We start from the raw sequence: 288,358 nt of genomic DNA on the forward strand, positions 1-288,358 counted from the left end.
GTCTTTAAAGAAAATTTCAGTATCAATAAAATACGAAGAGCTGTTTTCATTACAAAAATTCAACTTGTATGCATTCTTTCAAGTTTTTCTACTTAGGTTATAACCACAATAAAATTCTTAGTGAGTTCAAGTTCTTTACAAAACATTCTATCCCATGAGAGCATCATAAAGGTCAGTTTGAAGCCTGAGGTTCAAAGTTGAATTGATGGAAAAGTACATTTTCTCCTTTTTCATTTAAATAAATACATAAAGCCAGGGTCCTGAAAACAGTTATATAATAAGTACACATGAATATTTCTTTGAAATTGGTAATGAATTTGTGCATGATGCCTTTTTTGGGGGGGAGAGAATAGTGATGGGAATTTTCTGTCAAATAATTGTTCCTTTACTTTAAAACCAGTTGTTCATACTGGTTAAAATATTACATGGAACTACCCTCAAGTATAAACGTGGATGAGTTGTAATTGACAACATATTTAAGTAATTTTACACTTGTATGGATGGGTTCTCTTCCACATAAATGATTTTAAAAGCCTGTAAGATGAATATATATAGTTGTTTTCTTTTGTAAATAGAATAAACACAGGCCTATATTTTAAAATAAGTCAGTCTGAATTAACCTGTATGAAGCTACAGCTAAAGCCAATGTTAACAAGCATTCCTTATTAACAGACCAGTAGAGTAACTGTCCCTGGGAAGAGGTACAATAACGTGACTTTATAAAAGTTCACAGTTGTGACTATCACAAAGAGAAACAATCAAGGATGTAGAAATTGTATATCCAGGTGAAGTCTGGGCAGACCCAAAGAACCTACTGGGCTAATAAACAGAGTAATGCATCAGACAGTAGATTAATAATTTTAAACTTAAGAAACTAACTTGTACTAAGAAGAAGCCTAGATGGAATTTAAGGCAACATTTATATGTCTGTTTGTTTTTAAATCAGTTTTAAAGACAATTTTTCTTTTGGTGGCAAAGATGAATGATAGCTTTCAGATTCTATTCTCTAATATAAAGACTCATAATAAATTACTTTTTCTAAAGAGGTTAACCATTTATGTACCATATACTTGTTCACATCATACCAGTTTTAAGAACTGCTTCAAGAGAAATAGCACTAATTGAATAATCAATGCTATCTTTTTTTTTTTTTTTTAAATTGGTAATTCATTACTGAACCAACCTAATCCTACTCAGTTTGTATACTGGGACATACATATCACACAACACTGTATAGTTCCAGGCTTTGAAAGGAAAAAAGCATAAAAGAGAAAATTAACATGTTTGATTATATAATACTTCCTTCTAGCAAATAAAATTTTGTAAATGACTGAAGAGTTTTAGCCAAAGAAACATGACTATTCCTCTCAGAGAACTGTATCTGTTTGAATATGAATATAATGTCTTATAGTCAATCTCCAACTTGTTAGGTAACTACATGTGAATACACTCCTTCATTGTTACCCTACTATTAAATATTGATCCTTTATTATATAGTGTCTACCTTATAGCCACATTTAGATATATAAATATATACTTGAACATTTTTTCTCATTACTCTTTTTTAAACTCAACAGGCATGACTAAGTGTGTCCACATAAAATAAAGTGATTTCTAACTTGGTGGGAGCATGGGGGAGAACCACTAAGCTGTAGAGGAATTTGGTATAAACGCTTATGATGTGGACAGGAAACATCTACTTGTTGAGATTCAATTATGATTTTTGAACCTTTCCATGATAACAAATATTGTCATTTGCAGCTCCCTTATAGGGATACTTATAATCCTCACACTGTAAAAGTATGTTTTAGGAATTTCTTCTCAATAGTGCTGAAAAATCAAAAATTTTTTTTATGATGTTCAATTTGACTGTACAATTTGCAATCCCCCCTTTTTTCATTATTATTTTTTTAAGTTCTGGTGCAATCCAACAAATACAAAGCTTTCAGTATGATTCTTTGTTGAAACTTATTGGCCAAATTGTGAGCATGGGTAATGGATAATCAGAATATGAATATATTATATACTTTTTAGCATATAAAGCCATCCAGCAACTTAACTGTATTCTTCTCCATATCCATGGGTTATAATACGAAGGGATCTAAATATATCCAAGGGGGAGGGGTGGGAGAGGGCCAATGTGTTAAAGCCAATTGTGTATCATACATAAAAGTGCACGTTAACTACTTGAAAAAATTCACATTTATTTACTGTCAAACCGTGTTAAACTTTACACTGGATATTAGTGATGGGCTCATTATTAACAGGTTTACACAAAGGGATGAAAAGAAAAGCAGAATTTGGCTGAAACAATTTACATTTCATTAGAACTTTATCATAAAATAAATTAATTACTAAATATAGGCAGAAGGAATATGGAAGAGTAATATTTATTTTTATTTTATTTTAAAAAAGAAGAGGCACCTTTTGTTCACTACAAAGTTTGTGAGAAGTGCCCAGTGCCCTCTCTGCCCTCTGCTCAAGAATAAACGGAGGGGCGACACGCAATCTTTTCTAGATTTTACCACGGTTGTGCAAGGCATGGCGTAACTGGCTTCAAAGACTTTTCTCCCCATAGAACTTTTGGCAATAAGGAATTTAAATGGAAGGATAAAACTAACATGTCAAAGCAGAACACTTGTATACAGTGGAAACTAAGTGACAATGGGCAGAACCATGACAAAGTGTAAGAAAAAACATTTTATAACATGTGCAACCAAGAGCTTTTCACAATATTTTCTTCAAACTCTTTAAAATTATTCTAATGACAATTCTATTTCAGTTGGACACAAAGGTATTTATTTTACCCTAGCAATAGAACAAAATATAATTTCTTTAGCCATTTTTTTTTTTTCATGAGAATAGTTCATTGTACAGTTGAGGAAACATACGAAATAAGGCCTGTGGCTTGATTGCTAGTGGTTAAACATGGTTTCCATCTTTGCCTTAATGGAAAAGATTTGCAGTGAACTGCACACTGCTGCAGAACATCTCTCCTGCTTTTCCAAGTCTTGTCAGGAACAGTAAGGTACAGTACATGTGTCCCACAGGATTTTAAAGCCTACGTCTTGTATATAATACAATGCAGGCCTACAAAAAAATGGTGCAGCCATATTTACAAATTCAGTTCGCAAACTGCTGCGGTAAAATGGCTGGAAAGTTGCGTTTTGCTCGCTTCACAATTTCTCTAAACAGCAGCAGAACCTTAAAATACCTGGTTGGCATCTCTTTTCTTTGTAACAAATAATTCACTTTAGTATACTCTGTGTATATACAAAGTTTTTTTGTATGTTTTATAAAAATTCACAGAACGGCAAGGTTCAGTCATCTTTTTTTTTTTTTACACGGGAGGAACCACAGGTCATCAGGGCTGTCTGTGCGGCCGAGTCTGCGTGGGGCCCACGGGCCGCGCTTTGCGAATACTCGCAGGTGGCCCTCGGACCGCCCCGGCTGAGCTATTAAAGGCTGGTCACCAGCTGCATCTGCCCTTCTCTCACGTCCCCTTCGGGGATGCAGCCTTCCTTGTTAATGGGGATGATGTACCCGTCGCTGTTGCCCCTGCTGATCTGGTAGCACGTCTGGAGCTGGTGGCCAGCCCCCAGGTTGGGCATGCTCTTGTAGTAAATGTCCTCGTTCTCGCTCCTCCGGGAGGGAGACAGGTCTTCCTCCATGTCCGGGCTGCTCTCCGGGTAGGGAGAGTCTCTGAGGTTGGGCATGCTCGTGTAAAGAGAGTCCCTGTTGGGCGACTGCAGGTGGTCCTCGGCCTCAGAGGTCAGCTGGGAGACGTAGCTGTCCGTGCCCTCGGGCTTCGCTTTCTTCTGCGGCTGGTACAGAAGGGAGTGAGTCCGCTGAGGGATGAGCGGGGCCTCCAGCTCTCGGTGGTGCAGCTCTAGTCCTGCGTGGTCGCCATGCATGAGAGAGGACGCGTCGGCCACGATGGCATCATCCTCGCTGCTGCTCCCGCCAATCACAGGTTTGACTGGGAGCGTGAGCTCCAGGTTGTGAGTCTTGCTGCTGCCCCGTAGGTTGTTGTGCACTAGCTCTGAAATGATCATTTTCTCAAAAGCGGTATCATTCAGACTTAGTCCACAGTCCACGACCTGCACGCCGTCGGTGTAGTCCCCCTTGCGCAGTGAGTAGCTGTTGTTGAAATTACCATTTAGCGGTAGAGTATCCATGGCACTTGTATCCCTGGCATTGTTCAGTGAATGTCCTGAAACAGACAACGGGGTTTCCATTATTGCCACTGATCCTTCCTCAAAAAATCATTAACTCTTTGGCACAAAACGTTTTAATGTCGTTCAGGACAAAGTTGTATTTGAAAGCGGACACTTGAAAGTGCCAGGCTTTCCCGCATTCCCAACTGTAAACAGTTGCACCCCCTTAGATATCTAATACAAAAACGTGTGAAAGAATAATTCTGTTTTCCAGGGAAGGAAGATGGCATACTGAGTATTACTTGATCAATTTCGGGGAGACAGTAGTTAATCGATTTTGGCTCAAATCTCTGACACAAAAAAAGACTTCACTCCATGCCCTTGCATAGTTAATGCAAAGCAATTCATTATTGACAATTGCATTTTAAAGTACGAGACTATGATTTATAAAAATAAAATTAACATAATTTGTCCTAAACAACACTAAATTAAAAAGAAATAAGTCACATACGAAAACCAAAGGCAAATGTACAACACAAACCCACGTAAGTGGCAAGCAACTTTTTTTAAACAACATCTAACATTTCCTTTTTTTCTGGAGATGAAATTAAAAAAAAAAAGAATGAAAAATATGGACAGATACAAAGAATTCATGTTAAACAAAGACAGCCATCTCTCATACGGACCGGGCCAGGGGCCCACAAGCACCATCCAACAACATGACAGGCAGCAGGTGGAATGACTCACTTTGGACAACTCACATCATGTCTGTCTGCTCAGGCTATCTGGCCTAAGAGTAGCTGATATATAAAAGAAAGTAAAATGATTTATTGTAACATGATGAAGAATTTCTAAGCTTCTCAGCAACTTAGTCAGAGCAAGGGTTCAACAAATTAGGTTACCAGCAATAGCAGCCTTTCCCGTTTTGGTTTAATAGTTCTTATTGTTTTGATATGTACTTTGGAAACGAGTACTCTAATAGCCATGGCCCCAGGCTCCTAATGGTCAAGGTGTTTGCCTGCAGCCCTGCAGTCTGCATCAGTCACAGTGACAGCACCGAATGAACCCGCAGTCTACTGCACGAGACTGGCCCACAGACACTGTGGGCATGGAGGTTGAATGCAGAAATGTTAGAGATTTCTTTAGTATGGGTCACAGAAATTAAACCAAGAATAAATATTCACTATGGAATGGGAAAAGGGTGTTAGCCTTGGCTAATATATTGTTTATCTCTACAGGAATGAAAGATTGGATAAGTCTGCTGAAGATATGAAAAGAGGTTTAGGAAGAAAAAAAATACGGTAACATGCTCTCTTTGAATCAGAGTTGTATTTTTCTACAGACACATAAACATGTAAACTAGGACATCACAGTGCTTTTCAGGCAAATGGGAAAAAAATAGAGAAAATTAAATGATCTGCACCATGGGAAGTTGGGTTATTCATTCTCAAAATCCTAGAGAAAAAATAAAATCACTTGTCTACAGATAGGTCTGGAAAAAAAAAAAAGAATGAAATGATGGTTATTGAAATGAAACTGACCACTGTGAGGCTGCTGCATTGTATGCAAGGCTTGGAGGAGTTTAGGAAAAAAATTTTAATTCTTGAAAAAATAGGAACTTTCCCTTCTTAGTGCTCACTCCACTCTTAAAGCTGCAGATTATCCTAGAAAACTCAATGTCATGACCAATAAATATATGATAATTGTTTGATAAATTATCATTAGTAGAAAATGAGAAAATGGGGTGATTATATTTGTTGGTCACTCATGTTATTTTTTAAAAAAAACTCTGATCCAACTTCTACATTCGAGAAACTGACAGGCCAATTAATATCATGTTCCACATATAATAAAATAAAGCTCTGAGAGCTATTTGTAAGGCTTCCTTTAGATTGGTTGACACAATTCTCTAGCTTTATAAGTTCTTATGTGCACCACAGTCTTTATAAGATCCACCACTGGAAAACTGCTGGAGCTTTAAGCTACATGATGGATCACTTGCCAGCATTTGTTTCCTCTGTAGAGGTTTGATCTTGTCTTTTTTCTTTTTCCTTTTTATTATTGCTTAATAAACATATATACTAGGAAAAACAGGAGGTGTTTTCTATGACATACTGCAGATTTAAGCACATCTTTGACTGGTTTGGAAGAGGCAAATTTTCTGCCCAAGTTCAGGTAATTCACTTGAAGACTTTCCACAGCCTGTAGCAAGATAACTGTGGGAATGCAGAAATGATAAGTCAATTATTCAGCATTCGGGGTGACAGTACCTCGGGCTTTAAAGAGCAAATTATTTCAGCATTGCGTATACTTAAGTATGGACAGCGTTTGCTACAGACCTCTGTTGTTGAGAAAGGGCAGTACAGACAGATGTACTGTTTGAATTTGGTAACGTTTTAGTTGCAAATTGTGAACCACTTGCCCGCTGAGTCTACGTCATGACTGCTAGTTATGTTTTAATTGTGCCGGTTAAAAATCATGCTGAAAAAATTTACATTTGATAGGCAAAGTTAAGTTTTACTCCCATACTTGTCTCTCTGTAGGTTGCTAGAGGAAAGCATAAGGAAAGTGAGAAAAACAAGAGAATGAAAAGAAAAGCTGCAGTTACGTTAAAATAGAATTTCAAGGAAAAAAAAAAAACCAGAAACAAAGTTCTTTGTTAAATTTAGTGGTAAATATCAATCACAAATAAAGACTATATGCTAGCAGTAATTAAGCAGCAGTAACTTTTACCAAAACCTTGAAAATTTCTGTTAAATATATATGCTTTTTAAAAAATAAGCTATTAGAAAACACAGTAATACAGGATGGGTTAGTGACAATCTCTCCCCCTCCCCCAACTAAAAAACAAACACAACTATAGGTATAAACTGACTGATATTAACTTTATTTTCAAAGCTATTTTAAGAAAAAAGAAAAACCACCATAAAGCTGCACTATACTATAGTGTGGTTACATTGATAATGCTGGATGCCGTTTTCTATAGCTAGGCATCCAATGATCTTTATTAGCTAATCCATTCCAAAAGCAAATTCTGTCGGCAAGCTTTAGAGTCAACTGAACAGAATATTACATAGAGCGGATACCTCTAAGTGATATAAATCTTGAAGATGGGCTCGCGGACCATGTGATGTCAGTCCTGTAATAATATATTAAGATTTATGCCACCTGTGTCAAAAACATGGATAATTATTGGTAAATACTGTCATGACTGAATGTTTACTATAATATAGTGCAGTTTTAGAAGCCTGGCATGCTCAATACCATTCTCTTTCAATTGAGAGACTATGGATGTAATAATAAATACATGGCAACATGAATATTCTAGAGAAAGGGCAAAGACCAGAGCTCTGTTTAGCAGCAAAGAAAGGTAATTTTATTCATAAGTATAAGCACACCTGGTGAGTTAAATACAGGAGCTGAAGGGGCATTACATACAACTGTTTCAGCGAGCAATGTGTTATAGGGGTTGTTAGTGCCGTGGGGTCGAAGAAGAGGATTTGTTAGTAGGTAATTGCCAGTCATTCCTAAAGCAAAAAAGGGAAGAAAAGAAAAGAAAAGGAAGGAAAGAAGAGACATCAGTTCTCTTATTTTAGTGTTACAGTTGCAGTACAGTACTTTTCGTATTCATCAAGGGTAGTGAACAAGTTGGCAACGAAAAATCTGCTGAAATTTTCTGACTGTATTTGAACTACTAATTTGAAGGAGAAAGGGTAGAGGGAAGTTAAATTTCAGTAATTCACAGGTGCTTTCTAAGTCCCCCAAGTAAACACCTGCTGAAGATGACATTTACTAATTTATACAAAAAATCACTGTTAAACAAAAATGGCAATTAAATGCACAGAGATCAACATTATGTTTCAAGATGTTACTGCTTAATATTAAAAACCTAACCACGGAGGCCCAGAAGAGGGAATCTCAAACTTTCAGAATTTACAGGTGTGGGATTATCCCTCATGAAAACATCTGTGTTAATACCAACTTCGATACAAGCAGGAGGAAAAACAACTTCAAACAGATAAAAAGTATGACACATTGCACAAAGCTTCTCTTAGTAAATGCAAGAGCACACATGCTGAAGAAGAAAAGGCTGTGTATAATGAATTATTGGACCATTCATAAATTGTACATAACAAGAATTTTATTTGCCAGGTTTCAAAAAGCGAATCATTGAATAATGCATTTCCTTTTTGATAGTCATCTTAACAAAATTAGGTAGCATATCAGAGCCATGGAATAAACACATTTCACTTATTCTAATTTACAAATTACCAACCTTTCAATATGTATCAAACATGTTTTGCATAGCTAATGTAATTTTGACTAAAAATATTTTAAAATTCAACTTGGTTTTGATGTCATACATACTCCTTTTTTTCATTTTAAACCAACTCATCAAAACAATGGCAATATTAAAAAATGTCATTGTGATAAAATATAACTGCTGTATTACCAATCAGTACAACAAAACTAAAATAACCTGGATAAATTACCTTTCCACCGACATATAACAACATGATTTTTTTCATACCAAGTTAAAATTTACTAAGCTTGCATTCAGAAGTATGCGTACATGCATTTGTGTCCTTATCTTGCTAAAATATTTTATTTGCCAGCTTATTTAAGAATTATATTGATAATGATAATTTTAAAGCTGTAACTGTAGTAATTCAAGGAGAAAAATATTAATTTGTAAATTCTCATGTATTTTAGCTTTTTGTTCATGAAGATTTACTATAAATGTTTTTGACACTTTTTACTTTTTGAAAGAAATGTAAAATAAAAACTTTTGCAAATAAGAATCTTCACTACAAAACTGGTACTGTTTAATGTGAATAGTGGTTATTCTAATTGTGTTAATGTTTTAAGAAGAAAAGTTTGGTATATGTCTCAGTTAAAAGGATAAATTTCTACTCACAAGAAAAACATATGAACTTGTGGCAAAGTATATTTTCAGTAATTACTTTTTCTAGCCGTAGTCTTAATGCGGAGTTTAAAAATATACTGTTTGCATTACATTATTGAATAAAAAGAATTTATATGTACTTGAATAAAGGATAAAAACTGACTCAAAAGATTTAGGAGCTTGTGATATAAACACATTTGAAAAAAATTCCCCATTTTCTCTAGGATTATTGTAAATTGGCAAAAGGTACAAAATTTATATTGTAAACTCAAGTTTTCCTAGTAACTGACCTTGATTAAGTGTTGAAGTGCTATTGATGTCACCTGAGATAAAAGAAGATTCAGATTGTTTTCTCACAGTGTCATTCCACATCCTTCTTATACGACTCTATCAACATAAAATAGCAAGACACGTTATGTTAGTTTCCCCAAATTTACCTTATTAAAGACACACAAAAGATTTAACCTATCCATCTGTGTAGGATTATCTGTGGGGCTTTTAAAAAAGAAAACGTGTGTGGATTCTAGTCTAAAACTAAGGAAGTCTATACTGCTCTGTTGCTTTTCTGACTAAGGGGAATTTAATCTTCTACTCTTTAAAAGTTTTCCTTTATTGTTGTTTTTTTTTTTTAACGTTGAGATGACTGATTATTCAACAAATGTTTACCGAGTACCCACAAAGAGCACCACGCTGTATACAAAGCGTAGGCTATGAAATGATGCTGATAGACTTTTTAAAGGAGTATACCTCTCAAAAAAAGGATGTTCACACCTAAAGAAACACCTTCAAGAAATACTTAAGAAGACATTAAAACCAAAATACTAAAAAAGCAAGTGTTTGCTATGTAGACATCATTAGAATAAGGAGGCAATTAGTGCATTTGAACAGAGCCCGTCTCGGTAGGCTTTCCATAAGGAAGGCTGATTGAAGACGCTGTCAGAGCCCCTGTTACCTGTGTGCCGGAGGAATACCGAGCGCTGGTCCTGGTGGTGGAAGCCTTCACTGAGCCGTGGGGACTCTCCGTTGGGAGGCCGCTGCAGCAATAGGAGTGTCTGAAGCACTTGCCATATTCTTTTCGTACCTGCATTCAACAACCACGAGACCATGGGGTTAATACTTGCTTCTCCCTTTCCCTAATCAAATAAGCAATGGAGACGACCAAGAAACTCCACAAACATATTGCCACGCAGAAAATAAACTGAACTTACAAAAATCAAGTTTAATTGAAACTGGTGTAATCAGAAACAATATCTCTGTCCACTAGACTGGCTAGTAAAATCTCTTCAATGTGATATATTGGGTAGCAATGCTTTATAACCTATTATGTAAATGTTATTAATATAATAGCAATATTTTAAAAAGCCTTATTTCCTCTGTATACTTAGGAGCCCCAATTTTATATTTCATGCTAAGAAAAGAGGACAAAATATTTTCTTGCTTAATTACATTTAACCACGCCTAATTCAGTCATTTAAGTTTTAGACGCTTCATGTCCTCCTTAGGTAGGTCAATGTACATAAACCTCTTTTATTGGATTGCGTAGTTTTGTGGGTAACCTCTTTATAATGACAAGGCTATTTTGGCACAAGAATAAAGAAAAAAAGCACTTTGATAATATGCCATTAATTATGATGGAATGTTTTCTTCATTTCCTGATGTGTTTTAACACTGAGTAAAAAGAGTCAAAGATGCCTATGCACTCCATTAGCACACAAGGGAACTATTTATGCAATTTCTATTCTCATTAATGAGTTACTGTGTAATTTCCCTCCCCCCTCCCCCCCAACCCCCCAAGCTTGGATATAAGAATAGATCGAAAAGTTTTTAGTTCTAAAAGGAAGTTTAAAGTAAACTTTAAAAAGTGAAGTCCCAACATTCACCAAATGATGGGGCCCCTGGAGAGGTGGTTCGAACTTGGGAGGAGTAGGAGAGAGTCCTGGATTCTATGCAACGATACTGGCACATAAACATGTCTTGTTGTGGCCAACAGCCAGACTTCAAAATCATAAAACAGACAGGGAGATATTGCATAAGAAACTCTTTTTTCGGGTAGATTACAAACACACTCAAAGGCTTTCCCCCTCCTCACAGTTGTATGCTCTGTATCTGCCAGCGAAGACCATGATTTTGACACTTATTCCTTGCAAAACTAGACAATTAAAGTCACTAGATGACCTTTTAAATCTAAGTGCACTTGCATTTTCCTCCTCTTCGCTTTATTTAATTGTACCTATTAGAACAAATAACAATGGGATTGAACTTTCAAAGCACTTTCTTTGCCTAAATATGCTCACTGAAGTAGTAAACCAGGATTTAAACTAAATCACTTTGTATCATATTCTTCACAAGTCATCCTGGCAGCACCAAGAGGATGTGTCTAAGACTAAGTAGGATATATTCAAAAGAGCTACTTTTAAATGTAATTGTACTTAAAAAGCAAATGAAAATGGAATTTCATTTTCATCCCTTGAAAAAGGAAAACAAAATCCACTAAACAATAAACGTGGATAGAACTTCTTTTGGGAACTTTACAAGACATCTGTAGCAATTAGATTTTTTTTTCTACATTGAAAATATAAACTGCTTTCTTTATTCCTTCCTTCTAATCAGCTATTGATTTATAATCTGTTATAATCTAAAGTATTCCTATGACATGTGTAAGACCTGAATGAACTTTCTTTATTCAATAAAATTAAACCTTTTGACTTAAAAAAAAAAGCATAGCAAAATCTTTGTTCAATTAATACACATAACTCTATGAGAAAATAATGGCTAAGTTTCGTTTTTATCTCAAAATAATTAGGCAGACTACAAATGTGCCTGTATGCATGTATACAAATGCTCATTTATAAAGTAAGAAATATATAAAAACCAAAAGTAATTACAAAGGTTATACCTGAATCATATTTAGAAAGTTAAGATTCAATGTTATTAAATAACACATCATACTTTATAAAAAAAAAGTCTGCATATTTAATGGCTATTAACTACTCTGCAATGCTGCATTACCAAGACAATGGCAATGAAAGCGGTACTTTATCCAAATAACACCTCCGGTGTTGGTGTTGCCTAATGCCTATATTGCTGTGAATGTACATTACCTGTCAGAACTGCACATCCCACTGTTATTATCTCAAAATTACAGCTTATTCAAAACTGATGGAGGTAACAACACTATCATCTTGTCAGGATTGAAAACATAATAGTTTTCACTTTCACAATTCTATTTCTCTGTTCAATTTAAGTGACCAACTAGTAATAACAGAATAAAAAGACTGCACTGAATATGCAGGCAGGGAAAAGATGACACCGGAAATTTTAAACTTAAATGGTGCTCAACTATTCTCTTGGGTTTGCAGTAGTATTTCATTTTCAAACAGACAATTTCTGAATCATTTTTGCTTACTCCACTTAATATAAAGTCAGCACTAAATAATAAACGTGAGATGTAAAATTATTGGATTTTAGGTCTATTAAAATTACTCAAAAGGCAACATTAATATTAAATTTTTGTATGGCTAGAGTTTTTAAATTAAGGGCATGTATCCTTATACTCAACTTCATTTTGGACCACTGTATTCTCTTTATTGAGCAAAGAACAAGATTATTTAACCTTTTCTTTATCTTGTATATCCTTTGCACAAAGCATTTTTATAGACCCCAGTAGCAAAGAAGACATCTTAACATAAATATCTAGTTTATAACAGCCCCAAACTGAGATCCAAAAATGATTGCTACTGAATTCTTTTATACGTGAAGCCCGAATTTCCAGACATGCATTACAATTACTTTATGATTAAAAATATAACGCGATTTAATAATATGCCAGTTGTAACTTCATATCTTCTCCATTATATCTGTTATTTCCACTACAAAAACAAGCCAGCAGAATCCCATGGCATGGTCACTTACTTTCTTCTGAAGAGCACAGTGAAAGATGAAAATGAACACTCCCTGGAAAGCATTAAAGATGGTGAAGAGATATGCCATCACTATAGTCTCCTCATTAATAAAAAGCAACCCAAATGACCAGGTTAGGCCAAGAAGACACAGAAGAGCGAAAGCGCCAAGCACCCAAGACCTGAAAAAATAAAGTGAATTTCATTCACAGGTTCAGTGAGAGAACAACACACATCACACTTAAATATGAACATATCAGTAGTAGCAGTTGACTTTCTCTATGTTCACATTCAAATTCAACAGCATTTTGGCTTTAACCTTTCATTGATTAAAGAAGGAATAGTAGCATTTAGTACTGCAGCCTCCAGTGAAAACAGCAACAGCAACCTTTTTTTTTTTACTCCAGAATAAACAAGGTATCAAAACTATATTAAAATTCAACGTGTAAAACATCCCCAGGACTTTATTGGCTTTTATGTGCATTTTGGTATAAGAAATTAGGAGTCCTTAATGAGTCGACTCCTATCTTTTTATTCCTGTGGTGTACCCACAACACTGAGTAATGTGACACATACAGAAAGGTTAAATGGCAGATAATCAGCTCCTAAACTTCAGATTCTGATAAACTAATCTTAGGTGAATCCTAAGGTTTTTATAACTAAAGCATGAAGAAGCCTAGCTGAAATGGGACAAAAAACATGAGAACAACTTGAAAATAAAATAATTTTGGAGAGATTTCATCATGAATAGCTTAAGGAGAAAAGAACTGTAGAAAATAGGACGGAATGAGAAGGATTTAAAGTCAGTGCATTCCATGTCTAACTAATGATCTTACTTGATAAATGGCTTATTATCTTCATAGCTAGAAAGCATTATAAGCAGAAAAGAGAAACAAAATTATTAGACAGAATTAAAATAGAAAGTAATAAGAAAGCATTTATATATTTTATAAATTAGTCAAAATTAAGAAAGTCAAAATGCAGAGGCAAGCAATTAAAAAATAAAGGCATATTATAGTTTTAAAATACTATAGCAAATTAGACATACAAAAATAATTATAAGAATTAAGGGCAATTCATGATATTGACAGCTTTGTAAAAAATATAAATCATGCCATAAATTTGTTAATGTAGGGTTCTACCTTACCCAGGTAAGTCCGTATTATAGTAGCCATCACAAACACGGTAATTACTGGTGTAGATGAGAAGACAGAAAGAGGAAAAGGAAGAAAAGAGAGAGATGCTAAAGATTAGCTCTCTCTCTTACCATGCAACATGCAATGAAGCTGGCACTAACCTATCTAAATCTTCTAATTTTTAAAAAACTTCCCTTACTATAGATCTGCCATTTTTTACATTCAAAATATTTTTTTGCAATCCCATTATAACCAACTTGAATAATACTTCATCAAAATTTAAACTAAGGCTCTTATTTAAAAAATAACTGAAAATGCTTCCATAAGATGACTTAGGAGTCAACAAGTATCAATTTTTGGTTAATTGGATAGCATTTTTCCATAGATAGGCTACTGCAGTTTTTACTCAACACTGAAATAAAACATTCATTCAATTATCATAAAAACAACAGATAATCTCCACGTTAACAATAGTAACAGAATGTATTCTCTTAGGAAAGCAAGATTAGAAGTAGAAAACTGCTCAGGATCCTTAAATCAAAAAAAGTCATTTAACAAAACAAACTGAATATAATCTTATCAGCCATGCAAGCAGGAACATCATTTTGAACTGCATTTTAAATTCAAATGAAACTGCTACCGTGATATGGAATTTCCACAAAGCTACTGAAACAATTTCTTGGCTCTACATCAAGACAGAAATTATTATCTAATTTTTGACCAATGTCTGTGACGTGGTCACACTGAGACTCACCCTTGTACAGTAAAACCTCATTCTGAATAATTTCTAGTTGAGAGAAGGTACTCATGGATTCCCTGTGGAGAATATCTTGCACTTAGTTTGTCAAGCACTAAGCTTAAAATACAAACTACTTACTTAATGTTCTCCAACCTGCTAGAATCAGGTTTCAAAGTGTTTGAGTGCTTCACCATTTTGCACAATGTGATCACCAGGAATATAATATTTAGCTGTCATAACAACAACAAAAAAAGAATTAGACCACTACAACCAAAGAATAAACAGTACATTTTTGCAAATTTATTTAATGAGTTAATGCAGTTAAATACCAATGACATGAGTATATAATAGACAATGATTCAACTTTAGTTTACATATGCAATGATCCAGTTAAGTCTAAATAATAAAATACTCGAGCTATGTTTGATCGATTTTTTAATAGATCATTTGACATGAAATTGCAGCCTCATTAAATCAGTATCATGTGGTGATGATTAAATAAATTAGATACCTAAATTAGTTTCTTTAGCTTGAGGTACTCCAGGGCCTAAAAGCCATCTAACAGAAACATTAAAGTAAATTCCTTAGGAAAGGCATTTATAGCATGTAGCTTATAATGGAACGATTGATAGATTTGAGACCCTAAGACTTAGTTGAGAGTCTAGCTTTTGATTTTGGTTGATGAAACGAGGGTAATAACATTTGTACAATCTACTTGTAAGGTAATTATGAGGGTCAAATGAAACAAAATATATGAAACAGCTATATAAAGTAAGATAAACATATATACATGTGTGTATATATATATACATATATATATATGTATATATCTTTAAATATATTTTATTGATTTTTTACAGAGAGGAAGGGAGAGGGATAGAGAGTTAGAAACATTGATGGGAGAGAAACATCGATCAGCTGCCTCCTGCACACCTCCTACTGGGGAGGTGCCCACAAGTACATGCCCTTAACCGGAATCAAACCTGGGACCTTTCAGTCCACAGGCCGACGCTCTATCCACTGAGCCAAACCAGTTAGGGCTATACATGTATATTTTGCTATTTTTCTATTAAAAGCCATCAGTTCTTTTTTACTAGTCTCAATACTGTATGAAAATGGGTAATTTCTGAAAAAGGCTCTTTTGTGTTCCTCTAAAACATTCAGCCGGGGCAAAAAATTGACATGCAAACAAAAGCAAACTGGGGAAGATGAAACCTGACAGGGAAGGAAGGTTTGGGAGATAAAGACAAGTGAACTAAGAAGAAAGGAGTTGGGTTTTGACTGAAGAGAGGTAGTTTGCATTTACTTCTACAGTCACCTGGCAGAATGCTGGACAGAGAGAAGGCAGTTCCATTTTTATATTGTAAAAATAGAACTACACTAGATTGGTCCTGGATTTATTATTATTTTTTTAAATATATATATTTTTTTGATTTCAGAGATGAAGGAAGAAGGGGAGAGAGAGAGAAACATCAATGATGAAAGAGAATCATTGATTGGCTGCCTCCTGCACACCCCCCACTGGGAATCGAGCCCACAACCGTGGTATGTGCCCTTGACCGGAATTGAACCTGGGACCCTTCAGTCCTCAGGCTGATGCTCTATCCACTGAGCCAAACCAGTCATGGATGGTCCTGGATTTTTTGACATTTACTTTGGATCATTCTTTTAAAAAAGGCAAATCAATTTTTTTGTGAGCTGTATATGACTTAAAGACAGTACAAGCCCAAATGGTATATTCAGGAAAAGGCTCACTGAATTTAGGATGAAAGCAATTTCTTGGTGGTAGGTAATCGACATAACTTTGGTAGAGTAACATGATTCTTTTTCCTAAGTCCCCACAACACGTGACAAAATGATACCATATTTTAGCCATTCATCACTATATTAGGAAAAGTGATACAGGGCAATAAATAAAATTTCCAAGTCCTTCCCAATGAGTTTGGGCACACAGAAAAGGCTTTATGCTATTTGTCAGTCATTTTGTTCACTGTGCTGTATTTCTCTTAGATGTAGAATTTCTTCTTAATGGAAAAAAAGAGGTTAAATAGGCACAATTTGCAAGTGTTGGCCAATAGTGTTCTATGTTCATTACTTAAGGACAAAAGAAGCTCTTTGTTTAAACTAGTACTTAACATTAATTTCTTAAAATACTTGTTAAGAGAAAAAGCAAAAACATTGTAAAAACACTTTTCTAGTTTTACATTCTGAGTATTATGTCAGTTGGTCACAATATAAATAAATGCTTACACTTTCAGGGATATGCACTGTCATACATTTTATTCAACAAATATTTACTGACTTTACTACACAGGTATACTTATTGTATTATTAGACACTTTCTGCCTTGGAAAAAATTAGAGAGGTCTTTCAGGCAGCACATTAAATATTTGATTTGTTTTTAAAAAAATTATGACACAGTATATCTTTAATTTTTTTAAAAGGAAAAACAACAGTGTTCATATTCTTTTTATTTTATTTTATGCAACCGTAAAACTTAACTAGTAAATTTAAGGAATGGTTAAAAACAAGAACTCTAAATATCCTAAAAACAAACAAACCAAAACCCATAAAAACGAAGTGACTACAACTCTTAGATAAGAAAGGCTGCTTTGTTGAGTCAAAGTTAAAATCCTTTAAGCCTCTTGACTTTTCTTCTTATATGTCCTAATTTAACTACTTTTTTTCTTTTATTACAAACTTTTGGACCTAGGTTGTCATTCAACCTTTCTTTTTCTTGAACAATTTCCTGAAGCATAGATAGATCCTCAATTTGGTGTTCATTATTTTCTAAACATATTAATTACCCTCTAAAGATAAAATAATAGTAGTAGTAGTAGTAGTAGTAGTAGTAGTATAGTCCAGGGAGAAAAAAATGTTATTACCCCCTATAATGTAAAAACTCTAAGAAAATAAAGAATGTGAATGTGAAAAAATGTGGATATATAAAAGTATTATGCTATGGAAAGAAAATGAGTACAAAATGTGAAATCTTGGAGGTGAACCCATCCAAACATATTTTTCAATGGAGAAAATCAGGTAAAGATGAATAATACATTTTTCAATAAACATAAAATCTAAGTACATAAAAATAGAATTAAAACTAAGTATGATACAAAGACATTTTCATCTTGATAAGACTAAGGACTAAACAAGTAGAAGTTGCCACAGAAAACGTACCTTATTTCATCCTAAAAAAACAGACTGCTAGATGCATTTTCCCTTCCTCTCTCTTTCCCCTATGGAGGTTAACATTATATGTGTGTGAATGTTTTCTAGTTAAAAATATAATACATTCACAATTCATAAAGTTCTGAAGTTACAGGGGGGAAAAACCAACAACAATCTATAGAGGTAGTAGCAGGCAGTACTCTTTTCCCCTTCTTTCTTCTACTCCTTTCTTGTTCTCTTAAAATATAACTAGACAGCCATTTTACAAATCTGCGATGTTAAGTATCTTGCCAAAGGTTATTTAGCTACTATAATGTCAGTGCTGAGATTCAGTATACCAATTTATTCTCAGAGAAAATATCAGCCTTCAAACAAAACAAAGATATACTAGTTTTATATTTTAAAAAGTGTTCCAGCCCTAGCCGGTTTGGCTCAGTGAATAGAGTGTTGGCCTGCAGACTCAAGGGTCCCAGGTTTGATTCCGGTCAAGGGCATGTACCTTGGTTGCGGGTACATCCCCAGTAGGGGGCGTGCAGGAGGAAGCTGATCAATGTTTCTCTCTCATCGATGTTTCTAACTCTCTATCCCTCGCCCTTCCTCTCTGTAAAAATTCAATAAAATATATTTTTTAAAAAGTGTTCCACTTCTATGGAGTAATCCAATTTATAAATCACTCAGATGATGAATGCCTTAAAGATAAATAATAAATGAATGAATGTATAAAATACGGCCTCAAAGAAATCCTAAATAACATGAGGTGTGTGCTTGTCATGGTGGAAATAACTTTCACCTGATGAACTTGCCAAATAGCTAATTCTCCATTTCCTTTGTAAAACACTACCATCCCAGCCTCAGCAAATGGCTAAAATGCCCACACAATTCTACTCCACTAGCCAAACGGTGTGTTTAACATACAGTTGTGTTTTCTCAAACTGTTCATGTTAAACTCACATAACTAAATGTCACACAAAGCCATGAAAGCTGAGTGCAAAAATAAGGGCTATTGTTTCTAACATAATTAATATCAAATGTTTCTCAGGTACATTTTAAAAATGAGTCTCTTTAAAACCAACTAAATGTAATCCTATCTAATAAAGATGGAATATGCAAATTGGCCATCACTTCACAACAAAGATGGCAGCACCCACTCCCCTCAGCACCACTGGAGTCCCCCAGTCCTTTAAGCCCTCGCTGTGGGGGCGAGGGGCAAGAAAGCCCCTGCAGAGAGCAGACAGCTGGGCCCTGCATGCCCCTTGCCACGGCGCCAAGGGGAAAGCAGGCCCCCGCAGAGAGCAGACAGCCCGGCCCCTACAGCAAGCAGACAACAGGGCCCTGCTTGCCCCTGGCCATAGTGGCAAGGGGCAAGCAGGCCCCCCAGAGAGCAGACACCAGGGCCTGCAGTGGTGTCAAGCAGCTAGGTCCGCAGAGAGTAGAGAACCACGGGGAGCAGGCCGAAGCTGTCAGTAGGACATCCCCTGAGGGCTCCCAGATTGGAGAGGGTGCAGGTTGGGCTGAGGGACACGAATTTCGTGCACCAGGCCTCTAGTAGAAAATAATCATAAAACTGCAGAAGGATATTTGACTCAGATTCTTTCAGAAGTGTCTATGAATTCTCCCATTTATGCTAAGTGAAGTGAGCCAGTCAGAGAAAGACAAGTATCACATGATCTCACTTACATATGGAATCTAATGAGCAAAATAAACTGACAAACAAAATGAACCCAGAGACACTGAAGCATGCAAACAGTCTGACATATTTCAGAGGAGGAGGGAAAGAGATTAACCAAAGAACTTATATGTATATGTGCATATCCCCTGGTCACAGACAAGGGTGTGGTGAAGGCTTAGGAAGGGAGTGGGAGCAGGGTGGAGAGGGTTAATGGGGGAAGAAGAGTGACATCTGAAATATTTTCAACAATAAAGATAAATAAAAAATAGAAGTAAATAAAGAAATTGAAAATATAATTATAGCCAATGCACTAATATTTAGATCCCAAGAAATTTATAATTAAATCCAACACTAATTTAGCCTTTGAAATATGACTTGAAGATAGACAAATGGTGAGGTAATGGTATCTTTAATAGGACAAGAAATGCCATCATGTCAAGTGAAAGTAATTATGACAAAAGGCCTGCAAGACATACTGTAAATCATAATAAAAGCTAAGATACTTCTCCCCAACTCCACATGTAAAAGAAGTCACTAATACATATTTACTAGTTTTATTAGACAAATGAAAAAAAAATATCATTTAGGTATTAAACATTTTAATATGTTACCACCAACATATATGACAATGAAATATTTTCTGTACTTAAATAGAACATATACTGAAGTATAAACAACATTTTAGTGTGAACTTAGAGTTCTTCTATTTTTTTCTAATGCTTTAAAAATGTAAATGCTAATTTTTATTTTCAGAGAACAAATATTGTTGCTATGATCTTTTCAGGAGATAATATGCTCTAATAAGGATCATGATTTTGTAGAGTAAAATATTTCAACAGATTTTCCCCCATCTCTTTTCTACTCCTTTCTTATTCTCTTAAAATACAACTGAAAATCAGAACAAACAGGTAAATAGAAACCTCTTTGATAAAACCTATCATTCAAAATAGCCACTCGAAGACTGAAAGGGTTAATTTCAAGTAAAGAACTGGCTGCGATTCTGGGTCCTTTCTTCTTTGCACTTTCCCCAGGACATAAATGGCTCTTTCCAACCATATACTTCTGGGCTGCTGCTTCTTTTTTTTCCCTTTTGGTTAGAGTAAGTGATTTCTTTTTTCTCACTTTTATTTCTTCCAATTTATTTTCCTGTGTTTGGTATGCATTTAAGAAATAAATCACAACCTTCAAACATGGAATCTCCCCTATTCCTCACTGGGGGGCGGGAAAAAAGACCAGGAGAGAAGCTGGTCTCCACTATCCAAGTGCTGCTCTTCTCCCTCCATTCAATACAGCCACTTTTTACTCCCCCATCTTGTTCCTTGTTTTTTCTTTCCAACATGACTACTACTGAGTTTAAACATAGTTATTTTGGGATAGGTTGGAAGGTGTTATGCAATGGTGAGAAAGGAAAGAGACAGTTACAAAGATTTGTCTAAACCTGGCAGGTACATGCCATTATTCAGTCCTTCACATAGAAGCCCCCGATAAGCAAGCACAGGTTATATAGGTTGTGCTACATGTGATATGGCAACTCACCAACCTAAATGTCCATACTGATGACTAATTCTGGAGATGAGGCAACACAACTAGGAATTAATCAGATTTTAACTCCATTCTGTGTGTGAGTATATGTGTGTATATGTGCTTGCACATGCATGTGTACACAGGTAAACAGCTATACAGACGTCTCAACAGAATTCTATGCAAAAGACTGACAGCAAAAGGGTCCTCTACTCTGGTGCACGGAGGAAGGCCGTGCCCATTCCAAGGAGATGGTCTGCGGAAAGCATATGTGTTGGGAGAAACTAAGATGGCGGCATAGATAAACACCGGGAAATAGTCGCCTCACACAACGATTGAAAAATATCCCAAAGGACAGAGCAGGCATCGTCCAGAACAACAGGAAGGCTGGCTGAGTGTAATTTCTACAACTAGAAGAAAAGAAAAGCACGCTGAGAGCCAGAGGAGCTGCGGAGGTGGAGTGCAGAGGTACGGCGGCGGCTCGCGCGCGCGGAAAGGGGGTGGCACCTGAGGATGCGGCTGTCTTTTTGAATCACAAGCTCCCGACTGCTCTGAACTCCGGTTCCGGCGAGTCTCTGGGGACCCAGGACTCATACGGGGAGAGGCTGGTCTGTCAGGCGGCAGCGGGCGAACTTGAGGGCGGCTTTCCCTCAGAGGTGCTTGCAGCCGTTACCGGGACACTGAGATGCGCGACTCCCTCCGGGCACGGAGAATCAGCCATAGCTTCTTTCTCCGCCCTTTGACTCCCTGAGACCCCGCCCCACCCAGGCTGCGGCAGAGGCTTTTGCATGTGAATGTACCTAACTACAGCCCAGCCAGGCAGACCCGGAACTTCCAAGAGAAGGCCCAAGGCCCCGCAGCGGCTTGCATTGCTTCACAGCTGAGCCTCTTCGTGGCTCCTGCTGTGTGGCCTCAGGCAGGGGCTGAATTAGCACCTCCTTAGATCCAGGAGCCACTGTACCCAGTGGTCAGAGGGGGACCATTCTCCCACTTCAGACACAGCTGATTCCCACAGCCAATTGGCCTGGAGGTCAATTCCTCCCAGTGATCCTACAACAACCAAGGCACCAAGAGTGCACCAAGAGTGTCCACCCCAGGTAACTGGGGAGGCTGAGCCACTGGGCCCTACAGGACACCTGGCGTGCAGGGCCACCCTATCAACACAGGGAAGCAGCCAAAATGTGGAGACAAAGAAACAGGTCACAAATGGCAGAAATGGAGGAAAGCAAACGACTGGACATAGAGTTCAAGGCCACGTTTATAAGGTTTTTCAAGAATTTTATGGAAACCGCCGATAAATTTAATGAATCCCTCAAGGAGTATAGTGAGACCATGGAGGACATGAAAAAGGACCAACTAGAAATTAAGCATACACTGACTGAAATAAAGAATAATTTACAGAGATCCAACAGCAGACAAGAGGATCCCAAGAATCAAGTCAAAGATTTGAAATACAAAGAAACAAAAAATACCCAACCGAAAAAGAAAAAAGAAAAGAGATTCAAAAAATATGAAGACAGTGTAAGGAACCTCTGGGACAACTTCAAGCGTACCAACATCAGAATTATAGGGGTACCAGAAGGAGAGAGAGGGCAAGATATTGAAAACCTTTTTGAAGAAATAATGACAGAAAACTTCCCCCACCTGGTGAAAGAAATGGACCTACAAGTCCAGGAAGCGCAGAGAACCCCAAACAAAAGGAATCCAAAGAGGACCACACCACGACACATCATAATTAAAATGCCAAGATCAAAAGATAAAGAGAGAATCTTAAAAGCAGCAAGAGAAAGACAGTCAGTTACCTACAAGGGAGTACCCATTCGACTGTCAGCTGATTTCTCAACAGAAACCATGCAGGCCAGAAGAGAGTGGCAAGAAATATTCAAAGAGATGAATAGCAAGAACCTGCAACCAAGATTACTTTATCCAGCAAAGCTATCATTCAGAATGGAAGGTCAGATAAAGAGCTTCACGGATAAGAAAAAGCTAAAGGAGTTCATCACCACCAAACCAGCATTATATGAAATGCTGAAAGGTATTCTTTAAGAAGAGGAAGAAGAAAAAGGAACTCTTACCATTTGCCACAGCATGGATGGAACTGGAGAGCGGATAAATACCACATGATCTCACTCATTTGTGGAATATAATGAATAACATAAACTGATGAACAAGGACTGATCCAGAGACGGAGAGGCATTGATTGGACTGTCGGGCCTTGGAGGGAAGGTAGGGGAGGGTGGGGGCAAGGGGGAAAGATCAACCAAAGGACTTATATGCAAGCATATAGGCCTAACCAATGGACACGGACAATGGGGGGGTGAGGGAATGAGCAGGGGGGGGGGGTAGAGGGTACACATATGTAATATCTTAATCAATAAAAAATATTAAAAAAAAAAAAGACTGACAGCAAATTCAGAAGAAAAGTATTTTCCTATCTAGCTAAAAAATAGTAAATCACCAAGTGGGGGGATTCTTTCTCTTGCCAATAACACATAATATTCTTTTACCTACTCCAAAATACCAACTTTATAAATTGTTTTAATAATCCTCCAGTATAATTTGCTGATAAAATTCATCACCACTTAATGACAGGCATAGCTAGTCATCACCCATATTGATGACATGAGAAATTTAAAAATACAAAAAGGCTCCACAGATTACAGGAACGCACAGTTTGCATTCCAGTCATCAACCTGCTCAATTGGATCACATCCGCCTGAGCTTAGCAGCTTAAAATTCATCCCACAGCTGGCAGTGCTGACACGGATATGATAAGACAGAAGCACAGAAACACCACTCTGAAGTAACCTAACTGAACTGCACATGTTCTGACCCTTTTTGTCCTCCCTGGAGCTTTTGCTACCTGGCAAATGCAACTCTAAAACTGCACTTGTATCTCCAGATCTTCGCTGTTAGTCAAGCAGAAACCTATTTCTCCCAGGGACTGGCAACCAGAGAGGTGTTCTCTGAAGAAAACTTCTAAATGAGTGTGTGAGCTGAACTCTTACTGAACTGAATTAATTATTAATGATGCAGATGGAGCTGTCCAAATGATAAGAATAGCTCCTGAGGTGTCATGATCCAAGCTCTCATTAAACCATTTCAGGCATACTAATAGTTTCCCACTGCTCATTACTTGCAAGCACTTTTCTCATAGATATAATAACTCTAGTGGCCTGTAGGCGAGACACTCAATAGAAACATAGAAGTAGGAAGTTTTATCTTCCATAGCATGTTATTTTTTTTCATAGAGCATTATGAAAGATGTACACTTGTTTAATATTACTAAGTTAAACAGTTTCAATTCAGAAAAATTGGAAATGAAAAACTTGTTATAAGAATACTTCTTAGGGGGTGGAGGGTGGGTGGGGATAGATTAATTGGGGGAACTTATATGCATTTTTGCATAGCCCATGGATACAGACAATAGTGTGGTGAAAGTATGGGGAGGGTGGATATGGGGTGGAGGGGGTCAATGGGGAAACAAAAGGGATATCTGTAATACTTTCAATAAAGATAAATTTTAAAAATGTAGAGGATACCATATAATTTATATTACTAAGATTTGTGTCTAAATTGCCTTTCAAAGGTCCTGTATTACCAGACGAATATATGCAGGTAAATCTATTAATATTCAACAAACCTGTATTCTATAATGGTATCATATCTCAATTTAGGTTACACACAAGATAATGTTTTACACTCTATTCCATTCTGTCTCCGTGCTGGGACAATTAGAGGGCAAAGCAATTCCAAGAGAAGAATCGCTCTCAGGATCTTTAACTGTGATTGCTACCTGCTGTTTTGTTTTGTTTTAAGTTGGGAACACTGCTTCCCAAAGCCCTTCACATCTCAACTTAAATGATTTGGTAGAGGATAATAATGACACTGTAAAATGGGCAATATAATAAAATGTCCTTTACCTTTTCTTACTGGAAACTGAGTATATGTGAACATTAACTCCTTCTGCCAAGTGAAACCGTTTTTATTGTTCTAAAGTCAGTATTTATCTTTAGAGATGGAAAATAAATAAAACTGCAGTACAAAATAAGACATATAGACCAAATATCCCTAAAATGTTCTTTAAAATATTCAAAATATCACTATATTTGGTCAAAGGCTAAGAGGGGAAAAAGAAGCTTGTATCTATAAGGACTGTATCCTTTCATGTTAGCTATTTGTCTTATAATTCAACCTAGGCTTAGGCTGTGTTAACATCAGTAAACCAAGAACGAAAACTGGGACAAGCTTCTGGATTGAGTAATTCCGACGAGAAATCAGCTTACCCAGCAACACTTTTCCTGGTCTGATTCATACAGGCATTCATCTCAAGTTTTCATTTGGCTTTGTATAATTGTGTTAAAAATTCATTTTAGTGACAAATGTACATACACTTAAAGTAGTTTTAAATTTCCTTGAATTACTAAAATTTTTCTCAACTTTATGAAACACTAGTTAACCACAGAACTATCCTAAGGAGCTCATTTGTGTCCCCCTTTTAAGAAAAAGAATGCTTAAACAGTAATAAAAAGATATAGGCAATATTTAAACTTGTTTATGTTTCCTTTTCAATCTTATAATGGTCAATAACATCTATTTCTAACAATTAAGGCTACAACTGAGTGAAAAGTTTTAAATACTGAAATCCAAATATATTTGTTACATTTTCATTTTTATTAGACTTCAAATATTTGACTAACAATAATGTAAAAAGTTAAAAAGAACCTTAATGTCATTATACTTATATCAAATTTATTTTAAAATATAAGTTATTTGGTATTTTAAGTATTAGAAAAGTAACTTTATTTCTAATGAAGCTAAATTTGATTTATTATTCACTCATTAATCTAAGCTTAAATATATTTTTGACAATCATATACTTTACAAAGTGGTCCCCTCAATATTTCAAGTACCCACCTGGCAGAGTTATTACAATAGTATTGACTATATTCCCTCTGCTATACTTTACATCCCTGTGACTATTTTGTTACTACCAATTTGTAGTTCTTAATCCCTTCAGCTTTTTCACCCCCAAAGCGCCTCCACCCTGGCAACCAACAGTCTGTTCTCTGAAACTAATATAAAATAATACTGAATGCAAACTGTAATTGAAAAATTAAAAAAAAAAAACTACCCTAAAAAGAACTCAGGATATGGACATTTATTTAAAAGTACTAAATTACTGTGTGAAAATTACGATAGTAAATATTAAGCTAATTTTCTTTCACTTTCATAAAATATTCATTTAATTCATAAATGCCATATAGGCTTGGTACAGGACAAATATTATAGATTTTGGAGACAGAAGTTCCTGAATTAAAACTCTTAGCAAAAACACTCCACTACTTAAAAATGAAATATGCTATACATATCAGTTATTCCTTTATAATTATCAATCTAGTTTGAAACCATGCAATCTTAACATGTTTTATATGTGAGATTTTCAAAGATTACATTTTTTTTTATCAAACTGAATTAAAAATAAGAAAAAATACTTTTTACAGGAGAGAGGATTTCACAAACTACTAATTAGTAAGTGTATAAACTCTCAGTAATGGTATAATATTTAAAATATACTATATAATTTTATTCCATAAGCTAGATGGGTTTATAATCATTGAAGGCATAGATAAGTAACAGTAAAACAAAGTATCCCCTTTTCAATAGCACTGCTAAAGCAGCAAGCCAAAAATGAAGGGAAGGTAGGGTCTGCTTACCAGAATAATGAAAGTAACAGGTCCAATGAAACTCCATATAAAATAGTTATCAACATGAAGCCAGCAACTATTATGGAAAGAAAAATAATGTAATAAGTAGCTTCAATGGATACTTAACATGACAAGGAAAATATAAATTTTAAAATCTAATAAAAGTGCATTTACATTTGCCTTTGAAAATTCATTTATCATGGGCAAGAACAATTTTATTAATTCTAGGCTGAATTTCAGGTAAAAAATAGCAATATATTTACTTCAACCTACTGGTTTTCACTTCAGGTTTTAAATTTGATAAAGACATAGTTATGTTTGTATGAGGAAATAATAAACATGATCACATCCCAATCCCTAATTCTTAAGATCACTGACTTTACTAAGAAAAACTTTAAACTCAATATTCCAAATTGTCTCATCATTTTAAAGCTATCTTCAATTTTTGCCTTTCAGATCTATATGTGAGCTTAAAGTGCTTAATCCTGGGGAACATAATAGACAAAAAAAGTTTACATTATATTTGTTGCAAAACTGCATAGCATAAATAAAATACCTCAACTGAGAATGGATAAATACTGGGGGGAAAAAAAAATCAAAGCACAGACTCATACAGTATTAGAGTAAATGATGCATAAATTTATTAAGACAGATTTTACTTAGTGGTTCATTTTTCACATAACACTGAATCCCCACTGAATTTCTTTTATTTGTCTTTCATCATCGGTACAGTCAAAAAAGCTTTCTTTAGTCCAAAGAATCTTTATATAACTAATTTTATCAAAGGAAAAAATAAACAGAATTAGAAGGCAAATTCATGCCTCTAGCAAATAAAATCCTTAGAAACATGGCTATGTCCTACTTTCTGTCACTTTCCATAAATATCTATATTTTTATAAATGAAAGACAGTGACTTATTTTAATCCTTTCAAACTGCCTGATAAAATATTATCAAAGTAAAACATATGGAAAGGAATGTGCTACTGTCACAATTCAGAATGAGAGTTAGCTGGAGGGCTGGCTGCACAAAGAGAACTAATGAAGCATTAGCTTAAAACTGAGTAGTTAGACCTGTCAGATGCTTTAAGTTCAGAAGGATTTTTACTTAATATCTTTCTAAGGCCAAAAAGTTATTTACTTTTCCAATTTGTTTCAGGTCAATCTTTTGTATTAAAAAAAAGAAAGTCCATAATTTAGAATCTGCCTCACCAGAGTACAAATCCTCTGAACCTAGAAAATTACAAAAGACTTGATTGTAATTTGCACACGGCATGCCCATTCTCTTCCAATAAAGCTTTCAGAGGCTATTTTAGTCTGTCAGGGAACCTCACTGACAGCTAACAGGCTTTAAAAAATTATTCACTTGAAAAACACTCAGGTCGCTTGCAATTACTTACGCTTTTTCTGTTCCATAGCTCTTATAGTCAATAGCAGCTGAAACTCCAACCACTGTGGCAGGAAACAAGTAACCAGCAACATAGTAATATTTCTTCCTTGAATATTCACTTTCAAAAACTTCAACTAACATTAGATAGAGCTGCACACCTTCTAAGCACATCCAAGCAAAAGCAGCCAAAAAGAAAAAGTGTAGAAGTCCTGCAAATATTGAGCATGCAATCTATAAAGAAAAAGAAAAACAAAAAACAAAAAGAAAACACAAAGAACACATGAATGGAAACAGCCCACTTCATAATTGTAAAACAGTCACTGATGGTGCTCACCACTGTCTTTAAAAATATGTCATTATTTAAATACTGCTTCTTTAAATGTTTTTTTCAAAAATGGAAATGAGTTACAAACACTGCCAAATTTGGAAAGTGTAATGCTTATAGTATATATAATATGCCAGGTGTGCTAGAAATTTCACCACTCTAAAGCTTTACGATTTATAGTGAAATTTTTTAAAAATTAAAGAAATAACAAAGCATCTTAATTTCTCTTCTAGAATTATCCATGATTAACTCTTAATACTCTACTTGCAGATGATCTGTTTCATTATAGAACAGTTGTTTCCAAATATACTATTTCTATTTTTTCTATTCCAGAATTTTAAAAATTTGCTTTAATGACAAATACCCCAGCTCTAATTACCTAACATTACTTTCCTGTCATATGTAAAGGATTCTTAAATTCAGCCCAGTGCAAATGAATATAGGGTGAAAAATTAATTATTAAATTATGTTCATAACACGGAAAAGTCATAATGAATAAAGTGCTCAGAATATGAAGAAATGATCACTGGTCAGAATAACTATGTGAGAAAATCAAAACTGTAAAAACAGAATCTTTCCATTTCAGTATCCCAGCATTCTTCTAATCAAATTATGTGTCTTAGTAACAACCCAGAAAAATGTCAACTGTACCTGACTATGAGGAATGAATGAACTCATAATTTTATTTAATGACTGGGCTGCCTTTTAATTTACTACAAATTATCCTTCAATTGTGCCATGTCAATTAGACTGTTAACAAGGTCAAATATTAATATCAGCATACAAGGATGAGGGGATTCACACTTGTCATCATAATTTTCAGAGATTCAAGGTCAATAAACTGAAGGGGTACTTACCATGTAGTCTGTCTTATCAATGCCTATTAGAAAAATAAACTCAGCAATGAAAAGGTTGATACAAAGATTCTTGTGAATTGTGTTACGGTCACTCTGGAGACCACGGAAAAAGCAGAAGGTGAAAATGCAGATAGCCAGGCAAACAAGGGAAATGACAATTCCCACCCAGGTGATGACTGTCAGGAGTAATTCGTGAACTCCACCTTTGTACTGAAAATAAAAACATAAAAAACGTTAATATTCCTCATTACAACTCAAGGTGAGTTTTCACATGTGATAGCTCATCTTTTAATACTAAACCCTCTGAACACTCATGTGTGCTCCAACAGGGCTCAATACTAAAAAGAAATACTGATCATATAACACAGTTCAATATTATCAATATTTATATCCAAAGATGACGTATGAAAGTGGAAGAATTTACTAGAAAGTAATCCAATTATTTCAAAATGATTGAAATGATTACCTAAACATAGAAAATATAAAACAATAAAGAATATTTAGTAATGATAAAAAATAACTTGTATTAAATGACTTCCCAGCTAACATATGAGTCAAATTTTAAGTTTTAACTTTCTCCTTGGGTTTTTATATTATACTAGAGGCCCGATGCACAAAATTCATGCAAGAGTAGGCCTTCCTTCCCCCAGCTGCTGGCACCAGCTTCCCTCTGGCACCCGAGACCCAGGCTTCCCTTGCAGGCCAGGCTTCATCCAGAAGGTCATCAGGAAGGACATCCAGAAGAACATCTGGTCTAATTGGCATACTGCGCTTTTATATTATAGATTTTATACTAAGAATCAAGTATACAACAGTTCTGAGAACTTTCATGCTTCTTAAAGTATTTTTACCTTCTGGCTATTATTTTCTTAATTACATAAAGAAATACTAAGGAATATTCCAGTAACCATTCTGGCCTTTCAAAATCTGCAGTTTGCAGTGACCAAAATGATTGGGAAACTTAAAAGTTGTGAAATGAGATTCGAACATTCAAGAGGAGAAGGGTATGAAACTTTAGAGCCCTCTCTCTTTAGTATGGCCTACTTCAATCCCCGACCACCTCTGTCAGACACCTGCCCAAAGGAGAAAAACTCAGAATAAGTCTGTAAAGCACATGATTTTGAGAAGTAACAATATAGTGCCAAGGCTTCCTAAAATATATGGCCTGTGTAGAAACAATAAGAAACCCACACTACTCTGCTTGCTTTTTAGTTAGAACTAGCACCCAAAGAAGGGACTGTCACACAGCTGTTTTGAATCTCTGAGGTTTTTCTCTGCCACTAATTAGAAGTGCAAATACTTACTGCAATTTCCCTGTGGGCCATAAGAATTGCAAAATTGGTTAGGTGGCTGCATGCACATGTTGTACGCGTTTTATTAGTGTCAACCAGCTTGCAGCCCTGGGTAGACCAATATCCCATCATAGTTCTCTCTGAGTAGTTCCAGAAGGAGCAGTTTGCATTGAAGTAATTGTCAGGCTGGGAAATAATGTGACAAGATAAAATTAGGATTTTTACACTCTAACATGGCAATAGCAATTGTTTAATATGTGTAAAAGGTAATTTAGATTAAACTTTGTAAGTTTCGGACTATAAAATTTTTCATCAGCAAAATTGTAGACTATGCTATGCCAGGCAGATATCTAACTTAACAGGAGCTTTATAGTCCAAAACACTCTAAAGTGTTCCATAAATTACCAAAGACCCATTTTACACAATTACGATTTCCATCTTATGATTTTATATATTGATCGCACATTAGAACCATTTCTTTTCCTTTTCTGACAAAATCAGACCCATCGATTTGTTCTAAGATAACTCTGTAAGGACCAAGTGTTTTAAAATCAATTTCCCATGTAGAGCTCATGTTTATTCCCAGTGACACGTTTGCAACATCAGGATTCTTAGAAGACTGAATCAACTGCAGCAGACAGACAAGAATAGCCACATACATTTATTTTTCTTTGCCAATTCTGGAGGTCCACTGGGTTATCTGTGGGCACATATTCACTCTACGTATAACAATAGCCCAAATTCTTCAGTCTTCCAACACAGTGTAATTCTTTAACTACCAACTTGCATTCTAAGGCATATCTCTTCCATCCTAGACTTGGCAACATCCGGGCTTGATAACAATTGGTTCAAATATGATCAGGAAAACCAAAAAGAGATCTGCCACACTAAAAAGGCAGAGTCCTGTCAGTTAACACTGGGCTCTCCGGCTGCTAAGGTAAGAGTTGATTTTCATTCAACAAATTATAGTCATTTACATTTTCCTGTTGATTACTGTAGTAATGTTCATTAAAAATACACTTATGCTGTAATAATCACTGAACCTCATTTAATTTTATGTTCACAGACTTAAATAAACTTGTCGTTCTGACCTAGTCCAACATTTGAAATTCTAAGGCAAGATCCTTTCTTTCCACTCCGTCATCTCTCCATTGCCCCTCTCCCCATGCCCAGCATGCCAGCTTTGCTTTCCTTCCTCACTGGTTTTCTAACCTTCCGCGACTTTATTAACATACATAACTTACATCAATGTGTGGCAGGGTAAAAAGCACAGGATCTGTCAAGTACACTCGGCTGGATTCTTTATTGATTGAAACCGAAATGACGTGGGAATTCACTGCAATGGTGCTATTACGACCAATAAAGTCAGCACCCAGTTTTATGGTTGCATTTTCTGTACTGAGGAACTGTCCCAGGCTCCGGTAAATGATGAACACCAACTTTGCAAGCCCTAGGAAAGTAAAAACAGCCACATGACTTTACGGGAAACACACTTATGAATAATAATAAAAAAATAGATACATTAAAATAAGAATAAAATGAAAAAAATCCTTATGGAAAATCTTTATTTCAATTGAGTTCACTGGGAAACAGTAAGGCATTATTTTAAATCTGCTGTTAAATGTTAAAGTGTATTTGTTATATCAGGATTCAAATACTCAGCATTTTAGACCTAACAGGTTTAAGCAAACAAAAAAAAAAAAACCTGTCAGTTTTTAAAGACGGTTCCACCTTACCGTTCCTGCTGTTCTGTTTGACAGTGTTTGCAGAGAGCTGGATTGAGCTGCCTGCTCCTTTGATGCCCAGAGGAAATTTGAAGTCCTGAACCTGTCCTTCTGTACTGAGAACTGCAACTTCCAGGACTGCGTGAGGCAAAGGAATAGAGGAGGAGGAGTAAGGGGGCATTCTTTAAACTACAAAGAGCAAATGATAATTCCATGAAAACCACTGTTTCTTTTTATCTACTTACAAAACTTTACTGTTAGAGCTCAACAAAATATGAACCAAATTACTCTAAGAAGTTCTTATGCCTTGACTACTCTGAAAAATTTCATATAATCATTTTGATGTATTTCATATATTTCATATAAGCATTTTCTTTTAGGTTTATATTTTTTGTCATGAATTAATTCCAGACTTTTAGCCTATGAATAGTATATGAATTCATAATACAAAACGTTCAGTGTCTTATTTAAATGATTAAACAAAAGTATATCAAAATGATACCTGGGCTCTTCATGTTAAGTACCTTTTCAATGGTTATTTGCTTGCCAAGGGTAAAACCATGAAGTATAAATTTGAATGTCTTTATTGTATGTATACATCTATTTACATGTATAAGATATGTTTTAATACAGAAGACTCCACAGGTCAGTTTTGCAGTAATAGATTTTTCTCTAATTTCTAAAAGTGGTAAGACCAGCTAAGTTTACTTATGAGAAAATGCCTAGCATGATATTAAAACTCCCCATTAATTTTCACTAGTAACTATCAATCTGTACATATTTAAGCTGGTCAAAATAGGCCCTATGTGTCAAATCTGGCCTGCTATCTGCTTTTGGAAATAAAGTTTTATTGGAACACGGCCTACTTACATATTGTCTTATGGCTGCTTTGGTGCTACAATGCGTTAAATATTTGCAACTTAGACCACATGGACTGAAAAGCCTAAAATATATATACTATTTGGGCTTTCACAGTAAAAGTTTGCCAACTAAGGATAACACATACTCTAAATAATTCAATAAATAAATAAAGTTCATATATATTTTTCCTAAGTACACCCTCTCTAACAGTGTATATCCTTGCATAGCTATTTCTATACTTGGATACCAGGGAAACACGTATGTACACATACACACATACAATGATGCATTTACTCCCTTTCTTTTTACAAAATGGGCTTATGCCATTATAGAGTAACTCTTGAATACTATTTTTTTTACTTTTTATCCGTCACACCTTTGTTTTGTAAAATACATATAGATTTATTTATAAGTATAAAATTATAATGCTGGGAGATTTTTATAAGCTACCAGACCACATGTCAAGCATCTAAAATACAAGTTTATAATGAGAGTCATATAACTCCTAGAAGTCTATCAGCTTAGGAGATTGGCTGATATACTTATTTTATTGATCCATGCTTAGAAAGATTAAGCTGATGAGCAGGTGAATGATCTCTCCTCGGATCAGATCCCATGTGTGCGGGTAGGGGGTTAAGGGGGAAAGAAGAGTGACAAAAATATGCATCTAATATATACCTCTCTTTTCCTTTCACTGAAAGGCACTCAATTATTCTCAAAACAAGATGGAAGACAGGATGAAAAAAGGAAATAATCTTGAGTTTCATGAAATGTTCCAAATACAGATATATATGCACAAAGAGTTAATTTCATTCAACAAATATTTACTTATTAGAGTTTAAAAATTACATCTATTAAATATATAGATGCAAAAGTATTTAGTAAGTTTATACATACTTTAAGTACAACATCCTGAACAAACTGAGTTTAACTCAAAAAGTCTTCCAGAAATCAATGCATTAGAAAATATATTAATGGCCCGACTGGAGGGGCTCAGTGGTTGAGAGCATCGACCTATGAACCAGGAGGTCATGGTTGGATTCTTAGGCAGGGCACATGTCCAGGTTGCGGGCTCGAACCCCAGTGGGGGACATGCCAGAGGCAGCCAATCAGTGATTCACTCCATTAATGTTTCTATATCTCTCTCCCTCGCCGTTCCTCTCTGAAATCAATAAAAATATATGTAAAAAAAGAAAATATAGTAATGTAATTTACTAAATTAAGATAAAGCAGAAAGAATTAAACAAATTCCAATACTCATTCAATATAAGAAATCTTTACAAAAATAACAGGAATAAAATAATTTCTTGCTCAGATAAAGGTTTTGGTATCAGAAAAAGGGTACCTTTTTAAACTTAGAGCAAACAAAGGTGAAAAGCTCTGGAAGCATTCCTTTTAAAGTCAGGATGATCCCTATCACAGGTTTTATTTAGCACTGTACTAAAAGAAGAGCTAATGCAGCAATTCAAGAAAAACAAAAGCTACAAAGACTGGAAGAAAAAAGCAAACTGTTACTGTTTACAGAAAATATAATTAACAACATAGTAATCTTGAGGGAGACTCCATATACTCTGAGAAAGTAAAAGAATTTGGCAAGGCTGTACAGCCAGCAAAATTAACTGTGGTCCTATAGACTAAGCAACAATTAGAATATGTAATTTTAGAAGAATTAAAGTTAATAAAATTTTATTTTAATTACAATAAAAATAAATAGTGTAGTTCCCAAGGACTAAACCTAATAAGAGAAAAGTACAAGATATTAATGGGAAAAACACAGAACTTTATTAAAAGATCTAATAACAAATGAAAGATTTTTTATGGTCTTACTTGGGAGAACACAATAAATTTGTGACACTTCTTTTAAAATCTATCTATAAACTCAGTCTAATTCTAATAAAAATTCCAACAAGATTTTTTTGAGTAGCAATAACTTGACAATATGATTTTAAATTTCACGTGGGGGAGCCATGCCAAAAGCAGGCAAGGCAATTAATTCTTCACAGAACAGAACTGAAAGAACTCACCAGATAGTAATATTATTGAAACAAAACCAAAGCAACGCCTAACACATACTCCTAACATGTACATAAACTTGATATATGACTGAGATATCATTACAAACCAATCGGGAAAGGAATGGATTCTGCAACTACAAATACAAGTATTGAACAACTGATTATCCATATGGAGAACATAACCAAATTAGTTACCTCCTACATACATAAACAAAAGTTAACTTTAGGTGGATTAAAAGCATAATTGTAAAAAAGGAAAATATTATGATTTCCAAAGAAAACACAAGATCTTTATAACTGTAGAGAAGATTTTCTTGAGCAAAACACCAAAAAAGAAAATACTTCTTAAAAAGATATCAGAAGCACGGCCCTAAAAGAATAGATAATAAATTTTACTTCATTATTCTGTAAAACAAAAGAAATCATAAACAAAGTAAAAAAGAGAAGGCATCAATAAAAAATAAATATTTGCAAACTATATAATTCTCAAAGAATTAGTGTTCAGAATGTATTATCCACAGAGAAAAAGGTATACAGGAAAAAGTTGTCGACAACAAATTTACTGGAGAGAAAACAAAAAAACAACAACAATAAATGCAGAAAGTAGTCAAAGAACTGCAAATTAAAACAATAATGTGATCAAGTCAAACCTATTAAAATGACAAAGTTTATGTCAATAATATAGTGTTAACAAAGACAGTGGCTGGGAATAATGGTATTACAGGTGAGAATGTAAAATGGCAAAACTATATTGGAAAGCAATTTGACAGTATTTAGTAAAGTTGAAGATGGGCATGCTCTAAGACTCAAAAATTCTATTTCTAAGTGTGTATGTACATATATATCTGGAAGGCATACATATGAACAAGAAGACACAAAAACTTTCACTGAAGTTTTCTTACAGTACTAGGAAAAACACATAAGCCACTGAAGTACCTATCACTGGCACAATTAAGTAATAGTGAAGTCTTCTTATATCAGATGAATGCACTAGAGATGCATGTATTAACATACATAAACATGAAAATTATCATAGTAGAGAAAAATTACTCAATTACATTTGTAGTGTGAAATCTTAACTTGAAAAACAAAAAGTAACTGTTAAATGTACATTTCCCATAGAGCAAAAAATTTTTTTAAAAAGCTTACCAATGTTAACAAGTAATTTAAAGATGATGGTTACTTCATTCTTGATCTGATCAAGAAGGAGGAGACCCAGGATTGTTTATAATATTATCTACTTCTGTATGCTTGAAATAATATATGCTTTGTTCAATAGATCTCCTGAAATTGAATCCACTTGATTCATAGGAGAGCCTCACTCACAACCAATGCTGTAGATAGGATTTTAATATATTTCTCTGTCCTATTTTTATAATTCATCACAGAGTATTTACTGGGATGAGAGGAGAAGGGGAGTAAAGTGAGAGAGCATACAGGGAGAACTACTGCTTCTGCCAGGAGACCCATCACATTGTAGGCTCCATCACCCTGAGTCCCAGGGTGAACATAACTTGGAGCCCACAGATGACAGGGAGCAGCACCAAAGCCCAGCCTGCAATGGTGACACAGCATGATGGGTATAATCCCTTTTGTTGTGAGCTGCTGTGACTTTGGGGGTTTTGTTACTGCAATGTAACTAAGCTTACACTGACATAAAATCATGCAGGCTGCTAAGCCCATTGGAGAATAAATGATTAATAGTAAATGTTATAATGGGTGAATTAGGCTGATAATACTCAAACACCTAATCGATGGCAAGATACAAAGACAAGCAAACATGTGCCTCTTGAATAGGATGCAATAGAAAGTTCTGGGGTAGAGGGGGAAGATAAGACTTACATCTGACCTGATCAAGCCTCCTGATATAATTTTCAGTATATATCATTCAGTATATATATCACCCCCTAACCACTCCCCTGATCAAGCCTCCTGATATAATTTTCAGTATATATCATTCATGATAAAATGATATCATAGGATGAAATAAGCCAAGTCCAGAATGTGGGATATTCTACAGAACAAATTATCTGGTCAGTTTCTTCAACAAAAATGAAAATGGTTTTAAAAAATAACTGTATGGATAAATGGCTTTTAATTAAAAGAGACTAAATCATTGTATCAATTAAATGTCTGACATGAACTTTTCTGAATCCTGGTTTAAAAAATTAAGTTATTAAGTAGTAACAAATTTATATGACTCAAGTAAATTTAAGCACATGTTTGTTATCTTTTGAAGCTATTTTTGTTAAATTTTAAAGTATGAAAATGACATTGTGTTTTCTTGGAAAAAAGTATAGGATATTTACCAAAGTATTTAAAGTAATAATAATATGATGTTAAGATTTGCTTTAAAATAATAACAATGACAAGAATAAGTGAAACAGGATTAGCTTAGAGTTGAATAAAAAACTGCTTCTCTCAAGATATCATTAAGAAAATTCTTTTAAAATCACATACTGAGGGAAAACATTCAGAGTACATACACTTGACAAAAGATTTGTATCAAGAATATATAAAGAATCTTTGTAACTTATTACTACGAAGACCAATGATCTAATTAAAAATGAGCAAAATACATGAACAGACACTTCACAAAAAGACATATGAGAGGCCAATAAGCGCACTTGAAAAGTTGAACAGTTATCAATAAAATGTAACTTAGCAATCATACAAATGCAAAATAAAACCAAAATGAAATGCTACTAGACTAAACTTAAAAAGACATTTGAGAAGACAATCCTAAATGTTGGTGAAAATGTGGAGCAACTGGAACACTCATTGCTGTTAAGAGTAAAAAATGGTACAATTTCTTGGGGAAAAGAACAGCTTTAATAAAATTGCAGTCAAAAAGTGGAAATGACCTAAATGTCTAACAAATGAGTTAATATACAACTAGTGGTATGTCCTTATAATTAAACTAGAGGCCCAGTGCACGAAATTCGTGCACTGTGTGTGTGTGGGGGGAGGGGGTGTGGGGGGGAGGTATTGTCCCTCAGCCCAGCCTGCACCCTCTCCAATCTGGGACCCCTTGAGGATGCCCGACTGCCCATTTAGGCGGGATCCCAGTGTGATCAGGCCAAACGGGCAGTCGGACATCCCTCTCACAATCCAAGACTGCTAGCTCCCAACCACTCACCTGTCTGATCACCCCCTAACCACTCCCCTGCCAGCCTGATCAAAACCTAACTGCTCCCCTGCTGGCCCCATCGCCCCAACTGCCCTCCCCTGCTGGTCTGATGGCCCACAACTGCCCTCCCCTGCAGGCCATCTTGTGGCAGCCATCTTGTGTCCACATGGGGGCGGCCATCTTGTGTGTTGGAGTGATGGTCAATTTGCATACTGGTCATTACTAATTAACATATCAGGGCTAATTAGCATATCCCTCTCTTATTGTGTTGGAGTGATGGTCAATTTGCATGCCAGCCATGACTAATTAGCATATCCAGTCTTGACTGTGAGGGCATCATGACCAATTTGAATATTACCCTTTTATTAGTATAGATACTCCTCGGCAATGAAAAGGATGAAATGACTGATGCTCACACCAACATGGGTGAATCTCAAAAACATTATTCCGCATAAAAGATCAAAATCATATATTATATGATTCCTTTAAACTAAAAGTCCAGAAAAAGCAAAACTATAGTGACAGAAAACAGATCAGTGGTTGCCTGGAGCTGGGGATACCAGGAGACTGACTGGAAAAGAGCATAAAGAACCCTTTTAGGTTGGTAGAAATGCTGACTATGCTGTTAGTTTGGTGGATGTACATTTGTCAAAACTCATCAAACTGTACAGCTGTTCTTACTGTATATAAGATAAGGTATACCTGAAAGCTGGCTTTTAAAAGCTACACCAGATATAATTATGGCATTTTTATAAAGTCATACGTAAGGGTGAACCATACAACAAAGTAAATTAAGGGCTGAAGGAGAAATCACTAAGGAGAAAAAACAAATTGCTCTAATAACCAAAGACTTCGTAACCATATTCTAAATTTAGGTGAGAGCATCCAGAGAGTGAGGACATAAAAGGGTAACGGGCCACTTCAGTCCTCTGTCTAAAATGAGAATAAGTTGAACGTGTTCCTCATACTAACTCATGTATAATATTTGTCACAAAATTCTTTTATCTCAGAAATAAAAAGACATACTATATTAGAATATGTAAAATGACTTTCACAGTGATAATTACTTGGGACTTGGGAGATATATATATACACACACACACACACACACACACACACACACACACACACAGTAAGTTCAGGGCATTGTTTTTGAAAAGTCAAACATTACATTACATTCTATAAGAATCTCCACCCATAATGTTCCTTTTTAAATAAAAACAATTTTTTAAGTATAAAACATACTCCTTTAGAACTCTAAAAAATACAGGTATTGGGAAAAATATATTCCTAAACACTTAAATCTTCAGACTATGTCTCAAATTGAGATAAAACTATCTGGGACATATAATAAGAGTTATCTGCATTATTCGAGGCTAATGGGAGCACAGACTATCAACCTGACCTGTCAGATTTTCTGGCACTCTTGGGAGGAGCATAAGAAGGAAATTTTAGTTTTGGGTTTTTTTCTTTTTGTTTTAAATATTGCTTTTAGAAGACTCAGAAAAAAACAAACCGAGGTCATAACATTTTCCATGACTCATCCTCTAAGATGATAAAGTCTATACTCCTTTCTCCTTACAAGTACATCACTGGAAACATTTGAGAAGACTCGTTTAAGGTATATCTTAGGAATTTCATTAGACTAGTAAATAAATTAACCTTAGAAATAATAAAAGCTTTAGAGAGGGGAGCTTTCTTCACTCTGTATTATTACTAAGGCTATGGTAGGTACCATTTTCCTTATGACTGGTCTCCCAGATCATGTCAGGCCAAATTATTTTGATTTCATTTAATTTGAAGTTACTGAGTTGTTTATCACTCTAAAACCTCACAGTAAATAAAAACATGATTTTAATAATACTTTATTTCTCTCTAGAAATTCATTTATTTAAATCAATTTAAAGTTTTGAATTTAAATCCAAGTATCACAATCTGATTAATGCCTATTTCTTCTATATACTTTACACTTCTACATTTTCTAATATAAAGTCCCATGATTTAGGCAGACACAATTAGGTAACGAGATATGGCATCCCAGATAGCAAAACTTCATTCAATATCCACTGCTCCAGATATATACTCCTTTGGTGAAAGATTAGTCATGATCCCTTCTGGGGTTTTTTTATATTTATGCTTGGAAAACTTCTTTATTTACTAAGGGATACTATAAAACTTTATCTAAGCTCAAACTCACTGAATGAGCAACACTTCTAAATCAGTCAAACCTAAATTTATGTTACTGTACTTCTTTCAAGTATCACAAGTTAATCCCTGCCTCTTGTTGCCAGCCTTCAAATTCTAAAGCATGCTTCAAACTATCGGCAGCTATTTTGCAATCTATGAAGCATGGATATTCTACTGTATGGAAGATGTAGCTCACTGATCACATTTTCACCTGAAGGCAGTTGTGATTAATATAAACATTTGGCTCACACTGTTTGCCTAAAATATTTGACTGGGATAACACATTCCAGAAAGTAATTTAAATTCATTAGGAGCATAATATATGAAATGGAAAAGCGTTTGCCACAGTTCCACAGCAAGCACTTCCATTACTTAAGCAATCCATATTCAGGCATTTAAGTACTCTAACACATTTTTCCTTTAATGATTTTTCAGTGGGGAATAAATACCACACACACACACGACACCAACTTTTAAGAGATACAGGAAAGGTGTTGGCTTCTGAATTAAGTTTATGAAATGTGATCAATAATATCTCTTGTTAACAGACAAAAATATTTCCACAGAAGAGACGCTGGCCACTGGGAAATAACAGATTCAGAATGGAAACATCATTATCTTAAACATCTACCTTCTAAATCAAAGATTAAGCCTGACAGCAGGTTCACTTACCAATATTTTCGGTGGGCATTGAGACTCTGGTTGGTTCTACCAGATTGTCAGCCAGGACAAAAGCCCCTTCTTCCAACGTATCCAGTAACATCGTTGCAGTATGTGCTTGTTCAGAAGAATTCATGTGTTTCCACGATTCCAAAGCTTCAGGTTTCAGAAGGTTGTCCACTGTGTCAACAATTGCCTGCATCCATTAGAAAACCATCATTCGTTTGGACTGCTTGTAGTACCAAGGTGATTTTTCAAGCACTGACTAGTGACAATTGTAATATTTATCTGTCGTGATGATTTACTCTAATTTCAAGATGGACAACATATATCTGGTCAACTTGTAACATATCTGACTATTTCAGAATAGGACTGACTGAGGATTAGTAGACTACTATTTGATCATAAAGAGTACGTGTAAAAAGATGGCTTTTCTGTTTATCTAATCATCTCAGTTGTTGAAAAGAAATAGAGTCAGCTCTTAGCCTGAGGTATTCCTCTTACATGCATAGCCACTCCTACTTATAACCTCAAGGCTGGAATGTTCTAAAGAGCAAACACTGATGCCTCTGGAGTAGCCTAATAGTTATGCTTGGAAAGTAATACATATTATTTTTTGGAACATGAACTCAAATTTAATAACTAAAATTGTGCCTTATAACAATATCTGTTTGTTACCACTGGGACAAAAAAACAAGATGATTTCAAGTTCTGTAAATTATCTGTGAACATAATTCACTCTTCTAATTCCCTGTCCAGCTAAAAAAAACAACAACACAAAAACACTTGAGAGTATACCTTAATTCATAAACAAGGATCTGTTTCGGATGGAATCAATAAAGCAATCAAAATATGTAAAGCCTATACTAATAATATAATGGCAACAGAAAGGCAGAATAAATCCTTCATAAGCATCCAAGTTGTAAATATGCACATATGTAGGTTTCATTTATTGTTACGCAAAATAACATTAAATAAAAATATAACCCAGTCAGTTAAGCAACTGAAGGCGGGCTTTTGTACTGATAGTTCCTGTAGCACTACACTAACTATAGCTTGGGTAGCTGAAATCAGTAAGTTTATTTATTCTACCCCATTTACCTAGTCCTAATGTGTCATTAGGCCATATCGAAACTGTTTTGATTTACTGGCAATCACAGATGGAAAAAGAACGTAGATTGTACAAAGAACACCACCAAAAACTGCTAGTTTGAGGTGCTGTCTTAAAATGAGCAGGGGGAAATGTTGTTTGAGGCTACTGTCAGAGCAAGATTAATTAGCTTAATCCGTCTTAATATCCTCGTTCTGTCTGCCTTGTGAGCCACCACAACCTTCCTGGCAGGTGAAGATACTTCCAAGGGACGTCAAAGGCTTTTTTCTTTCTCTAATGGAAGATAGAATACTCAAAATGCTCACATTGATATTGCTGCAGCCATTAACTAGAGTGGAACAGAAATTGGTCTGCTGAGGCCAGATTCATTAGTCACCAGAAATACAGACTGAAGCCTCTAATCTAAGTTACAAATGAATCCTCTGTTACAAAGCAGGAAATCGCTTCATTTGCATAGTGTAAGTCGGCTTCTGATTGGTAATTTAAGGAGTTTTATTAGTCTTATCTGAACAGAGAAAAGTCATTTGTGACGTGCTGAAAATGACACTGGTCAGAAATTAAGGCCATGCTGAAATTTACTATGTATACACTGATGGCATGACTTTATGAATCTGAAACACTCCTTATTTATTACCATTAGTACTTTTCTCATGGAATTAAAATGATCATTAGTCTCATCCTATTCCTGAAGTAGTCTCTCCCTGCCAAAGAAAAAAAGCTATTCTCTTCCCACTGAAATGTATGTCCTGGGCAACATCCCAATTATTACAGTTCACACATTAACTAATAACTTTAAGGTGAACTGAAACTTCCGTATGACAAATTCTATACTCTTTAGCAGTTATTTCTTTGTCCCGGTTAAAAAGGCTAAAGAGGGGCTTTCAGAATATTACTACCTGAAAACAGACTTTCCCACCACCTTTTCTTACAAAGTTCAAAGATCTTTATAAGAAACTTAGTAAGTTTATTAATAACAAGTCTACTAGTAACTTGTGGGATGCCATCCTTATTTTCTAGATCTTGACAAAAAATAGAAGCCACAGTTTGCGAATAACCTCTGTTCTACAAAACTTCTAAGTTCTTTGTTGTGTTGTCACATATGTAAGAATTAGGTTTGATTTATTAGTAATATGGTCCTTAGATGAGCAAGATTAGAAAGTCACTCCCACCCCCCAAAAAAAGAACACTTAAAATTCAAAATGAAACCAAAATGCAATATGGCATTATTATTTTGACCTATCACAAAGAACTAGCATGGCATAATTCTACTGTTAGCCTCACTCAGAATTTTTCCTATTACTTGGATTTGCCCGGGAGAAAAACTGGCTGGAACAGACAAGGATTCTCAGTCAAATGGTGGCTTTCTGTTCAGATCAGCCTGAGAAATACCAACATATAACAAATGTCGATAGCACAGTCACATTATTCATATATCATTTCTAGTAACCCTTCCCGATATCAACTTGGTTCTAGATATGACTCTGAAAAATTTCAGGACACAGCCTATTTTATTTAAGAGTATACCACAGATAAGAAAGCAGTGACTTTTTCATGCACATACATTATGACTATACAGTCTTTGATAGGATAAACTGCCAAGACTATATCATAGCTGTGTTACTACGCAAGTTGTTTTTTAATCCACAGGGATGACAGCCGAAAACAAGGAGACTATATAATTAGTTTCCAATTCAGAGGGTATTTCATTAAAATTCTTGTACATTTGGATAAACTGGAAAAACAGCAAAAATTATAAAAAATTATTTGCTTATTCTGAGAGTAATATACCTGTGAGAAGCCAACATTTGTACAGCTGATATGGGGCACATTATATAATTATCAAAGACTGAAATACATTGGATCATGCAGCAAGATGATAAAGCGTGGCAGGTAGCTGAAGGAGGGAGAAAGCAGGGTGACAGCACAGGAGAGATACCTTAAGGTAAGCCCTGCATGTCTTCTCTCGTTTTTGGAGCTTTTTAGTAAAAGAAAAGAAAATCACAGGTTAGATTTTAACTGTTGAAAACGAGGAAAGAAGAAATCCTCAAAAATTTAACTGGCGCTCCTGAGCTCAGATTTTATTGGCACCGGAGACTTCTGGATTCCGTGGGTCTGCGCTGACTGCCAAAATTGTGCACTTACAGGTTTTAACTGTAAGTTACTAAGTACACTAATCCAAAGTATCCTGATAAAACTAGAGACAAAATATGTGGTCAAAAGAAAAAAAATGACTATTTTTTCCACCCTATTAAAACCATGTTAGCCACAGATTGTGGATTCATATGAATCTCATCGAAACACTTATTTTATAGTATGGTTAAAATAACCATTACATTTTTGGCATGCTATGAAAAATTAATAGTACTATTACACTTTACTCCTAGAGAGGGAAAACTTGTTCTTCTTCCCAAAACCTGCCACTAAGAATAGTATTTCAGTGGCTAACATTCCTCTTCCTGTCACAATTGGGTTGCAACCCTAAGAGTATACAAAGTATGTGTTCTAGAACACAGTCTCTACACAGAATCTCTCCGAGTGCACTGAATGCATTCTAAAGTGAGACTACTGACCAGAAACAGGCAGGTGAAGTTTGCCAACAGCTAAGGTCACCCCTCAGATAATTAACTTTTTATTGTTGTTATTACTGCTCCTTTCGCAACTATCATTCTTCCTCAGGACATGAACCAGAGAAGTTTCATTTTTAAGTATATGTCCAAGGGGCAAGAAGTTTGGCAGTCAACTGCTATTAGGATCCAGAGCTGCCATACACAATGCCTAACTGAACAGAACAGAAAATGCCTACTTACCTTGTTATAACTCCGTCCAGCTGAATCTTTTTCACTAGGTTTCAGTTCCTGCAGCTGTGCATCAAGAATGTCCACCAACTGCTCCATCAATCTCACTGAAGAACTCACATCCCCAGCAAACACCGGCCCTTTGGTATGTTTAGCCAGTTCATTGGCAAGACTAGCGGCGTTTTCTCCACTTCTAATCTGAAACGCCAATTTATAGTATCTCAGTAAGATTTCTTGTTCTGTTCGTGGCTTCTTGTTCTTCTCCTGAGTATCTTTGTTGTGGTGAAAAACTTACTTACAAATGTGTCAAAATCTGCAACTAATTGAGAGCAATAACGTTCTCTTTATTTCAGATGATGAAAGGTTCTTAGATCCCCAGCACACAAAAGAAATTCTTAACCAGACATTTAAAAGAAACAAAAGGAGGGAGGTTGGGGGTGGGGGTGGGGGAAGAAAACCAGAAATCCTTTGCAAAAGTTTCAGATAGCTCTCTCATTTCACTGCAACCATTTTAAACTGTTATTTCAGAATCATTTATTTATCCCAATGATCCAGAAATTTAAATCAGAACATAATCAGTAGGACACTGAGGGTTATTATCTACTGCTTGCACTTCACAAAGGTAGATGGGAAAGGAGAAACTAAAATGTTACTGTATTCCACTATAATGTAAAATATTTTTACTTATATTCTACTGTAAATATTTTTACTCATTCTATCATAATCATCTGTGATATAAACATCTGCTCACATTCTGTGGATTCAGTTGCAAACATAATAATATTTGATTTATTAGGCCAATGCACTATTTGTCTTACAAACATCAAAAGGAGCAGAACTAACTAAATATGATTGAAATTAAGCAAGTATGTACTCATTAAAAAGCTTAACAAAGAAAACAGCATGCCTCAAAACATATGTAACTTTGAATAAATAGTTTACAGACAGAGCTATGCATAATTTTTTTTTTTTTTTACTTTTATACTGAACAAAGAGTCATGAAGCTGGTTTTAGCATACAAAGCTAAGTTATTTATGTTAGATGTTAAAGCCCTTAATCACCAATATGTATCATATTAAAAGGTTCCAACCAACCTTCTGAGCCAGCTGATTCACCCAGTGTGAGGTACAGTTGCTAAGATCAGGGCCCTTAGGGTTCCATGTTCCAGTGGAAGCCATGCAGAGATACGAGGCAGTTCCTATAGCAGATGTAGAAAACAACAGTGAAATTGAAACCATTTTTCTGCATGCATTCGGGAAATCAGCTATGATGATCCTACCCTGCATGCTCAATGTTGAATAAATGCTAATGGAAGGAGTTGACAATAATTGACAAAAAAAAGTAGGGTAAAATGCGGTCTATAAACAGTAAATATAAAGTCAGCATAGAAATATCAGACATTTCCAACAAACAACAGAAAGCCCTTGATTTTCTTGGGACTCATCCAAAATGATACTTGTAATGAAAAAGGCAGCTGTAAGGAATGGAATGCTCACTAGGATCCATGGGCAAAGATCTCAGGCTTGACCTAAAACTTTAAGAGGGAGAGGTAATTAAGGATCTGACCTTCAATGATTTTTTTTTACAGTTGTCTACAGATGCTGTATTACTAAAGGAACAAGAATAATAACGTTTGCTACTGTAAATATATCCTTCCTCAAGTAAAAATCACTTCAGTGCGATTCAGAATCTACCTAAAGTAAAATTTTAAATGTATTTATAACATTTTACAGGAAATACCTCTTGTTCCCTTGGGACATGGCCGTTCAACCATCGCTCCCCTGTGGGTCTGAGGCCACCATATCCCCCTGGCATCTAATGCTTCGCAGAATCTCTCTGGCAGGGGAAAAATATTTGTTACAGGAGGAATTTTGGTTGTAGAAACTGCTGGAGGTGGTTTTGTCCCTTTGCTTCCTTCCTGGGATCCAGCTACAGTTGTGCTCATGGGGCCTTTCGGTGAAGTAGTGCTTGTGGTTGATACTGTGGTTTTGAACAGCTCAGCTGAAGAAGTTATTGTCACAGCTGTGGTAGGCACTATGGAAAAAAGATGAGCATGTTAATCTCAAACACGCACATTCACATACAGGCACACATGTGTGTACACATGCACTCACAAAAGCCCACTCACCTAACTACCCAAAGACCAACAAGATGAGCATTATTGAGAACATCAGCAGTAGGGAAGAAAAATAAACCTTTTCAATTATTCCAATTTATTCATATTGTTGGCTAAGTGGACGCAGTTTAGGCCTTATGATAGATTTTACTGTATGACTCTAATTGTGTTAGGTTTACTTCTCAATGAAATATTTGACAATATAGCTTAAGTATAATTTCATCATATATCATGTAACAGGAAACGGACAGTTTTATATAAAGTTTCAAAGTGCAAATGCACTGACTACTAAATAACTTAGAAAAAGTGTTTTCTTGTATAAATCCATACTCTATAAAACAATCAAATTCAGAGTGTCAACAAAAGGCTGACCAATTACATATAAATCGGACAACAGAAAATTTAGTCACCCACTCTGCATCTTGCAGGAACATAAATATGGTGACATCTTTCTACCCAGCAGCCAATCTTGCTTGAGAGATTTCTGAGCATGCCTGATCAGACCCAAACAGAAGATAAGTTTGGTATGTGGCTGCTATTTTAGTAAGGAAACATCTAAAGCTTTAGGTCTTTACTTTTGAAAACATAGGTATGAAAAAACAACTAGTCTGTCAAGAGAAATGACATCTCTCATCAAGATAACAGGTTAGACCAATTCATGCCTAATTCAAAACCAAATGTCATTGCATTCCACTGTATCTTACTGACCGTTAACAGGAACTAAAGGAACGGACAGTTACACATTTAAAAGTAAAAATTTACAAAGAAGTTTTTAAAAGGATATTTTTTAATTCCAACATTACTTTCAGACTGTGAAATCTAGTAGGTTAAAAAATTAATGGAGCTTATGTGTCTTTCATTAACTACCATTTAAATGGGTTAAACAATAATAAAAAGTCTGTCAGTAAAACTTTAATACTATCTTTGAAATCTATTAGGTGATCACACTAAAATTTTATCAACATTTATAGTTACTGACTCTTATAAGGTTTTAAGATAATGCTTAAATTTAAATTGTTTAGAGTACAGCAAATTAAAACTATTTTTTCAAATAATCTTATAAAAATTAACTTATTTTATGCTTTATCTATACATAAGAAACAAACTAGAACATTAAAACTTATTAGAAAACTTATTATTACCTTGTTTAGTATTTTAAGCTCTGGTCAATAAATAGTTGTTTATACAATTCTGGTACTAGGGACAGAGTATGCTAAGTTTATCAGAAACACTTGTTTCCAGACCTTTAGCAGGGACAAATTTCCTGTTACCAAGAAGTTCACTACACACTTTCTATACCTTTTTTTCTCTTCTATAACAAGACAAACTTCTTTTAAACATATGCTTTGTTTCCAGGGCATAATGTATTGACCATGAGAGATGCCTGTGTACATTAGTCAAACATCAGCAGCGGCAGAAACCTATTCAAACCCGTCTATCTTTTTCTGCAAAGCACTTGCCTGGCATCTTGTTAAACCTCTGTAATTTTCTTTTGATTACAATGCAGCCAGGCTTTCAGTGCTTTCTCAATTAACATTTGTCAAAAGCCTTACGATCTTTTGCAGAAGTGTCAAATGACTGCTGCTGTATCCAATTTTAAAGGGGAGTGGAGAATCGGAGCAAAAAGAGAACAGGGAAGAGTAAAGTGGTTTCATGCTACACCATCTTACGTATCCTTCAACACTCTACTAATTAGGGCATATTTCATCACTGAAATACGTATCAACAATACTACAATTAGTGATCTGAAAGATTCATAACATCCGAGTGGAGGTAGGTAATAAAATGACCTCTATTAAAATATATGAAATTCCACGCAACATTCTATATCCTGTTTCCATGTGTCTTTTGATAATTTTCATACCTTTTTACTTTTTGTTCATCAAAAGAAGGTAGTTCAAAGGAAATCAACACATTATCAAAGGCAAATCACTAAAATATTGGGACATCGTGAAAATAACATGAAAGTAAACTTCAAGTGGCAAAAATTAAACCTTTTAGGAGGACTACTAAAATTTCTGGGATTTTTCAAGGACAAAGTTTAGCAACTTCAAGGAAAGTAGTTTTTTGTAAGGTTGAAGTTAGAAATGCTGAGGCATTTCTAAAGATGAATATTTCTTTCCACAGGTGAAGACAGGGCATCAGATAATGATAAAAGCTTACACTTATTCGGCATTTATGTACCAGACACTATGCTAATCAGCCTTCAAGGATCATCAGATCACTTCAGTTAATCCATACCACAACCCCAATGAAGTAGGACTATGATTATCTTCCTTTTAAAGATGTGGAAACTGAGCCATAGAGAAGTTTAAACAGTTTGTTCAAGGCCACTTGTCCATACCCTTAAATGTCATGATCTTAACTTTTCTAGGTAAAAGATTTTCACAGACGCTGGAAAAGCATGGCATCTGCCCTTATTTTGGAGCATGTACCTGACACTGTGCTCTGTGTAAATCTCTAAAAGAAGAAAATATGTGGGAAGGATAGTATAAGATACTGGAGCAATAGACTACAAAGTTTCATACTGAAATTCATGTGGCAAGAGGTTCAAAGCTCTAGAATAGCCTACAAATGATAGCAGAAAACAGGGCAAACTTCATGCCCAGCCGCTGCTGCAGAAACCTATTCAAACCTGTCTACCTAATCCAAACCCTAATATACAGAGCTTCATCCCAGTTATTAGGATGCCACAGCAAGACCCTGAACTGATGTAGCATTCTGCCTACTGTTATCATTTGAGAGACCTAGAAACGGTGCCAATAAAATGCTAATAAACATACTTAATAGGAACCCATGAAGACTTTGACAAGCACATATAGAATGGTTCAATGTATTACGGTGTTGTCTACTAAGGACTTGCTATTTATCACTGGCTTTTTCCTGCATGAAAAGATTTAAGGACAATACCCATTTAAGCGAAGGGGAGCATTTCCATCATCTAGGTCCAAGAACTAACCCATGATTCACTGTAGGAACTCCAGCTAGCGTGAGTCTATAGCCCGGTAAGGCAATACTAATGTATTCATTAAATTTACCCTATGTAATGTTTAAAAACAGTAGGCGTCTTTATTTGAGAGCATTCATTATCAGTGGGAAGATGTTTCAAGAAATATGCATTTTATGCTAAACACTTCCTAAAAAAATAATAAACCTAACTCTCTTGATAAAAATTTCCCCTCATATTACTGAAGTGTCGTACTTCATAATTAGAGTAATTATTCAAGAGCTGTCAAAACCCAAGACACAATATTTTTTCAATAACATTTAGGATATCAAATTTGCAGTCAGATTATGTAAATATAGATCAATTCAGATTAGGAAACAGAAAAGAGTTAAAATAAGACTGAAATGGGATTTTCCTAAGCCCACGTTAGGGAGGAGGAAGGTGAAAGGAAAAACAGACCTAGTTTAGGTAAATGGAGCAAATGAACTATGCAGAGATCACAGAAAGCTAAAACTCAAAGAAAAGAAAAAGAGGAAAGATTTATTCAAAACCATGATCACGACAAAGAAATAATATACGTGTACTGTGAGAAACAAAAGAGCTTGGATTTATAAATGGGAAAAAGTACTGAAGCTAATACACCATGAAGCAGTCCACAATGAAAAATGAAAGGAATGAATAATTTTGCAGCACAATGTATGCCTTGGTGACACACATCGTGGCAAATCCAGTACATAAGACTGAATTTCAGCCAAGCCAGTCAATCACTGCTTTATACGACAGGTAAAGACCTGATCTCTCATTGCTCTGTCCCATCCGTTTCTCGGATCTTGCTTCTGGAAAGCTGACAGTGGCTTATTGGTTTGACCTAAATTTATGGGCCAGAACAGTTCTGCAAGGCCCCATCCAGCTATCAGCACACATCTTGGATGAGAGAGACTGGAGGCTCTCTAAAAGCATATAAAGATAAATTATAAAAATAGAGACTAACAGAATATGATTCAAACAGCAGCAAGAAAAATGTAGGTCAGATAAAACTTTTTACCACTAAGGGTTTTTTAAAGGGCCAATATGAATTTTGACTTTCTGGAAATATTTAAGAATGGCTATTTTGGATAACAAAACACAGTTGTAGGAACACAGTTACCAAATGTGTCTAAGCTTCTCATTTTCAACGCTGGTAACTGCTCTTTCTAAAAAGTATCTAAATTATCAGACTTTTTCATCTGAAATGGATCAATATGTTCACTAGAATATAAGCCACATGTAAAAATAATATTACTCATCTTGTATTCACTGAGTATTTTTTGTGACAAGTAGACGGGGCAATCAATTAGTCTCTATTAACAATCCTTCAGGTGTTGCCTCATGATGAATTTACGTTTTTTAAAAATTTTCTTATTTTTCTAATGGAGAGAAGAGATTTACTACCACACAACACAAATGGAACAGCTCTGAGGGTAGTACAGGTTCCAAAAAAGGTTACCACAAGTATCAATACAATGCCAAATTTTGTCAATTCCTGACATTTGCCTTTTAAAAACCTATAGGATAAAGGGGAAGCATGGTCCGAGCTTTTAGGGGAAAAAAAAAAAAAGAAGATTTCATTGTAAAGCATGTGACAACAGTCATTAATGCTATCATTTTAAACCAAAATATTCTAGACATACATTAATTAGAGAAAAAGGGGCCTTGTACTAAGTCAATGTCATTTTTGCTCTTATGAATAAAAATCACATCACAAATTTTGTTGTTCTGTGACTCAAAAATTCAACTGCAAAATAAATAAATAAAAACACTGGTGGAGAAATTGAGACATCAAAGGGCACATAATAATTCAGGCATACAGTGCTCACAAGAACCTTTGCCATTAACAGCTTGTATTCCATTTATAATGTGAGCCAATGTGATGGGTAGCCCCTGCCTTTATACATAACTATTTGCATCAGTCTGTTACTGTAAGTATGATAGCAAATAGCCTGTAAGGAATATTTCTTGTTCCAGTTCCAACAATCATTGAATCAGACAGCCATTTGATGCAGATTTCAAAGCACTGTGACGCAAATCTTACCTTCTAGTACAAAAGACACCTTCACACAATTAACTGATGTCTCATTTAAACTGGTATTTGAAAAACTGATTCTCAGCAAACCTTATATCTTACTAGAGGCCTGGTGCACGACATACATGCACTGGGGGGAGGGGCGGGGAGGGGGTCCCTCAGTCTGGCCTGCACCCTCTCGCAGTCTGGGACCCCTTGGGGGATGTCCGCCTGCCGACTTAGGCCTGCTCCCCGGGCCTAAGCCGGCAGTTGGACAGCCCCTGAGGGGTCCTTAGCACTGCCACAGAGGTGAGAGAGGCTCCTGCCACCATTCTGTGCTTGCCAGCTGTGAGCCGGGGGGGGGGGGGGGGGGGGAAGTGCAGCTCCTGCATTGAGTGTCTGCCCCCTGGTGATCATAGCAACTGGTCATTACACAGTTTGGTCAATTTGCATATTAGTCTTTCATTATATAGGATATGAGGTCTGACTTTCCTAAACTAACAAACAAAGCCTTAAAGTTATTAATCTTTTTCCTACAAATCACTTGCATGTACAGAAATTCTCTGAACCAGCACTGCTGAAGTTAAAAATGTAAGTTAAATGTAGGACTGGATCTCAAGTTGGTGTTTCTACCAGGAATCAGGAACTTGGGCTTTAGCAAACACCACCATCCACTCAATATCATGAATCATATTGATATTTTGAATAGTATCAGTTTTGAAAGTGTAAGGACTATGTGTGCAATGTTATGTGTATATTAGTATATAATAATAAAAAGAGTATATGACAACAGCAAAAGTTAAACAATAAAAGACTATGACTTCTGTTTTTGAGGTTCTGATCCCATAACAATATTTAGAACTTAGTATATCCTAAACTATTTGGGGTCTATATGTAAGTATGTGGATGTATACTGCTTTAATAGAAGAAAAAATTATTCATTTCTGATCCACCTTGAAGAGTTTGATTTAATCACTCCAAAGAACAGTCTGGCTCCTAAAATTTTGAGGTTACTCAATAATGTGAGAATTCCAATTAACTCAGTAAACTGAAACATTAATTCAGAACTTTAATATACAAATATTGTTCAAATAGAAGACTCATAATTAGTGCAAGCTCTCTATAACTTTTATCATGAGGATGAGGTAATCTTGTTTTAATAAAATATTCATTTAATTCAACCTAAAAAATTGTTTCCCACAGAATTCAATTCACTTGATAAACTAAAGTATATTTCCCAAGATTTAGCTTTACTTCCTGAAGAATGAACCTCCACAAGGTTACCTGAAGGTAACACATAAAAATACTAGCAGATAACATCTTTATAAAATATCACCTGGAATCATGGAATGTTTTGTCCATGGTGACAGTTGAAGTCACAGAAATATTGACTTAAAACGATTCCTAATTTACCAGGAAATAAAAATGGATAATTTTTACATGATCTAGGAAGCTATTAGATGACTCCCTCTCCTGCACAAAGAGCAGACTTCAAAACACTCACTTATGCCTGGAGTTGTACATCAAGCCTCGCAATTCTCCTGGGGCTTCCTAACACTTATTCCCCTTACCCACTGGCGCCAAGAAGTTAAAAGGTCTGCACATAGATTGTAATCAATTCAGAAGTCAGGGAGGAAAAAAATAAAGCTAACAGGTTTGTTTGTAGCTGATATTATATTTTTAGCAGTGCCCAATGAGGCTACAATTTTCTGAAGCCAACATTTAAGTAAAGAAATTGGGGGGGGAGGGGAGTGAGGAGAAAGGATGGACTAAAATAAAACTAAAGTGTATAGACTATGAAATAACTTTAAATGCTACATTATTCTTTGTGCTTGAACTATGAAAAGGGGGAGAAAATAAATGGGAAAAATTAAAAAGTTTTTACAAATACGCTGTTCACAAAAGACATATCTACATTAGCAAGCAAGCATTCTCACCTTGGGCAGGATCAGGTGGACCAAACTCCAGAGAATATCGTAGAATGAAGTTATTGTTCCACACGTAGAGTTGGTTATCTCTGGGATTGTAATCCACTGCAGCGATATACTGGTACTGGTTGGGGAAGGGGACATCTACATATTCTCCTCGGTTTAATCGGGTATTGTAGATGTAGTCAATGGCGTTCTTGCCTGTTTCACTCTCATTGTCTTGATAAACTGACCTGACTACGTACAGGACTCCGCAGATCATAAAAGCGTTCGACGCAGCACGTTTGTCGTACACCGTCTCCCACGTCGCTTCGAATCGCAGAGTGTATGGATTCAGTTGGCTAATAACTATCATTCCATTGTTCTGTTCAGTGGCATAGATGACCCATAAGCCATTTTCATCAACTGCTAGGTCGATATCAGTCTTTCCTCCCCATCTATACGGTGAGGTATCATGGTAGTTGGCATAGTTAATTATGGCCTCTCCACTCTTAATTCTAGTCCTCAAATCAAATTTCACAATATTCCTCGTTCTTTCTTTGTTAAAGAAGACAGCACCATCATATACCACAAATCCAGTACCATCTACTCGATTTGGAAGTTTGTATGTTGTTGTTTGGCGACTGTTTTGGAAATCTTCTATAGAAGCATATTCTATTAAAGTATCGGTACGATAGGGAGTCCAGGGCATGAAATAAATTTTATCTGCGGCCTGAAGAGGGTCCTTGCACCAAGCACCTGCCTTTTGCTCAGCTTCATATATACATGGCGAATCCACAATTGCTTTCAAGGTCCCAGGGCACACAAAAACTAGCAGTCACAGAGAAAAGACAAGAATTAAGTCAAGTTAAAAAAATTACATAGGTAAACACAACTTTTAAGGATCATAAATCAAAAGAAAAAAATCATTTAATTAACATTCTATTTTTCCAAAGTGTATCCTTAAAACAAAGTACTGCCCTTCTTCCCTCAAGTTCCCATAATCAATGCACCAGCACACAGAGTGGTTGGGGCTTGTTTTCACACATATGAGTTAAGTGTAAGACCATTCATTATTGAGCGAAGCATTTACATTTTTGCTACGTGTTTTTATTTGATAATATGGTAATGTATGCTTTAAAACTTGAAGCGTTAGTGCACAACGGTGTACAAAATACTTTATTTTAAAACAAACTTCCCTGGCCCACTTATGAGCCCCCAAACCCTCCCCTTCCCTGGCCCACCTATGAGCCCCTAAAACCCCAAAGCAAAATAAACAAAATAGAACAAAAAAGCCCAATGTGAAGCCTTGTTTAGAACTTTTACAGAAGTTACACTGAAAACAAAGGAGCTTCGATTGAAGAAACAAATATTCGGAAAATGCAATTAGGAGCAGAGAAAAGTAAATACAAGGAAAGCAGTGATGAAGCAACCAGGATACCCTGTAACCATGGCATGCTATGGAGAGGGTTCTGGAAACCAGGCAAGATGGCACTTTAATAATAAAATATCCAAGGGTGTCAGAAAAAAGAGATAAAGGGTGAAAAAGGGCAGTTCCCCCTTGCCGACTTCAGAATTTTTATTCCATCACCAGATTTAGCAGTCACATAATCTCATTGTTAATAGTCGACTTCTTTAGGAGGTGCACTTATGAGATCCTGCTGATTACTTTAATGTCAGGAGTATTGCAGGGGAAGGGAAGGGAGGAGGTAACATCCATAAGGCACATAACAGGGAGCTGGGGTTCAGACTGTATACGTTATTTACCTTTTTGCTCCACTTCTATTTTAAGCATCGGAAGAAAAATAAAAAGAGTGCAAGGGAAAAAGAAAAAAGATTAAAATAAATTGACTATTAGTCTAAGACTGAATTCGTAATAGATGCTAAATATAGGAAGAATAAGAGCTGCACTACTTTGGATAAAGAGAAACACACAACAGGAAAACCTAGCAGGAGAAAGATTCTAAAGTTACATAAAAAAACATGGATCAATCATTTTAATAGATTAGGGAGGCAATACAAATATGTTGGCATGTTGCTTCACTTAGTGTACCTGAATAAATAATGAAATTCTTCACTAATGCATGGCATACATACTCTTGCCTTTGCAAAGTCACTCAGCATTCTTATCAAGTTTTACTTTTGTATGTACGCTATAGACACAAATGCATGCATAGGTGTATCATGACCATATATCCTATCATGTGAATTCAAATTACATTGACTAAAATGAGGTTAAGCATAATAACAGCAAAATATAGTTATAAAAAATTACAACTCAATTTTGGAGCTTAGGTCAAATTTAATGAATGTAGATATTGCTCCATTTCAACATTTTTCAAATATGTTTATATAACACGAAACATATAATTATGCATCTCAATACGTTGTAACTGTTTTTCCATTATTTTCTATTTCTACAAATATGCATCTGAACCATAAAAAACAATGCCTCCTTTACAGGAATATACAAATTTACCCCATCTATCCCAATAGGGATTTTGAAGGGTGGGATATGGTAATGCATTTCTTTTCCACTAATTATTAGTAAATTTAAGTAAAAAATTATATTATACTCCATAATATACAATTCTTATTAAATTCTCTATAACACATATCTCAAGTTGTAATACTAAGACTATTAAAAAAAAAGTAAGCAAAATACATACAAGGAAAAAGCAAGCACAGTAGGCAAGGAGAAAAAGGAAGAAAGAATTATGGTTAGCTCATTATGACATTGTCTACCATCATTAATTTACACAGAAAGCAAGCTCGCATGCAACAACAATCATACCAAGCATTCAAAGCAAATACCTTGACTCCACAGACCCCAGAAAAGGTAAATGCTTTCATAAAACAAACCTGATTAGTACAGTGATAAGCGAAAAAAATCCCCCCTCCAAGAAGTTTAAAGAAATGGATTATGCAGTTAAAGAAGGCTGCTACATGACATTCTTATTGGTAAATAGTATTCTAATAATTACAAACCACAAAGCACTATTTTAGATTGTATGTAGGCTTTGAAGTATGTTGCCTGAATTTCATAAAGTGTTCAGATTAATGTCTCTGCTGCTGCTGCTTCCCTTATTAAAATGCATTAGGGTGTGCTAGGACTTTATCTCCAAACTGATTACTCAAAGATACTGTAGTTGCACATTTCATTAAGATGTCTCAACTTGATTAATTTCTTAAACTTATAATAATTCAAGATTAAATACTGACCTCCTGAAATACCTTAGGGAGAAACATCACACTAATATTTTTGGCATAAAAATAGCATACTCCTTCCACATTAAGCTACCACCCCCCAACCCCATCCAACTTGGTGTATTTAACTACTTTCAGGAAACATACTTGCTCTATAATGTGTAATTCTGACTGCATCCGGTAAAAAGAAGAAATTAAGTGTTACTGACATGAAAAACTTTTTATAAACCATTAGTCCTAAAATTACTCCTCAGTGAAGAACAATATTATACCTGCTTGGAATCAATAATGAAGGGCGTGGTGGGAAAATGAGGATAAGAGAAATCATTAGTGTTTGACTGTTCAGACTTATATTTTTATACAGCTATATTCTTTTAGAAAAGGAGGATTTTACTGAAATAAATCAATTACATTGAAAGGATGGGAATAATACACTTTAAAATATGTTACATACTTAAAATAGAACTTAAAACAAGTTCAATAAAGGATGTAGAAAGTATATTTCATTTTCTATTAATTGAAAATGGAAGAGTTTTATTATTAGATAAATTAAACTGACAGTGCAGTTACTGAGTAAAATATTAAATAGGAAGGCTTTGTTTGTGATTTAACTGATATACTTATATTAAAAAAATAAAATGGGTATAGGTTGTATCTAATTTATAATTCTGATGAAAAATGAGAATATCCAAATATAAAGATAAAAACATAACTAAATACGCCGAAACCGGTTTGGCTCAGTGGATAGAGCGTCAGCCTGCGGACTGAAAGGTCCCTGGTTCGATTCCGGTCAAGGGCATGTACCTGGGTTGCGGGCATATCCCCAGTAGGGGATGTGCAGGAGGCAGCTGATCGATGTTTCTCTCTCATCGATGTTTCTAACTCTCTATCTCTCTCCCTTCCTCTCTGTAAAAAATCAATAAAATATATTTTAAAAAAACCAAAAACATAACTAAATAAAACCTTTGGTGATTAATGAATCAAATAAGATATGGATATTTAAAACAAATGTCCTTATATTATATATTTTTTAATATATTATAATTTTTATGAAAATCCAAAGCACAGGTATATGCTTTGGTACATCAAATCGGTACATTAAAATTCCTCAACCCAGAATAATACAAAATCACAATAAAATTAATGAAATTGGCATTAATTAGCATCTTCACATGCCTAATATATATGCAACTTGTCTTGAGACTGTGTGAAATAATTCATAATATATTTACTATTTTATAGACCAAACAAACATAAATACATGGCCCACTAACATCAGTGAAGAACTACATGGATGGGGAACACAAGAAATTTACCCAAGCAAACTAACGCCTATATACTCTGTAACTGAAGTGACACACTATTTCATTTTGAATAATCTCATGTTTACTCATTAATAATGACTTAGTTAACAGTAATGGTTATTTTTTCATCAAATAAAACTTGTAGCTAAAATTATGAAATCACTTTTATAATTTAGTGATAATCTGAAACAATATAACACAAAAATCAATGCCAAATTCTGCCTACAGAATATGAATTTCCAATCTGATTTTCTCCTTTATCCTACAAGGTCCTTATGAATTATTTTAAACTAATACATTCAATTACTAACAATTCTGTTAAGGATAAAGAATGCCCTGTGTACATATATTTTTGGCATAGACATTATCTAGGAAGGATTATATGTCAGATATAATACATATGCCTGTCTGTAAACATGCAAAATAAAACAAACAGGTTTTCCAATGGACTCTGTTGAGTAAATTAATTACTGAACTTTCAGAAGCATGAAAAATTTTCTGAATAGCTTTTTAAAGAGGAGAGAACAGTATGGGATATATAAGCTCCTGGAGAATTTGCTCTGGATAAAAACTGCCATAAAGCAAGATGGTAAGGAATACATAATAAATATTACCTAATGGTGACAATTTTTACCGACTAAGTATAGTGTAAAGGTTATGCAAATAGCACAAGTACAAAAACACTACTAAAACAAGGAGAAAATAAAAGCTACAGGCTTAAAATAAAAGCAAGTGTGAAGGATGGGTACTATGAACAGAACCATAAAGAAACAAAAGAACTGAGGAACAGAGAACAATCTAAAAAGATCAGAACAATCTAAAAAGATCCTTTGATTTATATTTTCATATTAGTAAAAATCATGCAATTGATAGTGTGTCACTACTGTACGGTATATAGAAGTTATAATTATATCAATTCTTTAGCAAGAAATGGTTTAAGAAAAGCCACAGACTTATTTCTGCCTTGTGCAAACTTCTAGAAAGGTAACAGCAAATTAATTCCCATGTTTTATTTAAAGGACAAAAACTAAAAAGAACCAATACTTCTCTGAGGATAGCTAATTGCAAGTTTAGTGCACAATGTAAAATAGTTCTGGAGAACTGGAAAAGTAAAATTTTGAAAGTTAGATGTTCCAGAAGATATCCACTTTTCCCTTTCTTACACAGCGCAAGAAATAACTTCAGTCTGAAAATAACATTCGCTTCACTCTGTTCTTGGTCTACAGACTAGGGAATGGGAACAGGCTCCAGAAAGAAACAATTCTTGGCAGCTCTGACTGATCCCACTGCTTGGGGATGGATGCTGTATTGCTGTATTCCTTTTCTAATGTGAAGACAGAAACCATGCTAAATTCAAGTGAACGTGACTTCATGGAACAAAATTTTGGTTAGCTTAAAAGAATACAGTGTTCTTCTAGTGGCACAGGAGAATGAGTATGTGAGCCACCAACACTACACACGGGAGAAATGACATCAAGGTCAGTACACTCAGTGTGGGCTTCCAATCCTACAAATGGTATAGAAAATACTGAAAACATAAAAAGCATCCATTTCACAGTAACACAGGAGGAGCACAGAGCAGGAATGAAAAGAAAAGATCATCTGTGTTTGGCCTTTAACTGATACCCCACAAAAAGCCAATTTATCAAAACTGTGGGTAGAAAAGAGAGAAACAGCGCCTTCACACAATGTAAGAATGCATTGCTATTGTATTGGACATAGTACATCCATTAGAATTTGGCCATTTGGTCATAGAAATACTGATGGTTTGGATGTAGGAATCTGTCAGAACTAGTGATCTAGTTTTGGAGGTTCTGGAAAAAGTAATTTCATTATTTAATTGGAATCCGATGATATTTTTTCCTGGAGGAAAGTGTACCAAAACTATCTCAAATGAATAAAATTGCTGCTAATGAACTTTTAATTCAAATTCCTACAAAATGCGGCAACATGACACTTTTTTTTTCAAGTTAAAAAGTACTGAATACAAGAACATTTTCAAACAAACTAGCTTATGAAAATTAGATAATAAACTAAAACATTTTAGTTGTCCAAAATGTACAAGGAAAGTATAGAATACAATTTAGAAGTATAAATTTTAAGGTTTGGAGGAAAACTGTACAGAATTAGACATTAGCTGACTCCTACTTAGGGCATTTCCAATTGAATTTTAAATATCCCTTTATGGACCTCACTATAAATGGATGTTAGGCCAAATTAAAAATAGAAATATGTGCACAATTCTGTCATATCTATGTTGCTTAGTGTTAAGATTCCATCACTGAATGTGGTCCAGAAATGCTCCATTAAGGACAAAGGAACCAAAAGGGAAGCACTGGCCTCAGTTACTGCAATGGTAGCTTTTCACAGGCACTGAAGTTACCACGACAGCAGGTAGCCATTCAAGTAGCTCACAATTAAAACCAAAGTCAATTCCTTCTTTACAAAACCGTGAGCCAAACCAATTTGTCAGCAACTGGTATCGGGCAAAAGTACAGATTTCTAGCTGCCCTATTGAATAGCTAATTCAAGTTTGTTTCCTGGAAAAAACACTAGCCTTAAAAGCCAAACACTTAAGAACACAGACAGACACTTGGCCAGCATGACAGGATGGCTTCCTTCCACACTTCGTGAAGCTAACTGGAGGCCCGAGTCTGTGAGCGCTCTGCATGCATAATGGGTTTTTAGGCCATAAACATATGCTTCTTTCACATGTGTAGTCTTTCAGCATCAACGAGGAATGCTGGAGAAGTGAAACAGATCAATTTCATACTTACTGTAAGGGACACATTCATACTGGACTTCAAGATATTTGTATGTTCCAGGACATGGATCAGGAAATACATCTGACCCAGTAACTACTATACACTGTGTTCGATTGTTGCACCTGGAAAACAAAACAAAATCAAACTTGTGTGACACAATAATGTAGTTGCTTATTTTTGCTAAAGGGACATAAAAGAGAACTGATTCATTTTTTCCTCAAGAAACTGGTACAAATTCAACTGACATTAGGTTGCTCATCATTATGAAAGAGTACAAAAGTCGTATTTGCTTTATGTTTTAATATTTGTTTTGTGGGTCACACTAGATTTTAACTCAAAGTAAAAAGAAAAGAGCTAATACATCTCTATTATTCTACTACACCTTTTAATTAGAAGTTTTAACATATTCAACTAGTGAAAAAAAAAGTACCAGGATACTCTCCATATTTAAGAATTAAAATCACAATAAAAATGTTACTATGACTGAACAGAAACATACGATCACAAACTGAATAGCCTGAAAGTAAGGTTTTTTTTGGTGGGTTTTGTTGTTGTTGTTTTGTTAATCCTCACAAGAGGCTATTTTTCCAGTGATTTTTAAGGAGAGTGGAAGAGAGAGGGAAAGACAGGAAGAAACATCAATGTGAGAGAAACACATAAATTGGTTGCCTCTTGCACGAGCCCCTATCAGGGCCCAGGCCAGGGAGGATCCTGCAACCAAGGTTGCAGCCCTTGAGCAGAATCGAACCTGGGACCCTTTGGTCTGCAGGCTGACGCTCTATCCACTGAACCAAACCAGCTAGGGCTGAAAGTAAGTTCTGACAACATAATAAAACAAAGGAGCTACCAGCTTTTGAAATTTATCCTCTAAATCCAGTTTGGTGTTAAGTTTCCTACTATAATACAGTCTATACTCTTGAAACCTACATTTAAACTGGCCGGTGTGGCTCAGTGGTTGAGCACTGACCTATGAACTGAGCATGGGCCACGAAGTTTCAATCGCACTGCACATGTGCGCCCGCACGTGGTATTTTGTGGAAGAGCCACACTCAAGGGGCCAAAGAGCCACATGTGGCTCGCGAGCCGCGGTTTGCCGACCACGGAACTAGGAGGTCGCAGTTCAGTTCCCACCGTGACACATACCCAGGTGGTGGGCTTGATCCCCAGTGTGGGGAGTACAGAGGCAGCTAATCAATGATTCTCTCTCATCATTGATGTTTCTATCTCTCTCTCTCCTTCTCCCTTCCTCTCTGAAATCAATAAAAACGTATTTTAAAAAAATAAATAAAGATTTATCATAGTGCCTGGCACATATTGAGTGTCTAAACATTGATTTACTCTTTCAATTTTCTAGATTAATGTGCTGGTACTATTAATATGATATGACTATGAAACTTGGTTCTTCTAAATTAAGACTCCCTGTAACATAACATTAAAAAGAATGTCACTGACGTGATGCCTAGTATGTCCTATTTATTACAAGTGGAAGTATTTTCTTATTTTTGTGTTGTCAGTAAATTATCAAGATTATTAGAATTAGGTTAGAATTCTAGGCAACATGGTATTTATTTAAGTTCTATGAATTTATCCAAATGATCTTTTTTATAAGCTTTTTAAAGGCAAGTAATATAAGTAATATAAGTAATATTTGCAGGCTTTTATTATATTTCCCAAAACTACATAAATTAAGAAGCAAAGCAAGCAGAACAAGAGCACTATACCAAAACTTATTTAACAATTTGAATACCAGACATCCTATAGTACATACAATAACTGGACTAGAAAATGGTAAAAAAAGAAGAAGAATGAAAAAGCAGCCAGTGTTTTTATTTATTTTTTATTTTTAAATATATTTTATTGATTTTTTACAGAGAGGAAGGGAGAGGGATAGAGAATTGGAAAATCGATGAGAGAGAAACACCAATCAGCTGCCTCCTGCACACCTCCTACTGGGGATGTGCCCGCAATCACGGTACATGCCCTTGACTGGAATCGAACCTGGGACCTTTCAGTCTGCAGGCCTGTGCTTTATCCACTGAGCCAAACCGGCAAGGGCCAGTGTTTTTATTTTTAAACTAGAGACCTGATGCACGAAATTCGTGCAAGATTAGGCTTTCCTTCCCCTGGCTGCCGGCATCGGCTTCCCTCTGGCAACCGGGTCTCGGGCTTCCTTCGCAGCCCTGGCTTCATCCAGAAGGATGTTAGTCTAATTAGCATATTATGCTTTTATTATTATAGATCCTTACCTGAGGACATGATTTTACTGACGGGGGGGTTGAGAGGGAAGAGAAAGATAGAGAGAGAAATGTTGATGTGAGAGAGCAATATTAATCAGTTGCCTCCCCCACTATTGAACCCACAACCTGGATATGTTCCCTGACCGGGAATTGAACCTGCCACCTTTTGGTATATGGGATGATGCTCCAATCAAATGAGCCACATAGGCCTGGGCGCAACCCAGTTTATAGCACAGCAAATAACTAAAGAACAGTGGAAGAACAACTGTGTCAGAGAGGTAAGTATGTTAACAAGTCAGGCACCTTAGAAGCTATTTCAACTTAAACCAGGTTGACTCTTCCTTAAAGAACAGCAAGACCTGAAAACCTCTACAGAATCAAAAAGGAAAATTTTATAGGTCAAGGTATATTATAAACGAGTCTTAAATATTAAATAAGTTATAAGTAATACTGTTTGTGTGAATACTAAGCTAACAATATATTTTCTCAAAAGTAATCTATAGTATTTGGTACCATATTTTTTAAAAAAGTATCATCTATATATATAAAAGCCTAAGCGACTGGACGACCAGAACGACTGGTCGCTATGATGCACTCTGACCACCAGGGGGAAGATGCTCAATGCAGGAGCTGCCCCCTGGTGGTCAGTGCACTCCCACAGCCAACCTCCTGTGGTCCCTTCCCCACCCCCACCCCCCCAGACGGCCAACCTCTTGTGGTTCCTCCCCCCGGCTGGCAGGCCCTGATAGCCCAATCAGGGTTGGCCCCCGGGCTGGGATGGAGAACCAGGGATGGGTGGAAGTGGATGTGGCCCCTTTCCCAGGGGAGCTGATGGCTTGCTCTGTCCCTCTCCCTGGCCGGCAGGCCCCGATCGGCCCACTGCCCACCTGCTGCAGTGGAAGGTGGAAGAAGGGAGGCGGGGAACCACGTGGTGTCTGGGAGCTGACGAGGGCGGCATCGGCATCTGGTGACCATTGCCACCTCTCTGGCCTAGCTCTGATCGGCCTGGACCCAATCAGCCCTGATCGCCGGCCAGGCCTAGGGACCCCACCCATGCACGATTTCATGCACCGGGCCTCTAGTACAAAATAATTTCCAAGAGCATGTATAATGTAAATGGTGCCCTGTCACATTCTGTATTTCTTATAAATTGGTTCAATCTCTTGAGGAAATTTGCCAATTGTTCTCAATTTAGTGTAAGTGAATTATTTTAACATAAATCACAGAACCAATTTTATATCCTAAAAATTTAAATAATAGAAGATTTAAGATTTCTCAATAGGTCAATATCTAATGTTTCAACTAATGTTTCATTCTCTCCTTTGTTAAATTTAGAGCAAAAAGAGATTTCGCTCCTTTTTATAAGTGTCTTAATCTCCCAGGGACCCTCAACGACTAGCCTAGTCCCCATAAAACCTAAAGTTCTTTAAATTTCTTTATTGTATATACTCATACCTACAAAGGCCCTCCCTTTACATAACCCTCATACCTTTCAGAATCAAAATAATCTAAACTCATCTGAGTTAGATCCCCTTTTATAAACTCCCTCAGTATACATTTTATAACCACTCAACAGTGTTAAGTCTGCCATGCTGCAAATGGTTTTAAAACGTATCTAAAAGATATTCATAGCAGAAATCCCCCCAAATAATTCCACTTGTTAGTAAACCTTCCATATATATCATCACTGTCCCCCTTCCCACAGAAGCTTCTTCTCACGTAATCAATCCAACAACAGGTGGGAGAGAGAGGAAATTATGCTCAAGGCTGAAATGCACAAAGAGCATGACGGACTTTGGACCAAGGCGAAGAAGGCTGTAGCTCAAAAAATTTGGGGATTTATATATTTTTTCAAAAATAAAGCATACTGATGATTACCCAGTTTTTTTCCACTAGAAGGTCAGAAAGAATAAATATGACTTTAATAAGGAATTCAAATTTTTCATTTTATATTTTTCAACGTCACAATATGTTGACAAGAAGTATACAAGGGACAAAGTATTCCTGCTTCCATTATTTCTTAAAAGACCAACACCATGTAAATGAAAAATAATTGCTCATACTTACTCTTTCTGATCTTTGTATTAGTCATCTCACCAAAATTACAGGTTCAAATAAGTGTTAAAAGCAATTACCACCATTACTAATCACACTGTTCAAAACATTCACTTTAAGACAGCAAATGGTATTAATTCTTGGGCTATCTTCCTAAGTACAATTGCAGGTAAGGAGACTTAATGGAGTTCCTGCAAGTAAAACTATGTATATTTCTAGAATTCATGGCATCTCAAGATGTCAAAAATCTTCATTTTTATGTGTCATATGTTTAAAAAATTAATCTTGTGGGGAAAAAAGTAAAGGGTTAATCAGCAAGAAGTGGAATGCAGAAGCATAAAAATATCAGATCTGTATAGCAGTATCTTGATTCATGGACAAGAAAATCAAAGCTTTTAGAGGACCAAATGATGGAAATAAAAATACAGACTATGTACATTCAATTATGAATGAAGCAAGTAGCCTTAAGTTTCCACATACAGTAAGTGTGGGACACAAGGGAAAAGGAAATACCCAATGTGAGCTGTTAGCATGAAGAAAAACCTGAAAACCAATACACTGTTGGTAAGATTTGACACTTGTAAACTGCTATCATTTAAGAAGATAGGGAACGAGAAAGCAATTAGATACAGAAGCAAAGTAAATTTCCTCCAACTGTTCTGCTCCAAGTTTTCCTTGAAACAAAAACGAAAAGGCACACCTAAGCCAAGAAAAGAACGGCATTCATTTGTTTGTTTTCTCAGCCCTAGGCATAGTTCCTGGCCATAGTTCCTGGCATAACTTTCTCTCAGGGGGAGAGGTATCTTTATTAGTAAAGGTATGGTTGTACTAACAAAGTATTAGTATATTTCAGTAATACCATGTGAATTATGTTAAAAATCTACACTTTTCTCAAATGTTAAGCATGAATTCAAGTATGAATGAGAACAAGGCAGAAGAGAAAAAATAGGGCTTTTTAAGTAGGTGGACCATTGATTACAACTTGAAGGAAATACAATTACTATTTATCATAAAGAAAATGAATTCTAGATATTGATTAAACACTTCAACTTTAATAAAATTTATCTTATTACCTATCTGTAAAGATGCACAGATGAGTTAGGCTAGTTAAGCACTGGCCTTCAAGATGTGGTCCTCAGACCGGGAGCACCAGCGTCAACTGGGAACTTGTTAGAAATGCATCCTCAGGCCCTACTCAAGACCAACAGACTCAGAATCCAGAGGCCACACCCAGCAATCTGAGTTTTAACTAGTTATTCAGGTGATTCTGATGACTAAAAACCACTGGGTTAGAGAACAGTTTAAATAGTTTAGTAAAGAATAAATACGTATTGAAAACTCATTCATTTGCTCTATAAATCTTAATAAAATACAAGTAAAATACAATTTCATTAAGTAATGAATAACGTTTTTGTAGCAAATACATAATAGAGTTTATGATGCTAATATGACGTCCTTTGCTATTTTAATCATAAGAATCAAGGGTTTTAGTTGCTCTAATTTTGAACCATCAGGTTAGTTATTTATAAATTCCTAACCTGAGGGATTTTAAAGAAGTACAACTTCTAGGAACATGCATATATCACATGCAAGCCCATTTTTAAAAACAGAGAAAATATTATTTTTTCCTAAAAGTTTGCTAGCTAATGAAAATTTTGAACACTAAATGAACCTGGACATAAATATTTTTTGACAATCTGTACCAATAAACTGTGTTCCCTAGGAGGACACTGTTAAAAATAAAAATAACAAAAAATAATTCACTGTAATCATTGAAAATTTTTTTACATTCAACCTTTGACTTATTTACTCAAATAAACTTAAACAAAGTGGTTCAACTATAGGAAGAAATAATATGATTATTTTTTAGAAAGAACTCAAAAGTTGCATAAGTGCAGCCCTTGCAAATAATGTCTAAGCAATAGCTGAGATATAATGTACGATTTAACATCTAGTAAATAAATGTAAAGCACTCATTTTCAAATTCTAAGCATATAATCATTCTTAATATCTAACCACATTTCTAAAAATTTCCAGAAGTTGGCATGGATAGACAAAAGATAATCATTACTTCACATCACTGGGTTAAGAGCACTTTCAAAAAATATCACCTATATATTATTTCTACACATTCTTTTAGATCTCAAGTTTCTATCATTTTAATATTTATTCCTCTAATCTTCTTACTAATCTAAAATGAGAATTCCATGTCACTAAATTAAATACAATAATAAATGCTTTGCACATTATCAAGTTCAAATACCAGAATAAAAGTATTATTTCTGACATTAATACTCATAACTTACACTTTTAAACATAAAAACCATCAACTACACCCCAAAAAAATCCTAAGTCCTGCTTTATAGGCCATAAAGCTGCTTTAAATGGAACAAAAAGACTGACTTTAAAAAATTATTTTAAAACTCATTCGTTTTAAGTCTTTCTACTCTAAATAAGAAAAAAAAAATCTACTCAGGAGTGAAGCCAAATGTGTATCTCTAAAGCTGAAGAAAATAAAACCGAGTAATTTTGGAGATGAGTAGTTTACTAATTTCCTTCCTAAACACAACAGAATAGCAAACTTTAGAGTTAATATTTAAAGTCAGTGATATTGTCCAGGTTTGTGCATAATGTGTAAGAAAAATATACTTCAAGGAATATATAACAAATCGCTCAATCATCACAATTAGGAGATGGTAAAAAGTGAAAAGTATTAAAAGAGTACATTTTATCTCACAAATTTAATAAAAATTCTCGGGTTTCAACATTAACTTTTAAGGTAACCACAATATTTTTTTAAAATTAAGATAACTGTTACCAAGAAAAATGTGTAATTAATCAAAGGCATTTTATAAACGTGTAATACCATAATTTACATTCTCATACATAAAATTTACTTAGCAAATGTCATGCACAAAGTAACAGCAGTACCGTCTTTAAAAAAACATCTTTTTTGGGGGAACACATGAAATATTAATGCAAACTAACGATTAATATGCTGATTTTCCTTAATCTTTTAAAACTGTAAATGAAAGGCACAATGCACATGTTACTTATTATAATCTGAGAATATATTTTACAAAACATAATATAGTGTATCGTTTATCACTCAGATGCAAAAACATTTGCTATTTGGGAAGATTAGCTTTTAAAAGAGGCTTTAGAACCAGAAAGTCCCAGCCCAGCTCCTTACTTAACTGTGAGTCCATAGCAATGTATTAAACCTTTCAGCCCTAGCTATACCTTCCTTAGATGTTTGTTGTTAAGGTTAAATGAGATAATGCAGGCGAACTCTCTGTACAATTACTCACCAAATATGAATGACCAAAAACAACAATATATGATTAATAACAACAACTACTCCCTTGTATAAGATAAACATCGACTTGCAAACCTTAAAGGGGCAAACTATTTTATCTTACTATGGAAGTCGTACTGCACACGATTTCCTGTGTTCAGCTTTAAAAACAGGCCGAACTATTCATGCAAATTTGTTTCCTTTCCAACTCTAATCTGGAACTGTACAACGCCCAACAGATTGCTTTTACTCTTCTTTTGATTATCTTATGCTCATTATTACACTTTAACCAAGTGCAAAGTATGGAGATGAGATTCCATGTGCAATCTATTGTGAGAGGTGTTTTAATCAATAGCCTTGTTCTGCTGGCTAAGCAGGGGCTTCTGTTTTGGCAAGATAACATTAGTTTATCCAGTCATGCTCCAAAAACCATTGGGAATCTTCAGCAGATCATTAGATACGCTACAATAAAGCTTTGGTACATTCTCTTTGCCTCCTTAAATTACTTCTTCCCTGTCCCGTCATTCCTCGTCTCGATGGCACTGCATTATTACTGCATCTCCCCTAAAACGTACATAGAGCTATGTCTCCAGGCCATAGGATGCCATTTTCAATTGAAGCTTCTGCTTGAAAATATAAATTAAGAAAATTTCATTATCTCCTGCCAGGGGCCATCATTCACCACAGTTCTAAGGAAGATTAAAAATTCAAAATCTACCAAGTTGAACAAATACTCCAGCATTCAACAGAAAAGCTCAGAAAACTAAAAATTAATATCATGACAGAAACTAAAAATTAATGTTTGCTGGAATTTGTTGGAGCCATCCTCTAGAATTAGAACAATTCTTTATTGAGTCCATATGTTCGGTGAAGAATGCTTCAACAATGCTGGTCTCTCGGTGGTATCCATTATTTTAAAAATTCAATTATAAAATGCTATCAATAATAGGTCTGTTTCTTTCCTAAGTTACCTTCTGTCTTGGTTAAAAGTGTTCACTTTTTGGAGATGAAATAAATGTATCCAAGATTCCAGGGTATCATGGAAAGATAACCCTTTCCAAAGTGCCAAAAATAAGCAGAACATTCACAGGAGTGTCCTGGAAGAGTTTAAACCACACCCACACGGGGAATCCTATCTTCTGAATGAACAGAACATGGATGGTTGAATTATTGCACTATAAATCCATTCTTACTAATGAAATGATGTCCATGATTGAGCTTCAATAAAAAGTTATTATATATCAGTAAGTAAATTTTATTCTATTGAAGTACTCAAGTTAAAATTTTAGAAACGTTACCTACAAAGGGTAAAAAAGAAAAAGGACACTGGCAACCTATAAATTCTTATCAGAAGTGATCATATGCCTGACACGTAATAGGATTCACTAATTATTTTTAAATAAATGAAATAATGATGAATAGTTAACTTGCCTATTTCTGCTTGCAAATAAGCACAGTTAGGAGAAAATAAGTACTTAGACATCCAATTCCGTTTCAATCAGCTGTCCTTGATTCTCAAAGAATTCTGTCAATTTGAACACAGTTTGGTATAATCAAAGCCAATAATATAACACTTGTGAGATAGATCTACTTAAGGAGCAAGAGGAAAAGTACCCTTTGGCTTACAAATCACTTCATACAACTAACAATTCCAAATGAGCAAGGAACATAGTACTGCAGATACCAGAACCCCTGTCTTTTTTAGTCCAAATTTAGAAAACATTTTTACACAAGTGGCAGATGATCTTAAAACATGAAAGGTAAGTTCCAACTCAAAAAGATTTGCTCAAGCAAAGTAATTAAATAAAACATGAGATACGAAGATATAAGTAACAATCATCATCACTAAAGAGGGAGACTGAGTTGAATGTTAAACCAAACCTTTTATTTTTTTACTGTATAATAAAATGTGTTTTTTTTTAATCACCTAAACTTCTCTTCTGTGAGCTAAGGAAAGTGGGCCCTGCTTTCTTTAAATATTTATTAATGATGATTTCGGAGCCTAACTAATTGCAAGGTAAACATAACATTAGGAAGCTAAATGGTGTGTAATTAATACGGTAAAAAAAAAAAAAGAGTTCTATAGTAATGTTCTCATTTGTCATATAACTATACTCTCATAAGTTATTTAATAATTTCGTGTATTCTAGAAGATTTCTACCCATCACAAAGTATTTAATTATGTAGACATGTTAGAATATTGTACTCTCTAAGCATTATAGAATATTGTTATTTAAAGCATTTCAAAATCATGGAAATAAAATTGAATTATTGAAATAAAATCACTATCAACATCTCTAGGAAAATATGCTTGATGACTGGTACATGCTTGATCACATAACTTGGAAAAAATAAATAATGTAATTTCTATTCCTTTTGGTTTCCTATATACTGGTGTTTTCAAAAAAAATTAAATATAATCTTGATTTTTTTAAAAACTGCAACTGTGATTAAATCTTTGCAACTGTATTTTAAAAAGGTATTAAAAAGCCAATTTATTATTTAAATAAGTATAAGCAAAAATACAAAGTATCTTTCTGTATTATCAATATATAAGCATAAACCTATATGACTGAAAAGTGTACAGCATGTAACAGAAATAGAAAGCCAAATAAACATCAGGTAAACCTACAGAAAGTTAATAAAAGCTTGATTAAGATCATGCCCAGAAGATTGTCATTCTGTTTTTCAATATGTTGAAAGCAGGAATAACATAAAAATGACACTTTCCATAATCATTTGTGTCAGAGTAAAATATTGTGTCAGGAATAATAACCACAAAGTATGCATACTGTAATATTTATAGCTAAATTTGCATCTTAGAAACTTAAAAATATCCTCAAAAATTCCACATTAATTACTGAAATAAGCATTTTGAAATGGCATTGCTGATCTGCTAAAGACAACTTTCTATGTTTTAGGAACCTTTGAAATTTCTTGCAGTTTCTACTGAACCTTGGGGTCAGTTTAATGCAAATTAGGCTTAACTCACTCAGAGCCTAATTAATCCAGTACAAAATTCTTGTTTTCATAAATGCACATTCAACATAAATGTGCGTGCTTTTACAGTATTAGCAAAATAGGAAGTATTTATTTACAAAGCATGCCACTTAGACTAAGTTTCATTCACAGGGTCATCAGGTCTAACTGCTTAATGAAAGGAAAAAAATAATAATTTAAGTGGGGATAAACTACAAAATATCGAAATACTTTAAAAATATCACTTGTGTCCAGTTTTTCAAGAACTCTGCTTTTATTAATTCAAAAGCAATTATTATGATCTGTATCAATTAGGAGCAATGATTTTTAAAAACTGTTAACCTACTATAGTTTGCACTTGCAGAAAGTATCACATTATTAACAAGGGAAATTGCTATGGGATGCCCTAGTTAGATTAAATTAGCAAGAAACTTGTTACCAGACCATATGAAAGACACAGCGTAATAAGACATGACCTTGCAGAGTCTTGGAGCCAATCTGTGATGTTTTTCCTTCTTCTAGCCCTTGCTCATTATCTGCAAAGTTATAGACCCTTTTGTCGGGGGTTCTTTTTCTTCAAATTGTGAGGGGATTTTTGGTTTCTAAATATTTAATTAGTCCTGTTATGACATGAGAATTGTTTTACATGCAAAGCATTTTGATTTTCATATTCTATTCCTTTTAATTATCCTTAGATTTAGATTGGTCATCCCACATCTTTTACTTTTGTAATTATTTACTTCTTAAAGATCATTTGGTGGAGAAATATTTTCACCCTGGTGGCTCTTCTTTTCCACAAATGGCTTTTCTGGTCCGTTAATTACCTGCTCAGAGGATTAGAGTTTGAAATAATGAAAAAAGAACCTATAACCAAAAGGAGTTTTAGAGGGCAAAACTGAGTAAACCAGATTTTTGTTGCTGCTATTTTAAATTCACCTTAAAGATTACTCCCTTGGTTTGGATATGACTTTGATAAACAGGAAAATTATGCCATAAATATATTTTCTGCCTCCCAAGATGTTTGATGGGGTGTCATTTAGTCAGTATTATATATCACTGCATATACACGAAACAGATTTCTAGTCTAATTGACAGCTAATATAATTTCTGCTTTTACAGACCTCATTTTGATTACAGCACAGCAACAAATGTTCACAGAACTTCCTATACAAATCAAACTGAAAACTTAAAAACAAAATCATTTTAAATTTGTCTACCTATAAAAAACTTTAGACAAAGTATATGTTGTTGAATCATTTAATCAACTCAGGAGTATTCACTTTTTACTTAAATGACTACATTTATAAATGCTTGTTTTTGTGGGTGTGTGGTTTTTTTTTTAACAATCGGATTTCTCATTCTTCTATATAATACTAAAGTTTTATCACTGAAGGAACAATTCAAAATGTCTCACTGATACACACAAGATTCCATTTCCCTAATAAAAACTGCACAAATTTTGTATAGATATTTACCTAATTTCTGTAAGATAAGAAGTGAAAAACAATAAAGGCAAAAATCCGCAACCACAGACTCTTGGAATACTGTTAGCAGTAAAGTAGGTGTGGAAGGCTAAAAACAATCTTTAATACCCATAATATAAATAATCAAATCCATTAGAGACTTACAAAGAGTTAGATATGCTGTGGATCATACACTCTCAAAATTAATGGAGTCTCACCTCACTGGCAAATACATGGCACATTTCACTGGCTTACTTCTGATAAATCAGAACTAATCTTTAATCATGACAAAATATTCATAATCTAATCCTTTTATCAAATTGACTATCACTGCAGGAGTCTCATGTGTTTGCACAATTAAAAACCCCATGTTAGCTGCATATAATAAGGCATTACATTTGATGCAAATCCTTTTCTATTGAAATAAGTGCCAAGCTGGCAGCAGGAAGTAGCTGATAAGAAAGCAACAAGGCACTGCTGATGGCATTCTTGATAACGGAACACCTTCTCATGAGCATTCAGCCTACAGTGTATTACTCAAAGTGCTCTTTAAAAAACAAACACACACACAGATCAAGGGAAGTGTCCTCTTGCCGCATCTTAGTCACAAAGGCAAGAAATTATCTAAAAACAGACAGATAATAGATAGGGAGAAAGAGAGGGAGGGAGGGAGGGAGGGAGGGATGATGATTTTGTATGCATCCTGGTACTAGAAACAGTACTATAAGACATATCAGCAACATAAGACATAGCTTAGGTACAGAAATACCTAGTTTTAAAAGCAGAGTAAGATCCTAAATATACCACATCCAACCAGTATCTATGCAGGAAAACAAAACAAATGGATGTAAAATTGCCTATTAATGTTCTCTGCTACAAAAAGAGTGAACTCTATATTGTTTCAGAATATAAAGGGCCTAAAACCCTTGTGTTATTTTCCATATTGATATTATAGAGTTAAAATCAGTTTTTAACATCTATTTTATAAGTATTCCATAATTTTGAGAAATATAAAGAGCATAATTTTTGAAAAATCCTTTCCTCCTTAGACTAAGTGCAAGAAGAGGATCCACAAGGCTCCTGAGAAGAAGAAAGCTGATGAGATGCTGCATGCCATGGAAAGTTAGAAAGGGTGAGGACAGAAGCTGCATTATCTCCCTTATCAGACCTACGGTCAGTATTTCCTCAACATACAGTACATTTTCACACTTCAGGCCATTGCTCAACACTGTCCATTCTCCATCAGATTTTGAAAGTGCATGGTGCTACCTCAGCGATTTGAAGTCATTATTTCTGTACATCCCTCATCTTCACCAGATTATAATATCTTTTGAGGGGCTTGTGCCTGTTTTAAGAATCTCTGAGCCATGTTCAGTGCATAATGCTGTGCCTTATCTAAAATTTATTAAGTCCATAAACTTCAGTCTATAGACTTGAAAATATTCTTCCCAGTCATACATAAATAAATTTAGAGTATCTGTCACAATAGCTTGTACATCACACAGCTTAATAATTATGGGTAGCATAAAACAGTGGATAAAAGATAAAGATATAATTTTCAGAAGTGAAAAACAGTTCCATAACCGTAAGATATAAATCAAATTTAAAAACTTTTCTGAATTTTGCAGCTTGTATAAGTTTTTAAAAATGACAGTGAAGATAGAAAGCTTCTATTCCATATTATCTTCCTAGCCTGAATTAGCTTCGTATCAGTAACTTGTCTGAAAGGCTCAGTTCATCATGACCTATAAAATGTTAGACTTGAAAGCTTTAAATACCGCTAACACCATGTACAGGCTGGGGAGGACAAGGCTGTGTGCTGTGAAGCATCAACCCTGCTCTTCAGAGAGCGAACATGCACTCTCAGGCCACAGATATAAACAGGGTAAGCATATTAAATAATGAGTGGCTAGGAAAACATCGTTGTGACTGCAGATTAAAGACACAACGCACACTTTATTATATTCTACACATTGGAATCTATTAAGTATTTTAAGATTTTACATGTCTTACAAAAGTAACAGCTAAATTGAGATTGTTGTAATTTAATAAAATGTATTTGAAGTTACATATTTTATAGCAAGAGTTTTAGAATTATCTTTAGTTGCAAAGAGCATTCTAATACTTTAAGTCCTACACTCACACATAAAATTATGTATTATGTTAGGAATCACAGCAAATTTTTTTTACTATATTTGATATGTCATTATGAAGGAAAAGAAACAAGAGAAGTCTTGCTATTATCTTTGATCCTTCGCTTTTCCATTTCAGCAATCTCATTAATGTCAAAAGACCATTAGAGCGTCTGCCCACTTTTACATCTCAACAGCCTGAGCAGGGCACAATCTTTTTTCAGGAATGGTTTCTTCTTTTTTAAAAAAATACAGCGAAAAAGCTTAATAAAGACACAAAGGACAGAATATTACCTTTGTTAAAGAAAAAGGACCACATGACAAAGATAAACTTTAGAATGTAAAATGCCATTTCTGAACCTGAACTGGGCATTTCTTTTTTGCTTTAAAACAAATTTAATTTTTCAAATTTTTAAAATGTTTTTAATTGCCAGATTCCTGTAATGTATGTAACAGTACCACTGACAGAACTTCTTTTTCTATTGAATAGTTATTAGCTTTGTTAGGTTGGGTAAGCAGGAAGTGGAATTTCATTGAGGGCAAAATCTCTGCGAGGCACAAGTGCTTTCAGAAGGATCCGTGAAGCCATGAGAAAGCACAATTGGGTGAGCTAGAGAAGTCCAATGTGGTTGCAACAAAGGCACAGCAAATTCCTAAGGGAGGGAGCGCTGGAGTTGGGAAAGCCCTTCAGAGAAGTCTCAAAGTGAAGGAAAGAAGGAGGCCACGCCTTTATGCTCTGGCATTTGGTGCAGGCTGCCTTTGGGGAGAAGAGTTTAAGATCCCTTCAGCCCCTGGCAGCTCCAGGGCAGGGACCACTGTGAGCCCATCAGCAGGCAATTTCCCAGGCAGCTGGGGGAAGGAGAGCAAGCAGCCTGAGCCTATAGGGGAAATCTGGAAGGGACACCACAACATCCACTACACAGCACTGGCACAGAAAACAGGTTAATTACAATTGTTTTCAAAACAGTTCTTTTAAGACGACTTCTCATGTTCACGGTTTTTATAGTATTTTATCTTCTTGTACACACTGACATGTCAATCCTGTTTGCTAAGCGATAGTCAATGGGTTTCCTATAGAGCAATGAACCTTAACAGGCAGCTTTTAATTGGCCCACATAGGAAACCACATTACTATTAATTCCACAGCTACAGCACAAAATAAAGCCATTGCTTCTCTAACTCTAGAGCAATTAGACCTCTCGGCTATTTGGCTAGCTCTACTTCATGATACCCAATGCAGTTAATTATATTTTTTGATGTTAATAGTCTCTGTCAGTCTCAAGCATAACTTCTCTTTGATGAATATTTAAATTATATTTGAATAAAAATAATCTTGGTTACATTTCATATTCAGTAATCATCACGGCTTAATAAAGGCCTACTCGCCAAGAGTTGAAATAAATGGCAATGCACATATTAAAGGTCCTAAATCAACTTATCAGGTAATATATGGGTAATTAGCATATCTATCTCTCTAGTTATCTAACATATGTGTTTATATACATTTTAAAAGGTATATTCTCATTCACATAACAACGCAAAATTAGATTTCAAAAGTTACTTATAAGCATTCTTTCCAATTACATTTATAGGAATTCATGAGTAAACAAGAACATCTAAGGGCTGGGTCATAAGGTAATTTAATGTGCATAAAAATTACCAAGTTACAAAATGTCCCAGAAAAATCAGTATACATTCTCTTGCCTACTCTAGCTGTATTGTTTCGGCAAATTTGAAGAGAAACAAGAAAAAAAAACTTTCAGGCAAAGGAGGCAAGAGCATACGGAGTCAAGACAATCTCTTCAATAAATGGTGCTGGGAAAATTGGACAGATACATGCAAAAAAATGAAACCAAACCACCAACTTATACCATACACAAAAATAAACTGAAAATGGATAAACGTAAGATGGGAAACCATAAAAATCTTTAAAAAATCCATAGGCAACAAAATATCAGACATATGTGTAGCAATATTTTTACTGATACAGCTCCTAGGACAATGGAAACTAAAGAGAAAATAAACAAATGGGACTACATCAAAATAAAAAGCTTCTGCACAGCAAAGGAAACCATCAATAAAACAAGAGAGCCCACTCTTGGGAGAACATATTTGCCAATGTTATCACCAAGAAGGGTTTAATCTCCAAAATTTATAGGGAACTCATACAACTTAACAAAAGGACGATTAAATAATCCAATAAAAAATGGGCAAAGGGCCTAAATAGATACTTTTCGAAAGAGGACCTACAGAAGGCCAAGAAACATATGAAAAAATGCTCAAAGCCACTAATCATCCGAGAGATGCAAATCAAAACAACAATGAGGTACCATCTCACACCTGTCAGAATGGCTATCATCAACAAATCAACAAAGGACAAGTGCTGGCGAGGATGAGGGGAAAAAGGAACCCTCATGCACTGCTGGTGGGAATGCAGACTGGTGCAGCCACTATGGAAGACAGTATGGAGTTTCCTCAATAAATTAAAAATGGAACTGCCATTTGACCCAGTGATCCCACTTCTAGGAATATATCCCAAGAAACTAGAAACACCAATCAGAAAGGATATATGCACCCCTATGTTCATAGCAGCACAATTCATCATAGCTAATACTTGGAAACAACCTAAGTGCCCATCAGCAGATGAGTGGATTAGAAAAGTGTGGTACATCTACACAGTGGAATACTACACTGCTATAAAAAAGAAAGCACTCTTACCATTTGCAACAGCATGAATGGACCTGGAGAGCATTATGCTAAGCGAAATAAGCCAGTCAGAGAAAGATAAGTAGCACATGATCTCACTCATTTGTGAAATATAATGAACAACATAAACTGATGAACAAAAATAGATCCAGTGACACAGAAGCATCCAACAGACTGTCAAACCTCAGAGGGAAGGCAGGGGAGGATAGAAAGATAGGGTAAGAGACCAACCAAAGGATTTGTACACATGCAAATAACTATAACCAATGGACAAAAACAGTAGGGGGGTGAAGGCATATGCTGAGGGGGTGGTAGTGGCTGGGAAGATGCCAATGGGGGAAAAAGGAGACAAACATAATACTTTAAACAATAAAGAATTTAAATTTAAAAAAAACAAGCATTTTTTAAAATGTGATAATTGTTTTTCTATTTCAAATTTTTTATTGAATGAATAAATAAATGTTATTTTATCTACTTAATCAATGCCCCTTAATAAATTATATTAGTTCATTTTCAAATTTTCAATCTTTCTTCTCCCAAATCCTAAATTTTTAGAATACAAAGACATAATGAAATATAATAAAAAAATATATAAAGAAATGTCCTAAATTGCACACATCAACCATGAATGCCCAGTGGAACATTGTGCCAATTTTCTGAAACTGTCACATTATAAATAAAACAGGCAGAAAGAAATGGAAAAGTTTTCTGAGGGCTAAAGCTTAAAATTTAGTTCTACTACTTTCAGGGGGGAAAAATGGAAAAAATCATAAATAGAAAAACTGGTACCAAAGTGAATACTTATTTAGAAATCAAATCAAATTACAACAAAACATGTTTAAAAGCCTACTAATATCACAAAGCTTAAATTACTATTTTAGTAAATTTAATTGCTTGACATTTCTTATAATACTTTTGTTATTTTTTACTCCACAATCTACAACTCCTTCTTTATCTAACAATTTTAGTGTCACTTTCTATAATTTTGCTTTCCCTCTAAAACAGCTGATTAAAACTTGTTTCTTATTATTGATGGTTGGTATGCATGAAACATGCATCTACAATGTCACAGGTGCTCATGTTGACCTGCTATGGCCTGTGCCCCACAAACACAGGTATTTTTTATTATGATTCTATTTTATATGATACTCAGTAAAAGAGAGGAACAGGATGGTGCAGTTATAATTTTAAGTACCACATTTGATATGTTCTCTATGCATCTACCATATGTACTTCACTAAGCATACACAGGAAACAACTAATTCTGTTTGAATTAGTTATATGTATATGAGAACCAAATCTCCATTTACTGTTTTACACATTTAATGACTGGAAGACAGAATAGCTTCTGGCTTCACACATTTCAACCATTATTTCTCCACATACTTCAGGTGCACAGGACACATTGATACTGTAATATGACACCAGGCCTTGCACATTTATGTCATGATCAGTAATGTGGTATACTGAGTAGTAGGAGTATTACTAGAGGCCATTTTTCCCCACCAGAATAGCTAGCAATAACTAAACTGTGCATGACTGTCTACAAACCACATAAAAATACCCCACTAAACCCAAACTGAATTTATCACCAACTGAACCTCCACTTAACAGAATCCCAAAATGCTCTTGGCTACACCTAAGTGACCATAAATGCGGGGAAGTATAACAAAGTAGAGGTCAAAGAATGAAATTAAAACCTCAAAAGATTGTTTTTAAATATCAAACTTCAGCACATTTTACAAAAACATATGATTCTGTGAGCACACTTCTAGGGGCCCTAACAACACCTTGGAAAGAGCCTGTGTAGGAGAAGGGTTCTGACATTTAAGATTAATAAGCTTCATGGTAAATCCATCTATAGGAACAGATTAATATTCTCACAAATTATAGGCGAGTTCAAAAGCAATGACATATCTGTAGTCTTAAAAAAAACATAACAGAAATACCACTGCTAAGAATCTCAAGCCAAGTTGGGGTCCCTCAGCCTAGCCTGAGCCCTCTCGCAATCTGGGACCCCCTGGGGGATGTCAGAGAGCCAGCTTTGGCCCCATCCCTGCAGGCCATGCCGAGGGACTCCACCAGTGCACGATCAGGACTGGGGAGGAATCACGGGAGGGCTCCAGGGTGTGTCTGGGCATGTCCTGCCCAGTACCATTGGCCAGATCCCAGCAGCAAGCTAACCTACTGTTTGGAGCGTCTGCCCCCTGGTGGTCAGTGCACATCATAGTGACTGGTCGAACGGTCGAATAAATGGTTGGACACTTAGCATATTAGGCTTTTATTATATAGGATGACTCATGTCAGACACTCTGTAAGGTCATGAGGACTGTGTTTAGGTGAGTTGTAAAACTATGTCTTTATTGTTTGCATTTAACATGTGAAGAAATATTGAGAGAACTGTGACACATATTAGTTACATGATATACTTTATTGATTTATGTGAAATAAACAAATATTAGGATTAAAGAATTGCTCACTTCTCTGTATTTCTTCATTTTTCCTAGAAATATCTGAGAGATATTATCTCTAAATCTAACCATGGAAGAGCAAACAGCAATAAAAATTATAACTAGATTGCTATATTTTATACAAAATAGATAACAAATTTAAAACAATAGGTCTTTAAAATCTGTAAGACAGATAAATACGCATTAGTAAAACCTAATTGCCTACAGTAATTTTCCTTGAATGTGTACAAAGCAGAGTATCGATGCTGCTGTTTTTGTTAATGCTGTTGTGGTTAATATGATCTAGGGCTGCACTATCATTACATGATCTATGGAAAAATTAACAGGCCCATAGTAAATGCCAGTTTAAGTTGTTTTTGAATAATTTAACATCAAATCTTTTTCTCTCTTCATTTAATAAAATTCGTTTTTAGAGTACATTATGAATAATACTGACTCAAAATCCTGATTTTGATATGGCAAAGTAGAGCTCCTAAACTGCAAGTAAGAAAACAAAAATAAGAATTTGGATTAAACAAATAACTAAGGATATTTTCTCCACCAAATAACATATTGGTAATTTTTTTAATTTACTTAGAAACTTCAATAAAATGAAAAGGATAATGAGGGTATTATGCTAAGTGAAATAAGTCACACAAAGAAAGACCAATACCATATAATGTTACTTATATGTGAAATCTAAAGAACAAAATAAAGAAGCAAAATGGAAACAAATTAATAGATACAGAGAACATATTGATGGTTGCCAGTGGGGAAGCCGACTGGGGAGCCAGGTGAAGTGATTAAGAAGTATTAATTGGTAGTGACAAAATAGTCACAAGGATGTAAAGTACAATACAGGGAATCTAGTCAATCATCCTACATAATAAAAGGCTAATATGCAAATAGACCAAACGGCGGAACAGCCAGAACAACCGAACAATGGTTGCTATGATGTACGCTGACCACCAAGGGATGTATGTGGAACATGGTGGGCATCAGCCGCTGCGAGATGGTGGACCAAGGCAGGGCGCTGGTCGCTGTCATCTGGGTGAGCCTCTGGTGGTTACTGAAAATTTCTTTGCTCCCATGCACCGCAGTTCTTCCTGGCGCTCACACCCACTGCTGGTGCTGGCCCCAATCGCTCTGTGCCATCAGCAAGTGCAAGTGGCGCCGGTGCTGTCAGTGCGTGGGAACGGCGGCGGGAGCAGGGCTGGGGGCAGACAGGGATGGGGGCCGTGAAGAGAGGGGTTGGGTGGGGGTGTGGAGAATGGGCTGAGACCTGCCCCTAGGCCTACCGCAGCCTCTCAGCCCACAGTTCATTTCCAGGTGCACGAATTCATGCACTGGGCCTGTAGTATTACAATAACTATGTGTGGTATCAGGTGGGTACTGGAAATACTGGAGGATCACTGTGTAAAGGATATGATTGTTTAACCACTATGCTGTACAAGTGAACCTAATAGAAAGTAATATTGAATGTAAACTGTAATTGAAAAGTAAAATTTCAAATTAAAAAAAGAAAATGAAAAAGGAACATTCTCAACTTTATTCAAATTATATTTGCTTGTTATTTACTATATAATAAAATGTATTAAATAAACAGTATATTTCCAGACAGTGAAATTATTCCAAAGCTTTAATGAATTATATATATTTATTTACTAGTAATAAACATCAGAATATGAAGTTGTACTACATATGAAAAATAAATCCAAATTATTAACTGAAGTTACAATTCATAATTTGGTCTTCTTTTTTATACCGGCAGAAAATATGCATCATATTACATTTCAGTAGCACTTGACTATACTAGTAAGTGTTTGGAGGGAGAAGGGGGAAACTGAAGAAAAAGCTAAATACAAAAGAAAAATAGTGACTATGCCTTATTTTGAAACTGTAAAATAAAATTCAATTTCTATTCTCTACAGCTGTAATTAAATATCTATTTATATTTGTTCAAAGTATAGTTGTCTTTAAGATGCTTGTAAGCCATATTTCTACACTGACACTAGTATTATGACATCAGAAAGCAGATATGCCCTATAAAGAAATCACATTTATATCATTTATATCCAAAACAAAACACTCAAATGGGTATTTGAATGTTTTCCTTTAGTTATTTAACATTTGACTGTCTAGTATGTTTTAGTAATATAACACTGAATTGGACTTGATTTCTGTCAATTAATATAATTAATTTAAATTTACTTGACAAAAGCAATATTTTATTATTTTTTTAATCATCACCCAAGGATGTTTTTTATTGATTTTTTTAGTGAGAGAAAGAGGGAGGGAGAGAGAGACAGAGGAAGCATTGGTGCGAGAGAGAAACATAGATTGGTTGCCTCATGTGTGCACCCCGACTGAAGATCGAACCCTTAACCTGGGTATGTGCCCTTCCCAGGAAGCAAACCTATGACCTTTCAGTGTAAGGGATTATGCTTCAACCAAGCCACACCAGCCAGGGCCACAACGCAATATTTCAGTGTGTAGTAGAGAATGGTCTGAGTAAGAAACTACATGGTATATAACAATATTTGTACTATTGAAATATTATTGTCACCTCATCTGTAACACTCATCTCTAAAATGAGAGAGCTGGAATAAATAATACTCAGACTATGGAAAAATTATTATATTATTGAAATGTGTATGTCAAATAAATGTCCACATTTGTTTTTATCTATTCACCTCTCAACTTTGGTTTAAAAAATAAAGGCAAACCTCTAAAAATAAAAACTGAAGCAAAATCAACAGAGTTGAAATGAGGTATGTCTTTGCTTTTAAAAATTAATTTCACTGAATAATCCATAGGAAATACTGAAGATCAGCAATGTAGTGTCCCTAAGGAAAATGGTCTTGACTTCCTTAACCAATGGACAAAATCCTATCTAATAAAGAGGTAATATGCAAATTGACCATCACTCCAACACACAAGATGGCCACCCCCATGTGGACACATGATGGCCAGAAGGGGAGGGCAGTTTTGTGCAATCAGGCCAGCAGGGGAGGGCAGAGGGGGTAACCAGGCCTGCAGGGGAGGGCAGTTATGGGTGACCAGGCCGGCAGGGGAGTGCAGTTAGGGGCAATTGGGCCGGCAGGGAAGCAGTTAGGCGTTGATCAGGCTGGCAGGGGAGTGGTTGGGGGTGATCAGGCTGGCAGGCAGAAGCGGTTAGGGTCAATCAGGCAGGGCAGGCAGTCAATCAGTTGGGAGCCAGCAATCCTGGATTGTGAGAGGGATCCCAGATTGGAGAGGATGCAGGCTGGGCTGAGGGACACCTGCGCCCTCCCCCTCCCCCCGTGCATGAATTTTGTGCACTGGGCCTCTAGTATAAAAGATAAAAGCCCACATATTAACCAGAAATACCACTGAAAACCAGCCATTTACACTTTCACTCTCAGTCTTCATTATCATGTAGAGTTATTTTACTAAGGTTCATTTTAAAAGGAGAAACAAAGGCCCCTGGAGGGCAGAATCTTTGATGTGACATTGTTTCTTCTACATTTGCTAATTAAGCAGGGTTGTAAGGGATATTTAGATGATTTGTCTTCTAATTCATTTTATAATTCATTAGTCTTTCTTGCACACTAAATGTGACTGTTTAATATGGTTCATGTTTATTACTGCCAATAGTCTCCCCTTTCTATAATAAGTGCTTTGGTTTAAATGTCCATCAGTAAGTGACATGCAAAGTATGTGTCCAATTAGATATGCCAATTAGAGCTTTAATGATTATTTATTACTGTACAAATGTTCCAGAGTCTATACTAGTAACATCCCAATCCTTGGCTAAGGAGAGTTGCTTATAATTCCAGTTAGTTGTCTTAAAACAGCTCAGCCACAAGTAAAAGAATCAGTGGAAATCCATCACCTAAGAGAAAATAACCTAAGTTATTACACAGAGATGATGAGATAGTAGAATCTGAGTTACTAATTTTTCCCAAGATACATTTCATCTTAATGGACAAATGGTTGGTAAGCCTGACACTACAGATAGATAAATGCATTTGGGATAAACAGCATAAAGGTAAGAATGTAATTTCTTAGAAATGGCAGGCTTACCTCCTATGAGAATAAATAGGTACACAGAATAAATATACTAAGCAAGAGAGAAGTATTCCTGACCAATAAGTATTTTGAATAAAATATTATGAAACACTGAATTGGGTAAAAATGCAGATTGGGCAAGTATTTTTTCCAAGAGAAGGCCATAAATAGGAAGGAATGTGGCCGGGCTGACGTGGCTCAATGGTTGAGCATCGACCTATGAACCAGGAGGTCACGGTTGGATTCCTGGTCAGGGCACATGCCCAGGTTGTGGGCTCAATCCTCAGTGTGGGGTGTGCAGGAGGCAGCCAGCCAATCAGAGATTCTCTCTCATCATTGATGTTTCTATTTCTCTCTCCCTCTTCCTTCCTCTCTGAAATCAATAAAACCATTTAAAAAGAAAAGAATGTGAACATCTTAGAAAGGGGTTTGAAGTTTATTGTTACCTATAAAGAGACATCCGAAAACAAAAACATCTAAATTAAAAAACTCATATAGCTCAGGCTTTAATACAAAGCTTCTTTATGAAGACTGAAAGATCAATATGGAAGTTGAGAGGGCCATATGTCAAAGAGAGTATACCCACACTAAAATCTATAATCAGGATGTCTGCCAGAGAACAGTGGCAGAACTGTGACTGCATTTTAATGGATTTTCATGGTTTAATTCTGAGAAGCTCCCAATAGTCATCCTAGAAAGGTTTTAGGTGTATGTACCTCCTGTCTTTAAATATTTCACACACACCCTTAATATCTGTTAGAATACTTAAGAATAACAAAGGTATATATTTTAAAACACAGACAAGAAATTATTATTTAAGAATTGCTTTTTATTCAAGAATAAATTTTCATGCCACACTTAATGAGGTTATAGATATGGACAAGTTGATGATTCAGACCCTGTGACAAATAATTCAACCTTTTTAAAGGTTCACAAAATAAAAAGAATATCATGTTGCCATTCCTTCCCAAGGATTTTTTTAAATGAGGAGAATAAACCGTTGCCTCCACCTCTCAGCTATCCACGGTCTTGCTTTCTGGATTCGTTACCTTCTCTCAACCGCAGTCCAAAAAGATTAAATGCAAATTCCAGACCTAAACAATTCTTCAGTTTTAAATCGTGTGCCATTCTGAGTAGCATGATAAAATATCCTGCGGTCCCACTCTGCCCCACGAGAGACATGAATCATTCTTTTGCCAGAGTATCCAGGCTCTGTATGCTACCCACCTGTTAGTCACTCGGTAGCTGTCTGGGGGCAACTGTCTCGGTATCGCAGTGCTGTGTTTAAGTAACTATTATTTTAGTTAGTAATGCCTCAAGCACAAGAGTAGTGATGCTGGTGATTCAGATATGCCAAAGAGAAGCTGTAAAGTACTACCTTCAAGTGAAAAGGTTAAAGTTCTTGACTTAATGAGAAAAGAAAACACACCACATGCTGAGATTGCTAAGATCCATGGTAACAATGAATCTTCCACTAGCGAAGTCATGAAGAAGGGGAAAAATCCATGATAGTTTTGCTGTCACACCTCAAACTGCCAAAGTAAGGCCACAGTGTCTAGCAGTACTTAATTAGGATAGAAAAGACATTAAATTTGTGGTGGCAAACATGATCACAAAACATGTTCCGACAGATAGTAACATGTTGTACCAGAAAACATTGAGCGTATATAAAGACTTCAACAAGGGATCACTGAAATGAGTAACACCAAGCTATCTATTTAATGCAAGTAAGGATGGATACATAGATTTAGGAATAGTTATGGCATTTTATCATCCTACATCATCAAAAGAAGAGTAAGTATAGTACAATAGGGTATTTTGAGAAAGACCACATTCACATAACTTTATTACAGTATATTGTTATAACTCTTCTATTTTATTAGTTACTGTTCATCTTACTTTGCCTAATTTATAAATTAAACTTTATCATGTACAGGGGTGGGTAAAAGGAGGTTTAAAGTTGTTCGTATGGAAAATAATACAATACTTATTTGTATAATAAATAATAATACAAGAATAAACTCTGTGTTTTGTGTACTCACAACTCTAAACCAACTTCTGACCACCCCTGTAGGTATAGAAAAAAAATAGGCTATATAGGGCTTAGTACTAACCCTAGTTTCAGGCATCCACTGTGGGCTTTAGAATGCATCCTGTGGATGGGGGGGGGGGGATGCAGTATGAAACAAGTGTACTGACTGCAATGACAGTTGATTCCCCAAGAGCAATAAGGGTGTTGGATACCACGAGTCCCAAGTTCCTCAGCAGCTATAACAATCTGCTATTTAATAACTCTCTTAAAATAGAAACAATTGTGTATGCTTATCCTCTCCCATAAAGGGCCCCTTGTTATGTGCCTTGCCTGGTAAGGCGGCAAGAAGGGAAGTGGAGAGACAGAGGGAAAGGTCATTCTGTTTATTACAGACTAAGACATGCATGGTCCTTTCTTCTAACTGCACACTGGGAGTAGGCACTCAACGTTCCATCTCGCTCTGCATCCACTGTGATGTAAAGAACCCCAGGACAGAAAAAGTAACACACATACATATACAATAACGCAGTTTTTTCAAATTGTCATGCACACAAGAAATTGTCACCACCTGAATTGCTGTTGGGTTAAAATGTTAAAAATAAAATGGAGTTATTATACTTGGAGATAACAGGTTGGGAATACTGGTCGGTTTAGAAATTCAAGGATAGAAGTTATTGAACGGGGTACATGATGGGAGTTGATTAATTTGGTTCCTAGACATTTGAACTCACGTCCAACATCCTAACCTTTGTGGAAAGGATCTAGGCTCTAAAGTAAGTTTTGGGTCTTCTTAGCTTAATTTAACTAAACTGTACCCAAGTACTGTCTGGCTGACCACCTGATTCTTCTGGTCTGTGCAGGCTGAATGCTGCTTTCTTGATTTCTATCCTGAAGAAACACTATCTTGAAAATCTCAATGGGTTATTTTATTGGAGCTCTCTAAATAGAATAAATAAATCCTCTAAATCAACAAGAGAAAAAATATGTATGTGTCTTATACTTTGCTTATGAGACATCTCCTCCTGTGCCCATTCTGTTTCCTGGATGGTAACTCTACCTCTGCCCTAGATGCAGGCATTCTCCAGGGCTTTTGTGTACTCAGACCACATGAACTCTGAGGGTATTATCATCTGTTCACTTGTATCAACTCTATGTCTGTTTCATCTATATGTTCTTTCACCACTCTTGTGAGTGCTAACTCTTGTAAACTATAACTACTTGACAAACTATTTATTTTTATACGCCAACCTGTTCCCAAATAAACTTAGAGGAGTCCTTAGATGGGTAGTTTAACAACCAAAAATAGACTCGATTTTATTTATTTAATAAGAACCCCAATATAGTTTTGCTATGAGGTTCTAGTCAGTTGCTATCTATATTGTGAGCTAAAAAAATAATATATAGTTTTGCTATGAGGTTCTAGTCAGTTGCTATCTATATTGTGAGCTAAAAAAATAATAATTGGCTAAAAGCTTTTATGGAGCTAAGTTAATTCTCTAAGTCTAGGACACTATTTTCCTCCAGCAATTTTGATACACACACACACACACACACACACACACACACACACACACGCTTATCTTTGTATCATTTACATGTGTTATACCTTTCCTACCAGAGAGAAAAACTGAGGCATGTATTCTTACCATCTTCTTGAGAGTAGTACATACTAATTTTAGAGCTGTACATACTCTTTCTATTGACAGAGGTACACTGACAGTACGAGTTAAGACTCTAAAACTGAACCTAATACCCATGCACCTTAACCTTACCTTTAATATCAAAAACAATAAACATTTACTTTCAGATCTCTAGGCCAAAATGCTAAAAACTTAAGGACATTCTATAGAGACAAATCTTAGGCAGCAAACGTCCTAGATGAGAATGCGCATCCTTAGAGCGAAGAACATGAACAGAAGGACAGCTGAAAGCAATGCCAAAGAGGATGACCTCTGGTACAGTTTAACCCATCACTGTAAGACATGAACTAGATTGTACCCAAGTGCTGCAAAGAACCAATATTGCAGGCAAATTCTAATTTACTTATTCATCAAATACCTCATAGTAGTAGTTGGGTTATTTTTGCCTTTAATAATTCAAGCTGTTACAACAGTTCATATTTTTTTTAAGTTACCCCACTACTGTCTTCAGAGTGGTAAAAAATTATCCCTAATAGTGATTATTTTATAAAATATTAAAGTACATATCATTTTAAAATGGAATTTAATTTCTCACCTTCTGGATTGAGCCATTTGGTGTACTTATAAGACAAGTATACTATCAGTTACTAATAGACTCTTGGTTTCACACTTTCAATGATCAAGAAATAGAAAACAAAGAAGGAATAACAACACTTTTACCGTCACCACATTCAGAATTACAAGTGTGTTTATTAACTTGCCCCTCAACTGCTAAAGTGATAGAAAATTCTGTGCCAATCTCCATCATTACAGGGAGAAAACGGGGACTTTCAAACTTAATAGAAAAATTCTAGTGCGTAGAGCTTTCCAGAGAGAAATTTTCTACATTAAAGAGAAAAAAAAGGCTTTTTTACTCTACTGAATATCACATTTTTGATGACTATGAATAGGAAAAATTGCCAAATTATTAGGAGTTTGGTGAAAATAACTTTTACTTTATTTGTACTGAAAGTATTTTTAAATTTAAAAAAAAACAGGGACAAGCAGTATATACATTCAAAAATTATTCAGTATATAATTCAGCAGCACAAATATTGTCTTCCCATTTTTCTTATAGCTATTTGTAACCAAATAATAGTCAAATATGACAGACTGCCTTAAAGATTTATTTACATACACAGAATGGAGTAATTATAAGCTACCACTATGACACTCATTTTTAAGTTATTTAACTCTGTCTTCCTCATAAATAAAGTGTTCATGTTTAAATTGTCACTGTGGTGATTAAATAATTATAAGCCACCAGTATAATACAATTTAAAAATGGGGTTTCTATAGTCAGTTTTGGAATTGACCTCTTATTTACATTAATACATGTAATTTCATTAGAGATTTTGATAATAAAGGTACAGAAAACAACTGTATGCTTTTACAGAATTTAAGTACCTCAAAACTCCATTTCCTTTCAAAGGAATTTATAAAAAAAATGCAGTCCTGCTTTTATAACATAATCCTATATAATAAAACCATAATATGCAAATCGACCGAACAGTGGAACAACCGGTCGTTATGATGTGCACTGACCACCAGGGGGCAGACGCTCAACACAGGAGCTGCCCCCAGTTTGGGCTGGCGAGCGGGTGGCGGGAGGCCGCCAGCCAAGGCGGGTGCCAGCAGTAGCCCCCCCAATTGTCCCACCAGTCACTCCACAGATTGCCCCTGATCGCTGGCCAGGCCTAGGGACCCTACCCCATATATTGGGAACAGTTTCTTACATTTAAAAATTAAAACCTGGCAAGGCTACTCTACCACTGAAAAAACAGGATGATGCAGCGATGACATGCATGGACTCTGGCTTGCACATTTTGTGGTCAGCCCTGATTCTGACACTTATAACTGTGTGACAAAGCCAATTACTTAACTTCTCTCTGCTTCAGTTTTTCCATCCATACATGGGGAAAATGGTACTAGTACCTCAGAAGGATCATGTTATGTACTACATTTTATAATCAGGGCAAAAAAATGTAACTGCCCATACAACAGCAAGATGCCTTTCACCTGTATGAAAAGTATGGTCACTGGTGCATGCAGTGTCCCAGATTGCAAGATGGATGTCTTGACTGCTGGTTTAGGCCCGACATACCCTGAGGGTCCTGTGTTGCGGAGAGGGAGCAGGCCAGGCTGAGGGAATTTTGTGCACCAGGCCTCTATTAAAACAATAAAAATAACTAACTTCATGTCTGTCTTGTATATTTCCTATAATGTTATTTATAAGTATGACAAGACATGTATGTTAGACATGAGCAGAGCAAGGATGGGCCAGGTACAGAAACTTACCAGGGTGGAAAGTCTCAGATGCCCAGTAAGGGGCAAAACTGGCAAAACAAGAACCTAGCCCCCAGGGTAACCTATCCTCCCGTAGCATACCACTGGTCATGCAGTATAGACCCCCACCCCCCGACCTTTTCCTCCCTACAAATGACATCTAGGTCTCAGTTTATTTCTGCTCCAGGCCAAGAAAAGCAACAAAACCAGACAAGTGATGTGGCTGCCTCATGACCAGCTACACTGACTAATGATCCCCTGCCCTGGCACCAATCAGCAGAGACCATGACTCTGAAACTGCACACCTGGAAAGCTGATGAATATTCTATTAAGACCCTCCCCTGAGATTTCCCCTAAGATTCCCACCTGCAAGAAAGAGATAAATATGCTCAGGACAAAGGACCCAGTGCACTCTCTCCCTCCAAGGGGCATGCCCCTGCCAATCTCCCACATGCACGTACCCACTAAGAGACTCCATGAGACTTGCAACCAGGGGAGCAATGGGCTGGCCCCCTGAACCTGTCTCCAAGGCCCCCTTGTCTCTGACGTCTCAGTGTGCCAAAGCAGCCCAGCCTGGGCTTTCCTGTTGCCTCTTCTATGCCCTTCCTTGTGCTCCGGTGGCTCTGCCTACGCCCTGTCCCGCCCTGTCCTCCAGGACCTGACCGTGCTCCTGCCCCGGAGCTGAGAGCTCTCCCTGGAGAAAGGAGAGCAAGCACCACCCTCCGTCCGTCCACCAAACAGAACCTGCTGCACCGCCTCTGCCCGCTCCTAGCCCGCAGGGTGTGGTGCCGCCCCCACGAGGGCGTGCTCTCGGTGGTGGGGTGGACTGGACATGCCCGCCCCTCTCAGCAGCTGCACCGAGGGCTGAACTGGGTGACTCCTGGGACCCCAACCTCAGGTTCTGGTGCTTTGGTGCCGAGGCTCAGGCAGCCCAGAGCCCGAGTAACGAGGGGCAGACACGGGCCCATGGGTTCTACCAGGAGGTCCCGTGCCGCGGCCGTCCCTGCAGTGGACCCGCATCTGAGCCTCCCACAGCTCACAGTGGTCCCAGCACGCCTGGCGCGGCTCTGCCCCCGAGGGCGAAGGCCCAAGGAGTCGGCCGGGAGGGGCCACATGCCGGTCTGTCTGCTTGGGCAGGTCGGAGCCTCCCCGACCAGCCTGTGAACATGCAGCGCCAGACCCAGAGCCCTGAACACACACAGCCTCCACAGAAGCCGGGGCAGCCTCCACAGAGAGGCTGGGGCAGCCTGGGATTAAACTAACTGCTGAGTGGGGAAAAAAATTAAAAAAAATGAGTACATTTTTGCTGCCATCATGAACCCAACACCCTTTGGCTCAGTGCCTTCCCTTTGGAAACTCCCATCTCCCGTCCCCTTTTCCTTAAATAAACTCTTTTCTTTCATCATTGTCTGAGATGCTATTTAACCTATCTGCTCACCACTCACCTTTTCAACGTATTTGCTAGCTACTCAACTGTGTATTTAAAATGTATTATCTCACATACAAAGATAAGTTACCTACAATGCACAATTCCTCAAAGCCAATTCTTTTAGATTCTTTCTTTCTACTAACTACCACTGCTTTAGTAAAAACAGGTAATTATACTGAATAATTCTTCACTTCCCATTTCTCTCTGACCTGCTTCTAATACTCAGATCATAACACTTCCACAGAACTGTTAGATCAACATGTAAAGAATGAATAAATGGTTAATTATTAAACTAGACAGAATATTGTGATCAGAGGGGGAAAAAGCAGAAGAGGGTAAAAGCTTTGAAAAGAAATATGAAGGTTTTCTTAATAAACAAAATAAAAAGCAACAATGTACAATAAAGTCTGTGGTAGTTAAGTTTTTCTTCAGAGCGTCTCTATGTTCTAAATACCTGTGATTGATGGATATTAACCGCACTAATTCAACCATAACTAACCACAATTTTAATACATATGAGAAAATCTAATTAAAATGCTAATAGTACCAAAATTTAGGAAAAAATAGATGCCAAGAGGTATGTGCTCTGGGCTAAGGGAGAAGAAAGGAGACACCCAAGGTCAGCAATTTTTTGTATTCTCTATGTAGGGAGTCAAATGTCCATTTAAGAAATATAATTTATATAAAGTTTTAACAACTTTCCAACAAATCATTTTTAAAACAAAAAAATCAATCAATGGTATCACCCAAATAAATGTGTGTAGGTGTGTCTATTTGTCGGTGTTGTGTATATCCAGACTATGGAATATTATTTAATGCTATAACAATGAGCTATGAGGCCATGAAAAGACATGGAGGAAACTTAAATGCATATTACTAAGAACTCAATCTGAAAAGGCTATATACTGTACGATTCCAACTGTGTGATATTCTAGAAAAGGCAAAACTATGAGACAATACAAAGGTCAATGGTTGTCATGGGGTTAGTAGGGAGGAAGGAATAAACAGGTGAAGCACAGAGGATTTTTAGGGCAGTGAAACTATTCTATAAGATATAGTAGCACCCCCACCATCTCCCCTACACACACACTCACTTTCTACAGTTTCAGTTACCTGCAGTCAACTATGGTCCAAAAATATTAAATGGAAAATTCCAGAAATAAACAATTGATGTTTTAAACTGTGCTCCATTCTGAGTGCCTTTGGGGACATGAATCATTCTTTTGTCCAGTGTATGCACGAAGCATATACTACCCAACTCGGTAGCACCTCAGTTATCAGATCAACTGTTTTGGTATCTCAGGGCCTATGTTCAAGTAACCCTTTAAAATAAAGGCCCCAAAGTGCAAGAATGGTGATGCTGGCAATTAAGATATTCCAAAGAGAGGCCATAAGTGCTTCCTTTCAATGAAAAGATATACTTAGAAAGGAAAAACATAGTATATGTAAGGTTCAGTACTATCAGTACTATCCAGGTTTCAGGCATCCACTGGGAGTCATTGAAGGTATCCCCTGGGATAAGGAGGACTACTGCTGTATTACAATGGTGGACACGTCATAAATTCGTCAAAACCAATAGAAAGGACAAAACCAAGAGTGAACCTTAATGTAAACTATGGATTTGGGATAATAATGATGTGTCAATGTGGTTCATTTATTTTAACAAATGTATTACCGTGGTGTGAAATATTGGTAGTTAGAGAGGTTGTGCACATTTGGGAATGGGGGTATATGAATTCTATATTTTCTGCTGTAAAAAATAAAGTGTATTAATTTTTAAAATTAAGGTGCAAATATTGCCAGACCCAGATATTTAAACATTCTTGATATAAGAAAATATTTCAGAATCTGAAGCCCTAAAGAACAAGATTACATTTGAAATTACACATTCGTAACCTTTATATTTTTTAAAAATCAAAATACTGTATATGTGTTACATATTCCTTATGATATGCCAATCTATATCAAAACAATAAAGATTTAAATATTAAAAACATATATAGTAGCAATCAACATCAGTAGGTAAAATCCTAATTCAATTTAACAAATAGACTGAAATATAGACTGTTCCCATTTACTCTGGAATAATAATTTTACCAATTTAGATGTAGTAGCTACAATGGGATAGTAACACATGAATATTTACCTCTGAGTCATAATTTTGAAGGCATCTGGGAGGTAGCAGTCTGTATTCTCCATCTGAAATGGGTCAGCATCACAAATCTTGTCGTCTGTCCGACCATAGTTAGCGCTCTCAATCATGATGACATCACTGCCCGGACATCGCAGATCTATAGAATAACCTTCACAGGACAATTCTCGCCGAACTAACCCAAATGGTAAAGCTGCTCTGCTGAAACCTGGAGAAAAAATAAATTTAGGTTAAATTAACTTATTTATTTATTTTAAATATATTTTATTGATTTTTTACAGAGAGGAAGGGAGAGGGATAGTTAGAAACATCAATGAGAGAGAAACATCGATCAGCTGCCTCCTGCACCTCTTACTGGGGATGTGCCTGCAATCAAGGTACATGCCCTTCACCAGAATCGGACCTGGGACCCTTCAGTCCGCAGGCTGACGCTCTATCCACTGAGCCAAACTTATTAGGACTAAATTAACTTATTTATGAAGTATACTATTTAAAGGCATTTAAAAATAATAGCAAGACATGTCACAAACTATGTTTTTTAAGTTATCCATTCATATCCTAATTTAAATCCTTGGCTCTTTACGATGAGTCAAGAATTTATTACATATGTACCTTTAGCTGACCTATTCACTTTTATAAGGCAATTTAAAAAATACTCTAAGCACAATATTCTCTGTATAATCTAGTCAATCAAAAAATAAGTGGTTCTTTTTGAGCTAATTTAAAGAAAAAAACAAATTTAATCAATGGATTAATAAATATTGACAAGTTTTACAAATATAGAATGTAACAACTATTTAAGAAACAGGTTTCATTTATGCAACTGAATAAAAACTGGGCTATACATTTGCCTTATATTTTCATTTAATGTAAACGTATAAATTCCTGTTAGTAGCATTATCTTAAAAAGACTTTCATCTTACCAGTTTCCCTCCAAAATAACGAAGACACTATGGCAGCAACATACTATGGCACAATAAATTACTTCAATTAATACACACTTTATTTAAAACTGACAACAATCAGTAGATGGGCCTTCAAAGGAGCCAGAAAGTTGAAATGCCCAGAAAGGGCAAAAGTTCTTTAAGATTCAGTTCTGTCAATCTACAGAATAGAGATTTAAAAACATCTGCAATGTCACTTTTCCTACCTGTGTGACTCTATTTTTTTAAAAATATATTTTATTGATTTTTTTACAGAGAGGAAGGGAGAGAGATAGAGAGTTAGAAACATCGATGAGAGAGAAATATCGATCAGCTGCCTCCTGCACATCTCCTACTGGGGATGTGCCCGCAACCCAGGTACATGCCCTTGACCGGAATCGAACCTGGGACCTTTCAGTCCGCAGGCCGACGCTCTATCCACTGAGCCAAACCAGTTTCAGCTACCTGTGTGACTCTAAAATGAGTATATGAAGTGCTTACTTGGGCAGTATACATAAATTCTATATGAATTTATGTATATCGTACGAGGCAGAGTATAGCTAACCACTGTTCATGAATGCTATAAAGAAGATTCCCAAATGAAATAAAAGATTAGAATTTGAAGCTTAACCATTTTTTAACCAGGGATCCCAAAGTAGTAACAGGGCATAGGAGAAAGGGTAAAGGCGGAAAAAGCCAAGAACAGCCAAGAAGAACGGTGTGGGGGAGAATCAGGTCTTCACTATGCTGGTTTGCTTCCTATACATCAGATACTACAGCTAAAACTTCTACATTGTCTCAATTTTTTATTTCAGTTGTCTAACCTATTGCCATCTATAGTGCTCCTGTTACAAAATACTAGCAAATAATTTTGGTATTTTTTTATCTTTATCCTTTAATTACTCTACATCGCATGAATTATTCATTCTATCCCTTTTTATTAAGAAATGCCAACCTTCAGAAGTAAACTGTTCCAAGATATAAACTGCCAAAGAGCTGGGTTTTGTCCAGGATGATCCTAAGCCCACACCTTGTTCTCTTTAAATTTTACTGCAGAATGCCTCTCACTGATTCAGGGAAACAGAACGTCACACCTGGATAAACGTGCATCCTCTTTCTAAGATGCAAATAATCCTTCAAAAGGGTTACTGGGTTACACATTAGTATGATTTAGAAAACTGCAGTTCTCAAACTTGGCTGACCTCTCAGTTCTACTGAGAAAAACTAAAGGTGTAATTGAAATGAAGAGAAAAGGACACAATCTGGAGCACAGAAATCTTTAGGGGATTGTGGCAAACCCCGGCTTTGGTAGGCTTTCACTAGGAAGGTTTATGGTCTTATGAGATTACTAAACATATGTGGAGAGGTGCACAATCAATGAAGTATAAATACAGAAACGGGGCTGGGAAAACGTCAAAACAAACTCTTTCCAAGAGTTTCTTTCTAAACTTCCCCAGATTCAAAAGTCAACTTTACGTACACTATTGTTTTCTTCCATTTTCAGATACTGGACTGGACTGCCTTTACCAATAATCCAGCTTAAACTAGTATTATTATATTTGTTTTAATGAAATAGTTTAATATATTTTTATTGATTTTAGAGAGGAAGGGAGAGGGAGAAAGATATAGAAACATCAATGATGAAAAACATTTATCGGCTGTCTCCTACATGCCCACCCACCAGGGTCAAGCTCGCAACCTGGGCCTGTGCCCTAACCAGGAATCAAATTGTGACCTCTGGGTTCACAGGTCGATGCTCAACCACTGAGCCACGCTGGCCGGGCTAATTGAAATATTTTTAGGGCCTCAGCGAGGTCACTTATTTCTGTAGCAAAATCTGTGTGGAAATTCAAACAAGTGACCTCATATAAAACTCTGGAGCACAGTATAATTGAAATAAAAATATTGCAATTATTATTAATTTTAAAACATCAGTATTTTAACTAAGAAAATCTTTAGAGAAAGGCAGAACAAACCTTATTCCTAGACATTTATTTATCCTCCCCTCCCCCCCACACTTTTTTTTTGGTATAGACTAGTGACTTAACTATACTGAGTCACACAGAAGAAATTATCACAAGTAGGGCCACTATTTCTTAATCCCACTTTCTTTCTTTGTACATGAAGTAATTCGTATCTGTTTAAATTGGGTATTTTTAAGAAAAAAAATTAAAATAACTTGCCAAGGCTATATGGTTGATTCCCAAACATCACTTTGCATCAGAGTCATCTGGTGGAGTGTTTTTAAGAAGACAGATGTTCAAGCCCTAATCTAGACCTATTCAATCGGAATCTCTGGATTCAGATGAAGCTAAGGTATCTGTATTTGGGGAGGAAAAATGTGTATTTGCAGCACACTGATATAAAATAACTAAGACGTGCCAAGAATTTCTCCAACGGCTTTATAAAATAGTTTTTATATCTCCATTGAGATTACATATTTTTAAGTCATTGTCATGTTTCTCCTCAATTCTCTAATATAGTTTTATTTTAATCTTTGAACATATTCTTAACAGCCACTCTGAAATGTTTAGCTGCTAAATCTAACCTCTGGGCCCACATCAGAGGATGTTGTCATTGAACGCTTTTTCTCCTGAGTATGGATGGGTCAACTTCCCTGTTTCTCTGCATGTCGTCTAATGTTTTGCTGTTGAAAACTAGACATTTGAAATAAAATACTGTTAGCAGCACTTGGTTCAGATCTCCTTTCCCTGAGAATCACTGCTGCTGTGACATTTTCTTTTTAGTATCCTGACTGGATTTAAATCTGCAGGCTGGTCTCCCCCATAGAGAAATCTCTCCTTATTGTTGTGACTGCTGTTATTGTTATTTTAGTTCTTATTTTTATTTTCTCATCTGGCTTCCTAGGGATCACCCCTGCCTCTGCCATGCTTATGACCAGCCAATGATGGAGCAGAGACTTTTCACAAAAACCATGAACCTACATAACAAGGTGTCTAACCTCTGCTGACTGACCCGAATGTGAGTTAGGAAGAGTATTCAGAAAACAGTACATTTTCTAGTCAGTCTGGGTAATTTTTCTCCTCGACACATGTGTGTAGTTTCCCGTTCATCAAAAAAGCATACCGAGAACTTTGGATCTTTTATTCCCAAGACTTCCCAGTTTCAGACTGGCCCTCCTGTCTCCCGACCTGGAACCACAATCTCAGGCAGGGCTACGGGTTTTCCCCATCTGTTGTCCACAGTGTTGACTGCTTTTACTGACAACACTGCTGGGCATGGGTTTCCAGCTCTGCTCCACATCAAGCCAACTTCCCCTGGCAGCAGAGTCACTGCATTTCATGGTCAGCCCTACCCTAATGAAAGGACCAAAATGACATACACAGTTAACGGAGCTGGGGGACAGGAGCAGCCCCAAGCTGGAAGGCTTTATACTGCCATTGTTCACAACAAAAGTTCTATCAACTTTTCATCATTAAATGCTTCCCAATTTCTTATATGGCTTTGATTAATTTCCAGTGCCCTAAAATGGTGGTCGTTGACAATTTTGCCCAGTGTTATAGACTTGTTGGGGAGGGAGAGGATTTGCTACTCTCATCAACCCATAATCACCAGAAGTCCTTCTAAGGACTTTACAAGGAATCACTGACAATAAATCCTCAAAACAGCTGTATGAGATAGGTATCACTGTTATCACCATTTTAAAGAGGAGGAAAACTGAGGTACAGAAAATTACACTGTCCATGATCATACACTCAGTAAGAATGACATCAATCAAGGTTTGAAACCTGGTCATTCAGTTCCCAGGTTCAAGTTCTGAAACGCTGTGGTAATGCCTCTCCAAATGACAATGACAGTTAGCAGCAGGTTTGGGGACTCCTATGTAGGAGGCATAGTCAGGGTGAACTGTGTGCTGCTAGTTGTAGAGGAAGGACAGAAAGGAAGCAGTGTGTCTGATGGTCAAGTATTCAATGCAATTCCTCCATCAACAAACTAAAGCCTTTTAATCACACTATTACTATGACATTTATTCAAAGCTGTACTTTCAACCAATGTCTATTTCAGCAAAGAAAAAAATAAGCATCCCAACAAGTAAAATGTAATCCAATCCATCTTGCAACTCTGACAATCGAAGAAAAAACTTGTGGGAGGCCCTGAAAGCCAAAGAATCAATACTGCAGCTTTGTGCTGTGCAGATGTGAATGCTGCCAAATAGAGGTACGCAGAGTACAATGAACTCTTTTGCTCCACTTTCTCCACTTTAAACAAATGATTTTGAAAAGACAATCCTTTCCCCGCCCACTCCCCCCCCCACCCCCAGCTATAAAATGTCAAGCCATAACTCTCTGTGCTTTAGGCTGGTGACTGGAATACATACCTCCCAGCAACAGGTGCAGTGACTTAGGACTGAAATCACTCACATTCAGGGGATAACTCCTAATAAACAGATGCACTGCTACCAAATGGGAGTCTGTGAGACCAGAATTGGAATTCTATCACTGGATTTTGCATCACTTGTGAGAATTTTGCAAGAAAATATGCTAATCTGGCCAAAACAAAAACATAGTGCATGCTGCTATAAGCTTAAACGTGTGAGGGGCTTTACGCACTTGACTGGGAACATTTTGCTTGTCTAACATGGTCTCCACTCTCTCTGCTTTGTACACATTTCTGTAAAATCTTTTTTTTTTTTCATTTCTGTAAAATCTTACTTCCCTATAAAAGTCTTCTTATTAAGCTGTCATGTAAAAACTTCAACTTTCTGGTACTGTTTACTTAATTACTCTGAGCTAAACCCTATCATGGGTGCTACTGCTCATGCCGCCTAGGATCCAGTAAGCACCAGGACTTTTGATTATGGGCGACCTCTACGGGATTGGGGCTGTCCTCCAAGCTCTACTGGAACATTAACTCAGGCCAGAGTCCATGACCAGTGCTGGCATTCGCCATCTCTGACTGATTCCTTTACCTTTATCAATCAAAGCCTAAAATATCTTTATTATTCATTAACATACACTCCCTTTAACTTGCCAGTATTATGTGAGTGCCTAAATTATGACTGGAGAGAAATACCATGTTCTTGCAAAATAGTGTTCATCATTTCCTCAGGTACAACAATATATTTCTACTTCCATATTAATCATTTACTGTAACCTTTTCACAATGCTATTATTTTTTTTTTACTGCCCTTCTGCTACAAAAAATTCCATTAGCTTCCCTGACCAACCCAACCTCAGAATGTCTGTTCTTAAGAGAGGTTAAATAAGAAATAAAAATGAAAAATCATGAGACCTCTTCCCTCATCCAGTGACTCACTCCAGAAGTCATACTGGCTAAAGCATTCTATTCCTTTACTGTCACTGTACTAGTCTGATGAATAAAGCTATTTAGGGGTGGAAACCTCACTTAAAGTATTCCCTAGGGCCCTAACTGGTTTGGCTCAGTGGATAGAGCGTCAGCCTGAAGACTGAAGGGTCCCAGGTTCAATCCCAGTCAAGGGCACATGCCCGGGCTGTGGGCTTGATCCCCAGTGGGGGGCGTGCAGGAGGCAGCCAATCAATGCTTCTCTCTCATCATTAATGTTTCTCTCTCTCTCCCTCTCCCTTCCTTTCTGAAATATATAAAAAGTACTCCCCAGGCAGGTCTCCCAGATCAAAGTGGGTTAAAAGTTGAATTCTAGTACTTTTTGGTAATGCCTTGTCATCTTTAAATATAAACAAGAAAAATTTTAAAAACCTACAAAAAATTATTAACCATAACTTAGTTTATTTTCATAACTTCATTTTTTAAGGGTACATTTAAGTTGAATCACAAGAGGGGCAACAGTGTCTATGAATATATGATTTCCATGTCAGTTAGCTTTTATTTGGCAACAATAAATTCTTAAGGAGTGAAGAAGTTACCAGTGTAACAAGTGTCTTCCTCATTAAAAGTATCTACTATAAGAGGGCCAATTAATATCAATTCTAAAACGTATTTGTGTTAACTACATTGAAACTGCACTGAAACCACCCACTCATTTCGCTCAACCCCAAACAGGAATCCCAGGGCAATCACATTCAACCATGGCTGGCTCAAACGATGTCCTTGAAGGCCTGAAGCATTTATTTCTTAACTTCAGTGGGAAAGGTTAAGGCAGCCTGAAAACAGTCTCAACTCCTGTATCTTACCTTTTCACAAACCATTAGCCACACTAATACTTAGATCATTTATTTAATAAGTGCCAGCCGTTCAACATTTTTCCTACTGAAGGGAAAAATTTCCTTTCTTCCTATATGCTATAAAAGTCACTCTTTCCCCCAAACCTCAGAAGACCAATACTTGAAATCAGGACTTTTATTAAAAAAACTAAGCACACTAATACTTATATAATAAGATTTTATCATATAAAATAGATAGGCTTTTCTGCTAAGGGTAGGAAGGCATTTTCCAATATGGTTCTAGAAGAAAAAAAAATGTTTCATGAAGTATTTTCCCATCTCAAAAAAATAACTCATACACCAAAGTTGATTTTTTAAATTTCCACCCCCCACAATTCCCCTAAGCCAGTGGTTCTCAACCTTCCGAATGCCGCGACTCTTTAATACAGTTCCTCGTGTTGTGGTGACCCCCAATTTCATTGTTGCAAATTGAACATAATTAAAGCATAGTGATTAATCACAAAAACAATCTGTAATTATATATGTGTTTTCCGATGGTCTTAGGCGACCCCTGTGTGTGAAAGGGTTGTTCGACCCCCAAAGGGGTCGTGACCCACAGGTTGAGAACCGCTGCCCTAAGCAATGCTTAAAATTTTATTCTAAATTATGGTACATATATGAAATTTTTAAAACCCAAATCTAGACTGTCACTACTAACATATAAGACTCTTCTCTTACCACTGAAAGTTATTTTCATCTCATGAAAGATAAATGTCTAAAACGTATACCAACTATGGGAAACAACTCACCAAGTGAGTAATATGATATTTTAAAAATCATTTCAGTGAACATTGTACTACTGTGTTATTACTTTTCTCAATGCTTTTGGACCAATTAAAAACAGAGAAATGACAAAATGGGTGAAACCAAATGCAGTAGTGGGCCCATTTTGTGAATTTCACTTCAAAACGCAAAGTCAAAATAATCAAAACCACCATGAAAGAGAAAATAACATTTCTAACATTATCTTTTACAAACATCTTTGGCAACACCACCTAGACATGTATTGCTCACTCATTTATCCCTTAGTATTTTTGTCTTTTGCCCATTCTAATTCCTCCATTAGACTCTGGAATAAGTCATGGAAACTAAAAATTCTCAAGTTGGAGGCAACTCCACCACTTCTATAAACTACAGAAAACCCACTCGGTGGGAAAGATCCTCCCTGAAGCAAAGTGATGACTTATAAAAGCACTCTTCTAACTGTGTTAAAACAGAAACTACTTCCCAAAATGATATGAAGGTTATCACATAATTTCTTAAATGACAATGTAAGGACTTTGATTTCATGGGTGGTTTTGGTGTTAATATTTTGGTGTTCTGGGGTTAAGGTTTGTTCAAATAAACTTTTAATCCTCACTCAAGGATATTTTTCTTTGTCTTTTTAATTTATTTGAGCGAGAGATAAACATAGATGTGAGAAACATCAAATCACTGCCTCCCGTAAGCATCCCAAACGGGAATCAAAACCGCAACCTTTTAGTGAACAGGACGACATTCCAACCAACTGAGCCACCCAGCCAGGGTGAAGTTTGTTCAATTTTTAATGAAAAGATGAGGTTCTAAATAACACACGCAACTATTTTCAAATCTGTCACCAGACCATTCAGGGAAAGAGGGAGAGAGGAATAGAAAGGTAATGTAATTCTGAGAATGTAAAGTTATAAAATGTTGCCTTAAGAAATACTAGGACTTTTATACAGAGTTGAAATGCTATCTTTTCTTGTATTTAACTTCCAGGCTTGAACATCAAGGAAACCAAGAAACAGCATGGTGGCAAGTCCAAGTGTAAAAGCCCTGCCCCTACATAGACAACCTGCTGCTACCCTTCCTCGCTGCTTCTGCAGAAAGCAGGAGTGCAGAGGGAACAGAGCACTTCCAACTGCTGGTGTCAGACATTCCAACAAATGACACTTGACCCCTGAATAACACGGGTTTCAACGCACAGGTCCACATTTATTGGGAGGAAAAAACACAGATTTTTTTTCAATAAATACTATAAAATGCATTTTCTCTTCCTTATGACTTTCTTAATAACATTTTCTTTTCTCTAGCTCACTTTATGTTGTAAGAATACAGTATGTAGCCGAAACCGGTTTGGCTCAGTGGATAGAGCGTCAGCCTGCGGACTGAAAGGTCCCAGGTTCGATTCCGGTCAAGGGCATGTACCTGGGTTGCGGGCACATCCCCGGTGGGAGATGTGCAGGAGGCAGCTGATCGATGTTTCTCTCTCATCGATGTTTCTAACTCTCTATCTCTCTCCCTTTCTCTCTGTAAAAAATCAATAAAATATATTTAAAAAAAAGAATACAGTATGTAATATATAAATGCAAAATATCTGTTAATTGACTGTTTATGTTAGTGGGAAAGCTTCCCAGTCAACAGTAGGCTATTCGTAGTTACATTTTGGAGGAGTCAAAAGTCATACACAGATTTCTGACTGCACCGCGTTCACACGCCTAACCTCCATGTGTTCAGGGTCAACTATATAAGGAGTTGCAAGAAAAATGGCTCATAGGAACCCTGTTTGAGCCAGTGTCGTTATGCCCTAGTACACTGCTCTAATGACCCTTCCCTGGTACTTTAAATTAAAACCTGAATCAAGATTTACATTTAGAACACCAGCAAAAGGATCTTCATTAAACATGTTTAAAAGCAGAGAAAAATTTACCTGAAATAAAAGAAACTACGACTCAAATAACTGTGCAATCAACTTTTTAGTTCACTCAGGTGATTTCATGTACAGCTTCAAATACTTTTAATTTCACCCTTATAAAGCTGAATGTTACCAGATTTTAAAACAAACAACTTACTATCCAAGGCAAAAAGAAACATGAGCTTGATAAAATTCTCAAAAACAAGCAAGTGCTTCTTATAAGAAAATTAAGAGTAACTTTAGGCGAATCTGATTTATAATGACAACAGAAATGTTTTAGAAAATTACATCTCCCAAGATAAATGTCTAAAGAAATAATACAAAGGTTAAGTACTTTATATGAGAATTGGGTAACAATCATGATAGCAATTTCTGAGAAGGTAAACAAAAAGAACAGGAAGAGGAAATAAACTTATACAATGTTCTATTTCATTGGCAAGGACAAAAGCCAAAAAATTAAAATGAGGTGAAATTTTCTTCTATCAAATTACCAAAGATTTGTTTGTTTGTGTAATGTGAAACTGCCTCATACATTTCTAAATCTACAAACTGATACAATCTTTCTGAAAAGAACTTTAACAAATTCATTTTATAAGAATATATTTTTTAAAGAATCCCAAAATTTAACAAAGATTTGGATAAAATGATATTCATAATAGTAAAAAGTTTGAGCAATGTAAAGGAAAAGGGAAAATGGTTTAATAGACAAATACCATATGATTTCAAATGGGGAATCTAAAAAAACAAACTAAATGAAGAAACAAAATAGAACCAGGCTCATAGACATCTAGAACAGACTGATGGTTGGCAGAGGAGGGGGTCTAGGGGACTAGATGAAAAAGGTGAAAGGATTAAGAAGTACAGATTGGTAGTTACAAAACTGTCATGGGGATGTAAACTACAGCATAGGAAATACAGTCAAAAATAGTGTAATAACTATGCATGGTGCCAGGTGAGTACTGGAAATAGCAGGGGGAACACTGTAAAAATTACCTAAACACTATGCAGTACACCTGAAACTAATACAAAGTAATATTGAATATAAACTGTAATTGAAAAATTTTTAATAAATTGGTAATACAGAATATGACACAACCCTAATAAACAATATTATATTATAAATGCAAAAATAAGTATTATAAACAATACTATAATAACTACTATTTAGTGATTTGGAAATGTGTTCCCAGAAAATGATACAAATAATTATAAATCTACTTCAATATATGTTTGCATAGAGAGAGAAAAAGAAAGAAAGAAAGAATGCCAGGAAGTGGAAAGCCTTTTTGGCATAGCAGTGACCAGCTCATCAAACCACTGGGCCACTATTCCTGAGGGACCAAGAAGCAGAACTAGGGTTAAAATGACTGAGTGAAGAAAAAGGCATTCAGCCTAGAGGGTAACAGAAATCCTGTCTCCCTTTATGGGAACAATCTGAAATACCCACCTTTCACCCTGAGAGCTGAAGTGTTTCCTTTACCTTTTTAGTTCTGAGCAACTGGACTCAGAATATGGATATGGAGATCCTGGAGGCTTTTCCACAGACTGCACATTCCCTATTCCCCGCACCACAATTCATTCCCTTATTGCGTCTGAGATACATTTCCCTCGGATAACCTGTGCGCAAACACACTTATTCAATAAAGGAAGAGGTCGTTTGCTCAAGCAAGGATCTGTCTCCTATAGTCTGCATGTGTTTTTCCTATTTCCCAACCATAATTACCTTCATGCTCTGTGTTCCAAATTCTCCCTCAACTCATTCCAGGCTTCTTCCCAGTACATCCCATGGTTGCCACTTTGCTGATGTTTGTGTGTTAGCCCTTACATGCTGAAAGGGGGATGAGTGATCTATGTTTACGGAATTAACTAGTCATATAAAAGAAAGAAGCAAATGGTACCGGTGACACCAAGGTGCTACGTATAAAATTCCATTTCTTTATTCCCTATAATTCATTAAAATATACCAAGTTAATCTGCTTATGCTACGGACTTGAGTCTCAAATAATTTATTCATAATCTAAAAATCTAGTCTGTTCCTTCCTGCCTCTGTAACTTTCTTCATACCATTCTCCCCATCTGGAATTCTCTCCAGTATGCTCAAATCCCCACCACCCCCATTTAGGGGTCATGAGCTCCCTCCTCTTAAAGTCTTCCACAGCAGAAGATACAGTATAAAACTACCAGGAACCTAACTTAAAAGGCAGGCTTGATTCAAAGATGAAATGATAATGTTTGCACTTACACAAGTTGTGTGGCTAAGACTCCTAAAATCACAATAATAAATGTTAGGGTTTTCAAAGAAAAGCATTAAAGGAGGGGTTACTGTGAGCTATCGTAGTGCCCCACATGCACTATTCTTGTAGGCTGAGCCTTACTAAAAAGGCAAAGATCAGAGCCAGCACATCCATATTCATAAGGATGCCCCAAGCATGTGGAAATAAAGAACTAATCCTGCTCTTTAGTGAGATCCAGATTAAAAATAAACAACAACTTACCATTCAAGGCAAAAAGAAACACAGAAGGCTTGATAAAATTCTCAAAAACAAGCAAGTGCTTCTTATAAGAAAACTAGAGACCTGGTGCACGAATTCGTGCATGGGTGGGGTCCTGCCGGCTCACCCGCCCCAATCAGGGCCCATCAGGCGGGGCCAGCATGGGGGAGGGGGTGTGGGAGGTAGGCCAGCTGGCCCTGCCCCCTGGTTGAACTCCTGGTCAAGGGAATAATTTGCATATAAGCCTTTTATTATATAGGATTAAGAGTCTTCGGACATCTATCTGATTTCTAGTTTCTGCTCTGCTCAGCTCTGCAACAGTATTCTGGCAAGCTTGTCAACCACATTAACTTGTAGAAAAGTATCCAATTATATCCCACTGTTTGGCTGATTTGCTTGCGCACTTCCTGTGTGCTTTAAGACCTAATTCTTGGCTACACATATAACTTGAAAGTCTTAGTCTTCGGGACAAGACGGATATTTCTAGGAACTTGTGAACCATATGCTATTTTGAAAATACACTGATCAGCACAGACCATCTAGATCTGAACCCTGGTGCCCCTGTTTCCTAGCTGAGTGATGTTGCTCAGAGGTAAAACTCTGAACTTCAGTTTCCCTATCTGTAAAATCGGGAAAATAATAACTCCTATGTCTCATAGAATTCTGTAAGGATTAAATAAATCACTACATTGTAAAGTCTTCAAAAACACTGCCTGGCAACTGTAAGTGCTCACTTTTGCCAGTATAATTTTCTTAAAAGTGGTGCATTTGACACCTGGGCATAAGTTCTGGATTCCATCTCCAGTGATCTAAGGAAAGAACCTAATTGGTAAATTAACAACCAGATATAATGGAATAACTCATTATATGTAGATAATTTGCAGATTATGCAATCACTATTATAGGCCATTAGAAGTCAGCTAGTCCATACTGTTCTTATCTCTCCTCCCTAATATTTTGAGGATACAAAGTTCATTTGCCAATTGTGTGTGTGTGTGTGTGTGTGTGTGTGTGTGTGTGTGTGTGTGTACACACATAGGTACGTACACACAATAAAATGGAAGTTAGGACAGTGACTTGTAAGAACTTAGAATATTCTACACACAGGGTACATTATCTCATGTGATTATCACAATGATCCTGACGGAATCCACAGAATATCCTGGATGCCCGGTGGAATCTCACTCCTCCCTTTTTAAGACTCCAAACTGGAGAAACTTCCTCTGACGCATCTTCTCTGACCACATACCTAAGGTCTCTTAAACTTCCCCTCCCGAACTGTGTTCTAATTATGACAATGCACCATGGACATTCTCTCTGCACTTACCACGCAGCTGCACACTTATCTACTTCTATGTTTCTCCTTCTAAAACGCCAAATTCCTTGAAAGCAGGAATAAAGACTTCCTCTTGTTTTTATCCCAAGTATCTAGATCAGAGCTTGGCTGTAGTAAGCACTTCATTTGATGTTAATGTTAAGCTCAGAAAATGGAGGCTACCGAGATTTATCCAAGGTCACATTACTAAAAAAGGAATCAGAAGACCAGCTTTAACAGCTCCTTTCACTATACCTAGTACCTTGTCAAGTCCTATCAGCGGTTAATTTTTTGAGTTTCCAGGCCACTTCACTTCAGCACCCTTTTAGCCTATTTTCAACATGGGTATCGCTGCAATCCTAAGAAATCTCTCCTAGGTATTTAAATTAAATCCATCAAATGCACATTTAAAGATTTTCATAGATTTTTTTTCATAGATTTCCAATAGCTTGTATTAAACTTAATTTGCAAACTATATTTTTGAACATATAATTCCCTCATCTAGTTACACATTTGTGATTTATAAAAGTGGAAACTTTATTTGAAATCCTGATAGGCAAAAATGCCAGTCACCCAAAAGTTAGTGACAAACATTTTAATGATGAACACTTCATTACACGTAACATTACAATTTTTTTTCTTAGCTTTCAGATGTCAGCATTTTTTATTACCCAAATGATCAAAGACTACAACACCTCTGCAGGTTTCAAAGGAAATAGGACTAAAAGGTTCTATATCTTGGTCTATTGCCTTGGTAACCTCTGTGTTCACTGTCTAGTACAAAGTCAGTTTGTTGAATAAATTAATCACCATACCAAAATTCAATTTCATTATTTCTGAAGACAATGCTTGCCTACACATTATTATGTGATAAGTATATATTGAAAGTCTACATGGGTACGTCCTCTGTGGATATCAAACACACACACACACACACACACACACAGAAAACACAGACCATTCTGTACAGGTAACCACAGATAAAGTTCTCCTGAGCCATATAAAGCTTTAAGAGGGACCCGTTGGGGTATGCTCTCTGAAGATGGAAAAGATGGAAAACAACTTCATATATTTTTATACTAGAGGCCCAGTGCACAAATTCGTGCGCCAGTGAGATCCCTCGGCCTGGCCTGCGGATTGGGCTGAAACCAGCTCTCCAACATCCCCTGAGGGGTCCCAGATAGTGAGAGGGTGCAGGCCAAGCCAAGGGACCCCATGGGTGCATGATCAAGGCCGGGGAGGGACGCGGAAGACTGGCCAGCTGGGGAGAGACTGCAGGAGGGCTCCAGGGCATTTCCGGCCTGTCTTGCTCAGTCCCAATCAGCCAGACCCCAGCACCAAGCTAACCTACCAGTTGGAGTGTCTGCCCCCTGGTGGTCAGTATATGTCATAGTGAGTGGTTGAACGGCCTTAGCATATCATTAGCATATTACGCTTTGGTTGAATGGATGACTGGACACTTAGCATATTAGGCTTTTATTATATAGGATAAGGGTTGTCATCTTGCCAGGGTGCCTATAGCCTGTTTTCCTATTTCATTAACAATTCACCTTAACCAAAATAATCAGAGGTACTCACTATTTGTAAGTATTCTTACCATTCACTTTTCAGACTCAATGTGTTATATATGTGGTATAGCCTGCAAAAATAAATAACTGTGGTGTCAAAAATCTAAAAAGTTCAGTAACAAAAATCATGTAACTACCTTTAATAAGCAACTCCAGGCCAGCTGGCATGGCTCAGCAGTTGAGCGGCGTCCTATGAACCAGGAGGTCATGTTTCGATTCCCAGTCAGGCCATATGCCCTGGTTGTGGGCTGGATCCCAAGTGTGGGGCATGCAAGAGGCAGCCTATCAATGATTCATTCTCATTCTCTCTCTCCTCTCTCTCTCTCTCTCTCTCTCTCTTCCTTCCACTCTGAAATATATATATATATATATATATATATATATATATATATATATATATATAAAAGAAAATCTTAAAGAAACAATAAGCAACTCTACTATTTTCTCAGGTACCATCAGGAATTTTTTCATGATATCTTCCCAGTGCCCATCATGCTATATAATATGAACTCACATGCTTTCTGACTAAAGATGAAAGAGAAAGTCTGCCTGAGGATGCAAATAGTTTCTATTCTGTTCACAATTAAAATCACAGTACCTAAAATGTTGGGTACTTAATAAAAATCTGGTAACATGCCAATAGTTAACTTATCATATGTTCAAATGTTATTAAATCCAATTTCAATTCCTGGAGGTAATTCCATTTGTAACCTTTTGAACTCCGTTTCCTATTCATTACCTTACTTTTATTGTATATTTCCATTGTTTAGTTCATTTACTCTTCATTGAAAGATTTATTGAATGGCCTGCACTAAGCAAAACACAGCACACTAAAAGGAACTGTGCAGATTCAACTTTTAAGCAGCTCAGTCTTAAAAATATGAAGCGGGAGCACATCATACAATGAGAAGAAGGTGAATACCCTCACAAAAGACAGAAAACTATCTTGACAGGAAAGATATCAAGGAAGGCTCCTCAGGAAAGGTAACATTTTAAAATGGCCAATATCGAGAATACACAAGCTGAGACAGGTAAGGATTGAACCAGAAGTGAAAGGACAGAAAGCCCTCATCAAGGTCATTTTTTAAAACTACTGCTATTATTTCATTCTAAGAACTTTCATTTTAACAATGTACTACATTATAGGAAATGTATAGTTTTGAAAGTTTTTCATATATTCTCTGGAAATATCTTTTCTCACTATAGTTCTTGTTTAATCAGCAAGGCTAGCCTCGATTCAGACACTCAATATTTCATGTATATTTACTTGAATGTTTTGCAAAGGTATCAAAAGCTGATCCAATATTTTCAAAAGACGAAAGTAAAACTCTATGGGCTGGGAAACTCAATGACAGTGTGCTATATAAAGATTGCTAAACAGTGTGCTAATTTACTGTTTATCAAAAGAAGAGTTTCTGACTCACTGTAACAACCTCCACTCTCACCATTTTGTGAATGGCCCTTCTAAAATTCTCCCATAGCTCATTGTCTCCTTGTCTCCATACCTTGAGTCTGTCTGGACTTGGGCTGAACAACCACAAGGAGCAGGCCTAAGCTGTCAGTTGGACATCCTTAGTGCTGCGGAGGTGGGAGAGACTCCTGACACCGCTGCTGCACTCGCCAGCTATGAGCCTGGCTTCTGGCTGAGCGGTGCTCCCCCTGTGCGCACTGATCACCATGGGGCAGCTCCTGTGTTGAGCATGTGCCCCTTGGTGGTCAGTGCACATCATAGCGACTGATCGTTCCGTCGGTCAATTGGTTTGCATTTTAGCCTTTTATTATATAGGATGGACTCTATTTGCTATTCTCTTTCATTTAAGTGCTGTTCACACCCACTAAATACTATCTTCACAAACCAATAATGGGTGGCATACTACAATCTGAAAAGCACTAATCCAGTCCAAATCCTAAAATCAATTCCCTGAACTAGTTTAGCTAATGTTAGACATTACATTCTAAGACACCAGTTACATGGCCTAGGTGAATACTCAAAGCTATACTCTGGACAAAGTAATGATTCTCCTTAAATCACATTTAATATTACTTATAAATTTATTTATAGTAATCCCTCTTAAATAGCAATTATACACACACACACACACACACACACACACACACACACACATATATATACTCAGAATGTCTAGCTTTGGCTAAGTACACTACAGGGCACTTTTCAATATATCTAGACCTCAACACTAAGTGCATCTTTCTGAGAAAGTGTGTCACATTCCTGGAATTTCAGAGCTATGGTCTTTTAATCCATTACCAGTTTACTACCAAGGGATCACTATCTTGTTTTTCTTACATAATTATATATAGAATCCCCAGGCAGAAATTCTGACAGAAAGAATGTAAACAATACGTGCAAATAATTCATTTTGAATAAGAATCCAATAAAGGTTTAAAATTATTTTTATTAGTCAGCTTTTGTTGTTTAAATAAAAAAAGACATGTTTAAAAGCTTATCACATTTGATTCTTAACATTGCAGAATAACTAGTCAACTTAGAGCTTCATCTGCAAAGTTAATAAGTATCTGAGAAATATTTAGGAAGAGAAAACATAGGAAATACAAAATTATCTGATGGTTAACTCACTCTAAGAAGCTGAACTTTTGTTTTCTGGCAAGGAATTATGTGATTACCATCAAATTTACAAGACTATAATTTGGGCAACATAAAAAGTATATAATTATGCAAATAATTGCAAAAATGTATTTTATGCATAAATTAATACACTGTGATACAAACTACTTTAAATTGCTTTCAACAAAAAAGGGAAAAATTTACTGCAGCCATGCTTCTCTGAAGATCCCCACTGGGGTCAGATTTAAGTTGTTAGTAAGTGTTGATTAGCAACATCACCCAAGGTAAGATCCATTTAATTTCAGTTTACTGTGACCTAAGATGACCTCTCTAGATTTCACAGAACTAAGGATAAGCCTAATTTGCCCCTGTTTTATAGTGACATCAGTTTGGATTGTTTCAGTGTACATCCTAACAATAGTAACAGGGTATTCAAATGGGGTGGGGGTGGAGATTATGGAAATCCAAATCCGTAATGAAAGCACAGAATGAGGTTTTGAAGTAATAAATAATAAATCACAATGTCTCCTCTGGTAGTCAAGGAAACTACTTTGCCTCCGCCCTAATTGCTGTGATCCCCATCTTGCCCTTTTTGACACCACGCCTTATCATGCATTCCGGTCAGAGACTAAGAAAGTAGCTTTTCTACTCCTCTCAGTCAATCATGTAACAGAAATTGAGCTGGACCGAACAGGGCCGTGCGACCATACAAACACTGAATTCAAGGCCTTTCCTTTACTATCTGGAGACAGTAATTAACTAGGAAGCGGCAGTATATTCCCATCAATCTTCAGCAAAGAACTGGTACCGAGGCGCTGAGGCAGTCAGCAGCTGTGGTTATAGGAAGTTTTTACTAATTGGAACCACTAATCATTAATATCTTAACATAAAACTTCAAATTAAAAAAAAATTCATTTGAATATAAAGATGAAATAGTAAGTTAGGAGATATAAAGACAAATGTAAACATTAAAACATTAATTTAACATTTATAAACCAAGTATTATAAATGAAAGGGTAAAACCAGTGCCATATACATTATTACTAGCTCAAAATGGTTTACTTAACTTTCCCCACCTTACTTCTATTTTTTTATATTCATTACTTTTAGAATAATAACTATTATAGGATAGAATCCTGAAACAAATTCACAATTTTGTATCTCTAATCCCATACACTGTTTTCACGATGTTCTGTTAATTATTTTTATTTCCTTAACTAGATTCCATTGAGATTATTTGTTTTCTAAAATAATTCTACTGGTTTTCAAAAGTATTCTTTAAGTTCGTTTGTTGTATTTTTTTGGAGCACTATTTTTTAGGTCACACAATTTTGAAGCGCTCTCTACCCCATTCAACTAGTGTAAAATCAATATTATAAACGTATTTTTTAATTCAGTCAGTCTACAGTAAAAAATCAAAATTATCTTCTTCAACAGCAGGACAACTACTATGATTCAATGTATTTATTCTTTTCTGTTTTATTTACTTAAACTCAGTACTCGGTCACACATAAGCCACATTTCTCTAGAACTGGTGACTTTCCCAGCTATAAAGATAACAACATTGATTAAAGAGTTTTTGGGAGTGTTACATGAAATAATACATACACACTGTTCAATACATATAGAATAGAGCAAAAGTAGGTTTATAGTTTGTGAGTGGAGAAAGTTTATTCTTATAATATTATTTATAAATTATTGTATTATTTTCCATCTTAACAACTACAAACCTTTTTGCCCCACCCTGTAGTTAGTCTGAAATCATTCAATAAATTTTAGCTTTCATCACTAGCAATTTTTGATTTAAAATTAAAATACCAGACAGAAAACTGTGCAATTTGGAGAAGCAGGTCAAAAGGTTTGGTAAAACTTTAGTAAAAGAATTCCACACTATCTTCTATGAAACTGTATTCTGTTAACATAATGCGAGGAGGGAAAATGGTGACAAGATTCTTTAAAAATCATTCACAAAATAAATGTTTTTATTCTCACAGGACGAATAATAAATAAAACAATTTTATCTGAAAAGAGAGGAAAAATTCTTCTCAATCCAAAACATTTATGTAAGTGTAAACATTAACAGCTAAGATGTTTTCTTTTAATATCTGTAGTATGTCTCTACTACCAGGGCCACAATTCTGCTTGCAAAAATACCATGTACCCTAGATATTTAAAAAGAAAGAAAAAATCTGTATTTTGCCTAAGCAGGTAAGCAAGAAAACTACTTAAAATTAAAAAAGAAAATGTAATAATTATGGGAATTTAGGTAAAACATTAGAAATGGAAAAATAATAAAGTTGAACTGGCTGATACCTAAGAGAAGAGAATGGACAATCACAATTTGGTGCACTATCAGGAGAAACCCGGGGCAACTTACCAGGTTAAGTAGCCAAAAGATAAGAAATCTTATAGTATGAAATTTATTGGTTAAGTATTTTCTCCCCATTTTTACATTACGTCCTAACAAGCCCATCCTAAATTGAAAAAAAATCCTAAGTCAAAAATGCATTTTGTACACATAACCTATCAAACATCACATTTTAGAACACTTACATCAGCTTACAGTTCGGCAAAATCATCTTGCTGCCACTGCCTACTATCACAACAGAGTACTATACCACATACAGCCAGCCCAGGAAAGGATCAAAATTCAAAGTAGTTTCTACTGAATGTGAATTGCTTTTGCACATCATAAAGTAAAAAAATCATAAGTTGAATCATTTTAAGTCAGGGACTATCTGTTTTATTTTAGAACTAGTAACTATAAAGAATCCTTGAAAACTGGAGTAGAAGGGTATTGACATTCTTTCAAAAATCTACATCAAAGCTTGATTATTCAGACAAATAGGTGTGAAAACAACATGATCCCAAATGTTTCTATTGGTCCCACTAAGTTCATTCTAACACTTACAATGAATACTGTATCTAATTTTCTTGGTCCAACCAATAAATCAAAAACAAAATTACTTTTTGGAATATTTTAGTATTCAAGTAGTATTAGAATGTTACACTTTTTTTAAAAAAAATTCTCTGCTGAAGTTCTCATATAAAATATACCACCATGAAGATGAAGTGGGTAACTTCTCAGACTAAAGCAGCAAACCCGATTAAAATCCTTTCTCCTAATGAAACACACTAGCTTAACTGGAGAAGCTAATTATGTGCTTTGGTTTCACAAACCAACTGCTGTTGCCAGCTGCATTCCAAATAAGAGTAAACAGAGACAGTTTGAGCTGTCAACAAAAGACATAATTAAGTAGAAAAAAATGCTGTCAATAAAACATGGATACAACATTTAAAACTTTGAAAACAAAGAGGGACGACAAGATCTGGACTATATTGCATAGTCAATACATCTTAACCACTAACAAATTGGGTCAAAGAGTAATAATCTAGAGGAGAAGGCTCACAAAAGTATATTTGTGGAGAAATAAAGTTTGATGCACCTGAAGGTTAAAACACCTTTTCTCAACTAGGATTTCACAAAAGAATAAAGCCCTACATAAAATGGTTGAGGGTTATATTTCTCCAATTCTGCTAATCTAGAGGCATTGGAGGGAAGTTGGTGCATTCCATACAATAGATGTATTAGGTCTTAATTATCTACCAGAACTAGCTGAAAGGAGCTATGAGCATCTGATGAACTGTAAAAACAGACACCATATGCATCCGTTTAAAAGATGTCATGGAAACAAAAGAGGCATTTAGTCTCTCCCTCAGGGTTATCTTTACCCATAAAGTTAAGGTGTATGTTTACCATGTTCCTAATTTTTCAAACGGTGTTCGTGCTTACCATGTCAACATTATCCATATAAACAGCTCTAATTATCTGGACATGCTTTGCGGAAAGCAGGTCTTTTTTACTTGGTAAAAGGTTTTTTTACGGTAAATTTTTAGATAAAATTGAATTTAACTATGATGAATACCAAAAGAACTCAGAATCTACGTGGACTATTTTATTCGTAGTATATTTGGCTAAATTCTCCATTAAGTTTGTTAAGAAAGCAGTGTCCCTTAAACAGCAGGTGAAACCACTAAACTCGGCAAACCACAAGGATTATTGGGGTGGGTGCTGCCTATTTAGCACCAACCTGATTCTTGGATATTTAATCAATTTTTCTATTCTCGTTAGAACAACATGTCATGAAATCAGCACTTTTCTGTCTTCACATTTTTCCTCAGAAAACAAACTGCAAATTCTATGTAACCTAATAACTTCTACTTCTACCTCTGGTGGCATACCAGAAAAGAAGGGAGGTCAGTTGAAACAGTGGACACATGGGAAAAATTGGTAAGGTAGTAGATCTCTACACAATTTTTGCCTTCAAGGAAAGAAAATCAGTAGTGGGAAAAAGGAACAAACAAATGAATTAATCAAATATTCACTGACTACCACTTTGGTGATTTAGCAGAATCTGAAGCAGATATAGGGCAAGATTAAGACAAGACACGGACTTCACCTTAAATAATCTGAGGTCTACTGGAGGAACAAAGAAACAAATTGATGCAAGAATGTGTGTGTGTCCCACCCTACACACACGGGGTGGGCAAAAGTAGGTTTACAGCTGTAATATAAATAAATAACACAATAATTATTAATACAAGAATTAACTGTTTAATGCACTTACAACTATAAACCATGTGTGTGTGTGTATGTGTAAATATTTAATTATGTGGCACAGACTGTGTGGTATTAAAAAATTGGGTAAAGAAAGATTAATAACTGGAGCTGTGGGGAGAAAAATGTTATGAAGGGAAAATCTCAGCTTAAACTTGAAGGATGAGCAGATTGACAACACAGAGAGGAAGACACCAAGGAATAACAGCAACCTCAAAGGTGACTCTTTCCATCCGTCCCTCCCTCCCTCCCTTCCTTTCTTTCTTCCTGTACTATTTGTAAGAGTCTGTGAAGAAAATAAAAGTGATTTGACAGAAAAATGCAAATATTAACATAGGGTTAATATTTAAAGTACACAGAAATGAATGCCTTGCCAAAAAAAAAAAATTGTATCACTCATTACTCTGAGCTGTGTATCTGTAAGAGCTCCCTACAGTTTCATAACAATATATAGTTTCACATTTAGCCTATAAACCTATTTATCCCATAATATGCAATTTGAGTATACTGGTATTTCAAACAAATATAGGAGAAGTGGTGTCAGGGATTTGGGGGGTAGAGGGTAATACCACTACAACGTTAAAAGACTGTAATATGCCATTGTACTGATAAAAATCAAGATCTGAGGGGGTAGGACTAAGGGATCTTAAAACTGTTTTCTATAAAACACTCAAAGTTAAGAAAGCATTAGGGTTAACTTAATCTTCCATTTCTGTACAAATCAGAGAAGGTTGTTTCGTGTCTTTGAAGGAAACAGGGAATATCCAACGACTTAAGAAATAACTCTCCTGATGATATGTGAGGCTTGATTAACATGCTAGAAAGCATTCCAAGAGGGAAGGGCACCCATAAGGATATACAAATGATCACTCTCGGAAACGGGCAAAACATGAGGGTATCTCTATAGATAGTGAGGTAACTTGAATAATTATTACTTTCTTTGTTCAGATTAGGAACCAAACAACTTTCAGCATATTTATAGGACTTGTTTTTGGTACAGGGCTAGCATTTAGGACCTGAAATAAAATTCATTGTTTTATATTTGAGTTTCTATAACCCCTGATTTTTTATTGCAGTTCTGAAGAAGAGTCATTATAAGAACTCCCTTGCACTTCATTACAAATACACCTTGGGCAAATGCATTTTAAATATTTTACTCTGGGGTGAGTAAATCACTAATTAATCACCAAATAGTTAAAGCTTTTAAAAAGGATGTAAGAGTTGTCCAACATTCTATATGAAGAAATAGCCCAGATCTAAGTGTCTGCCCAAGAACACATATTTAATGGCAATTTAGTGGCAGAGAAAGTTTGAAACAAATTATTTACTTTCAACAGTGATAATTCTAGTTTCTTCAAACATTTACTTCTAAGCATTTCTATAATTTCCCTAAGTTTGTTTAATAATAATCCTGTGTTTTCAGAATAGTTCAGTTTCTCCAGATATTTCCTAATCACACTTACTCTGAATCTATTCATCTACACGTTGCATTTCTAATCCTACAATGTTTCTGTCAGTCTGGTCCTGGACTGAAAATAATTCTATAGACTCAGAGGTACAGCTCTTCCTTCATAGGGTCAAGGCATGGGTAAAAGTGTGAAGCAGATAAATTATTTTCATATTTGAGTTCATTGTTAGGCTAACATATTAATTTATTAAATGCTTTTGAATGAAGTATTTTCTTTCAAAATGCATGTATATGCTTTAAAACTGCTAATTTTTAGTATGAATTAATTATACTAGAATCCAATAGAATCAAAATGCTACCATACTGTATCATGTGCATCCTTTAAAGAAAATAGTTAAGTTCTATTTTAAGAAAATAGTGTTTGAGAATAGAACTATAAACCACATAGGCCTGTATTTATTTCAAGTTTCCCATGATGCCATTTACTCTAGCTTTCAGCCTTTATGTGGCATTGAGCTGTTTTATAATTATAAAATGATTGAAAATGACAACCTGTTAATTTAGATAGGACACATTACAACATCTCTCTTTGGTACTATTATATTTTAAGACAAATCAGTTGGAAAGTGACCATCTGCTAGTGTCTTAGTATTACTCGGAAAAAGTAATGAAGAAACAATAAATATGAAGCTAACAGAATGATTCTATGTCATGTAAAAAAGGGTTTTTCATTAATTACTTACAGCTTTCAAACAAAAGAATAATTTTTAAATACATGCTTTGATCAAAAGTATAAATAAATCTTCTAAAACCTGTTTTTACATTAAGTCAAGAAATGTTAACAAAGCAAACAATTATGTTCCCAATATAAATATCTTCCAAACATATAATTTAAAAAGCATACACATAGTAACGTATTTCATAGTTTGCTATATTTTTGTGTGTTTTGAAAAATTTCCCAAAAATATGCCATCAGTATTCATTGAGTTTGGTAAAGTAATAGTTGCTTATTTACAATAAATTATTGTAAGAATGTCATATCAACTAATAAATAGATGTCTAATCTATGTTATAGTTATTTCTACATACATGTAATGTCTGACCTACAGCAAGAACATAAGCTGCTCACCTTATGTAATGAGAAACTCGGTCATGATAGGTTATGTTAGGGAAGAAAAGCAAGGTAGGCACCCTAACAGTCTTCCAATGCCTCGGAGACAGGCTTTGAAAATAAGGAATTTTTTCACGGGGGAAACTATGTCTTCCTTAAGACTCTAGGTAAGCTTAACACAGAGGAATAAAACTCCTCCCAAAATTCTAGTACCATTTTAGGACCAGAAGCTACAAATGATTATTCATTAAACCTATGTAGTATTGTAATATAATAAACAAACGGAGAATTATAGATTTTCATAAATATTCTTAGTCTGTTCTTTAAGTCGGTAAACTTCATTTACAGAGATTTTCCTTTCTTTCAAACACAATAACACTGCTTTTGTCAAGCCTGATTTATGCTTAACACGAGTTAAACATTTTAAATAGTTTTGATTGCCATTAAGCAGATAAGCCACACTCAATAACTTTAAAGGGCAAGGTATCCTTATAACTATGTATTTAAGCCAGCAGCAAAATCTCTAACCTTTTTCTCAACAATACCAAGTGGTTTTTTTAAATGGGTCTCCATGCTTTGCAAACATTAATTTCTTTAATCCTCCAACAGTGCTATTATAATCCTCATTTTAAATATAAGTAAAACAAGCCGCAGAGAGATTACGTGGCCCAAGGTCATAAACAGGAGAGCACTCGTGTTTAAGACAAAACAGGCTGAGATACACACTCAACCATTCTGGCCCCAGACGATGCTCTTAACCACTGTGTCATGCCACATTAGTCATCTCAATTGAAGCAATAAATTTTGATGCACTGAGATAAAGGCAAACTTTTTTTAGTTTGAAAGTCAATCCTGACCAATATCCCACTTTATGTCATCTTAAAGTGAGACTATCTATCATAACAAAATGTTATTACTATTACTTCACTGGCACTCTTTTAAAAAGAAAAAAAAAAAACCACTACAGCAGCTTCTCTGATGAAGTTTCATTATAAAGTTGACGAGGTGGGGGGGAAATCAATTTCCTGCCAGGGCCACGGTCTCTGTACAGTTTTCACATCCTCACCAACTCTGTGTGATTTTTCTCTGCATACTCTGGTTTCCTCCCACATCCCAAAGATGTGCATATGAGGTGAACTGTCATATGTGCATTGTTCCAGTCTGAGTGAGTGTGGGTGTGAGTGTGCCCTTGCCGTGGAAGGGGATCCTGTCCAGAGTGGCTCACGCCTACCACCCTGTACTGCCAGAGACAGATTCAGCCACCTACAACCCGGAACAGGAATAAGTAGGTTAGAAAGTAATTACCCTACTTGTTTTTATTCCTCTTTCTTAAATGTATGTATAGCTCACATTTATTTCAATGTTTAGTATTAGAAGTGTTTGGGGTCTTTACTGAGATGTTTGATGTTGTTTTTTGTGACCAGAAATATATGATTATTTTATTCTTGTAGAATTAATTTATTATTGTTTATATAAAGTTTGTGCAAGGGGCTCAGCCCTCGTAGCCCTGGCTTCATCTGGAAGGTTGTTTGGCTGTCCGGTCTAATGAGGATATTACACTTTTAGTATTATAGGTACTATGGTAAAACTGGTTATATGCCATTTTACTTAAAGTTGCAGTTTCCAAGAACCTATTGAAGATGTTAAGTGAGGAATTACTGTATTAAAAAGAGTAATTATGGAGCCCTGGCTAGGTGGCTCAGTTGCTTGGAGCATCATCCCAGACACCAAAAGGTTTAGGGTACATACCTAGGTTGCTGGTTCCATCCCCAGTTGGGGCTAGTACAGAAGACAACCGATCACTGTTTCTCTCACATCGATGTTTCTTTCTCTTTCCCTCCCTGCCCCCTCCCTCCTTCTCTCTTCCTCTCTCCAGAAATCAATAAAACATATCCTCCAGTGAGGATTTTTTAAAAAAAGTGATTCGGGAGACATAAATAGAAAGACTCAATATTGCAAGATGAGGAGTTGAAAAGGAGTGGTTAAGATGAGCACCCAGAGAATCCTGTTTCAGAAAATGAATCAATTCAACTAGTACTTTCAGTTCTACTCCATAAGAGACTAAGTTGTTTATATACATACACACACACACACACACACACACACACAAACATACATACATATATATAATCCCTCCAGCACCAGTCCATAGCTTAGTAACCAAGGCTGAGGGTTTCTGAAGCTGAGCTTCATCAGTAGAGTTAGCTTTATAAAAATCAAAGGCAGGGAATAACAGTAAAAGTTAAGAATTTTTCTCAGTTTGAGGGTCTGAGTTACCCTGATGCTGTCACTAACTTACATTAGCCTGAGCAAACATCAAGTCATGAACGTTTTCTCAAGTCAAAGATGAAGGGGTTGGATTAAATCATCTCCAAAGTCTTTTTAACTTCTAAGATCTTTAACTTAGTCACTCAAGTTAAACAAGCATTCACTGATACTCAGGTGATTCTACCTGTTAACACATGAACAGCTCTTTAAATGTAAAGCAGGGATTTCTCTCGTGATCTGAAATGGTCTAACAGTGGTCGGCAAACTCATTAGTCAACAGAGCCAAATATCAACAGTACAATGATTGAAATTTCTTTTGAGAGCCAAATTTTTTAAACTTAAACTATATAGGTAGGTACATTGTTATTAACTTAATTAGGGTACTCCTAAGGCTTAGGAAGAGCCACACTCAAGGGGCCAAAGAGCCGTATGTGGCTTGTGAGCCACAGTTTGCCGACCACAGGTCTAACAGAATCAAAGTAATGTTATATAGCGCATTTAAATGAGTGTAAAAGATCACAGGTTTTTCACTTTAATATAATTAAGAGCTTCACAGGAAAACAGTACCTATTGAATACAATATAATGAAGATATAGGCTTAAAAATAAAATTGGCATTCTGAAATAATTATTTCATGGTAGACTATATACAAAGGTATGAAAAGAGTAAATGAAAAAAGAGATCAACATACAAATATCTGCTTTAAAAACATTCCAGGAACATATTCAAAGCATATGATAAAACCAACCTGAATCTCACTTTTGGCCAGGTACCAATTTTTTAAATATATTTTTTTCTTTTTTTTTTTTTGTGCTGTGTGGTTACTGGAGCTTATATAAAACTTCATCTAGATATAAAAGTCCATTTTACACTGACTATAACTTTGATTTTATACAATAACTTCCCTTTTATTCCCTCCCCTTTATGTTGTTTTTTGTGGTTTTTTTTTTTCTGGAAATACACAGACATTTTTAATGGAAGCAAAATGGGGCAACGGCAACACAGCCAACAGGGATTGAGCTCAGGCGAGGCAGGGCCAATGCTGTGCCTGGGTCATGGAAGCCACAGCGGGTCATGGAAGCCACAGCGGCCTGGTGGCACGGAGGGGGACGGGGGTCTGGCTGTGGGGGGCCTGCGAGGAGCCCAGGCTACCAGCTTCATCCCTGGGGAGCAGCAGAGGCTCTGGCCCAGCTGGTTCTGTAAAAACCTCAAGGGTGGGCACCTGGCGGCTCCAAGTGGCTCCTCAGCTTAATTACTTAATCACACCCCTTGAGTAATCAATCAACACACGATTACTTAATCGATACCACGTGAGTGAGCCTGCGAGCTGAGTGAGCCTGCGAGCGCCGGGTGGGAGCTGGAGGTGGGCCGGGTGCGCACCCAAACTTGCTAGGGCTCTTTTACTTTATCTTTATTGTTAAGTGTGTTTTAGAGGACCACTTTAAGTTGACTGTTTGGTTCTTATGAGCCTCATGAACTTGGATGTCCAAACTCTCCCCTGACTTGGGGAGTTCCCAGTTAATATTAATTTAAATAAGTGTCTGCCCCTTTCTTTCTCTCTTCTCCTTCTGAACCTGCAACAATTTGCAGATTGTTCTTTTTGTTAGTATTCCATAGATCACATAGGCTTTCTTTTTTCTTTGTTCTCTTCCAACTGGAATATTTCAAAATTTTCTGTCTTCTAACTCACAGCTGCTTTTTTCTGCTGGATCCATTTTGTTATTAATGCTCTCTATTGCCACCTTTTTTAAAAAATTTATTCATAGTGTTCTTAGGCTCCTTAATTTTTCTTTGATCCTTTTTTATGATTTCTATCTTTGTTAAACTACTCATTTTTTTTTAGTTTTCTTCACCTTAAGAAACTGAATAAAAGTAAATGTCCATAAACTACTCATTTTTAAATGTATTGTTTTACTGATTTCATTGAATTGTCCTTCGCTTTCTTTTTTTTAATTTTATTTTATTTTTATTTATTTATTTATTTATTTTTTAAATATATTTTATTGATTTTTTACAGAGAGGAAGGGGGAGGGATAGAGAGTTAGAAACATCGATGAGAGAGAAACATCGATCAGCCGCCTCCTGCACGCCCCCCACTAGGGATGTGCCTGTAACCAAGGTACATGCTCTTGACTGGAATTGAACCTGGGACCCTTGAGTCCGCAGGCCGACGCTCTATCCACTGAGCCAAACCGGTTAAGGCTCTTTTTTTAAAATTTTATTTTATTTTTTATTTTTTTTTATAAATCTATGCCTTTATAGTCAATTAATATTTGACAAAGGAGACAAAAAACATACAATGGATTAAAGATAGTCTATTATAAATGGTTCTGTTAAATTGGACAGACATGTGCAAAATAATGAAACTAGACCACCTTCTTGCACCACACAAAAGAATAAACTCAAAATAGATCAAAGACTTAAATGTTAGACTTGAAACCATAAAAAGCCTAGAAGCAAATATAGGCAGTAAAATCTCTGACATTTCTCATAACAATATCTTTTTCTGATATATCTCCCCGGGCAAGAAAAACAAAAGGAAATATAAACAAATGAGACTATATCAAACTGAAGAGTTTTTGCACAGCAAAGGAAACCATTAACAAAGTGAAAAGACAAGCTACTTGGGTCCTCTCTCTTTGCTTCTTGGTGAGCCTGGCTAGAGGTCTGTCAATCTTGTTTATCCTTTCAAAGAACCAGCTCTTGGTTTCATTGATTTTCTGTATTGTTTTTTTCGTCTCTATGTCATTTATTTCTGCTCTAATCTTTATTATCTCCTTCCTTCTGCTCACCCTGGGCTTTTCTTGTTGCTCTCTTTCGAATTCTCTGAGTTGTAGAGCTAGATCAGCCGTGGGCAAACTACGGCCCGCGGGCCGGATCCGGCCCGTTTGAAATGAATAAAACTAAAAAGAAAAAAGACCGTACCCTTTTATATAATGATGTTTACTTTGAATTTATATTCGTTCACACAAACACTCCATCCATGCTTTTGTTCCGGCCCTCCGGTCCAGTTTAAGAACCCATTGTGGCCCTCGAGTCAAAAAGTTTGCCCACCCCTGAGCTAGATGATTTACTACCATTTTTTCTTGTTTTTTGAGATAGGCCTGTAGAGCTATAAACTTCCCTCTCAGGATTGCTTTCATTGTGTCCCATAGGTTTTGGATTGTTGTGTTTTCATTGTCATTAGTTTCCAGGATGTTTTTAATTTCTTCTTTGATCTCATTGGTAACCCAATCAATATTTAATAACATGCTATTCAGCTTCCAAGTGTTTGAGTATTTTGGGTTGTTTTTATTGTAGTTTATTTTTAATATTATGCCATCATGGTCTGAGAAGATGCTTGGTATGATTTCAATCTTCTTGAATTTGGGGAGACTTTGTTTGTGACCCAATATGTGGTCTATTTTTGAATATATCCCATGCCCTTGAGAAGAATGTATATTCCGTGGCTTTGGGGTGAAGTGTTCTGAGGATGTCAATTAAGTCCATCTGATCTAGTGAGTCATTTAGGATTGCTATTTCTTTGCTGATTGTTTGTCTAGAGGATTTATTCAATGATGTCAGTGGTGTATTAAAGTCCCCTACTATGATTGTATTGTTGTTGATCTCTCCTTTGATATCTTCCAGGAGTTTTTTTATGTATTTGGGTGCTTCTGCATTGGGTGCATATATGTTTATCAGGGTTATATCTTCTTGTTGTATTGATCCCTTTAGTATTATGAAGTGGCCTTCCTTATCTTTTATTATGGCCTTCACTTTGAGGTCTATTTTGTCTGATATAAGTATTGCTGCCTGAGCTTTTTTTTCCTTTCCATTTGCCTGAAAGATATTTTTCCATCCCTTCACTTTCAGTCTGTGTGAGTCCCTTCTAATGAGGTGGGTCTCTTGTAGACAGCAAATGTATGGGTCATGTTTTTTTATCCATTCAGCCACTCGATATCTTTTGGTTGGAGCATTTAGTCTGTTTACATTTAGAGTTATTATTGAAAGGTACTTGTTTGTAGCCATTTCTTTTTTATGTGTGGCTGTTTTCTTTCTGAGATTTTTATTTCTTCTTTTTACACCAGTCCCTTTAGCATTTCTTGCATTGCTGGCTTGGTGGAGATAAACTCCCCTAGCCTTTTTTTGTCTGTGAAGCTTCTTATTTCTCCTTCAATTTTGAATGATAGCCTTGCTGGATAGAGTATTCTTAGATTCAGTCCTTTGCTTTGCATCACTTTGTAAATTTTCGTCCATTCTTTTCTGTCCTGATGTGTTTCTGTTGAGAAATCATTTGATAATCTAATGGGAGATCCCTTGAATGTAACTTTCTGTCTCTCTCTTGCAGCCTTTAAGATTCTTTCTTTGTCCTGAACATTTGCCATGGTAATTATGATGTGTCTTGGTGTGGGTCTTTTCGGGTTCACCTTGTTTGGGACTCTCTGTGCTTGTGTGATTTTTTTCTTCCCCACCTCTGGGAAGTTTTCTGATATTATTTCTTCCAATAGGTTTTCTAACCCTTGTTCCTCTTTCTGTTGTTCTGGCACCTCTATTATTCGTATGTTTTTTCATTTCATGTTGTCCCATAGCTCCCTTATGCTCTCCTCCTGTCTTTTAATTGTTTTCTCCAATTGCTGTTCAGTTTGGGTGTGTTTTGTTTCCCTGTCTTCTAATTCGCTAATTCGGTCCTCCGCTTCTCCTAGTCTACTGTTGAAACTTTCAATGGTGTTTTTTATTGCAGCTATATCACTCTTCATTTCTTCTTGGTTCTTACATAATTTATTGATTTTTTCATCTATTTCTTCTTGCTTCTTGCGTAAGTTGATTTTTTCCTCCATCCGGTTTATGCACTCTAGGACCCTTAATCTGAATTCTTTTTTTTTTTTAATATATTTTACTGATTTTTTACAGAGAGGAAGGGAGAGAGACAGAGGGTTAGAAACATCGATGAGAGAGAAACATCGATCAGCCGCCTCCTGCACATCTCCCACTGGTGATATGCCCACAACTCTGGTACATGCCCCTGACCGGAATAGAACCTGGGACCCTTCAGTCCGCAGGCCGACGCTCTATCCACTGAGCCAAACCGGTTTCGGCAATCTGAATTCTTTTCCTGTCATGTTGCATGCCTCTGTATCACTTAGCTGCTTTTCTGGCAATTCCTCCTTTTATTTCCTTTGGGGGTTTCTTTTTCTACCCATGTTTGATCGTACTGCCATAACTAGATGTTGAGTCGTTCAGTGGCTGCTCCTTGGGTGGCAGTGGCTCCTCGGGCTGCGGTTGCTCCTCGGGCGGTTGTGGTAGCAGCTGCTCCTCAGTTGGTAGCAGCTCCTCTGGTGGGTGCTGTTCACACTTCTAAATATATTTCTGAATGCACTTCTATCATGTAAGTCAGATGTGGAAAGGATTTTGATGGTTCAGGTATTTTTCCAATTTTCGAAAATTAAATATGCCAACTTTTTAAAAAATGGTAACTTTTTAAACAACCTTAACTGTTCCCTTAAAGACCAAACAAAAAAGCAGTGAAAATTTCTCAAGAGTTAGATTCTTATTCAAATGAATAAAGACTATTCCACAAGCACTTGATATTCAGTATTCTCCTTTATGTACTTTAAGAAGTTGAAGTACTATAGCAAATGCACAATTGATTTATGGGAGAAAGAGTTCAAGTGAAGGACATATTGTTTACTGTGCATTAAAAAGTCAGGTTGGAAGAAAATGTACCTCCTCTGGAATATTTTTAAATCCATAATTAAAAATACACATGCCAGATACAGGTGATACTCTCCATTTCCCATCAGCATGTAAAGTCACACAATCAGTCCTCGGTCCCCTTCCAAAAAGAAACCCCAAGAACAAGCAGGTTATGTATCAAGCCACAAACAAAAGGCAAATCTTTTTCCACGTAAACATGTAAGAGGCTTTTGCACTCAAATACTATTCCAAAGAATAAGATTTAACTGCTGTTCCACATTTACAAAGTACATAAAGAATCTATGGTGCAACATTACATAGACTCAAATATATCATCGTTCAAATCCTACATAACAACAGCAATGCAATTAAAAATCTATTGAACTTAGCATATTCATAATGTTTCTGTCACTCAGAAGCATTATAATAGCGCTTTAGTAAACTTTACTTAATAATCCTGTATTTTGAAACATTATCCCAAGCCCTTATAAATACCTAGCTACTCAAGTCAGTCACTTTTTCAAACAAACAGTAGAAGCTAAGTATTATTAGGGGAGTGGGCTGTCATATCCTTTAACGCAACTCTAACTTGCCTTTGTTCTGACAGTAGCAAACAGCTGCTTGCAAATGAACCACCATCCCTGGGCTGCCTCCCATTATTCCCTACTTTTGTTTGATTAGGTCACTTGCTGCAGGGATTTGGGAAGAAAGGTGTTCAACCTATAGAATTAAGTGTTTAGAATATAAGGCAGCCAGGTATTTTTCTTTTGGTAGCATAATCAACCCCTCGCCCCCCACACAAAAGAAGTTTTTTGCTCATTGAGCAAGTCAAACATTTTTTCTTTAATACTAATTTCAAAAGCCTAGCGCTATATCATAGAGGCAAATGACTTTTCCATAAATCCTCTTTCCTTTAAATCTGCACGACGTTTGTATAAAAGAGAGATTTAATCACAGAGTAATATTTGTAAGCACCTATTAATAAATGCTAAAATGTTGCTACCCTGCTGTTTTACAATGGGAGAGTTCAGATCTGGAAGACAGCAACTGCAGAAGCATTTTGGGAAAATTTAAGGATACCTTATCATTTTTTCTTGATTTTAAATTTCATTAAAAATTTCATTAATAACTAATTTCATTAAGGATAAAAAGGCAGGAACCTCCAGGATTAAAAATTTCACAATTTCATTCTATGTTGATTGTTACCTTTAATGAACCTTACATAATACAAATTAATCTAGACTGAAGCGTATTATTAAAAATGTTTGATCAATAATCCACCACTGCTCCAAAAGGTATAATTGACACTATAAAGCAAAGCTCACCTTTAATTTTCATCTTGACCTATGATCTTCAGAAGAACTTAAAGCTACATTACGACAATCTCATACAATTAAGTTGTTTCCAAAGAGAGGCATGCTGAGAGAGTGGAATGGCAAGTTTTCAGTGCCATGGATGAACATAAGGAGGGCAAGTTGGAGCAGCTGCCCTTCTAAAATGAATCATGATTTTGTAGTTTTGAAAGTTTATGAGTGGGAAAGGACCTAGAACACTCTACACATACTTCGGATAAAACCACCTAAATGTCAAACAGAAATCTGTAGCTGATTATTCACAAATATAATATCTCACTATTCCATCTCTTGACTTATAACCAAAATTAAAGAGTTTTGTACATTCTTCTCATCTTGATACAACCATCACAAGGAATGTGAGCCTATATAGTAAACTTTATTAATGGATAAAAAAACTGAAATGCTTTTCAGCAACACTGGCACTTTTGGTGTATTGACTGGTTAGAATTAGATATTTCCATATTGGGAGGGGGGAATTAAGAATCATATGATTATTCTAATTTCCTTCATTCTCTACTCAAAGATTGCAATTTTAGTCACTGAACATACAATCCACAATCTCAAAAAATTCTAGCTTTGTTCTATCTAATATACTTCGCATATTTAACCAGATCTTGCCTTGTATGGAAGGCATCTAATTCCTAAAAATATTTTTACTACCTTAGCTAAGGTCACTTTGCATACTTTGCTCCCTTTTCTCTAATTTTTAGGCATAACTGATCTACCATTTATGATGTTCAATGAGGTTTTCTACATTTCAATCAGAAAGTGCCAAACCACATTCACAAAGTATAGCATTTAGAGATGTTAAAGAGTATTATACATGATTTATATTTGATTATCCAGTATTAACAAGTACTCACATAATAATAAAAATTAAGAGAAGCTAATGGTAATCCCTTATAACAGCCTTCATTTTTGCACAAAGATTTGAATACTTTAGCAATTCATTTGTAAGGGCATAGGATCCATGATTTTCACGTCATTTATAATCAGAGGCAAGCAAATCACCAAAACTCTCTTACATCCCTGCACTTTCCTGTCAGCTTGTTAACAGCAGGTGGTCTATCAGTACCATCTTTGAAATAGGTGGGTGGCTTAAAACACCTTTACATTTCAGACAAGACCCTGTATTTAAAATAAACATGAGCTTTAATTTCATCATTTTCTCTATAAGATACAGTAATCCTCTATACTTATAAAAGGGTAATATGCTAATTAGAGCAGATGTCTTCCAGACAAAGCCGCAGTGGCTGTGAGGGCTGAGAGGAGGCAGCCAAGGCGGCGGCTGTGAGGCCTGGGGCTCAGGAAGCCATGAGCCCCAGCTGCTGCGAGGCCCGGGTCTCAGGCCTTGCAGCCGCAGTGGCCAGCAGTGGCAGCAGCAGCGAGGGGGTGATGGGGGCAGTGCCTTCCCCTGATTGGCTGGTCGCCTCCTGCAGAGGGAGGCCAGACTGTGGCTTAGGCCCGTAAGCAATCAGTAGGACATCCCCTGAGGGCTCCTGGACTGAGAGAGGGGCCAGACCAGGTTGAGGGACCTCCCTCCCAGTGCACGAATTTTCATGCACCAGGCCTCTAGTGTATAATAAAAGGCTAATATGCAAACCAACCAAATGGCAGAACAACCTGTCACTATGACATACACTGACCACCAGGGGGCAGATGCTCAGTTTGGGAGCTGCCTTCTGGTGGTCAGTGTGCTCCCACAGGGGGAGTGCCACTCAGCCAGAAGCCCTGAGTGGGTCTAAGCCAGGGGTGGGCAAACTTTCTGACTCGAGGGCCACAATGGGTTCTTAAACTGGACCGGAGGGCCAGAACAAAAGCATGGATGGCGTGTTTGTGTGAACTAATATAAATTCAAAGTAAACATCATTACATAAAAGGGTACGGTCTTTTTTTTCAATAGTTTTATTCATTTCAAGCGGGCTGAATCCAGCCCGCGGGCCGTAGTTTGCCCACGGCTGGTCTAAGCTATCAGTTGGACATCCCCCAAGGGCTCCCAGACTGCAAGAGGGCACAGGCCAGGCTGAGGAACCACCCCTCTCCCCTAGTGCACAAATCTCGTGCACCGGGCCTCTAGTAGAGAATAAACATAGTACTTAGTTTGTTCTTATTTTAATCTACATTCCACATAATGGTTTCATCATGCCATAAACTTGTTCATTTTAATCCTGTATGTGCTCCAAATAGTTAAGCATTTAAACTAATAAAGCTGACAAAATGATCAAATAGGAAATTATAAATGTTTCTTATATTTTATTTTATCTATTTTCAAACACTATAGACTTGTCAGCATTTCTTTGTACTGGTGAACACTAAAGCACATTTTTAACACTATCACAGTAAGATTATCATGATATTATTGGCTATGGGCTAGCTCTAAGAAATCTAGAATATATGTACATATTTATTTACAAAAATACCTTAGTATCATTGGTTGGCAATGTCTTCTCAGAAATAAAAATACCAAGTAATTAAAATAAAAACACCTAGTCCACAACCCAGGCATGTGCCTTCACTAGGAATGGAGCTGCAACATCCTGGTTCATAGGCCAATGCTCAACCACTGAACCATGCTGGCTGGGCTATTATTTTTTACATTTTTTTTCAATTACAATTGACAATATTAATAGTTTCAGGTGATCATACAGTGGTTAAACATTTATATAACTTACAAAGTGAAACCCCCATAAGTTTAGTACCCATCTGACAACATGCATAGTTACAACAATAGTACTGACTTTATTCCCTATGTTATCTTTTACTTCCCTGTGATGGTTTCTATCACTGCCAATTTGTACTTACCCCTTTCTCCTTTTTCATCCAGTCCCTCAATGCCCCTCCCATCTGGTTACCATCAATTTGTTCTCTATCTATGGGTTTGTTTCTGTTTCAGAGCTTTTCATTAACTAGATTTCAAGGGTTTAATATTTTGTGTCTATGTGAAATATCATATTTATCTGGAAGGTGTTATCCAGCTTTTATCATATTCTCCAACATGTTCCAAAATGGTAAGAATCATTAAAACCTACACCTTACCATAAATCAAGAAGGTAGATTACATAAAGAACATAAAGAGATAACATCTAAAATATAAACAGAGAATAACACAATCTAAACTCTTAATTGATAAATAAGTTAACTCCTGATATTCACACAAATGAAATGCTAATGTCATACAAATTAAAATTTTAAAAAAACATTGCTTATTCTTGACTTTGCAATTAAATATTTGGTTTTCCTTTATAATTGTACTAGAGACTTGGCGCACAAAATTCGTGCACGGGCACCGTTATTAGGCCTGGCCTGCGATCAGGGCCATCTTCCCAAGCTGCCCGCATCCGGCCCCACCCCCCCACCACCCATCCCCAGTTCCCGGTTTGCCATCGGGTGATCAGTGTCTGATGGCAGGGGGAAGGGACCAAGAGGTCGGCTGTTCCTGCCCGCTCACTGGCTCCGCCCCCACCGCGGATGGCCATCAGGCGATCGGAGACTGCCAGCTGGGCAAAGGGACCAAGAGGTGGTCAGTGTGCCTCATAGTGACTGGTCCAGCAGTCGTTCTACCGTTAGAGTCAATTTGCATATTACCCTTTTATTATATAGGATTTCATTTAGGTACTTAGCATTTAGCAATTCCAAGTGAGGAAAAGCAGTGCATCCAATGATACTTTCTTAAATGTTTGTGGGTAAGAATTAATCTACAGATGATCAGATATTATTTTACACAATCATTGAACTAAATAGTTTCCAAATATAGGTTTAAATATAAAATTCATCTATTAGCCTCAAAAGTGATTTCTCTCTTGAATATAATAGCACTGCCTCCTACTCTCTTACTGATACAAATCTAAAAAAAAGCTACATGGGACATGCACACAGCAAAGGAAGTCAGAACACCCCAGGGAAGGTGTTTGTTTTGTTTTTATAGCACCCAAAAGAGTGTTCCTTCTTCTCATGGGGCTCAGTAAAAAATGCTACCTTGTTCAGCAGTAGAGCAAAACATTATTATATCCAAGCATGTTTTTTTTCATCTTTGGAAAGTAGGTAGACCTTTCAAACCACTGAGATTTCAGTAATCATCCACCACTTATCATAATAGTAACTTATTGCCAAAATCAAGTAAGGGGCGTAAGAATTTTGAGATATAAAGATACTGAAATTTATACAACAATAGGCTACTATTAGATCACTGAAGGAAAAAGTTGCTGCTTAAATTTACTTAAGAAAAACTACTTAAATTAGTGGAGTTGTGTTCTGCTTCCCAAAGTTTAAAAAGTAACCACTATTCTTATGTAAAAAAGATCTCAATTTCTTCTGTCTAGAAACATAACGCAATTCTTAAATAACTTCGTATAATTTACTGATAACCAGAGATAGCAACTTATATTCTAATAAAGAAAGCATTTTCTTGGCACTTATAATTCTATACTATGAGCTCACCCTTGGATGTAAGCTTCCAATACATGCTACACACAAGTTCCTGAGAGTAACTGTTTCATGCAAAATCCCAAATATCAGTGAGATATTACTTTATTTTGTGTAAAATACACAAATTAATAACTTGATCATTCGGACATGCTTGCTAAAGTGGATCTTAATGCAAGCTACAAAGTGTCGTATCAATAAAGCATAGTTCTAAAAAGAAATTCCAATAATTTTCATGGAAATCTATATGTAATTACTATTTCTTTAAAATTAAAGCTGAAGTGAAATTTTATTTCTTTAAAGCAATTTTGAGTAAATAGTAATTGTTAATCTCTACATACCTAAAAACAAGCAGATGTACTTGTTCACTGACCCAATAGATAGTAAATGTACTAATGTGTGCCAAGTACTATTCTGTACAACAAAACCTGAGGAAACGAAAGGAAAAATGATAGGACTGTTTCCTCCTAGAGCTTGTGGGAGAGAGATACAAATACAGTATTTACAGAACTAGAACAGTTAAGAAAGAAAGAAAGCAAGAAGATGATGTAACTTGGGCGGTGCTTTCCATAAGATGGTTAGGAAAAGCCTCTCTGGGGGCTGACATTAATTAGAGCCAAGATCTAAAAGATGCGAAGAAAAAAAAAAAATCAGTGGTGCGACAAGCCGAGGAATGAGTTCCAGACACAAGAAAAAATCTGGCATGTTCCAGAAAGAGAAAGAAGGCACGTTCACGAAACATTAACATTTCTTTCCTATTCCTCCAAGATTAGCATGCCTTAACGAGAACAAGGACTCTTGGAGCAAAGCAGTTTGGATCTGAATCTCAACTGTACTAACTTCAAAATTATCTCATCTTGGGCAGGAAGTCACTAAAACATTGTTAACCCCTTTTCCCTAATCTACATAGTAACCACGGGCATAAGAAATCTTCAGAAAACAAAAATTGCTCTGTAAATTGTTCCTTCCAAAGCTGGTGGCACTTTCATCTTTCTGAACTTTAAACAATACCAGTTGTTTTCTCTTTAAATTTCATAATCTATGTCGACCATTTTAAAGAAATTCTTTCAAACAAAATTTTTCATGTCCCTTAAAACAATCAAATGTTCATGGAAAGTTATAATGTCAGCCCTCTCTCCCTTCCCTTTAGGGCAGCGGTTCTCAACCTGTGGGTCGCGACCCCTTTGGCGGTAGAACGACCCTTTCAGAGGGGTCGCCTAAGACCATCCTGCATATCAGATATTTACATTAAGATTCATAACAGTAGCAACATTAAAGTAATGAAGTAGCAACGAAAATAATTTTATGGTTGGGTCACAACATGAGGAACTGTATTTAAAGGTCCAGAAGGTTGAGAACCACTGCTTTAGGGTGATGCATGGTCTCCCTGGGAGTTGTCTGTGGGGCATACAAACAGCCAAAGTTACTTACAAAGGCCACCTCACTTTCCTGGGTATCTATCTCTCAGAAAAAAACAAATCATTGGCTCAAAAGTAGCAGTTAAAACTACCAATCCTACATTTGAGAAAGATTAGAAAGTTAGGAATAATCAAAGAGATTACTTCCTAGAACAGGTAAGCTCCTGATCTACTGTGTTCAGAGGAAAGTGATCTTTTCAAACTAGAAGGGGGTTGGGGGGAAAATCACAATCTTTAATGTAGAAACTATGTGAAGCTTCCATATCTCCAAATAAAAGTGACCAAAAAATAGCTGCAATGTAGTAAAGCTGCTAAAAAGCTTCCAGCTTTCGTATTTCACATTTATCTTTATATCAGTAAAAGTCTAATTAGAAAACTAGATATGGCTCACTCACCAACTCCTAATATTTTGATACATTTTAGTTAATAAGTGAAAAGGAAAGACTGGCATGGCACTAACTGAAAAAATGTTGGCCAGTGTCACAGCTGGTTTTGTCTACCAGTTAAAAGTACACTACATTTACATCCCAGTTTTGGAAATATAGATGGAAAGTGGAAAAACAATGGAGCATGCTAGCCAACTTAGTATCCCTTTTAAAGAGTTAAGTCCGTCTGTTTAGAGTGAACAGTGACAAGAAATAAGAGGCAGGGACACTGACACTAATGGAGAATAAGTTGTACATACCTATACAGGGCAGCTTTAGAGATCATGTTAAATAGACAATTGACTCCAAGGAGATGGGAAAATCTAATTTTCCTACTTAACTGAAAGTATATCTACAATGATTGAAAATTTCATATTAACAAAGATGCAAAAGAGCCCAGCTGTCAAAGTAAATAGAAACAGTGCAATGATCATGCAAATAAATTTTCTTAATTTTACCGTTAAAAAGCCATTGGTCAATTCATTGCTCAGTTCACTCTCTGGTGCAATATTTTGCATAAGTCAATGACAGCTATTTGGAGGAAAAAGAAAATGTGTCTCAATGCTGCAGGAAACACATTCAATTTCTTCTAAATCAGAAGCAGGTTCTCACCAAACATGTACACATTTGCCAAGTGATATGCTGCCTTCAGACACACCACTTGGCACTTAATTTTGCATGCAACAAAATCTTCATGTTTAGACAGTTCCAAGGCTCACCCTGAGTGTCTTACTGTTAGAAGGATATAGGCCCAACCAGTGTGGCTCAGTGGCTGAGCGTCGACCTATGAACCAAGAGGTCACATTTGATTCCCAGTCAGGGTACATGCCCAGGTTGTAGACTTGATCCCCAGTAATGAGTCAGCCAATCAATGTTTATCTCTCATCACTGATATTTCTATATCTCTCTCCCTCTCCCTCTCCCTTCCTCTCTGAAATCAATAAAAAATATTTTTTAAATAGGATATAGTAATTAAACCATGAAATATGTGACTATTTACTATTTAGGAATGTTCATGAATGTTGCCATATCACTGTTAGCCCATTAAATGCAGAGTCAAGTATAAAGTTAAAAGACCAAAAATACTGAAAATATAACATTGTTTTCATAGTTTAGTGACTTATAATAAAAAAAGAAAAATCCAGCATTTTTAAGTCTTCCTCCACAATATATTTTTTAAATTGTAATCCTTTTTTAATGTTCCTATAAGTACTTAAAACTGTTGAAAAATAAAATATCTGCTGCTATCCAGATAAATTTAATTCCTGGTACTAAGGAACTGTAAGAGTCTAGGGGTGATTTAAGACTTGTGACACATAATTCAATAAGTTTGGGACAAATGTATTGACTTCTAATCTTTTCAGACAACTTCATTATTTTATTTTACAACTAATGTATATAACTCAGCTACAAATTTTGGGGGGTGAAAAAACATGCCCCTTTATTCTGTAGTGGACTCACAATGTAGGATACCTGGTTTCTTGGCTTTCCCCCCTTAATTGGCCCTAGTTAAATCTCGCTTGAAAATAAATAAAATTTAAATAACAGTGAGAGGTTTTCCCCTCCCCTTCCTTTTTCCATCTTTTAATCTGCTCACTACAATCCACTCTTGGCAACTTGAGAATCCTCACAGGGGAGTGCCCGTTTGTTTAGGGAAGTGTCAGATTCCTCAAATTGGGGGGAAAAGGACTGTCAAACATGGTTTTGAATGATTTTCCTTTTCTAGCAGATAATGCTTTCTGGGACCATCTATTAAAACCTGAGGCTCCTCAGGCACTAAGGCTTAGCAATACTTAGCAGGCAACCCAAAAGTGCTATGAGCAAGCAATCTGAATCCCAACCAATGGTTACTGTGATTTGGGGACCTCAAAAGCTTGCAATACAATATGAAGACCAGCATGAGCTGTCAGTGGCCCATCCTCAGTACTAAATCCTACACAGGGTGAAGATCAATAGCCCAGGAAACATACAAACTGATTTCTAATTTACGTTCTGACACCAGCTAGCTCCAGATGTTAATCACAAATCACCTAAGTTCCATGTACTTTTAAACCCCCATAAAATGAATAGTACTTTGCCTAGTAAAATCTATACAGAATGTTGTCTATAAAAAGTATAAGCATAAAGCTAAAACTTATATTCACAGCCTTCCAATGTGAGCACATTTTACTTTGTGACTTAGTACTTAGAAACCAGCATAGTTTTTATGTTATTTGGTTCCATGAGCATTCCCCCGCCCCCCAAAAAAAAATAAAAGGTCTGATCATTTTCTTTTTTCTTTTTACAATAGTGTGAAAAGGGATCCTCCATCCATTCATTCCTCTAGTATTTATTTATTATCTCCTCTATGACATACATATGTTCTAATTTACATTGGTTGATGTGAAAAGTGACATGTGAATCTGCTTGGTCAAATACACAGGTTACGACAAATTAAATACTTCTATTTTTTCTCTAGAGTTTATAAAAAGTAAATCCAAACCAGCCAACCCCTCCCCTCCAATAAAAAAAAAAAGGCTTACTCACTTTCCATCAATATATACTCCTCTGCTGGGGAACTCATTCATTCATCAATCTATTCAGCATTCATCAAATATTTATTCATTTAAAAATATTAGTTGTCCCCTGTGTGTTCCTGAGGTCTGGGAATAAACACTGGCAAAAGACATGGTTCCTGCCCTCATGAAGCTACATAAAACTAGTTTTGATTCAAGATCTATTTATTACATGAACAGAGGAGTTAGTTCTCTAGTAAATATCAGAGTGGTCTACTGAAGTCCAGAGCAAGATAAAAATAAAATAAAGTAAGTGGATAGGGGCTACTTGAGAAAGTTAAAAAATTAGTGGTAACAAAATAAAAGGGACACAATAATTGCTAATAGGTGTTGGATCATTATGGATCAGTTGACTTTTTTTCTGGGAAATTTACCAATAGCGAGAATATAAAAAACAATACGGTTAATCTACTCTTTAAAAAAGTTATCTACTTTTCAAAACTTAAAAGTGCTTTATCTCCTCCATTATAGCCTTCCTTTTTTAAGTTCTTAATAAATAACAATATGATAAATCTAAATTACTAATTTTCTTTTCTCTTAATTTACAAAGTCTGCCAGTTTTAACTCTGGCAAATGAAATAAAATCCAGGTTAAATATAAGATTTTTTAAAATAAATTACCTTCTATACTCTATGATGACCAATGTGCGTGCGTGTGTGTGTGTGTGTGTGTGTGTGTGTGTGTACTGATATAAGTAAAGCAAAAAGACTAAGTCTAAATTATGTTGAAACAAAATAACTCATGATGGAAAATGTTAAGACAGAAAGAAAACACATTCATGTGTTTGCTGATTAAAAACAATATTGCATATCAAGAAATTTTAGAAGTGATACTACAGAATCAATAAAATATAAACTTCTCTGGGTATAACGCTGAGTATCAATGCGTTCAATCAAACATCTGGAACCTACCATGACATTCTGACATCTCTTATCAAGTGGTAGGTGAGTTCCTTAAACTAACTTAATATTATTGATAAAAATAAAATCTTTGCAAAATTAGCCATGGTAATCAAACACTTTGATACTTTACCACCATATCAAAATTTGAGTAAAATATGCACATGCTCTAAAATTAATTTCATGTGTTTAAGATTTATAAATTAATTTTTTAGGTTTTTGTACACTTGATATCATTTTTAAATTTCACTGGCCTTTATCTAAGTAACCATCCCTAATTCTGATAATGTAAGAAATAAAAACACGAAGTCAAATACTGACCCTGTCCCATCTAAAGAGGTGAGGATGTGTTATGTTTTGGAATACAGCAAAGATTAGGAATATGTTGTCTTCTGTCTTAGCTCTAAATATTTTTATAATACATTTGTTACTGCCCTAAGAGGCAGTTTATGAAAATAGGTAAAATGATGTTCCTTCTTTATTTCAGTTCTTCCTCCTACCAAATACAAAACATGTTCCACACAGGAAGAACTCAATAAACAGCATTTGCTGGATGAAATAACAAATTACTTCAGGAATAAATCAAGTCAAGGAGTGGCTCGATGGTATTAGTTGCATGTTCTAAGTGATATTAGGGTCTGGCTTTGTCCACTCTAAAGTGTCTTTACAGAATTTCAAAGTTTCTCCATGTGGCCTCATTTAAACCAACATTGCTGTTATCCCAGGAGAACAATAGTTGTTTCAGTGTCTAGAATAACCACTTATTCCTCAGGGAACTAGAGTATTATAATATTTAACTTTCACCCTCTTTGATTTCAGTTTTATCTCCCTAAGTTCAAAACTAGTCATCTTTGTCTTTTTATATCCTTATTTCCCTAATCCAAATTATTATTTCTTTTGAAGTAAAATGTTTTGCCATTCCCCCATATATTGCCAAAGTCCATCCTCAAAATACCAAGAACAGTAAAAATTTAGGTGACAGCAGTGAGAATGAAAAAAGTTTCATGGCTGTATAAACACAAGAAAATTTCTTCTCTCTAGTCCATATATCACTAGATCAATGGTATCTATAGTCAATTATATTCTATCTCAAATGTCAGAAAATGGTTCTTCCCAATTTTATTCATTTATTAAATAACATATAAATACTGTCATATACCAAGAACCTTTAAAATTCAAAAACGTAGTATATTCAAATCACAATACAATACTTCAATTGTATGTTTACTGATTAGGAACAAACCCTCTCTGCACTGAAGCTGTCAATGGATGATAAATTTTAGAGAAGGCTGCCCCCGAAGGAACCATGAGTGGGCTTATAAAGGCTTTTCAACTAATTTGTGGACCCAATGCCAAAATATGTAGTCAATGCAGCTAAAAAATAAAGCTAAGTAAGATGTCTGGCACCAGAGACAAAAAGCATATGTGGAATGCCTTTATCTTCCACGTTCTCAATAGGCTGTCTGGTGTCAAACAGACCAAACCAAAGTGTAAATAGTGAGTGTACATTTATGAACCTCTTTTAAAACCATTTCCTTTTTACACAGATGCATTGCTTAAGTTATGGAAAGCTTAAATCTTAAGCACCACACTATGTACATCTAGAAACATTCTAAAACTAAAAATTACAAGTTAAAGAGCATCAAAAATGCTATATCAGTCATGAGGATGAATGAATCTAATTTATGCATTTATTATTGACTTAATGTGCCTAAGTTTCCTCAGGAAAAAACTGAGAAAATAATACAAACCCCATAGAGCTGTTGGGAGCTTTACCCAGGTCAATGAATAGGAAGCAATGAGCTTGATATGTAGTATGGGTTCAACAAAATGCAGCCATTGATTTTAGATTTAAATTAAAAGCACAAATTAGGGAAAACATTAAAAACTAGTTATTTCTTTCCAGTGTGGCTCAGTTGGTTGGAGTGTCGTTCCACGCACATGCACGAAAAGGTTGCTGGTTCGATTTTTGGTCACGGCATATACCTAGGTTGCAGGTTTCATACCTGGACTGGAGGCAACTGATCTATGTTTCTCTCATACATCAATGTTTCTCTCTAACTCTCTACCTTCCTTCCCCTCTCTCTAAAATCAGTAAGGTGAGGCAAAACAAACAAACAAACAAAAAAACCAACTAGTTATTTCTGTATACATATAATAAAAGTTTTCCAAACTTTACTAATGTTTATTCTTTGGTGATAAAGCAAGCTTCATGTTACATGCTTATTAAGGCCATATGGAATATTAATATTAAATATCTAATTCTTAGATATATTTTAAAAATTATGTAAGTATGTCCCCACTGACAAGGCTAAGTCTGAGCTTACTATCAATAACTATGTTTTTAATGGTAGTAACTTCATTAAACTGACCATATAAGTGACCCATCAAATCCATTTCTCTTTTCATATTTCTCATCTTGGTGAATTTAAGATCCACAGTGAGACCACACACTCACCATGCCTAAATATAAATCGCCAACCAATGCTGAGTTCATTCTGACCGAACATGGTCTGCCTATAGGCACTGCTGAGGGGGGCAAAGCCAGTCCTGGAGGTCTACCAGCACCCCAACACAACTGAGTGAAAAGACATGGTTCTTCGAGTCAAGGGCAGCCAGTTCATGACCATAAAAGCAACGTCTGATGTGACTTCGTACAAAAATAGGAGCAAGACCCTTGTTTCTTTATCTAGAATCTAAATTGGGAAACATGGGGCAATTCTAGATTTAGGGCAGGAGATGAAGCTGACAGAGTGGAACAAGGCTGAGTGAAGTACCTGGAAGTCAAGCCAGGCAGTATAGTATGATTGCTCCTAGATCCCTGGGAGAGTCCAGTTTATTTTATTCCTAAACATCCATTCTACACCATACCTTACCACCAACCAACTTGAAAAATCCTTCTTTCATCAGCAGTGAGTTACCCAATCCCATCAATTCTACTTCTGAATTCTACCTCTGAAATCTCATCCATTCATTCCTTTTCATGTAATCTCACTGCAGTTACTTCTAGTCTCATTTTTTCTCACCTAGATTACTTCAATAGTCTTACTGAAGAGAAAGAGTAGAGGCAAACCACAGGATGAGTCCAGCTCACAGGTATATTTCATTTGCCCCATCAGTATTTGAATTTATATTTTGAAATAGTTGTCAACATTTCAAAATATGAAGATATAACATTTCAAGTAAATTTCTGACTTTGCTTGAGGGGGAAAAAATAAGATCAACTGACAAGGAACTCACATTGGCAAAGTATAAAAATATTGACAAATTAATCATCTGAAGCTGAGCAGCACTGTCCACTATAGACAGGCATGCATTTTCCAGTTTTGTTTCATTTATTTATACTTTCTTCATTTTTTTGTTAATCACTCAGCCCCTTAGGAATTTGTTCAACATTCTCTCTGCTTTCAACAGTAGACTCCAGCCAATCTAAATAAATACCTCTAGAACAAAAATCTATAATCACCTTTGAAATTATTCAGTGAGTATTCAATGATTATCACCACATGATAAAATCCCAACTCTTTCACATGATATGGCCCATATTCTTTGACCTGTGCTATTTCTTGTCCGCCTTTGCCTTGCAAACACACTGAACCACTTGCAATTCACATTTTTAGTGACAATGATTTTGCGTACTCAGTCCCTCTCCTGGAATGCTTCATTCTTCTTTAGCTGGCAAATTCCTCCCCATTCAGGTATCTCTACCAGAAAGCCTTCATTCACATACCCAGTTTTAGCTGGGCGTGCCACTAAAACTGGGTAGCTCTCTCCCTATCCCTTGTAGGTGTCATAAGGTACCGTAATTATTGTAAAGTTCATTACCATACCTAGCACACAGCATAGTACTGGCACATTAGATATGTTCAATAATTACTGATGATTAAATTATTAAACATTTTTTTCTAAGCATCAACAGTTCTAAAGAGTTGGCACTTTCACAATTTTATAATATATAAGAAAAATGCAGACTCAAGTTAAATAATTCACACAAGTTCACATAGCTGGTAAATTAGAGTCAGAATTTGAACCAATGGACTTTAGACCAAAACTTGTGGCCCTTGAATATATTCCCTTTCTCGCTTGCATGGGAAATTCTGGTATAAATGTAATTTCACTACAAGCTATGTCAGTGAAAGGAAACAGAGACCAAGTCAATACAAAAGACAATAATGTCTAATCCTAAATCAAAGCTGACAGGATAAATCCTGTGAAATGTTCGGCAGTTATCACTGAAATGTGACCAGCTGTCGAAATGCCATGACAACTTTCACAGTCCTGGGCAAACTAGTAAAATCTAGCTCTTCATTCTTACCACAATAGAAGAAAAATGACTACAAAAAAAGAAAGCAAAAAAGCAATCCACAATAGAAAATGTATTAAGAAAATTCAATGCCCATATGATAGGCAAAAGATAGATCATAAACTCTTTAAGAAAAATATTTGACAGTCAAGAAAACATAATTAACAGAACTAATCAAATAATAATTTTCATTCAAGTTATTACATTTCAAGAAAAACGACACTAGTATAAATGAAGCACAAATTAATTTGAGCAGTACTTAGCAACAGCTTGTGATATTAATTCATAAAGCATAAAAAAATTCTAAATTTTGTTTTCAAACATCACTGTACTATATTCCAAGTATTTCTTTTAAAAAAATGACAGAAAAATACAATTATATTACGTAGAAGTAAATCTCGGTAAGATCAAATAGCCTAAGGAAACAAAAAGAAAATCATCTTTAATATTCAACACTTGATTAGCTTTCATTTTTACAATCTTTGAAAACTTCACCGCTGATCCACATAGGTTGCATATCAAAGTATTCTAAGAGATTCAATCAAACATAAAGCCTAATCAAATGTTCTTGCTTTCTTAAAAACACCAACCATCACTTTTTGCCCTCACCAGTATTTCAGGGCCAACAAAATATTGACAAGTATTGTTTCAGTACATATGGAGTAAAACCCTTGGAAGCAATAATCTTTTTTACCAGATGGATATAAATGTTTTCAGTGATCTATATAGCATCTTCCTGCCACACAAGCACCTGCCAGTGTTGCACTGTCCTGTTAGGCATTCCTAAAAACACCTGGTCAAGCTGTTTACCAAAAATCAAACAAACAAACAAAAAACCTAGACACTGGATGGGATGAGGGATAATTAACAAATAAAACTATTCCTGCCACTCTAACGACATTTGAGCAGAACCACGCTCCAAGCCAGCACCTGGTGAAGGGAACTGCTAGGATGTGATAATTCCAATTTACACATTCAGCACAACATTCTGTCTGCCTGTCAATTTGAAACAGTTTCCTATTCAGTGATAACAGATACCCCGAAAGAATGCAGTGTCGAAATGCTGACATGAATTTTTTATGCACCAACTAGACTTTCTCTCCTCTGGACCAGCTGCATCTGCCTTCTTCACTCTTGAAATGGACTGACAGTTGGATACTATTTTCAACTATACCAACAACAACAAAAATCAAAATTCACAAGGAAAATCTGAAAGTATGAGATCCTCCTCTAGGAGAATACCAATTAAAAAAGTACAATTAAGAAAAAAATAATGAAGTTGTAAAAAAATTCACAGAAGATGATTTGACTTTGGGTGGTAGATACACAATACAATATACAGATCATGTATCATAGAAATGTACACTTGAAACCTATATAATCTTCTTAACCAATGTCACCCCAATAAATTTAATTAAAAGTACATAAATAAAAATTCACTGTTATTTGATCTTAATTTATATAGTGAGGTTCTTAGCTACCAAAACCATAAAAGCACATATTTCTATTAAATGTAGAATTTTCTAGTTTTGTTTTGTTTTGTTTTTTTCCTACATTGACAGAGAGCAAAAGCTAAAGCAAGAAAGAGAGGGACAGACACACGGGCTTTAACCTAAAGCTATGCAGGTTCATTATCCAGTACTTTCATATGATCATTTTAAAGAACTACTGTAAAAAAGCAGTGAAGTCTCATGTTATATTCAGGAAATTACAATTTTTTTTCTTCTATTTTATTTTCTTATTTAAATGACAAATATGTAAACCATAAAATATTACGGTTTGTTTTTCCCCACACATAAACAAGATTATATTCTTAAATATCTCTCCCTATAATAAACTATACCCTCTCCTTCTAGAGAGTGAACTGAATGATGATTCATTCGTTCTAATAGCACAGCCATGGCACAACCATTTCTGGAACTCTCTTCTTATGAAATAGAAACACATTCTTTTCAATTATTCTCAGGGATGCCAGACTTTCATTTCAGGAATGGGATGGATTGGCTTGCTAAAATAAATATACATCATTCAGGAATGAAGCTGATGAAATAATTCTTCAATCTGAGACATCATTACTGTTATAAAACTTGGTGATGAACTGTTAGATGTGTGGTTCAGAAACCAGCACTTTTGAAACCTCAAATCAATGCTCAGCATGTCAAGAAAAACTTAAATATATTATTTTTAACTCATCGTTCTAAGTCAAATGCATTCGCATAGAAAACTAATGAATATGGGTTTCCCCCACTATCTGAAAGTAGAACATTCCTATGAAACTTTTCGAAAGCCAAAATAATGTAAAGTAAAGAAGCAATTTTCATTTATGCAGAACATTTTTTAATGTTCCCAGACCCAACACTGAATGCACAGACAATGTCTTTATTTTGTTCGCCATGATAAAAATGTTTAATTACACCCAGTTTTACATTCAGTGTAACACTCTCACAAGCTCCCTTAGTCTTTTCTGATACATCTTGCTAAAAGATGCACAAAATAGATCAAGATAACATACAGATGCTCGCAGACATAGTTCAAAGCGTTGGTGATTTGATGTTGAGTGTAGCAGATCACAGGAAGGAGCTTGGCGAGGCCATGCTCACTGCTGTGGGTATAAGTTGACTCTATAATGGCTTGTTGCAAAACAAATGCTGAATGTTTTTTGGGGTGTTTTTTTTCCCCCATAAAGTGAAAATCTCTTTGGATTCCTTTGAGTTAGTGAAAACAAATACTAAGATAGGTCTTTCATAAAAGCTGCGATATAGCCAGAACTTTCAAATAGTGGGGGATACTTGCATAGAAGTTTTTCCTCTAGTTGCATCTACCTCAATTTTTACTAAATATAGAATTTTTTTCCAAAATAGACCACATGTAAAATCAGTATTCATTTTCAAGTGTTATTTAAATGAAAATAAGAAATTCTCACTTCCAGTATATAGATATACACATACACATACCAGTAAATACACATAGCTAAACAAATACATATATACTCACATATGTACCTACATAAATATACATGTATATATGCGCACACACATATTATGAAGATGCCTCAGCAAAGGCATCAATTTCATTATCAGCTATAAACATTTTAATAATAGTAACAGTCATTAAAACTATATTAACCAATACAATATATTTTCAAATATAACCTGTCTATATTCAATACCATTATAATAAAACACCATTATCTATTAGAAGGATATAATTTTCTCCTTCTTATATCTAAGCTACAATGAAAATCATTTAAGAACTGGGGCTGCAGTCAGTAACTAGGATTTGATTTTAAGTCTTAAAGAATCCTCAGCTGTTAATTCCAAAGACCCCATTCCTGCAAAACTGTATACTGAACATATAGAGACACTGTTTGTTTTCTATAGTCACAAATTCAGCACATTGTTTTTAGGTGATCATTAGTGAAACTGCTGTACCATCAATGAAGTATGTATTTAAAATATTGTTTTGGTACTAACGTTCCTCGAATGCACTTATCAATTAATAGAAGTATTTTGCTGAGTGCCAAAGCACTATGAAAAATACAAAAATAATTAGGAAATTACCCCTGACCCCAAGGAATTCACTAAAACATATAAAGGAGGTATAAGAGGTGACCACTCCCCAAAAAAGTGTTATATATACAAAGAAAAGTACCTATAAACTGTTGTGTCTATGACAGTAGCTACTAACCACTTGTGGCTACTTACATTTAAATTAATTAACATTAAATAAATAATGTCCGTTTTTAGTCACATTAGCCATAGGTTCAAGCGTTCAAGAACTTGTGGCTAGTGACTGACACTGTTGGACTTGTGTTGCTATATAAATTCAGGATTTCTGTTTATATCAGAAAAAGCCCTCGAAGTTGCCTAAAGAACAAATAGAACAGAGTAGGTGGAAGGGTGGATTTCTTGGCACTGTTTTGAAGGAACAATTAGTAATATAGCCTGCCTGGAGTTATGGGAGGAAAACCCCACTTCAAGGTCAAATTTGGGATCCTTGAATTTTGTAGATTTTGTTTTACTCAGTGATTAACTGGTCACATTGACAGGATTAAAGAACATAATGCATACATCTATATTATAAAAACCCAGTAGCCCTAACGCTGTAACAACCAAAGTCCGGTCACCCGGGGGCTGCGCGCACAGTGAGGCGTGCGTGGGTGGGTGGGGCTGTGTGCGTGGCGAGGCGCACTGGGTGGGTGGATGGGTATTTGACTCTGGGTCTCGTGGAGTGGCGGGACTCGGGGGGAGTCCCGCAGCGCAGCGGGTTCTGGGGTCCCGGGTCGCATGCAATTTCGCGGGCTGGGTCACCAGTAAATATATAAAGACAATGACTAGCATAAAACAGGTGTTCAAAAACTGAGGAAAGGTAAAGGCGGAGAAGAGAGAGAAAGGGTGAAGAGGTCTGGGATGACAAAGGGGTGCTGAGAAAGTAAGACAACAGAACGACTGGCTCTTAACCCCATTCAGTGGACTAGACTACCATTAAAAAGCTATGAGACTCCAGTGGAATGTTATGGTTAAGTCTCAAAATGATCTAATTGATGTAAAAAAAAAAATGCTTTCTTTTTTTTTTTTTTTTAATATTTTGCTCCAATACATAGACTAGTAAGGACCCAAAGTAGGATTTATCACTAACAGTCATAAAGTAGGTTTCAGTCTGGTAAAGGTGTTGGAAATTACTGTGGGGAGAAAGAATATTTAGGAAGAGCCAGTTAAATATTGCATTGTCTACCAACTGTAGCACAATGTCAACCACATCGTGTGTCCTTGTACTTCTTGGTATACAGCATTTAAAATATATAAATGAATCCCTGATTTGTGCTCAATTGAAATGCATTCCAAAATATAAAAGAGGTGCTAGTCATTCAGGTTATTTTATTTCTCCTCTAAACCTAGGTATCTGAAGATGTCAAACTATATATCAAGGATTGTATGGAGCGATTTAAACATGATTTAGGAAAGTTTGCACTGTGACAAATATCTTCACTGTTTTACTACTTTACTAAAACTTGGAATCTTAAGATACATTTTATATATGTGTGTGTATACATATATACATGTATTATCCATATGACAATAAAGGCAATCTTCCCCCAAACCAAAATATTACTTAAAATTAAACTTATTTAAATTTTTTAAGAAAATTACTAAAAACATTTTTGTTTGGACCTTGTCAGAAGGGTTTCAGTTTTACACCATTACGTTTTAACTTGCCTAATCAGTTGAACAAAAGTACTTTATGTAAAATGATTCTTTTAGTTGCCTTAGCTACAAATCCCTGCAGGATACTATAATTGAAATCTACTCACGTAAGTTAGGAATAATTAGGGCCCCAAATTAAGCCAAACACAAAGTTAATTCAAATAGTCAGCTGCTGTCATTTAAATGGTTATGGAGTTTTATTGTTGCTTAACATTTCTGAATGCTTTTAACTGTGCTTTGTTCTTCTCATCTGTATTTAGTACCTTAGTACAAATAGAAATGGGATAAAGCAGCAAAAGTTCATTAGCCTTTAGATTGGAGTCATACCTATATCCAGTATTTGTCACTAAAGGTTTTCCACTCAATCTTTGCTGTCAATTAACAACACAGTTAAAAGAATGGAATGACAGCTCTCAAAGACAAGCTTTCTGGTAAATAAAGCAGGATCCCAGAATCTACAGTGAGTGCCATTAATGCAGCAAAAGTAAGAGCTTTTAAAAGCTAACAGGGATAGCCTCTATTTGCTTAAACTCTAAAACAAAGCAAAGGATTAAAGGAGCTTCCTGTTGTAAGCAAACAAAAGGGAAAAGATAATGTCTAAAACCCCAGACCTGAAGGAGGGGATATGGAAGCATGCCTTTAACTATTATTTCAATGATAAATGATCAGTGTGAAACTGATAAACTACACTGAGCAAAAATCAAAACTACTGTTGTAATATTTCATTTTTTTCAATGTTCTGATAATCATTCTGAGCACTTTCAAAGAGAAATTGTGATTTTTTTAAAAAAAATATTTGCCTATGGCTACAAAATTCCTGAATATTATTTGAAAATTGCAGAGTTAACAACATTGGTATTATGTTTTATATATTTCAAAATAAAGTCAATTCTAAAGTAGTTTTAATCTGAATGTAATGATATTAAAAACTTTGAAATAAAACATCTTTTTCAATTGTCACCATTAAGTGAAACAATGTTAAGCAATATATTTTAAAGTATATGTTAAATATTCTCGGGTGACAGCCTGATGAGGTAGGAAAATACACCAATGACCTACCTAAGGGTAAACATTCGGTTCTGCAGAAAGGAAAAAGGAGTGGCAGTGAGTAGAGCCCGACAAAGGGACCACTTTGCAGGCCTTCGTTTCTCAACCTGTAAGTTGAAAACTACGTGGCTAACTAATGTCCAAGTTGTGATTCTCAGTCTAAAATTCCTCAGTTCTACCAATAAATACGAACAAAAGATATTTTCACCTCTAAGATACCTATATAGAATGCTCTTTGTTTAAAATTTCCTACTTACTTTTTATTTGGCTTTAAAAGCTGAATAATCTAATGAACTTCATGAAGAAATAACTGTAATTTGTGATTTGTATTATCATAAAATAAATCATATCAGTAACCTATCTTTATCTCTGACAGGAAAAGTAAAAGGAGGTAATATCTACTACTTAAAATAAATAAAATCTTTGATTATATATGATTCTACAAAGCAGAAAAATCACTAGATGACCTTAAGCGGATAAAGTATCTTTAAGCTCTTTTAGATAACCAGCTTACATTCCCATCCTATACTCCTTTATGGTGCTATCATGTCAGGGCACTAATACACGAGTGAAAATGACAAAAATTCTTAGTTTTAAAAATATGTTGACTTTGAAAAATTAGTAAAATACAAACTTCCTACATGGGTTAAGACAAATATAATATACACTTTGCACTACATGATTTTATAATTTTACTTCAAGAATTAAGCACATTTGTAGTAAAATGCTATTAAAAGTAGTGTTTCCATGCATCACAGACTAAAAGTAGGACAGACCAATGGGGACTAGAGGGAAATATTAGGAAGAAGGGGTCAGGCTGCATTTACTAAGGGATTTTTCAAAACAAATCATCAAATGAAAGGTCAATAGAAGCATATAACTTAGGATTAAAAGTATAACAAAATATAAGAATATTATATGGTAGCTTAGTACCTTTTTAAAACAAAACAAATTAGAAAAGTTAAAGATGTTATTTCTACATTTCAACTGTGTTAAGGTTAGAAACAAACCTTGATTTGCAAAGGTAGGAACCACTGTCACCCAAAATCTAATTTTCTAGACTAAACATTTTAATAGTCAAGACTCCTTGATACGGATGTCCTCTCCCTGCCCAGCAGCCTGAGCATCGCCTGGGAGCTTATTAGAAATGCAGGCTCTCGAGGCCCATCCCAGATCATGGAATCAGAATCTACATTTTAACAAGATTCCCAAGTGCATTATACGTGCATTAAATTTTAAGGCACACTGTTCTAGATAAATAAGATTAAACACATCCAGCGTGACCTCCCTTAAATTTCTTTTTCTCCTGTGCACATCTCTTCCTGAAACTCCTTCTCCTGATATCCTAATATCCACTCTCCTTTCCTCAACGAGACTTCCTCTCCTTGCACTAGATACCGTTGACTTTCTTTCTTCCTAGAAACAAATTCAGGTATCTGACAGATCTACTACAAACAACCAAAAAACAAAACTAATAAAGGTACGTTCCTTAAACAAGGGAACATACTTAACCTATACCACCTGTCTCCTTCACTTTATTTACCAACTTTTTAATCACCTGCCACCATCACCTTATCACAGCATTCTGCCGTATAAAAGTGGGTCTCTTAAAATCCAACAGCTCTCTCCCCACTACCACCAGCAAGCCCCCTCCCTGTTCATCCTCTCTATTGTGTTTGGCTAAAGTTTATGAAGTCCCTCACTCTTAGTTACATATTGCCTCTAATCAAGACCTGAATTTAATTTTAGGCATATCTACCACCTGATTTCCATTTACTACAAAGAGAAAAGGATGAATCAGGAAAGGAGAGAAAGAACTAATGATTAATGCACACACCCCAATTAGATACAAAGAGAAACAAAACAATAGTAAAAGGACTATAAATAACCAGCAAAATAAATATCACTTAATCTCTTTTCCCGATAAACCCAAATGCAAAACAGAAATCTGCTTTGTTTGAATCCCTCTATTTTTCCCCAGGAAATTACCCCCCCCCCCCTTTTTACAATCAGACACCCTTTTTCACGTACAAAGTGCCAATTCTTTTAAAAATTTAAAACCAATACTGGTAAAGTGTGTAGGTTGATACTTTCACACACTGGTAATCAAAATGAACACTGGTATAACCCTTCAGAAAAGCCAGTTTGAAATCTATCCATGTGCCTGATATAATCAGAATTCCAGAATTCAAGGGAATAACCAGATAAAAAGGAAAAATTTATAACATATTTCTTTTACATATACTTGAATGAAATTAAGTTATAATGGCCAATGATTAGAGAGAGAAGAGTAAATCATTTTTGACGTACACATAATAAATTGCAATGCAACTGTTAAAATCCATTATATAAATATATAATGACATAATAATACAAATTATGAGACCATGAAGTGAGATAAAAATATAAAAGTATATGGAGGTGGAGATGAAAAACCTAATTTTGTTTTATAAATCATAGCTGTATTTTATCCACAACATCAAGAATGTATGTTAGAAACAAAAAGGAAAATATGTCGTGGTCATATCAAGGTCCTAGACTTAAGAACAATTTTAAATTCCTACCTTAATTTTTAATATCTTTTCTCATGAGAATGTATTACATTCAAACTCAAAGAGGGAGGCAACATGTCAACTTTTAAGAAAAATAAGCCCTCAAAGCAAGAATAACAGCAAACATAAAAGTCAAACTCTGTAGAGTCCCATGCTGCTAGGGAGGGATTATAAATGTTTTTGCTTCCTAAAGCTCTGATATGGAATTCCCTTCCCAGCCTTACATTTTAGCCAAGAAATCCCAGGGCTGGGGCTAGGTATTCTCCTGGAATCACTTCTGTCAAGTTGACAAAAGGAGTTCAAGAATAGGGTTGAAAGATGTCAGGAGGTATTCACTAATCCACACTGATGTCTAATACAGGCAGACTGCACGGCTGTCAGATGTCATTCTCTGTCATGCAGGAGGTGAAAAGAAAATAAAGAGTACCACAGGGTACCAAGCATATGTTTCAGTAAGGCACTCCCTCAGTAATGTGACAGATAAGTCAGTTCTTCAAGACATACCAGTTCAGCATTAATACCCAGATGTGCTCAAGCCTTTGTATTATCTTATTCTCTAATACTGAAACCTAAACAGATAGCAGATAAAAAAGAGAAAATGTGTATGAATTCAAAACATTAAGCAAAAGATTAATCAGAACTGAGAAGTACTCAGTGAGTAATTAACACAACTACCGTTCAGCAAAATTAAGAAGCTTTACATGCTTCCTGTGCTTTTAATTAAGCTACCTTTATTACACTATTGATTCTTTCAAAATATAGTGATGACTGTGATAAGTGCATAATATTGGTATCAAATCAATATCTCAAAAATTTCTTCTTGTACGGACAAGTTTGTAACCTCTTTACTTTTAGCAAGTATTTTTCCTAGTTAACAGATTCATTTGTTAAACATTGGATGGAGTCTTTTCTGTCAGAAAATAAAGGTTTGCAAAAATTTAACAGTCAAGCAATACAATGTTATTGAGGTCTGTTGTGTGTGACACACTGATTCCTAACACTTTACCACCAGTCACAGGCCTACTGGTGAGTCAACAGAGACTGTGGATAAACAAACCTTCCCTAACACTGGAAAAGAAGCAAGAAGATGAACTAGAATAAAAAGTGGGAGGAAAAATGTAGAGAAAAAACAACAACAATTAGGCACGGGAACTTAATCTTCATATAAAATATGGCATATTTTGACACTGAATGTCAAATAAGATGACCAAAGTATATTACAAATTAATTTTAAAAAAGAACACCAGTGTATCCTATTTAGTCTTTTTTTTTTTTTTCCAACTTCAGCCACGTTCAGAACAAATGTAACTTGCTTTTGAATCGTGGTATTAGTACTACAAGGCATCTGGTGTTTACAATATAAACAACATCATATAATTTGTAAATGGCATTAATACTTATTTTTAAAAATGAATTACATCATAACCTATGCAGAAGAAAGCTGCTGCAATCAAATTACATTACACTCATTTAATACAATAAGGAATATTTAAAGTGGCCTAAGAGCAATATAGTTAGTTACTCTCTTAAGGAGTAAAATCACATTGATCTGCACTAAAAATATAAAGAAAATCATTTTTAAAAAATACATTGCTTAACCCAAAGTTAATTTACATAATTTGTGAATTTAAAATATAAGGTTACATTAGCTATGCAGCGAACATGGATATGCAGTACAATTTCTATTAATTTAATGGGAGTTGTGACTCCCATTAAGTTTAATAGGAGTCATACTGCCAAATCCCCATGCACCTTGCTGAAAATTTACCTCCTAGCTTTCAACTAATCAAATACACTGAAATGAACAAAAATAGTCAATTTTGCTAGACTGGGAAATCTAAAGTCCCTACAGTAAGTTAATTCAGCATTATCATAGCAATAGCCATGTAGTTATTTTCAACAAGGAAAAGAACAAGGTTATCACAATGAAAAGAGACAAACTAAAGCAAGGGTTTAGGAGTTCTGAAAATGTCACATTTACCCTTAACAGAAAATATGTTCTGCATTTTCCAATCTGGAGACAGTTTTTCTATTTTATTTTTTTCTTTCTTAGTACACTGTCAAACAGAGTGACAAAATAATTCCTTTTTGAAGCCTAAAATTATACCCAAGGAACTTCAACAGAGGAATAAAGAGCGATATAAAAAGGTATAGATAGTAACTCCCAGTAAATAACTGGTTGCAACTTCTGAATCACAATGAATTAAAGCATAATTTTTTTCCTAAAACTATTTTTAAAAAGTTACTTTATATCCACACCTCTGCAGCCGAACACCTCACTCACCCACCCATACTAATTTAATACTATAGTGCTTCTTAAGTGTGATGCTGAGCAACCCCAGTGTCAGCCCAGGCGTTGGTCAGAAATGTAAATGTTTGGGCTCTACTCCACAACCTTCTAGGTCAGTGGTTCTCAACCTTCCTAATGCCTCGACCCTTTAATACAGTTCCTCATGTTGCCGTGACCCCCAACCATAAGATTATTTTCGTTGCTACTTCATAACTGTAATTTTGCTACTGTTATGAATCGCAATGTAAATATCTGATATGCAGGATGTATTTTCATTGTTACAAATTGAACATAATTAATGCATAGTGATTAATCACAAAAACAATATGTAAATATATGTTTTCCGATGGTCTTAGGCGACCCCTGTGAAAGGGTTGTTTGATCCCCAAAGGGGTCATGACCCACAGGTTGAGAACCGCTGTTCTAGGTGATTCTGCAGCTGCTGAAGTTTGAGAACCACTGTAATAGTTTATTTCATATCTACGCTGTTTTCTCTCCATTGATTTTTTTTCTCCATTACCATGCTCACCACTGTCTTTACCTAGCTTACTCAGCAGCTTTGAGATTCAGCTCAAGCACCATCGTTACTTCCTGACATACACCCCCCCCAACTCAGCTACCCTTCACCTTAATGCCTCTGTGAATACCATCATCATGGCACTTTTCACCTTGTTATAACAAGTATTAATTGTCCCCTCTCGAATGATTAAGACTGTTATCCTCTTTAAAGATTTATGCTATTTATGCAAAGGATATAGAATGAGTGCTTACTATAAGCTAGGCATTATTCTAGGAACTTGGGACACAACAGTGAACCAAAATAAATAAAATAAAAAGATCCCATGAAGGTCACATACTGACATATTGTGCATACTGTGTATGCCTGTGTGTGCAAATATAAATTTTATACGTTTCATTATGTGTGTGTGTTAATAAAAGAATGAAAGAAAAAGAATACATGATCCTTCTTAAATTTAACCTTGGAGAACAATTTCTTCCACTAAATTATAGACCACTCTGAAGAAAGTATTTATACGTCAAAAAGGTTTTCTAATTCATACATAATACCTAGATCTACTTTTTTTCCTGCCACACAACTAGTGAAAAGACCCCACAATCAAACATCCTTTTTTAGGAAGATACCACTTACACAAAAGTCATTGTAAAATGTGCTTAAGGAATTTAAAACTACATTAAATGGGTACGATACTATTTCTATGGCTATGTTCTAAAATCGTCTTGATGTGTGTAAAATAAATATGTACAACTGTATTTGAAATATCTGGCTTTTATACCCAGCATAATATTTTTCTTTGAAATGAGGATAAGCAGAAATGCAATTTGAGTTAATTAACTAAAATTTTGACTAAAGAAATCTAATTACATACACACTGCATAAAAATTCAACCTGAAATCTGTATTACTGACTTTGCTGAAGAACTGCTATTATTCGTAACTTGTCACTTGAGCAAGCCTTCATATGTCTGACTTATACTTTCCAGGGCTCCATTATATACCATAATTTAATTCTCTAGGACACAAAAATTCAATTTACTTTCCTACTTACTGATACATGATTCCACAGTGGGTTACTATGCTTATAGAAATCACCCAAAAGAATCAAAACACACCAGTTTTTCAAGAAAACTAATTTTTGAAGGGCTTGAGGTTAGTTCTCTAGGAATAACATCAATTCTAAGAAAAACCTACAAAATATTTTGAAGTCTGGTCTTTTCTAACTATTTTTTATTTGGAAATTCTAAACAGCATTTTTTTAAAAATACAGGGATAGAGACTTGAAGAATAAACAAAACACGCTTCCTATTTTTCAAAAATAAGTAAATTCTAATGGGTCAGACTTTACTTGATCCTGAAATACTAATTGAAAGAGATAGCGAGAGGGAGACAACCTAATTCTAACAATTAAACCTTTATATATGTAATCAGCTTTTACCATAGTAAACGTTATAAAAATGCTTAGTGATTTGCTCTTATATGCACACAAAACATGACAGATTTATAATGTTCATCTGACAGAATAAGTCCTTCTTGCAAATGTGGAAATGCATCTCATGTGTATAAATGTAAAACAAGCCCAACATTGTGTTAAGCCTTGAAAATCACATGCTAAGGGAAAACACTAAATAAACAGGAGAAAAGACAGCTCTGAAAAGGCAGGCATAGCTCATGACTGAATACAATACAAAGACTTGTTTTATTGTCCTTAAAAACTTGATTAGTTACTATTATACTTAAAAATCTAATGTCTACTTTGTATTGCAAAGCCAGAAAACTGGCAAAACGAAGCTAAAATAAAAGGCAATCATGGGTCCCCCAGCAAGGACTTCCCTGCCTGCGCAGACCTCCACTGGCCTGCAAACACAAGTTACTGTGTCTGCTTGGCCCCAACAGATATTTGAGATCTCCACCCCTGCACACAAGACAATGAGCTCAAGAGCAGAAATGTGCCTTGCCCATTTTTTATTGAGCACCTGGCTCAATTTAGTCATCAGTAAATGAGCAAGGAGGGAGGAAACCTTATCTGAGTTTATCTGTAAGGATCTCAGTACTAATACGAAAGTGCTCACCTCTGTTAAGATTTGAAAAGGTAACCGATCCTGTAAGGGACTGGCAGATATTTAATGGGTGAATGGTTACATTTGTATCTTCTTTCCCCTGCTCTCACACCTAACTTTGATTGGTTTTCTCTATAGGTGTTCACAGAGCATCATCTGCTTTCGGGCAATAAAGACCTAACATGTCATGTCAAACTTTTCTAGGACAAAACCATATGCGCTGGATCACTGCTCTAACAGTATACATAACTGTGTATACTCCCACAACTAGCAGTGTGCATTCTTTCCAGGTTCTCCTTACCCGTAGGAGGGAAGTGTTTCAAAAGCAACACCCCGTGTCCTGATGTGCCAAAAATGAAATTTCTCTAAACAACAGATATGAATCTTGACCTGAAAGGTGACGCTAGAAATAAAACTGCAGTATCTCATGAAAAAGTCTGTTTGCTAGCCCCCTGCTGAGTTAAGCTACTGCGCCAGCAAAGTGGTCTCTATCTTGATTGGAAATTTTTTTCATTATGAGGACTAATGAGCCATTGGTCCACACCTGGAAATGTCCTTAAATGTATAAAATCATTCAAAGATAACAGCAGGAATTCAGTTAGTTTTCCCGAAAAAAAAAAATAGATGCAAAATTACAGATTACATACAAAATTTTTATAACCATCCAAGCCAGAGATTCTTATTAAACTCAGTTTCTGCTCACTGCCTTATCGTTACAATACTATTTATTCAGACATATTACATTTTAATGTTAGATTTGATGCATCTTCCCATTTTGATTCAAAGAGCAATATCTTCTAAAAATAAAATACTATCCCATTTATGACTTTCATGTGTGACTTAAATCATGTGTCACTTACTTGAATTGCATTGTTAAATTATATCAACATACTGAAAGCAGGAAACTTTGAGAGCAAGGAGAAGATAAATACAACAATTTTGGAACAAGCAATTCAAATAAAATTCTTTTGGCAAAATTAAAATGTTAACATTTTGAAGAAGTTTATTACAAAGACATTGTAATAACAAGCTTGCTGCTATCTATTAGTTGACAGTATGCCTCTTTTCCTCCACCTATCTTTTTATTAATAGGTATAAATATGATCAGCCAATTTTAAAATTCTAAATATTTTCTTCAAGAATATTTAATTAGAAACAAAAATACCCCTTATATTGTACATGCATCTCTCAGAGATTTTGTAATCTTCACAGCTTTTACACAATTAATACAACTATCACTATCAATGAGCTATAAACTTCACACATCTTTGCTCCATAGTAACTTGTGGCCTGCTCCGTAATAAGCACCGGGAAGGGTGTTATTTTCAAATGGAAAGAAAAACAAAACATGTCTACAGAAATAATGGATACCAGGAAATCCATATAGTAATTGATAAATGATGGTTCCAATTATTTCATTAAGCCTCAAAAGTGTATGCAATTCTTTAAAAATCAGATCTGTCACCAAAAAGATATAGGTAACAAGAAAATGGCAGCACTATGAAAAGTTTTCCAGCACATAAGGAAATTTTTATTTAATAGTTTTAGAACTATGACTGCACTCCAGGAGCAGACAAACGAGGAAGTGAAAGAGTTGCCACAAAATACCTTCAAATTTACTAGAATAAATATAGTCAATACATGTAAAACGTAAAAACAAAACAAAGTGTTCATTCACTTATTTCAGGATTATTTAAAATTATTACATTTATAAATTTATGTAAAATAAAAATTCAGACTTCTAGCACTTTCTATAATATATAGCTCTGTAATGAAAATAATTCAACATTAAGAAAATCTTTTTATCATCTGTTTCTAAAATAGTTCTCGTCTACCTAAGTAAGCTTGCACAGTTTCAGTGTCCTAGATGTAAAAAATAAAATTCAAACTGCTCTTACCTTCTATATTCGGTAAGAAGATGATTATAATGATAAACCACAGACTTCGCATTCTGCAACCAGAAGACACCATTATTGATCCCTTTAAATATTTTCTTTGTATCCCTTAATGAATCTAGTTAAAAATGTCCAGCTTCATTGAACCCAGCAGTCTGCATCATTGATCCTCATATCTGAAAAACAAACAAATCCATCATTTACTCTATGGTCCTTTTACTTTACAAAAAAATACGAAAATAAAAAAAATAAATAACTATCCTTCCCTTCTTCCCTCCACCTCCTAATTATTAAAAAAAAAAAAGGTATAAACTTTGATTCTATACCCACTATGGCAGCTGCGCCTAAACGCTGAATAGCGGAGCCTCGCATCTCAAAAATGATCAAAAACCAAAAAGCATTTATAGACAACCAGGACATATGAATCACAAAATAATAGTTATATAAGTTCCTAATGATGAATTTTCCTTTGAAAAGCTTATTAGAAAGTCATCCTAGAACAATTCATCTGTCACTATGTCAAATATTAGTCTTTTTATTAAATTACAGTTGACTCTTGAGCAACACAGTGTTTTAATGTGAGAGTCTACTTATTATCAGTAAATACGGGTACTGTTTTTTAGGGGGTTTTTTTATTCACTGTTGGGAGCCCACATATGCAAAGGGCCAACTCTATGCATTGATCTATGCCATTTTATAATGGGGACTTGAGCATTTGTGGATTTTGGTATCCACGTGAGGTGAGGGTGAAGGGGATATCCTGGAACCAATCCCCATAGAATCAAGGGAGAATTTTAAGTTTTGTGGGAGTCAAAAGTTATACACAAATTTTTCAACTGTGCAGGGTTGGTGCTCCCACCCCCACATTATCCAAAGGTCACCTGTACTAGCTTTAATACATAACACCTCTAACAAGATTTTATAAAAACCATATACTTTTTTGGTTTGTTTCTAGTAATGGTAGCAGCATCATTATCTACAACTTTATCCTGTTATCTTGCAAGACGGAGTAGAGATATAATGAAATGGTTTATTTTTCTGTACAAGGGTGCACAATTTTTAACATATGGTTGTACTTTATATAATAATGGCACTCCAAAATTATCTCATTTCCAAACACAACATATCAAATTATTATTCCTCTGATGGTTATTATTCATAGAGAGAGCCGATTAATAAAGTCTCAATTATTTCATTTGAAGTTTAAGATGTTCAAATATTGTCTTTCCTTGCAGCAAGGTATAACTTAATATCAAACCTAGATCTTGAGTACATAGGTCCATCCACTGAACTCAAATAAAAACTCCAGCCCAGCCCTGGCTGCTGTGCTAAGTGGTTAAGCATCAGCCTTCTCACTGAAGGGTTACAGGTTCAATTCCCAGTCAAGGGCACATACATGGGTTGTAGTGTAGAAGGCAATCAATCAATGTGTCTCTCTCACATTGTGTTTCTCTTTCTTTTTCTCTCACTCCATCCCTCCCTTCCACTCTATATAAAAATCAATGGAAAAAATATCCTTTTCTGTGAGAATTAACAAACAAACAAACCAACAATAAAAAATAACCCCAGACGATGATGATTTTATCTCCAAGGTTGCATCTCTAAAAACAAACAAACGAACGAACTGCTGGAGAGGTGGCAAAAATATATATAATCCTGAGCCAAGTCTAATTTTGGCCAGCCCTTTAGGATCTAGATCTTCGACAGGAGAGAACACCTGAGATGCTTCTCTGTCCAAAGAAATAAGACAAAAACAAAGGAAAGAGCAAGTTTCCTCTTCTGAATGCCAAAAATATGAAAAGAACAGATACATTGGAAATTAATGGGATGGAGACACAGGGCACACAACCCTGCGGAAATGGCTAGCTACCTCTATCCATTTTTCACTCTGAGCTCCCAAAGACTAGTCCAAAGACAAACCCCAAAGTAAACCTGAAGCTTACAACTGCTGTGGCAAAGTCCCTGCCTTAAAACTGCAAGCTCTTTTATGGAAAGCATAAGGAGAAGTCAGATAATTTCATGGCTTGTCACATTGAAAAGCCCCATCAATAAACAATCTCTTATACCCTATAGACTGTTCAATGAGCTGATGAAGCAAGGAGACTAAGTTTAATGTGTGAATGAGGTACGTTCATTACTACAAGTAGAATTAAGTGTGAGCCGTTGGAATGCTCCTGACAGAATTCTGACTGTCCAAGCTTTGGTTGTAACGGGTACTTTCACGTCAATGAACAAACGCATACAGGCTGCTTGCCCACAAGCACAACTCTTGAACACATTCCCACTTTCTTAAAGAGGTCCAAGATCAGTCTGTCTTCAGTCATCCGCTCTTTGAAAGAGTCCTTGTTTGTGGGAAGAAAGGGAAGGAAGAAATCAGGGACTGATGACTGCCTTGTAGGAAACAGCTGCCAAGATAGGAAAACCTCTGTTAGTGAGGGGAAAAGGAGGAGGAAACCGCACAACCAAGGCCCCTTTTGTGGTCTTTGGCCAGGACACAGTATTTTATGAACAAGTTTTAACTATACTAAAATTTCAGTGGAGTCTTAAAATCTGAATGTAGAACACAATTTTAAAAGTATGCTCTAGTCAATTATGACACAGTACAAATGACTGCTTCTAACAAACAGACACAGGTTCTGCAATGTCATAAAATCATGGCTTCTTATATGTAAATAAAGCTGAAGCCTGTCCATCACTGTGAAATGAGTAACTAAAAAGAATATCACATTTATTTTTCTACAACCTATTGCCAATCACTTTCACATCAAATAAAGTTATTTTCAAAAGCTCAAGTTCTGCACCGCCAGAGCAGCTCAGTTGGTTGCGTGCTGGCCTGTGCACTGAAAGGTTGAGGGTCTGATTCTCGGTCAGGGCATGTACAAGGGTTGGTTCGATCCTCAGCTGGGGGCACATATGGAAGGAAGGCAACCAATGGGTGTTTCTCACATCTCCTACCCCATCTCTCTAAAACATGCCCTCAGGTGAGGATTAAAAATAAAAAAGCAAAGCTCAAATTTTAAATACAATTCTGAAAACTTAAGTCAAAAGATTTTACTGCTGTGATCCAAATTAAAAACAACCTTCCATTTAAAAATGTTAATGAACACTGAAATACTCAGCAAACCACAATTCAGCTAAGGATAGAATGAATAAATAATCAAATATGGTGAAACTAATCCCCCCAAAAAACATTCCTCCTACATCAAACTCCAGCCAACGGACACTCACAGGCACAGATGCAGCTAACGCTCTCCCTTCCAACTCTGTAACTACCTGCAAAATGAAGTTCAGGAAAAGCTTCTCACAATGCAAAAGAAAACAAGAAACAAAATCAGAAAAGGGCCATTAAATTTTCTTTCAACAAACAGAAAAGATGAACCCAGTCCCCATATTAATAAACAGTTTGTCTTTAGGTGTTTAGAAACCTTCTGCCCTATTCCCTCCTCCCAACTCCTCCACCTCCCCCGCAAAACTTCAGAGAGGAACTGGGAGGGTAAAGACAGAGCACAGATGAAACCCCTCCTAATGCTAAGTAACAGTTCATTTCTTAATAAAAACAGAAACAGAACATTTCTACTGAAACTATAAGTAACTATGCTTTTTCAAAGATCAAAGGCACTTCTAATGTATAACCTCATCCTACATTTCTTCTTATCCTTCAAGTAAGAAGATTCAAACTATTTCATCTATAAACCACATGCCATTGTATACCAAGCCTCTGTCAAGATTTTTTTTTTTTTTTTTTTTTTTAGATCTAGGTATCCTATTACTCTGTCATGTAAAAAGTCAATTAATGCATCATTACTACTAAACCTTCCAAAGCTGAACAAGGACTTCCAGGAATACGCATCAGCATTGTTTGTATCCTAACAGTCTTCAAAGTTTTATACTTCACTTACAATATACAGTTAGTTGTAGTATTTCAGACGGTAACCTGCTTATACAGGGTTGGGCAAAAAATGGTTTACAGCTTGGTACACGAAACACAGGATTTATTCTTGTATTACTTCTTAATTTTTGCGTTATTTTTCCATAGGAACAACTGTAAGCCTACTTTTGCCTCACCCCTGAATTTATTAGCTGCATTAAATATTCCATCCTGTGCCTTAAATTGTGGGCAAAATTAGGAAAACACCATTAATAGTCAGGTATTTATGGAACATTACCAGGAAATCACATTTAACCTTATATTAATGATGCCTATTTAGTAAAAATAGAAAAAATAAAAAAATATTTGTTGATAAGCATCAGTGCAAGAAGTAACATTTAACAAGCTTCAAGGTAGTAAGAGGGAAAGATCATTTAAAATTGTCTAAAACTGTTAAACTAAGGTTAATATTCTATTAAGAGCAAAGCCACCTTAAAGATTCATATATAAAGCTTTATCTTTAATTTCTATTCGTAGACATTGAACTGCTGTGAACACTAGATATTAAATGCAAAACACCTCTATGCATGGGGAGCACAGGGGAAGGAAAGAGCCATCCAAGCATGAGACCTACAAAAGTCACCCCTCCACGTTACTAAGCGCTAACACTATATAAAATAAAAGATTAATGTTTGGGGTAAGCCTAAAATTCTACGCACTAAATGTATGTCAACTCTAAATGAAAGCTAAAGATAGCTGTACAAGATCTCTCTTTCTGATCTTAGTTGTGCTATAAAATTATAAACATTACGGGGCATTATTTACTTGTAAAAGAAAGCTGCTTTTCTATATTTTACCAAAACAAAAACAACAAAAAAGGATACCAAACCCACTCTGCCCCCATGCAATAGAAAGTGAAAAATAAATTAGCTGCATTTTAATTTAGCTAAACCTCGCTCGGTGGTCATTTTTCAGAAATATCTTATGTGCAGTCAGTCCTTCTAGGTCAGAGTCTCCCCTTCTTGTTAACATAGGAGAAAACATCAACACGCTTGGGAGTTTTCTTTCAGTAAGTCATCTAAGAAAAACCGTTGCTATTGCTAATCAGAAAGCTTCAGAAAGCCTTTTTTTTTTTTTTTTTTTTTTTTTTTTAGCTCCAGGCATTCAACGTTCTTTGCATTTCAGTTTATTTTCTTTCCCTCACAAGGATAAGGTTGGGGCTGAGAATGCTGATGGAGATTTTAAAAGCACGTGACCACCCCTAGTCGCCACCCTCTTTCTCCGTTTCATTTCTGCGGACACCAGTATCAAGTCTAGAGTAGTTTACATTAAACTAGTTATGCTAACGTCCCTTTAACATTCATTATTGATCTTACCCTTTACTGAAATTTCTTCATTGTGAAGGAAGAAATTCTCCTTGGAGAGGGCTTAGTAGAGGAGCAGAAAAGAGAAGAGTTCAGGAATGCTCCTAGTAAATTACATCTGCTATCTGCAGTAATATCTATCTTGGAATCGTGCTGAGCATGCAAAAGAGGGTTGTATCGTGGACACTAGAGGCACAGTACAGGGCATTCTGCCATCCTCTTCATTAAAATCCTTCCAGTTGAAATAATAAAAACAAATGGCTGTCATTTTCAAACCAATGTAGGGAACATTTTATGACGGAACATAAACTTGCAAATGAAGTTTCAAAAGAAAAAAAGAGGCACATGCCCAATCCAAAATACTACCTTATTTATCATGGAAATTTGATAGCTTCCTCAACTTTTCTATCAAAATATTTCATAGATCTACTTGTTTAAAATAGTTTGTATTTATTGTTAAAATTAGAGTAACTACAACACCAAAGTTAGGTTTTCCCCTATGTAGGGAAAAGAGAAAGCTATTCTTAAATGGCAGTTCTCTCCTTAACTTTCCCATAGAACAGAATTCTCAGGTAATTTTTTTGAATTGAATATAAATTATGGGCACTATGGCTAGAAATACTTCTTGAGTGCCGATTATATGTGAAATACTATATTAGACACATACCACTAATCCTTATGAGGTCAATATTATAAAGGCCAGAAATATGAGGTTCAGAAAGGGAAAGTAACACCACTAGCAGGTGGCAAAGCTTGAATTCCAATCAAGGCTAATTATAGTAGTCCCCCCCCCTTATCGGAGGAGGGATATGTTCCAAGACCCCCCAGTAAATGCCTGTAACTTGGATAGCACTGAACCATATAAATGCTATGTTTTTTCCTACACATACATACCTATGATAAAGTTTAATTTTTAAGTTACAAAATTAAGTGAATGTGGTCTCTCTCTCAAAATATCTCATTGTACGCTACTTATCCTTCCTTCTTGTGATTATCTAACAAGAAAAAAAAAGCCTTAATAAGCCAAGAACTTTCAACTCCAGGGGTGGGGAATATCGGGTCCATACGTCATATAAGGCCCTTGAAATCATTTGGTCTGGTCCTGCCAAGACATTAGGGGTGAATTAATTAAATGTTTGACCAAATATAGCAGGTTAATTTTTAAGCTGATAATTTTGTATGGCCCGTGAATGATGTCAGAAATATCCAAAGGGCACTTGGCAGAAAAAAGGTTCCCTACCCCTGGGTCCTAATAATTTATTTCACCTAATTGGCTGAACTAATCATTGGTCAGGCAAATTAAAAAAAAATGCAATGTTGTTCATGAGATGTAATCTTATGTTTGGCTCACTGTACTAAATCCTTTGTTCATACATCATTGCTAGTAATCATTCCCTGAATCAATATTCAGATTCCCTCTTGGTCTATATAACCACTAAGTGAAATAATAATGACCCAGGATTTGTTGTATATATTATATCATCAAGATGGTCACCAGAGGTTTCTTAGACATAATGAGGTAACCTGAGTAAAATATGTCAAATGATCTCAAAAATAAATATGAAAATTAACCAACAAATAACACAGTAAGAAGTTGAAGAAAATTTTAAGTATATAGCACATTGCCTTTTGTAATCAAATGATACAACTCACTTGCAAACTATGTCAATATATAATGTCATCTAAACTTGCAATTCTAACTTCTACAATAAAGTAGATAATATTAACATTAGAATTGCATGTATGTCGTTTAAGTCAATGACTATCTAATGATTACATTCTAGGTATTTATATTGAGTTCTGGTAAGTGTATTACTTATTTATTATTTTCACCACATATATATTGGTCCTGTTACGTTCTAAAGGATTATGAAACAGATTAAAATAATTGTCACCTTCAGAAGGTGAATAATCTTCTAAGAATTAAACTAAGAAAATTACCAAGACCCAAAATATTAATTAATAATTGCTGAACTCCCCAAAACTTAATGGTAATACATGTATTTTATAACAAAATAATGAGAAAAGAGAAATAAAAGTCGTCTCTAGACCTGTGTTTCCCTTGAAATGTGTACTGAGATCAACCATCTTAATAAAAAGAGTCCAAGATTAAGATCAGGAGCACACTCTAGAGTACCGGCTTAACCTACCACTGTGAGGGCTGGACAATTCATAAACCTCTAGGCCTAAAGTTCAACAACATATACTTGGGTAGAAATACACAAGAAATCTACTATTCCATTATTTTCCCAATTATTTCAATTTTAGGTTCATGGTCCTGATTCCATCTAAGTAAGCTTAAGGAAGATTTTTAGAGGCTGCTGCAATATGTCTCACTACGAACTTATCTCTTCTATCAAAATGTCTCAGAAATTATTCTAATAATTCCATTTTAAAAACTACATCTCAAAAAGTTGCCATTTCAAAGAACTTTTTTAAAAACCTACTTACAAATCATTAAGTTGGTAGCCATAATATAATAACCTGAGACTTAAGCAGCTCACATATTTCACATCTGCCTTTGTGGGTAAACAGCACATGATCAAAAGCAGAATGACATCCGGTCAGGCCTTCTTCCAAAAAGAGCAAATTCCTATCCTTAGCCAAATCATTCTGCATCAAGCCTATGTTCCATACCATAGACAGGCTGTCCTCAAAAAACGTATAGGCACTTTCTCTTTGTTCAAAGCTTAGTCTGGATTTACCCATTATTTCAAATCAGTTAAACCTGAAAAGGAGTGAAAATTAAATGAGTTATCAGCTGTTAAAGTGGGTATACATTTTTGGAGACACCCTATATAACTGCATCTACAAGAAAAACTCAGTATCACAGCATTTTATTAAGTTGTAGAGAAGAGGGATAATCAATTCTTTCTGAAAATTAACTTAATCCACAACATTAGAAATAAAGTTATGGTCTATGAATGAACAGAGCAAACTCTACTTCAGTGTCACACTGAGATTCTGTGTGGTTGGGTTTGGTCTGGCTGATTTCTCTAAAGAGTATTATTAGGAGGCTCCGATGGGAAAGCAAGAGAAATATTCATAGACACACTATAAGAAACAGTAATAAACTGTAATAAATACTTTGAATGGTTGTTATAGATAAAAAATTTAAAAAACTTTAGTTCATTAAAATATATCATTTTATATGTTATTGCTTCTTAACTAAACCATGGAGAAGAAGAGGTATGTGGCTTCTAGAAAATGGGTTTTCAACTTTACAATATAATTTTATAACCTCTATTAAAATTTCAAGTAACATCAGAGTAGTAATTAAACAGTGATATTTAATAAAAAGAGAGGTAGATTATTAAAAAGCTGAGAAAAACTTGAATTACTTGCCAAGACTCTCTTAATTGGTAAAAGACTAATGTATTCTTTGCAAAATTTCCACAATTTTTAAAAGTGTTCCAATTCAAACAACAGAGGAAGATATATCCACTGTTGCTATTCCACATATAAAGAAAAGCCAAAAAAATTTTTAAAAAATCGTACCTAATAAAAATAACTGCCAATGATATTAACCAGTGACTCTTCAAATCACTCAAGTTAAAAACTATTAATAGTATTCCATTATGTGTGGAGAGATTAAAAGGAATTCTATAGACTGATATTATAGGGCAGAGATCAGCAAACTTTTCCTATAACCATGCAGATAGTAAATATTTTAGTCTTTACGGACTATACAGTCTCTGTTTGTCACAACTGTATAACTCTGCCATTGTGTCATGAAAACTGCCACAGACACTGGGTAATGAATGAGCATGGCTATGTGCCAATGAACCTCACTATACCAGTAGCCGGCCAGCCACAGTTTGCCAACCCTTTCTATAGATGAACAGGCACAACATAAAGAGGACTGAATGCAGTTCAGTCAAGTAATGAACTGACCAGTAACTATCAATGTCTGCCAAAGAAGCCAAACCAACTTTGGCCTGTTATTGTAAGAAATTAATTTAAATGTTAATGTAAAGGGAAATTAACCATACTGAAATGAGAAAAATAAAACAAAGCAGCATTATACTGACCAAAACAAATTAGTGTTTCAGTGTGTGTGTGTGTAACAGAGCCATACGTACAGCTTACAGTGTTTGGGGAGAAACTCCAGAAAAGAAAATAAAGGACATTGCCACAGTAACCTATCTTACTACGTAGTTTGGCAGGAGAGAATGTAAACCCAATCAAAACAGTCAGTAATGGGAGACTGAAAAGTAATGGGGTTTGGACAAGACTCCCTGAGGCACTCTAGCATTAGTATGATGGTTTCAAATAGCTGTTGGTAAAAGTGGCTTCAAACTCCTGAAATATCTGTCACCACTGCTACTCACCCATATGAAATACTGGATATATCCCAGTTCTACATTGTATGCAACAGGAAACTGCTGACTTCTAATCTGTTCACTGGCTCTATAATGCTAAAAATCCTACAAGGCCAAACCACCTACCTTATTCCAAAAAACTATGAAGTCACAATAAATGAACACATTTCTTTTGGAACAAAAAGTATTTCTAGAGCTTTACAATTCCCTGTATCTAGGCTCTACCCAATCAAAATACTTTGCTACTAGTACAGTAAATATTTTTATTGTCTACAACCTAATGTTTCTTAAAATTGAAGTCAGGCTGTAACATACCATAGAATAAGATTTCTAAGCTACAATTAATAGTTATCACATTAAAATACATGAAGGCTAAACTTTTCTATCAATTTTACATATAAGACAAAAGAGTGGAGGAGGTTACAAATTTTTAATAAGAGCATTATATTATGGGAGCAATAATCTAGGTGTTTTACTGAAAGTGGATTACAGTAAATGAAATTTTAAAATGTCCTTTCCATTTTACAGATAATACAAAATGACTTTTTTTCATGTCTCTAGCGATAAGGATAGATTTGCCACACATATTTAAATGGTGCCTTCACACTCCCCTCTCTCCCGCCCTGCTCATGAATTAATAATTCAGTGACATTAATACAAGAAGATAAATGATAAAAAGGGTAAAGCACATGGGCCAACCATAAACACATCCTTGTTTCAGCACAGTTAATACTTCTCTGCCAATTATAGCTGAAACTTTTTAACAGTTTTCAATAGCATTTTTACAATCTAAGTAGCAGCTTATGCACACACAATTTCACACAATTCAGGTTTAATAAATCTCCTGCTGGCACCAAACAATCATTCTAGAGGATTAAAGTGCAACATCTGTTAACATTAATAATGTTTTATATAGTCATATGTTTTAATAGAAGCCTCTACTCTACTATTAGTCTCCTAAAAAACCTTTTAGACCAATATACTTATTAAGTATGAATTAAATATATATATACACATATAGATGTATATGTGTCATTCAATTGGTGACTTACAATAATCAAGAAATACATTTAGTGGGAAATGGTAAAAAAAAAAAAAAAAATCGCATCCACTATAAAGTAACAGATTTTCTTTGAACCACACTTGCTAAATGTGTACCAGTGTACATGGAGATATATACACACATAAATGAAATTAGCTCAGCCTCCAATACTTTTTAAAACCAAAAATCCTCTGGAGCATTATTTATTGTAAGTATGGGTAAAATATAGTTCTGTTAATATAAAAGTACTTCATTTTAAAGTGGCATAAATTCACTCACTGTTCTATTGACTTTTTCTCGGAAATGTCTTAATCCCCTCTCATTCCTTTCATTCCCTCTGCCCTAACCTCTCTCTAAACTTCTGCAAAAATCTCATGGCTGATTTCTCACCCTCCATCCAGCCTGCCAACCTCCATTAGACTAATCTTCCTAATTTTACTCTAAACCATAAAAATGTGTAAAACTGGAACCAATCCTAGAGATCACTTTATATGCAAGACAAAGAAAACACTTGGGGTTGTGAGTTGAAAAGGGCAGATCTCTGAACTGCTGATTTTAAAATTTTCCCATAAATACATTTATTATGATCTCACTGTAATTATCGCAGCAAATGCAGTGCCTCTATTTTAAGAATAGGGAAATTACAACAGGGTGGGAGGGAGCTGGAGGGGCAGTGGTAAATGGAAAAAGTTTTGAAAATGTGGCAAAAAGTAAAACTGGGAAAAGAATCCAAACAGATCCAACTTCAAAAGTATGTAATGCAACCCTCTGCTTCTGTCCAACTTATTTGCTTGGTAATTCTGAATATGCCTTTCAAATTAACTTTTAATCCAGGTTGTTTTTTAACCATATGGAAAACATTTCCCTCTTTCCCACCTATCAAGAGCCGTGATAGGCTTAAAAACCACCCATGCCATAAAGAAGCCAACCTGACCACTGCCAAGTGCAGGGGCGGGGGGGAGGGGGCACGCAACCCTCTCCCTGTGTGGTTTCCTATGGTCATTTACCTGTATCATGTGTGTGGTAGCTGTTATTGGGGTATCTTATGACTCCTCCTCTTCAACTAAGCTTTTAAACTATTTTTAATATCTTGTCTGTCAAAGTTTTCAATATTTATCTCTTGACACCAAACAAAAAAAAATTTCCAGGATACATACTTTGTTCAAAGCACTGAGGCTGGTATGACAAGCCACGCAAGGATGTAGAAGATAAGGACATGAGCCAAGGGCACAAATAACTTCACAAATTACTTTAATGTGATTAAGAGAGTACGTGCTCCATAAGGACCGTGACTTTTGCTCTTCACTTCAATGTTGATTCTGATGTCACTTCCTGGAGATTAATATAACTTTTAATGGATTTTTTTAAGCTAGCATCCAAGTTTGAGAATGACCATCCTTTATTTCCTGTTCTTCCTCTTTTAAGTTACTTCGATTTGGAGACCATAAGAGGCTTACCTTCACCTCTGTACCTTTCCTGCTGCTGCTTCTGCCTGAAATCCCCTCTGCTACTTGTCCCTTGACCCATCACTCAACTAACTCCCTCCCCTTCCCTAATATCCACCACACCCACTGCCATTGTTCCAAGTACAATGTGCCCACCACTATCAAACAGTATTGGAAGTATCATTTTCAAATTATTGTTAGGTAACTGAAAATAGAGCCCACGGCTTTCACATCTGTAACCTCAGTGTCAGGCACCATTGCATGCCCGGCAAATAACCTAAGCAATGTTTTTAACAAACAGGGAGGACAGTTGGTAAACAGGGAGAGCAGAGAGAAGAAGGGGTGAATGAATAAACTGAACTATGCAAAGTAACCAAAGAGAATAATGGAAAGGGTAAAGTGAACAGAATTCAGAAACTGAAGTGTAGAACTGAAACATCATTTTTTTAAAAACTGGAACAAACTTAGAGATCTCCTAAAATAGGACTTGCACAGATTTTGTTTCCTTATTTGGGACTATTTCTTAATCAAGTGTTTGATTAAATATTGAGGAATGCCAATTTAAAACACAAAATAAAAATGACTATTTTTCAGAAACTTTATCAGTTTGGCATAAAATACATTATCATTTTATTATTTATAGAAGTCAAATAAATCACCCTCAAGAGAGAGTTTCAAAAACCACTGAGCCTCCTCATTATAAGAGTGAGGAAATGAAAGGGTCCACAGTTAGTGGAGAAAATGAGCCTGCAACTCAAGTTTTGCTTCCAAATACTTGAAAATTTAATACTGTCTACAAAAAAATTTATAATTGAAAAAAATGTAAAATGTTTTAAAGTATTACAAAATGTGAAATTATACAAAACTATAAACCTAATAAATTTGCTTTTAAATAAAAACAGGATTAAAGAGAAATTGACATTTACCTTCAAAGTACACTAAAAATTCAAGATAATTTTTATTGAATTTATTACGGCAACATTGGTTAATAATGTTACATAGGTTTCAGGTGTACAATTCTACCTAACATATCATCTGTATATTATATTGAGTGTTCACCACCTATAGCAAAGATTTTTGCCAAGGTAGGTTTCCACATCCACACATCTTCCTAGCAATATTCAGAATTTGTGAAAATACTATTTCCGATAGCATAATTCCTCCTAAAAGTGAAAATTTTTAAATAGAGAGCAACATGCAGGTTCAATACACTTTTATCACCATTCAGAACAAAGAGTAAAAAATTAAAATCCACACTTCTTTTCTTCTCCAAAATTATGGGACTGACATTAGCACTCGAATGCTAATCTTGGGCTTAGGTCTCACCTCTATTATGAAAAAAAAGTAAAGTTCACACTGGGTGCTAAACTTCAGCCATCTGATATTGCCTATAATATAATGCATGGGACACTAGTTTGATGCTTTTTTTTTCTTTTTTAGCATTTATGACTTACTGAGGCTGTTGGAAAATCATGGCTACTTCAAAATCCTAACTCCACCTTTCCTCAGACCAGCATTTGCAATTTAATCAACTTTGATATACGAATTAAAGAACATTGACAATAAGACTAAGCAGCTTGTTTGCAGAAAGATATCTGAATATTAAGTATGAAATTTAACAGGTTTTAATAATTAGACTCTGTAAATGGTATGATATATATGTCTCTCCTAATTTAGGAATACATACTTTTCACATAACACCTGTCAAACTAAATGCAAGAAAATGTTCTGGCATTTCACTAAATTAAAATCTTGAAATCCTAAAGCTAGAATGTACAGATTTAGATTTTATTAATACTTTAAATCAAGCCATAATTACTGTTCAGTTTCATACAATGCAATTTACAGTAGTCTTCCACTGTGAATTCAAGTACACAATGAGATTTTAATCACATTTCAGTATGTTGCTAAAAGACATTTTAGAAGGCAAATAACCACCCTCACCTCCTGAAGACAACTGTAATTTCTTAAATAAAGGTAAAGACAATCCATGTGTGATATCCGATTACCACTGAAGAATGGCTCCTTGCTTACCAGATAAGGTCTCGGATTTTGTGCCACCTTTGCTAAAAGTTTATATGAGATACTAAATGCTATTGTTTCAATTTGCTAAGTGACTAAATGGTTAGACCATGTATTTGTTAAAATCTTTTATCGAAACTCTTCTTTACACATTTTTCTTATGACCATTACAATGTATTTTTAATTCCTGTTTTTTTAATTGTTGACACTATTACAAACGTCCCCCATTTTTCTCTACTTTGTCCACCACCATCCAGCCCCAACCCTCTTGGCCTTCATCACACTCTTGTCTGTATCCAGGGGCTATATATATATATGTTCTTTGGCTAATGTCTTCACCTTCTTATATCAAGTACCTCCACCTCCCTTCCCCTCTGACAGCTGTCAGTCTGTTCCATGTATCCATGCCTCCGGTTCTATTTTGTTTGTCAGTTTACTCTGCTCATTAGATTCCATACATTAGTGAGATCATACGATATATGTCTTTAAACATTTCTACTGTATTTTCATGGTTTCCTTAACCAACTAAATAAAGTCCGCACTACAGTATCAATAGCCACATTTAGATACTCTCCCTTTATTTCATGTTGATTACCTTATGCTAATCTATGCCTGCAGCATGACTGAGCCACCAGGAGAAAAAAGAAGTCAGCCTTCATACCAGGGCATGTGCTGACAGTATCGTCAACTACCTCCTTTTAAAGCTGGCAATACATGAGAGGATCCTATTCTTTGGGATGACTTGGGAACAAGGATACGGAGTTGTGCTTGGAGGTGAGGGAGAGAAACTACAAAGAAAAATGAATCCTACTTGCATGCCTTCCTTATGGTAATTCAATCAGGCATCATATTATAAAAGGAAAACAATCCTTTTTACTTAATCACATAGTTTAAGTGGAAGCAAAAAGTGCTGATAGTTTCTGGTGCATGGGTACACATCAATGCTTCCTGTTTTCAATATCAGAGCATCCATTCTGACAAAGGCCAGTTACATCAGTCAGTGCTTTATCATCTAAAGGAGATAGCAACAATACTAGAAAACCATGTAATAAAAAAAAAAATAGAAAACCCTTAGCATAATTGAGAACAGGAGGAAGAATCTCCACACAAAAATTAGAGAAAAAATGAAACTGTCTAGATTGAAAATGGATGCCCAACGACATGTTCCGCTTAAATATGTAAAAGAATGTGAACCAAATTTAATCCACATCAATGATAATAATAAGCATTTACTGAGAATTTTCTATTAAGCTCTATTAAGCAATATGATAACTACATCACACAAATTTCTTCTATTATATGGAAGCAAGAATACTTTTGGATTAGCACAGAAATACCAGTATTAACTCTTTTATATATTACCTTTATCATTCCTGCATCTACAAGAGGAATCTGAAATTGGTTGGATTCTAGCAAAAGTTATTGTAATCTTTATTACCAACAATAACTGTTTATTCAAAAATATATTGAGAGCCTACTCTGAGTTAATCATCAATGATAGGTGCTGATAGGGGCTTTTAGTTGTTCTTCAGACTTGTCACCCATAATTAACTAGATACAAAAGATCAGCTGTGATACCCAAAAGTTACTGCTGAGTCTAAAGAACTGAAAAGCTACTGAGAAAATGATTTCATTATTCTTATAATGAACAATATGTAGCTGGGAAATTTCCTATATACCAACAGAATAAATATATAAATTCATGATAACAAGAGAGAAAGCCACCATAAATTGCAATTTTTTTTAATCTTTGATGGCACAGAAACTCCTAAGCTTTCCGAAAAGAGGCAGGTTGGTCTCTAAGGAAACCCAAGAATATCAAATTAGTTGGTTCAAGAGCTACTAAGAATGTTACTAAAATGATCCTGAACAAATAAAATATCTCAAAAGGCCTAATTGTGACAAAGGTAGTCTTTCAAAAAAAAAGATTTCTCTCTACCCAGATTATAGTAACTGAGATTTATAGTCTTGCTTATCTTATAGACTTCAGATAAAATATAAATAAACAAACAAAAAACCTAAGACTTAAAATCTTAAACCCACATAATAAATACATTTTTTCACTTGAAAAAACAGACCATTTAAACATATGCAGAATATTTTCAGAAATATCTATAAAGGGAGCAAAATTATATTTTTTTTTCACAAATACCACATTACAAAGTATACATGAAGCAATTTTGGGTGCAGCTGGTCTTCTTTTGGTGTAATGCATGCACCTCAAAGTATTATCAGAAAAACTGGCTCATTCTCTCCTCCCTTGCTATCAAACAGGCAAACGGCAGGAATGAATGACTTTTCTGGAACCTAGGCTTTCATTCCTAGCTCTTCTCTAGCCCACATTCAATCAATCACTAAATCCTATCCCATCATTGTAAAACTTTCCCACCTGTTTACTGCCATAGCCTCTCACCCAGACTGTCATCCAGGCCTCCTAACTAGGTTTCTATTCCCTCCAGAATTTCCCCACTCCAGTTCATCGGCTACACCACCTTAGGAGTGAGCAATTTAATATAAAACTTTCTCAATAAACATCTTTTATGGCCTATTTATTAAAATATAATCTTAGGAGATTAGGCTCTTTACTAGCATGTCCCAAACTGATTCGCACAGAAATACCAGTTTCATCTCCTTCCACTTCCTGTGCAATTCCTACCTTGCATACATTCTCTTTAAGGAACTCCCTTTTTGCCTTTGTTTTCCAGTGTCTTTACCTCTGTCCCCTGTCTTCCTCCTCAAAAAGCCTTTATCTGACAAAATTCTCCTCTGCTTTCATGTCTACATAAATGGGGTCTCTTTTTTCCATATTACTCGTTTGAATTCATCCCACCGACCCTATATTTCCACAGCCCTTCCTCTACAGTTCATGGCATATTATAGTACCCCTTATATTAAAATTATTTGTGGAAATGTCTGTTCCCCCATGAGATTATAAATACCTAGAAAGCAGAGTCCCTAGACAGTACATTTCTCCAGGGAGGGCCTTAGTAAGTGGCTGTTGATCTAAAATGACTAGAATGAAAGCCCAGAAATTATGAACAACTAGAGGAACTGTGCTTATAGATAAAACTATTCTTGTGAAGTGTAAAACACAATCAATATTTAAAAATACAGACTTTAGCCCTAACCGGTTTGGCTCAGTGGATAGAGTGTTGGTCGGCGGACTGAAGGGTCCCATGTTATAGATGCCGGCCAAGGGCATGTACCTTGGTTGCAGGCACATCTCCAGTAGGGAGTGTGCAGGGGGCAGCTGATCGATATTTCTCTCTCATCGATGTTTCTAACTCTCTATCCCTCTCCCTTCCTCTCTGTAAAAAAATCAATAAAATATATTTTTTAAAAAATAAATAAAACTACAGACTTTAGGACCAATGCAAGCAAGTACATACTTTTTTGGTCTGGCAATTTTGGGCAAACTTGGTGCTGAAAGTTCTGTCACTTTTTAAAAACCACCTGTGCTGCCATAATAACCTTTTGTGGCATTGTAGGAAACCAAAAAGTAACAGCATGAAAGTAAAACTCAAAGCATATAAATACTGTGAATTAGTAAAGTGCATCCAAGCCCTCACCTGTCACTTAGACATATGTGGCATGGTTAGGAATGGCTGCTCTGAACTACAGAAACATAATGTACTTTAAGAGAACATACCCACATATGAAATAACAGATTTTTCAAAAGATAATTTGGGTATGACTTTTAATTTAATTGGACTCTCAAAAAATTCTTTTACATAGTAAAAATTCTCTAGTACCGTGCACCTTAATACAGTTTAATTTATTCAAACTGGGAATGAGATGCAGGATAATGGTTAAAAACTGAATCGCTCTGCCTTGGTGGTTAACTTTTCGCCTTAAGAAAACACTAAGTTGCCCGACATAGAAAGATGACAAGGCTGCCAAAAATTGAGATTTAATTCATTCAAATACATCTTTTTGGTCTAAGTTGTACCTTATAAATTCCCAATAAAAGTAAGTTGGCTTAAGGATTTTCAGCTAGATTAATACAAACTTGAATGTAAGTTAAATCCAAAGATGGAAACCTCTGCCTTTTAGCTATACAACCAAATACGCCACTAGTTATTTGCATTATGTTATGAAAGACAAATATAAAATTCTGATTATTATATTTAGAACTAAGAACTTTCAATTTTTAAGATTTATAATATATATACATATTTTTAAACCCAAAACTGTGCTGTTCTAGATTTATTGTTCAATTCTTTATCTGCTATGTTTGTGTAGAATCAATAAAACTTAAAGTGCGTATAAAGAAAGTTTACTACTAAAGATAGAGAGCTTCTAATTTCCACTGAATTGTTAAAATATTTTTCAATTTATCCATAAATCTTGCAACAAAACAAATGGACGGAAGTGCTATCTTTAAAGCTGTTTCTATACCAGCATGATAGGTAATTTAAAAATATTTTAACCTGGATATTAAACACTTAAATTTCATCATTTTTCTGACTGCATATTAAAATGATGAAATATTGAAGCTTTAATAAGGAATTACTGTTCAAATAGATTAAGCAGAGCTTTAAAAATTCATAGTATAGTTGTGATACTCTCCAAAAGTTAACCTTTATAAGCAGTGTTAATAAAAAATTTAACTAGCCAAGTTTATATACTATTTCCTGGAATCCTTCCTAATAGTTTTAGTTTGACTTTCCAACAGCTTCAATTAATTATTATATGTATTAATACATGTTATATCTCCCTATCTACAAGCCAATCCTTATACATTGTTGCATATACTAGTACTTTGTACTTTTTTAAACTATCTTTTATGCAATAGAGAGAAATTAATAACAACAAGTTAAAAAGTTTAAGTTTTAGATTCTAACAGAAAAGGAGATAAGGAGAGAAAAATCAATAGATTCTTAAGTCTTACATATAATACAATATTTATAAGTTTAGGTAACAGAACCTAATTTTCAGCCAGAAAACTGCAATCAAGATAATGAATCCTGGCCAAGAATACATATATTTGCCTTACCATATTTTCATTGAAACAAATCTGAATCAAGTAGGATGACAGGGCAATCACAGGCATAAATTGTGCTATGTAGTTGCCCATGTAAATTATTTTTATAAACAAACTAGCTTTTTCTTCTAAAAATCATTTTATTCATAGCACAAATTTAATTATAGGATAGCAGTATATATACATTCCTCAATCTGTCATTTAAGATGTTTCAATGAAAAACTCCTATATTTTACTTGAGAAAAAAAAGTACATGAAATAAAGTTTCTGGGTTTTAGGCTGAATAAGAGTATGCAAGTATAAAAAGATCATCCACATTAAAATGAATAATTGATTATTAAGCTAAACATTAAGAATAGCTTCTATAAGAGTTGAATAATGCCAAACATGAAGGTATGGCAAATATCCCTTTTTTAAATTATGGAGGGATAATAATATATATTAGGTCAAATAGAAACACTCTGAAGACCACCACCATATAACTGCACATTCAATGAAAAACCTATACATTAATACTAATCCTTAAATTTATATATTGGCTCTTTTTAGGAAGTCAAACAGCAGCTTAGTTAATAAGTAAAATAAAAAATGTGACTTAATTCTTTTTTTAAAAAAAAGAGAGAAATAAGGCCTCAGCCAGCAATTCAGAAATGAGTAACTTCAAATCATTAAAACATTCTATCAGAAGACATACCAAAAATATTAAAACAACTTAAAGATACTGAAAAGGTGTTAAGAACCTCAAAAAGCATCTGATATTATCAATTTTATAAATACATGAGTTTGTGATGGCATTCTTTGTAAACAGGTAAAATCAATTTAAATATAGTAAGCCAACAAATTAAAGCTTTATTTTAGTTTATTTTCAATTAAAAGTTAACATTGTGATTTAACTGCAACCTTGTGAATTTGATTCTCTTGGTTTTCACAGAATTAACAGGCACTATAGAGAAATGAGCTATCAGTATGTGTAATCTACAGGGTTCTCAATATCTTTAAAATACTTAAGCAATAGTTATATTACAGGCTATTCAATTTAGTATTGTTCTAACGAGCTCTAATTCTTATTCTCCAATTTTTTTAGGAATATTCTTAAACTATTAAGAATTAATTCTAAATGTTTTTGAAAAGTGTAACTTTAGAAAATGTGAATTCTAAGATACGATTTGTTCCTGGATTTTTTACTCACACAACGTTATTAACAGACTAATAATTGTTTTAAAACATGTAATCTCTTTTGATGAAGCCAATTATAGGCTGAAATGTCGGGAGATTTTATTGACTTCCTAACATATTAGTAACACAATATAAGGAAATTAGTGAAAAATAAAAAACACATGGAGGTGTGAAAGGCTACTATCTGCATTAAAATAGGCAAAGTTATGTTTAATCAGCAAGTTCAAAATAATTCTGTCACTATAATTTTACAAAGTATTTCATACGCATGATCAACCCCAAATTCTTACAAAGAACACAAAGGCAGAAAAGTGCTTTTAGAATATATTCTTAAATACCTTAATTTGTTGCAGCTCTTATCTGAATCCCATATGGCAAAGAGCTAAAACATAATTTTTCTTGAAGTATAATTCAAATAATTTCAAATAATTTCAGGTATTAATATTTGCATTTGCCAATAACTATTGCAGGTCAGTAATTACTACTAAGAGATAAAGCATCTGTTATGATGCTCTGACCAGTAGTAAAATGCTGGACTAAACTAACTTTACCCTACACTAACTTTTGATTCAGGGCCTCTGATACAAGTAATAACAACTACCACTCTACTGTGACTTATATTTGGTCTAAACAAAAATGCCTTTTGCCCGGCCAGCATGGCTTAGTAGTTGAGCATCAACCTATGAACCAAAAGGCCATGGTGACTCCTGATCAGGGCACATGCCTGGGTTGCAGGTTCAATCCCCAATGTGGGTCGTGCAGGAGGCAGCCAACCAATGATTCTGATCATTGATGTTTCTGTCTCTCTGCCTCTCCTTTTTTCTCTGAAATCAATAAAATATAGTTAAAAAAAAACAAACAAAAAATGAGTTTTAAATCAATAATCTGATTTAACAAGCATTAAACTCTTAAAAAACATTGCACAAAAAATTTAATAATTTTTTCCCTTCTTAAATAGAAATCCAAAAAAGCAGTGTTACTAATCATATTTATATTAAAATATAGAAACCATACAAATATGGGATAAAATTATCCATACATAGAAAGCAGCAGTATTTTTGGTTTCAATTTCAGATATTTCTGAGTTATGGTATTTGCATTTATATAAAGGTAATACATTAATATATAAATTATAGAGAAAATTTGTGATAGCATATAATTTACTTTTTTTAGAACAAACAGAAATTTATTCACTCTTCAGTGCAGCCTGGAATTAAATGTACCACCATCATGTGAATGCCACAACAGCATACTAAAATGTACATAAAAAAGGAGTCTTTTTAAACCTTTGTTAGGTTTTAGTTTAAAGAAGTCAAAAAGACATATAGGAATGTCTTTGAAACACATAAAGAGCGAAAAAAAACCAAAAACAAACAAACAAAAAAAAGCTCCCCTAATATTACTTATCTACTTTTATAATTAACATTAGTCTTTAAATCCTGGTATTTTTGAAATGTTTTTTAGTTACATGTTTTGTTAACTTTCATTTAAAATGTGAACATGTTAAAATATTTGACTCTTGGTTCAAAGAGTATAAAATATATTTTTTAATAGGAACTTCATTTTTATAAAAGTTATATTAAAAATATTATTTCAAATCTATATTCATAACACATATTACCCTTATCTAGAGAAATCTTATTCATTTTATATCCTACTCATAGCGTTTTTAAAAATCTACTCAAGTAAATGCAGGAACGAATGCATATGTATTTACTCTTAACATCTATACAAGTGATCAGATATATCATAATTCATATTTTTTAATTGAAGAATATCCAATAAAATTTCTTTGATAACTTACAAAGTCAGTCAGGATTATTTTAAACTAAAAAGCAATTGCCAATAACTTCTTTGTTATAAATATCCCCAAATTAATAATACTTTCACAATAATTTAATTAACTTTTCAATAACACATTTTCTTTGCAATGAATTCAGATCTCAGTTTTACCAACCACTCAGCTGTCTACCTTTAAATTTAAGAGAGAACAAGTAGAACTTACCCTCACTGTGCCTTCCCAATAACCTCACAGAAGTGATGCACTATGTGACAGTTCCTCCTCAAGTAATGATTTCCCTGGAATGAATTCTCTAACTATGTGACAGTTACTGTTCCTCAAGTCACATTTTTTCTGGAATGAATTCTCTAGTAACCCTTACCTCACTGTGAAGGGAGGTGTGGTATTTGAGGAAAAAGGGTAATGAACTATAAGGCTGGATTCCATTTTCTGGTGCCTTTTATATGTAGCACCAATGATAAAAATCTCTTCTTATCATATGAAGGCAATGAAGTAAAGTTGGCAGTACAGGTGCCTATCACTTCTATGGAAAAGGAGCATTTATATGCTTTTGTGAAACATACCATCATAATCCTATTGAAGTGTAATTGCTGTTGCAAACATTCTTATGCTGATATAGAAATGCTCTGCATAAACGCTGCACAGACTGTTAAGATAATACATGACCCTGTTGAGAGGGTAATATTTATATAAAAGCCCATGCCAGTACCATAAATCTCTTTATTACACAAGTTTCCTTATTTAGGGGTCATTCTGTGCAACAATATCAATCTGACTTTCCCATTAGCATAGATCAGTTAATAAAATAGTAAGTCCACAAGAATAAATTTCATTAAGAAACAAAGCCTCTTAAAATACAAAACAATGGTTTTATTTGTCATATCATTCCTTGATAAACTAAGGAAAAATGAACTACTACATCTATTTTCATAGATGCATAGATGGAAAACCTTTCATTTTCTTTTTTCCCCCAACAAGCAATTTCTGAAATGACGTTACTATACCAAAATGTAAAAATAAAAAGATTCATTTTTATTAGAATTTAATATAGTCTATACTTAAGTTTCCCAGTAGAATTAAGTATATGCACGCAGTGAAAACATTTGCTCACTAAAAAGATCCAAATATCCCTAAAGTCTTTTTTCACCCTGATTATCAAAACACTTATGACAAAATTCTCAAGTATTTCTGAGTATACAGCTTATAATTTCTTAGAAATTTAGTTGACATGGCATTCATAAATAGAATTCAGCTATTATAAGTAGTATCTTTCTTGCATTCATTTTTTTTTCCAAGTTAGTCAGCAGTTTTCTAAACTATTTAATATTGTCCTTACCGGTAGTTTCCCTGTTTAAGCGTCACTGCACTGATTAGTCCATTATTAGTATAAAATCCATTAATCCAAAGTGATCATTTTTATTTTTAGAAAAGAACATAAGCAACTCATATAATTTGACCTATTAATTAAATGTAGAGGAATATAATTTACTACTTACTGTTTAGTGATTTTATAGTAGTTTTCATAATCTGGAAAATTATCTTTAAAATTTGGATCTGTCTTATCACAATTATTAGATATTTAAACAAGACATGTTTCTGCAACCATCCTCCTAATGCTTTAGTTAATCATTAAAAAAGAAAAAAAGGCAGAATCTCAAAATTAACCTGATTATCTCCCTTATATTTCAAGTTCTTTTTACTAATTAAGAAAAAAGTAAAAACCACATCTATTAATTTGTAAATACAGGAAATTATGAATACCTAGCCTTTGGTATGTTGGATTTCACTATAATTGACTGATCCCCAAATGCTTGACTTTTCTTAGAATAATTTTTCTCAAAACAAAAATAAGAAGTATGTTAATAAAACATAATATTCCAATGAGATATTACCAATTTATACTGTCTTGATTATTTTATGTCATATACAAGCTCCCTCTGCAGGTAATAACAAGGGTTAGCAAAAATATTCCAAACATGTAGGCAGTTCTCTGCATAAAGTTGCAGGTCACTGTTGTACAAAAATACTCTTACCTAGCGTTGTTACCGCCTCCTTACCAATTATCTGATTAAAATACCCGCTCCTGAAAATCTGTGGTTCAACATGATTATTCTTGTCCTTCATCTTGGTTAAGAATGCAGCTTGAGCAGGCAGAATACACACACTTTTCAGTCACCCCAAGGGCTACTCTCACCAGGTGTCTTTCAAGAAAAAGAAAACATTGCCTGCTTACAACAGCAGCAGTCTAAAATGACAGGCCACCCAAAACAGTGCTGCCCAACCCCTTTATCTGATGCATCATCTGACTGCAACGTGTGAACTAATTCAATACAAAAAAGAAAAAGAAAAATTGATTTGGTTTGCAAAATGTTCTTTGGTCCACCATAATATTTTTTCAGAGCCTGTTTTAGATTTCTGTTTTCACACTCTCCTCCCTATGCCCTTCCCCAGATAACAGATACAAGATGCATCTCTGCCAAGGGAGGGGGGCAAAATAAACATTGTTAAGAATGGTCCCAAGGTCTGGGGCCAATGTGTAACCAAAAAATTGTTGCTGAACAATGTTTGATGCCACTCTTAAGATTTCCCACTTGCGGAAATTTAAGGCAAATTCAGTTTGACTTACCTTTAAAATGAAACGGATTGACAGGTAAAAAGAGGTTTTAAAAAACCCACTAATATCCTTATTAACCAAGTGAAAATTCATGCTAATTGTCATGCCAAAACATACAGAAATACCACACAGAGGTATCAGTTATGCTGTTTCCTACTTAAAGAAAACAAAGTTAAGAGAATAGGCAACTTAATAACAAGCATTGTTCTCAGTGAGTTTTTTGCTTAAGGGAGAAATTCTGTCTCACTTGTATTTTTAAATAATGAGGCCCTAGATCTAGTTTAAAACCAGTAACAATAGGAAGAGTGGCTTCCATCAAGGCTATGGGTACTACACACAGCATTTGCAGCAGAAAAAGAAGAGGGTAAGGCGGCAATGTTCCTATAATTCGTCTATACAGCTCTATAAAGAGGAAGCACCTAAAGTCCAAATAGGATCTTTCTCATGACAAACAGAACTTTGAAAAGGACAAAAATGGCTAAATATCCTTAGTAAAAGTGAAAATGACTGGGACATCATAATTTTAGTATAATTTTTATTTGTGGATGCATATGAAGCAAATTAAGGTGTTTTAGTAATAGGTCCATCTTTTTAAAAATGGAAAAAAAAAGACATACATTACGCTTTTGTCAAATTATATGAAAATATGTACAATCACTGGTCTACAAATATAACCTTACATCACCACCAAAATTATTGTTTCCCCAACTGTCTTGGATGTTAACTACAGAAAAGCAGAAATATTAAGAATTAAAACACACCATGAGCATATTGAGATTAAAAACACAAATGAGTGAATAAAATACTATATAAAAAATGTGTTCTGTAACTTCTAATCAATAACCACAGTAATAAATAGGGAAAAAATGCTAGGCATTTAATTCAGAGGAATAAAATTCCTGAGTGGACGGTTCCAGTGAAGTAAAGAACTAATTCCAAATGGAAATACTTTGCTTCAAAGTAAAGAGATGGAAACGCTTATACACACACACACACACACACACACACACACACACACACACACACATATATATATATATTAATCAAGAACTGATTAAGTAAATATAATCTACATAAAACAAATATATCAACTAAAGATCATATCTAAAATCTTGTACTGATTCATCCATTATATGGCTTACTGGTGCCAAAGTATTTAACTTTAAGGATAAATGATTAAAATTAGAACTCATAAACAAAACAGAGAGAATTCTCTTTCGCTGTCTCTATAGATAGACACTATTTACTATCTTCCAGGAGAGAAAGCATTGTCCAAAGCAAGGTCAAAGGCACTGTCCAAAGCCTGCCCCGGGCAGCCAAGAACCACTTTTGACAGATTATTCTGTCCTAAATCCAGAGCAACAATCAGCTTGAGGTGTGGACCGATGTAAAAATACCTACAAAATGATGCAAAGTGTGGATAGAACAAGCATTTCATGTTCCAAAGGCAGGAAATATCCTTGAGAACAAAATAGAGATTAAATGAATCATATCATTTGCAAAATCAGCTTAAAAACAGATCTTACACATACTTCACATTTTAGGCTTTCATTTGCACTAATTTTTAGCCAATAACTGTCAGTAAGTATTGATATATACAAAGGGAAAGAACATAAATTGCACATTTCTGCTTGTACACGTGTGTGTATACATATAATTTGACCAAGAAAGGAGTTAAAGAGTATTATCTAATAATTAAAAGAGCAAAACTAAACCCTTTTTTTAAATTAGGAACCTCACGGTTCATTCTTGTTCGCTACTACAATGGCTAAAGATCTTATTTTTCTTTCAGAAAAAGATACAGGGTTATATCTGATTTTGTCCTACAAAACAGGTTTGAATTGATCTTCGTCTGAGGTTAAACATCTTTTCAACTTCTCGAATCTCTCATGGCTAAGAACTAGTAATTTATTATGTTTCTTTACTATCAGATAAAAAAAAAAAACAGAAATTGCTTAATACATCTTAAACCAGAATTAAGATTTGGTCAGTATTTCAAGAAGTTAACTTCTGCTTAACATGCCTGTTTTTGGGGGTTTTTTTTAATATTAGAAAATTATTCTATTTTTATTAAGGTACTGAATCTAAGCTTTAATTTTTTTAAAAAAAATGACTAAAGATTTTCCAGCTTTAAGTAGACTTCTTTTAAGGCAACTAAATTTCAATTCTGAAATTCAGAGATTAAAGTATAATCCCTGTGTGAATTTTAATGTTTTTAATGTACTCCTCACAGATTGGGGGGAAAAATCAATGACAAAACCAACAAGGGCCCGTTTTGCTCAGCATAGGATTTCTTGTCAGGTAGTGATTAATGCTGTGCTCTGTAGAGGGAGACATTACATCCGGGCTAAAAGAGACCTAAATTTTACCCTCAGGCAGAAATCTGACTTAAACATCTCTATTTAAAGTGACATTTGTCCTCCCTTTTCAACTGGTTTCCCCCAGAAATTCCAGGAAGTTGACTTCATGACCTAAAAACAGCCGAGTGGCTGTGAACAGTAGCTGTGCCTGCTCTGCACTTCAGGAAATCTGGGTGCCAGAATGAATCAAGGTGTAGGTCGTAAAACAGGTGCCCAGCTACCTGGTATGATCAATCCCATGCCACCTTACTTCCACAGGAATCTAAGATTTACAGGCCCCTATATTTCGAGGGTCAATAGTGAAAATTTCTGTTTCTGTTGCTGATAACCTAGCTATCCCTACTGATGGACTTGGTTTCTATTGATTCCTAAAAATCACAGCTGATATTTTACTACACTGATCTGAACTATTAACTGATGACAAATTACAGAAATCCAGAAAAGCAACTACTAAAAAAAAAAAAACAATAACAAAAAAACCTCCCAAACAAATGTGAATGTGCAAGTGGAAATAGTACTTTATATGTCATGTAATAGCTTCCATAAAATCAAAAATGGAAAAGCAGAAAGAATGTTCACATAACTAAAGCCACCCACCAAACACAAGATGTACGTATATTAAAACAGGTGCCAATATCCTTCCACTGTGAAACATGGGAACTTTTGATATTATTAAGCTATTTAAACACTGCTGGCAAGTTCTTACAACCAAGGTAATCTAATTTCTGTTGCATTTCAACTTAAATTGATTTTTTTTTTCTTTTAGCCGTTCTGGTAATTGAACAAATTTATACAACTGTGATGGGATTTTACTTACCACCACACAATGCATAAAATCCTCTTCGAAGACAAACTATATTACTTCATAAAACTGCATTTTTGTTGTAATTAAACAAATTGTATTTAAACTTGCTTTGTGCTTCCAAAGCAATCAATAGCATTTTGCTCTAAGTTGCACTTTGCTTGCAGGTGTTAAAGCTTGGTTCCTTCATTCAATCCAACTTTTTTTAAAGATAATTTTTATTTGCAAAATATGGAAGTTTTCTTTTCCTAAGAAACAGCTTTTTAAAATCGTTGGATAAGAACATATTGGGAAGTATCTGCAAATTATTGCCTGCACTTAGTCTATCAGATAATTGATCTAAGCAGACTTTTTAAGTATTTTTGGATGATTAGGCCCTTTTTTTATGACCCAATGATCCACTTACAAAAATATACCTATTTACATAAAAAAGCATTAAGAGACTTTCATGGTTCATAATATATTTTTATACTAAACTCAAAATACCACACTGAAGCCTTTAATAAAATTTAAGAATTGCACACCCTAGTTACAGTTACTCCTTTAAAAATTATCACACTAGGTCAAGAAAAATGACATTATTTTAGGATTCTATTTCCCTAATTCCAATAGTTAACTATTTATAGGTTAAATGACCAATTTTCTTAATCTTTTTCATAAAGCATTAAAAAAATAATAATAATTACTAGCTGACCAATCCTAAGTAGTAAAAGGATTTCAGAAAACAGTCAATTTTTCTGCTAACAACACGTCTAATTACAGTAATCTATGTGATTAAATACTTTTCAACCTTTCTACCTTTAATCAAGAATTATTTGAAGAGATGAATATTTGGGTGGAGCTATAGACTAATTATGTAAGATAAGTTAACTATCGTTTTAATCTGCCTTTAAAATGGAAATGTTTTAATCTTTCTTGAAAATAGTTACAAAACAGTTATCTATTCCGGTAATGTGAACTAATATTTAGACAAATTACCTTCAGAACTGATATAACCAAAACATAAATGGATTTCAAGTCCTTTTCAGGTCTAGCAGGTAAAGTTGCTATTTTTAACCCATGATCCAAATTATCCATTTGTGCAGTTTTTAACTAGGCATTTTTGCAAGAACTAAATGAACAGGGTTTTTTGTAATCATGCATTTTATTTCTAAAATGTACTAGCTTGGAAATAATTCCACTTTAATTCTATTTGAGTCTTTTCTGCAGAAAAGCAGGCAGATGTTAAATGTGTACCTTTCCTTCAAGACACAAAATCAGATACAGTGAATATCAAGAGGCAAAGTGGACAGTCTTCGAAGAAACTTTTTTTTAGAAAAATAGCAATCCTATTACACAAAATTCTTCTTCAAGTTTCCAAAACTGTATTTCATTCCTAATCTAACTACAATTGGTCTGTGCTCTTAAATATCAGCTATTTGGCAAATGGTATGGATTCTTATTAAACTGAAAACAGACTTCTCTCAGGTAGATAGACACAAGTGTATTTAGCCCATATCTTAGAAATAAATTGTAATAATCTCTTCATCTCATACTACACCTGTCAATAAATTGTTATTTGATCATTTATTTTACTAAAGTCATGTCAAATAAATATTTTGATAGAAAATAGAGCAATAACAATTCATTTCTATGGTGTACAGCTTTCTAATTACCTCCTGATCGTCCCCCCAAAAATCTCAATCTTAGCTCACATATTCCCATATTAAGACATTAAATATTACGTTAAATATTTAAATAAAACACAGAAAGCTCCAATAATGATCAAACAGAGATCTAAACCTCAGTAAGCTTTGGCTTTAAAGCTCTCCTCTTGCTAATTTTAAGAAAGGAACCGCCCAGAAGCTTGGTGTTAACGTTTCTGCTGATTGTGAAAATTGCAGCAATAAAAACTCCAACTGCTTGCCTTAAATTAAGACTTGCAGTACTACATGTGGGATCTGTATGTTTATATTAGTTTTTATAACACTTGGAAGTTTTGTTGTATGCTTTGATGTTAGTCCATTAATAAAGCAGAGAGTCAAAAGCCTGGAAAAAAAAATAATTTATTGGAAATTCTCAAGTCAAAACTTGAAATAATTGGTTTATTCTACCCCACATGATTCAATATTCTGATTTCCCCAACTACCTGCTCCCAGAGCTATCTGCATTTCTAAATTCGTTTTCTGTTGCCAACACATAGTAACCCACAGTGATTGAAAATGACAGCTGGAGAGCTTCTACAACACATTAATTTTTCTCTAAGTAGTCCAATTTTGTCACCTAAATGTTGAAAAGTCTTCTTTTCCCTACATTTTACACCTTTAGAGGTTTGTTGAATTTAGGATGATCATCATGTAAAATGAAGAGCAATTTTTTCAAGACTATTTTTAGATTATTACTAATAGCTCTGATGGATAATGTGTTTTCTTTATAGCACTCTGCACTCGAAGCAAACTAGTTAAACAGCAACTTGAGTCCAATAATAGCAATTACATCAATGTATGCTTTTTTTTTCCTCGAAAGTACTACTTAGACAACTGAAGGGATCAGATAAATAAACCACTATAAGATGATTTCAGGTTAATGATGTACAATTTGAATGCCACTAAAAAACAAACAAACAAAAAACCTACCTCATCTTAATCTGAAAAAAATATCATCCTATTAAACTGAAGTCCAAAAATGTTAGGCAATTAATTTTTACTTCAAAGCTGTTTATTAATGTAAGTTTTCACTATTAAGATAAAAACAAGAGTTCTGAACGTTAACATTTTTTTAAAAAAAGAAAACCCTCCTCCAATTAAAGGATATCAATTCACGTTCAAATTAACCAACCATCAAAGGTAAAACTATAAAAAATATGAACTTAAAATTTTTTTAACCTTCCTTGAGATTCATTTTCATCTTAAACTAGGCTTTAGTAAATCTTAACCTAAATAAATAAAAGCAATACTTCCCAAAGAGTTGAAGAAAAAAGTTCTCTCTTGACACATCTGCTCACCATAAAATGACCCAAATGACCCAAGTACTTGTCCTTACTTGTTTCTTCACTCACGGATGGATACTGACTTGTTAAAAGAAATTCAAAGAATGAATCTTTTCGCTAATGTAAAAAAGTATTAGCGAATGCACTATAAATATTAAGAAAAATAAACCAACTGCAATCTGAATTCTAGCATTTGCTGTCTGATAAAATGCAAAACTTGAGACACAACAATAATCAAACAATTCTCTATTTAAAATATCATTCACGAAAAATCTGATTATCACTTAGCATCCTTTCAAACTTACACTTGCAATAGAAGTTTCATTAACAAAGTTCATGTTGAGTTTTAATAGTCCACTGATTTTTTTTTCCTATTAATTTAACAAGTGTATTAAAAATAAAGTTTTCTGGGTGACAAATGAGTGTGCTTTTATCACAAGATTTCTATTATTTTATAGACTCATGAAAAGCCTTTCTCTCCCCGTTTTATTAATATAACAAAGTGTAGGCCCTAGAAAAGTATTAAGTTAGAGGAAAAGCTTTCTCCTCCACTGAAGGGACCCCAAAAGACAGGCAACAGTGACTATCATAAAAGGTCACTCTTTTTCTAGGAACAAACCATTTATCAATAGAAAATAATTGTCTTGCCATTTGCAAGGACTCCATAGCAATAGACAATGTTTTTCACTCACATAATTACAAAACAGTAAAAGTTCAGAAACACAGCCTGAATCCACCTCCCTATTTTTACCCTTTACAATTCTCATTGCCCTTTGGGCCTCCCTTGGAAGCAAATGGAAGACAGGCTGAAGTTTTCTCAATTGAGCTGAAGCTAAGAAACCTTTGATATGCTAATAGTCCCCTTCAAACGGTAAGAATTCACACTTGCATTAATTCAAACAATTTGTGCAGAATGATGTGAAATGGCACCTCTTTTTAGAGGCAAGCAACAAAAGAAGAGAATCGGAATGTCTGAAGAAACTAAACAACAGAACGTTTGTTCTGCAGTATTCTCTCTATCATGCATAAATGTATTGGAGGGTGGAGAAAAGTTCCAACAAAAAGTTCCATAACACACCTGAACAGAAGTAGATTTTCTCTCTAAAGGGTTTCTCAAGAATTAGAAAGATACTGAATCTGAAGTTACAAAGTTACCTTTAACCTAGGTCAAGAGTCCCATCACAACCTGGAATGTTGCCAAAGACATCACACAACCCAATCTATTTTTCTGCTATGGATATATATTGCCTCCTTCGTGCCCATCTTTGAAGGTTCGCCCAAGATCAAACCTGATTTAGTAAGAGACATCTCAACAGGCAAATTCTTTACCAAATGGATATGACTTTTCTTCCTTGTGCAACTCGAACTGAGCAGAGCACACTCGGTGGGACCCGTTCCAGACACAAACACTGACAAGGAAATGAATGAACGAACCACGTCCGCGAAAGCTACGCCTCTGGAAGGAAAGGAGAGAGAAGTGCACACAGGGTGAAGGCTGCAGAAGAAAATTTACGAATTTGGGGTGGGGGCGGGGAGAAGAGCGCCTTCGAACCTGGCCTTTGTAACGGGAACCATATGGCTGGTGACTGCGGCTCAGACGCTCCCAGGCTGCTCGGAGAAGCTGCTAGGCAGCCTACACCTTTCAAGAAACAGGAGGAAAACATTTCCTCGGTCTGAATCCGAGACGACACCGTTTGCATCAGGAAGAAGGGAAGAAGGGGGCCAGGGAAGGGGGAAAGACGAGGGGGGTGGAGCCCATAGAAGATGGGAAAGAAGACGGACACCGCAGCACTTGTCCCTCCAACTGCGCCGTTAGAGGACAGTGTGAACAGAGGATTAAAAAAAAAAAATACCAGCAAGACATACGTTCCTTAGTCTCCGCTCAGCGACACTATGGCACAAAGTAAAGCTTCCAACGATTTCCCCTAACCCCGGCCCCGCCATTCGGAGCAAAGAACAAACTTTGCTGATCCCAAGCGGAGAAGTCCTGCAGGCGCGCCTCCCCGCTGCCGGGGCGCTGTGGTCGCTCCGCTCGCCCTCACCTCCACCGGAGGGTCCGGGCGCCCCAGCCAATCAAGGAGCCCGCGCTGGATTAGCCTGGGGGTCTCCCCTTTCCACGCGCTCCTCCCACGCCTTTTTCTCCCCGCAGCTCCCCACCCGGGACCCCCTCCTACCAACCAGGCTGCCCGAGGCACCCAGTCGCGACACCATCCCAGGAACTCACAGGCCCAGCGCGGCCCGCTGCTGCCCTCTCACTGCAGGTCCGGGAGGCTCTCTGCCCTCCCCGGGACTCGCGGGTGCCCGGCCCCGCCGCCCTCCCGCCCCGCCGGGCCACCCCTAATCGTTGCCAGCCCCAGCGCCGGCCGGCCACATCTGGCTGCGCTTTGCTGTCATCCTCGCCTCTCCACACCGCCTAACCGCCGACAAGAAGAAACAACAACCCGCAACAACTCAGCCCAGTCCTCCCCCGCCGTCCACTTCCACGGAACTCGCTCCCAGCGCCTGGACGCCCCGTTCCACTTCCAGCCCTAGACGGGTCTGCGGGCGCGCGGTGGGGTGGGGTGGGGTGGGAGACAGGGCCTCGCACCCCGAGCTGAGCGGCCCCGCCGAGGGCGCGCCTCCTATCCCCCCTCCCCAGACGCACGGTGGAAAGAGGTGAACGGAACCTTCCGACTCCAGCTTTTCCCGAAAATCAAACTATGTCCAAGGCGATCCTACTCCTCCCCTCTCCCCCGCGGCCCCTACTGCTAGACTGAAGCCTCGAGAAGGTTCTAACAGCTCCACGAGAAAAGGAGCCGCAGGCTGGACGGGATGGGGAGTTCTGGGGATCGATTTCCGAGGGCAAGAGGTGGGGAGTAGGGAGGGGGCGCGAGCCGCCTGAGCGAGCGCGGGTCACCCCCTCGGCCGGCGGAACATAAACAAACCGCGGAGCCCCGCTTCACCCGCGGCTGCCCGTGCCTCCAGCATCCACCCCCGGGCCGGAGGCGCAAAGCAAACAGGTCTCCCAAGCCCCGCACGCACAGAGGCACATTGTTCGTTTGCTGCGGCTCTTACCTCGGTTGCGAGCGCGCCCCGGGGGCGGGCCGTCTGGCGCGAGGGGCCGCGCGGGGAGGCGCAGAGCGCAGCGGCGACCCCGGCCGGCCAGGACCGAGGCCGGGAGTCCGCGCGGGAGGCAGCGCCGCGGCTCGGGGTGCCCTCCTGCTCGGCCGCAGCCGCCGCCTCCTCCAACCAAGCAGCCAGCGCCGGGCGACGCCGGGGGTTAGGTCAACATTTTCCCGCAGTTGCCCACTCGCGAGAGGGGTCCTGGGCGCACACGCACACACCCCCAGACCGCGCGCTCGCTTGGAAAAAAATGAAGAGAAAAAAAAATTCGGGAATCAGAGCGCAAGGGGTGGCGCAGGCAAAAGCCCGACAGAGGTGCGCAGCCTGGGGAGTCCCCTCGGAGCGGCGGCCGCAGGAGGGGTGAGCAGACGCCGGCGGCGCGAGGCCAACTCAGTGGGTCCGGCCAAGCCCGTCAGCCCGCGGTCCGCGCCGGCCCCACGGGCATCCCCGGCGCCGACCCTGCGGCCTGGGGCGCGACAGCGGCGGCCCTTCCTCACATGTCGGGTCTCCGGGCCGAGGCTGAGCGGGGGCCGCTGCCCCGCGGAAGGCTGAAGGCGAGAACGCAGGCTCGCGCGAGCGGGGAGGTTCGGGGAGGTACACGCCACGCACAGCCACGGAGTGGAGATGCCCCCCCAACAATCCCAAGGAATTCTCCAGGAAGCTCCCGATTTCGCTCCGGCACCTCTGCGTGTGTGAGCGGAGAGCGAGGGAGAGGGAGAGGGAGAGCGAGGAAGAGAGGGAGAGACGGGGGAGTGCGAAGTCCTGACACAGACTCGCGGCGAGGTCTGAACTGGAGTCACCTCCAGCCGCCGCCTTCTCCCCACACCCCCACCTCCACGCCCCCGCCGGAGTTGGGCTAATCATCTAAACAGATGAGCGTGGACAGCGGCAAAGGACACCTCTCTCCCTCCCGGTTTTTCCAGCCGGGGGCCCAGGCAAACTCCGAAGAAGATTACAGGCAGCTAAGTCCAAAACGCGGAGCAATCTCTAACTCCTTGCCGCCCGCTGGCCATTTTCCACTCCATTTGAGAAGCTGCGGCGGCCGTGCGCCCGAGCAGGGGGAGGGGAGCGACAGGGGACACTTACGGGCTCGAGCTGTTGGAGTGGCGGTGGCCGAGCAGCCGCCCGAGGACTCACCGGCCCCGGCTCCGCCGGCGGGGCGGCCGCAGGGCTGTCCGGGCGGCGGCTGGGGACGCGCGCACACACGGCCGCGGAACGCGCCCCGGAGGCAGCCGGCGGCGGCTCGCGCCCCTCCCCTCCGGCGAGGCACACCCCCGCCCCCCACCTCGGTCCCGGGACTCCGCGGGCAGACTCCCCCACCCAGTCCGCACACCCGTTCCACCCCCAGCCCACCCCACCCCCCAAACTCCACTCACTGCGCGCTCGGTCCTCCGCGCGCTCCGCCGGCGCGCGCTCTCCATCCCGTCCACACACACGCACTTTCAATCTAAACATTTATTTCTGTCTGGAGCGGGGTGAAGGGTACTGGGGCGAGCGCGGCAGAACCGGAGGTGGGACGCGGGGGTGGGGTGGGGGGGTGGCCAGCGGCTCCCGCCCCCTCCGCTCTCCCCTCCAGGCCCGGGAGCTCTCTCCTTGCCTGCGCTTGGAAGAGGCGCCCGGGATGCGTCTTGGGCCCTCCCGGTCTCCAGGTTTTCCGTTTTCTCCACGCAGCGAGCCGGAGGCCCCGAAACTTTTAGTTCGCGCAGCCCTCCTTTTGTGTGACGGCTCCGAGGAGAAAGGACGTCTGTGCGCCGCGGCTGCCTCCGTCCGGCTGCGGCGCGCGGGGGACGCTCCAGGGTTCATGTGTCTTTGATACCTGAGATTTCCGGCGCGCTCGTTAATGAAAGTTACATTTTTTAAAATTGCGATGACTTTTTCTTTGTAGTTGCAGAGAGCTAGCCAAACTTTGACTTTATTGACTCTATTTCACAAGAGCGTTTTGTTTGTTTTTGATTAAACCCACCAGGATAAGCAAAGGAAGGGAGGGAGACTACAAGGCTCTGGACTCGCCAAGTGCATTCGTCGCTGTTAGGTCTGTTTCCCTCATTTCCTTCCATTGAGGCTGCTTTTTGCTCCTGTCCTCTGAGCACACCTCCTTGGACCTCTCGGTTGGTAGTGTCAGCAAGCATCCAGGCAGCGCCAACGATGCATCCAAGGGGTAGAGAACAGACCACGACGGGACAAATCATGCTTGAACAATGTTTAAAAGGCAGTTAAGTATCCTCTGCATACGAGGAAAACCAAACCTGGATGTTTTTTTAAAAAAAAAAATTACAAAATTCCTGAGCTGAAAGTGACTGAGTTTTCAGATATATTTCTAAATTACTGATTCTACTAATGAGTGCAACCATCAATTAAAGAAGCACGTTTGCATTGGCTTTCAAGAAAAACTGATTCTCCAAGATTTAAATCTCTAGTAAATACGACGAAACTTGAGCTTCTTTGCTTTCAGAAACAATATGTACTTTTTGTTGCTGCGGGTATGTTGCAGTCATCATACTTCAGAAATCATTTCAAACAACAGTGTTATTAAAATGTCAACAGCAGATTGTGCAAAAAAAAGAGGAAGACTCTAAATACCTATCAGTATTTTGTCACAAAGCCAGATACTTGCAGTTCTAAAATAAATCCAGCTACTGGTCAAGTTTGTTGTTAACTTGTAAAAATCATAAGTTAAAAGTACATAAGTACAAGTAACTGAAACATGCTCTTTTGGTTGATTCATTCTAATTCCCAAATTAAAACATGAATACTTGGTGATCAATTTTTTTCTATTGAATGTATTGATGCTTTACTATTCTCACCATTCTAAAAGGTAAGAGGAACCGAGCATTTATGTTATAAACTACATAAACACCTTCATTTGGAATTTCTTAGAAGCAGGATATAAATTAGCCTGAGGTGGAGGGGGGAGGAACCCACACTTATCCAGAGCTGGTATGAAACCTTATTATGTACCTAAGTTTTTACATTTGTCAGAATGTATACATACAACAGATCTATCTAGGAAAATTAAATCAGGCTACTTTAGTTCAACAAAAGGCAGAAATATAGAATTCTCAAACCTCAGAGGTCATTTATATCATGGTCTCCTTTGGAATTTAGATTTATTTTATTGAAGATTGTAACCCAAAATATGTCAAACTGAGAATAATTTGAATTTACTGAAATATTTTAGCTCTTTCTTTTGTTTATCTTTGAAGGTTTCTCACTCATCTGGGCATGATTCACAAGAAGCCCCAATGAGTGCATAGATCAGTCTAATCCTATTTTCTTTTGGGAGGCAAAACTTGGTCTGAAGTTTTTATTCACTGAGCTTAGTAAGTAATCAATAGAAATTTTTGCCTGAATTAAGCTGGCCATATGTTGGCTTATTTACTTACTTATCTAACTCTCTCAGAAAGAATCTCTGCAACAACCTAGTGTGTACATTTCACAGGTCTGGCATTTTTGATGCTCTGGACATGAGTGAGTCACTCTTCACTATGTTTCTAAAGGGACTACTTCACAAGAAAGGAAGGTTGCATGGGAGGGGGAAGAAGTTGTCAAAAGTGGATTAAAACTATAGGGAATGGAAAGTGCTTCATACAAGTTTTTAATTTTGATTCCAGAGGAAGAGTATTTTATAGAGTTCAAACGGTTCAACACCTTTTTTTTCCCCTAAGAATATAATAAGCTTACTGTGTTTGTAAAATTACACCTCAAGGTATTCCTTCTCTAGGATAATGTTTTAAATATTGAAGAATTTTTAATTCTTTCTTTGTACTTTACATATAATAATGCTTCAACCTTCTTTGTACCCACAAGAAAGAAGTGAAACAGCTTTTAATTGCATTGATATATTCAAGATTAAGCTGTTAGCTACAAACCTGCCCTTACAAAGGAACACTTAAATGACACACACACCCAGAAAACATAATTTGCCTGACATTTCATGACAATTTAAAACATAATTTATAACAATACAGGTGTTATGGTAGAAAAAAATGAAATGAGAAGCTTAATAATATCTGCAGATGTTAGCAAGTTAAGGGGAGTTGGAGTATGTTATGCATTCACTACAATGCAATCAATTTAACTACTCAAACTATATTATTATTTAAGTAATGGCAAAATCATTGACTTATTCATAGTACTTGCTAATTGTTTTTAAAAATAAATTCTACAAAGGACAAAGGAAACACCCATTTCCATTTGTTTTATGTTAAATCAACATCCAGCCACTCATGGTGATTTCATTCAAAGAAAACAGAAGGAACTCATTAGCTTATGTGGTTAGAGAGATTGATGGGCTTCAAACATTTTAACCATACATGTTTTTTTCCAACTGTAGTAACTCATGTTTTTAATTTAAGCAACTTTAAGAAACTGAAGATTATTTTATTCACTGTGGGTTCACATATTTCTGATACAGAAATTATGCTAATTTTTAAAGCTATATATCATCCAAGCATTTTTGTTTGGAGGGAAGTGATGAAGTACTTGTCAGACCACATGTATGCTTAACAATAGTTTGGGTGCCAAATTAAAGATACTGAAGAAGTATGAAAGTGGGCTTGGTTACAAAATATTGTGATTATTATAAGCTGGTAGCACACTGAGTAACTTCTTTACTGCGTCGCCCTGGCATTGGGGTGGGCTGGGGAGAAGACCCAGAACTTGATAGTGGGCCAAAAATTCTGTGACGTTTGAGCCACACAGCTGTAGAGAACAGTCAGTGAGGGTAAGTTGTATTCATTATGGGGAACATGTTTTGGCCTGTGATGAGAGCTCTGTGAGAGTTCTAAACTAAAACAAACAAACAGAAAACATGTGAAACTGTTCTAGCTTCTGATACAGAAATGGAAACAAAATTGGCTCCATTTCATCCTAAACCTGATCGGATTCCTCTTCGTCATTGTTACTGTTCAATGATGCTTAGAGCTGAAACTGGTTTTGCATACTCTAGAAAATATTTTAAAGCTCTAGAGATCAAAGCAATATGTGAATACCAAACTTCACTAGAACTGGTTGAAAGTTGCAAGCTTTGTTTTTCGTTTTAGCTTTGCCATGCATGTAGGCTGAAAAGAAATCAAAACTCATTTTCCATGAGAACAGAAACATATGAAAGCATTTGGCAAAGCCAATAAGTTTAACTATTCTCCCTGCTCTCGCCAAGCTAACTAAATCTTTGTGCAAGAAGGCCAAACTCTATCTAAAATGCAGGATGTCACTTTAAACTATAGTCTAAAAATGATTATAGTATACTATGCTTAATGATATCATTTAGGAGTATATAATCACATATATGTTCTTAAGTACCTATCATTTTGTGATTAATACTTTTTAAAAATATTCAGCATTACAACTGGTAGCATGACTCACTCTGTGCACTTAGTGTTTATGTATGTGTAACTATATAAAGGATTATAAAATTTGTATACCCTTATTATGATACTCAAACGTAAGCAATTTTTAAAAAAATCTCTCATAATTATTGTTGCACGGAGTCTTACACAACTCAAAGTTCATCTTTCTTTCACATAGATTGTCCCCATAACTCCTGTTAATCTCCACACTTTGAGAATCTTCTATAATTGGTTCATATAGATGATCTTCTATCAATGTTTCTGTCAAACCATGAAGTATAACTATAAGAACACTCATGTTATTAAAATGCTATCTATAACTTTGTATACTAATCATTTTGTTCATTATAAATACTCATAACCAAGTGCTTTTTATTAAAGTATATAACTTAAAAATAGGCCTTCCTTTTATTAACATATGCAAACCTCTGTCAACAATACAGATGAACTGTCTGTATATATTTTTCATTTTTGAAGTTAAACTAAGAGTAACCTAATATTACAACTCTTAGTTTTAAATATAAAACATTTGAATGGGCAGTTCTTGATCAAGTATCATGAATGAATACCTCAGGTGCAAACAAAAGCAATGGTTAATAGTAGAGGCAGTCTATTGAATCCAAACCCTTAAAGTTTACCAAATAGCATTTTCAAAGAAGTCCAAATTGAATTTTTAGTGCCTCTGAGAATATGACTGTGATTACTTATGTCATAGTTCATTGTGATATAGCGAAACTTGGAAAAGCCTTGTAAGAATCAGGAAACAAACTCACAAATGCTCTTTTTGTGTTTTAGAAAGTGAGTCAAAGATACAATTATATAACACTTCTAGTATTTCCAGACTATAATGCATAAAGTTTTCTTAATGATACAGCATAAAATAATAATTACCATATATGATCTTAGTATTTTCTAAACATAAAAATTATTTTGTTCCAGTTTTGAAAATATTTTGTAGGCTAACATTCTGTAACATGAGCTGTTCCACCTTGAATTTGGTTCATACTTCTGATTGTATATATTAGCTTTACTAACATTTTTCATTAGTTGTTCTATAATTAATATGATAGTTCTTTTTAACTCTACTTATATGCTTTATTTTTTAAAAGGCCTTCATTTGTTGTATATATTTTAGTAAAAATAAATTTGTCTGAATATATGAAAAGGAGAACAGCAATTTGCAAATAATTTTCTTCTAAATCTAGCTCTCATCATAGTATCTTGATAAGATAATAGAATGTTGCTATCTCTGTCTTCAAGAATAATTTAAATCTTTATAATTAAGTTTTCAATTTATTGCAACCCTTTACAATGAATTCTTAAGGTCACTATGAAATCAATCACTTAGGTCCTAGACCAAACAATGATGTAATAGTGATATTTTTGTGATAAGTAGAAGTACTTTATAAAAGAGTCCATTTCTTTGAAAATTAGCATCCAAATTTAGAATTCTACTAAAATGTCACTTACTTCTCAAAGGAATACTGAAATAATTTGGTAATGATAAGATCTGTTGAGTGATACCCAATGAAGAAAATGTGTTTTAGGTTAAAAAATAAAAACACACAAATAACCTCTCCAGTTACTCTACATTGAAGAGAAGTTGCCAGACCATCACCTCAATAATATATTCTTTGAAGGGTTTTGTTTGAGTGATGGAGACATGCACTGAACCATCTACACTCTTATCCAACTGTCCTGGTTACTGAAATCACATATCTACAATATAACTACAGAGGATTATTAGTGTTTTAAAAGAGTGCTCCCCTTCATTATGGGAATGTAATTTATGATACCAATTTAATTAGTACTATGTCCTTACTACCTGAATTAATGACCCAAATTCAAACCACATATATTTCATTGTTCAGATAACGTAGAATACACTGCAAGAAAAACTAATTTCCTGTTTATTATCTAATGATAATTGAAACACAGTTATTTATTATAACACTGGGTTACTGCTATATATGAAGTGGCATGTCTTAAAGAAAGAGGTCATGGAAATAACATGAAAAATATTTATAGTTTGTTAAAGTAACATTACAGAAAAGCTGAGTAAGAATGTTAGCAATAAAATGTAAATGTTCAAGAAATCCAAGAATATAAACTATTTTTCACATAATATGGATCTCCAGAAGACTACTATTTATCATTTTAAAATAAACTTATAGGTAATAAAATAAGGAATCTGAAAAATATTTTAAATGAATTTTGACATTTTATATGATTACTCAAAATTTACTCTCCAGTGCCCTGTTGCAAAATGATTTTAAATTATATATATACTAGCATATATATAATTTTATGCAGGTATGGATTTGAGATGATAATTCAGCCTGTTTGTTTATATTGATTATTTCTATACATAGAAAACCATGTAATGTCAAAAATAGATACATACTAGATTGATTGTTTATAAAACTATCTTTAACTACTTAGTTATATTTATAGTTTATCAAAGTTTTTAGCTAAAATATTACACCTTATAACTGAGGAAAGTCTATCTTTGCTTCAATTTTCCAGTTAATGAAAGAAGTGTTTAAATACTCTGTAGTTAGATTATTAACTTCTACAAAACTGAAACAGATGTGTGTCTTAGTATGCCATTAAATTTATGATTTACATAGAACCCTTACATAGAGCTGAGCAGAGGCCAATGATTCTAATTTGCTCTAGATTTACAATAACCTGATCTGGTTTTTGTAAGTATTGAAACACTTTAAACAAAATTAGAAAGTAGTTGGTGCTTTGTGTGATTAAAGATGCAATTCCCTTTGGAGTAATGAGAAAAGTTAGAACATGTTTCTTTCTTTATGGATGTTTCCATTATAAACACGAGTGCTATACATTAGATATTTTTTGTTATTATGATTTTCTTGTTTTTAATTATAAAATAAACCAATTGAATTTCACTGGAGTCCCAATTTGAAACTATGCCAAAATTTAGCTAAAGAATGTGTACTGAGCTCCATAAAAATCCTTAAAATTTTTCCCAGGGTCTTAAGGTCTTGTTATAAAAATACTAGTTCGCCATAATTTTCTAGAGCAATATGTCTTTCTAATTAAGACCTACACAGCTAAAAGACTTGAGTGCTAAATACATTTCAAACCATTGAAAACATATATAAAATTCTTCAGGACTAGTTATTATGGGTTCATATAAATTACAAACAGAAAAAAACATTTCTTTTATCTTATTACACAAATGATAACATTTAAAGCACTGTTATTTAAACCTCCTTCTGCTTGCTTGGTGAATTACAACCCTGATCAGCTCCTAAAAATCAAATCTATAAAAATACTTTATTTTAAACACTGAACACTGTTTCCTTAAAAATTAGTCAGAAATGTTTATATACATATTATTGTAAGCACTTGTGTGCATATTTACGTATATGGAAAATAAGTACATGCAAAAGTATTAATTCATTAAAAGTTTATCTCTCATAAAACCTTTATTAGCCCTTGAAGTCTTTGCCACTTCATATAAAATGATTTATCTTTTGAATAACAAGGTTCCATTAATCTGTTTGACAAAGGAATTTTTAAATCATATAAATAATTTATTTGAATGAATTATTTAAATTCTGTAAAGTCTATATATATGCACGTGTATATGTATATATCTGGGTCTATATGTTTGTGTTCTGGCACGCTCTCACAGAAGTCACACAAAATAGAATTCAGAATACATTGTCCTTGACACTACCAGTGGGACTCGGTGTGGCTGCTGCTGTGGTCTTTGATCACCCACTGACTGCACAGGATCCCTGTTAGAGGGCCATTTGTGCTACATTTGGCATAACCGGTGATTTAATGTCAAAGGAACGTGCACATTCTTTTCTAAACTCATTTTTAATTTTGCATTTTTAACGAGATTGTAGGCTGAAATAATTTTCAAAATGTAAGGATAATAAAGGCAATTATTCAGGACTCCTAGAAAACCTGCTTTCCTCAAGTCAGTGCTCTAGGTGCTCCTGCAAAGTGGTAAACATATACTCTCCCCAGAAAAATAAATCATCTGTGGAAGCAGAGGGCAAATACACATGGAAAGTAAAAAATATATGCAAAAGTTTATAAGCAAACACACAAAACTAATTAGGACATAAAGATTTATATAATGTGCTTAATATGCATGGCATTCGGGAATTTTAACTATATAGTATTTCACAGACTATTGTTTTGCAAGATTTTCTCTCAAATAGATCTTATTGTTCTTTTCTATCCCCTGAAGATTCATTATTATTCATAAAAAACAATGAAAATTATTGAATAATCCCCCAACGTTGGTAAAGTTATTGAATAAATTATGATGATGACAGGTTGTCATTAATTTTATTTTTAAACATGCCATATATATATATATATATAGTTTTTACCCTCTAGTCTTTCTTTTGGACAATTTTTCCTTTGGGCTACTATTCCCTTCTCCATTATATTAGGTTTTGGTGGATTCACTCAGGTTTTATTTTAATTGTGTGACCCATCCTTTCAACAAATTATTTTAGCTTTAATTGTATGCATATTAAAATCTCAATCCGTTTGTGGTATTTACAGTATACCATGTTATACCCATTACCCATCATATTCAAACCTTAGCAAGGAAGCATGAGAGGCCCTCAACAGTCTAATATAGCCTTTGAAGGTCCCTGATATGCCAAAGCAGCATCATGAACTCTTGGGAAGACAGTAGTCTTTCTTTAAAAAGCTCCAATACCTAAAACTCCTTTTTGGAACTTTCTTTCTGGAAGCTCCTCCCTCCCTGCTGACATGGCCCCCAGATAGCTATAAGTGGTCTGACACAAGAAATGATATTACACTGCTCAGAATGGCATGCACCCATCAGACGAAATAATTTTTGAAACACTTCACCTTCTTGCAGCGTTTTGAAGAACAGAGACCTATTTAGTGTCTACAAAGGGACTGAGTGGTAGTTGTGGAAAAGTATTTATGGAATAAATAAATTAGGATCCTATAATAATGCACAGTATTTTAATATTTAGTTCAATGATAAAGCTACTTGCTTTCCAAGTATTGTAACACATTGGATATTACAAGTCAAATAACCTAAAAAATTGTATACAAATAAATTTATCACAAGTGTAAATATAAATGCATATATAAATTTACTTATTAACAAAATTGGTTAGTCAAGCTACTGAAATATTTTCATAGGCCACATGTAAATATTTTAATATCACACAAATTAAGTGATTACAGTGAAAATTTGAGTGTTTTCCAAAAAATTAATTTAATAATATTGTTTTTGTGTGTGCTTTCAAGTAAATAGAAATGCAAATATAGACAAATTGTTCAAGGAGTTTCTAGCACTATGAATTACCTCATTGAGTGTGTGTGTGTGTGTGTGTGTGTGTGTGTGTGTGTGTAAGATGGAAATAACTCAAGGAAGGCGGAAATTAATTTGAGGTTTTGAATTCCGAGAAGTTGAAAAGTGACTGACCCATTTTACATAGAACAGTCCTTCTCCCTTCTACTTTTCCATCCCAACTTAAATAAGATAAAGATGTGTCTAGGGAACCTCAGAAATTAGAATCAATGGGATTTACATGAAGCTTTTCAAGGATTATAATTTGCACCCTGGTACTTTGGTTTTATTCAAAGGCAAAACATCTGACACTTTATACATTATGGTAAAAAAGTATCATACTTTCATCTTACCTCATTTATGATTCACTAAGCACTCAAAGACTAGAACCCTACATCCAAGAGCCATAACGGATTTTAACTAAGTTTTTTCCTGCCAAATCATTAGCAAATTTTAGTTTGTATTTTCTTAAGGAGTAAATTAATTAATCAAAATTTCCAAGAAAGATGTTCTTATTTCCTGTTGATACTTTAAATGCTTTTTTAAAATTTAAATTCCTATCTTTTAAAAAATATTTACAAAAGATATTAGTATAGCACTTTTCTATCTGAGAAAATAATACTAAATATCATTTTATCTTTCTTTGATGACATAGAATTTCTCAGTGTTGAAGGACTATCAGAATTAACATTCATTATTATAACACATTAGACATCATTGTATTTATTGATTTATTCCTCCCCCACAAGACAACAAGCTCCCTAAAATCTCACTAAATTTCATATGCCCTCCTCTCAGCACAGTATACAACAGAGGTCACAAACTGCTGGCCTGTATAAAATCTAGCCAACAAATTTAATTTACTGGCCCCATAGGTGGGTCCCACACTGTATTTTTTTTTCAATTTACTATTTGTCAACTTTTAAAAATTAGGAGGTTTCAATTAAAATAGAGATTTACAGCCTTTAGAAAAAAAATGGGATGATGTGGCAACATTTTGTGTACATGACCTCATAACAACATTTAGCAGGAGAGACCTTCCTTTTTAAACGAATCATGCACTCTCTGACTCACCCACATTCGCCAGCATGCCCTATTTACTACCCCTTCACAACCAAGGCAACTTATCTTGTACAGTGAATCGCCCAATTTGTGATGTTTTATGTTCTACTTTAACAGTGGCCTTCACGGAAAGTGAAATGTGTCTGCACTTTTATCTCTATAAAGTCTGAAATAGATAAGAGGAATACGTAATTCAACCAACTCCTAACTGCCCTTCACTCATTAACTTTCTCTTCCTCGCTTCTATGAATATTTAAATCTTTGAGTGCCAATGGTCAGCACTGTGTATATGAACGCACGTGTGACTTATGCTGTCAATATTCATTGCAAGATATGAAGAAATGTATTGGATTGTAGTAATAATGCTTTAACTGTGTCCAAATCATTTGCATATAAACTATTTCATTTGTGCACTTACTACAAAACTCAATATTTAAGTTATAGTACCCCTGTTATTCTTACTCATTGGCTTAATCCTCTATTTATATTCACATTTACCAGTTTTCTCTTTTTCTTCCCACTTGACAACACTTTTCAACAGTTATTTACTCTTGCCTTCTTTTCTTTCTGTCAGTTTCTCGACATGGTAAGATACCTCAGCAGTAACAAATCATGACTTTGATTATTTTTGTATCACCTAAAACCCCATAATATAGTTCACCAAGGGAAGCAAATGAAAGATTCAGTCTTCTTCGGCCTTATAAACAAATGTGAACAAACACCCTTTAAAGGATTAATACCCTAGTTTAAAGGCTATTAGTTAAGCAAATAATTAAGACATGCTTGTATAGCAGAAACAGCTAAACATAAAATGCTTTAAGGCAAACAGGCAAAGCCTTTACTAAAAAGTACTAGAAGTAACTGATGGTCTCAGATATGTTCAAAAATATTCTTTCTTAAGATTATACTTTTCAAAAGGGAGTATTTACTTAGAATTGAAATTATTGACTGAAACTGAGTTAGGAACATCGTTGTTACTATCCCAAATCCATGCTGTGTCTCTTATTTGTATTATCATTATTCCTAATTTGATTTTATATTTTATATTTTCACATACAAAATTTTAATATGATTAGAGGTCAAAATATTTTTCCATGGAAGATAACTCTGTTTTACATAATGTGATCATAATGAACTACCTCACAAAGAATCACCTATATTAAACATGCTAGTTTTAAAAAATTTTTATGTTATAGTGTTTGCAAAATATCCTTTATATCTTTTAAAAATCTTGAATAGTACATATTTTCTGAAGAGACTGTGCTTATTTTTAAAATATATTTTTATTCATTTCAGAGAGGAAGGGAGAGGGAGAGAGAGAGAAACATCAGTGATGAGAGAGAATCACTGATCAGTTGCCGCCTTCATGCCCTCTACTAGGAATCAGGCCCCCAACCCCGGCATGTGTCCTGACCAGGAATTGAACTGTGACCTGTTTCATCCTGGTTTCATAGGTCGACGCTCAACCACTGAGCCATACTGGTCAGGCCCGTTTGTACTTAATGTGGTAGTCTTACTGAAATACTGTTCTCCTTGTTTACCAGTTTTATAAAAGTTTTAACTAGCTGTTCTTTTCAGAACACACAAACACCTGCCTAATTTGTTAAAGAATTATCTAAGCAACTTCACCATTAAAACTTTATTAGAACAGCTCAGCTCTGGCCTGTGTGGTTCAGCTAGTTTAGCAGCATCCTAAGCACCAAATGGTCCCCAGTTGGATTTCTGGCAGGGCACATGCCCAATTCGGCCGATCCCAATAGGGAATGTGCAGGAGGCAGATGATCAATGATCAATGTTTCTATCTCTCTCCCTCTCCCTTCCCCTTTTTCTAAAATCAACAAAATCATATTTAAAAAAAAAACCACGTTATTAGAACAATTATGTCTGTCAACTGTTGGGATAGCCTCCATTTAAAAGAAAACATCACAAATAATTTCCCAAGTAACCTAGAAACACGTTGGCATAAATGAGTGGATCCTCTTTATGTTAGAAGTGTCTTTCCTAGTTTTCACTAAGCAAGGCTCTTCTAAATGACAAAAATAAAACCAAGCTTCTAGTAATCATAGTATTTATTTTTAAAAAGTTATGTCTTCTCTCCCTTTTCCCTTTTCCTGCCAAATAGTAAGGTAAAAGATTGAATACAAAAATTGGGGATAATTAATTTGGCCAATTAACTTAGTTCATGTCCATACAAAAATATAAAACATTCTTATTATATGAAATATGAAACATACTTTGAACAGAACACATACATTGAGAAGTGAAATTCCTTTTCTTTATGCTTAATAAGCACCCAATGAAGCTATACCTAGCTGAAATCATTTATATTCACTTCTTACTTAAAATTCTGCGATTTGGTACAGTTGAGAATTTGGTAAATACCATTTTAAATCACTTTGCTCTGCAAAAGGTTTTGAAGCACCACCACTGAAGCACATGACATATTCTTTCAAAAAAGCCACAGATGTTACTTTTTAAAAATTAAAACTATATTGAAGATTAGCCTTTTCTTTTCCCTTACCTTGAAAAAAGAACTGTTGAAAAGATCTGAAAAGGCCCTCATAAAGTAAAGTGTAACTTCATTTAACTTTGGTTCGTGTTAAATTTAAGATGTCTACTTTTTTTGTTTTATTTTGTTTTTTAGAAAAGCAACATAATTTAAAAGGTTAGAATTTGGACCAGACCACCTGGGTTCAGACCTGAACTCCACCATTTTTAAGCTGTGTGTCCTTAAGCTTATCTTTAAATTAATTGTTACTTTCTTCCTTCACTTATAAAATGGGGATACTAATTACACATATTTTATAGTGTTGTTGTGAGGGTTGTATGAATCAGTACAGGTAGTACCTGGCACATAATAAGTCTTTAAATATTTGCTATTATTTTGATACCATTAATAAAATAGTTGACAATTCTTTAAAATACTGCTGAATAAATGCCCAAAATTGTACGAGCTAATGTGGAACAATTTTGAATATTCTTACATATTGGATTGTATTATAGCAAAAAAATTTCAAAGTACATTTTGAAATATACAGCTTTATATTGATGACATAAAAATGTATTAATTACTTGTATGCCAGTGTTGTTGCTGGTATTTTTGACTGTCTTATTTTAAGTTAGCAATTTGAAGAGTCTACTCACTGTTATTATATTCACAGCTTATGATTTTAATTCCCTTTTAATCAAAAGTGCTTAGTTTTTCTTAAATCCATAACATTAGAAGAATATATGTTAAACATATTATATTCTGAAAGAGCTAAACAAAATTAAAGACAGTTATCCAATAGGCACACTAGCTTTTATTTATTAATTTTTAACCTTCACATTCCAAAGAGAATTTCAGGGCATTTATCAACAAATAATAATAGAAGTAATAAGAGTAATGAAGAATGGTCAGGCAAAGAGAGAATTTGAAGAGTGGGAAAGCCGGAAAAGTTCATACAGGCACTGAATGCATGCCAGCCTTTAGTCTAAGAGCCACACAAAGAGAAAGGCTGTAACAAGTTTCCCAATGCCCAGCAAATGCATGACCTAATGATGAGACCAGAGAGAACCCTTGACTGAATGGTGAAGCTGGTCAATGCTTGTCCTCCAACCCCTTCTCCCCTGCTGTCTGTCCTCTACCCTGCCTTGTCCAGTACTGAAGTTGATACAGTGACAAAATATCCTCCGCAACAAAAATATCCATCCTTTTCTCAGAAGTTCCAAAGCAACAAAATCTCCCAAAAGGTTAATTTAACTCTTTTCTTTTTCTAAGCTAAGTTACCAGGGGAATTCTATACATACTTCCAATGGCTCATTCTGGCAGATTCTTAATAGGAAGGAAGGCATCCAAATCTCTTGAAGATTTGGGGGCGTGGGGAGAGAAAGCTAGATGACTTTGGTAGCGTGTTCCAGTGCCAACTCCTGGGAAACATTGCCTTAAAGCCGTGGTCGGCAAACTGCGGCTCGCGAGCCACATGCGGCTCTTTGGCCCCTTGAGTGTGGCTCTTCCTAAACCTTAGGAGTACCCTAAATTAAGTTAATAACAAGGTACCTACCTATATAGTTTAAGTTTAAAAAATTTGGCTCTCAAAAGAAATTTCAATCGTTGTACTGTTGATATTTGGTTCTGTTGACCTATGAGTTTGCCGGCCACTTTAGTAAAGCAAATGATGCATTATAACTAAATTTAATGAATTAACCTTTCCTAGCAGGACAAATTATGACCTCAGAGGAGAAATAATGTCCCCGGTGGGTGTAACTAAGATATACTACCAGTTACCTAACAGCCGGGTTCTAACTCAGGAAATAGTTGACAATTAATTTTTTAAGAATATTCATTTTACTGTAGACCACAGGATGAATTTTTGTGTTGGAAATTCTTCCTTCATTAATGTATCATACTAGTGAAATATACTTGACCTTTTAGGTTATTTGGGGATACGTTTTCTTGGATTTGCTTTTGTTGTTTGTTTTTTAGTGGATTTTGTTCAAGAGGAAGAGGGGATCAGGATAGGGGATGAACATTAATCCAGCCCCATCTATGTGTCAGGTATCATGAGGACATTTTAGTGTTACTTTATTTTAGGGTTGGCATTCATCTGGCACGCACTGGCAAGGCTTGCTGATAGTTTATGACCAGCATCTGTTCTGATCTATTGGTGCCCAAGCCCAACCGTTTACACATTACTAAATATTTTAGTGTTACTCCTACTATATTTCATCTTCAGAATAAACCTCCAGGAAGGCGAGAAGGCAGGGATACTAATGAGAGACCCCTGGCCCTGACTTTGCCTGCTCCTCCCCATCCTGCCTAGAGGAGGTTTCCTTGCTTGTGCTAATTTGGTTGTAGAACTGAGAGAGCCCGATGTTTGTAAGCATTTTTTTTCTTACATGGAAGTGCCTGGGCCATAAGTATAAATTCGTCTAGAGTTTGTTTTAAAAATTGTGTTTTTCAACGCTGGCAGTAGTGTCACTGGCAGCTGTGTGGCCCATAGGGAACCAGAGGAAGAGAGAAGCCAAGCCAAGGTACACTGTGTCTGTGTGCACCTGCTCCCGATACAAATGGCCACCTGGATCCAGATGGATTCCACTTTGCTATTCTTGGCTAACCACACTGGGAAATGGCAGGTGTGCATGTAATAGCTTCCTGCCCATCTATAACCAACCTGAGGTGCCCTAAGTCCTGTGATAAGTGAGGAAATCGTGACAAAGAAAGGTTAACTTTCCTGAGGTGCCTAATGGTAAAAGGAGAATTAGAAGTTGTGTCTTGGAGACTCTAACAACTACACATCTTGTTTCAACTTTCTTTGAGCTAAAAAGCATTTTCTTCTGAAAACATTCTTAGATGTCAGAGCGCTATATTAGAAAGAAACATGTATATCTGCTCAGATTATAGCAAGAGGAAGGCCAGGAGTTCACTACTCACTACTTTTAACAGCTCCTAACGCACCTCTAGAAAATTCAGTGTTGTGCTCTTAAGGGCAGAGTTAGAGAAACATTGACTTACAAAATGCTGCCACGCTCAGACCCATTCGGTATTGTTCACCTTGGTAAATAATTCATTCAACAAACACACTGTGTGGCTACTGAGTGCCAGACAAAGATAAACAAACAGTCTCTGCCATCAAGAAGCTCACAGTCAGAGGAAGGAGAAAAATACAGAAAATACATAAAATCAGAACAACCAGTGATACTGAGACTTTCAATCTCACTTCTCACAGCTGTGGAGATAGCAATGTTCAGCCCCTTAAACAGACAAGAGAACTAAAATCAGAGAAGGAATGTCATGCTTCCCTTGAGGGACAAAATACGGAGAGATTACCATCCTGGTCTCAGCGATGCCAAAACTCCCGTCTTTCTTCTGTGTGATGCAGCCTACAATTTGTTTAAATCTTTAGCAAAGTAAGCACATTTTACCACAGACTTAAACTTGTAATGCAAATTACTTAAGTAAGAAGGGAGAAAAGCCCAGAGAAACCCACAGATTAAATCATTAAAATCATCATTGTAATAATACCACCTTACACAACCACTATTATTACATACCTATTATCGCTCCCTTCTCACAACTACATGAAGCACTGAAAGGGTAGATAATATTATCTGGATTTCACAGAAGAGGAAAGTAAGTCTCTGGGCTAATCATGGAAGGGGAGAAATTTACTGGCCTAAGGGCGGGGAAACAACCTTTTTTTGCAATGAGTATCCCTAACTAGCTGTTTTACTGTGGGCAAGTCCACTCACCTTCTTAGGCCACAATTTGCTCATTATTAGAAGTAGAGGATTACAGATCTTTTGTCCTCAAATTAAGGACCTGTTAGAGTTATTTTTTAAATATATATTTTATTGATTTCAGAAAGGAAGGGAGAGGGAGAGAGAGATGGAAACATCAATGATGAGAGAGAATCATTGATCAGCTACTTCCTACACGCCCCACACTGGGGATTGAGCCTGCAACCCAGCACGTGCCCTGACTGGGAATGGAACCACGACTGATGGCAGGTTGAATCACAGGTTGATGCTCAACCACTGAGCCACACCAGCTGGGTAAGAGCCCGTTAGTTTTGATGGGATCAATTTGCAAGCTAGTATGTAGCGTGGTCAGGAATAGAATCCACCTGCTATTCCACGGCGTTCTAGGATTTCATGCTGCTTCTTAATAGTAAGCTGTAGGGAAACTTCCTGGTTTCCTGGGCATAGTTTGGTCAGATCAACAATTTAAATCCAATCTCCATTAAGTTATAAGTAGGCCACGCCAGTGAAAAGGTAGGTAAATAGTCCGTGCTGCTTAGAAGCTGTGAACCTACGTGTAAATGGGAGAACCTGCGGGTGGAGGAACACTGGAGACAAATCTAGAGGAACATATGTTGAGAAGCAGAGAAGTGATAGCACCACGTGACCGCATTACAAAGTTCCTGCCAGAGGATGCGTTTCCAGTGCAGACCACAAAACTATCAGGGCAGCAACATATCTTCGTGTGAGGGACTTTCGTTTTGAAGTATTTGCAGAAACTTCCATTCCTCAAAAGCAAAACACTGACAATTTCTTGACCAGCTTTGCTGATCATTTCATTTCCCAGAAGGCAGAGTAAGCAGTAAGGGGAACTCCTACTCTGGACCCAATTCTGACAGAAAGCAGTAGGTAAAATGAAAATGATTGGAACCTTGGGGAAAAGCAGGCGTGCACTCTTGGAGTTTGATTTAAGCAGAGTTCTGCCTATGCAAACACAAATGATTCTAATGAGCAAGAAAGTGGGAAGGGAACTGAAGAAGCCAGTGGGCTGCACAGGGCTCTCCCGACAGGCTCTGAATTTAAAACAGCGTGCGCTGAAGATGGCAAAGGGGGACACATAATCAAGCACAAATATATGAAGGTAGCAAAGACCTATAAAAATAACACCAGCAGGACTCAAGTACAAGCTGGGGCTTGTGAAAGATGCTAAGAACAACCAAAAATGATTTCCTTAGCATGAAATGAGGAAGAAGATCAATACAGGAATAAGCTCAGTTTTTAAATTGAAAACACAAAATTCATCCATGAAAGAGAGAAAGCAAAACGCCTTTACTCCTTTATGTTTCTTCCCTGTTGGCTCATTAATACCTCTGCTCTCATGTCATCTCTTCAGAGAGGACCCTAACCACCTTCTCTGAAATAATTCTCTCTGACATTCTCTAACCTTTATGTTTTTTTATTCTCCAAATCACTGGCTGCCATTACTGTATATACTTAAATTTTTCGTTCTCCTATATTGAGGTACAAGCTTTATGAGTGCAGGGAATTTGATTTGTTTGGTAGTGCATCTCTAGGCCTTGTCTGTACCAAACACTACTCAATGAATATTTGTTGAATGAATGAGTGAAGTCAAGACTATTAGACATTGGTTAAAAATTGAAAGCCAAAATAGGTAAAGGGTTATAATATAGGTAACATTTATTGAGGACCTAGTAGGTATCATGCATTAAGTATTTATATGCATTCACACATTTAATCATTATAGCAACCCTATAAAACATGCATTATTATCTGGTTAAATCATCTGTTGCACATCATACAACTAGAGAAGTGTAGAATTAGGAGTTTAGCCAACATAGTTAAGTCCATAGTCTGAGTACTTCCGCTGTATGCTATCCTGGGAGAAACTGACTGTTCTAGCTATCAGTATATTTCTTGACCTCTATGAATTACTACCAGAGACCTTCTAAATGAGACTATGAAGTATATACTGATTATCTTTGAGAAATGAAGGAGCGGGGATATGAGATGAATACTTTATTGTAAACAAAATTGCAGATTCTTCAATGAAACTGATGTTGCTGGGGTGAGGGTGGGGTTAGCCTAGATTATATTTATAAAAGACTATTTTGTGCACATTAAAAATGATTATTAGGAAAAGTATAAGATCAGTAACATAAGTTATTCAACTCAATCACATAGATTTGTCTCTGTAAAGTTAATAAACCAGTATATCAGGGCAATAGATGTATTTGGATTCTAGCAAATCATTTAATACAATCTTTCTTTATATACTTGTGGGCCAGATAGAGAAATAATCAATTTAGGGATAGTACTATTATGTGTTTTCACATAACTGGCTGAATGAGTGTACCCAATGGCAATGTTAATGAGTCTGTCCGCCTGGAGAAAGGTTTTACAAGGGATACACCACAGGCCTTTGTCCTTGGCCATGTATGATGTGAACATATTGATCAATGAATGAGATGTAGTGATAAGAAGGCATGCCTATTTAAAAATGGCTACATGCAGCAGGGGTGGTGAGTAAATAAATACATTGGATTATAAGATCTGGATCTAAAAGCTCTTAACAACTAAAACATGGACAAAATCTAACAACACATGATTTGGTTGGAATAATTGTGAGGTCCAAAACATCAACTGCCTAAATTTGATTTGAGGGATATGCGACTTAGCAACAATACTCATGGGGAAAAAAGAGTAGCTTTAGTTGGCAGTGAATTAATGGTAGGACATGGTTTGAAGAAGAAGGAGGAGGAGGAGATGGAGGAGGAGGAGGAGGGAAAAAAGGAGAAAAAGAGGAAGAAAAAAGAAGAGGAAGAAGAGAAGCAGAAGCTGAGGCAGGGACAGGAGAAGGAGCGGGAGGGAGAGGAAAGAAGGGGGTGGGGAGGGGGAGGGAGAAGAAAAATCATACTTTAAGCTGCATTAATAACTTTAGGATTGCATAGGTTAAGGGAGGACATAATCTGACTTTAAGTTGTTTCAATGATCATATTCAGTTCTGAGAACAGCGTTTTAAGGAAGCTATGAATGGAAAGATTACAAAACTTTCAGTATTGAGCAGCCTGCATGGGAAAGGAACTTAAAAAAAAACATAGGTTTTTTTTCTCGTATGAGAAAAGACTGAAAGAATTGAGGAACCTTAGCCTGAACATTGTTATATTTGCTAGCTATATCAGAATAGTATAAACATAAAAATAACAGTTTTAATTATTATTTAGCATTTACTATTTACTAGCAAGGTGGTAAACATTTTATATTGATTAACGTGAGCCACGACTGCAAGAAGTGGGTTCTGGTTACAGATTAGAAATTGAGGCTGAAAGAGACTAAGTAACGTGTCCAGGGCAACAAAAGCTGACAAGTAACAACGCTTGACTTTGAACTCAGGTCTGTCTTCCTCAGTGCCTGCCCACAAATCCTCTACAGCAGATTTCCCTCACCAGAAGGAAACAAGATTATGTTGTGTGTGTGTGTGCGTGTGCGTGTGCGTGCGCGCTTGACATGTGTGGTGATGAATTATGTAAAATAATAGTGCATCTAAACTGTTTAAAGTACAAAGTCTAGAAAGAGATATATAAAAGTGTTAAGTGCGGTTGCCTTGGGCACTGGAACTATGGCTATTTCCTTCTTCTACCTACTTCTTCCAATTTTCCAAATCTCCTTCACTAAAACTTAATAAAAATCTCACCTGTATTTTCAGAGTTAAAAACTAAGTGGGAGAGGGATTGACTTTATTCCAAATGGCCCAAAGAAGCTGGATTAAGATGCTTTTGATGTGTGATGAGGCACATTTCCATTTAAAAACAGAGCCCCTTGTAGTCAGAATTTTTCAAATATACAAAATCTGGATAGAACAAACAGCGAGCTTGCTATGCCTGGAGATGCTAACCAAGTTTGGAAACACTAAAATCTTGTTGTACTATGTGGTCAAAATTATAATCAAAGACTCCACAACGTTAGAAATATCAGCCGGGAAGAAATAACCCAAGGACTAGGTGATTGGCTAGGATTGCATAAATTAATGGAGGACATAATCTGACTTTATTTTAAGTTGTTTCAGTAATCATATTCAGTTCTGAGAACAGCGTTTTAAGGAAGCTATGAATGGAAAGATTACAAAACTTTCAGTATTGAGCAGCCTACATGGGAAAGGAACTTACAAAAACATAGGTTTTTTTCTCATATGAGAAAAGACTGAAAGAAAAGGCTTGTATATCACTTCAAGCTGAGCCCTTTCAGTCTGCTTAAGGGGCCTTGTCTTATAAGTACTTTTAATAAAATATTTGTATAGTGCGTACCTGAATGTATACATTTCGAACAGGAAAAGGAGACCATGGATCATATTTAGTTTTTCTAACAGCCTTTTACAAAGTATGCACAGAGAGCAAAGACTCTACTGAAAGAGGTCATGCTCATTTGTTTATTCGAGTTTCAGGGTCCTTCTGGCTGTTGACAACTGAGCACAGAATAAGTAAGTGGTCCCTCCAGGAAGTGTCATTTGGGCAAGACCTCTACTCACACACTCTACCTCTCTGCTTCCATTCCAGGCTTGTGGAGGCATCCTACTTATTATTATTTTTTAACTAGGAGTTTCTTTGACTAAACTGAAAACTTCAAAAATTCAGGAATCATGTCATGTTTTAATCTTCCTATCTATATATATAAAACCCTAAGCAACCAGATGACTGGCCAGTAGCTATGATGCACACTGACCACCTGGGGGCAGATGCTCAATGCAGGAGCTGCCCCCTGGTAGTCTGTGCGCTCGCACAGGGGGAGCACCACTTAGCTGACCAATGGGCACCAGGTGCCTGGCTCATAGCTGGTGAGCGCAGCTGCGGCAGCACAAGCCTCTCCCGCAGATACTCCCCCTGCACAACCCCCCTCCTCCAACCTCCCCCACCCCACTGCAGTGGCTGCAGAAGTCCACTGATCCTGCAGGCTAGGCCGAGGGACCCCACCAGTGCACAAAGCTGTGCACCAGGCCTCTAGTATTATATAATGCTTGATATAATAGACACAAAGCAAATACTGACTGGATCAATTAGTTTGGCACGTTTGTTATCAACTATGGTTGGAAAAGCACCTTTGATATCAAATACAGACTAACAGCAGAGTTTCTCTCTAAGGATTGCCATCATTTGTTATTTTGTCTAGGGTTGTTATTTATGTTTCCTATCTATGAGTAGATACAAAGACCCAGTGCTTCAGCCTGGAAGCCTTTTTTATTTAAAGTAGAAGAGCAGTTTTATTTTTATTTTCAAGGTATAAAGCTGTCAATTTTTTGCCAAGTGATGAGTATATAAAATCGAATTTATAATATTAAGGATTATAGTAGAATTTGATATGTTGCATCCTTCTTTTTTAAGGTGAACTCTAAACCCCCTTTTACTTGTGACCCTACCACACAGTTATTAGTATCAGTATGTACAGGGCCAGGCCACAAAATCACTACAAGAGAATTAATGCTTCTGCCAGTCCTTTCTCACAATTGGAGGCAGTAGTGAAAGGGATGTCCTCATGCTGAAACACTTTACATACAGTGAACAGATTGGATAGGCTTCATTTATTCTACTATTATACATATTAAAGTGTCTTTATGGTATCTTTGTAGCTTCTCAAAAGACAGACATATTGTAACATAAAATAGATGTGGACCTTTGACAAAAACATTCTTGAAATACACTGTGAATGTAAAAGACTCACAACTTCAAAGGAGTGCAATTAGATTTATTATTCCTAAAACACTGTGATCACGGAAGGCAAGTAAGAAATGTGCACAAAAAGCTAAAGTCAGAAGTTTTGGGTACACTGTCACATGACCTTTAATAAAAAGATGGTCAAATTAAAGCAACAGATGTCCACTATTCATAAGATCAACTTAGGAACCTATTGGAAATACCAATTTCTAGCCTACCTGCCTGTAGATTCTTATTCAACAGATATGGTCTAGAGGCCCAGTGGTCAGCAAACTCATTAGTCAACAGAACCAAATATCAACAGTACAACGACTGAAATTTCTTTTGAGAGCCAAATTTTTTAAACTTAAACTATATAGGTAGGTACATTGTTATTAACTTAATTAGGGTACTCCTAAGGCTTAGGAAGAGCCACACTCAAGGGACCAAAGAGCCGCAGTTTGCCGACCACGGGTCTAGATCAGTGGTTCTCAATCGTGGCTGCACATTAGAATCACCTGGGAATATTTTTAAAATCTTGATTTCTGGGCCTCATCCTCCGGAAATTCTGTTTCTTTGTTATGGGGTGGGGCCACAACATTAGTAACAAAGAAACAGAATTTCCAGAGGATGAGGCCCAGAAATCAGGATTTTAAAAAGATTCCCAGGTGATTCTAATGTGCAGCCAAAGTTGAGAACCAATGCTCTAGACAGAGCCTGAAGATCTGGAATTAAACATATGCCACCCAAAATTCCGGTGCACAGCCAGGCTTAGGAACCATGGACTGTGCACTGGGGATAAGAAGAGCGGACAGAAGACGTTGTTGTCAACAAATTCACAATTAAGTGGCATGACCATGAATACTTGATTTAGAATGAAGAAAGCTGATGGTTGGTTACTGGTATATTTCAAGCAAGGAAAGCAAAGCCTAAACTAAGGTAGTAATGCTGGGAACAGAGAGTAAAGCAGATACTTGGGAGACATTTTGTGGGTAGATTGGACAGACAGGGTTGTTTCCTCTGAGAACTCTCTCCCTGGCTTATAGATGATGGTCTTAACCCTCTATCTTTACATGGTTTTCCTCTGTGTGTATCTGTTCTAATATCTTCTTTTTGAAAAATTTTAAATTTTTCCAATTACAGTTTACATTCATGATTATTTTGTATTAGTTTCAGGTTGTCTTAATCTCTTCTTATAAGGACGCCAGCCATATAGGATTAGTCTCACTCCAATGACCTCGTTTAACCTTAAATACTATTTGCAACTATAGTCATATTCTGAGGTTTGGGGGTTTGGACTTTGACACATGTATTTGGGGGGCGGAAGGGGGACCCAACTCAGCCCATAATACCTAACTAGTAAATAAATTAAAATGGACCAGCCAGGTCCTTAACGGAGCATGAAATGCTCCTTAATTTTTATATTCTTCCCTTAACTTTCAGCTCCTTCCTCTTTTGTTCAGGTTATGCAAAATCTCAGGTAGAAAGTAATTGGGAAATAATATTATACCCAGGAAGGGCTTCTTGCTAGAATCCCGTTAATACCAGAAGTTTAATTGTCTAAATACTAGTGGTCCTAAACCTTGTCATAAGAAATAGTCTTAGGGAATCCTTCTTACATTGACCTGCCTCGGGAATAATTCAGAAGGAAGAGGTACAATCTGGTCAAGGCAGGGCTTCAAAAGAACTTACCTGAGGACTCCTTCCAGTTTCCTTCCCATGTGGTGAAAAGGTATTCAAGTTATTTTTCATTCATTGCCTTCTGTGACTATCAGCATGCAGGGAAACCATCTCAGAATTTAATTTTATTTATAAAGTGTACTTATCAGGACCATTTTGGTTGTAAGTTACAGAAACAACTCAAATAATCAAAGGCACTTTGCTGGTTCGTAGACCCCTAGAAAGTTTAAGAACTGGAATGAAGTTTCAGAATCAGCCTTCCTTGGGATCCGTCCACCAATACATTCTCACTAGACCTGAGATTCTATTTGTAATTCCAGTTTTAAAATGACTAGGAAGACTATGATAGGAACCATGAGAAGTTTTATTTCACATTCACAAAATGGATTTAAGAAAACGTTAAAGTATCTGACAATATTAAGTGCTAACAAGAATGCACCATTATTTGAACACTTATCTTTACATTCCTGGTAGTGGTGTCAAATGGATACTTTGTACAACAGTCAGGAATTATCTAATAAATTTGAAATTTTCCACACTCGGTGTCCAGTAATTTCATTTCCAAGTATATATTCTAGAGCAGTTTCTCAACCTTCCACAATTGACACTTCAGTTCAGATATTCTTTGCTGTGGGGGCTGTCCTGGCCTTTAGAGTATCCCTGGCCTCTACCAACTAGAAACCAGTAGCATCCCCCAAGTTTTGAAACCAAAAATATTTTCACACATTGACAAATATTCCCTGGGGAGCCAAATTGGTCTAGGTTAAGAAGCACTACCCTAGAGAAATTTTTATACATTTCCACTTATACATGTTCAAAATGTTCATAGCAGCATGATGTGTAACAGTAAAAAACAAAAAACTGGAAGCACCCCAAATCCATCAGTGTGGAAGGAGACAAATAAAGTATGTCATTGAATGGGACACTACAAAACAGGATAAACTGAGAACTCATGGACATGGACAACAGTGTGCTCATTGCGAGGAGGGAGGGGGATAGGTGGAGGTGGAAGGGGGCATAGAGGGGATAAATGGTGATGGAAAATAAACAAGCAAACAAACAAATAATAGAAAACAGTATAAATTAATGAATTATATTTATGTCCTGCAAATGGTTGAAACTCAGGAACATGACGTTGAATGGAAAAGTTACAAATACATATCTTTTAATTTACATATTATTGCAAGCATGTAAACCAAACAACAATATGTTTAGGGATTCAAATACATGAGCTAAAATTACAAGGAAAAACAAGGGATAGATAAAATTTAGTTTTGGTTAAAAAAGGTTAAGGAATTTTAAAAGGCTACACAGAGAGCTTGAAAGGTATACAGGGAACTTGGATATCTATGATTTGTTATTTCTTATGTATTTGCAATTTTATTTTTTAGCTACTAAATATTTAAAAACACTTTCCTTTAAAAATAAGAAGCAAATATTTTAACTTTAAAAATCATGTAAAACGATTCAATAACACACCAGAAATGTCTTTTGATTTATTTCATGATTTTTATTTGTATATTTGAACTGATATGAAATGGTAATAAATCATTTGAGAAGCCAACTTTGGATATTGCTTAGGAAAGTTTGGAGGTTAAAACAAACTCTATTAACCACTCATCAAGAAAGACGTCCTATCTTCAAAGCAATGGCTACTAACAGATAACATAGAACTAACTGCTTTAAAAGCAGTGCTTTCTTTTTTTTAAAATGGATAATCTAGTGACTGTAATCAGTGCACGGAGTGAACTCCCTCTTGTAAAAAGCCCCATCAATTGTTTTTTTTTTGCTAATTAAGATGAATATTATTCTTGTTAAATGAACCAAAAAGTTTGTTTGAAACCGGAAATCCCAACAGAGATCTATATTCTGCAAAAATAATTGCATGCAATTTTAATTGAAGGAAAAGGAAAGGACTGTTTTTATCTTTGCTTTTTTCCAAATCTTAAAAGTAATCAATCTGTTGGCTAATTAATAATGATTTAATACTACTATCATCTGACCTAAAAATTGACATTGGATATATTGGAAAAAGTGGTGGAATTTTAAAAGATAAATGGCAAAATGACTATTGACTACAATTAACTCCAATATAGAATTTTTGTCTTTAATGAAATTAGAACATTTTTATTAATGTTTTCAGAAGTAAAATATATTATACTAGTGCCCTGGTGCATGGATTCGTGCACACTGAAAGGAAATTAATAAGAAGAAATATTTTAACACATTGCATACCACATAGAAATCTCTAAGACATACGACAGGTACCGCACGTTTTTGGGCAAACTGCACGTTATTTTAATCATTATAATGCACTTTAGGTGTTGTTTTTCAATAATTATAACATTTTTATTTACAAAAACAATTAAACAATTAAAGTTCCTAGTACTTTTTTAACGTATGGTACTGCATAAAACATTTTCCTCTATGAAGGGGGACCAAACAAAATTTACTTAAGTATCTAGATTCGCTCCTTTTTCCATGGGCTTGAAAAAACGAGAACACTCGTGAGCGGTCCTTAACAGATGGCGTGCGAAACACGAGAAAACTCCTGAGCGGTACAAAATGTGTTAATATCGCTATTTGCCCTTTCTCTATAATAGAAGTGTCAACCAAATTCACGATCGACAATGACAGATCGAAACACACACGTGCGGTTGGCGTCGCGAGAGCTTTATATTTTTTGCACATGTGTGAGTCAATTTAGCCTTTTATATATAGAGAATAAACTTGCTTAATTAGACCTGCCTTCTGATTTAGCTAAACTTTCTCCAGCCCAGTGAAGCACCCCAACTTCTCTTTCAGCTAATTGTCAGCAACACAGCAGTAAATATCAACATGAAGCAGATTATTATTGTAGATCACACAGGGAGAACAAAGGGTTAAATATTTAACTGCAGCAGTGTTTGACTATATTCTGTGCAGTGAGAAAACCTGAAGTCATTTTCAAGGTCCTCCATTTCTTACTTCTTTTCAGTCAGGTCAAGTTTCTGACCTTTCTAAATCTCCGTTTTCTGGCTAATGAAAAGAAAATAGGATTCCACCAAGTCTTCTATCTACCTACTCCAGGACTTCTGTGAGGATCAAATGAGACGAGGCACATGAAAACACTTCACAGACATTGGTCAAAGTATACAATGTTTGCATCTGGCTATAAAGCAATTTGTGTTCCTTGGCTGAAGAAACTCCAAGGAGGCTAGTCACTAGGGAGAAGAAGCAGGTGTTGTTACCTGACATCATTACCCAGCGCCCTCAGCCACCATTTCTGGGCTTGGCTGGCTGTGAGATGCATTTTGTGCCATGGGGTCTCAGCAGCATTGGCTGCAATTTGGTGGGGTGTGACTCCGGGCCAGTGGCGGGCCTGTGTCCCACATGGGGGAAGCTGAGTGTTGCTTTGTGGGCGCCAGGTCCATGGTGCCTTTTCTCTGTAAATGGCCAATGCATGTCACGGCAGCTCCTGCATTGAGTGTCTGCCCCCTGGTGGTCAGAGTGCATCTTAGCGACCTGTCAGATGGTCGGACACTTAGCCTATTAGCCTTTTATATATATACTAGGGGCCCGGTGCACGAAATTCGTGCACTGGGTGTGTGGGGGAGGAGTGTCCCTCAGCCCAGCCTGCCCCCTCTCACATACTGGGAGCCCTCAGGCGTTGACCTCCATCACCCTCCGATCGCCTGATCAGCCCCTTGCCCAGGCCTGACGCCTCCGCCAGAGGTGTCAGGCTTGGTTGGACAGGGGACCCCCATCTCCCCCCAATCACTGGCTCTGGCCCCCGCCCAGGCCTGAGGCCTCTGGCCCAGGAATCATGCCTGGGCAGGGAACCCCCATCTCCCTCTGATCGCTTGCTCCACCCCCCGCCCAAGCCTGACGCCTCTGACCCAGGCTTCAGGCCTGGGCAAGGGGACCATCATATCCCCCCAATCCCTGGCTCCGCCCCCCACCCAGGCCTGATGCCTCGGCCAGAGGAGTTGACCCTCATCACCCTCCGATCACCAATCACCGGATCGGCCCCTTGACCAGGTCTGAGGCCTCCGGCAGAGGTGTCAGGCCTGGGCAGGGGACCCCCAGCTCCCCGCGGTTGCAGGCTCCGCCCCTGCCCAGGCCTAACGCCTCTGGCCTAGGCGTCCGGCCCAGGCAGCGGGGACCTGCAGTGGCAGCGGGGGGCGCCGCGATCGTGGGCTTCGCTTTGGGCCCAGGCAAGGGACCCCTAGCTCCTGGGACTGCCAGCTTCGACCGTGCCCTGCTCCCATCGCTGGCTCTACCCCTACTTCCTGCTATCACTGGCCAGGGCAGCAAAGGCGCCTGATTCTCCGATCATGGCTGGGGGGCAGGGCAAAGGCGGTCCCAGGGCTGCCTTTGCCCTGCCCCCCAGCTCTTAGCTCCCCCCTGGGTTTCAGATCACTGTCAGTGGCAGGGGGCTTCTTCCTGCTTTCCCTTTCGCCTCCCTGCATTGTGCCTACATATGCAAATTAGCTGCCATCTTGCTGGCAGTTAACTGCCAATCTTAGTTGGCAGTTAACTGCCAATCTTAGTTGGCAGTTAACTACCAATCTTAGTTGGCAGTTAATTTGCATATAGCTCTGATTAGGCAATGAAAAAGGTATCGCCATACGCCAATTACCATTTTTCTCTTTTATTAGTGTAGATAGATTGTTGATTGAAGACTAGATGTTGTGACTATTCACAGAACTATGCATTCAATCCTTGCTCATTAAATACAGCCAGAATTGGGAATGAGAGGAAATATCTATTTTGTTGAAATGCAGATTAATTATATTGAGAAAATTGTTTTATTTAAATAGTTGACATTTATCACCAATCTATTTTTAAAAACTTGGTAATGCTTAAAATTTATTGTTTTAAAGTTTAGCTTTAATAGATATATGACTACAAAATATGTATCTACATTTCAATTCCATTCATATAGTAATCCAGAATGTCTGTGTGCATAAATTTGCACACTTGCAAATCAAAAAGAAAGAGTTTGAATTGACAGATGTTTTATTTATCCAATAATTTATCATATTGATCTTGCACTGGTTATAGACAGGAGGTTAATTTTGTTAATATGCTTTCTAAAATGCTATGTTATGTTAGTTGTACTAATGGTGGTATAGAATGGATACAAAATAAAATTATGAATTTTGATTCTCCAATCTAGCATATTAGCATCTTGGCAGCATAAAATTTTTTAAAATATACATTTCTATATACAAATACATGTAGGAATTTGGTTCCTCACTCTTAGAAAAGACTAATGCTAGATTTCCTTTCATACATAATATACAGTGTTATCTCATTCAAAGCAAAGTGAGAAAATTCAGGTTAAATTTTAAGGTACATTTTAAAAATAATAATATGGAAAGAATATTATCAAAATACACGATGCATAATCCCACTCTTGCACAATATAATTTGGATGAGACTCAATAAAGTGAATTTTGCAAATGAATGAAATTTACCCTTTTATTCATTAAGACCTTTCTCATTCTTATAACTCCAAATCTCGCAGTATTATCTTATTCTCTGTGTAATAAGTTTAAAGATATATCCATTTTATTGCAAAATTCTAGGGCTAGAAAGGAATTTAGATTTTATAAAAAAATCTTCCAGTATAACTGCCTGATTTAACACATAAGGAATTTTAAACCCAAGTATATGAAATATCTTACTCAAACTCATACAACTGGTCTTTAGTCCTTCAATTTTTTACCCGGAGAATGGGTACACAAAGACTTTAACTTTTCAATGCTCTAAGCTTTTGTACTATCTTTTTTAGTTTGTGAAGTAGACAATCACAAAACCAGTTCTGGAAGTGAAGATTTGGGAAGCATTAATGTGAATAGTATTTACTCCATTTTTATTATAACAATACACGTTTTCTCATGTGTGTTCAGTACTATCAACTATAGAAAGGTGTCCCTGGCCAGTTTTCTCAGTGGTTAGAGCATTCGCCTGTGCACTGAAGGTCCCCAGTTTGATTCCTAGTCAAGGGCAAGAACCTCGGTTGCAGGTTCTATCCCTGGCCCCAGTTGGGGTATGTGCAGGAGGCAACCCATCAACGTGTCTCTCTCACATTGATATTTCTCTCTGTCTCTCTCCCCTCATCCCTCCCTTCCACTCATCGGCCTGTGCATTGAAGGTCACGGGTTTGATTCCTGATGTGTGAATTTATTTTTTAAGTTTTACTTTCATATTTTAGCCTTTTCTGGACAGACCTTTTGTTCTTCTGAAAAAAGTTCATAAAATAACAAATTCTTATGTACTGAAAACCAATGTGAAGTTTCAGATCTTTTTATTTTAGTTTTTAAACCTTTACTTTTTCACACATATGCCTAAATCCAAGCTGCACTTTTGTATTGGAGTAAAATTAATAAAATAGCTTTACCCTCACTTTAAGTATTTTATTTTTTATCAAATTAATTTTTATTTTAATCCTCACACCAGGATATTGTTCCATTGATTTTTAGGGAGAATGGAAGACAGAGGGAAAGAGAAATATTGAAAGAAATTTGATTTCCTCCTGCCTGCACCCCAATCAGGGCCCTGGCCGGGGAGGAGCCTGTGACCAAGGTAGGTGCCCTGGACCAGTATCGAACCTTTGGTCTACAGGTCAATGTTCTATCTATTGAGCCAAACCAGCTAGGGTTAATTAATTTTTATTTTGTACTAGAGACCCGGTGCACAAATTCGTCCACAGGTGGGGGGTCCCTTGGCCTTTCTGACAATCTGGGCCGATCAGGGCTGGCTGGCCTGGAGGAGAGACTGCGGGAGGTTGGCTGTGGGAGTGCACTGACCACCAGGGGGCAGCTCCTGCGTTGAGCGTCTTCCCCCTGGTGGCCAGTGCACGTCATAGTGACCAGTCTACCAGGTGTTCAGTTGACCAGTCGTAACAGTCACTTAGGCTTTTATATACATAGATTTTTAGTTTCTTCTGGGATTAGGTAGGTTTTTTTTTAATGGTATAAGATTATTTTTATCATGAAATTGGTACAGTTTCAAATAGCATATTTCTCAAAAAGTGCTTCTGTTTTTATTATAAGACTAATACATATTTAATCTAGGAAATTCAGAATGAAGAAGGAATGAAGACTATTAAACTACCCATTTTCCTGCTGTTTTGTGTGATTTTGTGAATCTTTTTTTCTAAGCCTACAATATGATCCCAATATTCTCTCCCCTCAATACACAAGCACATAGGCACACAACATATAATGTCTGTATTTTGTGCTCTACTATTTTTAGTTAACATAGTACTTTTTGATGATTGATTTATTTCAAAGTGATTTTTTTTTTCTACAGTGAGAAATTCCTTCTTTTATATGGAATATCTAAGAACCACTTGGAGGAAAACTTCAGAGGGGACAACTTGCTGAGCAATATCCTTTTATATTGACTTTTTCCATTCAATAAGATTAATTTTATTGTTATTTGGATTGTAAAGAGATTACAGTTAGAGACTAAAATTAAATATTACCTTTTAAAGTAATAAAGCATAAAGATAACAAAACTATGTGTTTAGACAAAATCATACAGTAACTAATTTGCCTAGAAGTTCTATGTTCTTAGAAAACAAATACTTTTAAAATTCACAGATGCTGCAAAGTCCCAGTCAAATATAAATGACAATCAATTTTTATGTAACATTATAAATTCCAAAGAATTCATATTCACTCACTCATTCTCAATTTGTACTACTGAAATGCTTTTTCTTTCTGCTCACAGAATGTAAACCACATTTATTTCTATATCTGTGATATTTTTAAATAACTTATTCCAGATAACAAAATATGAACTACACTATGTTCAACTGCAATCCTCCAGAGAAAGCAAAACCTTATATTCCCTTTGAAGAGCCTCTAGCATGCTTGGTGAGAATTTTGAACTGGTTATAGAATTTGAATGTAACATCTATTTACTTCAAGAGTATAAGCTACCTTATAATTATCAGATCATTCAACACATTTAACAATGACATTTCACTTTTACTGTAATAATTCACTTTTTCTCATTTGTGTTCAGTACTATCAAACGTAGGGAGTGCTCTTTACTCACCATTCTGGGAAAGATGAAATTTATCATTGTGCCATAAATTCCCTGGAAAGCAAAGAAAATATTATGCATTATAACCCCATTCACAGGAATCCTAACTCCCAAATGTAATGCATCAGAAACAAAACAAAAATGAAGTAAATCTATTGCAGAAAACACAAATTAGCGTTGTAAGAATTCTTGAATCTGTATTATATGCCTTTGGACAGAGCTACTTTAGGATTAAGTAATTGTTGTGATAAGTACTTTCAAAGTCAAGAATAAAACATTTTATTTTCCACAAAACAAATCTTATAGGCTCAAGAGAATATTGTCATCAGGTGTTGTTTTGTGTGTGTGTGTGTGTGTGTGTGTGTGTGTGTGTGTGTGTGGTTTTCCTTCTCCCCTTTGGCTCTGTAGAATTTTACATTTGATAGACATGGGTCAACTGTATAGTGCCTAAAACTCGAAGGGAAAATTGAGGGGCCGTTTACTTTCCTAAAGTCAACATAATGACCATTTTATCATTTATATGTAAGTAAATTTCCTGTTTGGAATCTTGAACTAAAAATCTGATGTAAAAGCTGAAAAACAAAATTAGGAATGCAAACTCCTCATTTTCCCCATTGAATAAATGATGATAAAGAACCATTCACTTTCTTATGATTTTCTTTTTATTATAAACAGGGTTTTAATTGCATCACATAATAAAAATTAGAAAAAAATTGTATTTTGAAATGGTATTTGTTATTGTTTTTTAAATTTTCAATTAACATTACTTTCACGTTTTTATTAGTAGAAAATAAGCTCAAAATCTCTAATATAAGGGAACATGTCAGAGTGTAAGAAAATATGCTTTTCCTGATAATTAATGTTAGTGTCAGTCATTTTCTGTATGTTTTTAAGTATCCTAAACTTAATTTAGAAAACACATTCTGAATTCATCTCCTTCTGCCAAAATTAGATGATGGCTAAAGAAATTTTAATAGGTAACATAAGCAGAAAAGGAATTTGCTTGAATTTTTGGATGATGATGTTTCAGATCTTTCAATATTACAAGTGAAGTATTTTGAATAAAAATTATAGTGTGTTATTGTAATTTGAAACAATTATTTACAGGAAAGGTAATACTTCTGCAAATTACAACTGGCTAAAATTTCAAAGTATAAATATTATGTTCACAAATCTACTGACTTTTTGCTGGAGAATAAAATTATTATTTAAAGTGTATCTTAAGATTTTCACATAGAGAATATCTTATTTTTTAGATTTTTACTCTTTTAGAAACATTTGGATAGTAAATATGAAAGTTTGGAAGTTGTAATAATTTAGGAATTCTCCCTACAAATGCAGTTTCTTTTAAGGAAACTATTTTTCATAGTAAATAAAACTATTAATTTATTTTAAAATTTTTACTTATTGATTTTTAATGAAATATTTTTAATGGAAAAAGTTTAAACGTAGACATACTTTGTTGCATGTTGTTTTTATTCCTAAATAATTGTTAATACAATTTTTGATATTATAACTCATATTTATAATTTCTAAATGAATTAAATATTTATCAAAGTATTTTAAACACTAGCTCCTGAAGAGGGCAGCACGTTCTAGATATTACTGAATTCCAACCTCAAATATGACAGCTTTGGCTTTAGTACACTTTTTTAAGAACTAGAGGGAAAAATCGGATATTTTTAATAGATGTCTACTCCCATGATACAAATAATCCTGCAGAAAATTCTAGGCAGCTGCATCCAAGGTCAAAACTGTAATTGATTATTAAAGGAGAACATTCAAATTAGACACCTAAAGCAATGTATTTAGAAAGGGTACAACAAAATTCTAGTAAATAGACTTTCCATGAGGAATGTGTTTTATCTTACTACTGTAGACAACTTTTCCTATTGGCAGTGCATTGACTTTCAGAACTATTAAAGGGGTTAGATTTAATTATCTTCTTGCACATTTCATTTCAATTGCTATGGCAACATTAGTTGCCTCAGCAGCAATGCACACTTTAATCAGATATTTCCTCCTCGTTTTGTTATGAGCCAAAACTGTAGTCAAATTTACAACCAAGTCCTGATGAATCTGATAACACTTCTTACAATTTATTGGGCAACTTGCCTCCACCCACACATACAAATATTTTCAGAGAGGCTTGTAGCTGTTGGGCAAGTATAAGGCTTGATAAGAATACAGTATGCATTTGGACTTTCCTACTTCATTTTTTTTTCTTTTGCTAAATTTGCCACCTTTACTCTATTAGAAGTTTTCTACCAATTCAAAATGCACTCCAATAAGTCACTACCATGGGTCACCTGACCTCAGTAGGCATAGGTAAACCAACGAGTAAAGGAAACAACTTTTAATATTCAAATATCAACCCCCCAACAAGACTACTGAGTTATTTCCCTTTTATCTGAACATTGGATTGATACATAGAAGAGGCCTTTTCTATTTTTTGAAAGTGGGTAAGAGAAAGAAGGATAATAACTGAAGACAGGGGAGAAACCTGATTTAGGAGGACTACTATAGAGTACCAAACTTAAATGGAGGGCCAAGCATGAAAATCATTTGGTCAAGCCTCAATAATACAATTTTAATGAGAAGTAAAGGCATGATGCATTAAATTGTTGATATCACTTGGGTGAATATTAACCATCTGCATTGTTGGACAAATGATCACTTTAGCATTTTGCAAAAGACTAGAGAAACTTTAGTAGGCATAGAAGAAATATTTTCTGTTTTTGAGTCTGATTTAAAGTGTTAGCAAATGATATTTTCATAAATGTTTGGAATTTTACAAATAGTCACTATATTTTAATTTGATCCTATGTAATACATTTTAAACTATAATTAAGAAGCAGAGATCTAAGATCTTCCTAACAATTTTAGTAGCTGCTAAAATATGTATTTAGGCCATAAACATTTTATTCTGAAGTTGTATAGTTCTCTGGTAAGAAATTGTACACCAGTGGCTGACAGTAATATTTTAGCATGTTTTTTCAATCAACATTTGGTAGTGTCTAATAAAATTTTCATTAATGTAGGCAGCCTAAAAGATGTTTTCTGTGGCTGGATCTGCAGAAAGTTATAATATATATATATATATATATATATATATATATATATATATATATCTACACTATAAAAGAGAAAATGGTAATTGGCGTATGGCGATACCGTTTCCATTGGTTAATCAGGGCTATATGCAAATTAACTGCCAACTAAGATTGGCAGTTAACTGCCAACTAAGATTGGCAGTTAACTGCCAACTAAGATTGGCAGTTAACTGCCAACTAAGATTGGCAGTTAACTGCCAACAAGATGGCAGCTAATTTGCATATGTAGGCACAATGCAGGGAGGCGAAAGGGAAAGCAGGAAGAAGCCCCCTGCCACTGACAGTGATCTGAAACCCAGGGGGGAGCTAAGAGCCATGATCGGAGAATCAGGCGCCTTTGCCGCCCTGGCCAGTGATAGCAGGAAGTAGTGGTGGAGCCAGCGGTGGGAGCTGGGCAAGGTCGAAGCTGGCAGTCCCAGGAGCTAGGGGTCCCTTGCCTGGGCCCAAAGCGAAGCCCACGATCGCAGCGCCCCCCGCTGCCACTGCAGGTCCCCGCTGCCTGGGCCGGATGCCTAGGCCAGAGGTGTTAGGCCTGGGCAGGGGCAGAGCCTGCAACCGCGGGGGGCTGGGGGTCCCCTGCCCAGGCCTGACACCTCTGCCGGAGGCCTCAGGCCTGGTCAAGGGGCCGATCGGTGATTGGTGATCGGAGGGTGATGAGGGTCAACTCCTCTGGCTGAGGCATCAGGCCTGGGTGGGGGGCGGAGCCGGGGATTGGGGGGAATGATGGTCCCCTTACCCAGGCCTGAAGCCTGGGTCAGAGGCGTCAGGCTTGGGCGGGGGGTGGAGCAAGCGATCAGAGGGAGATGGGGGTCCCCTGCCCAGGCATGATTCCTGGGCCAGAGGCCTCAGGCCTGGGCTGGGACCAGAGCCAGTGATCGGGGGGAGATGGGGGTCCCCTGTCCAAGCCTGACACCTCTGGCAGAGGCATCAGGCCTGGGCAAGGGGCCGATCAGGTGATCGGAGGGTGATGGGGGTCAACGCCTGAGGGCTCCCAGTATGTGAGAGGGGGCAGGCTGGGCTGAGGGACACTCTCCTCCCCCCCCCCCCAACACCCAGTGCACGAATTTCGTGCACCGGGCCCCTAGTATATATATATGTGTGTGTGTGTGTGTGTGTGTGTGTGTGTGTGTGTGTATCTATATCTATCTATATCTATATCTATGTCTATGGCTAAATAGAGCATTTAATAAAAATTTAACAAATATAAATAAGATTATTTAAAATACAGGTCATATGTATTTTTACATTTTAATTGGGCTGAATATTAGCAGACTATGCTCAAAATGTGGTTGTTAAAAAGCTAATTTCTTGTTAATGATGAAGTTTGAAAGCCATATAACTTTAGGAATATTCTTATGTAAAGGAGACCAGTGTTTTAGAAAACTGAGATGAATGGTAGAAATCCAGATAAATGGATTTCTATATAAAGAAAAGCTAAAATAATTCGAAGTTCTTAATGGCTCAAGGTATGAAGCAGCAAGTTCCTTGTCTGGGCATATTCCATGAACTATTTGCATCTGAACTCTTTATTTCCTGCTGCTTGAATTCTGGGACAACATTATAGAAAATATAGTAGAACCACTCCTCAAATTTAGATCTGGGAGTTAAGATGAGTCACTTCTTTAATGAATTTTTCAAGTACCAGTATTTTATGTTTGTATGGAAACCTAGCCATGATCGGCAAACAGCATATTCAGCAGCAAGTTTGCAAATCCTACTCTGGAGAAATGGTCTAAATGAGAAAACCAAACAGTTCTTAGTGAAGAGTTATCTAAAACCTCCAAGGGAACATGTAAGTAGTTCCTAATTGGCATTCTTTCAAGAACCTCAGTAGATGCCAGGGAGTGACTAGAGGAGAAGAATGAGTTCCCCTTTCAGTCCTGACTTGGCTCTTCTACCTAAAGCTGGGTGCTGTACCACTGCGTCGGTCAGACTGGTTCTCTCGATGAAAGGAAGATTTTGGCACTATCTTCAAACTGTATATTCACTTAATAAATATTAATTGCTCAATTAAGGATCCAGAGTTTTTCTTCTGTACCCAGAGAAATTAAAAGTTGAAGAGAAAATTGCACATCATGTGGGAATGCTCATCTTCAGCGAGATTGCTGAGGAAGATAAAGGAAAGTGGTAACTGCCTGGCCTGTGTTTCTCAGTGGTTAGGTGTCAACCTATGAACCAGGAGGTCAAGGCTTGACTCCCAGTCAGGGCACATGCCCAGGTTGTGGGCACAATCCCTGGTAGGGGACATGCAGGAGGCAACCAATCAAAGATTCTCTCTCATCATTGATGTTTCTATCTCTCCCTCTCCCTTCCTCTCTGAAATCAATACAAAAATATGTATGTAAAAAAAAAAAAAGCAAAGTTGTAACCAATTTGAAATATATATAAGGAAATTACTTATTATTCGGTCAAAGTAATGTACACTTTTTGTGTGACACTGGATCCTGTGTAGTTCTAGTCTACGTAAGTTGGAAATAGTCTTTTTACTTTGCTTGGTTTTGAAGTTTCCTGGTGTGATATCACTCACGAATCACATGGAAAGAACCAAGGGGCTCAAAAAAGGTCTTGCATAATATCTAACCTTAATGTACTCCAGTGCTGTTTGGAGCATGAGACCTTTTGAAGAATGTCTGTCTACCAGAAACCTCTGTTTCTATCTAAAGAACTGATTACTGGTTTTGCAATAACAAGAAAAACTAACTTTTACTTTTACTTTCAAAGATGATAGAAGGTTACACACTTCATTAAGTGTTTTATCTCCCCTGCCCCTCTAGGTCAAACCTTTACATTAACTTATGTTGTTTTAAATTCCATCTGCTGAGATTTTGCTGGCAAAAGGTCTTAAAACTTGTTTCCAAAATGCTCACCCAACAAAAGCTTTTACTAGCCAATCCCATTTGGTTGGCTGTGCTCCAACACAGTCTCTGGTGAGCACAAACATTAGCTACAGAAACTCCCATGGCACCCTGAAGGAACTTTTTGATCCAAATGACACTACTAGTAAACTGAAATGTCTTTGCAAATTCATGAACGTTTCCTTATGTCATGAATAGCAGCAGTAGGAGGAAAGGGCTGCATTTGTGCAATGGTTGTTCCACGTGTGTAAACCTAGTCCCCAACTTCAGATCAAAGGCTGTCTTCAATCAACAAGTATTTATTCAGTGCCTACCATGTCTAAACTTAAGGAGGTAGAAAAAGACAAAGAAGAGCTCTTTTAACATTCTGGTATTTGTTGAATGAATGAAGAAAGCCATTGCTGGTCTGTAAAAAACACAATGGTCTAACTCTAAACGACTGTGAAATGGACATGAAAAAATTAAAGCACAATATCTCTTGTGTTAGTCTTGTCTCTAACAATTGAAATGTCTAATCTATTTCATGCCACAAGAGTTTTCATATATTTTAAAGTAACTTCTTTTATTTAAGTTAAAAGTTTTAATATCACCAAAACACAAATCATGTAGCTTTATCCTATATGGTCCTGCACTCCTCCGTCTACCCACTTGCACTTGTTGCCTGTGGAACTTAAGGTTCTTTCCTGAACTATTATTGCTCTGATTGAGAGCTTAATGACGGCAGGGAAAGTCTGATTTCTGTTTGCATCTGGACAGTGCAACAGGGCCTGGTAAACAATTGCAAGCATTCAGAAAATAATTACTCAATTAATAAGGAATGAACAATAAATAAGAATAAAGTGGCGTTGACTTAAATGCAAGAGTATTCAGCAAGGTTAGTGTGACTTCAATGGTCTTAGTTTGGTGGATGATATGGGACTTTTCACTGGACCTTCAAGAATAGATGGGACTTAGATAGTAGTCAGGAAGGAAATAAGGTAGGTCTAGTAGAGTTAAAAATATGAGCAAAGGGATTGCTTTGGATGCAAAAATATTAATGAAATATTGAATTCTTCTTAATGGGACTATGGGTTGTGTACAGATTAGTGATTTTGTTTGGTTTAGATTAATGGATGTTGTGGAGCAGTGTTTCTCGAACCTCAATTTGCATACTTGGGGATCTTGTTAAACTGCAGACTCTAATAGGTCTGGATTGAGTTGTGAGATTATCTAGTTCTAACACACTCCCAGGTGTTGTGGGTATGGGTTCAATACTCTGAATTGCAAGACTGTAGGCAGAGGTTCTCAACCTGTGGGTCGCGACCCCTTTGGCAGTCGAACGACCCTTTCACAGGGGTTGCCTAAGACCGTCTTGCATATCAGATACTTACATTACCTTTCATAACAGGAGCAACATTACAGTTATGAAGTAGCAACGAAAATAATTTTATGGTTGGGTCACAACACGAGGAACTGTAGTTAAAGGGCCAGAAGGTTGAGAGCCACTGTGTAGAGGATCCTTAAAGCCAGACAAAGTCATTTGGCCTTGATACAGCAGGCATTTGAGAATGACTTTATGTTCTTAGGCAGTTAAACAGCATTTAGGAAGGTCAGTGCGTCAATCTCATGAAGCGTATGCTAAAGAAGGGAGAATGTGGATATAGAAAAACCAGCTGGGAGGCTGTCTTACACTTTATCTGAACATTTCACAGATTTGGTGTTCAATTAATTGTCGATTGATTAGTTTGTGTGGACATGGTCAATTCAAAAGTACTTTCTCAATGGAATAATTGTGGTTCCAGTGACTCTTTGTAAACAAGTCAAGTTCAGGTAAAACACATGGGGAATCCAAGAATATTCTTCCCCTCCTTTCCATATGGAAAAACCGTATTTATTCTTATAAAGAACTGAAATGTTAACTCTTCTGTTCCTATCTTACTATAGAATTGTAATTACACCTTCACATGTATTTCTCAAACTCTGATCTTATTAGATCATCATCATCATCATCATCATAATTAGCAATAATTGTACAACTGGAGTTTTTTTGAGTGCTTATTAGTAGTGCCAGGCAAATTGCTAAGTTTTATAATTAAATTATTATAACAATGCTGTGAGGAATACTGCTGTTATCATCTCCATTTCTGTAGGTAAAAAAAGAGTACTTGCATGCCCTAATATAGTGTCAGCTACATACTTATTCTTTGAATAAGTATGCTTATTCAGAGAATGATCCATCAAAATATTTTCTATTGCTTCTATTTTTGCTTGATACCTTGATCTTTGCTCCTTGATCTCCCCCATAATTATAATAATAACTAGGAATTAGTATTTCCTATGTCCCAGGTACTACTTTGGGTAATTTACACATGTTATCTCATTTAATGCTCATATAATCCTATGATTTGGGTGTTATTACCCTCATTTTACATATAAAGAAAATGTGGCACAAAGAGATTAAATAATTTGTTTGTTTCCATAGATATAGAGCAGAATTATATTTTGAACCCACTCCAATGTGTTACTTGTTTACCTTATCCTTAGTAATATGGAACTCTGTTTTCTTAAGTGAACACTATACATTTATTTAAATCATAATATTTGTGAAAAGTTAATTTTCTCACAAATGAAGACTTATTATTTCTTGGCTTCTATCATCATACCACAATGCCTGGCCTCCAGGAACTCCCTGTGGGCTGGCAGACACGTAGACATGAGGCAAAGTCTTTCCATGAAAGGCCAGCAAATTTCAGAGAACCTGGTCCCCCATATGCCTCACCCCTTCAATTATGCTCCAAATCCTTATACTACACCTCTGTCTTTTAAAAGAATAGAGAGAATTCCCCCAAAAGCGAAAGGCATATTCAAAAGAGAGTATCCTTTAAACTTCATTACCTTTAGAAAAAGATGCCCAACCTCTGTGGTCCTTTGCTAGTAATGGGAGAATAATGATGATCTTCCAGATATTTTAAGTGCGAAATATGATAAAATCTATTTCTTGATGGACCAACTAAACTAGAGATCAAATGAGTAAAATATTTTAATTTATTCCTCTGCATGTTTAATTTCCTAATCTAAATATTTAATATTTAAATTCCAAATTGCCAAGCTTGATGTTGCAGTTGTCATAATTTCTGAAATTACACACTTTCACATTTTGTTTTAAAGACTATCTTCCAGTTTTCCCAAGTACACCAGTATACTTTTCAGCAAATCCATCCTGATAGCACACTCAAGCTCCACTTCATAAATTGACTTGCTGCTCTAATTGTGGCTGTGACTCTTGCACACCAAGACATCTATACATTGAACAGACTCAATGATATATGCAGCGTCATGATAGGATTCTCTGCATGCATGGCCTACATGGCCTGTTCTTGCTGGAATTCACTTTAAGTTCATGCAGCCAGGGAACATGCTATATGAAAATAATTATATCAATGTAAGTAAATATAAAATGTTACCTGTGCACATGTCAATTTTACTCACTTTTCTGTCACTAGGGAAGTACCATAAATTTTTTTCTGTTCAGATACTATTCATTGATATTTCAATACCTATTGTAGGTATTTGATTCCATCTTACTATAATATATAAAAAGGCCTTTAATATAAAACAACAAAAAACAGAAAATCATCCCTACAACCATACTACTAAACTTCCGAGGGGTCTTGTTTTTATTGTAACTCCCAGAAAATATAATTGTTCTTTTTCATTATTATTCCACTTTATTTTTAAAGGGGCTGAGGGAGACATCTCTGCATTCTTACCACAAATTGTATTATAAAAATTCATTAAATATAAAAGACTCTTTTTTTATAAATTGACCTTACAACTATTTCAGGATTATGACAAAATTTCATAGAAGACATTGACCTTGAAATTTCAAAATTATTTTCTTATTTTGAAACAAGTTTAAGTCACAAAAATATTGCAGCTACAGTACAAGTGATATTTTTCCTGAATTATTTAAGAGTAATTTTCTAATATCATAACCCCATTACTCTTAAATATTCTAACATATTTTTCCTACAAACAGAAAATATTTCTTTTATAACTGAAATACAACCACCAAAATCAGAAAAGTGGTACATCACTACCATATAATCTTCAGACCCCATTCAAATTTGGCTACTTGTCTCAATAATGTGCTTTATAGCATAAGGATCTACTAGTAGTTTAGAATCAAGCATTGGATTTAGTTATTATGCCTCTTTAGTTTCTTTCAGTCTGGAAGATTCCTCAGTTTTCTCTTGAGTAGTATGGATTTGACATTTTTGAAGATTACAAATTGCTTATTTTGTAAGATGTTCCTCATTTTAGGTTTGTCTTCTATTTACTCATTATTGGATTCAGGTTATCTATCTTTGGCAGTAAAATAGCAAAAGTGATTTATTATGTATCTCAATGCATACGATGTTAATATTAATCTCAGAATAATGGTAAAATTGTTCTTTTTCTGTTTTCTGTAAGTATGTTGTGGGGAGGTATATTAACTTTCAACTTATTTCTTTATTTATATCAGTATGGACTCATGATTATTCATTTTATCCAGTGGGTTATAATCTGCTCAAACCATTATTTACTTTGATGTTCAAATAGTTTCAGTTATGGCCAGTGTACTTTTTATGTCTTTGATATATCCCTAGCATTGTTTGAGTCCTTCCATACTTTTGGCACAATAAGATATTCTAGGCTCAATTTGTCTTTTTCATGCCTTAGCTCTGGAATCAGCTATTTTTTAAAGTAGTTCTAGTTTTTCTAGTTGGAAATAGTATTTAGAAACCAAAATTTGGGAGGCAAGTGTGCCCATTGTTTAGGGGGGGGGGTGTCATTGTTCTCAAGTTCTGGAACCAAGGAAATATATGTATCCAAAAAAATAATATATATAGATCAGAAGTGGGGACCCTTTTTTTTCTACCAAGAGCTATTTGGATATTTATAACAGCATTTGAGGGCCATACAAAATTGTCAACTTAAAAATTAGACTGCTAAGCATAGAACAGAGTGTGGAACCTCAGAGGGAAGGTGGGGGAGGGTGGGTAGGTGGGAGGTAATCAACCGAAGGCTTTATATGCATATATGCATAACCTGTGGACGCAGACAACAGGGTGGTGAAGTCCTAGGGTAGAGGGCAGGGGCAGGCTGGAGGGGGTCAATGCCGGAAGAAAGGGGATATATGTAATACTTTCAACAATAACAATTTTAAAAAATTAAATAAATGAGTAAAAGAAATTAACCTGCTATTTTTGGTCAAACATTTAATTAACTCACCCCTAATGCCATGTCAGGGCAGACATGATTTCCTGGGCCTTATATGACAGCCCATGGCCCAGACATTCCCCACCCTTGAGATATATACATATCTGTATCTATACACCAGGAGTTCACACTGATATCTTTATGTCCAGACCAATGCCACAGGATTCATCGTAGCTTCTCTCTTTTCATATTTTTAACTAGTTTCTCCAACAATAAAAACCTTATCTCCCAATTATCTTTAATGTATTCTCTTATTTGATCAATCTCCTTGTGTGTAATCAATACCCTATTGCTGCTCAACACTCCAACCTCTGCACACAGATGTCCTTCTCACCTCCTTGAACTTTAATGCTGCTTTTCAGACCACCGAAGCCTTCCCATTTCACGCCCCTATGAAAGCCTCCTTACTTTATCCCACGTAATGGGTTTAAGACTTAATTGTTCAGGAATGAAAGGGAAGAAAAGAGAATAAATAGGAAGGGGGAAAGGAAAATAAAAAAGGGGAAAAGAATGAGAAGAACTTGAGATATTTTTAAAATAGCTTACATGTCTGCTATGGCCTTCATATTTAATTGAAAATTTATTTTTATTTGAGAAACTAAAACAAAATAATAAGTCTATTTTAACTAACTAGACTTCACATATTTGACAAATATTTATTGAGTGGCTACTCTGTTCTGTATAATAAATTTTAGTAAAAAACCCAATTAACTGCAGTTCTCAATTAATCAATACATTTTACTTACTTGCTTTCAGGGAAATTGGCCAATTATAAGAAACCACATCCAAATTGAAGATTTATGCAAAACAGTGTCAGTTATAAAGCCTGTATGAATTTCATCTTAACTCCCATGACTTATATATTATACTATATAATAAGAAATGATATGCAGAATTATGACCCTAAAAGAGAATATGAAACTTGATTACAATAGAAATATTGTCAAACTCACTACAGACATTTTAGAAATCTTTTCAACAAATATAATTTTATTCAGTTAGTCATAAACTTATATTCACCAAACAATTTCCAGTTTATCTAGTCAACAAATATTTAAGAAACCTCTATATATGTAAGGTATTATTTAAGAAAATAAAAATCAGAGAACCAAGACAGTGGTGTAGACAAATGGTACTCGCTGCCTCCCACAACGACATCAAAATTACAACTAAAATACAGAACAACCATCATCCAGAATTGCTGGAAAGCTGGCTGAGTGGAAGTACTACAACTAGAGAGGTAAAGAAGAAAGCACTCTGAGACCCGCAGGAGGTGCGGAGGAGCAGAACGAGCTGGTCTCGCACCCACGTGTGCTGCTTTTTTAATCGGGAGGGAGATCGCCTCTGTGAGGGCTCCCAGAGTAGCATGGGGTCCCAACCCCACACCAGACACCCAGCCCAGGGTCCCAGAGCTGTGAAAAGCAATCCCTATGGGCAGTAAGAACTATGGGCTGTAAAAACCAGTGGGGATTGGGGCTGAGGGACACACAGGCTGCTGGAGACCCAGCTGCTCCTCTTCAAAGGCCAGCACCACTAACTGAACCTACAAGCTCCCACTTCCTCTGAGCTTCAGTGCTGGGTGAGGCTCTGGGGGACCCAGACACATAGTAGAAACTGCACTGGCTGGCCAGAGGGCAGGAACTTGGGGGCAGCTTTTTTCCAGATGGAGGTGCTCGCAGTGGTCATTGTTCCCTTGTTGGGACCTCCCTGGTTGCAGGGCTGACTGGCAGCCATTTCTGTTTGCTCTGCTTGGTGATTCCCTGAGACCCCACCCAATTTACAACCCCAACCAAGCTGTGTGCAGGGCCTTTTGCACATGAATGGCCTGTCCTTTCTCAGGCTAAAAACCTGACAAACAAGCTGCAGCTGGGTCAGGGAGCCCCAAAGCGATCAATAAAAGGCCCAAGACCCAGCACCAGCCTGCCTTGCTTCATAGCTGGGCCACATCTAGGCACCTCCAAACCAACTATAAAGAGGAAGAATCTGTAGCTCTCTCTGTAGCTCCTGCTGGGTGGCACTGGGCAGTGACTGACTTTGCACCTCCCTGGAGACCCAAGAGCCAGTGTACCCAGTGATCAGTGTGAGACCATACCAGATTACAACTCTTTATATTCATATGTGACACACTCAAGGGGCAGACTCAGTGAGCACCAAAGCCCCACTAAAGCAAGTCCTGATCTATAAGGGTGTCTCCTGCACAGTAGCTCTCCCACTAGTTGCAGCTGGTCACCACAGCCAATTGGCCTGGAGGTCAGTTCTTCCCAGTGATACCAACAACAGTTAAGGCTCAACTACAGCAAGACTGTGCACACAGCCCACAAAGGGGTGCACCTAGAGTGTCCACAGTGCGTGATTGGGGAGGCTGAGCCACTGGACTCTATAGGACACGTACTACACAAGGCCACTCTATCAATTCAAGGAGACTTAGCAGCTCTATCCAATACATACAAACAAACACAGAGAAGCAGCCAAAATGCGGAAACAAAGAAACATGTCACAAACGAAAGCAATGGAAGAAAGCAAATTACTGGATATAGAGTTTAAAACCACAGTTATAAGTTACTCACGAATCTTCTAGAAATCTCCAAGGAACTTAGTGAGACTTTCAAAGATCTTAGTGAGAATGAAAAAAAAGGACCAATCAGAAATTATGCATACACTGACTGAAATAAAAAATAATATACAGGGATTCAACAGTAGACTAGAGGATCTTAAGAACCAAATCAATGATTTGAAATATGAGGAAGCAAAAACACCCAACCAGAAGAGCAAAACGAATAAAAAAATATGAATATAGTGTAAGGGGCCTCTGGGACAACTTCAAGCGTACCAACATCCATATCATGGGGGTGCCAGAAGAAGAGAGAGAGCAAGATATTGAAAACCTATTTGAAGAAATAATGACAGAAAACTTCCCCTACCTGGTGAAAGAAATAGACTTACAGGTCCAAGTCCAGGAAGCGCAGAGAACCCCAAACAAAAGGAATCCAAAGAGGAACACACCAAGACACATCATAATAAAAATGCCAAGGGCAAGAGAAAAACAGTTAGTTACCTATAAGGGAGTGCTCATATGACTATCAGCTGATTTCTCAACAGAAACTATGCAGGCCAGAAGGGAGTGGCAAGAAATATTCAAAGTGATGAATAACAAGAATCTACAACCAAGATTACTCTACTCAGCAAAGCTCTCATTTAGAATTAAAGGCCAGATAAAGAGTTTCACAGACAAGAAAAAGCTAAAGGAGTTCATCACCACCAAACCAGTATTAGATGAAATTCTGAAGGGGCCCTAGCCGGTTTGGCTCACTGGATAAAGTGTTGGCCTGGGGACTGAAGAGTCCCGGGTTCGATTCCGGTCAAGGGCATGTACCTTGGTTGCAGGCACATCCCCAGTAGGGGGTGTGCAGGAGGCAGCTGATCGATGCTTCTCTCTCATTGATGTTTCTAACTCTCTATCTCTCTCCCTTCCTCTCTGTAAAAAATCAATAAAATATATTTTTTTAAAAAAAGAAATGCTGAAGGGTATTCTTTAAGAAGACGAAGAAAAAGATAAAGATAAAAATTATGAATAACAAAGTGGCAACAAATACTTATCTACCAACAATTGAATCTAGAAATCAAATGAATAAAAAATCTGATGAACAGAATAAACTGGTGAATGGAATATAATCAGGGGCATGGAAATGGAACAAACTGATGATTCTCAGAGGGAAGGGGGTTGGGGGGTAAAGGAAGAGATTAGACAAAGATCTTATATGCATGTATGCATTACTTATGGACATAGACAATAGGGTGGTAAGGGCCTGGGGTGGGATGGGAACCGGATGGAGGGGAGCTAAGGGGAGAAAAAAGAGAGACCTCTGTAATAATCTCAACAATAAAGATTAATTTAAAAAAAATCTATCACATTTCCTGTTCTCACGGAGCTTACCATTTAGTGAGGGGGGAAAAGACAATAAATAGGCAATATGTGGTGTGCCAGGTTATTTTAAGCACTAATAAGGAAAATAAAGAAAGGTGATGAAACAGAGTGTGAACAAGTGGGTAGAGGTGGTAGGTGAGCTGTCTTAGATAGATGGTTTGTTCAGTGTTTTTCTTGTCATCTGCTTATCATTTATCCAGTGAGAATCTTTTTCTCAGGAAGAGAAATATATTATTCTAATACTTGTTTTCTGCTTTTCTTCAGTATATTTGGATAAAATTAATAAAGTCTTAGCTGCATCTAAATAATTTTGTGAAGACTGGAAATATATCGATTGAAAAGACAAATTGGGGATGGTAGAAGAGGAAAAAAGAAGTTTGAATGGATTTTTAAATTAAAAAGAAACTTTCTTATGTTGCTAGAATTTTCTACATGAATTACAGTATCTTCATAATTTCTAAATACTGTTTTTATTTAGAAACTAGAGGCCAGTTGCACAAAGAGATTCGTGTAATAGGCCTTCCCTTCTCCTGGCTGAGGGCACCGGTTTTCCTCCGGCACCCAGGATGCAGGCCTTCACTCCAGCTGGAGCCACCTTCCGCTCTCTGTCTTCGCAGCCCCGGCCAGAGCCGCCTTCCGTCCTCTGTCTTTGCTGCTCTGACTCGCCTTCAGTCTTCACTTCTGCTTGGAGCCTACATATACAAATTAACCTCCATCTTTGTTGGTGGTTAATTGGCATATCATGCTGATTAGCCAATGGGAGGCTTATCAAAGGTATGGTCAATTACCTTGTTTGTCTATTATTAGATAGGATATTTTTATAGCAGCTGAATTCTACTTCAAACATTATACTGATAGAACTCATGTATACTTGCACAAGAATGAAAGTGAAATGATTGAGATAGACAAATCTACAAATCTTCCTATTGTTCATTAACCACTTTCCAGATAAATGTGTCACAGACTCCACAAATGGTGACTCTATTTTAATAATTTAAATTGTGGATGTGGTCCAAAGTCTTCCATTATTCTCAAGCAAAATTTGGTATTTTATTCCTTAGCTCAATGGATATCTGTCTGCTCCAATGATATTATTATAAATTTAAAGAATTGATATTATCAGTTTAAAGGAAAGAAAAGTAAAAAATCAAAGTCGTTAAATTCTAGGGTATATAAATATAAGTCAGTATCATCCATCTGAAAAACAGTATTGGACAAGGAATTTTGAGACCTGGCTTGAACTCTTTCTAATTCTTTTATTTTTAATATATTTTATTGATTTTTTTTACAGAGACAAAGGGAGAGTGATAGAGGGTTAGAAACATCAATGAGAGAGAAACATTGATCAGCTGCCTCCTGAACACCCTGTACTGGGAATGTGCCCGCAACCAAGGTACATGCCCTTGACCGGAATTGAACCCGGGGCCCTTGAGTCCACAGGCCGAAGCTCTATCCACTGAGCCAAACTGGTTAGGGTTCTTTCTAATTCTTGTTATATATCTTTGGGCAAGTCATCCCTACTTTCCTAAAATTAAGCAAACAAAAAGCTTAATAAAAAAATCTACCAGCCTCAGGTGTTCCTATATACACACTTCTCTCTCACTACATACACATACATATACAGTAGTACTAAAGGAAAATTATTTTTAGTGGAACTTTTTCATTTTTTAAATCCTTACCCAAGCATATGTTTTTATTGATTTTAGAGAGAGAGAAACAGCGATGTGAGAAAGCAACATCAATGGGTTATCTCCGGTATGTGCACCCTGACAAGCCACAACTTGGGTATGTGCCCTGACCGGAAATCACATCTGTGACCTTTCAGTGTACGGGACAATGAGGCTCCAACTGAGCCACACCAATCAAGGTGAGGAAAAATTATTTTTCAGTCAATAAGAAAATATGTTGCATATGCAATTATTAAAAGTCTTTTCCAATAAAATACTGTGTAGCCCTTTCAAAAATTTTAATCCTCTCAAATGATTATATTTGAGAAGAAAGGTGAGAGAAATAGCTACAGTATGTTTCTCTTTTGAACTTTATTTTTTGGATAGTGTTCACAAAAGATAACTACATCTGAATCATTCAGATTTTGTATATGTTTTAAACGATCACTTTAGGAATTAGGAACAATGTGTGAAGCATTTGATTGTTTAGCTACTAGGCTGTACACCTGAAGCCAATTAAAAAAAAATCATTTTTATGGAAATCATCCTGGTAATTCTACATTATTTTTTAGATAAATAATATTTGAAGTACAAGTTTAAAATGGCTTACTTATTCTTAGGGAGAAGAGTAGCCAACATAACCATTAGAAATTATTGGAAAAAAGTCAATAATATGTTTTATTAACTATAATAATATTTTGACTTATTTTTTGTTCTCTCATCCTTCCCCTTCTTTAAATCATCACCCAAGGATATGTTTTTATTGACCCTGAGAGAGAGAAACATCTATGGGTTGCCTCCCCAACCTGGCCCGACCTTGATGGAACCTGCAACCTAGGTGTGTGCCCCAATTGGAATCAAACTCATAATCTTTTATTTGGTATGCAGGGTGATGTTCCAACCAACTGAACTACTGGCTGGGGCAATGCCATGACTTTTATATAGTACATTTATTCAAGTAGAGAATACTTTACACGATAGAAAATCATTTTTCTAGTTCATCCTCAAAGGCATTTTATAAAATGCTAGAGGCCTGATGCACGAAATTTGTGCAAGGGTCTTGAACCCAGCTGATGCAGAGGCTGCCTCTGCCTCAGCCCCTGCCGTGGCTTTGTCCGGAAGGTCATCCGGAAGGACATCTGGTCTAATTAGTATATTATGCTTTTATTATGATAGATAGATGAACAGTCTTAAAATTACTTGTTTCTTTCATTCATTGTGCCTTCATAATACTTAACATCTTATACTTTCAACTTTAATAAATTATTCCTTTTTCATATGTACTAATTTAGTATACATGTTACACACATATTTGCAAAGGCCCAATGTCCACTTATAATTGGTATTCTAGAAATCAAAGTCAGAATAAAAAACTGTCCACAAAATAATCAGAATATACAACAAGTAACCGTGAACTTTCATTTTATCGCCATGCATTATGATCCTATATAATAAAAGCTTAATATGCAAATTGTTCCCTTGGGTGGGAGTTCAACTGACCAGGAGTTCGACCACTTGCTATGATGTGCGCTGACCACCAGGGGGCAGCGCGGAACATGTTGGCATCGGCTGATGTGGCGCTAGCAACAGGTGGCAGTGGATGGGCCCCAATGAGAGTGGGACCACGGTGGAATGGTGGAGCAGGTGAATGTGTAGTGCTAGGCCAAGGCGAGTGTGAGTGGGGCCCCTGACCGCCCCATGGGTCGGTCGCCCCACAGAAGGCGACCAGTGTTGGCGGTGGGGGGCTGAACCAGCGAGTGGGTGGCACCAGGCCAAGGCGGTGTGCCAGGCGGAGCTGAGAGGCTGGGGGCGCAAGCCAAGGCCCGATCTCTGCAGGCCACCTGTGCAAGAATTTCATGCACCAGGCCTCTAGTATTATATAATAAGTTGCATTTACTTCACTTGCTTTAATCAAGCAGTACCTGAATCCATTAAAATATTTCCTCTCAAATACTGTCACACTTTTATACCTCTTTCTGAACTGATAAGTGTAGAATGATAAGTACTCATTCTTTTGGTCTCAGACCATTTTACAAGGTAAACAAAGTCACACAAGTGTTGATTAAAACCTCATCAACAAAACTAGCCAAGCATCCTATAGATAGCAAATTTGGTTGGGAGGGAGAAACAGCTCAGATTGTGTATAAGATCCCTGATAAAATAAATACACAAGCACAGGTGGAATAAATGGAAACCACAGGACAAAGGGTGTACTGCAGGATGTTTGATGCTTAAGGAGAATCATTGCTTTTTCTGTCTTACAATTGAGGAAACTGATGCTTCAGTAAGAATAAATGACTTGTCTAAAACATACAGGAGCTGCTTCTCAGAGAAATAGATCAAGAGAGATATGCGCAGCCCGAATGATGTGGCTCAGTGGTTGAACACTGACCTATCAACCAGGAGGTCATGGTTTGATTCGCAGTCAGGGCACAGGCCTGGGTTGTGGGCTCCATCCCCAGTAGGGGACATGCAGGAGGCAGCTGATCAGTAATTCTCTCTCATTGATGTTTCTATCTCTCTCTCCCTCTCCCTTCCTCTCTGGAGAAAAAACAAAAAAAAACTATATATATATATATATATATATATATATATATATATATATATATATTAAAGAGAGAGCTATGTGCACTTTAAATACAATACATTCACTTTAAAAGTTTTCTTTTTTATTTTCTCCTAACTATATAGGTTACAGTGTAAAGTAGCTTAAAGAATTGTGATTTTTTTTATGTCAGAAAGTTTAAATTTGAGTTGTAACTATAGTATATAAGAAATGCCAATTTTGTATAGTACAGTAGATTGTAAATACAAGTCATTAAACAAATAGGGGAAAAAAGAGAGACATATGCTTATTTTATGTCCCTGGTAAATTTTATATTGCTCAAAAAGTTAAACTATTTTTGTTGTTAGCATTATGAAGTGTTTTCTTCCTAGCCTCACACTGTCCTTCATTACCCAATAACGAAGGATTACCAGGAAATGATGCCTCTAGCTATCAAGAAAAAGCCTTTCATGTTTATTGTCTTCTGAAATGCTGCCTGTCCGTCCCCGGCTAAATGGTTTAAGTATTGCAGTACTTTGGTTTGTTCTCAAATTATCTCCTATGCTGTTGTTGGAACAAATGAGGTGCAAGGGCTATTGGGGATAACATTTAAAAATTCATGGAACATTATCACCTCTCAAATAGCCTACAAAAATAACCTTCAACCATAATTTAGTGAGATTTAATTTGAGCTGGAAACAGCATGTACCGCAGAAGAAAGAGGAACCTAAATAGGGATATCTGGGTGTTTTGTTTTGTTCTTCGCCTCTCTTTTTACCAATGCCTCAGACACTCCCAGGTAATCCACTAGGCACTTGGAGACATTATGTTTGAGTGGCATTTGGTGCATTGCACTGAGGCGGGAGAGACCATCCTCAGCCCGGAGTAGAGCATACTAAGATCTTTCTCAGCTCCTCAGCATGTGCTGCCTTTTCAAGGAGGTGCCTGAACACAGTTGTCCATTTCTTTGTAAAAATTTCACCCATAAAATAGTAACATTTTATCTTTATGGTTCTCCTGGGCAGAGCAGGTATAGCGGTTGCCAGTGCGTGACTCAGGAGTCACCTGCGTTCAAAACCAGACTCAACCTGCATGAAATCTCTGCCACACAACTACCCGTGTGACTGGGCAGGCTGCTTCGCACTCAGAAGTGGGGGTTACGTTAGTTCCTATTTTACACAGTTTGGAAGTATTTTAAATGGAATAACATAAGTGGCGTTTAGAACATTGCCAAACCTGCTCAGTAATTTCATGGAGAGTGATTTCTCATGAAATTTTGAGCCCCTCTTAATTTAAGATTTAGAAACACAAGGGTTTTCATATGTTCATAAACCGCTTAAACACCCACCAGGAATGTTCTTCATTTCCTTAAGAGTTGATTCATCACACTCCTTGCATTGATCTGATTCCCACTTTGTTTCCTTAATATATCCTTAACTTCCCACTTCCTAACATGTATGTACCATCTCAGGTTTTCCAGAATAAATACACTTTATCGCCACGTACATCTATCCTTGTCCTTCCCTTTCCCTCAGTGTAGTCATGCCTTTCATTGTTTTCCATATCGCTTGCTGATAACTGCTATGCTACCAAAATAGACATCAGTTGCTGGCAGAGTCACTATCCTGGGTGCTTTTCAAAGCACAACGAAAGCCTGCCCTAAAATTAAAGCACATGGAAAAACAAATTAACATCTACACTGCTACATATATAGCGTTACAACAACAAGAAACTGCCTGTGGATATTACACATAGAACAGGGAAGTCTGTGCTAAGAGAAAAAAGTGAAATGTGAATTATAAGTCACAGTAGGTTAGCTCTGATTTTCATTTTTTTCTTATAAAACCTTTTAATTACTGCATTTCTAATGCACTTACATTTACCAGTAGTTCTCTTTTTTATTCTTCTAATAATAGTTCTTAAGGTACATCCTAGAAATTACCCCTTTCCTTTTCCTCTCTCTCGTCTCTATAAACAATTCTGAGAAAGAGAGAGGAAAAAAAGAAAACTGTAACTCCTTTGGATTAGTTCATGTGCTCCTTTTAAAAAAAAAATCCCTAACCGTCATTAGCACTGTGCTTTCCTGCCCCCATTCTTATTACATGCCACTTTATCAGCGGTGGTCACTGCATCTGGCTGCCTTTTTTTTCTATTAAGGCACCAACTCTAGACAAACAAGCCCTCTCCATTCATTCCCAGCATTCATTACTTCTTTAACTTGTTCTAATTCCAGGTTTCCTCTAAGGACCCTCCATTTCAAAACCCTTCATTAGGCTGGCCAAAAGTACTTCAATCTCTCTGTTTCCTTGTAGTCTGTAAAAGGCCAGCTTTCTCTCCAAACTCATTTGTTCGGCTTTGTCTCTTAATTTCCTTACTTATTACATCATTTTTTTTTGGAAGGGCAACCCCCTCTACCCCTCCCCCCCTTTTTTAAATTCTCTCATTCCTGTCCCTCTTTTTTTAAAGAGCTTCTGGAAATCTCATCTCCAGATTAAATAGAAGAAATGTGTTACTACTGAACTTGCCAAACAATTTAAGAGATGACTATAGGTCCTGCATTTGGCACTAAGTGGCAATAAATGACTATTCAAAAATCCTGGGAAAAGCAATTATTTGGGGACAGAGAGAAAATTTTGGTAAGATGACTCTATGGTGAATAATTAGATGTAAGAAGAATAAATATATTTTCTTTCTTTTATTTTTAAAGATTTTTTTTATTGATTTTTAGAGGAAGGGAAATGGAGAAAGGGAGAAACATCAATGTGAGACATTGATCAGTTGTTTCCCGCACTGTCTTACCTGGGATCTAGCCTCCTTCCGGGGCACGTACCCTGACTGGAATTGAACCAGAAGCCTTTGGTGCATGGAACAACACCCAACCAACTGAACCACACTGGTGGGGTGATATTTTTTTTTTCTAATACTAGTAAAGATAGAGACATTCTTTCATTTATTTATTCATTCATATCATAAAATTTTCTAAATCCCTCACTATGCTGAAGACCAGAATGACAATAACAATTCTAACTGCAAAAAAATTCTTTTTGGGGAATGTTCATTTCTAGAATAGATTATTTTTTGTTGCATTCTTTGCTTCCCTTCTTCAGATGATGCCATTTAAAGCAAAAGGTACAAGTAAGACATCAGATGCTTGATTTCAAGTGTTGAATTCAATGCCATCTGCCTAAGAATTCTCAACCAGAGTAATTTAAAGAATGATTATAAAGGGATGGACTTAAAAGGTGAAATGTTTTCATCTTGCCTGCTTTTCCACTAGTAGAAGAAAATTCCAAGGATTTGGCAACATGAAGAGAAGAGAATTAGTCATGTGTTGGAGAACACTTTAATGAGTGAAGTTGTTTATGATTTTATGTTTCATATGTTTTTACAGATTTGGCTGACAACATTTTTAATACTCAACAAACTACGTAGGGAACATATTATTCCCAGTTTAAAAGAAAAAAAAAACAAAAAAAACAAAAAACAATGAGCACAGCGAATCCTGGCCCATTTTTTTTTCATTTTAATATGTGTTTCTGCCTTTTAAAAATGCACATGCGAATGTAAACCCACAACAGTCAAACTTCACTTTTTGACATACAAATAGTAAAATATACACCAACCACATTCATAGTTATCTTATGTTTTATATATTTAATAAATAATAAGGTATTTGAAAATAAATTCAATTTTTATCTAAATCCTTGGCAAAGTTTGCACTTTTCTTTTCTGTGTTCAATTTTTAAATAAAATTTTAATATATATATTTTATATTATAGTAGGAAAAAGTATGTATACTTATATTTCAAAGTGAAGTGAATTTTGAAATTCTGAGGCATGGCTTTGACATCAAAGATATTCAAATAATCTCTACACTGATAACATAAATTTGATTGAATATTGCAGTCCTCTTGATTAGAAATATTTAAAAGTTATCTTCCGATGATTCCTTTTATGTAGAAAAATATATCTTCTAAGGGGAATTTAGTCAAGGATTAAATTATGTTAACTTTTAGAGAAAAAGTGGGTAAGTTTGTGTAAAATTCACATGTACCTTTAAATTTTAAGCTGCAAAAGATCCCGACTGGTAAGAAGCAAAGGTAATACTCAATGAAATGCAATAGAACATATCTAATTGTTTGTTCTAAGGACGAGTATTACTATGTGGAGGTTGATCTCAGTGTATAGATCTTGAAATGTAAAGACTACATCTTCCTGAACGAAGTTTCAGTATCTCAGTGTGAACATTCAACATGCTAAAACATACTGTCCAAAGGTCTGTTTTCTAAAAGTAAGGTGACTCTACTTCCAAGTAAAGCATAAAATTATTTTTTGTATGCTTTCCTTTTCCTTACAATGTGCCCCCCCCCCCATTTATTTTTATCACTGGTTCCTTTTTCTCTATTTCCGATATCTATTTTGGCCTCACTCTTCAACTTCATTTCACTCTAATTTTCTTTACTCTTATTCTGTAACTTGTCACTTTTCTTAGAATTCCCTTGACTTGTCTACACCTGAGATTAGCCTCTAGCCTGTAATACACAAAAGGGGTGTAAGACCATTCAGTGCACTGAAAACATAACTCTCCAATTTATAGCATATATATCTTTTTCCATCTGAAGCCTTTCTTTCTGCGGTAATAGAAATCTTTAACCATGTCTTTCTCCATTCTGCCTGATAATCCATCACTCTGCTTTTCCACACTCAACCTGCAGGTTGTGACCCTCCTTCTGTATTACTCTCTTTGAGATCTGAACTCCTTTCATCCCTTTTCTTATATTGCATGCCTTTCTCTTCTTAAAAGCTCCCTCACTTCTGTTCATAGCTACTGATCTAGATATATCACCTAGGGAGGGGATAGAAAAGAGAAAGCCCGCCAAATGGTTTACCTTCCAAATATTAAATGTGAATGTTGGCTGGAGCGCCACATGGCATGTCTATACAGTACAATCAGTAAGCACCATGGAGCTTAAAACCTTGGAGCCACGTTTCTGTGTATATCCGGACTCCATATCTGTGTCTGAATAATCTTGCCCTTTTCTCAACTCCGTTAGGCTTCTTCTTCGATGCAGTCATTCAGGCCAAAAGGCACTGAAGCCGTAACAAAAATAGTGCCAAGCCCAAAGGTTTGACTTAGCTCTACAAAAATAACCAAAAGGCAATATTGGGTTAATGGCTACCACTCTGAAATCCAAAATAAATTGCTACTTCAAACATGGCTACTAAATAGACTAGAAAGCATATTCAGGAATGCCAGAAAAGCATTGTGCTTTATGCTGATGCAAGTAAGCCTTTTAAAATGAATATGCATCCAGTAGGGCTATATACTCAATAGGCATTTAATAAACCTTTGTTTAATGGATGGAAATAGAATAAGAATTTTGTCAGAGAATCATTTGGAAGAAAAACCCATGAACTACACTCTTGTCCTTAAAGTGACTTCACCCAAGAGTTCTCCGGCTGAGAAACACTGTAGCATTATAAGGATTTATTTGGCATGCTGGGTAGAGTGAATCTAAGCTTGATATTTGAAGGGCTTCTGCTGAGGTGAGTATCTTTTGCTTTGTTTACCTGGTTTGTTCAATCAATCAATCAATCAATCAGTCAGTCAGTCAATCAATCAATCAATCAATCAATATCGAACGCCATGAACAGATTAGGCTCATTTTCTACTTTTCTCTGCCTCCCATAGTGTAGGGCAGGGGTAGAAAAGATTAGTTTTCATTATGTCCTAATATAAATAGTTAATAAGACCTTTATCTGGCTCTTTCTCCCTGGGCCAGGACAGGGCACTTTTTTTTTTTTTAAGTGAGCTGATGGCTTTGCATCTAAGGTAGAGGAAATGGGCTGATGGACTTTATCAAACCATTAATAATTTACTGAGCACTTGCTATGTGCAAGCACTATTGAGGACGCTTACATGAATTATTTCATTTTTAGCTTCCCAACCCATCTATCCCCATTTCAAAGGTGAGGAAACCAAGGTATTCCACTAAACCTTTTGCCTAAGGTCATGTAGCAAGTAGTGGAATCAGGGGTGGAACCCTGCAATTTGACTAGAGAGGCTGCACTCTAGACAGCTATGGTTGCTCTAGGATAACTGAGTTAATTAATTCAATTCTTGTTATGTGAGGTTGTGGTTTTGTTTTGTTTTGTTTTCTATCTGCCAGGCTTGCTTCCCTAGATTGGTTCATGCTGAATAGATTGCCTATCTACAGCTGCCAGCACAAAAGGTCTTTTTTTGCAAAGCTCTTTCTCTTGGCCTGATTATTCCACTGCACTATCAGGAGGGCACTAGGTCACTGGTCCCTGGGGCAGCAGGCATAGATGAGCACCTGGTGGAATGAATGACAACAGAAGCAGCCCAAGTCCTGCTGGCCAGAGCCCTGTAACCTGGCTAATTGTTGTGAAAATAGAATCTAGAGAAATGATCACCAGATTAAAGGTCCCAAGTAAAGAGCATAAAGTTTAAGGCCTAAGATGAGACCAAGACAGCACAAAGAAAATGAAGTCAGAAACACAGGTGTTAGAATGCCAGACGGCATTACGTAAAGGCAGATAGAAAATCACACCACATCTCAGGCTCACTATGCAGAATGAGGAGAAGTGAAACTTCCAGGTGTGTCACAGAAAGAAGAAAACCCCATTGAACTGGTGCAGTCTCTTCTGCAGCTCACCCTGCATGTCAGCCCCTTTGTGCCCAGTCTGTCTACTTTCTGTAAGGTCCTGATGCTGAACAACATGCCTATAACCTCTCAGTTTCAGCTGTAGGTGGGGAAATCTCTAAAAATCTGTGGAGAGTTTTCATTTTCCACTCGGCTGTTTCATTGACTTTCTTTGTGTTCAGCTGTCCCTACTGATGGAGAATCAGATTAAGACTGAAGAGCATTTTCAATGTGTTCTGAGTAGAATACTAGAAATTACTGTAAAAGGATAAGAGCTAGCTCAGAGAATCTGTCATTTGGTCCTAAGAATCAGGACCCGAGGTATGGGAGACACTGGTTGGTATACCAGTTAGCTCAGCATTCAATCTTGACCTAAATCAAGATCCTGCCAAATTATATGGCAACATAAAGACATACTTGGGCAATACATTTTCTGCATTGCAGGACATACAGAGTTTGTTTATTTTTTGACATTATTATTTACTTAAGTTTAGATCTAAGGTTGCTGTGATCTTTCTTGCCAGATTGCTTCCAATTTTGCATTCTAATCTCGGTTTCATTTTGTTCCTGATCAAGGCATGTACCCGGGTTGCAGGTTCATTCCCCACCCTAATTGGGATGAGTGTGGGAGGCAACCAGTCGACGTGTCTTTCTCACATTGATGTTTCTCTCTCTCACCCTCCTTTCTCCCTTCCACTCTTTCTGAAAAGTAGTGGAAAAAATATCCTCAAGGTGAGGATTAACACCCCCCCACACCCCCTCCACACACACACACATACAAAGGTAGTCTATTAATCATACCCAGAGTCCAGGACAGTAAAGAAGCAACCAGGAATCAGATTGAGGTTACTAAGCACAGAAATCTGAATCTAAGAGAGAACCAAGATAGCAAACTAAATATGACCTTTTAGAACCATGTCAAGGAAGAGCCCGTTCTTGCCCAGCAATGAATTGTTGGTGAGATTAGGTTCAGCAGAGCTTTGGGGGAGGAAATATATCATAGGGACCCAATTGATACAGGATGTTAGAAGAGAAGGGTGACCTCATTCCCCTGCCTTAGTTATAGAATGATGCTGGGGCAAGGAATTCCCTTTAATATGGAGGGAAGATAACTCTTCTTCCTGCCTCTTGCCCTTCTCTATAACTGCCTCCATGATTCACTGCCTAAGCTCAATAAGTTAAGCCCTTTCAGCACAAAATTTTCAATTCATCATAGCCCCAAGATACTCTTATCTGTCAGTTCGATGCTGCATAGTGGAATGACCACCGCATGGAGTCAAATTGATATCAGTTTGAATCCTGGCTTTGACATTTAATAATCTGTTCCTCCTAGGGGAGTTTACTCCTATTTCTTTATGCTTCAATGTCTTCACTGTAAAATGAATAAAATGGAACCTATCTCACATAGATGATTAAAGGATTTAAGAGATAATATAGACCCAGTAGAGTGCCTCACACGTGGAAGTCATCAAAACATGGAGGCTGTGTTTATTACTTTCCCGTACCAATATCTGTATTCGTTTCTTGCGGCTGTCACAACAAATTATCACAAACTAGAGAAACTTATTCTCTCACAGTTCTGGAGGTGGGAAGTCCAAAATCAAGCTGTCAGCAGGGTCTAGAAGAGACTCTGCAGGTGAATCCATTTCATGCTTCTCTCCTAGCTTCTGTGGAGACCAGCAATCTTTGGTCTTCCTTGATTTGTGGACACATAACTCCAATCTCTGCCTCTGTCTTCATATTCCCTTCCCTTCTGTATCCCTGTGTGTCTTCTCTTTTCCTCTTTCTTCCAAGGACATACATCACTGGATTTAGGGCTCACCCTAATTATAGGTTATCAATCTGGAGATCTTTCTCTGAATTATACATGCAAAGATCTTACTCCAAAATAAGGTCACATTCCGAGGTTCCAAGTGAACCTATCTACTGGGGGAACATTGTTCAATCCACTACGAAACATGTAATTAGCTAAACTGTATTCCCCCCAAATTCCTCTGTTGAGCCCTCAGAATGTGACTGCACTTAGATATAGGGCCTTTACAGAAGTAAATATATTAAAATGAGGCCATCAGTGTGACCCCTAACTAGTTCAACTTGTGGTGTGTGTTTTTCTTAGTTGAATTTATTGCAATGGCATTGGTTAATAAAATTATATAGGTTTCAGGGATACAATTCTATAATACATCATCTGCAATTATTTTATGTATTTACCACCCAGTCAAGTTTCCTTCTATCACCATTTATCTTTCCTCTACCCTCTTCTACCTCTCCTCACCTCCCTTTCCATATGGTGATCACCATACTGCTGTTTGTCTATGAAGTTTTGTTGTTTTGCTTAATTCTTTCACCTATTTTTTTCGCCCTTCTCCTCTACCCCCTTCCTGACTTGTGTTTTTATAGGCAGAGGAAATTTGGACACAAAGAGTGACACCAGAAATAACACTATGAAAGGGCATAGTGCAAAAGTATCCATCTGCAAGCCAAGGAGAGAGGCCTCAAAAGAAACCAAACCTGCCAAGGAGAAGAGGCCTCAGAAGAAACCAAACCTGCCAACACCTTATCTTGGTAATTGCAGCTCTAGAACTGAAAGAAAATAAGTTTCTGTTGTTTAAGCCTGTGGTATTTTGTAATGGCTACCCTGGCAAACTAATACAATGCATATTAATGATTGGCCTTCCTTTCTTTTTTTAAAAAAATATTTTTATTGATTTCAGAGAGGAGGGGAGAGGGAGAGAGAGACAGAAACATCAATGATGAGAGAGAATCATTGATCAGCTGCTTCCTGCACACTCCACATTCAGGATCAAGCCTGCAACCCCGGCATGTGGCCCGACTGGGAACTGAACCGTGACCTCCTGGTTCACAGGTCGACACTCAACCACTGAGCTATGCCAGTCTTGCTGGCCTTGCTTTCTTTGGCTTCTTCAGGTGTGTATCAGTTTGCACATAGGATCTGACTCCTTCCAGTGTGGTCATGAACCCCTTGTTTGAAGCGAGCTTACAAAGGGAGGAAGTTCTCTTTCCCTCCTGTTCAGATACCACCTAGTACACCAGGCTGTGTCACTTCACTGAAATGGTTCCATTTTCTTGATGACTTAAATGAAATACAGTGAATAGAGTCAAGTACCTGATAACTGAAATCCTAGTGTCTCAGACCATCATAATAAATATTATGGTTAGTGAAATCTAGATAACATAGAGGATATAGAGTAAAGAGTACTAGAAGATTCTTTAAAACAAAAGTCCTTATTATAAGCTTTGCTTTTAATCTACCATTTCTTTTGCAATTTAAATGTAAAAAAAATCTAGCTAATTGACAACTTTGATCAGTAAAGTAAAAGTCCTAAGACATATAGATGATATTCTACCACATTTCAACTTCAGAGCCATTTTGTTTGTTAGACACCTATTCTGTCATCCTCTATCAACAAATCCTAAAAATTAGCTTTTTTGGGCATGAAATTTTGCATATTTTAATTTAAAGTTTTCAAAAAAAAAAACCCAGAACAACACCCTAAACTCTTAAGTATTATCTTTTTAAACTACCTTATGATTAGCAAAGATGTTATTTTAGTTCGTGTTTTATTGCTTTTGTAAAGAGCTCTGGGATTTTTTTATGAAGATGTTAAGCTTATAGTGTATTTTTAATCACCATTTCAGGTAGCATTGTCTTTGTCATTATAAGCAGTACATCTGTAAGCCTGTGCTGGCATTTAAATAATATACATAAGCATTTAACAGTAAATATTTAAAATGATATTGGCAAACCTAAGACAGAAAGCAAAAATGATAGAGTTATAAAGCATATCTAATCTCTCCAACTTTCCTCTGACAAGTATAATTTCACATACATTATTGCAGAGATATTTATCTGATGTATTTCCTATGACTGGCATATCTAGAGATTTTAGGCCAATACGTCAACAAGTGCTCTGGGTGTGGATCTCACATTGTACCGTTTTAACAATAGTTGGCAGCAGGTAACATTCCTTTCCTCTGTTTCTACTCTGACGGACTCCAAGATCAAGATAATGAATATGTGATCTATTGCTCACTTCCCTTTGAAAAAAAATACATGAATATCTCACAGTTAATACGGAATATCAGACATATTCCGTAATAGCAATAAATACTCAGAAAAGCAACTTACACAGGGACTAGTGATACCCTAGTCTCTGGTTAACGTGTGCACATTGGAACGATGGACTTGTAGCATCATGCTTTAAGTGCCTTGAACAGACTGTCTTGGTCTAGGCTATAAGCTCTATAGGGGCTGAGTCTCTCTCTTTGCCATTGTATCCCAAGTGTTTAGCCCAGTGCCAGGCACCCAGGAGGTGAACCGTAAATAATTTTAATGGATAAATTAATGAATGAGCAAACTGCAAAGTGTATCATCACTCTTCAGTGGGAAAAAATATAGTTGTTGCTTAGTCAAAAGTGACAAATGCTACTGAACCCAATCTGATGAAATTAAAACAAAAACAAAAAAACACAGAGGTTCATGCTTCCTCAAGGCTCAAGCTAAGAATTATCATGATGCAGAGAGAAAAACACACACACACACATTTATGAAATAAGGAAATAACAACAATTACTACATATATATATATATATATATATATATATATATATATATATATATAGCAGTTCAAATGGTATATATAAGCATGGTATATATGCTGTACCAAAAATAAAAAAAGATGATAGAACATTTGAAATCTAACTTAGAAATTTTCTAGATGAAATGTATAATTAAGTGGAGTTTACTGTGAAAAGTCCTTGAAGAAAATACATTTTGAAACAGATTTTGAAGAAGCTAAAAGTTCTCATTTGGTAAGAAGTGCAAAATTGATAGATTAGAAAGCCACTGCTGGAACTTGAAGAACCTAATGGAATTGAGGGACAAAATTATGTGGACAAATTTTTTTAATGAGCCCATTATACATAGAAACATTCACACAGAAAAACTTGATATAGTACATGTACAAATGTTTGAAGAATGTATTAAACATAATACACTGGTTCATTTCTATAAATAATATCCTTGGGTCCTAGCCGGAGGGAGGCTGGTTCAGATAATGGCTTTCTGAAGTCAAATTGTTGTACTTGCCTGCACAAGCCTAGTTAATAATCCTTCAAAATCTAACCACCTGTGAGTGAGATGTTGAGGAAGTAGTAATAAATAAACTATTTTACTGCACCTCAGGGAAATACACTCATAATTTTATCCTACCTGAATCATGGGAAGGTAATTGTGATAGCTTTGACAGGTTTTCCATAAAATCACAGGCTCTGCCTGTATATATTAGGTGAAGTAGAGAATCAAGTTGATCAATAATGTTGAGTAAAGAATAAAACAACAAAACAAAACTTTTTCTTCAATTACCTGAATCATTAAGGTAAGAGTGGGTTTTATAGAGTACATTTTCTTTTTGTGTTTGAAGCAAAACAAGCAATATCTGTTGACTAAATAAATAGCATGTTTTGCACCAATTTCTTTGAATAAGTGTTATGATAGTTAGTAAAGCAAAATTTAATTTACAGATATTTCTGACCTTTAATGTAGCACAAAGTGCCACTTCTGTAGATGTGGGATAAGTTCTCAGAGAAAAGGGGTTGATTAAGGCAGTGCAAACCATCTCAATAGGTGTTTGTTACAATGTGCCAGGCATGGGCTATTGTATGCTTTTTCAAACCAGACTAAAAGTGGAATTCTTCAACAATGTTTTCTGGTATAATATAGTTCTCTTATTGAAAAGAATAGGCACCACCAAACTAGACAATTGCTTGGATCTGTACTGACAGTTGTGACTTTCTAGGATCATAGGATTAAAGAGCATCTCAGCAGATTTGACATCTTTCGCTGTCTTTGTGATTGATGCTCACTCATCACGGTGGCCGAACCATGATGGTACTATCCCCATCAGTCATTACGGAAGACTGTCATTTCACACATGTAGCCACAATTGGAGGACATATCTGAATAGTGGTAGTAATGAAATGGCAGCATGGCCAACCCTTAAATTTAGCTATATATCATATATTACAAGATCTAGGGTATATGGCCAGGGTGATGGATATTAATGATGAAGATGGCTCGAGTTAAATAGTTTATTGTTCATAGGTGTAAATTAAGTATAATTTTCTTTTCCCTAAAATTACCCTAGTTAGAACTGGGAAGATTAACTGTCAGAAATTACTTCAATGAGAAAGAAAATTTATTTAGTGTATCCCATAACAGATTTAAATTATACCAGAATCAAAGGGGGAGAATATAAAAACTATGAAATACAAAGAAAATAAAAATATGGAAGAAATACACAGATCACCAAATCACCAGTTCAGGTGAATCATTTTGCTTAGTTTCATGAGCACAGTTAATAATGGGTTATCTCTAAAAATGCTTGAAATGTGGCATTGCAAGAGGTAGTTCTTTTCATTTATTTAATTTCTGCACAGTCAGATAATTTTGAGGAAAACAGTACTGCAGAAAATACTAAAATTGCTATATACAGCATCCCAGTTAAAAATAACTACAAATAGAAACCTATGCTTGGTAGAACAAAAAATAAACTTAAAAATAATTGTTTCTGTGGAATCAAAGATCTCTGACAGGGACAAATGAAAAAACACTCAAGTTGAAAAATAAATATAGAGAAGCTTTGCCATAGAATTAAAACTAAGTTTAAAAAAACACCCAGTATCATAAATGATTTTCAAAATGGTGTTGATTGGAAGATTTGTAAAAATTGTATACTCAAGTTAGATTAGTGAATTATTACATAATAGAAGTGACTTTCTGCTTACATGTGTATCCCAGCATCTAACAAATACAGGCTCAATGGGACATATGCCTTTAGGGATATTTACCAATCCTACCGTCTTTGATAATTAGTCCCATATCTATAGTGGGTACTAGGTTTGGTATTTGAACTGGGTGATCCTTCCTTATCGTCATAGCAGATTGAAGTCGGGACAGAGGGAAGAGAAATAACTGCCCCAAGATGGGTGGATCTGATCCTCTCTGTAGAGAATTTGGAAATGGAGCACAGCCAATTAGGTGCTGGAATATGAAAGGAATGCAAAGCCACTGCAGGATCATGTTTGGGCATGTGCATGTGCTGAAGCAGAGAAAGTCACTTGAGAAACGAGAGAGAGAGAGAGAGAGAGAGAGAGAGAGAGAGAGAGAGAGAGAGAATAAATAAGGGGCAAGAGCAAGAAAGGGAGGAGTGAAAACAAAAGAAAAGCAGGTGTTCAGTGAGAGACAGCCCCCATGAAATGTCCTTGTTCTATGAGGTTTGGTTCTACATGAGGTTTGTCTGGAGTTCCAAACCTTGGTATCTGTGCGTTTTCCCTATAGCTTTTTAAATAAGCATCTATTGTGCTTAAGCATTAGGCTGAGTGAAATATAGAACATGGAGAAAAGATAAAGTTCTGCAGAAATTAGTGGAGTGGATTCAATGTTAGAGTCATAACCTCTCTCTTCTTTCAGTCTTCTCTATTTTATGACTTACTAAAACACAATACCTGCATGTATAGGCTCTATATGTGTTGAGATATAATAATGAGGTAAAGTGTGCTTACTTTAGGAAACATGTTTTTGCCTAAGTAAGCATGATTTAACACATTTTGTACTTCCGGTAGAAAAAAGGAAGTTAGAACAAACTGAAATGAGATACCATCTTCTGTCTACAAAACTAAATTAGAAAATCCCAGAGTTGATTCGGGTTTAGGAAAGTGGGCCATCTCATACTTGGCTTTTTGAATTATAATTGGAAATATACCAATACTCATTCATTTAACAAATACTTATTGAATGTATTAAGTGTATTTTAGATGTCAGACATTGTTCTGGGCACTGATCAGTGAACAAAACAGTAAACAATATGTGCCTGCCTGGAACTTATATGTTTCAAAATACTTAAAAATGTACATATTCTTTTAAGCTAAGTGTTGTACTTTATATATACAAAATGAAATACTATGCCGCCATTAAAGACAATGTTATTAAAAAGAAGTAACTACAGTCAGTTCTCATCTCATGAAAAATGCATAAGTACCCACACACATCTATTTTTTAAAGTCAAAAGAAATATATATTAAAACATTACAGGTATTTATCACTGTGTGATGGGATAATCAATAATTTTTTTCTCTTATTATCTCTCCATCTTTCTCAATATTCTGTAATAAACCTGTATAATTTGGTATATTTAGCCTCAAGTGTAAGATTCATGAGACTTAACACTTTCACATATTTAAATTTGAGAATTATAAGCACAATATGGGCAGGAACTAGTCTGTCTTGGAAACTTAATTGAATCAATGAATGTGTCAGTGTAAAAAAGAAAATTCCCATACTTAAGGCAAAGAAGTACATTTTGGTGCAATTGTCACTGTGCATATTTGACATTAATGGTGCCTAGAAGATAATTAATACTTTTGTTACTTCAATTAGTTATTTTTATCAAAAATCCCACATGAATTTTAACTTACATTTGGATTCATATATGTTGTTGACAATGTCCTTTGAAAAAATGAGCAGTGTGCATGAAAGGTAATTCTGTTTATGGCATTGGATCTTTAGCAATAGCTTGAGATACATTCTTATTTAAGTCTGAACAGCTGTGTCCAAAGTTTGTACTGTACCCATTTTAATTAAGGAAATAAAACAATAGAGGATAGAAAAACTGCAAGTGATATGATACAAGCCATACAATGTGAAATTAAACTCTCAGTCTGAAAGGTATTAATAAAAAAGTTCAAGTTTTAGGGTACAGTATTGTGAACATTTGTTGTTTTTACCCCTTGGCATCTCTATTTCCCATTTCTGATAAAATAGGACCTGTTTCTTTAAAACAAAACAAAACAAAACAAAAAAACCCAACCTTTCCTTTAAGGAACCATTTCTCAGTCCATCTAATCTAAATAGGTTTGACCCACACACCAAACTCTAGAGTTTTGCTGTACAATACAGTAGTGGCTATTTAATTTAAGCCCCAATTATTTTGTTATTAAATGTATTTAATGTGTTAGTTTTTAATTTATTTATTTATAATATATTTTTATTGATTTCAGAGAGGGAAGGAGAGGGAGAGAGAGATAGAAACATCAATGACAAGAGAGAATCATTGATTGGCTGCCTCCTGCATGCCCCACACTAGGGATAGATCCAGCAACCTGGGCATGTGGCCTGACGCAGAATCTAACCATGACCCTCCTGGTTAATAGGTCGATGCTCAACCGCTGAGCCCACCGGCTGGACTAAGCCCAGATTATTTAAAATAAAATTTGAAATTTAGTTCCTCAGCTGCTTCAGGCACATTTCAAGTGATCATAGCCACACAATTGACTTGTGGTTACCATACTGGCCAGTGCAGATGTTAGAACATTTCCATCATCACAAGAAGTTCTCTGGAATCATGCTGTGGGGTTTAGGTAACTTCCTAAATCCCAGGGGACCTGCCATGGTGCTAGTCCAGGGAAGAACCCAATCAGGTTGATGAGAGCCAGGTCCAAGACTTTGTAAGGATTGAGGTGAAAGAAGCTCCCATGATTTCCATGGAATAAAACACAGAATATGAGACGAGAGCTACTGCAGTTTCTACAAGGGACAGCCTGTTGTGTATGGAAGAGAAAATGCCTAGATATGGAGGGGAACCTGATCGCGGTGATGTTTTTCCAGCCCATGAGCCGAGAGTGCCCAAAGATTACTGTAGAGTTTTAAATGACAAAAGCCAATAATATTCCTTTTTGCTCAAGATAATTTGGGTCTGTTCTGTTGTTTAAAAACTTAAGGAGTATTGAAGGAGATGTATAAGAGAAGGTGAATTAACTGAAAAGCAGGTGGTTGTCTCTTTGATGCTCCCATAAAGACTCAAAAATGACATCAAGGATATACAAAAAGATTTTGAGTCAAACTTTGTAATTCAAAGAAAAGAGTGATATGTAATTATGTAGACCTGTAGGTAAATGTATGCTGTTGTCATTTAGCAAAAAATATTGTGTGTGTAAATTTGATGTGGTTTATTTTCTGAAAAGCTGTTCCCAAATAAGTGGGAGTGTGTTGCTATAATTTATAGTCTCTTAGAATCTTTGTCTATGATATATATATTTATTTTAATATATAAAACTTAGGGAGGACAATAAAATTTTTCCCATGTTCATCAGCTCATACATTCTCCAGATTTGGTTTATAGTTGCATAGGTTTTATATGATCTTTTCTTATACTGCTTGAAGTGGTTTGTGGTTGATTTTGGTATAGCTTACTTCCAACTAATAACCATATAATCTTTTTGTATTAAATAGTACTCCTTATGATGATATAGAAAGAAATTTATATAATGTATTACTAAAATTTTGGCAGATTATACTTAATTTTATATTTCTTTTCTCTTGTTTCTCACACTCAATTTTGTAGCTACTATCAACTGCTTTGTAGGTCAGAAAAATTAGTTTAAAAGAACTGGAAAGATTAGGTGAAGAAAATGTAAAGACCCAACCTGTTAACATTAAATAAAAAAAAAAAATATTTACTTAAGCCCGGACAGTATGTCTCAGGGGTTAAGCATAGGCCTATGAACCAGGATGTCACAGTTTGATTCCCCATCAGGGCACAAGCCTGGGTTGTGGGCTCAATCCCCAGTAGGGGGCATGCTGCCAATCAATGATTCTTTCTTATCATTGATGTTTCTATCTCTCTCTCCCTCTTCCTTGCTCTCTGAAATCAATAAAAATATATAAAAGAAATAAAAAGCCATTTTACTCCACTCTCAGTTATCTGTGAGAAGAAAAAAAAATAAATCAATTGTCAGGGTTTTAGATTGGTCTAAAAAAAAACAAAACTAAAAAAAAAATTTAAATTCCAGTTCAGGTCTTTCCAAGCATTTGTTTAAAAACATCTGTAACACAGCTAGGAGAACTGAGCTGAGTTCTCTACTTTCACTCTGATAGCCCTCACAGCAACTTGTTTGCATATGCTTCCACTTCATTCTCATAATAAAACATAGTTAACAAGAATGAAAATGCCAACAAAATAGATGTGTTTCTAAAAATGTCAGGGGATGGCGTGGGGTAACTGGACAGTTTTCTAACACAGTTTACAAAATCATGTTCTTTCTTATATCACATCCCTCAAATAGACTAGCTAGGAAGAAAGCCTGGTTAGAAGAGGATAACCCATTTTCAGAAAGGCTCCCTCAGGAATCATCAGTGGGAAATGTTCAAAAAACACTCTGAGTCAACATGCTGACAGTGATCAGGAAAAAAACTCCCCTAGCATTTGGGCTGTATACAAAGAACCATCACATCCCAGACTCAGGGAATGATATATGGTGCACCTGGAAAAGTGCATTCGCCTAGGATAAACTCAATTCCAGAAATATGTGGAAGACTGGAGAGAGTGAAGATGAAAAAAAAAAATAATGAAGTGACTAGGGAGGTGAGGTTAGGATGGTGCTTAGGAGGAAAGATTAAAGCAAGTGACCAAGTAACTTTTAAGATTTGACAAGATAAGAGCCAACAAATATTTAAAAATAGCAAATACTGTAGAGACAGAGTAAAAGACCACAGGAAAAGAAGCAAAACTGGTCAAGCTAACATTCTGGCTATGCATATGGGCAAATGAAAATAAGAAAATAGTAACTATTGGAATATTCTCTTAAGGAGTCCATAGGAAGCTTTAACTCATTGCAAATTTACTACTCAAGGCAAAGACAGCACTGGGTGTTGGAAGAAGATTGTAGGAATGGGTGGTGAACTATATGACTGGAGATGTGCTTCTACTTAGTAGTTCTAGAAATCTATTACGATATGAAAATTCAATCTGATGTTGTACAAGGGCATATTCTTAGCCATGCAGCGAGGTTTAAGCCAAACTTTTAAATAACGCATTATACACAGTTTGCCTTGGGATCTCTGACTATCACAGGGGAGAAAACAATTTTTAATCTGCAGTTTCCCAAAAACAATTCAATTAAAAATAATAAAAAATCAGAAATCCTGTCCACAAGGGTTAATAACTACAGAGGTAGGTGCCCAACAGATATTCAATCACAAATATTTAAATGCCCTTTTCATTACACCTCTTATGTCTTTTTTTCACAGCTAAACCAAGATAATTGTTTTGGGCTAATTTCTGAGGCTATTTAACAACACCTCCTGCTAGACTTCGTGTGTAAACTCAGCAAGGGGAAGCATCCAGAGTAATAGAAAAATACTTGTGCTCATTTTACAGTTCAAATTCATACTTTTCTTTACAAACAAAGATCCCGCTGTTTGCATTTGGCAACTATTATACCAACTGCATTGGGGAAGATTGGATTAGGAGGCAAAGCTGACTATGCAGTAAAGTCCCCACTCTCTAGCAGGATTTTTATGTAAATTCCATTACAGTTCATACTTTTGCAGATAATAAAATGGATACAAAACACGTCAAGGTTTCTAAGTCAGCAAAATAATGAACAGAATAGCTTGTAAATGCCTTTAATACATTTTTGACATTTGGTCACTCATAAAAATGGGCTTTGTATTTCTTCCTTCACATGGGTTTTCTTTTTTGATGGTGCATTCTAACAGCTCATAGCTTTACAGGTTATTGCTAATGTGTGAACATGAACTCATCACACTTCAAATAATTTCAGTAAGTGGCAAGTTTTGCCTTATGTCCTCTTACAAAATATGAAAAGTTTTTTTTCTTTTCATATAGACTAAGGGTAGTGCCAGAGGGATATGCTTTTGTAATTAACTAACCACAAAATTAAAAATTATGTAGATTGATCTATAATTATTCTTTTTTATAATTTGTGATGACATGTATGGGGAAAAGCGTGTTTTCAAAAGGCTAGCCTCTAGAGACAATATGTTTTCAGATTTCCAAATGGATCTCTCTTAGCAATAGTCAATGACTATAACAGAAATAGTCAAGAAAAATATTCTGCAGTACGATGTATAAAATGCATGCTTTACCTTCTTTCTGCTATTGTCATTTTAGTTCCTTATACTATCTGTGCTTGAAGGTGGAATTCCCATTATAGTGTCAGTGGAGAATCCAGGCATGAGGTAAAGGAAACCCAAGACTTTGTCAAAAATGACACAAGTCTCCAAGTGAAGAAGGAATGTGAACAAAGTATGCATTTCAACTATAAAATATTCTGGTGATCCATTATCTCATTTGTATAGTTGAACTTTTCAGGAAAGTAATCTCATCTTTATTCTGGATGACTAATGCACATGCAATATTCCCTTTGGTATATTTAGTAATTTTTTGTCAAAATAGGCAGCCTATTGACATTTCTTCTCATTGTCAAAACAGACAAGATCAGTCCTACAAACTCAGTCTCACAAATTTTGATGGTGAAATGTCAAACGTGATGTATGACCTTTGACTTATAGTTGCCCTTTTGGGAGCCATGCATGGGGTGTCTCTCTCTAAAGGTGAGCAGCCCAGTCTTGGGTCCCTGTGGACCTATGTCAAGTCATATATGACTGGTTCATGATTTGTATTCTACAATACTTCACTTTCATGGAGCCCTCAAATGCACCCAGTGTTCTAGAAACAAGCATTCCAGGACCTTGATTTGGGAAGTTCTGATAACTTAGAGAAATAGCTAGATGGAGACAATGTGACCAACCAATGCTAAATAGAGGTAAAAGGCTCATATGCACTAATAATAATATTGAGTGCTTTCTTAGGCTTGTACTGATTGCAGTACTTAGGCTTGTACTGATGCATTATCCCATATAAGCCTCACACAATCTTATGAAGTAGGTCTATTATTTCACAGAAAAGAAGACTGAGAATCAAAACAATTTCTTTTGAAAATCAAATGCTATGTAGTAGAGTTAGATTTGAAACTGTGTTCGCATTCTGAACTATTTTAAATATGTTCTTCCCTTCAGTCTTTCCCATCACAGCCACTACTTACCATCAACAGTAAAAGTAATTTACCTTCCATATATTGATATAAATTGATATGAGATACACACTAATTTTTAATAGACATTTAACATTATATTAGTTTTAGGTGCCAACATAATGATTTGATATTTGTATAGTATGTGAAATGATCATTAATAAATCTAGTTAACATTTGTTACCATATATAGCAAAAAAAATTTATTCTTGCAATGAGAAGTTTTAAGATCTGCTCTCTTAGCAACTTTCAAATATTCAATAGAGTATTATTAACTATAGTCACCATGCTGTACATTCCATCCCCAGGACACTTACTTTATAACTGGAAGTTTGTACCTTTTCACCACTTTCACCTATTTTACCTATGCCCTCCCTGTCCCCTATATTGTTTTTTTGTAGCATTTTTATGTTGCTTTTGATGGTTTTTAACATGGTTTAATATAGGCCTAAGATTCAGATTTTGTAGTTATTGGTGGTAGTGTACAGCTTTTTATTTGACCCAGACAAATCAGAGTTGGTTATCCTGGTTTAATATTCCTGTAAGAAATTTTTCTTCAAAAATGCTGAACATCAGGGGAAGAGAAGATAGAGATTCTTTGCTTTGTTGTTGCTCAATTTTTATTCCTCAGATAGAGATTCCTATATGATTCTGGCAGTAATAAAATATTGTTACTGGGAATATCGTTATATTTTAATGACAATAATAATAGCCAATGAATGAGCTCATACTCATGTGCTAGATATTTTGGGTATAGGATCTCATTCAGCACTTACAACACTATGGAGTATGGATTATTATAACCATTTTATAAATAATAAAATAGAGATCAAATAATCTAAGAAACTTGTTTAAGGTCATGCAAAGTCTATAGCAGAACTCATCCAACACAGATCTTTCTGCTTCCAGGCACCATGCTCTTTCCTTCCCCACACTGCCTGCCATGTCCAGAAATGTGGGCTCATTCAAGCTATTTTCTTTAAGGCTAGAAATAACTTCTTAAAATCTGACTATTAGAGAGGAAGAGTGAAAGTCAGGCCCTAGCCCGGTAGCTCAGTTGATTAGAGCGTCCTGTCTGACATGCCAAGGTTGGGGGTTGGTTCCACGGTCAGGCACATACAAGAATCAACCAATGAATGCATAAATAAGTGGGACAACAAATCAATGTTTCTCTCTCTCTCTCCCTCCCTCTTCCTATTTCTAAAATAAATACATTTTAAATTAAATTAATTTTTTTTATTTTTATTGTTTAAAGTATTACAAATAGTAGTACATATGTCTCCTTTTTCCCCCATTGACCTCCCCCTGGCCTCCCCTACCCCCGGGCACATGCCCTCATCCCCCCCAGCCCCCCCCCCCCCCGCCAGTGTCTTGTGTTCATTGGTTATCCTTATAAGCATGCATACAAGTCCTTCAGTTGATCTCTTACCCCACCTCCTAATCCTCCCCTGCCTTCCTGCTGTAGTTTGACGTCTGTTCAATGTTTCTTTGTCTCTGTATTTATTTTTGTTCATCAGTTTATAATCCTTTCTAATAAAGAGGGAATATGATAATTGACCCTCATGCTGTAGCAAAGATGGTGGCACCCACAGCCAATAAGGAGGGAATATGCTAATTGACTGCCACACCCTCAAAGATTGACTGCCCACAGCCACAAGATGGCGATGCACAGTCCCCTCAGCCCCCAAGCCATCCAGGCCTGGCCGAGGCTCAGGTAACCAGGGCCAGCCAAGGCTTGCGCTGTTGGCAGTGGCAGCAGCAAAGGTGTGATGGGGCGTTGCCTTCCCCTGATTGCCGGGTCACCTCCCGCCCCTGAGGGCTCCTGGTCTGTGAGAAGGGGCAGGCTGGGCTGAGGGACCCCCCCCCTCCAGTGCATGAATTTTCATGCACTGGTCCTCTAGTGTTCTTTATAGTCCACAAATGAGTGAGATCATGTAGTATTTATCTTTCTCTGACTGGCTTATTTTGCTTAGCATAATGCTTTCCAGTTCCATCCATGCTGTTGCAAATGGTAAGAATTCCTTTTTTACAGCAGTGTAGTATTCCATTGTGTAGATGTACCACAGTTTTCTAATCCATTCATCTGCTGATGGGCATTTAGGCTGTTTCCAAATCTTAGCTATTGTGAATTGTGCTGCTATGAACATAGGGGTGCATATATCCTTTCTGATGGGTGTTTCTGTTTTCTTGGTATTTATTCTTATAAATGGTATTACTGGGTCAAATGGCAGTTCCATTTTTAATTTTTTGAGGAAATGCCATATGTTTTCCACAGTGGCTGTACCAGTCTGCATTTCCGCCAGCAGTGAAGGAGGGCTCTAAATAAATTTTTTAAAGAGTGAAGGTCATTTGTATTAAATACAATAGCATAAATGTCTTTCTTATCACTTGTATCTTTCTTCTGTCTGATCTTGTCCCATTTTCATATGAAATGATATACATTTCAATACCTTGAGCAATTCTGCTGCGGGTTTTTGGATGTCCTGGCAGTGATTGCCATAGCGAAGAGAAGAAACAAAATGTTCCTAACGTTAGCATTGCCACACTTACAGGTGCCTGTGGGAACAGGATGCCTTGCCTTCCTTGATCTGTTTGGCTTCAGAACCTCAGCTATGAACTGTACCACCAGGTTCTGCTAATGTGGACAGTGGACCTAAGAACTCTGCTTCCTTTCACTTCTGTTCCTCATTATGTTCTGGGCTCAGGAAGAGACAATGAAAAAGAACGCAGGGGGATGAGAGATAATTCCCTCGGCGCTTGGCAAGTTGCCATGCATGCAGATCTATATTTGTCTCCGTCACCTCCTTCTGCAGGTAAGCTTGTGGGAGTCCCATGCATGGCATGTCAACTTTAAGTACAAACATTTACAGAATGCACACACATACCGAGCAAAACCTCACCGTGGTAGAATACACTCTCCGAGTTGTTGCTCTTTCTCTTGTTTAGACCTAATGTCTGGATACCATGTTTATTCAAACCTGGTACATATTGTATCACTCAAGAATGTATGTATGTCTCTTTAGAATTAAAAAAAGAGAAAAGAAAAACCCATCTGTTTGTGAACAAATCTGTACTTTGGAGTGGCCCGCTTGCTTGAAAGTTTATAGTACTTATTTTATAAAAAAAAAAAAAAAAAAAAAAAAAAAGATTTTACTAAGTTAGCTTCCTCTAGAAAATAAATCTGGATATGATCAGGAGCAGCCAAACTAAGAAGCAGTAAAATCCAAAAATAATATCACAAACAGCTTAAGTCACTTAACTTTATATAAATCTACTGAGAAGGGAAGAAAATGAGAGAGAGCAGATTAAACAAAAGACTGAACAAAGCAGGTTAAAAACTGGGAGGAGAGAGCTCTTGCATCAAAGAAAAAGAAACAAAAGAAATTATAAGCTATTCTTCTTTTACTGGAAAGACATTATTAAGACTTACACCTATGATACATTGGCAACTATAAAAGGAAAAAACATGCTCACACTTGTACTTGGATCAAGGTGGAGTAGCTACCTGCCACAGTTATATAAAGGAGTCTCAAGTTATTGTTTCAGGATTATTTCTGAACTAGGAAAATACTCAAGTATGCAACATACTTCTCAGAATTTCCCACCCCTCAATCAGTAGGTAATGATATTTCCGAAAATAGCAAGTGCCACATTCATTAACTTCTAATACTGAATTAGAGTTTTCCAAATCTCCTTTGCCCCCTTTAGAGTTTTATGCCTGACTTCTGCTTCATCATGTATAAAAATGCATCATAAATGATGCGTATTTTTTATTCTACTGTTATTTTTTTTAAATGCTAGGTAAAAATTATTTTTCAGCTATCAAGCGTACACAAAGGTGTTTTCTCCCTTAAATTACAAAAATTTGCTTAAGGTGAACTGATTAATAGTTTAAAACTAAGAAATATCTAAATGTATTTATTTTTAAGAAGTTTGATACTGCAGAGCCCCTATCTGTACCTAATGGTAAGTTAACCCTTTATCCCTTGTTGTCTGAGACAATACCAGTTTATGTCTCTTGCTCTGGCACAATTATTAATAGCCTCCTTTTACTCTTAAAGGTATCCAAGTGTAGACAAAAATTATATAGTTACATCTACCTAATATCAAGGCAGCATGGCATCGAAAGATCTGCGGCGTTTGAGACGGGCGCCCTGGGGTCTCTGTACATTTTCATCACTTACTTGCTGTGTAAACGTGAACAATTACTTATCTACTCTGAGACCAATTTTGTCATCAGCAGCATATGGATAGTAATAGCTCCTCGGCTTATTGGGATAACATGAATGCAGTGGTATTATGTCTGAATACACCCACAAATGGGGATCATAAGATCGCCTTATAGATAGTTGTGCAGTTTACTTAAAAGATGAATTTATGCAGTCTTCAGTGTGTCATGGTAGATACAAAAAATATATAGTTTTTGTCACACTCATTCTCATAATCACCATCATTCACCTTTAGTGTTGTCACTCAATATTAGAGTTAATATTATCTGCTAATAAATATTAGTTAGTTGCTGTTTGCAAATATTCGAGTTAGTTGCTTCTTTCCTCCTAACCTCATCTTTTCTGATACTGATGTCACATCCATGGAAGACGTTTAGAAATTTGCCTTGTACCCATAACAATCAGGAATTACGAGCTCGTTCCTAGCACTAATAGTCTGTTTTGAACACTAACTGGACAGCATTTGACCTGGGGAAACACATTGGTTTGTTTGATTTAAGAATGACTGTCTCAGAGTGCATCCAAAGTCCCCTCCACGCAGGCGTGTCTGAACTCTGACTCTGAGCAATCTGGAGTTACCCGACATTGACCCCTCCTGAGAGGACATTCCTTTGAAGTCTCCAAACCACTTAAAAATTCAAGTGGTTTCCATTTTATTTCATTATATATCTGTTTTTATTTTGAATTTGAAATTGCTGTAAGAATCTGCCACCTAGCCCTGGCCAGTTTGCTCAGTAGTTAGAGCATCTGCCTGTGGACCTGAGGGTCTCGAGTTTGATTCCCGGTCAAGGGCAGGTACCTGGGTTGCAGGTTGATCCCCAGTCCCAGTCAAGGCGTGTGCGGGAGGCAACCAATCAATGTGTCTCTCTCACAACAATGTTTCTTTCTCTCTTGCTCTCTCCTTCCCTCCGTCCCTTCCACTCTCTAAAAATCAATGGAAAAAAATATCCTCTGGTGAGGATTAACAACAACAACAACGACAACAAAAGAATCTGCCGCCCAGGTAAATTGGTGCTCCAGTGGGAGGGGAGCAGTGTGGGCTCTGGGCTTGTCTTCCTCCTGATGCACTCCTGCTTGCTCCCAGTACGAGAAAGAGCAGAGACTTCCCAGTTAGAAGCCTCTGGCTCAGGAGCAAGTTCCACACTTCAGGTACTTTGTGACCTTTGGCTTAGGAAGGCCTCCGAACCTGTGTTCTGGTCTTAAAAATGGGGATCCTGTAAATATCCATCAAATTGTTTCACACCTAATATGATAATGCCCGTAAGGTCGCTATGTCACATAGCAGGAATGCAATCTATGCCAGTAATTTTGTACGTTGTGTTAGTTAAAATGGTTAGTGATATCTAGTCATGTCACACTGAAGACTGGTCTGAGTATACTTCTGTTTGACACCGAGCCCCGAAACACATACAATAGATGACCTCTGTGTCACCACATAAAAATCTCTGTGCAATACAACACGATTCTCATGCAACTATCCAGGTTCTCTGTAACCAGAGATAGTAACCCAGCCTTGAGTGGTAATGGCTTATTGATGACCTTATTTGACTGGGCACACATGATTTTTGGAATACAATTGCCATATTGGAACCACATGGTTCAGATCTCTTTGGCCTTTAGAAAGAGCGGTAGTAAAATGAAAACACAAATAGTATTCTGAGGCACAGGAATCAATGAGCCAAAGACTTCATTCTTTACTTGGCTGACATTAGGTATCCTTCAGGTTCCCATTCAGACATAACTTCTTTTGGGAAATGTTCCTAAAAGACAGTGCTTTCCGGTATCACGGTACTTATTTAAAAACCACAGAAAATTCATGTTCATTTATCTACCGGCTCCTGTAACCTTTGAACCCTTAGAGTAGTAGTTCTCAAAGCAAAATAAGCAGAACTCTCAGGGTCCCTGAGACCCTTTTGGGGGATTTCCAAAGTCAAACCTATTTTCAAAATAATACTAAGACATTATTTGTCTTTTTCACTTTGTTGACATCTGCACTGATGACGGAACGCATTCCTATAGGACTGCTATACCACTTGAGTGAAGGCACTGGCATCAAACCGTATTGTAGTATTGCAGTCATTATATTCGTAATCACCTCACACGTACAGTGAAACAGAAACAAAAACAATACAAAATAAAGAACGAACAGAAAATAACACCCCGATTTTAACTAAGGATGTCCTTTAAAAAACAATGAACGTTAATATTCTTTTCTAAAATCCAAATCCCTGAATACATGTCTTTAATATTCTGTGTGACAAAATGGGATGTCATTAAAAAGCACTCTCCCTGTATTCTAAAGTAGGATTGTCTTGAAGAAAAGCACCTGTGAGATAAATGTTTGAATTGTAAGCTGAAATAGCTGCTCTTTTCACAGAATACCACTTTCACTTTAAAAAGCCACTGACAGAAAAGCTGTGGTGACTCAGACTTGGGTATTTCACAGATATTTTTCAAAAGAGGAATAAAAGCAAGCAAGTCACTTCAAGAAGAACAACCAGTGGTATTTACTGCCATTGCTAAAATTCAAACATTCAAACAAAATTACCATCCGGAGAATAATTTGTATTTGCAACTGTGAACCTGACAACTTCCCAATATGTAAAAACTTTTCTGATAAGCTGGGTGGTGATATTAACAATGACAATTGTTTAAAAATGTGCATAATTCAGTGAAGCAATGTTTTCCAAATGACCAAAGCATCATGTTATAAAATGTAATGCATGGGTGAAAGATCTATTCAAAATGAGAGATTAAACCAATGTGTTTTAATGCAACAGTTTTAAAAAAATTTCTTTGATATGGTTTAAGATACCTCTTTGCAACTAACCTTTAATAAATTACTATTTGTTGAATTTTGATTTATTGTTAAAGAAGAATATCACAGCCCAGCTGCCATGGTTTACTGGTTGAGTGTCGACCTATAAATCAGGAGGTCATGGTTCGATTCCCAGTTGGGGCACATGCCTGGGCTGCAGACTCGATCCCAGTGTGGGGCAAGCAGGAGGCAGCCGATCAATGATTCTCTCTCATCAATGATGTTTCTATCCCTCTCTCCCTCTCCCTTCTTCCCTGAAATCAATAAAAATATATTTAAAAAGAGAAAAATATCACATTTATCTAAAAAATGCTATTAAAGTATTTCTTCTTTTTTCAAATATCTGTGCAAGGCTGATTTTCTTTATGTACTTCAAACAAAATATATTGCAACTAAAGACCTGGTGCATGAAATTCATGCATGAGGGGGTGTCCCTCAGCCCGGCCTGCACCCTCTCATAATCCAGGACCGCTGGCTCCTAACCACTCACCTGCCTGCCTGCCTAATTGCCCCTAACCGCTTCTGCCTGCCAGCCTGATTTCCCCCTAACCACTTCCCTGCCGGCCTGATCACACCTAACTGCTCCCCTGCCAGCCTGATCACCCCCAACCGTCCTCCGCTGCCAGAATGATTGCTTCCAACTGCCCGCCCCTGCTGGCCTGATTGCCCTGAACTGCCTTCTCCTGGCGGCCTGATCACCCCCAACTACCCTACCCTGCCGGCCTTATTTCCCACAACTGCCCTCCCCTGTCAGCCTGATTGTCCACAACTGCCTTCCCCTGCTGTGACCCATCTCCTCCACTGGGCCCTGCCTCCACTGTGCATGTGCATCTTATGACAGCCATCTTATGATGACATTAAGGTATGATGCATGAGGGCATGATGATCACCTAGGCTATTATTAGTATAGATAGATTGATATAGGAGTAGATATGAATATTCAGCTGCCCTCTCTTAATCCAGATTTTGCAGATATTTGCAGATAATGTCACTTTTCAGACTACTTTGTTTTCAACTATAGTTATATTTTCATATAAATGTGTTTTTAAGCTAATATACAATGGGTTTACTATTCCTATTTTAATTGAATTAATTAATAAACATTTTTTAGTTTTAACTTTAATGTGATAAACATTGAGAGCTATTACCCATAAATGAAAGCTTTTGGGGTCCTCAATAATTTTTATGGGTGGAAATGGTCCTGAGATCAGGGTTTAAGAGCCAGTGTATGAAGGGCAATACGTTCATCCTTCTATCCACAGTGCCTGGTATTCACTAAGTGCTTCATAAATGCTTGTTTAATAGATGGGTGGGTCATGAGTAACTGGATATTGTACATAATATAAGTTACCTTGATATACAGTATGTGAGGAATCAATTAAAATGCAATTAAATTTTTTCCATACCATTATTTCTTGCCTCATAATGCCTACTTCCAAAACTAAGGTAAGGAAAGAAAGAACTATTTAGTCACAATTAATCACTTAATTAAATAACGCCAGAAGCATCTATTGGGAAAACACAATTTGCAGGCACTGGGTGAGGTCTTGATGTTGATAGGGGGACAGGGAAATAGGTTCTTCCTCTTAACATGCATTATGTGGCAGCCAAGTCAAATAATTTACTTGTTTAATTGTCAGCTTATACATTTCCCAACAATTTGGGATAGGATAGTTTTAACCTTTTGAAACTTTTTACAAGTTTTGGTTGACTTTTTAAAAATTTTATTATTGTGTTTTAAGACATATTTAGTATCCACCTCTGTTCCAGTTTCCTGTAACAAAAGTGTGGAGGGGAATTTTGATAGGCAGAAAACAGGGAGGGACAGAGTAAGTGGAGACAGAGAGAGTCTCAGATGAATTTATAGCTACAAATTCCATAGAAACCGGAATCAAGTCCGAACTTTTTAAAAATTTCTAAACCCCAAGGTTGTTTTTTGTTTGTTTGTTTGTTTTTCATTTTGTATTACTATATTGCTTCCTTGGAGACAAAGTCTACTCTGTTCTCACCAAAGGAAAAAATAAAATAGGGTGAATATGTGAGGTAATGGATATGTTAACTCAATGTTCACAATGTACAGGAATATCCAATCACCACGTTAAATACCTTAAAGTAGTATTTGTCAATTATAACTCAATAAAGTTAAAAGAGACAAAGTTAACTCTTAAAAAATAGTATCTTCTCGAGAAACTAAGATGGCGGCATAGATAAACACCGGGAAATTGCTGCCTCCCACAACAACTTCAAAAAAAAACAACATAAAGACAAAACGGACATCATCCAGAACTACAGGAAGGCTGGCTGAGTGGAAATTCTACAACTAGAAGGAAAGAAAAGCACACTGAGAGCCAGAGGAGCTGCGGAAGTAAAGTGCAGAGGTACGGAGGCTCGCACGTGCAGAAAGGGGCTGGCACCTGAGGACGCAGCTGTCTTTTTGAATCGGGAGGGAGTCACAAGCTCCCGACTGCTCTGAACTCTGGTTCCGGGAAGTCTCTGGGGACCCGGGACTCATACGTGGAGAAACTGGACTGTCTGGGAGCGGGCAGAACTCGGAACTTGAGGTCGGCTTTCCCTCAGAGGTGCTTGCAGCAATTACCTGGACACTGAGACACGGGGCCCCTTAGGGCAGGGCTGAGAATCCGCCATAGCGGCTTGCTCCGCCCTTTGATTCCCTGAGACCCCGCCCCACCCAGGCTGCAGCAGAGGCTTTTGCATATGAATGCCCCAGCCCTTTGCAACCTGAAAATTACCTAACTGCAGCTGGGCCAGACAGACCCAGAACTTCCAAGAGAAGGCCCAAGGCCCCACAGCGGCTTGCACTGCTTCACAGCTGGGCCTCATCAGGGTACCTCCAAACTCCAAAAAAGGAAGGGGAATCTGCAGTTCTCTTCGTAGCTCCTGCTGTGTAACCTCAGGCAGAGGCTAAATTAGCACCATCCTTAGATCCAAGAGCCAGTGTACCCAGTGGTCAGAGGGGGACCATCCAGATTACAACTCCTCAGATCCATAAGGGACACACTCAGGGTGCAGACTCAGTGAGCACCAAAGCCCCACTGAAGCAAGTCTTGCCCCAGAAGGGTGTCTTCAGCACAGAAGTTCTCCCACTGCAGACACAGCTGATTCTCACAGCCAATTGGCCTGGAGGTCAATTCCTCCCAGTGATCCTACAACAATCAAGGCATAACTACAATAAGACTGTGCAAAAAGCCCACAAGGGGGTACACCAAGAGTGTCCACCTCAGGTAACTGGGGAGGCTTAGCCACTGGGCCCTACAGGACACCTAGCACACAAAACCACTCTACCAACACAGGGAAGCATAAAAAATGCGGAGACAAAGAAACAGGTCACAAATGACAGAAATGGAGGAAAGCAAATGACTGGATATAGAGTTCAAGGCCACATTTATAAGGTTTTTCAAGAATTTTATGGAAACCGTCGATAAATTTAGTGAGATCCTTGATAAATCTAGTGAGACTCTCGAGGATATGAAAAAGGACCAACTAGAAATTAAGCATACACTGACTGAAATAAAGAATAATATACAGAGTTCCAACAGCAGACAAGAGGATCCCAAGAATCAAGTCAAAGATTTGAAATACAAAGAAACAAAAAAGACCCAACCAAAAAAGAAAAAAGATTCCAAAAATATGAAGATAGTGTAAGGAGCCTCTGGGATAACTTCAAGCGTACCAACATCAGAATTATAGGGGTACCAGAAGAAGAGAAAGGGCAAGATATTGAAAACCTATTTGAAGAAATAATGACAGAAAACTTCCCCTACCTGGTCAAAGAAATAGACTTACAAGTCCAGGAAGCGCAGAGAACCTCAAACAAAAGGAACCCAAAGAGGACCACACCAAGACACATCATAATTAAAATGCCAAGAGCAAAAGACAAGGAGAGAATCTTAAAAGCAGCAAGAGAGTCAGTTACCTATAAGGGAGTACCCATACGACTGTCAGCTGATTTCTCAACAGAAACCATGCAAGCCAGAAGAGAGTGGCAAGAAATATTCAAAGTGATGAATGCCAAGAACCTACAACCAAAATTACTTTATCCAGCAAAGCTATCATTCAGAATAGAAGGTCAGATAAAGAGCTTCACAGATAAGAAAACACTAAAGGAGTTCATCACCACCAAACCAGCATTATATGAAATGCTGAAAGGTATTCTTTAAGAAGAGGAAGAAGAAAAAGGAACTCTTACCATTTGTCACAGCATGGATGGAACTGGAGAGGGGATAAATACCACAGGATCTCACTCATTTGTAGAATATAATGAACAACATAAACTGATGAACAAGGACTGATCCAGAGACGGAGAGGCATTGATTGGACTGTCGGGCCTTGGAGGGAAGGTAGGGGAGGGTGGGGGTAAGGGGGAAAGACCAACCAAAGGACTTATATGCAAGCATATAGGCCTAACCAATGGACATGGACAACGGGGGGAGGGAGGGGGTGAGGGCATGAGCAGGAGGTGGGGGGGGGGGTAGAGGGTAACGTGGGGATAAGGACACATATGTAATATCTTAATCAATAAAAAATATATTAAATAAATAAATAAATAAATAAAAAATAGTATCTTCCTACTATCTCTGAATGAGAAAAGATAGAAACCTTTTTAGTCCCACTGAACAGAGGAGATAGTAAATCTCTTACAGGAGAGGAGCACCTCTGAATTCTGCTGATGAGGTTAACACACCCAATCCAAGCGCTAAAGCTCTCTAAGAAGTCAGATATGCTGTCTTACCCATTGTGAGATGCTTTGCCCCCTCATTTGAATAGTTCTGAAATTGGGATAGATTGTTCAATCAGTGATATATCATAGTTTCATTGGCAGTTTAACATGTTCTTTGTAGAATATAAAATAATGGGGCATCTTATTATGGATAGCATCTTATAGTCCATGAAATATAGTAGCCCAGAAATAAACCTTGATTCTATAGTTATATGGTAACAGCATATTCAGGATAATGGTCTCTAATGCCTTGACTTAAATTGGCTCGACTTCCTTTTTCAGTCTTTTTGGAAAATAATGGACTCATCTAATGAGAAATAAGCTGATTTACTTCAAGGCAAAAGAAGCAAATTTAAGTGACACTATTTGATCGCTGAGAACTTCAGAGTTTGGTATAGAGTGTGCACAAGTCCGAACGGAGGTGTCAGGGTCGGAATACCAGATGTTCAATTATTGTATAAATAAGAAGTGGTCACAAGACAGAGATTTCTATTTAAGGAGTGCATCCTATTTTTTATGCTTCAAAATATTAAATATTTCCTTAGCTTACAATTGACATATATATATATTTAAATGCAAATAACAGCACATATAATTTTTCTTTGCGTTAACCCTCCCTTCTGAAGCACTAAGGAAAATAAATGTGTGCAAAAACATTTATGCCCACATCACTACCTAGACATTGGTTAAACAATCAAAAGTACTTCTGCAGATGCACGTATGAAAATTAAGAGCATTCCCACTTCTTCAGTCAAGACAGTCCTGCAATTCTGGCTGTACATGCTCATAATGGAAACAAAATTGCTTTAAATAATCAAAATACACAAAGGCACATTTTTCTGAGTGATTGGAAATAACCCTGACAAATGCTCACATTTGGTAAATTGTGAGCTAGCCAAGTTATGTTTGCATAAATATAATGAAAAACACTTTTTAAAAATTTAGTAAGCATATAAAGCAAAGCATTGTCTTGGTAATGAATTTCTTTGACAGATAAACCAACAACCATGCAAGGCAAGTTTATGATGGTGCCTCCCTGAGGGCTTGAGAGTGTGTGTGTGTGTGTGTGCATGTGTGTGTGTGTGTGTGTAAGAGAGAGAGAGAGAAAGCTCGTGTGTGTGTGTGTGTGTGTGTATCTACCTGCCTATCAATAAATAGACAAATACACATATAGAAAAAAATTCTGCAGAAGTGGAGATGTTCTTCCAACTAAAAAAAAATATAACAAAGGCCAAGAGATATAGGTAGATACTTATATTTTGAAGAAAAAAAAAACACAAACTATGTGTAATCACATGCTATGCTAATATGGCACACAAATAATTCATATTTTCCATATGGTAACACAGAGATTGCCTATTAGGTAAACACATAGTTATATTCTCTTCCAAGAATTTAGATGCCACATCTCAGCTGCAAACTTAAACAAGCATCTGTATATAGTTGGAGAGGATTTGTGGATGGCTCATAAAACATGTATTTGTAGAGGGCAAAAAATGATTTTCTACTCACAGGTGATATGGCACTATTGGTTACCAGATTGCTTCTCATGGGCCTGAGCACTACAACATGTGGATGCATCAGAGCAAAAGCCAAGGAAAGATGTAATTCATTTAGAATTTTCTAGAATAGCTTGTTTCTTAAGCTAGGCTTAATAAGTAGGGAGACAGACTTAACTAAATTTGCTACATGGATAGCAAAGCTATTCTGAGAATTCTGTAGACTTTTAAAGTCATCAGAAGCCAAAGAACACACCTTTACACACAAGGGATGTTATCCAGGCCTTTTCAAATAGGCCTGCCACATAAGATGCAAAATTTGTACACACACATACCTATGAGGGTAAATTGTGTTTAAAAAGAGAAAATAGGCCAGGGACAGTGGGTGTAGAGCAGATGACTTTCTTAGCAGAAAATTAATTCCCAAGCATGAACTGTAGGAAGAACCCGATTGCCTTTACAGCCTTAGTCATCTTTGACCATCATCAACTTTTCCCCATTAACTGCCACCCACCTTCACTTGACATCAGGAAGTAAGAGCTTGAGAGAAACCAGAGTTACAACAGGCCTCTGGTTGGGTAAAATGGTATAGCAAACCAAATTAAACTGGTGCCACTTGCCTCACTCTTTTCCTTATTCCTTATTCCTTATCTTCTCTTCCTCTAGTTTAAGGGTGAACATTTGTTAAGAACTTACTACCTTACAATGTGATTTCCCTTCCCACCATTATAATGAAACCTCTCTCCTGAAGGTCATTAATGACTAATTAATTGTGACATCCAATGTTCTCATCTTGCATCTTCCTTGTCTGTGTCTCCTCCTTGTCACCTGACCAGGCCCTCCTTCAAAAAACTCTCCACCCTCCCTCTCTATGGCTACTTCCGGTTTTCCTTTTAACTCTGTGACAGTAACATTTGTCTCCTTCCTCTTCACACTTTTCATATATGGAATCTAAATGTTTGTCCCCCAGCCCTCTTCTCTCCTCATTCTCTCTCTTCCTTGACAATCTCATCTACTTTTTGGGCCTTGTCTACAGATGACCTTCAAAACTCTGTCTCTGGCCTTATCATCCCCTCACCTGGATACAAGTTCCCATCTACAGACATCTGTTCTCTACAAGGAGAGGCTCTGGTACCTCAAAACACCCATTACATTCACATTGAACTCAGTATCTTCCATCTCACATTTCCATCTCCTCTTCACATGTCCTACTTATTTTTAAAATGCCTTTCCCAAGGTTTGAAATCGTAGAGTCAAATATAACAGCTTCCCTGTCTTTTTCTACAATTACTTTCAAAAACCCGGTCAATACTTCCTCTGAGATATCGCAGTCCTTCTTAGCCTCTCTTTCATCCCCTCTCTTCTATAGACTACTCAAGGAGCCTCCTAAATGCTCTTTAGGTCTTCTGCATCCAAACTACTTTGTATATTACTGCCAGAAGAATCTCTTTAAAACACAGTTTGCTCATGTTGTGGTGCATTTCCATATTTAAATGCATTTGTTTCCTCCACTTGCTTTGACAATACTTTTCCTTTCCTACAAAAGTATCTCTCTTCTTGGTGCCTCTATATCACCAAGTGTTCCAGCCCAACAGATTTTTCTTCCCATTTCAAGGTGAGCTCCCTAACTTAAGGGCCAGATATATTTATCCTCAAAACCACTACATACACTGCAGTGACTGACATAAATAAGACCCTCAGGAATTCTTTGAATTTTGGGTTAGGTGGAATATCATTACTGTGTTTAAAAACCTTCAACATTCCCTATTTTTTACATGCTACAAATTATCTTACCAGGTCAACAGGACCCTAGGATTTGGGATTTGGGATGGTTGGGAAGTGAATAGCAAAAGACAGGGAAAGAGGCCCAAACAGAAAGGAAAATGGGGGAAGCAGCAAGTGGCAGGCTGGAAGCCTTCTGAGACAATCTTTGTCTTGACCTTTTGCCGACCTAGGGCTACCTCATCCTTGAGGGCCCAGACATTGACTTATTACATCCACCAATCTCTCTAGGAATTTCAGAATGCTCAGTTCCCCTGCTATACAACACCCTGTACCACACCCAGGGGATGTCCTGTGTCTATTGGCAGACGCTCAGTGACTGATGAGCTATGCTCCCGTCTTCTGGGAGACAAATAACCAGCTGAATTTAAGAATAGACCTGTCCTAAAATGTTAATGGTAACTCCAGACATATTACGCAAAGACTCAGACTTGGGGCCTTCTCTCTTTGCCAAGTGGTATGTGAACACTGTATTTAACACTGCTTTTCAGGAGATGCCGCCTTGATTTTGGTGCCTAACCCAGAGAGTCTGAGCCAGCAGGAATCTGGGTTCTGGAGGGGAAAGAAAGTACCGTGATAAGGGAGACTAGGGAGCCCCACACAGTTTTCTCTTCTGTTAAATAAACGCTTTTACTGTTAACGCAAGGCCACAGGTGAGCAGGAAAAGGGAGAGTCCGGAAAAATGGCAGGTTTTCACCCAAAGATTAAGCTCTTTTGTGCACTAATTTACTTAATGTGCTGATATCTTCCCTGCAGTTCCTCCCTCACTGTAGAATGCAAGAGTGATAAACTGTAAACAATTACTTTAGCTGTACTGATATTGGAGAAGGTTAAACTTACAAATTGTTGGGTGTTAGTCCAGTCTCATTACTCATTTACCGTGGGATGAGTTCATATCTAAATGAAGCTTTTACAGTGACCAGTTTCCATGTAGCCATTGTTCCTCAGTTCTTCACCTCATTTCATTGTACACTTTTTTCCTTTACCTATTTTTTCCCCAGTAATAAAGTAAGGTCATTTTTTTAAAATCTCTGTGTCATGTCTTTATCCTATGCCCTCCAGGAGATGATCTCACCAATGTCTTCACAAGATCTAAGGCATCTTCTGCATACTCTTCCAACTTTCCTTATCTTCACTTCAGATTTTTCTCTGTCACCAACCCCCTTTCCTCTCCTTTTTTGGAGGAACATTTGAAAAAAATCTCCTTAGCTACCATAGCTACCTGAATTGTCCCAAATTCCTGCCCAATTAAGGACACATTTCCCATTACACATACACACACACACACACACACACACACACACACACACACACACAATTGCTGCTGCTGCTCCACCAGCTCTTTTCTTGCCTACAAATATGATCAAATATTTACTTCCCTAAAAAAAAAAAAAAAAAAAAGAAAGCCTCAATTCTTTCCCTCTGCTTTCTATTTCCAATTATTCTCACCTTCATTCTTCTCATGTCTTGAAATAAGTACTCTGTACTCAGGAATCCGTGAAACAGTTCCTGTTGACCTAATCATTGCTGAATCTTTAGCTACTGTTTCTCACTCTGTAATGATCAGCAGAGCTGACTGTTCTGAATCGTCTGGTGTGTTGTGTGTCTACACCAGATTACAAATTTTCTTCATGTTTGTGGCTAGAGCTTCTTCAGATTTTCTGAACACTTTCTATCTGCAGACTAAATTCCTTTCTTTTCCTGCTCTACACATTTACTCTCTTTCCTTCCTACCCTGTAATTATTTCATGAAATTACTTATATCACTTACATGAATATCACCGCAAGTCCACATTGTAAGTCATTTGCTACAGACAAAATCCTCTAAGATTTTTGCTTTCCTTGGTAAAGATACCAATATAACCACATGCCACATATTTGTTTAATATTTTGGTCCCAGCCAGATGGAATTCTTAATGCATACACATTTTGAAAATTTATTTTATTTTATTTATTTATTTTTTTTCTGAGTGTGGGTACCCATTCATGATAGAACTAAGAGGAAAAGTTGTTTGAGCTCAGGTACTTTCAATTCATTGTTAGCCCCTGAAAAAACCCTGTTTCCAAATTACTGTGTTGTATATCATGCAGAACCCTTCCTTCTTGCATATTTTTATACGAAGGGTGAGAGAGTTATGACCACTCTAAAAGTGAAGTGGAAGCTTAGGTGGTGTGGGTGAATGTGTTTAGCTGTCACTTTCCCCTTTTGTACATGCACATGTCCCATAGCTATAGGAAGTCTTTGGTAGACATTTGAACAGATTTTTTAGGAAGGAAGGGTTATCATGCTCTCTAGTCCGCATTCCTTGGAGCATCATATCCTGCATTGATGGAGAACACAGGTAGAGGCTGCCTATTTTTGGTCAGACCAAGTGGTGTGAAGTGTGCTGTATTCATCTACGTGATGTGCCCACCTTTTCTCCTTGATAAGTTATTCTTACAGATAAAGGCTTTCAGAGAAGTGTATGGACAGTCTTCCTCATCTATCTAGTCTTCTAAAACTTTTGGGCTCTCTGGATGGACTGTCTCTTGCATCTTTCACAGTTTCCATTTAGCCCTGGGGCAGAGGCATCTCCCTCTACCTCACACAGGAATGGAGTTGAAGAAATGTCAGAGAGGGAATTACTCTCCCGCAAAGGCCATGAGAACTGTTTGTGGAAGACCATATCCGTGGTCGGCAAACTGTGGCTGGCGAGCCACATGCGGCCCTCTGACCCCTTGAGTGTGGCTCTTCCTAAGCCTTAGTAGTACCCTAATTAAGTTAAAAACAATGTACCTACCTATATAGTTTAAGTTTAAAAAATTTGGCTCTCAAAAGAAATTTCAATTGTTGTACTGTTGATATTTGGCTCTGTTGACTAATGAGTTTGCCGACCACTGGCCTAGGTTCAAGTTTCTGCGGTGTGGGCTTCTCCAAGGTGATAACAACTACCAGCATTCATTTCCCAGGGAAACCAAGTTAGGTTCCTTCAACAACTCTGGAGAGAAAAGAGACGGCAAATGCCGGGACTGTGTCTCACTTGCTCACTATTGTATATCTTCGGCTTCTCAGTGTCTGACAGAAATAGGGGCTCCATAAATATTTGTAGAACTGAATTGCATGAAAATGCATGGAATGTGTTGGCAGGCTAATACCAGATTTTGAGACTTGGGCAAAGTCCTTATTTTCTTATACCACTTTCTAAAGAAAGCATCAGATATTCCTAGGGTGGTGGTGTAGGAAGATTTTTCCCTAGGGCATTGCCAAGGTTGGGAATTTGGTTGGAGCTGATCTCTGTTAGAAGATTCAGAGGTCAAACTAGAAAATCTCACCTCAGTACATTTTAAGGTTTAGGTGTCTTATCAAAGAATTAAACCTTTCCATGCTCCGGACCTGGCTAATGCTGAACATGGGATACTAGATTTGATAGGCCAGTAGGCAATTCTATTGTGACCACTGCTTTATTCCTCATTAGATTTAATTATAAGTTTACCATTATTGACGACAGTTTTGCCAATTATAAAAATTAAATGACCATTTGGTCAATCACATGCAATGTCAAATAGAAACATTCTATTAACTGGTATAAGTGTTATTGACATCGAATAGTTATAAAATCAACATTATAGCAATGTTCAGTGTAGCCTCAACAGTTTTTAAAACACTGAAAGCATTTTCTTTTCATCAAGAAAACAAGGTATGCCACAGATGAAAATGACACATGTATTTTTGTGCTTATTATTTAAAGGAAGGAGAAACATCTGAAATCTGTTTGCTAACTAGAGTAAAATATAAATTAGCCTGCAGGCGCCGTGTGTGCTGTACCCTGTCTGCTTGCCAGCCCTGCTTAGTTCCAATGTATTAATGAGCAAGTGCAAGTATTTGAACAATCAGCATTTCTGCATTTGCATGCAAACGCTCATGCTGTGTAATTATACACAGAGCTGGCACTCAAATTAATTAAAGCTGATTTCTTTGTGACTGCAACTGGTCATATCCTCGGCTTTGCCTTCCTATGAAGTCGTCACTCTACATTCAACCTGACACTTCTGTCCCTGGCATTCTTAGTAATGCAAATGTTCGACAATTGTTAATCTGGCAATATTTTAGATTGCAGCTGACAATGGCTGGGTGTTTTTGTGCTTTTCCTCTCCTCCCTACCGCCCCCCCTCCCACTGCCCCCCTTCTGGTATAAAGGACAGCTTTGAATGCTTGCTTTGTAATTATCTCAAATAATAATGCAAACAAATTACATGTATTGTTTCAGATGGTTCCCTCCCCTCTTTTATGACTCCACCCACTTGATTAGTGCTTACAAACAATTCATCAAACTTAAAAAAATTGTTTACTTGATAATAGCAAACAATTCGTTTGGATGGTTTTAGTCTTAATTTTGAAAAAGGCTTTAACAAGCGCTGTTTTATTTTCATAGATAGGGATCTCATAATTCAGGATCAGAGAGATTAGGAGGGAAAGAAGCAGCAATGACGGCTAGATTTGATTAAGACTTTTTTTGAATCCTCATCAAACAGAGCAGTATTGCAACAGAGACTATCATTTGCCAAAAAGACCCATAAACATGAACTGCAAGGGCAGAAGGCTGCCCGCAGAAGCTGTTCCACAATAAAGCCTTTTGGTCTCTCAGCTTCTCCGAAGGAACTGTTTCTGTGACAGTTCCTTTGGAAAGACATCCTTAAAGCAGTAAAAGTATCAATACGATTCTCTTTTCATAAATCGAAATCTCTGAATACAGGTGGCTACTAAAAACATCATCACGTAGGGCCCAGGGAGATCCGCTGCTCTGACACATTCCTCTGAAATCTATCCTTACCACCAACCACAGCTCATCACCTTCCTCCCTTCTCTGTATCCCCTTAGCCAGAAACTTGCATAGACAGCTGTTGCAGCCGCTGACTGTCTCTTTTTAGAGTGGACACCAAAGAGTTCTATCGCTCAAGTTCAAGATCCTGAAATAGACTGCCAGGAAGATTGCCTCAGTAACCTACATTTAAAAGTAGGGAATCTCTGTATCATCTATCTCTAGCATCAAACCAAGAGATATAATTGCCCTTACCTTATCTGGACAGTAGTACCTCTGGGTCCACACAGGACATCAGCAAGCAAACTCCCTTCAAATTCCAATTGGCAGACAAGGGCGAATAGAGTATGAGCCTTTCCCTGAGAGGCTTCCGCGGAGATCACAGTCACCACAGTGCCATGATCTGAAGCCTGCCCTGCTGTCTGTGTCATGAATTTCCTACGCAGCCAGGTGTCATATTGGCATGAATTTTGTTGCCAAGTACATTTAAGAGGTGGGCGTGGCCGCGATCATGCAGCCAGTTCCACCTGTCTGTAAACCCTCATCACCTCCAATGCTTTCAATATTTCGCTCAGGTACCCAGTGACTTCATGAGTTACCCACGCACTGGGGCCGACTCAGAGAGGTGTGGGAACAGTATCGAGTTAAAGCAGCCCCGTCATTGTCGCACACAATGCTCATGGTTACTGGCAAATACCTCATTGCTGAATCAGGACTGGGAGGCACTGAGCAGGACCAGGCAGTTTTACTGCTTTCTGTTTGTTTCCTTTTTAGAAACCATCCTCTTCTAATTAACCATTGAGCAAAAATAGATTCTTTTTTATGTTCAGTATTTAAAACTATAGCTTTCGCATTTTATGCAGAGAGAATGACTGTATTTTAACACACACCCCCCCCCCCTTTTTTTAAAGCAAGCACTTGTGAAACCAAAGGCAAAGAAAAGTGAAAATTGGAGTTCTCCATACAATAAAATCAACATCACTGCACGTGCTGTATATTTTGGTCTTAAATTTTCTGATAGCAAATCAAATACATTTGTTGGTTATGATTCGTTGTCTTCTTCTCAAGAGAAAAGGATAACGGGAAAAGTGTTTTGTAAACCTCTTAAGAAAAGGGAATCTTTTACTTCTTAAGGAGGAGTAGTAGACAGTGGGCACTCTTTATTTTTTTAATAAGTGGTGGTATTAAAATACTTGGCTGGCTATATATCTCTTTATGGGCATATGTGTAAATGGAATTCAGGTATGGAAGTGGCAAGTCAAGATTTTATAAACATACCAAATTTATATGTTTTATCCATCATCGTAAGGATGACATGATACGAACAAAGTCTATAACATATGGGGCTGAATAGATGTAAATGGTATGTCTGACTTACAATTTCTACCCATTTTATCAGTGTACTCTGGAAGTGGTCAGGTATTAATTTTCTCAGACCCTTTAATTCAGTGACGTTTAAATCAAGCAAAAGGTTTTGCTTTGTTTTGTTTTAGATTGATTTAATCTCAAATATTAAGTTTGGCCCAATATCCCACCCAAAGCAGGAGTTTCATGCTATATAATAAATAGCTACTATGTAATTAGACCAAACAGCAGAACAACCATCTGGATGAAGCCAGGGCTGCACCGGGCCTCTACTATATATATATATATTACTGCCTTTTTTTTCCCCCAAATTACCCACCATCTAGCACAAAATTGACATGTAATGGCATTCAGTAAATTTTGCTAAGTAAATGTTTAGTGGTATATTTATAACTGCATATGTGGACATTGCAAATGATATAAATCAACTAACCTGAAAACTTTGTAAGGCTCCTTTCCTGTACAAGGCTTATTTATTACGCACATAAATGTGAACAATAATCATTTGCTAAATAAACTGAAATTAAATAACTTTGGTGAGAATATACCACTAAGTTTAAGACAATCCATTCCCATTTTAGCTAGAGATCGTCCTTATTTTTCACTAGTATTGTCTTTTCTTTGGGATGAATTTTTTTCTGAAGCTTCATGAAGCTTTGAGGATAAATTTAATCCCTATTCCACATGAAAGTTATTCAAGTATTTGAAAAATGGCTATCATTTTTCCCTAAGTCTACTCTTTTTTCAGACTGAACATTCCTTTAATCATTCTAATATGAGATGGCTTGTAAGGCCTCTCACCATATTGGATAGATTCCAGTTTGTCCATTTCTCTCCTAAATGTGGCAACAGAACGGAATGCATTACTTGAGATGTGGTCTAATTATGCAAAGTACATGGATCCTGGTGCCTGCCTTGTTCTGGACTTTATTTCTAATAATTTAGATTTTATGAAGGCAGGAAGTACACTCTGAGGAGGGGATGGCATCATTATCATATTCTTAGTTCTTGAACTTTTACAAAACTAAAATGTCTAAGTCTTTTTCATACCAAATTTTGTCTAATTAAATTTCTTGCATCTTGTTCTTGTTGCATTTGCTGCTTTGGAGGGAAATAGTGGACTTATATTCACCCATCCTAGAACTCATCTTTGGTACTGGCCCACTGTTCTAATTAGTTGTGGCATTTTTTTTTAAAAAAAGATATTTTTATTGATTTCAGAGAGGAAGGGAGAGGGAGAGAGAGATAGGAACATTAATGATGAGAGTGAATCATTCACTGGCTGCCTCCTGCACGTCTCACCATGGGGACTGAGCCCACAACCCGGGCATGTGCCCTGACCAGGAATTGAACTATGACCTCCTGATCCCTAGGTCGACACTCAACCACTGAGCCATGCCTGCTGTCCTATTTGTGGCATTTTTGAATCCTGATTTTGCTACCCATAATTCTGGTTACCAATTTCATTTTGTGTCATTCTTTAAAACACATCTGAGTGAGTCAGGCACTATACCAGGCAGTGATGATTCCAAGAACAAGAAGACATGACCACTTTCCCAAAAATGCTCATGGCGTAGCAAGCAAGGACACTGCCAGTATAATTACTATGCCTTCCATGATTTCTTTCAAATCATTGGCTAATAAAACTGGCAGTGCATGTCTCAGAGATCTCTCTTTAGATTGACAGCAATCAATTAGCTTTAGTTAATAAGAATAAAATATAACACCTACCATTTTAACTGAG

General features: G+C 36.4%; 1 protein-coding gene across 1 annotated transcript; it reads right to left on the reverse strand.

Moving 5' to 3' along the window:
- Positions 1-2,184: 2,184 nt before the first annotated feature.
- ADGRL2 (adhesion G protein-coupled receptor L2) lies at positions 2,185-192,770 on the reverse strand. Its single transcript, XM_081086246.1, has 25 exons — positions 192,029-192,770; positions 158,210-158,382; positions 94,480-94,693; positions 61,550-61,659; positions 54,292-55,092; positions 46,991-47,284; positions 46,345-46,448; positions 45,263-45,448; positions 44,392-44,430; positions 41,357-41,540; positions 32,504-32,629; positions 32,012-32,217; positions 30,780-30,953; positions 29,476-29,685; positions 28,304-28,524; positions 26,916-26,982; positions 14,976-15,067; positions 14,110-14,154; positions 13,799-13,825; positions 12,976-13,144; positions 10,016-10,144; positions 9,354-9,450; positions 7,556-7,684; positions 6,687-6,704; positions 2,185-4,213 (listed from the first exon to the last, which is right to left on the reverse strand). Exons 2-25 carry the CDS (start codon positions 158,280-158,282, stop codon positions 3,459-3,461), a joined length of 4,470 nt encoding a protein of 1,489 aa, XP_080942372.1. The 5' UTR covers positions 158,283-158,382; positions 192,029-192,770; the 3' UTR covers positions 2,185-3,458.
- Positions 192,771-288,358: the final 95,588 nt, after the last annotated feature.

Source organism: Myotis nattereri (genome assembly GCF_964212035.1).
Source record: "Myotis nattereri genome assembly, chromosome: 3".
Lineage (NCBI taxonomy): Eukaryota > Metazoa > Chordata > Mammalia > Chiroptera > Vespertilionidae > Myotis > Myotis nattereri.

Excerpts from the sequence above, each read along its gene's own strand:
- ADGRL2 (XM_081086246.1), bottom strand. The coding sequence starts at position 158,282 with ATGGTGTCTTCTGGTTGCAGAATGCGAAGTCTGTGGTTTATCATTATA. Across the intron at positions 46,449-46,990 it reads ATGTCCCAAGGGAACAAGAG|GAACTGCCTCGTATCTCTGC; the intron begins GTATTTCCTGTA and ends CATCTGCTATAG. Across the intron at positions 10,145-12,975 it reads ACTGTGCTCTTCAGAAGAAA|GTACGAAAAGAATATGGCAA; the intron begins GTAAGTGACCAT and ends TGTTGAATGCAG.